The sequence below is a fragment of the Vulpes vulpes genome, chromosome 14 (genome assembly GCF_048418805.1).
Source record: "Vulpes vulpes isolate BD-2025 chromosome 14, VulVul3, whole genome shotgun sequence".
Classification (NCBI taxonomy): Eukaryota; Metazoa; Chordata; class Mammalia; order Carnivora; family Canidae; genus Vulpes; species Vulpes vulpes.
In genome coordinates, this window is record NC_132793.1 from 107,068,107 (window position 1) to 107,279,904 (window position 211,798).

The 211,798-nt window shown below is 50.9% G+C and overlaps 4 protein-coding genes across 19 annotated transcripts; 2 read left to right on the forward strand and 2 right to left on the reverse strand.

The window, feature by feature from the left end:
- Positions 1-5,328: 5,328 nt before the first annotated feature.
- On the forward strand, positions 5,329-114,781 carry TBC1D14 (TBC1 domain family member 14). 16 transcript variants are annotated; one of them, XM_072737566.1, is made up of 15 exons: positions 6,128-6,160; positions 17,185-17,923; positions 32,932-33,123; positions 53,566-53,686; positions 80,687-80,805; positions 82,959-83,041; positions 84,339-84,456; positions 86,651-86,757; positions 91,059-91,139; positions 92,036-92,130; positions 95,410-95,481; positions 96,174-96,302; positions 99,326-99,435; positions 108,134-108,392; positions 112,281-114,781. In XM_072737566.1, exons 6-15 carry the CDS (start codon positions 83,017-83,019, stop codon positions 112,344-112,346), a joined length of 1,062 nt encoding a protein of 353 aa, XP_072593667.1. In that variant the 5' UTR covers positions 6,128-6,160; positions 17,185-17,923; positions 32,932-33,123; positions 53,566-53,686; positions 80,687-80,805; positions 82,959-83,016; the 3' UTR covers positions 112,347-114,781. The 16 variants fall into 16 exon arrangements, with proteins under 16 accessions (XP_025855551.1, XP_072593669.1, XP_072593658.1 ...); XM_072737564.1 differs by lacking the exon at positions 6,128-6,160 and adding an exon at positions 6,727-6,881; XM_025999766.2 differs by lacking the exon at positions 32,932-33,123 and having other exon boundaries at positions 5,329-6,160.
- Positions 114,782-119,432: 4,651 nt separating this feature from the next.
- On the reverse strand, positions 119,433-122,661 carry CFAP184 (cilia and flagella associated protein 184). The gene is made up of 2 exons (XM_072735175.1): positions 122,114-122,661; positions 119,433-122,023 (listed from the first exon to the last, which is right to left on the reverse strand). The coding sequence occupies exons 1-2, from the start codon at positions 122,621-122,623 to the stop codon at positions 120,782-120,784; spliced, it is 1,752 nt and encodes a 583-aa protein (XP_072591276.1). The 5' UTR covers positions 122,624-122,661; the 3' UTR covers positions 119,433-120,781.
- Positions 122,662-123,144: 483 nt separating this feature from the next.
- On the forward strand, positions 123,145-137,392 carry TADA2B (transcriptional adaptor 2B). The gene is made up of 2 exons (XM_025999740.2): positions 123,145-123,480; positions 134,943-137,392. Exons 1-2 carry the CDS (start codon positions 123,211-123,213, stop codon positions 135,933-135,935), a joined length of 1,263 nt encoding a protein of 420 aa, XP_025855525.1. The 5' UTR covers positions 123,145-123,210; the 3' UTR covers positions 135,936-137,392.
- A 1,997-nt stretch (positions 137,393-139,389) lies between these two features.
- GRPEL1 (GrpE like 1, mitochondrial) lies at positions 139,390-146,868 on the reverse strand. Its single transcript, XM_025999752.2, has 4 exons — positions 146,715-146,868; positions 144,652-144,814; positions 143,386-143,467; positions 139,390-140,588 (listed from the first exon to the last, which is right to left on the reverse strand). Exons 1-4 carry the CDS (start codon positions 146,816-146,818, stop codon positions 140,242-140,244), a joined length of 696 nt encoding a protein of 231 aa, XP_025855537.2. The 5' UTR covers positions 146,819-146,868; the 3' UTR covers positions 139,390-140,241.
- Between the last annotated feature and the right edge of the window lie 64,930 nt (positions 146,869-211,798).

Genomic DNA, 211,798 nt, shown 5'->3' on the forward strand with positions numbered 1-211,798 from the left:
GGTGGAAACAGAGGGGCCTCCCAGCAGACGTGCTATATGCACTGCCCCCATCATCACTCAGGTGTAGTGAGCCGCACACCTGGGATGGGGCCCCCAGTCTCCTGACTCTGAGCCTGGGCCTCTTTCCTCACCCTACTGGTCTCCCTGCCTAAGCCCCAGGGGCACTAGAGGGGCCCTCTTGGGCTTCTTCTATGTAGAAGAACATAGAAGAAGCTTATGTTCAGTTCAGACATCTGCTTGGAGCCCTGGTGGGGAGCTGAGGCAGGCTGGGTGGACTCTGTGTCCTTCAGAATACGGACTTGAGTCCATGTGCCCTGGAAGCACTCACTCACCTCATCTGAGTGCTGCTGCCTGTGTTCCCTCCTACACACCTCCCTGATCCCCCTCCAGCCCTCCTCTCTCCAGGGGCCCCATCTCCCCAAGTCCTCCCAGGAGCCCAAGGATGTAGCGACCCAGGGTCATCTCCGTTTTACAGGTCAACAAACCAAGGCTCAGAGAGGTGTGGGTGGGCCCCCCCCACCCAGGGGCAGGAGGTGAGTCCACCCGATAATCTGGTGGCCCAGAGCAGTGCTCTGGAACTAGAGGGCCTAGGTTCAAATCCTGCCTGTGTACTTAGCTGCTGTGGGGCCTTGGGCTGGAAGGTTTCCTGGCCTGAGCCTCAGTTTCCTCTCTGTGACAAAGGCAGGTGCCAGGATGATGGGAGTGGACATATTCCTGGTGCCGGGCTCAGTATGGCTTTGCCGTTTGCCCTCCTGGCTGTGGGATCTGGGGGACTGTACAGAGACCCTACAAGGCAAGAGTGTATCTGAGAGGGTGGCCTGGAGATGAGCACAGGTGTAAGCGGGGTGGGATGGTGTGGGCAGTACCTGGGGTAATGTCAGGAGCCACTCACTGGACGACCAGGAATTGGAGCAAGAAGGGAGTCGGGGGGTTCTGGGTACAGGGCAGAGCAGGTGCAAAGAAAGGCTCATTTGTGAGGACAACCCCAGGTAGTTGTGTGAACCCGGAGAGCCCTCAGGCCCAGTGACAGAGGCACATGTGTGGCCAGGAGGGGTGCCCCTCGGAGGATTGTAGTGTGTGGGGAGGAGCTGCTCCTGCACTCTCCTCATGCAGCATCCACATGGGACCTGACCCCGCAGCTTCCAAACCGGGCTGTGCTTTCTGATGGTGACAGCAGCAGGCAACTGGGTGATGTCTTTAAAAAAACAAGGTTATTTGGGGCACCTGGGTGGCTCACTGGTTGAGCATCTGCCTCTGGTCAAGGCGTGATCTCCGGGGTCCTGGGATTGAGTCCCACATTGGGATCTCTGCAGGGAGTCTGCTTCTTCCTCTTCCTGTGTCTCTGCCTCTCTCTCTCTCTGTGTCTCTTATGAATAAATAAATAAAATCTTTAAACAAAGCAAAAACACAAGACTACTGGGAAAATCCCACTGTGCTGTGCAGGAGTGTGGAGACTCACCCTGGCCACTGTTCCCTTCATACCTAGAAACTTCAAGACCTCTGGCCCTGGACACCTCGAAAGATTCACTAACCCGGAGCCCACAGGGGGTCTCCTGGGTCTCCCCCCTCGCCCCAGCAAGGCCATGCATTCCCTAATTTGCAGGGTCTCTTGGTTTCATTATAAACTCACTTTTTCCCATCATTTCCATGAGATGCTCTGGGAATGAGTGACCTTTGATTTGGGGCCAGGTCCACCTGGGTTCACTGTTCCCAGTAAAACGAGGCAACAGTTCGGCATCATAGGGGTCACTAGGGTGGCTAGAGACGCTGTCACAGAGGGTGGGTCACACAGACCACAGTCACGTTGCTGTGTTGGGCTGTCTGGCTGTGCATGGTCTCCCTAACCTCTTGCAGCATGAGCGCTGAACGGGTCTTGCTTTGCTTATCTCGAGGCTTTGGGAAGAAGGGTCCTGGACACAGAGCCCTCATCCGATGGGTTACTATGCTTCTCAAAGTCTCCTGGTTATCCAGCAGTGAGCATCTTAGTACATCATCATTAGATAGATGGATAGATAGATAGATAGATAGATAGATAGATTTTCTTTATTTATTCATGAGAGACACAGAGAAGGCAGAGGGAGAAGTAGGCCCCCTGCAGGGAACCTGACATGGGACTCGATCCCAGGACCCTGGGATCATGCCCTGAGCCAAAGGCAGATGCTCAACCACTGAGCCACCTAAACATCCCAGCATGTTGTCATTATAAACAGAGCATATACTTGTGGGGAAATCTAAAAGTTTCTAAATATATAGGGACAGAAGACAATCAGGTGTGTTCCAATATTCATATCAGTGTTTCTGTTCATGCCTGTAGATGATACATATTCCATATTCTTTCATTATACTTCATTTAAAATTCAGTATTACCCTTATAACTTAAGCATTTCTCCTGTGCTGTAATAAACTCTTTAAACATTTCTTAATGGCTGCATATAAGTCTCCCCATTTAATCTTCCCTCATGATCGGGCATTCATGTTATGTCCATTTCACTATTGCAAATAACACCACTGAACATCTTTCTTACAATAGTTTTTGCCTGAATTTTGGGGTAAGAATAGCTCCTTTCAAGTGTACCAATAGACCGGAGACATTCTGTGTGTTACACTTGTTTTCTTTCGCTTCCTCCTTGGCTGGAGCCATGCCTTCTCTTGTTCATGAAAGTGTTGCTACTAAAAGTTCTGCCTCCCTGCATTCACGGAGTTTAATCGACTGCAGGTAGGAAGCTTATGAGTGCACCTGTTAAAACTGCCAAATACCAGTTGATGGCTCTGGTGGTGGGGATCTGAGTGCTGCTTCTTGCCCCAAAGTGCAGGGGCTTGTTGGTGGCTTCCCTGGTCCATTCTGACACCTTTCCATCTTTGTGTCCCTGGCTGTCTTCTCTGGGCCTGAGGGTGTGGGAAGGCTGACCTCCAGTGCTCCTGGGCTCTCCCTGCCTCTTTTATTTATTTATTTATTTATTTATTTATTTATTTATTTATTTATTTATTTATTCATGACAGACACAGTGAGAGAGAAAAGGAGAGAGAGAGAGAGAGAGAGAGAGAGAGAGGCAGAGACACAGGCAGAGGGAGAAGCAGGCTCCATGCAGGGAGCCTGATGTGGGACTCCATCCCAGGTCTCCAGGATCAGACCCTGGGCTGAAGGTGGTGCTAAACCGCTGAGCCACCCGGGCTGCCCCCTGCCTCTGTTTCTATTTATTTTAAATTTTTTATTATATGGCTCAGTTTCCAGAAGCATCAAAAGAACTGCAAATTCCAGGCATTGTTTTCCAAGAAATGAATGCCCCCACGTCCGTGGTGAAGGAGTTAACACTCCAAGGAGTAAAGGCAGAAAGGATAAGCTTTCTGGTGGATTTCTGAAAACCCTTGGGCTGAGGAGAAACTCTCTTTTGGAATAAATGGAGGCTGTGCGATCTGCCTTTGACCTGTGGGGATGGTCTGGCCCTGGTGGCTCTGAACAGAGGCTGACGACAGGGAGGCAGGGAGGGAGGAGGGTGAGCGGGCAAGGTCTTCTGGACAGCGGAGAACAAGCAGCGAACCGTGGACTGAACAGCTTCACCGTGCAGCGCTTGTCTCCTTATCTGCAAAATGCGAGTCACTGTGCCAGCCTGGCAGGTTATGGGGCTCGACTGTGGTAATGGCATGCAACAGCCAGGACAGCACAGGGCACCTGGGATGGCTACAGGTACAGGTGCAGCCGTGAGCAGCATTTATGCATCCATTCAACAAATATTTATGGAGCTCACATTCAGGGGGCTGGGGAAGAGTCAGGAGCAAAACGTGTGTTTGGGAGACTTGATCCCCGTATCTCCTGAAAGAGATGCAAAGGGGTTTTACAGGGCAAGAGGCCTCCGACCTCATCCTGTGCCCACCTCCTACCCCACCTGCAATTTTTGCCTCTGAAGGATGGGCTTGGGGACCTGTAGGGGTCCTGATACCGTGCTTGTGACCCTTCTGGGGTCTGCATCTGGTCAGTTCATTGTTTTCCTTGCAAGGAGATGTGGCTGAATTTGTGAAGTGACATGTCCATCTGCCCCTCGGGACTGGGGACCTGTGAGGGCAGGAACTCTGGGCTGTCAATCACTCCTGTGTGGCCAGGGCCCAGCACAGGGTGGTTTCCATGGATATCAGGCACCTGCTCCTGCTTATGAGCCCAGGGAGGCTCAGAGGTCAGATGTGAGTCCCTCTGTGGGCTGTCTGGGAGGCTCACGTGCCCCCTCACCTTAGCCGGTTGACCACACACTTTGTGCACATTGTGTGACTGGAGAGGTGCCAAGAGCTCCCCAAACGTGCCACAAACTGACAAAGCCAGTTTACATTTACCTGTCACTGCCACTTACTTTGTCTCTAATCCTCACACATCTTGGGTGGCGAAGGCGCCGTAAGCCTTGTAGATGGGGAAAGGCTTCTGGACACAGCCAAGGACCGGTCAGTCAGTGCTGGGCCTGGCACTGAGCGGAGGACCCTGACAGCCGGTGCTTGTCTACATCAAGCAACAGCTTGGCAGCCCTCAAAGGAGCAATGCTGCTGAGAATCCTTCTGTGGATCTCGGGGTTCAGTCTGCACGACTTTGCCAAGGCAGTCAGCAGTGAGGCAGCAGAGGGGGACACGGCACTGACCACCCTGCCACAGTTGTCTCTGTGTCACAGATGGGTGCTGGGAGGCGCCGAGGGTCTCACAGGTGACACAAGTGCAGATGCCCACACAGCTTATCTTGTTCCTTGTATTTTTAATTGTTTGGCACACTGAGGGTGTAAGTGTCTGATGGGCCCCAGGGAGGGACTCTGTGCTGGGGCAGGGCGCGGGGTGTGGGCGGCAAGATGGGGAGAAGGTGAGGAAGAGGCAGACAGAGGGCGCCAAATGTAAATCTGTGGGCCATAATTTTTTTTTTTTTGGATTCAGAACAATGGTTCCCAGTCATTGTGGGGCTTTAAAACCCTAAGACTCAGAATGAGGGCGAGAAGGGATTTGGGGGAGGTGCAAGGAACACTGTAAATGCAGAGTTATTAATCCTATTTATTACACTGCTAATTAAGTCAGGCCTGAAGCAAGTCTGTACTTTCTTGTTAGTGTTTTCTAAAAATAAATGGAAATGGGGTTTGAAGGAGACCCAACATTTTTCCTGAAAACCACCCAGGAAAGTCAGCATTTGTAAAGCTTCTGTTATGCACCAGGCACCGTAAAGGGTGTTAATATATTCTGTTAAGAGACTGCCATTTAAAAAGGTCTCACCCCTCCTGCCATCATAACTAACAGTAGGCTCTAAGAGTTTTTACACCTAGGACTAGCACGCAGGCAGGAGAAACAAGTCAGGGGGCCCTTGGCCCAAGGCTTATGGCCATGGCTGGAACAAATGCATCTTCCGGCACATGCTTCTGGATGCCTTCTGCAAAGGAGAGGCCACCCTCCGGTCCCTGACCGCTCTCCCAGTTCAAGTCCTCCTTCAGATCCAGCTGATCCAGCTCTCTGCCAGTGACAGCCCTCAGGCTCCGGGGTCCCAGCCACTGAAGCTTGTCCTCTGCTCTTGACGGCCCCAGAAGAGAACTCAACAATAAGTGCCGACCAGGTGCCAGGCCCAGACGACGCAGTGCCCGGGATAAACCCGCCCTGGCGCCGGCAGCCGACACCCTCGGGGGCTCTGCGCGGCGCTGCAAGGCGGAGGGGGGGAGGGCGGCTGGCTTCCGACCCTCGGCTCGGGTCCCGCCCTGGGGCCGGGGCGTGACCTCATCGCCCACGCTGCACGGCTCTGTCACAGACCCGGCCTCTGGAGCTTCTGCACTGCTGACCCCAGAGAGTGCACAGAGTGAGGCCAGCGGTCCGCACACTGCACCCCACTGTCTCCGGAAGCAGTGATTTAACGCGCACCGGAGTCGGATTCCCCAAATCCTTCGGCAGCACCAAAGTGCAGCCAGGTGCGGGGACTCCGGCGCGAGGCACTACACAACAGCTGCTTCCGGGAGAACCAGCAGAAAAGCCCGCTCCACAGACCGAGAGACTAGGGCCGGGCCGGCCGGCCGCTCCGCACAGCTGCCCGGGGCCAGGGGCGCCCATCGATGCGCTCCGCCGCTCGGCTCCCCAGGCCTGGTCCCTGCCCGCTCGCGCCCCTTCCCCCTCCCGGCCGCTTCCCACTTCCAAGATGGCCGCGGGTGGAGCCGACCAGGTACGGAGGCCCCTGGCGGGTGTCCCCGGGGCCGGGCGGACCCGGAGTTGCCCTCCGGCCTCCCCTCGCGGCTCCACTGGGCCCTCGGGAGAGGAAAGGGGCGGCAACGGCGCTCCGGAACCCGCGGGCGGCGGGCGAGCGGCTGAGGAGCGGCAGGCAGCAGGGAGAACGTCGAGCGCGAGCAGCGGTGGCGGCGGCGCGGCGGGGGGCGGCGGCCGGGCGGAAGAGCGGCGGCCGCCGGCAGGGGGCGGGGCGGGGGCGGGGCGCGCGGGGCGGGGCGGCGGCCGGGCGGAAGAGCGGCGGCTGCCGGCAGGGGGCGGGGCGGGGGCGGGGCGGAAGAGCGGCGGCCGCCGGCAGGGGGCGGGGCGGAAGAGCGGCGGCCGCGGGCAGGGGGCGGGGCGAGCCAGGGCGCGGGGCGAGGCGAGGGCGCGGGGCGGGGCGAGGGCGCGGGGCGGGGCGCGGGGCGGGGCGAGGCGAGGGCGCGGGGCGGGGCGAGGCGAGGGCGCGGGGCGGGGCGAGGGGCGGGGCGAGGCGAGGGCGCGGGGCGGGGCGAGGCGAGGGCGCGCGCCGCTGTTGGCCGCGGGCGGCTCGCGCGCACCTGCCCGCCCGGCCCACCGCCTGCGGCGCGCCCCGCGTCCTCGTCGCACAAGTTGCGGGTCCCGGGGGCCTGGGCTGCGCGCCCGCCGGCCCCGGGGATGGCGTCGGAGCCGCGCTGACTCCGGTACTGGGGGCGTCTGGCGGGGGCCGGGAGGGAGGGAAGCAGGGGGGCCGGTGCCACCTGCTGCTGCGTCGGCGGGAGTGGGAGCGGGAGGCGGGCCGGGCCGGGCCGGGGCGCGCGGGCTCGGGCCCGGCTGGGCGACCCTTGGCCGCGCGACCGCCGCTTCCCCGCCCCGCCCCGGGGGAGCGCGTGGGGCCCGGTGACCTCGCGGGGCCCGGGGGCGCGTGGCTTGCCGGCCCTCGGAGAGGCGCGCGCTGACACGCTCCTTTTCCGGAACTTGACGAAAAGTTTTGTGCTGCGATGCGCCGGGCTCCCGGCCGGAGAGGGGCTGGCCCGGGGCGCGCCGCCCCGCCGACCCCTCTACCCTCGAGGTCTCTGACCGCATCCTTGGGGGCCCAGAGCCCCCCCGCCCGGGAGACCCCTCCACTTTGGGACCCTTACCCCCGGGATCCTCTCCGCCCCGCGATCCTGCCCATCATCCCGGGGGGGCCCCGACCCCTGGCCCCTCCCACCTCGGGAACCATCCAGACCAGGGACCCCTGCGCTTGGGGGCAGCCGGCGTCTGGGGCCCTCGACTCCCCTCCCCCTCGGAGCGCCCGACCTCGGTTCTTGGAACCGCTGCTAGACCACAGAACCCCCAGGTTCTCAGACTCCCCGTCCCCGGGCCAGGGACTCCGCTGGCCTCAGAGAGCCCCTCGCCCCGGCGCAGAGGTGCAGAGGTGCAGGAGAGGCTGGAGAGACGGGGCCTGGGGGTCCTTCCCGCGGGGCGGGGAACGGGGCGCTGAGCTGGTGTGTCGGGAGCTGGTGTGTCGGGGCGCGCCACCGGCCGCCCTCCCTGGGCCCCGAGCTGCCAGGAGGAAGCTGCGGGGGTGAGGCCATGATGTGGAAGCCTCAGGAAGCAGCAGGCCTGTCCCCGCGGGCTCCGGACCCCGCTGGGGCAGTGGGCATTTAGGGGCTGGAGCCCTACCCGGCCAAAAATACCCCACTTTTTTTGCCTTGAAATTGTACAGCACCATTTCTCGGTAATGGAACTGAAAGCTTTGCTTTGGAAAGTTCTATGGCAGGAGGCTCCTGGGCATGACGTATTTTATGTACTGAGGCTACTTGAGGAGGGTTGCATCTTTAGGACCCTGTCAGCAAGGCTATTAGCACCTTGCTGTTGTCTTGACTTCCTTTATTTTTTATCTTTTAAAAAAATTTATTTATTTGAGAGGGAGAGAGCGCGCCATAACATGAGCAGGGGAAGGGGTGGAGGGAAAGAGAATCTCAAGCAGGTTCCCTACTGAGTGTGGAGCCTCAGGCTTAATATCAGGACCGGGAGATTATGACCTGAGCCAAAACTAAGAGTCAGGTGCTCAAACAGCTGAGCCACCCAGACCCCCTCCCTCTACAGGTAGGTTGCATCTGCACACCACTAGGTGCTTTGCCTGGACTTGGCTAGTCCTACAGCAGTCCTGGAACACTGCCTCTTGCCCAGTTTATGTGGCCAGTACCAGCCCCTGCCTCAGGTTTGGGTATGACTTCTTCCCACTTCTTAACCCCCTGCAGGGCCTGGGTTGCCCCTCACCTGCCCACCCCCCAGGCTGTCTTTGTTGTATATATTTGATCCCTGTAGACTGTGGGCTCCACCTGATGCCTAGCCCTAATGAGAACTTGTCTCATTAGCGTTACTGAGCAAATGAAACATTGGGAAACGTTAAAGGAGGTAAAGTAACTGGTCCAGGGTTACCCGACTGGCGAGAGGCATGGGTGAGATTCAGACTGTACCAGGTCACTGGGCGAGGTTCAGCTCACCTTACTGCCCTCCGTGGTCCCAGCAGGTTCCTGCCCAGCGCTTTGCTTCATGCTGAGCTGGGCTGGCTTCCTGCTTGTGAAACAGTTTCCATAATGCGCCCCCAGCCCATCCTCTCACACCAGCATTGGCACTGCCTTGCTTGGCCTCTGGATCCAGCCATTCCTCTCCATCCCTCCATCATCCCTCCCACCAGCTGCCCTACTCCCCTCTGTCCAGTGGGCGAAGTTCTTTCATGCCTACACGTCCTCTCACTGGTGCTCTGCTGAAGTCCTCTCTGACAGAGAGGACCTGCCTATCAGAGTGGCTGGTTTTAGAATCTGTCTGCCCTGTCGGTCAAAGCTTCTGACCATCATGTCCCCAGCCTTAACACAGGGGATGCCTGCCCAGTATATTGTGGGTGCTCGTGGAGCTTGGGACCTTGCAGAAGATTTTCCATCAAAATAGGCATTTATACATAATATGTAAAAGAAGATTTTAGGCAAATGGAGTGCATGTTATCTGTTAATGTTTGTTTTAGGGTGGTTATGAAATCTCTAGGACCTGAATTGCTAAGAATTTCTAGACTGCCAAGCTGCCAGAACCTCAGGTAGATCAGCTGGGCTAATCACCTCATTTTACAGATGGGAAATTGAGGCCCAGAGCTTAGTGCCACAGAGCCTGTGTGAGGAGAGATGTTAGTGACAGGAAGAAACCATGCAGTGAGGCTGGCAGACACGAAGTGGCTGAGTCTGGCTTTGTTTATGCAAATGAGTTGCTAAAATAGTGGGCCTGAGCTGGCTGGCCCTATCTGGGGCCCAGGAAGAAGTAACACCAGCCAACATCTTCTGAGGCTTAACTCATGGCAGGCATGATTCTAAAGACTTTATTTGCCTGAGGAGATAGGGTCTATTCTTGTTTCCATTTTACTCCAGGGATATTTGGGCATATGAGTTAATAAGCTAGTCCAAGGTCACACAACTTGTAAGTGGAGGAACTAGGATTTGAACCCAGTCTACCTCCAGAACCTGCATTATTTTTCCCCCTTGTGTATCTCATTTTTAAAAACCTTTTCCCTGAACTCTAACTTACAGAGAAGTGTAAAAATTGTTAGACATTTAGCTTATTGATGATCACAAGTTAGACTCTGTATTCTTAAGCATTCCAGCAAGCTGATGTGGGCTTTGATGGTGTGAACCCAGTTCCTGTTGCTGTGTGACCTTAGGTGATTTACTTGGCCTCAGTTTCTTCAGTGAGCTTGTGATGAGTAGAGCATGTGATAGCACGTAGCAGGTTTGGTGCATGGTGAATGTTTGACAAATGGTTTTCTCTTATTAATAATTAAGACTATAAGTTGTGCTGGTTTTGTTACATGGTCTGAGTATCTTCTTCATCTGTCAGTTGCCTGTCAGTTACTTTTTAGATACTTATGATGAGTCACTTTGGTAGGTCACTATATGCAGCTGAAACATTATGGGTTTGTGCCCTCTCCCCCCCCCCCCCACCCCTGGTGCATTGAAAGTCCTTAATTTAAAATGTCCCAGCTGTGCCTTTTTTTTTTTTTTTTTTTTAACATAACCGCTCATGGGTGTGAAGGTCACATTTCCTCCTTAAGATTGTGAAGGAGCGGGGATCCCTTGGTGGCTCAGTGAGGGATCCCTGGGTGGCTCAGCGGTTTGGCACCTGCCTTTGGCCTGGGGAGTGATCCTGGAGTCCCGGGATCGAGTCCTGCGTCGGGCTTCCTGAATGGAGCCTGCTTCTCCCTCTGCCTGTGTGTGTCTCTGCCTCTCTCTCTCTCTCTCTCTCTCTCTCTCTCATGAATAAATAAAATCTTAAAAAAAAAAATCAAATTACCTTTATGGTTGGCCTTTCCATTCTGCATAATGCAAATTGACCCATTCTTCTAAGCCTCTTGCTCATGCCACAGTGGGAAGAGCAAGGACTTCTGAGTCCTCTCCAGGTTGGCCCTAGCGCAGCTGCTTCATTGCACGCACTTTTTGGGCCTTGTTTCCTTGTCTGTGAGGTGGTGATGACGGTACCTTGAGCTCTGGGGGTTGTGAAGGTTACAAAGATGATGGGTGTGAACTTTGAACACCATGCCCAACATATAATGCACACTTGGTGAGCAGAGGCAGCTGCCCACATTAATTGCTAATGCCGAGGTACCTGAGTTCCAGAACATCCTATGCTTTTCTTTTCAGGGTCCTTTTTGTCTAAGCCACCACATTAAACAGAGAAAGAGACTCAGAGTGGTTGGTGCTTGTGGGGGCCCTGTGTGGAGCAGGCTAATTCACTTGGGAGGTGCCACATAGATCAGGGGGTGTTCCTTGGTGGTAGAACCTCATATAACTTGTTTTTTCTGACTGGTTCTGTTCTCAGGGGTCAAGGTGAAGGCCTGGGAGGCCGCCAGAATTCTCCCCAGGAAGCATGAGGGACCCCAAGGGCCCTTAGGCAGAGTGACATGGGTGTTGGAGAGAGAACAGGTGGGGCCTTGCCCGTACGATTTGGGCAGGTCACTGCGTCTGGCTCAGCCTGGGTTTGGTCCCATCTGGAAATGGCAGAAGACAGTCTGCTTTTTCACAGGAGGAAGGAGGATTTAGGGAGGTTCTGGATGTCTGCGTTGGGGCTGCAAAGGAGCAGAGCTGACTGAGGGGCCTTGGAGTCAGGTAAAAGTGGAGCCCTTGGGTAAGCCATGGGCCTCAGTTTCCTTCTCTGTGCAATGGGGATAATACCTAGCACATAGGGCTGTGATGTCTATGAAGCAGAATGGCATGTCGGGAGCTTAGAACAGTGTTTGGTACCCATTAAATTGTAATTTTATGTTGATGCTCTGATGTTGTTAGGTGTTGCAGCCCTGGTCTGCCCTCTTGAAAATTTGGCTCTGTGACAGATGTGTTCTGAGGCCGTGGATGACAGAAAGGAGCAGTGTCTGTCTTCTTTTTTCTTTTATCTTTATTTTATTTTATTTATTTATTTATTTATTCATGAGAGACACAGAAGACAGAGACATACATGCAGTGAGAAGCGGGCTCCCTGTAGGGAGCCTGATGTGAGACTCGATTCCAGGATCCTGGGATCACAACCTGAGCCAAAGGCAGATGCTCAGCTGCTGAGCCACCAAGGCATCCCAGGCATCCCCAGTGTCTGTCTTCTTTTAAGTTTAAGGGTCTAGAGGGGATGCCTGGGTGGCTCAGTCATTGAAGCATCCAACTCTTGGTTTTGGCTCAGGTCATGGTCTCAGGCCCGTGGGATCAAGCCCCACATTGGGTTCCAGGCTCAGTGGGGAGTCTGCATGAGATTTTCTCTCCCTGCATTTGCATGCACTTTCTGTCTCTCTCTAAAATAAATAAGTAAATCTATAAAAATAAAGATTAAGGGTATGGAAATCAGTGGGTGGAGCTGATGGCACGCTTGTCGGCAAAGGCAAGTGCACTGTCCGTGGAGGATCGGGAGAGCTTCGGTGTCCCTGGTGCTAACTGGGGTGTGACGAAGCAGCCCTCTGCAGCATCGAGAGGGGAGCCCACACAGGGAGGGCTATAGGGAACAGATGCCTGTGGACAGGGAGCAGCCACAGGAAGACGAGTGCCCACGGCTGTCTGCATGGATGGGCAGCATTATTGCTCCTTGAAGCCACCAATGAGTGAAGGTTTTCCTGCTGGGGACATAACTAAATCATTTGGGTTTGGCCTCATGAACTGTTTGTTTATGAAGACTTGATCAAGATCTCATCCCACTGCTTTCTAAAGAGAAGAAAATTAAGCTGTTGTTCAAGATGGAATTGTTTCCATTGGCTCATTCAGAGTCGCTGGCAGAGCTGCTGTCGGCTTTGTGACTTATCTTGAAGTCCTAGCCCTGGTGGGGTGAGGGGTGTTCCAGTCTCTTGGGGCACTTACCCCCTTTATTTGCTACAGAATGAGGTTTTGTGACTGGCAAGTAAAATGCAGATTGTCTTGCTGTCTGTAGTGAAAACAGCTTCCCTCATATCTGTACCTGATGTCTCGTATGTCTTTCCTTGTCTGGGAGGTGGTTGCTGGTCATCCTTACGCTTGGATCGTGTGCCTTGAGTGGCTGGCTGCCTGGGCCTGGAGGTACTGGAGGGCCTGTGGGGGCTGCTCTGGCCACTGCTATGGGTGGTTGGCCTCAGCTTCGGGAGGCAAGTGTAGAGGGAGGAAGTCTCTTTTACTTTCCTGGACTGTTGTGCATGGACCCTTCCCCACCGAGTACTGCGGTGGCCAACACGCCACAGGCTGGTCATCCTGGACTTGCTGCCAGGAACCTAATGGGAGGAAGTTTCTTCTTCTCATTACCCCCACTGCTCACCTTGTTCCTGAAGCATAATCCACCTGCAGCTAATGTGTCTTGAACGGACTGTCCCCGAAACCTGCCCTCTTAGAACATGGTTGTTAGTAATAATTAACTCAGCAAACAGATTTTTAAATCCTTAATCCACGCCAGGCATTTGGCCAGGCAGTGGTGTCTGGAACCTGTTAGCCTGGTGCCTGCCTGAAGCTTTGAAACCAGCAGAGAGACAGGGGAGCAGCTGCACAGTCATTTTAGGGGTGTGGCCAAAGGAAGCCCACGAGGAGGAGGACCTGCACCTTCCTGGGAGCGTAGGGGAAGGCTTCTCAGAGGAGGTGGCCTCCGGGGTGTGCCCATGCTGCCAGACACCCAGGGGCGCTGATGTCCCAGCCTGGGGAGAGCACCCAGGCTGTGGGGTTTTGAGAGAGGCGAGGGTGACAGCATGAGGCTGCTGAGGCTGGCAAGGCTGGGTCTGGGAGGGCCCTGTGCCAGCTCAGGGAATTTAGGCTGATCCTGTCTTTAGAAAACGTGTGACTTGGAAGCAGGCCATCTGCAGCTGGCCTCCTGGCAAGTTTCCAGAGTCCACCCTGCTGCCTCTCTGAGAAGCGAGTGCTTTGTGTGTTCAGCCTCCCCCTTCGGGGCACTGTCGAGGGCAGGTGGTCGGGAGTGTGGGTTCTGCTTTCATAGGACTGGTGGCCCCAGATGGAAGGGTTTGAGGACAGGTGGCTATGGGCCTTGCAGGCTTTGCTTTGAGAGTATGTTGCAAGCAGAAGTATGTTTTTGCTTTTAGTTTTTTTTTCCCCCCGAAGGCTCACACCTTGTTTGTGGGGTTTAAGGAACTTCCGTTGACTTGGAATGAGCAGAGACCTCAGAGGTCATTCACTTTCTCCCTAGAAGAGGCCCTTGTGCTGTTGTCCCGGCCCCCAGCACAGAGGAGAGAGGAATGGAGAAGAGGCCACCGCCCAGTGGCTTTTACCACCCGGTGGCTTTGGACTTTGTCAGACCTGCTTCACCGTCCTTGTGCTCTCATTGTGACGATGCAGAGAAAGGGTCCTTGGGTTCCCTCAACACTCATGTTTTGTGTTCCTGTGTCTTCTAGTATTGGAACTTCAGTTTATTTTTTTTCAGTTTATTTTTTTATTTACTTTTATTTATTTTTTTAAAGAACTTCAGTTTAAATGCATTGTTTGCAGGTGCATCAGCTCTTTGGCTGAAGTAAAGGAAATTCACATTATTGGGCACATACTATGGTCCGATGTGGGGTGTGCCAAGCCTTCTCATTTCATGTATCCTCAGACCAGCTGAGAGTTTTGTGGTGTTGCCCACTTGACTGCTGGCCAGGAGGGAAGTTGAGGCTCAGGAAGGTTAGACTTCTCCCCATGGTAAGTGGCAGAGCCAGAATGTCAGCTGGGCAGGTCACTTGGCTTTCAGCTCTGTTTGCTGTGAGGATTTCCTTTTGTGTTTCTGGCTTTTTGCCAGTTTGACCTGTCAGCCTATTGATGGTATTTTGAAAATTTTTTTTTTAAGATTTTATTTATTCATTTGACAGAGCACAAGCAGGGGGAGCGGGAGAAGGGAGAAGCAGGCTGTGTTGAGCAAGGAGCCTGATGTGGGGCTCCATCCCAGGACCCTGGGATCATGACCTGAGCCGAAGACAGATGCTTATTTGACTGAACCACCCAGGTGGCCCCGCCTCCCCCTTTTTAGTGTTTTGAGAATTCCAATAACTCTTGACATTGCAAAAGATTAGCTCTTCACTATGTGCTAGAAACGTTTCTTACTGTATTTTCCTTTGAATTAAAAAAAATGTAGAACTTTCAAGTGTGTGTATAGTTGAATCTCCCTGTGTCTTCCTGTTGTGAATCCTGTTTTTGCACAGCATGGTTGAGTTCAGGGACTTCCTAGGGCAGGGTCTTGGAAATAGTTGGCCATAGCTTTGCCTGGGGGAGCTTATGGCTAAGGACTCAGGATAGGGGCTCCAGCCCAGGAAATTGAGCACAGTGTGAACTGTGACACTGAAAATGTGTTCATGGGTGGAGGTGATGGCCAGACTCTTTCGGGGGAGTTTTTCTCAGTAGGTTAGAAAAGTACTTGATGGAATACATTTATAATTTAGTTTTTGTATTAAATCATAATTTAAAAAAATACTAATTTTGTGTTTCATTTTGATGTACAATGTGGTTCTGCCTTCTAAGAAAAATTGATAATCAGTACATCATCATGATTAAATAATCCTTCCTTAATCTCTGGGTCATATTTCACGTTTTTATATATAGTTCTATTTCTGAATTCTGCATTTTGATTTATTCATATTTTTGTTTCTGCTCTACTGTTGCACTGTCTGGTTAATTTCTTTGGTTTTTCCCTCCCCTGTTCTGCTTTTAATTAATTTGCTTTTGCTGTGTTGACGTATAGAAGGGCCAGGCTTCCTGAAGGGGAGCAGGAAGGCTCAGGGACACCCAAAAGGGAGTGGCTTTCATTGTTCCCACTGTGCTTCAAAACCTTCACCCACCATCTCTTTGATGATGGCAGCTACCAATAGACCACCTGCTGCCGGGGGGGGGGGGGGGGGGGGGGGCCCGCTGTGCCTTGGGGATGCTTTTCTCATGGTACGTGACTTAATTCACCTCAGCCAGTCAGCACAGCTGTAATTAGAGCCCAGGAAAAGGCCCATTAGCACCCAAGAAAGTGGAACACCTGGGTGGCTCCGTGGGTTCAGCGTCCTACTCTTGATCTCGGCTCAGGTCTTGGTCTCGGCTCAGGTCTTGATCTCAGGGTCGTGAGATCAAGCCCTACACTGGAGTCCATGCTGAGCGTGGAGCTTACTTAAAAAACAACCCAAGAAAGTACTGTTCTTTCTGTTGTTCTAAACCACAGATCAGAGTTCAGTAACCACACCGGGTTTCTTTAATTTTGACATTTTAAAGGATGAGGAGAGATGGTAGCATAACCTATGTGAGGGTTCTCAGTCTGCTAGGGTTGTGTTGCCCAGGCTTGTGCGCCTCCTATCCCATCCTTCGCACCCCAGAATTTTTTTTTTTTAAGATTTTATTCATTTATTCATGAGAGAGACAGAGAGAGAGAGAGAGAGAGAGAGAGAGGCAGAGACACAGGCAGAAGGAGAAGCAGGCTGCACGCAGGGAACCCGATGTGGAACTCCATCCTGGGACTCCAGGATCATGCCCGGGGCTGAAGGCAGGTGCTAAACTGCTAGGCCACCCAGGGGACCCCCACACCCAGTCTTAGGCCAGAGAACCACCGGCAGATGTATGTCACTGACAGCTTTGACTTTTGTCACTCAAGTCTTTATTGTAGGTTTATGGTTTTATTTTTCCTTGATTATCTGTTGTCCTCGAGCCAGCCTTCTACCTGGGTTTTTATAACTGTACATTAAGCTATTCATCCAGTAGGTATGGCCTGTTTTGGGCTCTGTCCCATAGATCCCAGCCCTGCTGCTAAATAATAATATGATTTGGGCCCATTTCTTAACCTCTCTGAGGCTTGGTTTCCTCCATGGTGATGGGGATGATATACCCTATCTTGTGGACGTGAGTCAGGTGATGAAAACACTGTGAGGGGCCATGGCTGACTTGGATGCGGTTGGGGTCATCTCATGGCACATAGCCTACACAGTCCTGTTGTTCCCTGTTGTGGTGATGACATCTTGATTTTTCTGTCTTGGAACAAGTAGAACTTGATTTACGTATGGGTTATGAATTCATGTACTTTTGACAGAGGTACTCCGTCATTTATTTTGGGCATGGAACCCAACGAGGGGCTCAAACTCACATCTATGAGATCAAGACGTGAGCTGAGATCTGAGATCTAGAATTGGCTGCTCCAACTGAGCCACCCAGGCGCCCCTTCTGTTTATCATTTTTTCAAAAAACATGAAAAACAACCCTTTCTTGCCTGGCCCGGTCCTCACACCCCCTGTGCTGGCCTAGGAGTCAGATATGTGACTGGTGGGATGCTGGTGATAATGAGCAAGGGGACTGTTTAAGTATTTTTACCCTAGCTATAGCCTTCGTTTGGGTTATTGTCCTATTATTTTATATTATGGTAATATATGCTAAAATGCTAGGTTTTGGTCCTGAATTAAAACTTGGATATGTAGGACTTTTTTCAGGGATTCCTCCCTAAGAAGAGCTGTGTCAAATATTAGAATATTAGACCTGTGTCTTAGGCTTTTATAGATATTGTCTTAATTTCCATTTTTGTGTTTTTGCTTCCTAGTTCCTCCTTGGACCAAGATGACTGATGGAAACCTCTCCACCTCTACAAATGGCGTAGCCTTGATGGGCATTCTGGATGATCGGCCAGGAGACCACATTCAGAACCTGCAACACTTGAATCTCAAGGCACCCAGATCCCTCTCATTGCCAGAGTCTGGGCCCAAGTTGAAACTTGGTCCTTTGGAAGATCGGCACAGCCTTAAGTCTGTGGACTCGGGCATTCCTACCCTAGAGATCAGTAACCCAGAACCCGTTCCCTGCAGTGTGGTCCACGTGAAGAGGAAGCCATCGGAGTCGGAGATCGTCCCTGAGCGGGCTTGCCAGAGCGCATGCCCGCTACCATCCTACACACCACCGGCTCCCAGCAGCACCGAGTGGGAGCAGAGTGTGCGGAAGTCATCCACGTTCCCCAGGACAGGCTATGACACGGTGAAGCTCTATAGCCCCACCTCGAAAGCCCTGAACCGCAGCGACGATGTCTCCGTCTGCAGCGTGTCTAGTCTTGGCACAGAGCTGTCAACCACGCTGTCTGTCAGCAATGAGGACATTTTGGACCTGGTGGTCACAAGCAGCTCCAGTGCCATCGTGACCCTGGAGAGTGATGATGACCCTCAGTTTACTGATGTCACCTTGAGCTCCGGCAAGGAAACCCGGGAGCTGCGCCAGCAGGACTGTGCTGATGGAACTGAGGATGGGAGTAAACTGAAAATTTTGGGGCCACTTAGTAGCTTCTTTACCAGGTAACACTGTCTTTGTCTCTACAAGAGCTAAGTTCTCCAGACCAGCTGCCTGTGCCCATCCAAAATGTGCTGTGTGTGTCCTGGCTTGCTGAGCAGGCCCTGGGTCATTCAGGCTATTGGGTCTTCTTCCCATAGCCCAGAGTCCTGTGCGGTTGTGTGTAGGACTAGTCTGTCAGAGGTTCTGCTGTTTGAGCCCTTGCTGCCAGCTGTCCTCTCTGTGTCCTTCCCTGGCTGACTCTCACACTTTGTTGTCACTCCCAGGCCTCTGACCTGCTGTGGCTGAGGGTGACCCACAGGTGGCCCGTGTTAACAGATCAGCAGCCTTACTTTGTCACCCTTGTCCTCTGAAGGGAGGACACTTTATGATAATCACTTAGGTTTCCTGGGCCAAGTGGAGGTTTAGTAACCCATGTTTCCACCTCTGGCCCCCACTGGCATAACCCAGGGCTAGTGTTTCCAGGCAGCCTTGGTCTCTGTGCCTCCACAGGGCTGGTGTCCTTGTTCTGGACCTGGCGCTGCTTCTGTCACTGCATGGCATCCTCTGCTTTCCCACCTGTGTTGGGACCAGGCCACTAAGGTGCCAGAGCAGGGCCTGTGGGGTCCCTGCGTCTCACTTCAAGTCCTTGGGGACAGCTCCCCTGGAACCTGCCTCTTACTTGGGCTCCCATGTTTTTGTTCAGCAGCTGTGTGTGTGTTCCCTGGTCTGCTCTTGGCAGGTAATATGGGAATAGTAAGAGCAGAGAAGTGGTTATAGGTAATCACTCTGGGTGGGGCCAGGGGTTGGCGGTGGTGGCCAGGGACACATCAGTCAGTCATATAAGCCACTATGGCCCTGAAGCTGGGCAGTGCTGTGAGGAAGGGCACAGGGGCTGTGAGAGGGTGGGTGGGAGAGTGGCAACCTGTTCCTTGCTACTCATTGGGGGGCCCATTTCTGTAGTTCACTCCAGCTGCCCCTTGCATGTGTGTGCTATAGCAAAGCCCATGTAGGTCTGCATGTTCCTTTTTTAAAAAACATTTATTTATTTGAGAGCACATGAGTGAGGAGAGGGGCAGAGAGAGGGACAAGGAGAATCTCAAGCAGACTCCCCATTGAGCATGGATCCTGACCCGGGGCTTGAACCCACGACCCTGAGGTGAAATAAAGAGTCAGATGCTTAACCGACTGAGTGACCCAGGTGCCCCTGGGTGTCCCTTTGAAGTGGTGTGCTCTGCTGGCTGGGGTTGGCTGGAGACTTCTGTCACTGTGGGCATGAATGTGAACTCAACACTGCCCCAGCTGCTTCATCATCTGAATGTGGAGATCATGTTGAGTAAACCTAAGACCAGTCTTGAGGGAGAAGATCCCCAGTGCAGGCTCTGGTTTGGGGGGCACCTCTTCTCTCATGTGTGGACAGGCAAGCATCCAGCCACCACCCTAGTCCTAGAACTCCATCACCCAGGACCACTTCAGTGGGAAGAACCCAGGAACTTTGGGGAGACAGTCACTGTCCCCTCTGAGGCCAAGCCCTCAAATAGGTTACTGTGGTTCCAGTTTGTGTGGCTGAGCTGTTCTCTTGACTCAGATCAGTGTCTGCAGGTTTTCAGAACTACGTGGGGGTTCTTGGCAAATTTGGAAATGTGATTCAAAATGAGGGTGGCTGGGAAGCAGCCTGGAGGTGAGGGCTGAGATTCATCTTGAACAGAGCTGCACCTGCGTCCTAGCTGTGTGACCTTGAATACATTACTTCACTCTCTGAGTGAGTTCTCTCTAAAATCGCATGAGTAAGTGCCCAGCACAGGTGCTTGTTATGTTATTGATAAAGGTCCTCTTATGAGCCCTACTTCGTGTGGTGGTCACGGGGAGCAGTGGCTCACATGTGTGAAACGGGATCGACCCACCCAGAGTCAGCTCTCTGGGATCCGTCACTTGTGATCACCACGGCTGTGCTTTTCTTTGTCGGCTGCCTTGTCTCACTGTGTTAGAGCTTTGATAGGAAACACCGTCAGTTACCGTGGATTGTTGCTAAAGCTACTGTTTTTTTCAGATTGAAGTGTTGCTGACCTGCAGTATCATGCTAGTTTCAGGTCTTGCACAGAGTGACTGAACATTTACGTCCATGACTCAGTGATCCCAGAGATGAATCCAGTGCCGTCTGTCCCGTACAGAGGTGTTTCTGTCATTGACTACATTACATCCCTGTGTTGTCCACTGTATCCTTTGGTATTATTTATTTTTGTATCTGGAAGTTTGTGCCTTTTAACCCGTCTTGTCTGTTTTGTACCTCTTCTTCCTCTTCCTCACCAGATTGCTCTTTGTATCTGAGTCTGTTTCTGTGTTGTTTGGTTTTTTAGGGTCTGCATATAACTGAAATTATGTACGGGAAAGCTGCTATTTCTTGAAAATCTTTCATAGCTTTGTGCTGCAGAAATTAAATGTCTCCTCTCTGTTTTATTCTTTGGTTCTTGTCTCCTTACCCCTTTTATAAAACATTTTTCAAACATGTATTTATTTATTTACATAATCTCCATACCCAACTTGGGGCTTGAACTCCTGACCTCAAGATCAACAGCTGCTTACCCCACCAACTGAGCCAGCCAGACACCCCCGGCCTTGCCCTTTTGATGGCTGTGACATTGTTGTGAACAACTATTAAGTATTTTGGGGAAGCAGGTGCAATATTAATGACAAATGCATCAAAATATATGATCTTATGGGCTGAGCCTAGCGAGTTTTTCATCCTAGAGTCTTAAAGTGTGAAAGTTTCAATGTGAGAGGAGAGTTTCAATCTAGAATTCCTTTGAGGAAGAAAAGGGGTCTGTGCCAGAAATGTTTGGAACCCACTAAACATTTTACAGGAGAATTACAGAGGGGGCCTGGTACGTAGTAAGGATTGAGTTTTGTTGAGGGCAGGGTTGGGGCTAGAGCTGGGCCTTTGGGGTTTCCAGCCAGGGCTTCTGAGTCTTTCTGTTTCTCCATTTTATCTCCTGCACCCAGGTGACATTCTTTACCCTAGTGCCCATCTGTTCTCATTGTCCTCACAGAGCCAATTTCTAGGAAATTGTAGGAGGAAGTGTGGGTGGGACTGCGGAAGGCTCATCTCGGAGAATAGGGCTCAGAGGAAGGGGTCATGGAACTTGTGGCCTGAGGGGGCAGACTGGTTGGTGGCCATGACTGCTTGATGAAGGTGGCCCAGAGAAGTGACAGGGTGGCAGGCTGGGCCTGACCACTGCCTTGAGAAAGCTGCAGACTCAGCATTCTCTGTCCCTTTTCTCTGTTCTTCCTGCAGGCTGTTGGAAGCCCCTGTGCTGCAGCTCCCACCTTGAGCTGAGACATAGTCCTGGTGGGGGAGATGGAGCAGACACGGGGGGTGGGGGTGGTGTGAGGGCTGTCCTAGAGGTGTGAGCATGTGAGGGTGCCAATGTTGAGTGCTGCTTCAGGAGTCAAACTGGCTAGATTCAGTGTGAGCTCTCCCACTTACAAGCTGTGTAACCTCGGGCAAGTTAGTTCATTCTTCTCTGAGCCTTAAATGGAGCATAAGACTGCCTAAGGTTAGAGATCAAGTAGGTAAAGAAAGCATCTAGCACATTGCCTGGTAAGTAGTAGCAATCTGTGATTCTAATGTCAATGTCATTTCTGAGAAACACAGTTTTGTGAAATTTTCTCTAGTTCTTCTGATATGGTACTGACTTTAATCAAAAGTTGTTGAAAAAGTTAAGTCAGGATTTCTGCACTGTTGATGTTTTGGGATGGATGAATCTTTGTCGTGGGGGCCGTTCTGTGCATTGAAGGCTGTTTAGCTGCCTCCCTGGCCTGTAGCCACTAGTTGCCAGGACCACTTCCCAGTTATGCAGCAAGGCATCACCTTATATCCTGGGAAGGGAGGGGTTGGAAGAGTGGACAAAATCACCCAGCCTTTGAGAACCACCCTGCTGGTAGGTTGTAAATGTTGGTGTTTGTTTCCTTGAAGAAAATTTACTAATGTAATTTGAGTAGGATCCTCCTCTTGTTTGGAGGGAGCAACTGTGTTTAAGGGATTCTATGCCTCCTGTGTAGTTTTATTTTATTATTTTATTTATTATTATTTTTAAAGATTAATTTATTTGTTTATTCATGAGACACAGAGAGGCAGAGGGAGAAGCAGACTCCCTGCAGGGAGCCTGATGTGGGACTTGATCTCAGGACCCCGGAATCACAACCTGAGCCACCCAGGTGCCCCTACTATTACTATTTTATTTTATTTTTAATTTTTTAAAAAATTTTTATTTATTTATGATAGTCACAGAGAGAGAGAGAGAGGCAGAGACACAGGCAGAGGGAGAAGCAGGCTCCATGCACCGGGAGCCCGATGTGGGACTCGATCCCGGGTCTCCAGGATCACGCCCTGGGCCAAAGGCAGGCGCCAAACCGCTGAGCCACCCAGGGATCCCCTACTATTACTATTTTAAAGATTTTATTTATTAAAGGGAGAGAGCAGGAGCAGGGGGAGGGGCAGAGGGAGAGGGAGGAGCAGACTCACCATCAGGGAACCCGATGCAGGCCTCCATCCCAGGACCCTGGGATCATGACCTGAGCGGAAGACAGATGTTTCACCGACTGAGCCACCCAGGTGCCTCTCCCATGTAGTTTTTTTTTTTTTTTTTTTTTTTAAAGTACACATTTGGATGTGAATACGGAAATTTTCTTTCCTTTTTTTTTTATTTTAAAATTTTTTTATTATTATTTATTTATGATAGTCACAGAGAGAGAGAGAGAGGCAGAGACATAGGCAGAGGGAGAAGCAGGCTCCATGCACCGGGAGCCCGACGTGGGATTCGATCCCGGGTCTCCAGGATCGCGCCCTGGGCCAAAGGCTGCGCCGAGCCGCTGCGCCACCCAGGGATCCCTCCCATGTAGTTTTAACAGTATTTGTGTAGATACCTGGACAGCAAAGACAAGGGGGATGCAGTAATACACATGTTTCTCATAGGATATAGATCGTTTCTGTGAAGGTGAGGATTTAAGGCCGCTAACCTGCACTGGCCTGGAAGGTAATAATCAGCTTTGACCACTTACCGCTGCTTTGGCGGCCCTTTATGCAGCTCTCAGCAGAGATGGTCTGGGTGTCCTTGCTGAACAGCGATGCTTGCACTGCAGTGGAAGAATGAGAAGGGGCTTGTGGAGGGAAGCTGAGGGAAAGGGAGCAGCTTGCCGGAGGCTAGGAGGTGTGGTGCCCCTGTGTTCAAAGATCTGTGATGATGCACTTTTCTGGTGTGCTTCCCCACCTGGTGGAGAGCCCCTTGGGTCACAGTCTGCATCTGACTTACCCCAGCAGAGGTGACCTACATGTAACACAGGCGAGGAGTGTGCTGGGGGACCTGGAACTGCTCAGACCCAGGTTCAAACCATTTTTTACCTGTGTGACCTCAAGAACTCCCCCAACTTTTGTGATTCCCCCTGTGTACTGGGTGGTGGGGGCTCACTGTGCCTCTTGTAAAGAGTGGATAGAGTCTTTTTTTTTTTTTTAAGATTTTATTTATTTATTCATGAGAGACACAGGCAGAGGGAGAAGTAGGCTCCATGCAGAGAGCCTGATGTGGGACTTGATCTCGGTACTCCAGGATCACGCCCTGGGCCGAAGGCAGGTGCTCAATCGCTGAGCCACCCAGGGATCCCCTGATAGAGTCTTAAATGAGACAGTGTGTAGAAGAAGCTCTGGGCAGAGCATAACTCCTGTGTGCAGCTTAGGTTTCTGGCCCTGCTCTCTGCTTCTGTTGGGGATTCATATATGATCCCACTGTTTTTAGGGGTCTGCAATAAGGATGTGAAACCACTGGTTTAAAAATAGTAAATCTTTATGGTGTTTTGACTTGGTGTTAATGTGTTTGATTAAAATTTTAGCCCCTGTACCGTTCTAGGTTTTGGGGATTTGATAACTTGGAAAGTGACATGAGCAGTGCTGAGGAAGAAATGTGTTCCTTGCTTGCCTTTTTTTTTAAGAAACTATTTTTTTTCCTTTTTTTTTGAGAGAGAGAGAGAGAAAGAGGTGGGACTCAGGCAGAGGGCAGTAAGAGAGAGAGAGAATCTTAGGCTCCAGACCCAGCTCAGAGCCCAACACGGGTTTCCTTCCATCTTACAACCCTAAGATCATGACCTGAGCCGAAACCACGAGTCAGACACTTGACCAGCTGAGCCCCCCAGGCATCCCCTCCTTGCTTTCTTTTTAGAGAGGTGAGTTTGTTTACTAACAGGGCAGATATACGTCAGGGACATTCTCTAGCTGGTGCCCCTGGCACAGGGAGTCACAGGCAGTGTCCCATGCTTGCCAGGTATCACTCTTAGCCCGTGGACATGGTTTCCTTGCTTGATCTTCAGCGACCTGACCATAAGAGAGAGTATGGTGTGGTAGGTAGATTCTGTGGGCTTGTTTCTCCTCCAGGCCACCAGCCAAAGGGCACTTTCCTTCCCATGGTAGCTGGAGACTTAAAATTGTGTGTTTTCAGAGTCTCTTGGAGGTGGGGTTCTGGGTAGGAATTGGCTGCCATCAAATTCTCCCTTGATAAGGGGCTTGAGGCAGAACTAGGAGGAGACCGTGACGATTCCCCCTTTATACTGATTTCTCCTGTCCAGCAGTGGTGTGGTTCAGCCCCATGTTTATTCACTGACTGTTGAGGGGCACCCACAGTGGAGGAGGAGGCCGTGGCAGTGGCTTCCCAATCCTGCCATGTTCTGGAATTCCCTAATTCTAGTGGCAGCTCTGATGCAGCAGCTGCCTGGGTGTGTCAATGCTGTCTTGTGTGGGGAGCTGTGCTTGGGGCCCAGTTGAGAGCAAATGACTTCAGCCCTTATAAAGATTTTGAAATCCTCTAAGTCCTTGAGTTATATCCTTTCTGCTTAAACGTTTTTGAGTGGTTTCTGTAACCTGCACTGAAAGCTGATGGGTTTGGGTAAGTTCTGTAATTTTTACTCATAAGTTTAGAGACTGAGGCAGGGGGCGAGAAGTAACCTGTGGGGGATACAGCCATGGCACAGGGTGTAGGTCTGTGAACTTAGCTTTCTCATCTGGAAAATAGAAATAAGTTCACTGTCAAAGGGAGGAAGTGTATGTGGATGTGAAGCACCAAGCATGTAGGAGGCAAACCAGTGTCTGTGTTATTTCTTTTTGCCTGACTCTGGTTTTCCATATGTGTGTATGCACATGCATACCCGTGCACACATGTGTACGCACACTACCATACCCAGGAAGAGCCCTGGTTGGTGTTCACTGGATCTAGCTATTTGCTGGTGTGTGGTCTTGGGTCAGCTTAGTGTCCTTGTTCGCAGAATGTGCTGAGGGCACCTCCCTTTCAGAGCTGTGAAAAGGAAAAGGAGCGGTGTGATCCAGGTGCTGAGCTATGTATGAGTGCCAGGCAACGAGGGAAGGAGGAGATAGGAGGCCTCCGTGGAAGGCCCTGTGTGGTGTGATGACGGTCTGAAGAGAGACATGAACACAGCCCCAAGTCCCTGGGGAAGTCTAGAAAGAAATTCAGGGGCTGAGAGGACAATGGGCCTTTGAAAATGTCTTCTGTGTGCACAAGGTGGAGATAGTGACCTTAGGCAGAAGGATCAACATGTGTAAAGTCATAGGAGCAGGAGAAAGCACAGCATTTCTGGGAAAGCGCCATGGCCTGAAGTCCTCAGGATGGAGAACAGGGGTAGGAGAGGTGACCAGACAGGTATGGAGAGTCCAGATTGGGCAGGGCTTGTAAGACCACTTGTAGACCCCAAACTCAAAGCATGTAAGAGCCAGACAGTAACATAAAGTTCTGCACAGGTGTTCCCTGGGGAGGGGGGCTCTGTGATGCTCCTGGGGTGGCCAGTAGCTTCCTCACGGCTCCGGGGCACCATCTCCCCACTGGACATAGACTGATGTGCTCAACTCCAAAGTCCCCACTCCTTTTACAAAAGACATTACACTACCTCTTTTTAAACATTTATTCTTATTTTCAAATAATCTGTACTCCCAGTGTGGGCTCAGATTCACCTCCCTGAGATCAAGAGTTGCATGGTCTACCTATTGAGCCAACCAGGTTCCCCCTATGCTGCCTCTTGTGACATGTGTGCTGTCATCACATGTTGGTTGCAGGGGTACCTGGGACTGGGAGAGCAAGAGGAGCTGAGCTGCAGCCAGGTGCAGTGCAGGCTCTGTGGGTGTGTCACTAGAGAGAGCAGGCAGGTTCACTGCACAGGGACAGGCAGCAGAGACCTCTGCTGGGAGGTCAGCTCTGTGAGTCCCCCTCAGGGCACGGAAGTTCCTTCGTGGGAAAAGGGCTTGGTGTATGAGCAGGATGAGGATGCTTTCCCTCTCACCGTGTGGGATTCCTGGAGTGAGCCTGGGGTCAGCTCTGAGGCCTAAGGCCTTCCTGGGCTGGCTTTTGGGGAGGGCAGAGCAGAATCAGGGGCAGGCCTGGGTGGCCATGAACATGAGAGAAGCAGAGAAGATTTAATAAGGATACTAGGAGGGTGGTTGCTGTTATACTAACCACACATCCATGAGGTGTCTCGATTATTCAGAGTGTTGACCTTTGTGTTTTGAATGTTTTTGCCGGCACTCGCATAGCCTGGGTCCTCTGGCCCTGTTTGGATCAATGTACTTCCAGGGTTTCAGCTCCTCTTGGAGTGGAACTCCACTTGAAGTGGGACTTCATGCACCAGGTAGACTTGTAGCAACTCAACGCCTTGATTATGGAATGCGTGCCTTTCTTTTCCAACCGCTGACAACCACCAAGCTGCCACCAACCATTGTCTTGGCACCTGGGAGGTCATGGGTGCTCTGACTCCAGGTGAACCTCATTTTGATGTAGTTCTTCCAGTTTGGGGAGGGTGCAGTGAGTGGTGTTGCCCTGCAAATGTACCGAGCAGGAGCCATAGGCGGCCAGCTGTCCACATGGGACACCTGCTGCTGCAGGAACTGTTGGGAGAGCCAGTCTGGCAGCAGGATGGCTGTGCTTAGAACCGCCGAGTTCAGGGGTATGCTGCACTGCCTGCCTGTGTTTTGCTGTGCTTCGCTTGTTTCCTTTTGGCAGCAAATCACAAACACAGGTTCTCAAGTGCCTGCAATGTGCCAGGCATTGTGCTGGGCCCTTAAATATGTTTCTCATCGTGCATTTTTTCAAGAAGTATTTCCTGAGCATCTGCCATTTGCCAAGGCATGGTTCTAGGTGTTTAGAATTTGTCTGTGGACAAGACAAAGGCCCTTGTCCTTGAGGACCATCTAGTCTAGTGGGAGGAGGCAGCTAATACCCATAGTAAGTAAATGGAGAACAGATGTTGGCAGATCAGCACCATGGGGAAAATGAGGCAGAGAGGCAGGAGGAGAGATTGGCTAGGCCGGGCTATACAACAGGCTGGTCAGCGGGGCCCCCAATGTGGGGCCTGCCAGGTGCTGGAGCAAGAGAGACTGAAGCAGAGATGAAGGGCTGGGGAAGTTGACCCAGCAGACCCCTGGCAGAGCAGAGACAGGCAGGGAAGGGCCCAGGTAGGCCTGCTGAGTAGAGGGCAGTGCAGAGGCCATGTGCCAGACCAAGTGAGCCATGTGCCGGGGGAGTGGAGATGAGGACACAGGAGCAGGTCCTGTGCTGGCCTGTGGGCCATGGTAGGGCTGCCTTTGGCTCAGAGTGGGGAGAGCAGCTGCAGACCTGACCACAGGAGTCATACTAGTCATCTATGAGTTTATGTAGACGGTTTATGTAGTTTATGTAGATATGTATATCTATGTATGTGGTGCATGACAAGTAACCAAATAGTGGATTAAAACAACATCAGAGGCTTGTGGTCACACTGTTGGGTTCTCTCTTGAGCTCTTGCAAGGACGGAACCAAGGCACTGGCCAGCTAATGGGGTCTAGAGGCTTGAGTAAGGAGCTGTCAGCTTCCAGCTCAGTCGATTGTTGGCAGAGGTTTGAGGACTGAGCCCTTGGTTCCTTGATGCCCGTCAGGTGGGGGCTGCTTGTAGCTCCTTCCTGTGTGCCCCCTCAGTCTCCAGAGCCAGCAGTGGAGAGTTCCCCTTGTGTAGAGTCCTTCTCACACTTTGAGCCTCTTTTGCCAGGGAGGGCCCCAGTTGGCTTTTAAGGGCTCACTGATTAGGTAAGGCCAACCAAGAATAATCTCCCTTTCCTGAAGTGATCTGTCCCACACGACATAACCTGACATGGGAGCGACTGTCTCTGTGTAGTCATAGTTTATACCCAAATTCAAGGGAGGCTGGAGAAGTAGGGGGCCAGGTTGGTATACTGGAAGCTGGAGACGGGATGAGGTGGGGAACAGCATGGGGTTTGAGAAAGAGCAAGAGGAGGGAAGTTGCTAACAGCAAAGACAGATGTGGTGACAGCTGGAGGAAGAAGTGGCATGAGATTTTTTTTTTTTCAAGACTGGAGAAATAGGTGTTTTGTTCACCTGGAAAATAATAGAAGCAAACATAACTAGAGAGAGGAGGACTTAACGGAGCGTGTCCTTCAGTGGCATCTGAAGGCATGGGATCTGATGCTCACGTGGACAAACTGGCTTTAGCTGTGTGGAATCCTCCAGACTAAGAAGCGGTAAAGCAGAGGATGTGGGTGCAGAGGCTGGAGGACAGATGTGGCCATGAGGTCTGTGGGAGTCCTCACTTTCTTTTATTTAGTGCAGGTGGACTGCTTTGTTATTTTTTAGTGCCATGTCATTATTTTTCTGTGTGTGCGAATATAGATTTTTAGTTTCAACATATTTCCCTTTCTAATAGACTTTTTAAGAGCAATTTTATATCACAGAGAAATTAAGCAGAAAGTGTAGGGTTGACGGCATCTGGCTGGCTAAGTTTGTAGGGCATGCGACTTCATCTCAGGGCCTCAGGGCCGTTAGTTCAAGCCCCATGCTGGGTGTGGAGCCTACTTTGAAAAAAAAAAAAAAAAAAAGAAAGTGCAGAGTTCCCATAGAAGCCCCAGCTGCCAGTAGAGGTACAGCCTCCCCCATATCAACATCCTTACCAGAGACGTACCTCTTACAGTCACTGGACCTGCCCTGACACGTCATCATCATCCAGAGTCCACGCTTCACATCTGGGTCACTTGGTGTTGTGTATTCCGTGCATAATGATACGGATCCATCGTTACAGTATCAAACAGAGGAGCCTCACTGCCCTGGACAGCCTCCCTGCTCTACTTGTTCCTCCCTCCCTCCCCACACACCCCTGGCAACCACTGATTTTCCTGCCTCCATAGTTTTGTCTTCTCCAGAATGTCATGTAGCTGGAATCCTAACAGCGCAGCCTTTTAGATTGGCTTCTTTCACTTAGTAATGTTCATTTAAGGTTTTTCCCTGTCTTTTCATGCCTTGATGTAGCTCATTTCTTCTTAGCACCAAATAATACTTCATTGTCTGGAACAGACCATTTATTTTTCCATTCATTTACTGAAGGACATCCTGGTTGCTTCCAAGATTTAGCAATTAGGAATAAAGTGGCTGTAAATACTCGTGTGCGGGTTTTTGTGTCGACAAGTTTTCAACTCCTTTGGGTAAACACCAAGGAGCCTGATTGCTGGATCAAATCTAAGAGTGTGTTTAATTTCATAAGAAACTGCCAAACTGCTTGTAGAGCAGCCATCCTATTTTGCATTCCCACCCACAGTGAGTGAGAGTTCCTGCTGCTCCAGGAAGTGCGTTTTCTTGTGAAGTAGGGAGCAGGGTCCTCTGCTGATGGTGAGGCTGGGGATGGGCCCATGGGGTACAGGAGGGGAGGTATGATGAAGGAAGAGATGTGAAAGTGGCTGTAGGGGGAATAGGATGGGGAAGTGTGATTGCAGGAGTGCAGGGGGGCAGGATCTGGCTCTGTGGTTAGACAGCAGGCAGTGTGCCTGTTGGGGGTACCTGTGTTGGGCACAGGCATGTGTGGGGGGGGCATGGTGGTAATTGTATTGAGTAGGGTGAAATGAGGGGAGGCAGTGTGAGGGAGTGTGTCAGAGTGTCACCTGGCCTGGGGGATGTCAGGAGGGTGAGTGGCCGCAGAAGGAGGATGGACCAGTGGGGACCTTGGTGGGTGGAGGAATTGGAAGAACAAGTTGGGAAGATCCAGGCCTGAGGGTAGTGGGATGCCTTCATTGTGTGGATTAATGGGCTTAGGTCACACAGCTAGTTGGCAGTGGATCTTGGAGGGTCAGCTGCCACCTTGGCCCCTGCCCTGGTCTGACAGCAAAGCTCTACCCTGGGCAGTCATGTGCTGTTCCCGCTGCATCTGGTGAATCCTCCAGGGAGGGTTGAAGAAAGGAGGCCAAAGCGCCTTCATTCTCCCCCTTTCTGGTGCTGGAGCAGGGGGAAGCAGTGTTGTTAATGACGGGTGCTACTTCCCATTTAGAACGGCACAGTGTCCTGAGGGAGAGTTTGGCATGGGGTGCCCTGCTGTGGGCACTGTGCCTTGGAGTGGACACAACCTCATGTGATCCTCTGGAGAGGCCTGGGCCAGGATGGCAAGAGGGGAAGGAAATGCCAAGAGGAAATGTCCAGGAGGAACATGGACCATCATCATGTTGGGTGTGGGCCACCACTTCCTCTTCTTCAGCCTTTGGCCTTCTCCAGGGGCCTCTGTCCTCACTCCAGCTGGCTGCTCGGGTCGATGTTCCTTTGACATTTCCCACCTGACACCAGCCCCGACAGCATCCCTGCCTCAGGCTTTGCCTGTAGACTAGGGAGGGGGCAGCTTTCCCATGCAGGACCACCTTCTCCATGCTCCTCTTAGGATCTGCATCCTTGTGTCATTTCTGCAGATGCTTAACCATGGTCAGGTTCCCTCCAGCCTCTATATGAGGACCAGCCTCACATGCCTTCTGTGTGCCCCAATGTGCCCTGTTCACATCGGGAGGGGGTGAGGTGTGTCATAGAAACTGCACAGGTGCTGTGGCTTTGGCTGCTGTCCTCCTGTTGGGCCCGACCTCTGCTGCATTCACGCTTCCCGAGTGTCTGTTGGGGCCGGAGCCACTTGAGGTCAGCAAGGAGTGCAGTGCAGGTGAAGACCCGGATGTTCAGGGAGGTCACAGCAGCTGCCATTTCCTGGGCTGTTGCGGGCTATGGCCCCGTGTGGGAACGGCTGTGGAGGCCGCAGTGGAGCCTCATAGATGTCAGCAGGGGTGGGTGTTGCCCTTACTCTGCCACTTACTCCCCCTGCACTGGCAGCAAGTTGCTGTATCCCATGTGTCAAATGGGGACTCGGGCAGTTGGTCTTCTCCAGCCCCGGAATCTGTCCCCCAAGCTTGGGCCCCCCTCAAGGGCTGCATCTTACTCATCCTGTGCTGGCACCTAGTTGGAACTCAGTAAATATTTGTCAGATAGTTGAATTGAGATGCCCTATCTGTCCTCAGGGAACACCTCCCCGGTACCCAGTGCTGACAGTGCAGCCGCCAACAGCCCTGTCCCCCCAAATAAAAGGAACAGGTGCCACTTGTAGTTCACAGTGGGCACATGGTTGCAAGAGATGCTGCATGTGTCAGGCTTTAGGTGGTAGGGAGAAATAATCGCAGGGTGTCAGAAGAGGAGTGAGGGATGGTAGGCCACGGGGGTCCCAGCCTCCTTGAGAAGCAGAAACCAGTGGGCTCGTGCCCCTGGTCCCATGGTACCTTCTGTGCGCTTGGGCATCACCTGTTCCTTCATCTGGGGTCTTAGATTGGGGCATGATTGCTGCCTGTGCTGTCCAGTGTGTTAGCTGCTAGCCATGCACAGCAATTTAGACTGGATTAAAGTTGGAAATCTCACTCCTCAGCCGCAGAAGCCACATTCTTGTGCCCAGGGGCCACCTCATTGAAGAGCTCAGATTTGTGCTTTTGCAACCTTGTGGGAAGTTCTGTTTGGTAGTAGTGGCCAGTCAGGGTGGCAATCTGTGATTTAATTTTTAGCCTTTGTTCTTGTGGGGATGTATTAAAGCAGCACGTGGTGGTTGTGAAAGAAGCGAATCCGATATGAAGTGCATGAAGCCGAGGGAAGCCTGCAGAAAGAACCATCCGCTGGGACCCCTGGGGGAGGGCAGGAGGCTGAGGCAAGGTGGCATGTGAGTAAGGCAGGCCCAGTGGGGAGGGCCGACAGCTGCCTTGCAGGGTGTTGAGAATCCCACTCGAGGTCCTGTCTCACACTGCCTCTGAGCTCTAGGGCACATTTCAGTATCTGGGGAACTGCACACAGTGGAGGTGGAGGGGCTTGCACCCCTGAGGCTTCCTGTGGTGCCTCTAGCCTGGAGACCAAGGACTCGGAGGGTGTTCAGAGAGGGCAGTGATCTGTTTTGCCCTTCTGGCAGGTGGCTGGGCATGTGGCTCTATTTTCCTTGGTTTCCTAGCTCTGAAATGGCGATAACAAGGCAGAGCGTGCAGAGTGCTTGGCATGGTGATTGATGTGCTGCGACCTCACTAGAATTTATCAAGGATCTCTTTCCTGCTTTTTGCTTGAATGAGCAAACGAGTTAGTGAATGCTAGTAAGGGCCAACCTGTCCAGGAGCTGAGCAGCAGAAAAGGGAAAACCGATAAACTAAGGATTTAATCAGTCCTGAAGAGGGAACGAGATTGACTGACTTCCTTTTTGTGATTGATGACTCAAGTGAGAACTGGCTACCAGCTCGGCTTTCCCGTTCTGTACTGGATGTGAACCTAGGGGAACACGAAAATGTTCTGTGTCCCAGTTGGGTCTGATGACCTGTTGTCCTTCCCTTGGGTGGGTTAGAAGACGTCAGTCTGTTTGAGGAAAGAAACCTTTAAAGCTCAGCCACTTCTTATTGGGTGCAGACATTGAAATTCCCATCTGTCTCAGATGGGGAGGGCAGACATCTTCACTGTGGGGTGTTAGGGGCGGTTGCTGTCAGAAGTGGCGTGACCTGGGACGCCTGGGTGGCTCAGTGGTTGAGCATCTGCCTTCAGCCCAGGATGGATCCCGGGGTCCTGGGATCAAGTCCTGCATCAGGCTCCCTGCAGGGAGCCTGCTTCTCCCTCTGCCTGTGTCTCTGCCTCTCTCTCTGTGTGTCTCGTGAATAAATAAATAAAATCTTTTTTTTTTTTTTTTAAAGGAGTGGCATGAACTGAACTGAGAAAACTTTTTCGGCCTGCACATCTGCTTATGTCCTGTTGGAGAGCCAGATCGTGATCCTGATAAACCTTGCAGGCTGCACTGGTTTCTCTGTAGCATTTCTGCCCTGATTTCTGGCAGGTGCTGGTGCTCATAGAAATTTCACGCCTGTGGGGCACAGCCAGTTAAGTGGGTGAGTCAGGTTGTGATCTTAGGGCTATGAGTTTGAGCCCCACGTCAGGCTCTATGCTTTGCTCTGAGTCTGCTTAAGTTTCTGTCTGCCTCCTCCCCTCTCCTACTGCACTCACTCTCCTTTTCTCTCTCTGTAAAATAAATGCGTCCTTAAAAATTTTTTTTCACACCTGTAAGCAGGGTAGTTTAGTTCTGGGGAGTGGGAGAAAGAAGAATGTATGTGTTTTGTGCAGGATTTCCGAGTTTATGCAGCACCCTCTGTGCTCTGGCATTATGGGGAAATCATATGCTGTGTCTTTATGGGAACTCCCAGATGTCTATGTTTAGGTGAGGTTCTTTTTGTCCTCGGTGAGGTTTTTTATGGTCAGGCTGACCCTGGGAGGGGTGATTCAGTAGGAAATGCCAGACACTTTGTGGGAGCACAACAGTGAACCCACAGGCAGCCCTGTTCCTGCAGAGCAGTTCTCCAGCCACCAGCTACTTCTGCTTACAAATTAATCTTTTGCCCAATTGGGCAAAAGTAAAATCTGTTCTACTTAAAAAAATGTTCACAGAATAACAACAATGAAAGCTGTCTTGTTCTGTTTTTTACCTATTGGCGCCTGTTGTAAAGTGTTTGTATATTTATTTTGCTGGTGGGACACTGAATATTTGGCATAGGGAACGTTAAATTCTCTTCTGCACTCTGTATTTTTTGTGTGCATACAGATCTTACTAGATTGCCACATCAAATCAGCTAGTTCCTGTTGATGGTAAGTGAGCAGAGTTTGTAACTGAGAGTTGTTTTGATTTCAGTTTTGCTGATTCTTTGTTGTGAGTAGTTGTGGTTTATCGCAGGATTCCTGTAAGGTTCTGTAAATGAAAGAGTCATGAGTCATCCAGATTTGCCTAAGAGGCGTTTGGGGCCTGCAATGGTCTGGTTTTCCTGTTAATTCCTCTTTGCTTCTAGCCAGAGGCTTTTCAAATTCAGGCTCTGTGCACACAGTGTACATGTGTACACTGTGGAGTAGCACATGTCTGCAGGAGTTTGAAAATGATGGTTTGGGGATGCCTGGGTGACTCAGTTGGTAGAGCGTCTGCCTTTGGCTCAGGACATGACCCTGGAGTTCCGGAGTCAACTCCCACATTGGGCTCCTGCATGGAGCCTGTTTCTCCCTCTGCCTGTGTCGCTGCCTCTCTCTGTGTCTCTCAAGAATAAATAAATCCAAACCCTCATTGTTGTTTTTTTTTTTTTTTTTAAGATTTTATTTAAGTCCTAACCTCCTTTAGGTTTCAGCTTTGGGTATGAGACCCATTTCCCTCCCTCCAGGAGGGGAGATACCTGAGAGTACTGCAGACATGGAGGGGGAGCCTGGCCTAGGGAGGGAGAAGCGGCCGAGAGGCCAGGCAGACAAGGACATTGGCTGCTGGGTGAGCCTTCGTCCTAGCGCCCGAGGAGTCCTTATCCCAGAATGAATGGGTTTTAGTCCTTTTAGAAGTTCTTTTGAAAATGGGTATTTTTAAAGCAGAAGAAATTGAGTAGTGGTCAGAGTTGGTGGAGAAAACATGTGAATGTGTATTTACTTGTGCAATTGTCACTTCTATATAACAAACTTAAAATCTCTGTGGTGGCACAGGCACGATGGAAGTTCATCTGTGGCTCGTGCCCTCCCAGGGTCTTGCCATCTTGGGGCTCTGGTGGTTGCTCCCTAAGGTCTGTGGGTGCCTCTGCATCAAGCTCGGAAGGGGAGAGCTCAGGAAGGGGCCAGGTGGGGGATTTTTCTGGGCCAGGTACATGTGGCGCCGCTTGGGCAGTGTTTTGGGTGGAACTTGGTCACATGGCCAAGCCCACCTATCAGGGAGGTTGGGAAATGGGGCCAGTGCCCAGCACATGAGGAAGTGGGTTTGGTGAATAGCTGGGAGCATGGGCCATTTTTCGGGATCATTTTTCTTTACCACCCCCCTCTGCCTTCATGAGAATTAAATGCCTGGAGTTGATGAGTTGAATGCATTGTTATTCTCTTGCCTAAACGGTAGTTCCCACCCCATGCAGGAGAAACACCAAACTACTTGTTGCGGCATAAGGAGCATTCTGGGTGCACCCCTGCCTACCTCTTAGACCTCCAGCTTCCATTTTGTGCTGTAGCCATTCTTAGAATTCTCTGAACCAGCTGTGTCTTGTCTCTGCACCTTGGCCCATTCTCTTCCTTCTGCCTGGCAAACTTCTGTTTGTCCTTTAGGGTTCCACTTATGTGACACCTCCTCTAGGAAGCCTTCTCCAATCGCTGCAACCCCTTCCAGGGCCTTCATTTGGATCCCACAGTCCTTGGACTTCTGAGACAGCATTGACAGCCTTGCCACTGCCTCGACTGTGAGCTTCTTGAAGGCAAGGGCCACATATTATTCCTTGTTTTCCTAGCTGGTACAGACACTTAGTAGAAGTACAGTAAATAATCTGAAGTGAATGATAGTAGACTATAAATTTTGAAAAGTAAAAAATCTGATATACTTTTATTTTATTAAAAAATTTTTTTTAAAGATTTTATTTATTCATGAGAGACACAGAGAGAGAGAGAGAGAGAGAGAGAGAGGCAGAGACACAGGCAGAGGGAGAAGCAAGCTCCATGCAGGGAGCCGGACGTGGGACTTGATTCTGGGTCTCCAGGATCATGCCCTGGGCTGAAGGCGGTCCTAAACCCCTGAGCCACCGGGGCTGCCTTCTGATATGCTTTTAAATCTAAATTTTTTTTTCAGTTTTATTATTTCATAGATATAGGGAAAAGACTCTCCCCAACAGTTTAGTCTCCCATGTCAGGTCACACAGTTGTGTAGGTTTTGGATTATGTGTGCAGCATCCATACCTGTGGTGTCCGCAAAGCTGGAATGTTCTGAGAGATTTTTGGTGTTTTTTGTCTTTTGGGTTTCTTTTTTTTTTTTAAGGATGATAAAAATTTTTTTTTTAAACACATGTTTTCTTAAAGTTGCTCTTTGTTTAAAAATATACAGGAAAATTTTGGGTTTTTTATGTTCATCCTTCTATTTTTGCCCTTTCTACTTTATACCTACTACCAATTTTTCCTTCCTACCTTATTTCCTTAAAGACTTTTTATGAATTTTAAACCTAAAAATGTATGCTCTTCTACAGTTTTGTATCCTCATTTTTACTTCTAGAAGACATTTCCCCGCATAATTAGAAAGGATTCACATGTTTATTAACGTCCTTGTGGTATTTCATGCAGTGAATCATTTACCGATCCAACAATAAGGAAATGGATTTTGCACTTGACGGGATGAGCACTGGGTGTTATTCTGTATGTTGGCAAATTGAACACCAATAAAAAATAAATTTATCATTAAAAAAAAGAAAAAACTGGAAATCGATTTTGTTCCTGCTTTTGGATGATAAAATGACTGGTGTGCATGTCAGCTTGTGTTATCTGCTATTCCTATGATTTCCTAGGACAGATTCCCATAAGTGCTTCTTGTTTCTGTGACCGCTGTCCTGACCCCTGGGTCAGTTCTGACCTGCTATCCACTATCATGGATGTGAACACCTTGGTGTTCTCTGACCATGGTGTGACTTTACTGGCAGTGAAAAGCCAGCCTCTGTTTTATGAATGAAGATAGTCTCAATGAGGACTGATGGGCTGTTAGAATTTGTCATAGCTCTGGCCACAGGTTACTATGAATTGATGTTGGGAGGATTTGTCTTCCTGGGTACTGCGGTCTACAGAATGAAGAGATGCTTGTGGTTTTCTGTTCTCCTCCTGCTGGTCCCCTTGCTTGGGCTCATGAAACACCCTGAGCCCAGCACTGCTGGCTTACACTTTCCTGCTTTTGCCTAAAATACCCCCCTCCCCTCTGCTGCATGTCACCTTGGTCCATTTCTGCACATCTTTAAGGCCCTGTCTCACTAACTCTTCTTCTCTGAAGCCTTCTTGGCATCCCCAGGACCAATGGGACCTTATCAGCTTGGAACATTAGCAGATGTGGCTTGGTTTTGTCCACTTGTGCAGTGTGGACTCCTGTTCCTAGAATTGCATGTAAGAGTGGCTTTTTTTAATCCGCAGGGGTACGGCCTGCTTTGTGCCTTGCTCTAGGCCTGGCATTTTCCATATTTGAGAAGATAGGGATCGGCTGGCTGGCTGGCTTCCGGGAGCATGGCCTAGATTTGCTGCAGTGGAGGGAGAGGGCACATTCAGGTGAACTCTGAAAGCCACCTGGGTTAGGAAAATTTCCCTACTGCCTGGATCAGTAGAAAGAAGAGCCTGGAAGATACTAGAAGAGCTCACTTTATAAGGCAGGTGTTTACAGTGTGGTTTTGCTTTTGTGACTTAACAATTGTTGAAGTAGTTTAAGGCAAAATCTGAAAGATAGTAATTCACTTTTTTCAGAAGCTGCTGGAAAGAGGCTAATCTCAAATTCATATAGATTAAAGTATCAACTAAAGAAACAAGGAAGGGAAACATTTATTAAAGAGCAAAGTTCTCGGCACTTTTGCTGCACAAGAGAATTGTCCGGAAAACCAAGAAAATAAATTAGTGTCCAGGCCCCACCTTCAGAGATAAGTTTTCGTTTATTTGGGGTGAGACTTGGGCATTAGGAATTTTTAAAAGCTCCCTGGGTAGTTCAAGCATGCAGCCAGGATTGAGAACCACCAGTGAAAGGTATGCGTTTGAGGCCAAATCTGAGCCCTTCGGTTTATTGTGTGACCTTAGGCAAGGTGATAGCTCTGAACCTGGCCATCTTTAAGACAAGAAGAATCACGCCTGAGCCTTGGGAGGTTGAGGGCCTGTGTCTGGTCATTAGTGATCACATTCAGTGTACTCTTGGCATCGTGCCCAGGACGTAGTGTGCTCCACATGTATTTGTTGAATGAAAAAAAATAATGCGTATGCCTAGGATTAGGATTGAATGAGGTTGAACGAGGTGAGAACCTTGGCCCTGTGTGGTGAATAAATCACCCTGGGGTTGCTTTAAAAGCGTACTTTATGGTCCCATACCTGGTAACTGGAGGGTAGGGACTCCGTTCAGCAGGTGGGAAGACTGAGAGTGGTTCATTTCTTACTCAAAGTCAGACAGCTTTCCAGGAAGCTGGCATTTGAGCCCAGGTCTGCCTGACACTGAGTCTCATACATGCTCTCTGTGCCTTTGGTTGAATCTTATTCCTTAAGGTCCCTAAAATGGAAAGGATGGACTTGGGGCACCTGGGTGGCTCAGTGCTTGAGCGTCTGCCCTTGGCTCAGGTAGTGATCCCAGGGTCCTGGGATTGAGTCCCACATCGGGCTCCCCGCAGGGAGCCTGCTTCTCCCTCTGCCTATGTCTCTGCACCTCTCTCTGCGTCTCTCATGGGTAAATAATATCTTTTAAAAAAGGGGGAAAGGATGGAGCCATTCACCCCACCTTTCAACTATCGCTATTCGTTAGGCAGCTCCTGCTCTGTGACGCTTACCGGCAGCTCTTCTTTCCTTCTTTTCCCCACTTTTCAGTTGGAGATTAAAAATCAATTGGTATTTTTCCCCTTAGGAAAGTAGCATTGTGTGTGACATTGTACAGGCGTTTTCTCCCTGCCTTTTCTGGCCTGAGCTGATGTTAGAGAACGAGTCCTGTGGAACTTCTGCCTCTGTGCTTAGCTGTTAAAGAGTGTTTGAAGGAGGCCTCAAGGAGCTCGTGGTGACACAGGAGAGCATTGGGTCTTGTTTTGGACTCAGTGACTTAGCAGTGAGAGGCACAAGGCTGGGGTGCCAGCCAGTGTTAGTTAATGAGTTACCTGTGGTGCCTCCTAGCCAGCAGATTTTCTGCCAGGCCCTGGGAATACAAGGGCCAAATAGGCTGTGCCTTGGCCTCCAGCACAGCCGGAAATGACCACTAAGATAGGATTCCCCAGCCCGCTACCCAAGATGAGTGTGAGAGTGCTCTCGAGAGGTGTGATGGGGAGGAGGTGCACATCAGCCAGAGAGGCTCTCGAGGACAGGGGTGGGAGCTGAGCTGGCGGTGACTGGAGGGGGGTGCAGGGTGACATGTACAAAGGAAGCACACTCACGCATCGGCCCTGTGGAGAGTATTACCTACACCCCTAGAAGTCTCCGTCCTGTGCCTTCCCTGTCAGAATCTCACTCCCCAAGGGCATCTGCTGTTCTGACTTCTGTCACCATAGATTAGTGTGCGTTTGTTTTAACTTTAGATAACTGGAGTCATACAGCATATACTTTTGTGTCTGGCTTGCTTTGCCATTCATGTGACATTCACCTGGCTTGTTGCTCTGCAGCAGCAGTATTCACTTACTTCATTATTTATAGTTTCAGATGTACAGATAACACCACTGCATGTTCTCTACAGGTGGACATTGGGTTTGTTCAGAGTTTGAAAAATGGGGAGAATGCTAATCACAATACTCTGCACATGTGTTGTGGTATATGGATCCCTGGGTGGGGGGATTGCTTAGTCTGCTTCAGTAGATGCTGCTGAGTGGTTTCCAATGTGTTTGTACTACAGGGTGATTGTTCATATTTCTAGCAACACGCAGGGATTCTGGGTGCTATACATCCTATCAAAAATTTGGATTGGTTAGCCTTTTGTTTGCTTTTGCCATTTTGGTGATAGATAGGGTAAAGGGTACCTGATTTTCATTTTCATTTCCTTTTTTTTTTTTTAATTTTTTTTTAAATATATTTATTTATGATAGTCACAGAGAGAGAGAGAGAGAGGCAGAGACACAGGCGGAGGGAGAAGCAGGCTCCATGCACCGGGAGCCTGATGTGGGATTCGATCCCGGGTCTCCAGGATTGCGCCCTGGGCCAAAGGCAGGCGCCAAACCGCTGCGCCACCCAGGGATCCCTCATTTTCATTTCCTTGATGACTGATGATTTGGTGCACCTCTTCAAATCTTATTGACCATTTGGAATCTTTGGTGAAGTATCTACAGTTGTCTCACTGACTTGTAGGCATACTTTATATATGCAAGAGAAGAGTCCTTTGTGAGATGGACGTATTGCGAATATATTCAACACTATGGCTTACTTTTTCATTGTCTTAATGTTTTTTGCTTTCTTAACAAAAGTTCTTTTTTTTTTTTTTTTTTAAGATTTTATTTATTTGTTCATGAGAGACACAGAGAGAGAGGCAGAGACACAAGGCAGAGGGAGAAGCAGGCTCCATGCAGGGAGCTCGATGTGAGACTCGATCCTGGGTCTCCAGGATCACACCAGGGGCTGAAGGCGGTGCTAAACCACTGAGCCACCCGGGCTGCCCTCAAAAGTTCTTAATTGTAATAAATTCTGGTTTTTAGGATCTTTTCTTTTCTATGATTAGTGCCTTTTGTATCCTGTTTAAGAAATTCTTTGTTCCCTTCCAGAAGTTTTGTTTTGCCACTGGATCCATGATCTATTGGAATTAATTTTGTTTATAGTATGAGGTAGTGCTTAATGTTTATTTACTGTAAAGATCATCCTGCTCACTGAACCTTTGAAATGAATCAGGTGACTATATATGTTCCGTTTTTCACTATTAATAGCTTATAATAGGTCTTGATATCTCATAGAGTAAGCCCTTCTACTTCTTTGTTCTTCTTTATTTTGACTCTTCTAGGTACTTTTCATTTCTGTAAAAATTTTACAATCAACTTGGCAATTACTACAAAAAAATCTGTAGTTTTGTTTGTAATTACATTGAATTCATTGATTATTTTTTTACTATATGAAGACTTCAGATCTTTGAATGTGGCATTTTCTTCTATTTATTTAGGTTTTCTTTAATTTCTCCACAATATTTTATAGTTTTTTTTTATGTGAAGGTCTTTGTGTTTCTTTCATTTAATTTATTCCAAGGTAATTGTTAATTTCTGATGGTTTTACAGATTCCATTTTATAAATGTTTGCCAGAAATTCAGTTAATTTTGTATATAGAACTTGAATCCTGTGGTCTTGCTAAATTCAATTATTCTAATAGTTTATCTTTGGATTCTTCTGGATTTTCTTTGTAGAAGATATGCTGTCGTGTGGATGAGGTTTACCTCTTCCAGTTCTTACACTTTTCATTTTGTTTTCTTGCCTTATTGCATGGCCAGGAACTCCCAGGCAATGGTGAGTTGAAGTTGTGTTGGCAGAAATCCTTGTGTTGGTCTTGGGTCTCTTGGAAAGCTGTTACCATTTCCCCAATGAGTGTGCTGTTTGCTGTAGGATCCCTCTTAGGAGACACCTTATTTATTATTAGATACTTTTTATCAGATTAAGAAAGTTCCTTTTGGTTCCTGGTTTTATGATTTAAAAAAATCATGAGTGTTGCATTTTATCAAATGCTTTTTTTCTATATCTGCTCATGATTATATGTCCTTTATTTTGTGTGGTAAATAACACTGTATTTTTCAGGACATCTTGGTGGCTCAGCGATTGAGTGTCTGCCTTCCGGTCAGGGTGTGATCCCGGGGTCCTGGGATCAAGTATCACGTTGGGCTCCTCGCAGGAGCCTGCTTCTCCTTCTGCCTATGTCATGCCTCTCTCTCTGTCTCTCATGAATGGAAAAAAAAAATCTTAAAAAAAAACAACCCAAAACACTGTATTTTTCTAATGTTAAGTAAGCTAACTTTGTATTCTTAGAAAAAAATCCCAACTCATTTGTGATACATCATCCTTTTATACTTATTGTTGATTTGGTTTGCTAATCTTTTATGAGTTTTCTTTTCTTTTTTTTTTTTTTAATGATTTTATTTATTTATTCATGAGAGACACACCGAGAGACAGAGAGAGACAGAGAGAGAGAGACAGAGACATAGGCAGAGAGAGAGAAGCAGGGAGCCCGATGTGGGACCCGATCCCAGGACTCCAGATTCCATTTTATAAATGTTTGCTAGAAATTCAGTTAATTTCTACAGGGCAGGATTCAAGAATTTGTGTTTCTTGCCCCTTCCCAGGTGAGGCGGCCTCTAGCCCAGGTACCCTGCTTTGGGATCTGTGGTGCCAGAATATATTCATTAGTCAGCACCTGTCCAGCATCAGCTGTGCTGGGGCCGGGACTCTGACCCTGGGCCAAAGGCGCTCAACCGCTGATCCACTCAGGTGTATTTTCTGTCTGTATTCATAAATGTGTGACCTGTAACTTTCCTTTCCTCTAATATCCTCCTCAGGATTATGCTGGGTTTCTAAAATGGGTTGCATGTTCTGCTTTCTATTTCTCCAAGTTTCTTTTTTTCTTTTTTTTTTTAAGATTTTATTTATTTATTCATGAGAGACACAGAGAGATATTGAGGCAGAGACACAGGCAGAGGGAGAAGCAGGCTCCATGCAGGGAGCCCGATGTGGGACCCGATCCTGTGACTCCAGGATCACACCCTGGGCTGAAGGCAGGTGCTAAACTGCTGAGCCACCCAGGGATCCCTATTTCTCCAAGTTTCTATAAGATTTTTCTCTAGTGGTTGAATGAACCTACCAGTATGTTTCAACTTACAGAAATCTATGTCAAAGGACTCAATTTAATTGTATATGAAATCTATGTATATATGTAGGCTCCCTGCCCAGCATGAAGCCCAATGTGGGGCTTGAAATCATGATCCTGAGATTAAGATCTGAGCTGAGCTAAGTCAGACGCTTAACCAACTGAGCCACTCTGGCGTCCCTATTGTATATGAACTTTTAAAAAAAGTAATAAAAAGGCTTCACAAGGGAATTTTTAAAATACAGACAGACACACAATCTCACGTGATCCTCATAGGGGCCTCAGAAAGTCCTAGTTGAGTACATTTTTTTTCTTGGCGAATAATGCCTGTAAATATTTTTATTGAATGACCTAATAGATTTCCTTGCGGAGTCGAGGGGAAGAATAAGAGGCTTGTTCTCTGAAAGAGTCTGTGTATTTCTTCCTTAAATATTTGGAAGAATTCACTAGTGAGGCCATTTGTACCTGTGTGTTCTTTGTGGGTTTTTAAAATATAGATCTTTTTGGATTTTTTTTTTTGCTGAGGTATAATGGCTAAAACTTGAATGCTGTAAGTTGAAGAAGAATTTGGAAGGATGCAACATGAGGCTGCAGGTTGCCAGCATGGGAGAGCACCATGTGTCCTGAGAGAGGTGGAGGGGGAACAAGGTGTGGGAGGGCTTGACTGCCCTGCAGCCACTGGATGAACCATCAGTAACTCTAGCCCTACCTGGAGCTGCAGGTGTGCTACAGCAGGAAATGGGGCCCTGACTTCTCGGGTAGGAGGAAGTGACAAGAAGTTTTAAGCAAGATAGCAGGAATTTTGAGGGCATAGATGTAGCCAGCACAGCCCTTCTCAAACTTGAGTGAGCATCAGAGCCCCTGGAGGACTCATTCAGTGCTTGCTGGCCTTGCCCCCTGGGCTGCTTCACTTGGCCTGGGCAGGATTCAAGAATTTGTGTTTTTTGCCCCTTCCCAGGTGAGGCGGCCTCTAGCCCAGGTACCTGCTTTGGGATCTGTGGTGCCAGAGTACATTCATTAGTCAGCGCCTGTCCAGCATCAGCTGTGCTGGGGCCAGGATTCTGTTGACCAGTCCCAGAGCCCAGCTGACTAGGTGGCTGGTATTGTTCCTGTGCTGTGTTGTCACTTAGATACCATGATCTTCTTTTTTCTTTTGAATTGCAAAAGTAATACATGCTCTTTTTTTTAAAGCAATACAGAAATTTGTAAAGCTAAAGTAGAATTTCTCTCTTCGGCCCTCACCAGCTACTCTTGCCAGAGATGGCCACCTATTGACTTTCTGCGGTCGGATGTGTCCTGTGCAGTTGTGAACACATACCCAGAGCTGATTGTTAGAGGACCCAGGCTGGGGCGTGTGGACGATTGTTTTGCCATGGGCTAGTTGTTGACACATGATTGAAAGATGCCCTAGTGACGCCCTAAGGGAGAGCCGACCTATAGGAACTTCTTGTGGGTTTACATTAGGTCATTTTTGTTGACCTTGAAGTTGTTAGTTAGATCTTGCCCTTTTTTCTATTTAACGGTATTTGAAGTCATGAAGGTGAGAGAATCCTCCAGTGATGGTTCTTTTTTTTTTTTTTTTAAAGATTTATTTATTTTTATTCATGATAGACATAGAGAGAGAGGCAGAGACACAGGCAGAGGGAGAAGCAGGCTCCATGCCCGGAGCCCGACGCAGGACTCGATCCCGGGACCCCAGGATCACGCCCTGGGCCAAAGGCAGGCACCAAACCGCTGAGCCACCCAGGGATCCCCTCCAGTGATGGTTGTAATGCAAGTTTTTGCCAGGGATTTATGTGACAGTGTCTGGACTCATAAATACTTGATTGCTTCTTCCCAAAGTGCCATGTCTGGCGTGCAGGAGACGTTGCTCCAAATGGGATTTTGCTTCATTCTTCCGTCAGAAGTGCCTGTGGGTTTCGTGGCTAGTTAGCCCACCCTGGCTGGCAAGGTGTGGCTCTAGGTCTGTGCGGAGATGCGGGGGAAGGGCCGTGCTGGGAACCCGGAACCGGGTCACACAGGCTGTGCTTCCCTGGCTGCCTGCCCTCCTCCCTCCGTGTGACTAGTTAGGAGTCAGAACCCTCCCTGCCCCACCCCTTGCCTTTCCAGCTGGGCCGCCCCTCCTGCGTGCCCTAACCTTTGGGACTGTGTGGAGCAGGGCCTGTAGGGTGCCTGTGGTGCCTCCCCGGGCCTGTGGCTCCAGCGCCAAGAATGTGGCACAGGGAGAGCCTGTACTTCTGGGGCTGGCCTTTCAGAGCTGTGTGGCTACAGGAGACACCATGGCTGTCTCCCCTGCGTTCCTGTTAATGGACAGGTTTGTCAAATGATGGGCAGGTTTGTGGTTGCAGCCTTGCCTTTCTTGGTTTTGTAATTGGAAACCTCACTGGAGCTTGGTTTTTGCTATGTGTGTATGTTTTAGTATGGTTCAGCAATCTTCTGCCTCCTTGGGGTAGAGTTGTTTTTTTGGATATTCCTCAGTTTACACTGGGAGTGGTCCCGTGTCTCCAGCGAGGGTCTGCATGTACCGGGAGCTCTTGGGGCCTGTGCTTTTATACATATGGTATCTGATGCTCACTGTGCTCCCTTGTGCTGACTGTTTCCTCTATTTTTAGGGATCAACTTTTTAGCATCAGTTGCTACTTGGGTAATATCTGAAGGAAGGGAGACACCAAGTATTTCTAGCTCTTGGATACTTATATTTTTAAGATTTTATTTATTAGAGAGAACCAGGGGCGGAGGGGCAGAGGCAGAGGGAGAAGCAGACTCCCTGCTAGCAAGGAGTCCGACCCCATCCCAGGACCCTGAGATCATGACCTGAGCCTAAGGCTGAGGCACCCAGGCGTCCCTCTTGAGTACTTCTAATTGTGTGTAGAAGTAGGAATTTGGAGCCTGCTGTAATAACATCTGTAATAACATCTCAGTGTGTGTCTTACTTGCCTCATGTTCCCTGTAGGAGAGGGGGTTTTGTCATGCAGGAGGCCGGCTTTGTAGAATGCGGTTTTGTGTTTCTGTGACAGCTGAGTGGGCTAGCCTTTTCCTCTGGGGTTTTCAGAGCAGAGTCAGAAGCCTGGTGTCAATGTGTATGGCAGTGGAGTGTGCCACTTTCTGAGGGGTGGAGATCTGAAAAGAAATACCTAAGAAAATAGCCTTTAGAGAAATCATTCAAGATTTTTGCTTTCTCTTCCCCAGAGGAGTGCCAGGATTTAATGTCCCTTCAGGAGCAAAGGAGCAAATTCCTTAACCTCACCAAGACTCAGTTTCCCATCTGTGCAGTGTCGACTCTAACACCCTTTTGGTAGGGTTCAGGCCCGGGTGGTGCTTTCGTGTGATGACACAGCAGCAAGAACTCCTGTGCTAAGTTTCATCTCTCACATAGAACACATGGGAAGTGCCTGATGCAGTACAAGGCAGCTGGCAGGTGCTCTGTGAAAGGTGGCTTTGGCTCAGAGAACAGTGGAAAAGATGCCCATCTGTTCCACTCGGAACTGAATGCTACATGTTTTAGTGTATTTCTGATGACTTCGGAATGACTTTGGAATGTCTTGTTTGTTAATTAGACAAAGGAGGGAAAGAGCGAGAATCCCCAGGAAACTATTACTAAATTACAAGTAAGGGTTCCAATGTATGGTGTTGAAGGAGGAGGACTTTGGGGGTTTATATTCCAAGATTCCAAGAAGTTTTGAGAAATCCCTGATGAATGCCTGTGTCTTGTGGAACCTGCTCTACCGGGTCAGGGAGGATTGCGTCCTTCCACTCCAGCTGCCCTCTGCCTTCTGGGACGGTGCTGCCAGCTGCCAGGTAGCAGCCCTGGGTCCTTGGGCCCAGGTCTTGGTTCTTTTTCTCTGGGTGGGATACCCCAACCTCTCTGAATCCTGGCTTCCTCTTTTTTAAATGTACAGGAATAATTCTCATGTGATCTTTCTGAAAATTCCTCCAAAAAGCATGCATTAAATAAATGTGTTTTCCTTTAAATGCCAAGAACTGTTCTAGATGCTAGAGGCCCTGCAGTAAATAGAAGACAGGATTCACATACACATTACATTCTGGTGATGAAAGCACATAAAGTAACAAGTTGATAATTCTTTTTTTTTTTTTTTTTAAGATTTATTTATTTATTCATGAGAGACGAACAGAGAGAAGCAGAGACACAGGCAGAGGGAGAAACAGGCTCCACACAGGGAGCTCGACGTGGGACTCGATCCCAGGTCTCCAGGACCAGGCCTTGGGCTGAATCAGGCAGCACTAAACCTCTGAGCCACCCGGACTGCCCCAAGTTGATAATTCTTAATTTGAGATACATTGGAGTGCTAGCTCTATGTAGGGTGCTTGCTCTAAGTGCTACCCTCAGCACATACTTCAGGTGCTTTGAAATATCCTAGCATAGGGACCCAGATCCAGTACCTAATCTTTTGTTGTCAGCTAGAATTTTAGATTGCTTCTGGAATCACCTTATTTTGACTTCAGTAACGTCTGAGAGTTAAGTTAGTGGGGACGGGATGAAAGTAACAACCTCAAACCCACACCATTTTAAGAAGAAAAGGGGTCCGTCCTTGGACTCTACTGTCTCTTGTCAAAAAACGGAGAGCTGGAACTTTGGGTAGAAGTCCTTCCTGGAGTGTCATTGTGTGGAAGCACATGGTTTTAGTTTCAAAAGCCAAAACATCAATGTTGGAATTGTGCCTAACTTTGTTTTCATAATTAAACATCATTTTCATTTTTGAGGATTCCCCAAAGTGAATAAGCTTTAAGGTTCCCTAAAACGACTGGATCTGGCCCTGCAGACAGTTGGGGGGCCTGCTGCAATGGCATGTATACTGGAGTGTGAACAGTGGAGGGACCAGGTGGAGCATGGCCCCTGCACACACACCTGCCCTGATGGTTTCGGTGCTCTTTCATTGAATCTTCACAGTGGGTGCAGGTAGATTTGTCATCTCCATTTACAGATGGAGAACATGAGGCTCCGGGCAGCTGCTGCTTCCGTGATGGATAGAGGATAGGATGGGAAGCCCTAATTAGAACTGTAGGAGTTCAGAACGTTTGGGAGCCTCTCAGTGGGAAGGCTGCCGTTCTGCCTCTGCCTGTGGTTGCTGGAGCAAGGGTAGCTATGGTGATGTGATGGGACAGCAGGTCAGCCTGGGGCCACTTGATCATCGCTGTCTTTTTACCATTCTTTCACATTCCTCCCCCCATCCCCCAACCTTGTCCTTGCAGCTTTGCTTGCTTGTAGGCTTGGGAGTGGACAGGGACATGTTTGCACTGCCTTGTTAAACCACAGTGCTGGCTCTGTGCTCCTCTCGAGTGTGGGGCCTGCCATCCTCATTTGTATGGGAGGAGGTGGACCTGTGCTGGGGAGGCCTGGAAGGCCCAGGTTTGAGTCCCTGGTGGATGATCTTGGGAACTTGCCCAACTCGAAGGTCATTTATCTTGGGACACTGTCCCCAGTCTCACATGGCCACTGCTTCCAGCTCAGTGCCTGGGGCTCTGAAGCACAGTGTGGGCAGGCACTAACCCCAACAGAGCTGTTGTATAAGTCGGGTGGGCCGAGCAACCGGTTGCCCTCACAGGTGTGGCTCTCCATAGGTTTTCACTTCTCTCTCCCAAAAGGTTTAATTTTTTAATACCAGTAGAGCATCACTGAACATTTTCATTTTCTCTTCAGCCAGCTTTTTGCTTGTTAAGGCATTTTCTACCCAACACAACAGGGGCTCCTGGAACTTGTCACCTGGTGTTGTTAGAGACTTTTAGAAAAACCAGGCGCTGTTTTGGGGTTTGATGAAGTCTTACTGATTTGAAAGATGGGGGTAGGGGTGATGCTGAAGCACTTTATTTATTTAAGATTTGTTTGAGAGAGAGCAGGAGGAGGAACAGAGGCAGAGGGAAAGAGAATCTGAAACAGACACCACTCTGAGCATGGAGTCTGATGTGGGGCTTGATCTCATGACCCTGAGATCATGACCTGAGCTGAAGCCAAGAGTCAGATGCTCAACTGACTGCGCCACCTGGTACCTCAATTTATTTATATTTTTAAAGTAATCTCTATGCCCAATATGAGGCTTGCACTCACAACCCTAAGATCAAGTCACGCACCGCTGACTGAGCTGGTCAGGTATCCCTCACTTCATTTCTTATTGGCAGAAATTCCTAATTCAGCGATGGCTTTTATATTAAGTTTTTTCAATAGGTCATACATTTGCATGGTACAGAATCCAAAAAGTACAATGGAATATATGGTGAAAAATTTCCTTTGTGCCCTGTGCTACCCAGTAAACATTGCAGAAGCAGGAAATAACGTTTCTGTCTTCTCCCAGCAGTAGGTTGTGCCTGTACAGGCAGGCAGATGCACGTCTTGCATGACATGCTCTACCTGGTATACACCTTGCTTTTTTCCTTTGATAACAGGTAGCTCCATAGTCTTTCAAAAAAGTGCCCCGACCCTTCTTAATGCTGCATATGGATGTGTCATGAACCCTTGGGTTTTTTTCAATCTTTTTGTGACTTTTTTAAAAAAAAAATTTATTCATGAGAGACACAGAGAGAGAGGCAGAGACACAGGCAGAGGGAGAAGCAGGCTCCATGTAGGAAGCCCAATGCAGGACCCAATCTCAGGACTCCAGAATCATGCTCTGAGCCAAAGGCAGACGCTCAACTGCTGAGCCACCTAGGTTCCCCTTTTTGTGGCATTTTAAACGATTTGTTTTAGAGACATCTGGGTGGCTCAGTCGGTTAAGCGTCTGCCTTTGGCTCAGGTCACGGCAGGCTCCCTGCTTCTCCCCCTGCTCTCTCTCTCTCTCTCTTTTTCTTTCTCTCTCGTACGCTCTCTCTCAAATAAATAAAATATTTTTAAAAAGCCCAAACCATTTTGTTCTAGTGGGCATATTTCAGCAAGGTGACTGGCATATTTTTTCTGTGTTCGGCAGCACATGTGGCTGGTGGCCCTGTCCTGGGCGGTGCAGGCCTGACCTTTTGTCAGGAGGCAAGGGGTGTTGAGGTTTCCTCACTCAACCCTGCTTTGCCCCTTGTCCTTCCTGCCTCTAGGGGTGAACTGGACAAGCCTGTGGCTCACAGTGTGGAAGAGGTGGAAGCAAGGGAGCTGTGGCCAGGGTCTGTGCAAAAACCCTGCTCGACTGTTCTTGGTGAGGACCAGGTGCTGATGGGCCATTTTGTCCCATTAAACGCATGTAGTTGAATGCGTCCATGCCTGATCTTACTGTGATTCTGACGATGCACTTTACCTGTGGCATGGTGCCCCACAGCTCACAAGAGAGCTGCTGGGCAGAAATGAACACACCATTATTTTTAGCATTACTTTGTTGTTTTTTCCCATAGCTCTTCCTCTGAGTTGTTACCTATTGAAAAGAATTATTTTGCAAGCCAGGGGTAAGGACCCCAGTGAAACCCTGACTCCTTTTTCCTGCCCAAGGGTCTTTGCCTCCCTCAGGCTCTGAGGATTATTCTTTATCCTTGACATTGGGTGTGGCTTAGTCATCAACCACCCCAAAGTGTGTTTCCCAAGGCCTCTTGAGCATTGATGTAAAATGCATCCGGATAGGCCTTATCATCAGATCCCTGGTGGGGCCAGTGCCTACTGGGTCACCTTCCTTGAGCCCACCGTTCCCATAAACCTGGCCTCTATCCCCAGGTCCCTCTGATGCCTTCAGGGTGCAGAGTGCTGGCTCAGCTGAAGGGGATTAGGTGGAGGATCAGGTGGTCAGTCCCCTAGTGGAGAAGCCCCCGCGTGGTGATGGGACAACATTAACTGTTCCCGTGAACCGAGTGTGTGCATGAGGCAGCGGGCCAGGCCTGTGAGGTCCTTAGCCTTGTTTGACCCTCGAAACACATCTGTGAGGTCAGCACTCATGTCTCCTCTTTCAGGAGAACATTGAGGGTAGGGGGATCAGCACTGGTGCCATAAACAGGTGGAAGCCGTGGAGGGGATTTGGGGGACAGGGCTGGTGCAATCTGTCTGTGCTTTCAGAAGATGGTCCTGCCCCCTATATGGAGGAAAGATTTCTGGAGCATTGTGGCAGATGCAGTGGGAGTTCTTCAGGGGCCCAGGGCTTGATGGATCATGGTCCTATGCCTGAGAGACACCTGAAGAAAGGGAGGGATACGCATATGTGGGGTGTGACCGGCTGTCTGCAGACCCAGAAAGACACAGGGAGGAGGGCTGGGCAGTGGGGCCAGACCCTTGCCAAATCAGGTGAGAGCTTTGGCGCTAACCTGAGGAGAGACGGTTTCTGAGCAGATAAGATTCCTTGTTTTGTTAAGTATAGTTGAGGCCCTGAATGAATGCACCTGGTGGGTTGTTGTGAGAGCTTCCTACCTGTGGGGTACTCCTGGGGCGAGGCTCATGAAGGCTTGTAATGGGCTCAGGGCTGCTGGGCTCTCCCTGCGCCATCCATGCACTGGCCTTGGAAGTGGGGTTGGGGCACGGGATGGGCAGAGGCAGTTGCTTGGCTCTACCTGGCATCCTGGGCCCTGAAGCCAGCTTCATGTCAATCTTCCAGTGACCCACCAACCTGGAAGGGAAGCCAGAGGCTGGAGACTTTCTGTCCATTCAGGACTACTCTCCACAACAAATAGTACCACCATGGATACCTTTAACAAGCCTTTCCAAAGTCATGGCCTGTCCTGTGTCACGATCTTTAATGAGTGCTGTCTGCACTGTATCTGTACGGACTCACAAGTACTCAGCAGGGATGGAAATGCAAGGCTTCTGTTTCTCCTGCTGCTTTTCCCGCTGGCTGTTTCTGTGACTAGCACTGAGTTCCACTCTGTCTCCCGGCTCACAGATCACCCAGTCTCTTCTGTGCGCCTCTCTGTTCCATTCCTGACCCCTCTAGGCCCCCCACCCTGCCACTCGTGGTTCTCCAGAACAGGGTCGGAGTTAACCAGGAGGTGTGCTCCTCACCCTGGGCCCCACCCCTTCCAGATGCAGCTGGGGTCCTCACCTCTTGTCCCTTAAGCCCAGTTGCCTTCCCCATAGGCAATGCATCTTTAGCCAACGTAGACTGTCAGTGAACTGAATTCTGGATGCCCAAGCCTTTAGTACCCTTCTGGGCACCTCTGGCTTTAGTTAGGGTTGAGCTGCATGTCTTCCACCAATGGCTAAGTTGTAGATGTTAAGCAGGTTGGGCCTGGGCACAGCTCTGAGTTTACTTCTCACAAAGGTGCTTGTGAGGTGCTTGAATCGCCTTGGGCTCTGAAATGGATTCTATTATAATCACAACAGAAGAGAAAGGAAAAATACAATGAAACTGTTTCCCTTTTTGAAAGTTTTTCTAACTTTATTTCGATAGGATTTCAAATGCATTGAAAAGTTGCAAGAAAAACACAAGGAACTTCTGTGTATTTTTTACCCAGTTTATGTCTCACTTTATGTGTTTTATCTGTTCTGTGACTGTGGTATGTATACCATGGAAGCAAATAAGTATTTAAGTATATTTCTTTGAAGCATTAGAAGAGCCAGTTGGAAATATCAGTATATTTTTCCTAAGAACAAAGGCATTCCCTTACATAGTCACTGTTCAGTTACCAAGATCAGGATATTTAACATTAATCTCGTGTTCTTTCCAAGTCCATGGTCTGTGTTCACATTTCATCAGTTTTTCAGGAATCTTCTGTGACAGTCCATCTACCTGTAGCTGCCATGGATGTACTGTGCCAACTCTGAGGAAATAAGACTGACTGCCTGTTTTGAGCAGGGATAGAGAATCTCAACTCTGAGCACTTGCCCAAGGAGGTTTACCTTTGTAATAAGGAATTTGTGGGAGGTGCTTTCAAACTATGTGCAAATTCTCTTCCTCATCCAGCTGTCACCTACTTGGTTGAGTGTCCACTGGTCTTTTCCTACCTCCATTTGTCTTCCAGGGCTTGTTAGGCTGCATTCTAAAGCTTTCCCTCCTCTGTTTATTTGTGTCTGCTCGTATCTGTATGGGCTCTTGGATTTTTCTTTCATTCAATGGATTATAATCCCTTTCCCTCCTTATTTCTTTTGATGGTTAGATTGTTCTAGATTTAGCCAGTGGGAGTCCTTGTTTCGAGCTGGCTACTGTTTCCTTTAAGCATGTCCTCATATTTTTTTGAGCACTTTCTTACTTTCTAGCAGAGGAGATGCTGTGGGTTCATTTTATACTTTCCAATGAGCCCTGGAAACCATTTGTTTTTAATGCAAGCACCAACACATACATTCCAAAGTGTAGTTTATTTTGTTCTACCATTTGGGATTTATTTGTGTTATTTGGGACCTTTGTTTACATGTTATTGGGAAGGAAGACCTCGTGACTTATCTCCTGAGTAGCTTTCATTTCATGGTATGCGGAGACTCTTTATAAATAGCTTATGTAGATTTTTACCGTATAGATAACTTAAACTGAACTAGAGGTTATTAAAATAACTTTTTAAGATTTTATTTATTTTTTTATTTAGAGAACAGCAGTGAGGGGAGAGACGGAGAGAGAATCTCAAGCAGCCTCTGTGCTGAGTGTAGAGCCTAATATGGGGCTCAGGGCCAACGACCCTGAAATCATGACCTGAGCCGAAATCAAGAGTTGGATGCTCAAGGGACTGAGCGCCCCCAGGCACCCCAGCAACTCTTATTTTTTAAACAGATTGTGTATCTGTAATTTTAATTCCTACAAAGACCCTTATTAAACATAAACTAAGGCTCAGAAAAGTAAATGTACTGGTCAAAGTTACACAGCTAGTGAGTGGTTGGGTCAGAGTTCAATTCAGTTCGGTCTGTCTTTAAAGCTCACTTTTCCTGAAATACTTTGTTGTAATATAAAGTATTTCCTTACTCTGAATTGTAGACTTTGTACATGCTACAGCTGAACAACAAAAATTTTATTTGTGGTTTAGGGGCTTATCCTCTGTGTCTTATATGAAAATCAGGTCTGAAGAATTAAAGCTTGTGGTTCATCACATTGTTCTCTCAGAGGAAAGTCCACTTGTTTTCATTAGAGAGTGACTCGGCAGTCCTGGTGCTTCTACGAATACCCAGAAGTTCCCTAACCCTCTTATTTTCTTCCTATAGGAATTTGCTTGCTAGAAAACAGAATGCAAGACTTGACAAACAAAATGACTTGGGATGGAAGTTATTTGGAAAAGTACCACTTCGAGAGAATGCTCAGAAAGATTCAAAGAAAATACAAAAGGTATACGAGATACAAAAACACAGAAATATGCTATGCAGCATATATTTGTGAATCTTGCAAAAATGACCTTTGTGGAGGCTTTGAGATTGGAAAACTATGTTGATCTGCATGCCAAGTTCTTAAAATTTAAGCCTTCCTTGAGAAAGTTGATGACTTTAACCTTTTCCATTTCTTTTAGCTCACCGCATATGTACAGGAGAGAGCTGGCTTCAGATCTTTGTAACTTCACTTAATCAGTTTTTCCAATAATAGTTGCAAATGTGTTTATTGTCACATTTTTATTAATTGTGTTCCTTATTAAAGCACTCTCCCTCTCTGATACCATGGGTTTCCTGGAGCTTAATCCTTCCAGTGCTGATTTGGCCAGGAATGCAAGGGCCATTGTTCACCCTGGCTGTGGTATGTCTCCCTTCCCCTTGCGGGCTCAGAAGCTTCCCACTTGTCCATGGGGGGCAGGGCATGAGGTTCAGAGGTCAGGCAGCTCCGATGTTATCATCACCACTGGGCTGTCTCGCTCCCCATGCATGGAGTGATGCCAATAGCTGGAGGCATGTGCTTAGTTTTTCATAGAAGGCTTATGCATAGACTTAGTGAGGCCAGGGGGATCTGTGGCCTCGGAAGCCCAGTTCCCACCTGCATTCTCCCCTGGGCTCTGAGCCCTAGCCATCCTCACAGATTGCTCTTGGCCCAGTGCCATGACAATGCCCTCCAGCAGGCTGATTCCTTCAGCCTCTGTTTTGTATTCATTGACAGTTGTTCAGTGAATACTTTTGAGGACCTACTAAGTGCCAGGCCTCCCGTGTGGTGCTGGGCTTAGAGAACCGACCACAGTACCTTGCTCCAGAGGGCCCCCCTGGTAAGGAGAGGATTCTAAGGCAGGTAGGGAAAGGAGCCCTACAGGTGTGTGTGGTTGGGGGCAGGGCCTGCTGGGCCAGGCTGCACGCAAGGTTGAGTTCACAGGTGTGGCAAAGATAATAACCACAGGGGATCATGAACTCAGTGATTACTCTGTGCCAGTTTCAAGTGAGTCGGCACTTGGGTTTCTAGTTCATTTAAAGCTTGTAACAGCCTTCTAAAGAAGGTACTATTATCGTCCTCATTTTACCAAAGATGACACAGGCTGAGTGACTTGTGCACAGCTGGAACCTACCCCAGGGCCCTCACTGCTCCTCTGTCCCTGTGCAAGGAAGGGGCAGGAGAAAGTGATAGCCACCTGTGCTGAGGGGGCAGTGTGCAGCACGAGCCCAGGGGGCAGTGTGCAGCACGAGCCCAGGGAGCAGTGGGAGGGGCCATTCATGGGGCCTGGGTGATGTGCTGGGCCTGGAACCTGTCTCTGACCTGAAGGCTTGGAGGAACTCCTGGAGAGTTTTACTTATGTAAGGATTGAGCAGTCCCCTTGGCAAGAATGTGACTGTTGGACTAGTCCAGAGGAGTAAAGTGGGGTCTGGCCAGGTGATACAGTTGCTGTGGGTTGCAGAGGATAGCCCCTTTGAGTTCTAGACATGTTGGATATGTGGGTGCAGTGTGTGTGGTGAGGCGGTGAGCACATGCTAGGGGTCTGGCTTGAACAGCATGGTGGATCTGTCCCATTTCATGTTTTTCTGCCTTGGCAAACTAATGGTATTCTGAATGTTGTCCAACATTCCCCATAGCTGTTGTCTGGGCCCAGGAGACTCAAAAAGTACATTAGTGTTGGAATTTGTTTTTATAGATTGTTATATTTTGAATTTGAACCACTTATTGTGTAGGCTACTATTGCAGTAGCATACAATTAAAAGGTGATGAGTTTGTATGCAAAGCTCAGCTATAAATTTCTTAAAAACTAAAGAGCCAAGCTGTTAAAGAATTTTTAAAGAAATCCACACTTTGAAAAAAGTAATCATTATACTAGATTTTCACATGACTCTTAATATCACTTGCATGGTGCTTGAATTTCTTTATTACCTTTGTCATACCTTTTTTTTTTTTTAATTTATTTATGATAGAGAGAGAGAGGCAGAGACATAGGCAGAGGGAGAAGCAGGCTCCATGCACCGGGAGCCCGACATGGGACTTGATCCCGGGTCTCCAGGATCGCACCCTGGGCCAAAGGCAGGCGCTAAACCACTGCGCCACCCAGGGATCCCCCCCCCCCTTTTTTTTTTATAAAGGTGAACATGGATCATGTTCTTGAACCTAAAGGATTTTTGTGAACTGAAATGACTAGGTCCACTAATTATGTGGTAACACAATATTGCAGAGAAGAGGACCATCTGGCTTCAACCATCAATAATAAAGGATGTAATTGTACCTGCATGAGTCATATGATCTTGCCTGTGTCCTATTTGCTCATGCTTTGTGTCTCTGGCCCTCTGATCTCTCATCCCATGCCTCCCTCCCTGGTCTGCCAAGGCCCCTGAGGTATCCAGGGCCAGGGACCTGCCTCTGTGAGGCAGCTCCTGAGCATCAGGCTGGAGCTGGCGGCTGCCACAGATGTCAGCTCACTCACACCCTTGAGAGAGCTCAGAGCCATGGCTGACTGCCGGGGCCTGTGATCCCAAATGGTGATAACTTCAGTTAGAGCTGAAGCATAAGTAAGGGTTTAAGAAACTCTAGTTCCTTTTCCCGTTCCTTTGGAATGGGAATAAAAGTAATAAAACATTACTTGAGAGAAGCAGCATCACATAGTGATTTAAAAGCATGGACTTTGGAGTCACACTGGCAGTTTGTATCCCAGCTCTGCCATGGCTCCTCTGTGTGGCCAAGTCACACAACCTTCTGAGCCTCATTTCCTTCCTCCCTAGAATCTGGAGAATAGCAGTGCCAGCCTTGGGGCGGAGGGCGGGGGGGGGGGGGCGGTGAGGATTACATGTATGAACATATATCATGTGCTCAGAACAGTCCTGAATGTTGTAAATGCTGGAAAGCATTTGCTGTAATTATTGTGACAAGTCCGCCTTGAACCACAGGAAGTGGAAAACAGTGTGAGAGAATGAGCCTGAGGCCTCCACAGATCCCTTCACCTGCATGTTCAACAAACACTGCACCTTGCTGTGGCCAGGTCTTGTGGTTGAATCGGCTTGCCTCAAGGAGCCCGTGGTGGAGCCGAGGGGACAGTTGTGCAAACCAGCCAAGATTGTTGGCCTTGCAGACTTGCACTGACTTTCCAGCTTCATTTCTCCTTATTTGTATGATTTTGGGCCAGTTTACTCCTTGGCAAAATGGGCATTAGGAGTCCTACTGTCTGAATTGTTATACATTAAGAGATAATGTATGTGAAATATTTTCCTCCGATGTTTAACACAGCCTGTGGTCCAGAGTTAGTACTCAAGGAAGGAGCTATCACGACAATTAAGAAATCTGTCCAGCAAGTGGCAGATGCTACTTCCAGTTTGCCCAGGGGACTCCGGTGCACATCTGACTTCCTTGTCACTCGGCCAGTCTTTCCACTTGAGCCTTATATATACATGGTCGCCATTTTTAGGAAATGTTGTGATGTTACTTTCAGTTATATTTTCAAATTTCATAGAAGTTTTGAAAAGTAAGTGATTTTCTCTCAGCTTACATTATTTCAGAGAGATTTTCTAAGTAGGGGGAAACAAAAATGACCAAGGATAGTTATGAGAATCACACTAAAGCAGTGGTCCTGAGAGTATGGTCCCTGGACTGATAACATTACCATGTGGGAGTTTGTTAGAGACACAGGTTCTTAGGCCTCACCCCAGACCTACTAAAGAAGCTGCACAGCTGGAGGCACAGCAGACCGTGTTCTCGCAAATGCTCCACGTATGGGTAATGTGTGCTCATGTTTCAGAAACGCTGCTACTGGAGAAGGGAATCTTGGATATTGGGGAGGAAATAGCCATCTTTGTCCAGAGTGGGTTAAATAAAAGGTCTGGAATACACCAGATACACATTGTAGTCATTGCTGGTGAACTGGAGAGGCCCTAGGAGTCAAGACTGGGAGAAGGTATTTGAAGACTGCTGCTTTCAGGTCTCCTATCATCCGATTTGTATTGGTCCATCTGGGCAGTGTGCCCTTTGCCTTGTGAATAAAGAGGACCCTTCCTTCTTAGATTCCACAGTCCTTTGTTCCACAAACTTGAGCCACTGTTGGGGTCCATCCTGGGATTACAATGAAGGGCAAGACTTACATGCCTGTAAGTCTTCATTGGAACTTAACGGTAGATCAGGGAAAGACAGATTTAAGCAAAATAACTCTATAGCTAATTGCAGCTATGATAAGCCTTGTGAAGAAGAGTGGCACGCAGCCATCCTAGAGTTTCTGCACCACTGGGTTTTCAAGTGACAGCTGGTTCCTAGGTCCGAGTGTCATTCATCAGCCTTTGTCTTCTCAACCTCTCTTCTGCTCCTGGGGAGCCTTTCTGACCTTGACTTCCAGGTCACCATACGCTCCCCTGCTGGGTGCCCTTTAGATTTTAGAGTGCCTCCCAGGTGCTTCTCTGTCTCAGGTCACCCTCTAGGAGACCTCAGCTAGACTGGAGGCTTTAAATACTGCACCCCCACATTTGTTCCCAGTGGGGGGCCCCACTGGATGTCTGACAGTGCTTCCTGTCTCACTGGTGTTTTTTTCTGTTACGTTGGGCTGGTTCCCTTTGCACCTTTCCCCATTTTGGAAAGTGGTAGACTTAGCCTTCTGTTTCAGGTCTCAAACTTGAGAGTTGTTCTTGACTTTTGTCTTCTCACATCCTCCTTCCAGTCTGACTGGCGTTTTGTTTATGTTTGAGTTCTGTTGATGACTTTGAAGTGCAGCCAGGTTTGAGAAGCAGTGACTTGCTAGGGAATTTTGATGCTCCAATGAAGTTGTGTGGGTGAAATCTTATTAAAAGATCTCACTACCATAGCCTGGCATGAGGTAGTTGTGGCTTACTGTCCCTAAATCGCTCGAATTATTGGAAATGGGGAGTGCATTTGTAAAGATAAATTAGCAATACCTATTATCCTGGTTATATTAATTTGTAGAAGATGTAGAGGACGTTAGGAAATGAAGAAAAAGAAAATACGTGGTGTCTTATTGCCCCGAATAAATACTGTTTGCATTTTGGTATTTTTCCTTTCAATAATTTTCCCATGTACAATCTTTTTATTTTTTGAAGAAAAGACCACTTAAAAGGTAAAAAAATGGGTCTTTGTAATTTTTTTTTAATATTTTACTTATTTATTTATTTATTTATTTATTTATTTATTTATGATAGTCACAGAGAGAGAGAGAGAGAGAGGGGCAGAGACACAGGCAGAGGGAGAAGCAGGCTCCATGAACTGGGAGCCCAACGTGGGACTCGATCCCAGGTCTCCAGGATCGCGCCCCGGGCCAAAGGCAGGCGCCACCAAACCGCTGCGCCACCCAGGGATCCCGGGTCTTTGTAATTTGAATAGATGTTGGAGGAGCTCAGGGCTGCACACATTTGGGGATGCTTTAGAGCAGAGTTTTTGAATCTTTTAGACATAACACTAGTACATAGACTCAAGGCATTCAGGAAGTGTCCTGTTTGGGCTCCAAGGTAGCTACTGATAGGCAAGGATCACCATAGGGAGTACAGGCTTGCAGGCATCAGTGTCCTAGATAAAACATGTTATGTGAGTAAAGGAATGTACATGTATTTGGGTTTTTTTTTTTTTTAAGATTTTATTTATTTATTTATTCATGAGAGACACAGAGAGAGAGACACACACAGGCAGAGGGAGAAGCAGGCTCCATGCAGGGGGCCTGACGCGGGACTCTATCCCGGGTCTCCAGGATCACACCCTGGGCTGAAGGTGGCGCTAAACCGCTGAGCCACCTGGGCTGCCCTGTATTTGGGTTTCTGTAACCTGGAATATCTTGGATGGCTTTCTGGAATTTCCAGTCAGAGAGAATCTCAGAAGGCGGCATATCCAGACCAGCTTAAAGTGATACTCATTCTCTTCACCTCTGGGTTCTGAGAAGTCTGGCTAGTCAGAAGAGTATAAATCATCATAAACTGCAGAAAAAACAAGCCCAGATGGTCAGTGCAGGTGACTGACTGGTGATGGGCCTGCAGGTAATCTAAAACCTGCAGGTAGGAATGAGAAAACTTTCTTCCTTTTCATCATCCCTTATACCTTTGGAAAATAGATTTGAACCGGTTTATAAAACAGAACAAGTCCCAGTTCTGGTCCAGGAGTAAGCATACTCTAACATGTCTTCCCGATGAATACAGCTGTAAAACTGGAACCCAACAACACATCGAGTAGTGTTTTGAGCCTTCTGAAAAGCAAACAATAACGGGTGGATTGGGGAAGAAACCGCAGTTCAACGTACTGCTGGAATGATTGACTTTACCATTTTTCCCCTCATATTCTCCAGCCCAAACTCGATGTAGCCTAAAACCTAGAGATGGGTGTCAGTGTGGACTGAGCTCTAGGAAAGGCTTTCTAGTTCTGGATCAGGAGTGGGTACTCTCACCCTCAGAGAGGATGCCAAAAGCCTACTTTTCATATTTTTCTTTTCTCTGTTTTCTCACGCCCCAGCCCTCATGCAATCTCCTGGAAGCAGAAACAGGCCAGCAGGAGAAACTCTTCAGGAAGGGGAGCTGATTAGAGGAGGTTTATTCCCAGGAAAGTGGGGCAGATCCCTGATGTCCTGTTCTCTCTCCTCCTGCCACTTGGCCTAAGGTTATGGAAGGTGTGTGTCTTGGGTAGAGGACCAGAAAAGGGGTGGCCCAGGGAATCTGCAAGTTCTGGAGAATGTGGAGAGGACGAGCTCAGGAAAGTGACCTTTAAGGTTATTATGAACTCCTGGGCTAACTCCCAAGTTGTGGGTACACGGATGTGACCCTAACTAGCAACTGTAGACTTGAGAACTGAAATTCAGGAATAGACCAGCACCTGGATCCAATGTTGGCCCTGAGCGGTGCACATGGGGGGTATAGTCAATAGGTGCTGTGAAGGCTTTGAAATGTCAATTGGCTTTCGAGCCATAACCCACAGAAGGCTAGTTGGAACATGGGGCTGAAATCTAGCCAGGTCAATTGCCTATTAAAACAAAAATATCATTCTCCAAAAGGTTTGAGCAAGACCCAGAGTCTTATAACACAACGGTCAAGATAGACTATAATGCCACTCAAACATACTAGGAAAATCGTAACTTCCATAGGAAAGGACAATTAACAAACACTGGTACCAAGATAACACAAATGTTAGAATTATCTAGCTAAGACTCTAAACCAGCCATTATAAAAATGCTCCAGTAAATAAGGGGTGGGGGGGAGTTCTTGACATAGGAAGGTAGAAAGTCTCAGCAAAGAATTAGAAAACTATAAGGAGGAACTACATGGATTTTTTTTTTTTTTTTTAAAGAGAGAGTGGGATAAGAGGGGCAGAGGGAGAGAGAGAATCTCAAGCAGGCTCCATGCCCAGCACAGGGCCTGATGCAGGGCTCGATCCCAGGACCCTGAGATCATGATCTGAGCTGAAGTAGAGTCAGACAAATGACTGAGTCACTCAGGAGCCCCTACGAAGAACTTTTTAATGAAAAATAACAACAATAAAAAGCTAACTGGATAGGCTCAGGAGCAGAATGAAGATTATAGTGAAAAGAGTATACGAACATTGAGATAGATCCATAGAGGGACGCCTGGGTGGCTCGGTGGTTTAGCACCTGCCTTTGGCCCAGGGCGTGATCCTGAGCTCATCGAGCTCTTTGCATGGAGCCTGCTCCTTCCTCTGCCTATGTCTCTGCCTCTCTCTCTCACTGACTCTCATGAATAAATAAATAAAATCTTAAAAAAAAAAAAAAGGAAAAGAGAAATCCATAGAAATGATTCCATCTGAAAATACAGAGCAAAAAGATTAGAGGAAAAAAATGGACAGAGCCTTAGGGGTGGGTGAGACAATATTAACAGGTCTAACATTTGTGCTGTTGGGGTTTCAGAAGGAGAGGAGACGTGGTATAGAAAAAAACATACTGGGCTAAATAGTGGCTGGATATGTCTTAAATCTGACAAAAGATCTAAACCTACAGATTTGGAGAGGGGGGCTTAGTGAACTCCACAGAAGGAATCCACAGATTCCTCCACATGAGGAATCCACAGAAGCCTATGCCCAGACACATCAAAATCAAATTGCTGGAAATAAATACAAAAAATATCTTCTAAGCAGGCAGAGGAAATGCATTAGTGGGGAGCAACAATTTGAGGGACTAATTTTTCATATCAGAATCCCATGTTTAAAATTCTGGAAGAAAAGAGTCACAAATACTGTGCAGGGGTGAATGTGAAATAAAGTGCTTTCAGATGAAGGAAAAGTGCAAAAATTTGTGGCTAGCAGATCTAAGTAAGTAAGTTGCTAAAGGAAGTTTTTCAGATGGAAGGATCGTTATACCCAAGGGAGACTTGGAATATTCAGAAGGAAAAACAGCAGAACAATGAGGGTCTAGGTAGATAAAGAAACTGCCCTTCTCCTAGTGAGCTCTTTACCACAGATTCCACTGAAAGCAAACACTAAAACGTCGTCTGGGTTGTCAGGGTCTGTAGATGTCACATAAAGAGATGTGATGGTAAGATTGTAAAAAAATTAAATATACGTTATAATCCCTAGATCAACCTCCAAAGTATGTGAAGAAAGAATAAAAAACAAAACAATTCAAATGAAAGTCGAAAAAGAGTTAAAAAATGAAATCAAGGCAGGAAAGAGGAAATAGGGGAAGGAAAACCATAAAACAGAGAAGATGGTAAACTGAAACACATCAATAATTATATTAATAGAAATGGTCTGAACACACGAATTCTGTCTGAATGCCTAAAGCTGACAGATTGTCAGAACGGGTGAAAAAAATTAAGAAAACCCATATATGTGTTGTCTAAAAGAAACCCACTTCAAATGTCAAATATATAGGTAAAATTAAAGGATGGGAAAAGCTATACCATAGAAGCACTAATCAGAATGAGGATGGAGTAGAGTAGCATAAGGAAAAGTAGACTTCAGGGGTACCTGAGGGGTTGGAGCTGGTTAAGCATCTGCCTTCAGCTCAGGTCATGATCTCAGGGTCCTGGGATCAAGTCCTGGATTGGACTCCCTGCTCAGCAAAGAGCCTCCTTCTCCCTCTGCCTCTCCCTGCCACCCCTCCTGCTTGTATTCTCTCCCTCTTTCTGTCAAATAAAATCTTAAAAAAAAGAAAAAGAAAAAGTAGACTTTAGAGCAAGAGAAGTTCCCAAGGATGAGCCAAGACATTACCCAATGAAGACAGAATGACTTTGAATGCGTGTATACCCATAACAGCTACAGAATGCATGAAGCTAAAGATGGCCGGTGTGAAACAAGTGCCCAAATCTACAGTTACTACAGAGTGTTGACTTTCTAGACAGTGATCCATAGACTGTGCCAGGACACAGAAGGACTGACCCATCAGTCAGCTAGACTGATGTTTGGAGAACCCTCTGGCCTCCCACAAGAGCACAGCACACGTTCTTGACAAGCATGCACACAACATTCACCAAGATAGATCATTACCTGTGTTAGAAACTACAAAGTTGGAAGGAATAAAATTATACAAAATAGGTTCTCTAACCACAGTGAAATTAGATCATAAAACTGTGACACAAAGAAAGCAAGAATTTACCCCCAAAACTTGGAAATTAAATAAGCAACATACTTCTAAATAAATCATGGGACAATGAGGAGGTCACAGAGAAAGAAAATATTTTGAACTGAATTAAAATAGAACATAAAATTTATGGAATAAAATGCTTAGAAGGAAATTTATAGCATTAAAGTGCTAATGTTGGAAAATAACAAAGTTCTCCAGTCAATAATCTGATTTTCTACTTTAAAAACTGTAAAAGGAGCAAATAAACCCAAAGCAAGCAAAAGGAGGGAAATAATAAACATAAGAGCAGAGATCAATGAAACTGAAAGTGGAAAAATAATAGTGAAACCAAAAGCTGGGTCTCTGAAATGATGAACAAAATTGATCAAACTCTAGCAAAACTGACGAAAAGAGACGTGAACCAAATTATCAATAAGACAAGTGAAAAAGGCAATAGCACCACAGACCCTGCAGAAATTAAAACGATAATGAGAATGTCATGGATAACTCCACATTCATAAATTTGATAATTTAGATGAAATGGTCCATTTCTTTGAAAATCACGTCACCAAAACTCACCCAAGATGAATAGATGACCTGAATCATCCTCTAATTATTAAAGAAATGGAAATTGTAGTGAAAAACCTTCCAAAAAAAGAAATCTCTAAGCCCAAGGAGTGTCACTGGTGAGTTCTACCAGTATTTAAAGAAAAATAGCAACCAATTTTAGAGGAGACACTATCTCCCGACACATTTTATGAGGCCTGTATCATCCTGATATCAAAGCTAGACAAGGGCAGTACAAAAAAAAGCAGACTGCAGACCACTATCCCTAATGAAGACACACATAATCCTCAACGCAGTGTTAACAAGTTGAATCCATTAATACGTAAAAAGAAAAAAAAAAAGGCAATACACCACAACTAAGTGGTGTTTTTGCCAGGAATGCAAGGCTGATTTAGCATTTGAAAATCAGTTGGTGTAATCCATCATACTGACAACCTTGGATGAGTCTCAGGGATATTATCTGAGTGTAGGAATCTATACTCAAAAAGTTGACAGGCTATACGATTCCATGTGTGTGACACACTTGAAAAGACAGTTGGTGCCAGGCTTGGTGTAGGGTGTGAGTGGCAGGGAGGTAGTTTTGGGGATGCTAGAATTGCTCTGCGTATTTGTGATGGTGGTGGCTGGAAGAAAGTTCTAGAACTATGTGCATCAAAAAGCTGTTTTAATTAATTAATTTTTAAGATTTATTTATTCATGAGAGACAGACAGAGAGAGAGAGAGACAGAGAGAGGCAGAGACACAGGCAGAGGGAGAAGCAGGCTCCATGCAGGGAGCCCGATGTGGGACTTGATCCCGGGTCTCCAGGATCACGCCCTGGGCCAAAGGCCGCGCTAAACCGCTGAGCCATCTGGGCTGCCCTAACTTTTAATTAAAAAAAATAAGGAACAGTGGCTGAATCAATCAGGGCACCTTTGATCCACGCTTTCATTTCTAGGGATTCATCCTAGAGATGAATCAGTATGTAATTAAAATGATGGTTGCATAAGGGTATTGATTGCAGCACAAGAGGTTGGAAGCAAACCGAATGTAGGGAATTGGTTAAATCCTGAAGTGAGGTAAAGTGCATATCTTAAAAAGCAAAGCAAATAACCATTATTATAGTGTGTTCTATATGAATAAAGATATATACATATCTTTGTAGAGCAGAGACTCTATCTGGAAGGGATGTAGGCTGATCATGATAGACTTGCTTAGGAGAGGGCAACGAACTAGGTTTGAACTAGATCGGGAGGAGGGTGACTTACTTTCTTTGTATGCTCTTTTGTACCTTGTGAATTTTGTTCTGTGTGCAGATCTACTCTAAAAAATATTTTTTTAAAATGTGTGCAGGGGGCGCCTGGCTGGCTCAGTTGGTAGAGCATGCAACTCTTGATCTTAAGGTTGTACCTTCAAACTCCATATCAGGTGTAGAGATTATGTAAAAAAAAATTAAAAATCTTTTAAAAGAAGAAACCGTTAAAAATATTAAAAATGTGTGCAGAATGATAGAGAAAAAATTTGAGGAATTTTGGGGACAGGATGGCAAGATGAAGCCAAGGGTGAGTACGTGTCCCAAAATAGAACCCATGATGTCTCCTGTAACTTCAGAGGCACACTACAGGTTTGACATTGAGCTTCCCTGTGGCCAGAGCAAAGGGGGATACATTCAACAGCTGTGGCATTCGTGTGTCGGAAGCTGAACTGTTCTGCAAGTTTGGGCTTGTGAAGGTGCTAGGTGGCATGTTGTATGCCACAGGGACATTTTGGTGGAGGGTAAGTCTCTTAGGAGATGATCTCAAAGACATTCAGTCCCCCTTCATTTGGGTTTTAGAGAAGCAGCAGGTTAATTATTTATCAAACTTGTATACCTTTCTGGATGAGAGGGGAAAGAGGAAGCGATGGGAAGGTTCTGCAAGGGAAATGGCATGGTCATTTAATTGGACTTTTGTATTTATTCTTCAGATATATTGTCTCCCACTATTGTGGTAATGGTTAATTTATTCTGAGAAGTACAGCTCTTTTTAATTCAAGTGCCTTTCACCAATATAAACTGAAATGCCAGCACATAGTGCCTCTTACGGTTTGCTTACTTTTCCTAATGTGGAAGTGATAAATTCTCCGTCTGTCTACCCATGTGGCTCCAAGGAAGAGAGAGGGATTCGGGAAAAGGAACCCATGCGTTAGTTCTCCCACAGATCTTCATGGGGACCTCTGAGAGGCAGGGGTCAGAGGTCTGGGGTTTGGAAAGGCAGTGGGACCACAGAGAGAACTCTGACTGGGATGTGGGGGTCCTGAGTCTGGTCTCGGCTCTATCATCCACAGTCGGGTGTGTGGCCCTGGGCCATTGACTTCTTCTCAATCTTTGGTTTCCTCCTTTGCAAAGGTCACGTACACCTTGCCTGTGCTTGTGAGGGTCAAGTAGGATGAAGTGTGGGGCACTCCTCAGACAGCAGCTGGCGTCCAGTGGGAGCTCAATAATGGTCAGTGGCTTCTCTTCTTCTGGTCTTCCCTCGTGGTTACTATACCTTTGCTCTTGTGGGTGAATTAAAAAAAAAAAAAAGAAAGAAAAAAGAAAAGCTTTGCTGCTGGAATGTTTGGTGTGGTTTGGAAATTGCATTTGGCAAAATCAGCCTTGGATTCCATCTGAAATGGCTTAAAAGATTTTTTTTCCAAATTATAAAAATAATTTATGAAAAACCCAAATGATCGATGGTAGGTAGAGTAAAACAGGAATGCCGTCTTCACCCCAGGACTTCCTAGCCCCTCTTGGTGGGAGTCTCTGACAGGTAGTGCCCACCCTCCCAGACTACATACATACAAGTTTCACCTACATAAATACAGTTATTACAGAATCAGAGGCCATGTGAGTTGGTATGCACATGCCAGGTACTCAGAAAATTGGAACAAGTAACCAACTCGAAGATGCGGTAAGCTATTAGCTGGAGAACACTGCCCATATCCTGAAGCCAGTTTCCCACCGACCTTGGGCTCTGGCAATAGTGTCTGCAGTCTGCTGCCTGTCATGTAACTGGAACCAGAAAGATGCCTTTCATGGTACCAGCTGAATGGAGGGTAGCTTCCTAGAAAGACCCAGATGGGTGGATGGCCCTTGGGAGCTTTCAAATACTTTTGCCCTTCTCCAGGTAGTTTAATGTGTCGATATGAAAACAGTGATGACCAAAGAACGATGCTCTTTCATTGATCTAATTCCCAGTGGAATACTGAGGTTTTTTTTTTTTTCCAAGTATTTTGTAATCTCTCAAACTCTGTTGGAGCAGCATGAGAGACACTTCCTCTAGCCTTTTTTTTTTTTTTTAATTTTTATTTATTTATGATAGTCACAGAGAGAGAGCGAGAGGCAGAGACACAGGCAGAGGGAGAAGCAGGCTCCATGCACCGAGAGCCCGATGTGGGATTCGATCCCGGGTCTCCAGGATCGCGCCCTGGGCCAAAGGCAGGCGCCAAACCGCTGCACCACCCAGGGATCCCTCCTCTAGCCTTTTGCAGAGGCCGATGGGCCCAGGTCTGAATGACTTGTTTTATTTTTATTTTTTTAAGATTTCATTTATTTATTTGAGAGTGAGAGAGAGAGAGCATACAAGCAGGGCAAGGGGCAGAGGGAATGTGAGAACCAGATTCCCCACCAAACAGGGAGCCTGATGCTGGATTCGATCCCAGGACCCTGGAATCATGACCTGAGCCAAAGGCAGACACTTAACCAACTGACCCACCTTAGATGTCCTGACTTGTTTTAGGTGTCCCGTGTAGAGTACAGAGCCCAGTGCACTGTGCTTCTTCACAGATGGCTGTATAGGACTCAGAGACCTCAGATTGTGGAGGGGGCGAGGCAGTTTCCACATTCCTTGTGAGCGGCTTGTCTAGCTTGAACTCCGAGTGTTACTTTTTAAAAAACATCAGGATCCCTGGGTGGCGCAGTGGTTTGGCGCCTGCCTTTGGCCCAGGGCGCGATCCTGGAGACCCGGGATCGAATCCCATGTCAGGCTCCCAGTGCATGGAGCCTGCTTCTCCCTCTGCCTGTGTCTCTGCCTCCCTCTCTCTCTCTCTGTGTGACTATCATAAATTTAAAAAAAAAAGAAAAAAAATTAAAAAACATCTTCGTCAGTATGGAAGCACTTTGGATGGGGCCTTGGCATTGGCGCTAAAATCTACCCATGATGTTCCCGGAAGTCATAGGCAAGTACTGCATTTGTTCCTTGGTCTTACACCAGTGTCCCATCGCTAATGTGGCCTAAGGCCCGTGAAAGGAGCACTGTTGTAGGAAATTGAAACCTTAGTTCAGAGGCAGCACATCAGAGTAGTTGGCAGTAAGAGGCTCTGGAGTCCAACGACCTGGGTTCAGATCCTGCCTTGCCATCTGCTGCCTACCCTAAGAGGCCACTCAGAGCTTCAGGGGCTGTGTCTGGTGATAAGGAGGCTGGGGAGTGGGTGATGCTGACACTGCCTGAGTTAGTGTCATGGGGCTGCTATAACAAAGTGTCAGAGACTTGGCTTGAAACTGCGCACATTTATTATCCTATAGCTTTGGAGGTCAGAAGTCTGAAATGCATCTTCCAGGCTAAAATCAAGGTGTTGGCAAGGCTAGTCTTTCTAGAAGCTCTAGGGGAGAGTCTCTTCTTTCCTTTCCAGCTTCTGGAGGCTGCTGGCATTCCTTGGCCTGTGGCTGCCTCACCCCAACGTCTGTCACTGTGGACATGTGGTGTTCCCTTCCGTAGTCCCATCTCCCTCTGCATCTACCACGTCAGGACGCATGCGGTCATTTTGATAATCCAGGATAATCTCCCCATCACCTTAATCACATCTGCAAGTCCCTTCTGTCATAGAAGGTAACATTCACAGGTCCTGGGGATTCTGACACGGCTTTATGTGGGGGCCATCACTCAGCCTAGCCCGGTCCCTACCTCTTGGCATCATTAAGGCTAAATGGGACTCACAGGGTCTTAGCTTAGTGCTCCCTCTAAGATGGTGTTCTGAGCTGAGACATCTTCCCTGCCCTCTCTGCCTGAATGACCACCCAGCACACCTGTATTGGTTCTTACTGTCACAGGACTCTGGTATTTCCTGTCTTAAGTTCTTGCTCAGTTGTTTGTCACTGCCTGCCTCTCAACCCCTGCTAGACTACAGATTTACAGAGAACAAGGTTTGGGGCTTGTTTGCTCGATGATTGCTTTATCTCTGGGGCCTGGAACAGTGCCAAGTTTTAGTGGGTGGTTAATACATGTTTGTTAAGTGGATGAATGAGTGTCAGAATTCAAAACATACTACTTTGTAGATGTTTTTCTTCCTGTTTTTATGAGAACATAGGCATTTTCCCATGTCCTTAAATATTCTTTCATGATCTTTTTTACTAAGTTGTGGTCTTCTGTATAGCATGATTTACTTAACCAGTCCCCAGGACTGGGAAGTTCTTTCTTCAGTGACCTTTTGATCCCCATGAGATCCAGTGATCTTGAGCAGGGTTGGGTTTGTCAGCATCTGCTAGAATGCTGCATTGAACAAATGAATTAGTCTTACCTCCTTGACCTCAGAGGGTAAAGACAATGTTATAGATTAATCAAATAAGCAAATGCCCTGTGCTGGTAGAGATACAAGAAGCCTGGGAATGAACTCTGGTTAACTCCAAAAACTTCAGGAGGAAGGGCTCTTTACTGGTGAATGAGGTGGATATGAGATCTAAAGCCACACTGAGATGGAGAAAAGGCTCTGTTAACTTCTGATTTTTGCTTTAAGTTTCAAAATTTAGTAAAAGTCAACCTGTTATCACATGGTATAATATATAGTTAAAACTTTGTGAGTGGTCCTCAATTCTAAAATAATGCAAATGAAACCCGTTAAAGTCACTTGCAGGCTACAATCTGCCAGAAGAGATAGGCAGCTGGTTTTGGTAAGCGTATTTTAATGCGTAGTTAACACATGCTTAACGCATATCTCTCTGGTATTTAAATTTGGTGAGACTGTGGGCTGAGGTTGGCTGATTTCTAACGTGTGTGTGGTCTTAGGTGTTGTAGGAGGTGTGGAGAGCTGAGAACCCACTCATCTGTGAGAACAGAGCTATACAGGGTTAGCCCTCTATGGCTCCAGGAACTGCTTCCAGAAGGCCAGAGGTAACCCCACCGGCCGATCAACTGCCTCTGGGGGCTCTGGAAACCTGGGGGATTTCTTAAGCTCTCCTGTAGTAGAGCAGTTATTAGCTTGCTGGTTGTGAGTGATGCCAGGGCAGGGACTTTGTTCATCTTTATTCCCAGGGCGAAACACCAGAAGTGCTTGGGTGGGTGGATGGATAGGAGGGAAGAAGAGAGGTGGCATGTATTTCATTGGCCTTTGGTGGTGAAGAGACCACCGGAGTCCCCTCTCTGAGAGGTTTCATTGTCCCTTGAGGAAAATGCATCTTAATCATATAATCATGTAATTACAAATGTGATTAGTTCTGGAAGCAAATGGACACTGACACTGGGAGAGAATGACAGGGCCTTGTTCTGGCTCCAGTGGGCAGGGCAGGGGGTGCTTCTGAGCTGGTGGCCATTTATGACAAGATCTGAAGGATGGTCACCAGCCATCACATAGGCTCTTTTGCTTGTGAAGAAAAACTCTAAACCTACAGAAGCATTCCAGGAGGAATTCAGTAAACACTGTATCTGCTCCATTTAGATTGAACAGTAGTTGACATTTAACATACTCATTTTAACATGAGTCTTTCTAATCTTATAAAATGGAATCATATGAAAATAAGTTGCAGGTGTCATGACATCCCTAAATACGTCACCATATGAGTCTTCAGGGTAGGCATCCTCCAACGTCAACATGTGTTGTTATCACTCGTAGGAGAATGGTCAGTAATTCCATTTGACTGTGACCATGTCCATGACCACATTCTGCTTTTCCCCAGTTGCACCAAACTGTTGTTTATGAACCAGAAAGCAATCAGGCTTGTGCATTGCCCTTAGTTATCTGTCCCTTTATTCTCTTGGTATAAAACAGTTATTCTGCCATTTTTTTCATGACATTTATCTTTTTCTTCCCTCCCTTCGTCCTTTTCTCCTCTTCTCTTCTCCTCTCCTCTCCTCTCCTTTTTTCTTCTCTTTCTTTCTTTGACCATGGGTTAAAGATTCATTTAACACGTTGAGAAGATGAATGAGATGGTAAAATTGATTTTTTTAATAAAGATTTTATCTGGTTATTCATGAGAGACACAGAAAGAGAGAGAAAGAGAGGCAGAGACACAGGCAGAGGGAGAAGCAGGCTGCATGCAGGGAGCCTGATGTGGGACTCGATCCGGGGACTCTGGATCACACCCTGGGCCGAAGGTAGATGCTAAACCGCTGAGCCACCCAGGGATCCCTGGTAAAATTGATTCTAAGGACGTTTGAAGAGTTAGGTACTTACTGGCATAAAAACAAGAAAAGAACCAGAGTAAGACTGTTAGGTTAGATTTAAACCAACAGACTGGTGGGGGCAAGGAAATAGAACCTTTGGAGTTGTTTTTTCTATTGGACATAAATCTCCAAGTTAGTGTATCACTTCACATTTTCTAGGCTCTAATGAAGTTATAAATAGCTTGGGCACATTCTCCTGGAGGACTGAATAAACTTCTGGTGGTTGTGTAAAAAGTACCCAGGTATGAATTGAAAGGACACCTCACCCCCCAAAGCTTTTATCTTCCAAAATTTTTTCAAAAGATTTTATTTATTCATGAGAGACACAGAGAGAGATAGAGACATAGAGGGAGAAGCAGGCTCCCTGCAAGGAGCCTGTTGTGGGACTCACTCCAGAACCCCAGGATCAGGACCTGAGCCAAAGGTGGAGGCTCAACTACTGAGCCACTCAGGTGCCCTGTCTTCCAAATTTTGAGTTATTTCTCTTAAGGCTTTTCCTAATCTATCCAGAATCAACCTCTCCCCTTTTATCCTTCTGTTATTTTTTTTAAAGATTTTATTTATTTATTTGTTTGAGAGAGAATGAGCATGTGAGAGAGAGAGAGAGCGCGCGCGTGCGCGAGCATGAGCAGGGGGAGGGGCAGAGGGAGTGGCAGACTCCCCGCTGAGCAGGGATTCCAATAGAGGACTCCATCCCAGGACCCTGAGATCCTGACCTGAGCTGAAGGCAGCTGCTTAACTCACTGAGCCACCTAGGTGCCTGCTTCGATTACTTTCTGAAAACAGCTTTTTTGAAGTGCAATTACCATAAAATTCCTCATTGTACATGTTCAGTGATTTTTAGGAAATTTATGCAGTTGTGCAGCTATCAGTGAATGCACTGCAGTATTAGGATGTTTTCCTCATTCCAGAAAGTTCCTTCATGGCTGCTGGCAGTGGGTCTCCACTCACTCCTCAAGCTCCAGGCAAACACTAATTTGCTTTCTCTCCAGAGATTTACCGTTTCAAGAAACTTCATAGAAATGGAATCTTTAAGATTATCTTTGATGCGGCATCTTTCACTTTGGGTCATGTTTTGGGGTTCACCTGCATAGTAGCCTGTGTCCATGGTGCCTTCTGGTCCATTGGGTGTCCTCAACTAATGCGTGCTCACATTATGAATATTTGCAATTAGTCTCTTTGTGGATGGATGCTTTCTTTTTCTGAGGCAGGTTCCCAGGAGTGTGGTGGGTTCACACAGAATTGTGAGGAACTGCCAGATTCTCTTCCAAAATGGCTACACCTGCCAGTGACCTATGGCAGTTCCCATTTCTGCACGTACTTCCCAATACTCCTTCTCCATCTTTTTGAGTATAGTCTGGTAGATAGCATAGGCTTCTTCCAAGTGAAGTTTCTGGTGGCAATTTGGGAATGCTTTTCTCTGGAAAACCAGCTGGAGAAAGCCTGGTCCTCCTAGACCAGGGACGTGTGAATTTACATTCCAGGGGTCTTGAGTTCTCTCAGAGTTTTTCAGCCCTTGGACGGTGGACCCATGGGCGGCCCCGAAATGATTTTGGTGCTGAGCAGATTTTTAAAGATTTTTATAAATCGAGATATAATTTACACACAATGGGAAATGCACTCTCCTATCTTGGAGATGTCAGTGGTGTCACCCTGCACAGGTTCTAATGCCCCTTCCAGCCACCCCCCAGGAATAGTCCTTAGGTCTTCATCAGGATGGGTTTTGCGTGCACCCTGACGTTTGGATTGAACGAATCTCCTTGCAGAAAACAGATGAGCAACAATATAGAGAATAAGAACTGTTCATAGCCCAGTACCCAGAGCTTGGCGGTGTGAACATTTTATGTAGCTCCTTTTGGTAATAGGTTTATTTAAGGAAGCCTATGGAGCAGAGCTCTGCCGTGTTTGATGTTCCGCCGCGTCCTCAGGAGAGCATGCATTTCCCAGGGGGATGCCGCCAGCCGGGCCGAGGATACTGCGGAACGTCCCGGTGGTCCCTCGGGGCGGGGCTGCGGCGGGCGTGCCCCCGAGGGTGGGCGTGCAGTGCAGCCGCAGCGGCGGAGGGAGCCGGGAGCCGGGCCCGCCCCGCCCCGCGCCCCGCCCCTCCCCCCCGCCCCCGCGGGCCAGGCCTGACGCGCCGACACGGAGCGCGCGATCGGCGGCGCGGCATCTGCGCGCCACTGAGCGGCCTGCCGCCCCCGCCCCCGCCCCCGCCGCGCCCGCGCCCGCACCCGCGCCGCCAAGCCGCCGCCCGAGGCCCCCGGAGCTGCCCGCCGAGCCCGCCCGGGCATGGAGCCGCCGGCCGCGCGCCCCTGAGCCCCGCGGCGTTCATGGTGAGTGCGGCCAGCCCGCCCGCCGCCGGCGCCCGCGTGGGTGTGCCTTGCACACGGCTGCTTGCACGCGGCCACCGCGCTGCCTGCGCGCCTCCCTGCAGCCTTTGTGTGTGCAGACGCGAGGTCCCCCGCCGGGGTCGGCCGTAGCGCGGCGCGAGAGGCCGAGGGGCGGAGGGGGCGAGCCGCACGGCCTCGGTCCTGCTCCGCGTCCCGCTGCGGGCACTGCAGCCTGGTCTCGATTCGGGCCGGCCCGGCCCCCCTCCCACCGGCCAGGGTGGCCTTGCCCAGGGTCCTGGGGGAAGCCTCTGTGCTGGGGGCGGGCGGGGGCGGGGGCGGCCTGCACCCTGTCAGCGGCCAGGCTTGCTGGAACCCACGGGTCGGTTTTGATACATTGCATTCCCCAGACCACATAATAACTTTTGTGTTCTACGTGCCTTGTAAGGAACCCAGCAATTACAAGAGCTTCCCGACAGTTGCTTTCCCAGACGCCCTTTCCGGTAAGGTGGAGCATGCTGTCTGAGAAGGTGCTGCAGGGAGAGCACACCCAGAGGTTCGCAGGGGCCTCCCTCCTGTGAGGTCAGGCCGCGGTGGTCACCCGGATGGGCTCCTGGAAGGCTGAGCACTGCTGAGACCTGTGTCCCCCTCCCCCCAGAACTGCTTGTGTCTGACAGCTGGCAGTGTCTGAAGCCAGCTGTGGCCCCCCAGGCACTTCACTGTCAGTTTTCCCCAGGGCCCTGCTGAGTACCCGTCCTAGTGGGAGATACGGAGAAGGGTGACAGTTGAGTAACAATGGAAATAATTCCCAGCTGCTTTCTGGGCACCTGCGGTGGCTGTCTCACAGGAAGGGCGAAGGAACACGCTCAAGGTCATGCTGCTGGTGGTGGTAGTTGAGGAGGTGATGGTTGAGACCCTGGCCTGCTGCCATCCTGGTGCTTCCCCAGTGCTGCCTGGGTCCTGCGCCTGTGTAGGTGTGGCTGCTGGAGGGCCGTGGACGATGGGTCATGTGAGTACCAGGTGTGATGACCCGCCACGCTTTGTTGCCCTTGTACTTCTAGCACTGTCTGTCTTACTGGAAAAGGCTGGTATTGCAACTGTATACAGTTAACTCAAGAACCGAAGCACAGGTTTGGACTGATGGCCCGTTCTCTTCCAGCTAGCGAAGATTTCCAGGCAGCCAGGGCTTCCATCACTGGCTGCACTCATCCAGTGCTGCAGGTGGCGCGGACGACCCCTCCTGCTGTCCTACCAGGAATATTTTCTTTTCATCCGTTCAGAAGCTTTATTATTTTCTTGTCCTCTTAAAACTAATTGTCGAGGTCATCTTTTGTTTTTCCATTTTAATGGTGCGTTACACACTTCCTCAGGAGTCTGTCACCCTTGTCCTCACCCTCAGCACTGTTCACATCACACACAGGATGTGGATCCTGCCATGGGATGCATCTAGCAGGCTCAGCACGCCTCACACGGTCTACTTCCCAGCTCTGCACTGAGTCCAGCTCTTCTCTCTTGGGGCTTGTCCCACCAGCTCTAGGTAGCTTGTTGAGACCATAAAATCTAGAGCAAAACACTTTTGACTCAGTGTCACTCCCCATGTAACATGCTCGTCCTAACCCACAAATCAGCCTGCTCACATGTGTCTCTTGGCAACTGCTTGTGCTCTCAGGGTGCCTCTCCCGTGTGGCTTTCAGCCCAGATCTTCCCTGTCCTGTGTCCACTCAAATGGCACCCTTTATGAGATGCTTTCCTTGATTCCCCTGGCTGTGGGCATCCTGTCCTTGGGGCTTGCTGTCTTGTGGCATTTACAATTATCTGGTTTCATAGGCTCTGCAGCATCTTACTGCCCCTCCCAGAGCTCTTCAGGGCTGGGGTCTGAGTGTCCTCAAGGACCAGGCCACATGTAGTCCTTTCACTTATGAGGTCCCTTTTCCCTTTTTTCTCGTGCCTGTCAAATCTGTTTGGTTCATGGCTCCTGCATGGAGCTGGGGCCCTGCTCATCTGTCCTGGCTTTTTTCCTGACCCTTTGCTAGGTCATCTAACCACACCCACAGCTCAGCCCCTGGTAAAGTGCAGCACATTTTGTTTGCTTCTCTCCCTGGTCTCGTCTTTCCAGCTGGATACATGGCAAACTACTCAGGGCAGGGACTGTGACCTGCTGTGCTCACACATTAGTGGTTTGTAAACTTTTTTGACAACCCACTCATGCCTGAGACATTTGAGACTCCAGACTCAGGATAACTAGGTATAGAACTGAGACAGTATCGTCCTTACTATGTGGGCTCTGCATTTTTTAATTGTTTGATTTTATTTTTTATTTTTATTTACTTATTTTTTTAAAGATTTTATTTATTCATGAGAGACACAAAGCAGCAGAGACATAGGCTGAGGGAGAAGCAGCCTCTCTGTGGGGAGCCTGATGTGGGACTCGATCCCAGGACCCCAGGATCACGACCTGAGCCAAAGGCAGACGCTCAATCACTGAGCCACCCAGGCACCCTGTTGGTTGATTTTAAAGAAAACATCATGACCACTTAAGCTGATTTATCACTGGAACTTTGAAGAACCCTCTTCTCAATTCCTTCTGGCGCTGGGCAGGGCGTTAGACTTTATAACAGCCATTCGAAGGGTGGATTTATACTGAGCAGCCCGCAGGCTCATCAAAACTTGATCCTATAAAGGTCCCAAGAAGAGAAGAAACTTTGTATTGGTAAATTGGTTGGAGGCTGGGCCTGACCAACAGTAGGGGTTCACGCTTTAGTGGCAGCCATGGAACATGCGTCCCCTCACCACTCCAAGGAGCCTTCACCATTGATACCTTTTCAGAGATGAGGAAGCAAAAGTGAGGAGCAAGAGGACTTGCCTCAGGTTGAAGCCAGGCTCAGAACTCACTCTTTTTGCTTCTAATGTCACCCCTGATGCTGATAATTCATAGCCAAAAGTTGTTTCTCCAGGGATGTTTTACTTGCCCTCTCCTCTCACCTCCCCAAGCACCAAAAGGATCCTTAGAGTGAATAGTGTCGTCGTCGTCGTCATCTACTACTACTACTACTACTACTACTACTACTACTACTACTCTTCCTTCTCCTTCTACTTCTCCTTCTCCTTCTCTTTCTCCTTCTTTTCGGTTAAACAAAGATTTTATTGCTTGAGTGCATAGACAAATTTATGCAACCAGGGCAGAGGCTGTGGGTGACTCAAATTTCCAACTTGGGGGAGGGAATTCGCTTGGTCTTAGGAATATTGAGCCAACCAGTAAATATGTCCCTGGGTCAGACTGAGTCAGAATTTTAGCATCCTGTCCTTTCTGTTCCTCTCAAGATGGTTTCAAACAACAACAGCTTTCTTAAGTAAATGGTAGAGCTCCTCAGGAAGATCAGGGTGAGTCCTTTGGGCTTCAGAGTTTTCCAGGTTTGATTTGCCTGGCACAGAAGGCACTTGGCCAAGGCCCTGTGGACCTCTCAGAATCACACTGGTTCCTGAGGGAGTCAGGGCGTTCTCGACCAGTGTGTCTATCTGCTCGTTCTTGCCCTTGGATGTCAGCCTCAACTGGGTGGGGAGGCTGGGTGGCAAGATGGGGCTGACTGGGACAGGCCCTTCTCAGGGACTGGCCACACAGCCTGTGGCAGTGGTGGTGGTAGTGGCGGTCCGGCAGCAGAAGAGAGCAGTCTGTATGTTAGTGTGTTGCATTGGGAAAATGAACTAACTGTTGACACCTCCTCTCTGTGAACCTCTGGAAGAACTAGATGTGGAGCAAGACCTGTAACCGTTTCCAATGCCATTTATACCTGAAATACTGTGTAGAGTCTGGAAAGGCTTGGCCTGTGATTTCAAGTATGGGTAGGGCAGGCTGCCTCTTTTTTTTTTTTTTTTTTCCTTTCTTTTTAAAACCATGCAGTGCTCTACGTGCTTAAGACAAAAAGTATTTGCCCTGCATCTGCCCTTAGTTCAGTATTGCAGGTTTCTATCATGGTTGAAAGCTGTCTTTAGACAGACTGTGAATGATTGAAATACTTCTGCATCACGTCTGTGAGTGGCTCACATGAATTCTAGGGAGTGCTGGCAAGTGTGGCTGCAGAGCCAGCTTCTTGGCTTCTTGGCTTCTGATCCCAGCTCCTCCGTACCCCCGTGGGGCCAGTCATTGACATCTCTGGGCCTGCACCCTCCCCTCTGTGACATGGGGACAGAGAGTTGGCGGGAAGGTGAAGTTATGCTGACTTGCGTACATAAAAGTGTTTGGCTCCATAGAGCTTCTGACTGCTAACTGAAGAGGGCTGATACTTTTTTGCTTATGCATCAGTGCATTTGGTTAATTTTACTCCTTCTTGGGGGATCCCTGGTTGGCTCAGTGGTTTGGCGCCTGCCTTCGGCCCAGGGTGTGATCCTGGAGCCCGGGATCGAGTTCCACATCAGGCTCCCTTTGTGGAGTCTGCTCTTCCCTCTGCCTGTGTCTCTGCCTCTCTCTCTCATTCTCTCTCTCTCTCTCTTTCTGTCTCTCATGAATAAATAAAATCTTTAAAAAATTTTTTTTACTCCTTTTTGTATCTGGGCTGTTTGTAGACTTTGCAGGGCTCCTTGATTGTTTGGCCCGAGAGCTCTTTTTTTTCTTACTTTCATTCTTTTTTTTTTTTCCTTTATACACTCCTTTCAGGTCTAGGGGTAATGGCATTCAGCAACCAGGGCTATGCTTTATCAAGAACTTCCTGTGCACCAAGCCTCTCCCTTTTCCTTAGATAGTCCTCTCTGGTTGGTATGGCTTCCCTTCCCTTTCTGCACACGTGGACATGAGGCTCAGGGATTCTAAGTAAGTGCTTTGCTGGAGGTCACAGCTGGTTCTTGGTGGCTCTGAATTTACTCCACGCCCATCTAGAGGCCACATTTAACCCATGTAGGGCTTTTCCTTCTAAAACTGCATACCTGTTTGAGTGTATTCACAAAGAGATTGGGCTGGTGTGGAGTGACAAGGTGGCCTCTGTATTTGGGCGGATGTCACTTTACCCTGTCCCTCAGTTACCGTGTCTACAGAATGGGGTGAGACTTGCTATAGAGATTGTTATAGAGATAGAGTGAGACAAGATGTGTAAAGCACACAAAAGCAAATGGAAATGGGTGTCCACATTCTGGGACGTTGAACTTGGGACTTGTCATCTTTGGCCTTGGCATATAGCTCACTAGACCATGGTCAGTAGATAAGTAGACTTTACGGGTCATTCCTTACTCATTCTTGTTAAAATGCAACATGCCTCAGCATCTTTCTCAGCCCACGGCTTTTGGTAGATTGTCTATTAAATTGGAAACTTTGACATCCAGGTGCTAGATTTGAAGCTTCTAGTGGCTTGATGCCATGGTAAGTCACAGCTGAGTACCTGCAACAGTGTATGCTTAGATGGTGAATCAGTCAAAAAGCGAGTCTGTTTTCTCAGTTTTAGGTAGGTAAAAGTCATTTTAGTATTTTAGTGGAGCCATTTTAAGTCAAGGCAAACAGCGATGGGATCTAATCTGGCACATCCAGATGCATGGAAACTACCCCACCCACCACCTTCTTGATGAACCCCAGTTCACAGCCTGTGTATTTTGAGGAAATAAATGTGCCTTTCTATTTTTTAGAAGCCTCTATAGGCTCTCTGGATGAGAGAGTAATTGCTTGTCAAATAAGCCAGTAACACCCCCCATTGGCAGCTAGTGTCAATTTAATTCATCTAGCAATTAATTGCTTTCCACTCAAGATATTGCTTCTGTTATTTGGAATGGTTATTTAAACCTTGGGTTAACTATTCCTTTGTCATGTCTTGCCAATTAGATGGTCTTCTTCCCTTAAGGGAGTCCAGAAAGCCTCTTCTATAATGGGCAATAAGAAAATACTGGTTCTTCTTTTTGGCAGAGGGGTAAGGGTGCACATGCACGTTCTCACACACACACACACACACACACACACACACACACACACACAACGCAGGCTGTTTCAGAAGCTAGACTCTTTGGTGCCAACTTGCTGGACTCTCTTGAACTCTTCTGCTTGGGTGTTTGGAATGTGGGTCACCAGGTGTGACTGAGCTTTTGTGGCTACAGCCCATGGGACAAATGAGTTACCCAATGATAGTGAGGCTGCTCAAGGCACAAATATTTATGTAACAACTTGCAGTGATGGCTTCATACAAAAATGTTAAAGAATTTTTTTTATGTTTCTGCTTTTAAGAAAATGAAACCACATTTGCAACAACGTGGATGGACCTGGAGTGTGTTAGCTAAGTGAAATAAATCAGGCTGAGAAAGACAAATACCATCTGATTAAACTCAATGTGGAATGTGAGAAATAAAACAAGTGAATAAACAGAATCAGACCTGTGAATACAGAGAACACACTGATGGTTGCCAGGGGTTGGGGTGGGGGGCAGATGGATTAAATGGGTGAAGGGGAGGGGGGGAGACATCAGGCTTCCTGTTAGGGGATAAGGAAGTCACGAGGGTAAAAGGCAGAGCACAGGGAGCACAGTCAAGGATACTGTAATAGTTTGTGTGGTGGCAGGTGGCAGCTGCACTTGGGGTGAGCACAGCCTATAGAGAAGCTGAATCCTATGTTGTACACCTGAAACCAAGGTAACATTGTGTCAACTATACTTCAACAAAAAAGAGATATATGCATATATAAAGAAACAGTTTTAATTATCTCCTGTAAAAATTTTTAACCTTTTCCTCCTTTCTGAAACCATTTGAAGGGCTAACAAAAATACGTTAAGATACCATGAGATGAAAGGAAATGGGCTTGAAATTTTAGTTGGGAGTGGGCATATGAGATGAAGCCAGTGGGTTGGATGGATGCTAGAGTTGGCTATTGCGCTGGCTCTGAGCTTCCCAGTGGCCCCTGCAATAATGGGTAGAAGTTGACATTGTCCAGAAGCCAGAAAGTATACCTCTTACCCAGGAGAAGCACAGGAAGCACAGGGTGCTGCGATGCTGGTCCTCAGTGACCTCCCCACCCCCAGCAGTGGAGAAGGCCGTAGTCCTCACGCAGAGCTATACTACCCCTTTAGTTGGCAGTGCTTCCTTCTGAAAAGGAAATATATTCCATGCACAATCCTCAAAAATGACTTAAAAGACTTAATTACTAAACAGCTTTTTTGTACTCAGAAGGGCTTTGTAATATCAGAATTGGTCAGGCCCAGAGTTATCCCTTGTTTCTTTGTCCCAGGAATATGAAGACAAGGCTGGACGACCTAGCAAGCCACCGTCTCCAAAGCAGAATGTGAGGAAGAATCTTGATTTTGAGCCATTATCTACCACCGCACTCATCCTGGAAGACAGACCAGCGTGAGTCTTAAAGAGAGTCTCTCGAATTTTTGCTCTAGTAGATAAGTACAATTTGCTGATTGCCTTTATGTTAGAAAAGAGCTAGAATCACCAGAGGGAGGAAGAGTAAGCCCTAGTACATACTTAAAATGCTTAGTTCCTCTTTGTTCCTGATGTTAATGTGTGTTCTATAATAATAAAGAACTGATTTGCAAAACCGCCCTGTAACGCAGAAGTTTTGACCAAGGTTTTCCATTCAGGTGGTTTTTCATTTTAGTTTAGCATTTAAAAATACTTAGGTAGCCACCATAAACTACGGGCTGGCTTGTAACTGCAAGAAACCTGGGGAAGTGTCCTGCAAAGCGGGTGTTGCCAGAGCATCTCAGCATCATAGGACAGTTCCTGGACTGGTCTGTCAGTTGTTTGGGGATCAGTGGCACATAGGCCCACTTTCTCTGTGCCTCTAGTTCCCATCCGTGGACAAGGTGGATTCTGATGACTGGCTTATAGATCATGTTTGGAGGCATCAGTGAGGTAAAGGGACAACTCCACTGGACCAGCCACAGCTGGTCTCTTTTTAAAATAGAACATTGTGTTTGGGTAGAAAGATCGCACAGCTCTTTGAAAAGACAGAGAAAGAGAGATTGTAAAACAGTGGTCCCTTAGGTCCCTGCCCACCCTGAAATGTAAAACTGACGAAATCTAAAGAAGAAATGGGTTTTCCTTTGTTTTTTAAAGATTTTATTTGTTTATTGAATGAGGGAGGGAGAGAGACAATCCCAAGCAGACCTGTGCCAATCATGGAGCATGATGTGGGGCTTAATCTTAGGATCCCAAGATCACAACCCTGAACCAAAATCAAGAGTTGCCTGTGAAGCGCTGGGAAGTGGTCCTGATGGGCTCTTTCTGAGCCACCCAGAAATGGTTCTTCTGATATTAACTCTTTTCCTTAGAAATTGTGGACATGTGGTAGATGAGGAGAGAGTCTCTACAGGGCAGGATTAGAAAGATGAGTAGGGACTCAGAAAGAGCCCATCAGGACCACTTCCTAGCACTGTCAGAAACATGGCCTGTGGAAGAAGGTGCCACAGCCTCTGGCAGAAAGGCAGGGAGTCAGGGCGGGCAGTCGGGCAGTCGTTCAGAATATCCAAGAATGCAGGCTGCTCTGTGTGAGGAGCACAGTAGTGGGACCTTGCTGCCACCCAGTTGACAAGAGTCAGCAGATTCACCAGCACATTTCTGAGAGAGCCTATACATTTTAATTTTTAAAATTTATTTATTTATTTATTCATGAGAGACAGAGAGAGGCACAGACACAGGCAAAGGGAGAAGCCGGATCCTCAAGGGGAGCCTGATGTGGGACTCGATCCCAGGACCCCGGGACTACTCCCTGAGCCAAAGGCAGATGCTCAACCACTGAGCCACCTGGGCATCCCTACATTTTAGTTTTTTACACAGGATTCGAAGTTTTTACACCCATTTAGATTCTCAGAACTGTGATACACATTGGAATGTAAAAGAAATAGATGAGGGCAGCCCAAGTGGCTCAGCGGTTTAGCGCCGCCTTCAGCCTGGGTTGTGATCCTGGAGACCTGGGATCGAGTCCCACGTCGGGCTCCCTGCATGGAGCCTGCTTCTCTCTCTGCCTCTCTCTCTCTCTGTGTGTCTCTCATGAATAAATAAATAAAATCTTAAAAAAAAAAAAAAAAAAAAAAGGAAATAGATGACCCAATAGCTCCTATGAAGCTCGCACCCTTGAGAAACTGGTCCAGGAGCGCATTTGGCTGTATGTGCCACACTTGCCGTTATGGTCCCTCCTTCACAGGAACTGTGACAGCTGTCAGTGTGTTGCAGTCAGCTCATAGTTGCTCTAGAGACCGGGGCAAAAAATACCAGAAGAATAAGCATTTAGGGGAACTATGGGCAGTTGTTCCTTTCTTTCTACTAATTTTTGTACTTCAGATTTTTCTTATAATGAGCTTGTTTTACTTCTGTAAGTAAATATTTTTAGTTTATGAAATTGTTGTGTCTCGGTCATCTTAACAGATACAGTTTTTTGGATCTTGAATTTTTCTTTTTTCTTTTTTCTTTTAGTGAATAATTCTTCAAGTTTTGTTTTTCAAACACCTTTATTTGATATTTATAATGGTGAAAATCCTTTATTTTCTATTAAGAAATCTCCCAGCGAAGCCTGCTGAAGAAGCCCAGAAACACAGGCAGCAGTATGAAGAGATGGTGGTTCAGGCCAAAAAACGAGGTAACGGAATTTGCACATGTTGGTTATGTAAGACTGCACAGGGTTTCATATCTTTCTGGAGATATTCTTTTTACCTTCTGGAGCCCTAGATCCTGAACTTTGGTGAATGCCTTAATAATTTGAAATTTACAATTTTCCACCAAAAGTGTGTGTTTCTCCTGTCCATTTCTGGTAGCTTTCTTCAAGGCAGTAACACTTTGATTTTACAGAAGAAAAGAGACCCTGTTAACAAAAAAAAAAAGAAAAAAGAGACCCCCATAGGACAGAAGTGCTGGGCTGGAGAAAGCTTTGGCTTGTGGTGATGAGCAAACTTCCTCCCTCTCTGGGCTCCACTTTCCTGATTTACAAGAAGATGTGATTGGATTTGATAAAAATCCCATGCAGGACTTGAAAACCCTAAGATGGCAGCATGCTTATAATGCATACGTGATAAACACAAGGTGGCCTGTCTGCACAGCGAACATTAATTCAGCCATAAACAGGAAAGACATTTGGATACCTGCCACAGTGTGGACAAACCTTGAGGGCATTTGCTTAGTGAAATAAACTCACTAAAGGACACATACTGTACGATTTTATGTACAGGAAGCTTCAGAACAGTCGATTCTGGATGGAAAGTAGAGTGGTGGCTGCCAGGGATTGAGGGAGGGAAGGACAGAAGGGGGAGTTAGTGTGGAGCTTCAATCTGAAAAGGTGAGAAAGTTTTGGAGGTGGATGGTGCTCTCAGCTGCATAACCATGTGAACGTACTTAATGCCTCCAATTATACACCTAAAATGGTTAAAATGCTACATTTTGTGTTGGGTGTTTTACCACAGTAAAAAAACAAAACAAAACAAAAACCCCAAAACCAAACCACATATGTTTAGGTTAAGATGCATGGTATTTCTCAGAGTTGCTCCCTACACACTATGAATTGTGCCTAGGCTGCTAGAGGTGAGGCTAGAGGTTCTGTTGGAAAGGGGATCAGCAGGGGGCCTGGGGGGTGTCTCGTTCTCTGGCAGTGTTCTGGTTTTTGATTGGAGGGGGACTTTCATGGGTTTCTGTCTTGTGAGAGTTGAACTGTGTTCTTACTAGTGTCTTCTCCTGTGTGTGCGTTCTGCTTTGAAAGCTTACCAAGGGGTGGGTAAGGCCTGAGCATTCTCAACTTGATGAGGCCTGAAACAGGTCTTGGGAGGGAAGCTTCATGGCCCTGCTTTGGGGCTGTTTTGTTGGTGGTTTCACCTGCTTGACTGAGCAAAGTCCCCTGGCAGGAGAGTGGTGGGTGCCAGTTAACAGGTTCGCCCCATGGTTTGCAGAACTGAAGGAGGCCCAGCGGAGAAGAAGGCAACTGGAGGAGCGGTGCCGCCTGGAGGAGAGTATTGGCAACGCCGTCCTCACCTGGAACAACGAGATTTTGCCTAACTGGGAAACAATGTAAGCTGTGCTGGCGGGCACTACTAGGTGCCTCCTCTAGAACCTATCGCCAGCGGCAGAGTAACTGTAACTTCTATCACAGCCTTTGGTGATTTTACCTCCTACTATTGTGTGGCGTGGGGTCTCCCTCCCTACCTCGGCTCAGCCTTGCTGTTCCTTGCCTAGGACCGTGACAGCCCCCATCTGACCCCTAGATTATCTTCTGCTCTGTAGCCCAAGGGATCTTGTGAAACCCAGGTCTGTGTCCCTCCCAGTGTAGAATGTCCATGACTTCCTGTTACTCTGTATGCAGTGTGAATTCCTTTGCTTAGCTGATGGGATCTTTGTGAGATAACCTGCCCATTCCTCTCTCAGCTCACCTTCCAGCTCTCCTTCCTCGATGAGCCCTCTTCTTAGGGAGTCACAGGACCTTTGCATGTTCCATCCCCTCTCCTTAGAGTGCTCTTGTCCTGTAATGCCTCATCCAGCTAACTCTTCATTCTTTAAAGCTCAGTCTTCCTTGGGGAAGACTTTCCTGTCCAGGTGACTGTAGAAGACCCCTGAGTACACTGCATCCATCTGCTCAAGAATCTGTTGTCCTCTTGACGGGATGAGCACTGGGTGTTTTTCTGTATGTTGGTAAATTGAACACCAATAAAAATTAATTAAAAAAAAAAAAAACAAAAAAAAAAACACTTCAGTGAAAACATATTAATGTTCAACTCGTAAAAAAAAAAAAAAAAAAAAAGAAGAATCTGTTGTCCTCTGAGGATGAGGACCAGGTCTTTGATGACAGCCTCCAGTGGCCAGTATCCAGCATAGTCTAGCAGCTGCTGTCATCTTAACACCCAAGGGACAGCTATAGATCTTTTCTTCCTGCACATTCAGAATGGACTTGTGGATGGGAGTCCCAGGGCCATGTGCAGAAGCCAGTGGCTCCTTTTGGGCCTCAGCCTGTTAGCAGGCACTGCTGGGGAACTTGGATGCGAGTTTCCCTTCAGCTTTTGTCCCTTCCATTTGAACCGTATGTCAGGATATTGGGGACTTGCTTCTGGCACTTGCCTGGGTGTTACTCTCATTATGGGGGTCAGACAGCTCTGTTGAGGATCTCCACCAGGAAAACAAGCTATCCCAGAACCTGCTTTTCTAGGCAGTGTCTTTAATAGGCTGGACACAGTCAGGAAATACTTTTTCTCAAATGAGACTCAGTAACGAAGTTGAGGTGCTCAGAACCTGTGGGCCATCTCCCTATGTGGCTGCAGAACTGCCCCCCCCCGTCCCCCCCACCGCCCCCGTCCATCCTATCCTGACCGACGGTTGAAGTGATGTAGATATATGCACTTACACAGCAGCTGTTGTTTAGTGCACCTGCTGGGTGCCAGGCGCTGTGCTTGGTGTCTTTGTGCTCTGTTCCACTTGATCTTCAAAACAGCCCTTCAAGGGGAGGCTTTCAGCATCTTGAGGTTAGAGAGGATGTTAATGGGTCAGAGGAGAAGTAATTTGCTCTGGATTCTACCGGTAAGGGTGGACTCAGGATGCAGACCTGGTTTCTGTAGCACTAGCCTGTGCTCTTCCTCTTGTGCTGTGATGAGAAGCACCAGGGGAGCCATGGCACCTTTACCTCTGTCTGTGTGTTGGCTGTGTATGTCCATGGTAGCAGCAGACCTCAACAACTTTGTGCAGTTCAGAATGTTTTAAGTTAGCAGAGTCTCCTCGCCATCAGAGTTTGGCAGCTCACTACCTGCATGACTGGCCTGTGTGCAGTGGTGAGGCAGCCGCTGCTCGACTCTGGGGGCTCACCTCCACTGTGGCTCTGCAACAGTGCCCCCCTGGCACTCCCACACCGTGCACAGCTGTTTGCCATTCCTGTAGCAGGCCAGGCTGTTTCTTCTGCTCAGAAAGCCCTTCCCATCCTTTACCTGCTTAAACTGCTGATGGTCATTCAGAACTCAGCTCCAGAACAGTGTCCCGGCCTGTTTGGGCTGTGGCACCCTCCCTGCTCATGCAGGGTCCTTGGCATACCTGTCACAGCCATTGCCCCATGGAAGCTAGTCGTTAATTTCCCAGCCTCTGAAACACTGGACTGCAGTTCGCTGAGGGTGGGGGCTGTACATGTGACTGTATGTCTCTTACTCTTTTGGTCTGGGTTAGGCATACAGACGATGTATTTTAATTGAGAACAAACTCATAAATTCCTGTTGCCGTTTTTGTCCAGGTGGTGCTCTAGAAAAGTTCGAGATTTATGGTGGCAGGGAATCCCTCCCAGTGTGAGAGGCAAAGTCTGGAGCTTAGCCATTGGCAACGAATTAAACATCACCCATGGTGAGTAACTTGCATGACCCTAGGCTTGGAGAATCATACCCTCTCCCCCTGCTACCTTCCACCCCTATCCCTGTGGCTTCTCCTGCCCCCTTTGCCCCGTTAGGAAGAAGGGCAGCCATTGCCATGAAGCCATGTCTCTTGAGAGGCCTAGCAACTGTGTCCTCCAGGAGGGAGAGACAGTGGGGAGGCTGGGGTTGCTCATAGATGCTTCAGTTACATCGTGGTTCAGAGGAAACACCTGCCTTCTTCCTGCTACCTGTCCTCTTCCCTGAATAGGCAGGGTGGCACATATAGATTCCAAAGCATCAGTGGGCTGGGTCATGTCAGGATCTCTTCTCCGAGTACTGTGGAAAGCAAGCCTTGACAGGGACATGACAGTGGAAGGGAGGTGGGTGTTTCTTTCTCTGGAAGTGTCCTATTTGGGGTACTGTTGGCTTTTTTTGCAGCATTTAACTCCAGGTGGCTTATATATAAGCACCTTAGAGGGATGGCTGCATGTCAGGCCTGGGGTCCCTGAGTTCCGGTAGCTTATGTCCAGAGGGGAGGATGAGATGTGCACTCAGCTTTCCTTGGGCCATTTGTCCTGCTGGATGCCCCATGCAGTGTTTATGCTCCAGTAGCTGCACACATGGGCTCACTTCCCACTCTGTGCCTGGCTTCCTGCAAGGCTGCACCCCTGGAGATGGCTGCCAGGAACTCAGACATGTACCATCAGGTGCTTCATAAATGGTGGCTGCTGCTTCTCCCTTTGCTCCCTGGTGGCAGGCTCAACTGCCAAGATACAAGCCTCTTTCTCGTTTTTGTTAGTGCTCAGCAAGTGCTTGTCACCCCATGGAAGGCACTCGAGTGGAAAACAGGTGGATTTATATCTTCTCTATGTAGCTAAGGTCGTATCATTTATTAGTGACTTTTTCTATTTTACAAGACTTTGATCGTACCCCATGATGGTGGCTTGTCCAGGCAGCGTTCTCAGTCTTGAGTATTGTCAGCCACTTGTGTGGATGGTTACTGGTTGCTGCTTCTCGTGACCTCCTCCAAGCTCCATTTCCAGCTAATTTTGACTTCTTTGTGTGAGAAGATGATATGTAATGTTTAACTTGTAGGAATCATCTGTAGATTTTGGGAGTCATCTGTAGATTGCTGAGTACTTATTTCAGTCCTTGTTCTTGAAAATTCTCTGAACTCTGTCAGCTGAACACAGTGCAGAATGCTGTGTATTTCTCATGATTTTATGTCAATTAGAATCTTTTCTGAAAACACATCAGAGTAGATTGGGCTAAACAGCTAATCAATCAATTATAGATCTGGAAAGTTTGTCTAAATGCTGTTACTAGTTCATTTTATTTAAGTTGCATCTTTCTTGTATGATTAGCTGTCTGGTGTCTGTTGTCCCTCCCCAGAGCTGGTGCTTAGGAAGCTGAGGTCCCACCTATCCTGCTCTGTCACTTGTGCCTGGCACAGCTCTCTGCATGTGGCAGGCTCTCAGGAAATATTTGTGGAATGAACGCATGCTACCTTCTTGGGTTCTCTTTAATCTCAGTTTTACTGAGTATTTAAGGCAGTCTAAGAATACAGATAATCAGTGAATTCCATTTGTTGAGGCAGGGTGTCACATTTGTGTTTTTAACACATCTTCTCTAACATTGACAGCCATCTTGAAAAGCTTAGGGACTATGCCCCACACTGTAGTGTGTGGTGGAATCAGGATTTTTTTCTACCCCTGGCTAAGTCAGAAGCTAGTGTTCCAATTTGGGAAGCCCTGGAGATTTGCTCTTAAAGCTGTGGTTGTGTGGGGCGCCTGCGTGGCTCAGTCGGTAAAGTGTCTGCGTTTGGCTCGGGTCATGATCTCAGGGTCCTGGGATGGAGCCCTATTTGCTGAGTGGGGAGTCTGCTCCTCCTCTGCCGCTCCCCTTGCTTATGCTCTCTCATGTATTCTCTCTCTCTCTTTCTCTGAAATAAATAAAATCTTAAAAAAAAAAGGGTTGTGAAATTGGAAACTTCTAGGAAGTCAGTATACTACTACTACTACTAAACCTTCACTCTTCGGCAAGTCCTTGTGCGTTGAAGTCAGGTCTGGGAGGAAGGTATGTTTGCTCTCCCCCTCATCCCTGTAAACACAGCAATAAAGCCACAGAAATACTTTTAAAATGCTGACGCTTTGACCCATTCTGCCCTGCGGCAGCCAACATCTGTCCTTGAACTGTGACATACCTCTTTGGGAAGTGGTTCTTGGCCACTGCAGTTGCTTCCTTCCATCTTCTGTTAACGTGATGAAAGCCAAGCCAACCTCCAGGAATGTGAGAGCAGGTGGAGTTTCCCCAGACCCTCTCGTTTAGTGATGATAATATGAGTTATATTTCTTTTTTTTCTTTTTTCTTTTTTTTAATAATAAATGTATTTTTATTGGTGTTCAATTTGCCAACATACAGAATAACACCCAGTGCTCATCCTGTCAAGTGCCCACCTCAGTGCCCATCACCCAGTCACCCCTACCCCCCGCCCTCCTCCCCTTCCACCACCCCTAGTTCGTTTCCCAGAGTTAGGAGTCTTCCATGTTCTGTCTCCCTTTCTGATATTTCCCACTTATTTTTTCTCTTTTCCCCTTTATTCCCTTTCACTATTATTTATATTCCCCAAATGAATGAGACCATATAATGTTTGTCCTTCTCCGATTGACTTATTTCACTCAGCATAATACCCTCCAGTTCCATCCATGTTGAAGCAAATGGTGGGTATTTGTCGTTTCTAATGGCTGAGTAATATTCCATTGTATACATAAACTGCATCTTTTTTATCCATTCATCTTTCGATGGACCCTGAGGCTCCTTCCACAGTTTGGCTATTGTGGACATTGCTGCTATAAACATCGGGGTGCAGGTGTCCTGGCGTTTCACTGCATCTGTATCTTTGGGGTAAATCCCCAGCAGTGCAATTGCTGGGTCGTAGGGCAGATCTATTTTTAACTCTTTGAGGAACCTCCACGCAGTTTTCCAGAGTGGCTGCACCAGTTCACATTCCCACCAACAGTGTAAGAGGGTTCCCTTTTCTCCGCATCCTCTCCAACATTTGTGGTTTCCTGCCTTGTTAATTTTCCCCATTCTCACTGGTGTGAGGTGGTATCTCATTGTGGTTTTGATTTGTATTTCCCTGATGGCCAGTGATGTGGAGCATTTTCTCATGTGCTTGTTGGCCATGTCTATGTCTTCCTGTGAGTTACATTTCATAGTCGTACCCTCTTTTGCCCTGGCGACTAGCCTGTTGAGTCAGATTCTTAACAAGGCCGGAAAAAGGTCATCAATCAAGATTTTACTTGTTGGATCACAATACTGTTACTACAACTGGGCTTATATTTTAATAAGACAGGATGCATGGTCAGGAAGGCAGAGGTGCTCTGCTTTTTTTTCCAAAAATAATGACAGAAATTCTCTGGGTGGCTATAATTATAACTCTCAGCAATCCATTGGTGTTCGTCAGCAATATGGACATGGACGAGGGGCCCGGGACTGGGAGGTCTCTGAGAGTACAGTCCTCTGTGCTTCCTTCGAGAATGGGGTGTGGATATACCTACGGAGGGCTGTGTCTGTAAGAGCAAGATCTGTGAGCTGGAGACACTATATCACTGGTCCTAAGCTGCTCAAGGAGAAGACTTACTGAAGGAGGAAGTTGTAAGTTTGGAGGAGATCTGGAGCCTTATGGGGACTCATCCTGGTGATTTGCTGCCAGCAAGACCCTAATGTTTTGAAGCCTCTGCCCATTGTGCTTGACCCCTACCCACTTCAGGGAGCAAGATTAGGAAGGCTGGGCCACGGGGTAGCAGTTTCATCGTGTCTTTATCTGAAACAAGATGAGTTCCTGCTGGTCTCGGCTTTCCTCCATCAGTCAGATATTCATTCATTATATTGATCTGTATCAGTCCCAGCACCATCTTCTCTGGACACAGATGTGAGTCCAGATGTGAGTCCTTTTATGGTCTCACCCCTGAGGAGCTCACAGTCTAGTAGAGGCAATAAACTCCAAAACAAGTCAGAACAGAAGCGTTGTATGGGCAGGTTGTGAAATTTAAGTAAATACACAGCATTGGGATAATATCTTGTGAATTATTTCTTAGTCTGTGGTGATGTCTTTAGGCAGCAGTTATACCTTGAGGCCGCGTTGGGGGGAATTGTTCATGTGGCCTAATAAGTGTTTAGTCTAGGGTTGAACTGTAAGTATTTGAATGAGGTGGTAGTGTGCTCTCTGGTTCTTTTGAGGAAACATAATCCCATGTGCACATGATACTTACCCTGAGGCTTTTCTTCCAGAACTCTTTGACATCTGTCTTGCCCGAGCCAAGGAGAGGTGGCGGTCCTTTAGTGCTGGAGGCTCTGAAGCAGAGAATGAAGGTATACATGATCCTAACACCATCTACTAAACCCCATCGGCTACTGTGGTCAGTCATGTGTGTTGTTATTTATTACGTAACAAAGTTTCCTTAGCTGAAATAGTGGTTGGTGGAATTTTATTAAAAAGTTTCATGGGAAAAGGGATTTTTTAGAGTGAACAAGTTGAAGAAAAAGCTTACGAGAAAGATCAGTTTGAGACGTGTTTGTGTGCAGCCATCTAGGAGAGCCAGTGGTAACCAGTGTGGTTTTACTATTCACATGATTTTAGCAGCCTGGCCCCTAGGACTGGTCAAGTGTTGGCTCACACAGGAGCATGGGAACGACTCCAGAGAGACAGGAACACTGCACAGTTGCTAGATGCTGCTTTTAGAATTCCCCGTGATGCTCAGGAGTGATCACTTCTGGTTAAGTAGCATCTTTTTTACTGATCTTTTTTAAAATACTGCCTATGTAATACTGGAATTCAAAAAATACAGCACCAGTTATTTGTAAATATTTATCAGAAATAGCATGCAGGAGTGTTCCCCTGCAGTACCTGCGATACCTCTCAGTCCACACGGGTGATGCTTTAGAGCAGATGGAGACGTGTTTTGTGTATATTTCCCTATTTGTCCTTAACTTCTGCTGACTGTTGTTGGTACCAGGTTTGATTTCAGACTCTGGGAAATCCCTAATGATGATCTAGCATCCGCTGGTGCTCTGAGATTTTGCTCTTCAGTAAGGAACCCCACAAACTGCTGGAAGCCCATGGTGGACCATGTTGACTCCTGCTATGGGCAGGCCTCTGTCTTCGTGCAGAACCATTTCCTGTGTTCTTCCCTGTAACACTTCTGAGCCTTGTAATCATTGCACGTGCTTGCCCCTGAGAGGTGTCAATGTTCTTCATGTTTTGATAGATGCTGGGTTTTCAGCAGCAGACAGAGAAGCCAGCTTGGAGCTTATTAAACTGGACATTTCTAGAACGTTTCCTAATCTCTGCATTTTCCAGCAAGTAGGTGGTGCTAATTTGTTGCTTTAAGTATGTTTTGTCTAAACATCATAGATGCTGAACCGCACTTAACTTGTAATCAAGTTTGAAAAGTACCAGGGGTTTTGGGGAAGGGGGTGGAGTTGGGGGAGAGCAGTCTCATGTCATCATATTTAGACTTTTACAGAGGAGGGTAACTAGTCCTTCCCAACAAACATTTAGTATGACCATGATTCTGCTTTTTAAAGGCAGTCTGGGCTCCTTGTACAGTGTACATACCTGAGCTGGGGTAGGTCTGGTCCAAGAAGGGCCCTGTGTGCTACTCCATCTGACAGAGCTTCCCTGGACACTACTTCGTTTTCAGGGCTGCCCACAGTAGCACTCCCTCAGAAGATGATCCCATGCCCTGGGGCCTGGGGTGCGGGCAGGAGTGCGAGGAAGTCCTTGGAAGTTATGGTTGTAATAAGGGTGGGCTTCTGAGCAGATGACCCCAGGAAGTGGTGGCACCTCTGAGTGCAGAAACCAGCTGTGGGAGACAGGATGGAGAATTCTCTTTTGGAGGGCAGTAAAGAGAAACGTGAGCTCTCTCGTGGACCTCTGAGTCAGCAAAGGTAGGGCTCAGGGCTGCCGGCAGTGGATTCTGGAGTCATTGGAACAGAGGCATTGTGAAGACCTCTTCTGACAGCAGACATTTCCCTGGGGGTCTCATTTGACCCCTCCTGTGTTCATTCTGTAACGGTTTTTTTTTTGCCAGTTCTGCTTCTGAAATATCCTTGACTCTGTCCTTGCTCCGTTCCTACTGCCCTTACTTGGCTCCCATTCCTGTCTTTCGCGGATAGCTGTGCCAGCCTCCGCACCCAGCCCCAGCCACCTGCATGCCTCAGCACCTGCTGAGCAACCTTGGAATCCCCGAACTGACTGTCAGGCCCATGTTTCTGATATCACGCCACACACACCCTGCATACCCAGTGAAGGATAGTGAATGAACCAGAACACAATTCACTACCCACCTGGACTGAGCTAGGCATGCAGATATAGACGTTAGACACACGTGGGCTCTACAGAAACATGGGTGTGCCTCAGCACAGAAGACCTAAGGTCGCTCTGCTGGGAGTCTGGCATGAGGATGGGGGGTGTTGGGAATGGGGTTGCTGAGGAACGGGCCCTCAGGCTGTGCTTGGACTAGGTTTGAATGACAGTCTGGCCAGACGATGGGAAAGACATCCCAGGCAGAAGGTGGATTAGAACCAAAGCATCAGGGATCCCTGGGTGGCGCAGCGGTTTGGGGCCTGCCTTTGGCCCAGGGCGCGATCCTGGAGACCTGGGATCGAATCCCACGTCGGGCTCCCGGTGCATGGAGCCTGCTTCTCCCTCTGCCTGTGTCTATGCCTCTCTCTCTCTCTGCGTGTGACTGTCATAAATCAAAAAAAAAAAAAAAAAAATTAAAAAAAAAAAAAAGAACCAAAGCATCAAATAGTGGCTGCTGCAGGGGATCCCCACTTCCCTCTGAAGGAATGAGCAGAGAGCATACAGTTCAGTGCTGTGGCCCCCACTTACTGACTCCTGGCCATTGTAGCTGCACCAGGAGCTCGCTGTGGGACAGCCATCTTCTGGAGGAAGGGGGCTGCCAGGGCAGTGCTTCCAGACACACATGCAGTGTAGCCAAGAAGGGCAGTCGGGGAACTGGGGTGGGGCCCAAGAGGTTGCATGTCTTTCCAACGTTGAGGACCAGTGTCCCCAGACCGGGGACCCAGAGTAATCTGTGCAGTATCTCTTGGGGACTCAGCCTCATTGACTTTGAGATTCACTGGGCAATTATCTTGGTGCAGGGAGGTACGTTCAGAAGATGAGAGGAACTTTAGGGGTGTCTTTGACGTGAGGTTGGGGGCAGATGGCAGAGAAGTTAGCTTTTCTCTTTCCTTCTGGGTTCCTTTGGGTGTGTCCCTCAGCCTGCTGTCCTCTTGGCTCTGGGTGGTCCTAAAACCAAAGGACAGTGGAGGGAAGAGTGTGGGAGGGATGTCCAAAGCAAGGACATCTGAAATAAGGGGCTGCCATCTGCTGGCACCATCTTTTCTTTGGAGAGAGAACATAGAAGGGTGGAGAATCTTAAGTTAAAAGCTTATACCTGGGATCCCTGGGTGGCGCAGTGGTTTGGCGCCTGCCTTTGGCCCGGGACGCAATCCTGGAGACCCGGGATCGAGTCCCACGTCGGGCTCCCGGTGCATTGAGCCTGCTTCTCCCTCTGCCTGTGTCTCTGCCTCTCTCTTTCTCTCTCTCCCCCCGTGTGTGACTATCATAAAAAAATATAAATAAATAAATAAATAAATAAATAAATAAATAAATAAATAAATAAATAAAGCTTATACCTTTAAGTAAAGTTCAGTGTAGTGCTCTTGTTTTTCTCAGTGATGGTCAGCAGTAGTGTTCAGGCGGGCATTTGGCGCAGCCAGAGAGCTCCCTCCCCGCCCCCCCTTCTCCTACCCTCTTGGCACTGGATGCCATCTTTTTTACCTTACTGTTGGGGCTCTCCTCCTTCTGTCCCTCTGATTGAGAATTGTCATTTCTTCTACTTGACTTCTTGTATATACCAGAACGTGATGGCAGGGGCCATGGCGTTCTTGGTTAAGCCACATGCGGTCACCTGCAGAGTGACTCCTCACACGTTTTATTCCTAAAGTTGACTGTAGCCTCGGGTAGGTAGGGCAGGGAGTGTGGGATTCAGACCCAGTGGTCCCTTAATAGTGTCTTCAGACACTGACTTGGGCAGGGAACACCGTGTGCCTTCTCCTGTGCGCACTTAGGAAACCCAAAATCCTAGCAAAGCTTCAGGGATGAGAGAACCGGGAGAGTGTTTAGACTAGAAGGGTCACCAGCAGGACTTAATACTTCGAGGGTATTTCTCAAACCTGCCAGGCAGGAAAATATAGAAGAAACAAAGATGATAATGGGGGCTGGGGGGAGACCAGCGGGTCCCCTGCTCCTAAGAACCCTGAGGGAGCTGGCTTGCCTGTTGAACTTCGAAGGGGAAGCACGGTTATGCAACAGGAGCCAGGCTAAGTCTGTTTTCCTAGCGAGGTGTTCAGGCCTGACCCAGCAGCTTTTCTCCAAGCAGCCTGTAGGTTGAGCTGTAGCCTCTCTCGCTCGTTAACTTGTTGAACTCTGCAGCACGCGCAGAGCTGTGAGCATAACGCTTGGCACCCAGCTCGTCCTCCGTGAGCAGCTGGTGTGACCAGCAGCACAGTGTCAAATGTTCTGAGTACTAACCAGACTTACGCACGTGTTTTGGTGTGTTGATCCTTTTAGGGTGGTCCATATCATGACATGTTGCACAGTATTTTGGGCGCTTATACTTGTTACCGACCGGATGTGGGTTATGTAAGTGAACCTTTTCAATATTTTATAATGTTACCATTTAAAAAGAGTCAGAATATGGCCCAGCACAACTTAGCTGCCAATGTCAGGCTGAGTGCCTTCATTTTTTTTTTGTTGTTGAGAGGGATGGAGAGTTTAGTGGTAAAGGAGTTGCCTCCATTTTCTTGTAAAGGGATTGAGCCGATTCGGCTGCTCTGTGACATTAATCACATTGTAATTGGCTTTATCATTTCTTGCATGTGATTTTTTTTTTATCATTAAATCAGAAAAGCCTTTAAGCAGTAACCATTGACTGTGCTGCTGCTGTTTCTTTGGCTTAGCAGATGTGTGTGTGCATGATTTTAGATTTAAAGCATCAGGTAAGAGTCGCATTTCCACGGCAGCGGGGCACTGTCTGTGCTGGAGGGCAGGCTCTCAAATGCCAAATGTGTTTATGGGTTTCCATGTGGATGGCGGCAGGGCAGAGGGAGTGCAGGCACAGTGGCCCATGTGGCAGAGCAGTCTGAGGGAGGATAGGCCAGAGCTGCTGAGGTCTCAGGTCAGTGATGGGCAGGTGGCCGTGGGGGGTGGGGGTTGGCTACATGGGCCCTCCTAGCATGAGGGTGTTCTGGTTCCACTTTTATTAGTCACGTAAAAGAGCCCTTTTGGCAGCGGTGGCTACTGTGAGTTTAATACCCTCTTCTCTCCTTCTTTAGGTCCAGGGCATGTCCTTTATAGCGGCAGTGTTGATCTTGAACCTAGATACTGCAGATGCCTTCATTGCTTTTTCTAATCTTTTGAATAAACCCTGTCAAATGGCGTTTTTCCGAGTGGACCATGGCCTTGTGAGTATCCCTGGCATATTTGTCTCCACACAGCCTGAGTGGCTAATTATTCTGTCTTTTCAGAGGGAGAAGGAATATGTTTTCCAAACACACAGTTAATAGCCATTTCTTAATACCTTCTTCCTTCAGAAGTATTTCTGAAAACACGTCCTTTAAATGAGGGAGGAGGGGCGTCTCCTGCCCGAATATGCACACTTTGTGTCAAGGCAGAGGCTCAGGAGTGCTTTACACAGAACAGTGTGTAATCCACCTCTGTTGACACTCACTGTCACATGGGGGCTCTGCTTCACGTAGTACGCTCCTACGGGGAAAGAGACGTGGTTAGGACCAGCTCCTTTTTCTGACAAAGATAGCAGTGTGTTCAGTTTAGTGCTGTAGACACAGAACAGGAAGGAGCTGACAGGAGTTGCCCTGGGAGGCCCCTGACTTGTTCCTGGAGGTGGGTCTTCTTTGTGGCACAGATGAAGAACCAAGGCTCAGAAATGACATGACCCATAAGGTACATCACTGGTGAGTAGAAGAGCTGGGTGCCCAACCCATTCTGCTTCCTAAGCCTGTCGGCTTTCTCCAGCCCAGGAGGGTCGCCCATTCTACAGGCTCATTGGCTGGATTTGCTGATGATTTGCTGATAATTGTCACCAGTATTTCAAGACAATCTCAGGAGTATTTCTTCCTTAATATTCTAAGGACTCTTGAGTATTTCTTGCTCAGGCAGTACATACATTTTAAAAAAAAGTAGTATTTCAGCAGTGCTGTGAAAATGGTGGCTGTTAGGGAAATATAAATTAGCAGAGGCCTTTTGGAAGACAATTTGGTTTAAGTATCAGTGGTAAATGGCACGAGTATTCAATTCTGCTTGTGCGAATCAGTTCTAAGAAAGTCACATGTATGGACAAAGCATAATGCACAAAGATGGTTGTTACATAATTACTTATAACTGTTATAATTTAAAATTATCTTTCATGGTGAAAATGAAAACATTTTAAAATGGGGGTTTAGGGGGAGCAGATGGTTCTTTAAAATCTGGCAGTAGAAACAACAGGTGTTGGTGAGGATGTAGGAAGAAAGGGAACCCTTTTACACTACTGGTGGGAATGCAAGCTGGTGCAGCCACTCTGGAAAACAGTATGGAGTTTCCTCAAGGTACTAAAAGTAGAACTACCATATGATCCAGTAATCACACCACTGGATATTTACCCAAAGAATGGGAAAGTACTAATTCAAAAGGCATATGCACCTGATATTTATAGCATTATTATCAATAATTGCTAAATGATGGAAGCAGCCCAAGGGCCCATCAGCTGATGAATGGATGAAGAAAATGTGTGTATATCCAACGGAATATTACTCAGCCATAAAAAAGAATGAAATATTGCCATTTGCCACAACATGGATGGAGTTAGAGGGTATTATGCTAAGTGAAATACGTCAGTCAGAGAAAGACAAATATCATATGATTTCTCTCATATGTGGAATTTAAGAAACAAATGAAGGGAAGATACAAAATACAGACTCTTAACTGGAGAATAAGCTGGTGGTTACCCTGGGGAGGTGGGTGGGGGAATAGGGAAATGGGTGATGGGGGTTAAGGAGAGCACTTAGTACCGAGCAATGTGTGGAGCTGTTGGATCATTCACTATATTGTACTTTTGAAAATAAAATATTGCTGTATGTTAAGGTACTAGAATTAAAAAATAATGAAATCTGGTGCCACATCCAGTGTGGTACTGATATTTGTAAAGCGTTGTATTGTGGGAAAATATGTACGATGAAAAAGCTAATTTTTTTCCAAAAGTATCTGAACTAGAACAGGTGCTACCATATTTAACAATAAAAGGAAATGAACAATGTTAATAGTATTTGTGGATGGTTGTCTTTGCTTCTGTAATTCTGAAGTTTTTTTTACAGGGAATATTTACAGATTTTCAGTCAGGAAAATGCTTGTTTTATATAATAAAATGATTTTTATGTTAGCATCTCCTAATTGTAAAGATAAGACCCCACCTTTCTCTTTCAAAACATATGATAAAAACCATGCTTATGAATTTTCACATGTATTTTTAAGGAAAGATCAGAGTCATAGTAGCATTGAGTGAGACCTTCTTTACAGCAAGGTCTCCCGACAGTGGCACTATGGAGGGCTGTCCTAGGCCCCGGAGGAGGCTCGCAGCATCCTTGGCCTCTACCCACTGGCTGCCGAGTGGAGTCTTGCATATCCATCAAAAATGCCCTCATTGTCAGATGTCCCCCTGGGAGGCAAAGTCCTCCCCGCACCCCTGCTGGGACCCACTGGTTTATAGTCCATCCCTTCACTGAGTCCAAGAGTCGCCATTTGCCCACATGCATCCAGGTGGTAAATGGGCAGGCGCTCCAGTGTGTGTGTCATTCCTAATCCCATTGTAGCTGTTCTTTCTCTTTCAGCCGCACTCCCCTGCACAGTGTGTTTTATTTTCCTACAAACCCTCTAGGAGTCGAAAAGCTTGTGGCGGTAAAATACAGGCTCTGAATGCTTTTCCTTAATGCTTTCTCCCTTAACTGAATTAAAAGAGCTGCATTTTGAGGCCAGAGTAGCTTAGCCTATGCCACACGTGCCAGTATGATACTCCCTCTGGATGTGCCATGGTTGTGTGCCAGGGATGCCTGCTTTCTCGGGTTATGTTGGCAGTCGGTCATTCTTAGAGAAGAGCAGGCCCACCAAGACTCAGCCTTTGCTGTGGGACAGGCGTGGTTCAAATCCCAGCCTTGCTGCGCACCAGTGGCAAGTTACTAACTGCTCTGGACCTCTCTTGTCTTATATGTAAGTTGAGGAAACACTGCGATGTAGCTAGTGACATTGTTGTGAAGAGTAGGGAAGGGGCTTAGGTAGAAACTGCCTGAGCCCAGTGAGGAGTTCTAATCAAGACATGTTAGCAGCTGCAGGAGACAATTGTTCTGTTCCAAAAGTGTCTATATGTGGCCTTTCTTCTGTAAAATGGAAACCTGTGATCATTGGTTTATTGGTATGTCTCACATTATCTCCCCAGATGTTGACATATTTTGCTGCATTTGAGGTATTCTTTGAAGAAAATTTGCCGAAATTATTTGCTCATTTCAAGAAAAACAACCTAACTCCAGACATCTACCTAATTGATTGGTAAGATCGAATTTTCTATGTGTTTTCTCAACTCCCTGTTTTTCATGTCCTCACTGCCAGCTTTCTGGGCTCAGCTTAACTCCCTCCCACATCCTGTTTTAGTCTTCCCCACTGCCCTGCGTTTGCAATGCCCTCAGCTCTTCAAGCTCCTGCACGGTTAGTCATCTGGGCCCTGTTAGGCCTGTTTTATTATCATCTGTGACTGTCACTAGCCTTCTTACTCCCTCAAGGAGAGAAACAGTGTCCTGGACCTATTTGTTTTCTGAGCGCCATTTATCCCTTAATTGAGATGCCACTACATACCGGGTCTGTGCTGGGCCCTCTGCTAGGATCTAGTGATGAGTGGGAAGCAGGACATGGTGCTTGCCTGTCAGGAGCTCTGTCTGCAGGGAAGACGGACAGAGCCCTGGACCCCAGCTAAGGGGTTAGAGTACACAGAGGTGACCCAGGAATTTGAGCCAAGGCATGATGTGAACATGTGGTGGTCCAGAGTTAGCAGGGCTGTAGCAGTCAGTTTGGTGATGCTGGAGCCTAACGTAAAGGGTGAGAAAGGCGAGTGGGAGGCCAGGGGGCCAAATCGTATGTGACTTAGGTCCCATGCCAGGGAGCTTGGGCAAGATTGCAGGGGCCGAAGGAATGGTTGCAGGCTTTTGCTCAGGGTGAGGATGGAGGCAGGTTGTATCTAGAAGTGAGCTTTAGGTTACTTGGGAGCCAGGGGAGCCTAGAGACCGGGACAAGTGAAGGCCAGAAGAGCAGGGCTTGAACTGAGGCTTGGGAGCAGGTGGATGGTGGGGAGCAGAGAGGCTGGAGAGATTTTGCAGTCGTGTGAGCTAAGGCCCAGAATCATCTGCGCTCTAGTGTCCGGCTGGTGAGGGGCTTCCAGGTTTGGCAGCATTGTTCATGGATTTAATTTGGGGCACAGTGATTTTGAGGTACCTGCTGGACATCTAAGTAGACATACAGATAGGAGGCTTTAGAGAGTTCTGGGCAGAACAGTAGGCCAGGCACATCTTCATGCTGAGGAAGGGGTGGGCTGTCACTGCAGAGAATACTGGTGTTTAGGGGCAGACTTGTGGAGGGATAGTGGGAGGAGATGGTTCTGGAACCCTTAGGCCTGGTCCAGCCTCTCCTCCTACTTGCCTCGTGGCCTTAGTGGTAGACTTTAACCCTCTCTGAGCACGTTTGCTCCCCTGTCCCCTGCAGTGATTATGATTAACTTTGTAGGGCTTTATAAGGTGACACCCCCAGTCCTTGTCACCTGGCTTATGGAGGGACTCTGCAGGAAAAAAGATGCCACTTGGCCAAAAGGCCTATTTGGGCTTCAACACTTCTGTGTACAGTGAATCTAAAACTGCTAGGAACACATTTGGAGGCTGTTTGATCTTTGATCATCTGAAACGAGGCCCAGTCCCTAAATAAAGCAGACTTGACTGCAACCTTAGGAATGAACCTTCAGGATTCTTGTCATTTGTTGCTTTTCTCCTAAACCTTGAGACTGTTATAGGTCTACTGAAGACCTCCCGGGAGTGAGGGTTTGGAGCTTGGAGCTGCAGCCACAGGAATTGATGCCACTCAGGAGTAGTGAACGGCAGGCTGTGAGGTGGCCACTGCCAAAGATGCTGGACTGAGCTGTCTTCACTGCCCCGTGGAGGTGTTTGGGGCCTGTCCCAGAGGGCACTCTAGGCAGTGGCGAGGAAGGCAGGGACAGAACAGGGCGTGCTCAGGACCTGCCCTGGAAGCTGACATTGCAGAGACACTCGTTGCTGGTTTTGTCTTCACAGTGTCTGCAGCAGGTGTAAATACCTCTTAGCACAGAGGAGGCTGCTGATTCAGTGGGACCCTGCCCAGTCACACCTGGAGTGAGCAGGCCAGGTTGGTCAGATGCCAGAGCCTTTGCTTTTTCATTCTGTTCCACCACCTTCCCCAGAGCCTCATCCTCACCTTTAGCAGGGCGCTGCCTTGGAATTGCTTGCGCCGGGTGGACCTGCACAGTGCATGGGTTCCTTAAGACAAGGTAGGGCTTAGGCTTCCGCTTACCAACTGCCTTAGGACGAAGCCTCTCGTTCCTACCCAGTGTCAGAGGGTTGAGCCTCTTGCACCCACCCTGTGTGCCTTGGCTGGCTGAGTGTCTTGAGTGAGCTGTGAGGGCACTAAGATGACAAAATCACCTTTCCTGCCTCCTTTCCACCCACCAGAGGCCAGCTGGGAATCACTCCAGCTTCATTCGCAGGACAGTTTCTCTGCCCCATGGATTATTGCTTTATAGCTTTATTGGCCATTACCCAGCACAGCTGGAGAGTTACTCCTCCAGAATGCTCTGGTCTCTCCCCACCGCCGCCATGCCTTCTGCTTACCTCTATCACAACACTGACCTCTGAGGGCAGCTTTTGTTTCTTGCCCTTCTGGTCATGGGCTGAACTTTGTCAGTGTCCTCTGGGTCACCTGTCTCTGGCCCCGTGTGCAGCTCCAAGTCCTAGATCAGGGAATGCATCTGTTCCCAAGGGAGCCCTTCCTGGGTTTAAATTACACAGAATCCAGCCAAAGGTGTGCTCAGGTGCTGGGGAATATTGACGCAGAGATCTCCCGGGTGAGAATGAGTTTTCCTGCCAGTGCTGCCTTTCTGGAAAAAGGGGTCCTCCCCTTGCTGTAGAAGGGCAGAATTATCTGGAGGTACGAACGGGTTTTGGAGTAAATGATCTTGTATTAGTAAAAGAATCCAGCAGTACCTTCCATGTCATTATTAGTGTCGGGGGGGGGGGTGTCATAGGAGATCCCAGCATTAACACTGAATCTCTGCCTTGAAGGAAGGGTTCAGGGTGAGGTATGGTTAGCAGATTGCAGTTTCTGTGGCTTCTTGCACTCATTTCATTTGTAGGTTTTGAGTTTGAGGTGACAGGTCCACCCATGAGCTCCTCAAGAGGAGGGGCCTGAGTCTGGTGCACACCAGGGCCTTGGTGTATGCGTGCGTGGAAGGATGAGGAGGACTGTGAGCCCGTGGTGGGAAGGCTCTTGCAGGAAGGGCCTGCGTTGTGGTGTGGGGGCTCCTGTGCTGGACCTACTGGTGGTGGGTTGGGGGTGCCCACCAGAGGGTGCTCTGGGGGCACAGAGGTGGATCTCACTGCTTCTAGGGTGGGGATGGGGGCTGGACTTAATAACTGAGTTGAGACTGAGTCTTTAATGAATGTAGTTCCTATTTGGAATTTAAAGGTCTTCATCCTCACAAACTCTAATCATCTTACTTGGCCGTGTCTAGTGTAACTGCTTGTCTCTGTTAGGAACACAGGAGCACACAGGCAGGGAAGGGGCTCAGGGGCACTTCCTAGACCAGCTCTGGGGGCAGAGGCTTATAACCTGGGAAACGGTGGGCACCCTGGAAATCTGTGTCAGGCCCTGAAGGTCCAAGTCTCCGGCTGTGGCTTCTCCACAGGGAAGGCTGCTGGATGGTGCCTCCATCTCAGACTCAAATCCACTTCTCACAGCCTCCCTTTATTTGCAGTTTCCTCGTCTGTAAAGTGGAGGTGATTAGATGCCCTCACGGAGATGCTGTGAGGAGAAATTGGATAAGCCTAGTAGATTGTATAAAAATAGCACTCAGCATGGATACCGGTGCCCCCGTCAGCTGTTACCTGCTCAGGGAGTAGATCAGGGGAGGGCTGGTTTCTGAGAATGAGCCTTGGCCTCCGTGAAGGCTTTGGGAGTAGTGGAGCCCCCTGCTCCCCCTTCCTGAACCCCCTCAAACTTTCGTGCAGGCTCAAACAAGCAGTTAGAACAGACATCCAGATAAAGATGCTTTCTGGAAGTTGGGAGGGCTTGGCAGGAAGAATCCAACCTGTGCTCCCACACACGTCATGGGGGAAACAGATGCAAGCAAGCCATGTTTGGTATCTTTTGTAAGCCCGTAGCCACTTCTTTCATTCCTCAACGTAGAAATACATTATTTTGCATTAGTTGAATTTGTACCTGAAGTTACCATTTTTGTTGTAAAGTGCAAAAACGCACAGTGGTCCAGGGAAGAAGCAGCCTTGAATTCTCTCTTGCTTCCAGGGGGAGAACCCCGCGGACTCCTGGGCAGGCCCCTGGGCCCTGCTCTCCTGCACTCATGAGTCTGACAGGAGGAAGCCAAGTGCACCTGCTGCAGTGAGGGCACTCAAAGGGCTGGAAATGGGAAGGGCTAGGGGCCCCTGTGCAGAGGGCAGCCCTCTTGTTCCTGCTGCCCTGGCGGGAGCCATCCCCATCCTGGTCCCAGGGCTGCTTCGGGACCAGGGCAGAGCCTGGTGGCAGGGTTGCTGAGGGCCCTCTTCAGCTGTGTGCGTGGTGCCTGCATAAACAACTGGAGGAGAGCAGAGGATGAGCGGTCCAGTGTCCTCTTCACAGTGGAGATTAATCTAAGGGGGTTTAAAATGCAGGCAAGTATCTGAAAGTGTGGGCTCAGAAGTGGTCGCCAGTGAAGGGGGAGGTGGGGAGGGGCAGGAGGCCCTTCTCTTTGTGAGCAGTGCTGCTGGGAGGAGGGTTGGAAGAGGGGGAGGTGCCAGAGATGTCTGTCTCAAGAGCAGGAGGGGACAGAGCAGTGTGACCCTTGGCTCCCGAGGGGGCAAGGGATGAGCCCTGGTTGTTGAAAGCCTGCAAATCTACGGGCTTAGAGGGAGCAGTGAGGAGGCAGATGGCAGGGTCCGGGTGGCAATCGCAGGGCTAGGTGTGGAGGAGCTGCCTGGTGCCAGGACTGTGCTGTCTTAGGGACACTGTGGGCCCACCAGTGACTGCTGGGACAGATGAAGGCACAGTGCCAGCACCGAGTGGGAAGCCCACTGAGCCCAAGGTCCAGGAAATGGCCTTCCAGGAGTGGGAGGGCCTTTAAAAAAATGTTCTATTTTCTTTACTTACTTGTTTTTTAAGAATTTATTTATTTGACAGCACGTGCACATGTGAGCTGGGGGAGGGGCAGAGGGACAAGCAGGCTCCTCGCTGAGTAGGGAACCCTGTGTAGGGCTGGTTCCCAGGACCCTGAGATCATGCCCTGAGCTGAGGTCAAACGCTTAACTTACGGAGCCACCCAGGTGCCCCCCAAAATGTTTTCTTTAAAAGGCATATTTTAGGGGTGGCTGGGTGGCTCCATAGGTTAAACATCTGCCTTTTGCTCAGGCCAGGATCCTGGGGTCCTGGGATCTAGCCTTACATCTGGCTCCCTGCTCAGAGGGGTGCCTGCTTCTCCCTCTCCCTTTGCCCGCCACCCCACTATGTGAATATACTCTCTTTCTCTCTCTCTCAGATAGGTAAATAAAATCTTAAAAAGTAAATAAATAAAAGGCACATTTTATTTAAGAGGTAACATTCGAGGCCTTACAATTCCACATTGGTCCATGAAACGGTAGATAATAGAAGTGTGGTCAAGCTCACTTTGTAATGAAGTACATATCGGTGATCCGTTCAGCGATTGCCATTCTTCCCTCTCTGATCTTGGGGTACTGCCTCTGGTACCATCGACACAGACTGTTGCCAGCCCAGAGCCTTCCCCGATCTCCAGGTCATAAACAGATGATGAGTTCATGTAGCCACTTGGATGTCTGACTTTTAGACACCATGATGACTCTGTTACATTTCCCCTGAGATTAGTCCACCTCGGAGTCCAGCGTCCCTCTGCTCTGGCCACGTCTGGGGTGGCTGTCCTATGAAGTGGATGGGACCCTCCTCTGGCCAGCCCTCCACCAGTTTTCCACTGCATGTAGAATAAAACCTAAGGACCTTACAGCAGTCTATGAGGCCCATGCGTGCTGGGCCTGGTCTCCACAGGCATCCTCGTGTATTGTGTCCTCCACTCTTTTTGCCTTTAGCCCAGTGGGTTCATGTTCTTTCTTGGCTGTGCCAGGTTCACTGCTGCCTCGGAGTTTGGGAGCTCCCTGCTTCCTGTGGCTGGATGCTGTCTTGACCTCTGCCCTTGGCTTGCAGCCTCTTTTTCAGGGCCTTATGGAAATGTCACTTCACAGTGACACAGTCTTCCTAGACCATCCTCTTTCGAAGAGTGTGTGTATGTGTGCGTGTGTGCACACGTCATGCACATCCAGGCTGGCAGCCCTGCCTCCTCTCCGTGCTTGTGCCTGTCACCATCTGACTTATCGTGCACTTTATTTATCCCCTCTGCTCTGGAGGGCAGGAGCTTGGTCCATTTCGTTGGATGCCACGTACGCTCGTCCCCTCAGAACAGTGATGAGCATGTGGCAGTAGGCTTCAGAAGGTATTTTTGATGGGTGCATTGGCTGCTTGACATCAGAAGGGCTCAGGTCTGGGCACTTGACTCATGGAGAAACAGTAGGTGCCTCGGATGGATGTGAGGATGGAGCAGGGGTGCGTGGTAGGCATTGACTGGCGTTTTTAACTTTACAGAATTAAATTACAGGACGTCTGAAGTAATTTGTGGAGATGCATACGTGAAACTGAACCCGAGAGTTTCACATCACCGCCATTTCTCTTATTGTTTCTCTCTTTTTTGCTATAGCTTTGTCTGTTTTCTGATTGTTTTTTTACGTGAGACTCTGCTTTTAAGAGATTAAGGGTTTGCTTTCCATGGATGAGCTGGCAGGTGGGAGATAGCATCATGGGCTGGTTAGTTCTTTTTCATGTTTTATATATTGTCAGTAATGTATGGGTAGCAACACCGGGGACTCCGTTCCCTCAGGTAAGGTGGGCAAAGAGAACTCGCCTCCCAAAGTGGTCCTAGCTATTGAATTAGGTGTGCTCCTGGTGTGCCCCATGTGGTACGCAGCACATAGTGGGGCCTCAGTTTAAGGTCAGCTGTTGTTTTTATGACATAGGGCTTTTGGCATTTGTCTCGCTACTTCATCACCTGAGTTGAATGAAATCTAAACTGGTTTGCCTTCCTTAAGTGTCTTACTGGAGTTTGATAGTCTTGCATGTCTTGGGGTCTTAACTAGCATGCTGTGTTGAACATGTGCATTTGACCGTATTAAATGTCCCTCTGGGTCCTGGCGGAAAGGCTGTTTTTGGGACGGAGCACACTGCCAGGTGAGAGTCTGGAGTTCAGTGCAGACAGGAGCCTCGTGAGCACATTGCCCAGTAAGGTGGCATCTATTACAGGAAGCTGGGCGTTCCTGCTATTTGATGAAGGCTGGATGACATTACCTCCTGACCCAGGCCAGGCCCAGTATCAGAGTCCATCGTCTGAGTCCAGGTGCCTTCACAGGCCCCATGTGTCCCTAGGGCTGGTGCAAGCACTAGGGCAGTAGTGAAACTGTGGATGGGTGTTCTTCCTCCAGGAGGGATGGGGATGTCCCCCAGCAATGGAGAATCCCCACTTCTAGTGAGCACTGCTGCTAGTGAGGACATGGTGAGAGCCACTAACATCTAGGACACCTAGAGCCAAGTGGCAGTGTGTCCACCCATCTACTTCCTTGGCAGAGATACCAGGTATTGTGCTGGTGCTGTGGTGGAGGGAGTTGGCCAGGGTCCCTGCTCTGGAGCATCTCCATGGGGAGGACCAGAGCAAACACACATTATGATCATCACCAGGGGCAGAGGGAGCATCTGGCAGGTCCGGGGGTCAGCAGACACCCTGAGGACGGCATCCAGGCTGTGCTTCACAGTCGAGGAAGGAGCATGGGTTCACAGAGAATTAGTTTGGCCTTTGTCCCAGCCTGGCTTTGCCTCACTTTGTGACACAGGCACGTTCCAGATTAGAAATGCTTAAACCTGGAGATGCCTGGGTGGCTCAGCAGTTAGGCATCTGCCTTTGGCTCAGAGTGTGATCCTGGAGTCCCTGGATCAAGTCCCACATCGGGCTCCCTGCATGGAGCCTGCTTCTCCCTCTCCCTGTGTCTCTGCCTCTTTTTCTCTGTCTCTCATGAATAAATAAATAAAATCTTAAAAATAATGCTTGAACCTGCTGATATACTCGATCACCCAAGATTGTGTTCGTTTGGTAGTTTGGATGCTGATTATCACATTTTAAGATAGTGCATATCCGCATTTCATTTTTTCATCTGATTGTTTGCATTGTTAAATAGAATATCAGTTTCTTATAATCTACATTCACATTTATTTGGACAGTTTTGCTTTGTTCCTTTGCAGACCCGTTGTGGGAGAAAAGTATGCTGTACTCTTTAGAAGTGACGTATACCTGCGTACACTGAGTACATTCTGTTGACTGTTTTTATTCCTCTCAGACTCTAAGGTCTGTCCGCCTTATTTTAATTTAATTTAATTTTTTATTTATTTAATTTAATTTTTAAATTTTATTTATTTTATTTATTTTATTATTTTATTTTATTTGTTTATTTTATTTTTTATTTTTTATTTTATTTATTTTATTTTTTATTTTATTTTATTTATTTTATTTTATTTATTTTATTATTTTTTGTCCGCCTTATTAACCTTGTGTCCCACACCTACTACAGCGTAAGCACATGGTAGAATCTCGGTAAATATTTGTTGCATATGGATGTAAACAGAATCAGCAATTCAGAAATTGCACAGTGTTTGGGATTCTGCATGAAAGCTGATAATGCCTTTTTATAAAATTGGCCTTCAGAATGAATGCAGGCCTCCTGCCTGCCCACCCCCCCCAACCCACCCCCCCAACCTGTGTGTCTTAAGTATGAAGGTAACTAAGAGCATTTTTCTGGATTACACCTGAATTCAGAGCTCTTTGTGCCATCCCAAACCTGAAAACCTCAAACTTTTTTTCCAGGATTTTTACCTTGTATAGTAAGTCTTTGCCCCTTGATCTGGCCTGTCGTATATGGGATGTGTTCTGTCGTGATGGGGAAGGGTTTCTGTTCCGGACGGCCCTGGGCATCCTGAAGCTGTTTGAGGACATCCTGACCAAGATGGACTTCATTCACATAGCCCAGTTCCTGACAAGGCTCCCAGAGGACCTGCCTGCAGAGGAGGTGTTTGCTTCCATAGCAACCATTCAGATGCAGAGTCGAAACCGGAAGTGGGCTCAGGTAAATGGATCTTTTGTTCCCTCTTTCCATGTAGAGTGGCCTGGCTCGGTAGCATGACTGAGAATTAGTTCTCCAAGTGCCTTTTGAGAAAAGAGCCCTCTCTAAATAAAGTCCTTCTTGGACTGGGAGCCAGGAGCCTGGGTTTGAGGCTTGGCTCTGGCACGCAGTCTTGGGCAGCCCTTCCTTCTCTGAGTGTCCCTTAGATGGAGGGAGGGTAACAGAAGCCTCCCCACCCATCCTGCAGTGGCAGTGGGAGGTCAGGGTTTCTCACTTGCCATCGCTGTGCTGTCCACAGATCAGAAGGCGTTTTGTAGACCAAGCACCCCTCCCTGCCCCCTGCTTGCCCTGGGGCAGGGTGGGGAGATTGTCCTCCGTCACTGATAAAGGAGACCCAGGGAGGGAGGTCGCTGGAGGGCTGGAGGAAGGCTTCCCCAGGGAAATGTTGGGCTGGCCCTCTGCTGGCTAAGTCAGGGGAGCAGCAGCCCAGCTGATGGTGTGGGAGTTGTCTAGCCTGGGCCTGCTTCTTCTAGATTCTTTTCATCTCCTCTGGATGTCCTGCCTAGGCTCTGTCCCCTGTGGGATTGGCCAGTGTTTCTGGTTCCAAGTCTTTGTGGTACAGGAAAAAAAAAGCAAAAATCAAGGCTTGCTTTGTGACCCCGTTTAGGCTCAGAGCTTGTCTGGCATCAGGTCGTGGTTGGAGACCATGGAGGCTTGTACTCTCCTGTGTATGCTAAATAGCTTATCCCTTGCCGACCTTTTTTATTAGTGGGAGAGTTTAAATCATACTAATATAGAGTAAAATAGATAACAGACCCCATGCCCTTGTCAAATATGCAGGTGGTTTAAACTTGTCTCAAGTGTCAGTGGCTTTATAGTTTGTTTGAATCAAGATCCAAATAAGGTTCACACTGTCGTTAATGGAAAGATCCTTTTAGCCTCTATCTATTTATTTATTTATTTATTTATTTATTTATTTGTTTATTTATTTATTTATTTATTTATATATGATAGTCACAGAGAGAGAGAGAGAGGCAGAGACACAGGCGGAGGGAGAAGCAGGCTCCACGCACCGGGAGCCTGATGTGGGATTCGATCCCGGGTCTCCAGGATCGCGCCCTGGGCCAAAGGCAGGCGCCAAACCACTGCGCCACCCAGGGATCCCCTTTTAGTCTCTTTTAAATATATAGATCACTTGATCTCTCCTTGTATCCCTTGTTCTCTATTTATTGAAGACACAGTTCTTTGTCCTACAGCGTCTCTTGAGTCTGGATCTTGTGGTTATATCCTGGTGGTGGTGTTAATGTGGTCTCCAAAACTTTGTTTCCCGTAAGGTGACTGTTAGATATGAGTACTTCATAGGCCATTAGGCTGTATCTCTCTCGCAGCCTCTCCATTTTTATAATAGTAGCAGCTTTATTGAGATATAATTTACATAGCATGTCCAGTTCAGTGCATTCATGAACCAGAGAGTCCTCACTCACCTGGGCCCTTTATCCTGGCCCTGGGGCTGGCCCTTCCTGTCCTGTTCCATGGTGCTCTCTCTGGCTGGCCGACTCCCTCCCTGTCTGGGTCTTTGGGGAAGAAGCACAGCTGCTGTCTGGGACCTTGAGTAATACTAGGATAGGGAGAAGAGGCACTGTTTTGTGCTTGGGTGATAGGATTTGCATTTCTGAAATATTAAAAATACATTCTGTTGATAAAAGGGAATGACATCCCGACACATACTGCAACACAGATGACCCTTGGAACACCCTGTGAAGTAACAAAGCCAGACACTAAAGACCATGTGCTCTGTGATTCCATCTGTAGGCAAGTCCAGAACAGGGTCATCTTTTGAGACAGGAGGTCAGCAAATGGTTGTCAGGCCGTGGGCGAGATGGGGCCAGGAGGGAGGGTGGAGCTACAGGTTACAGGGTTCTTCTCGAGGCGTGAAGGTGCTCTGAAACAGACCATGGTAATGTAGCTCACATCGATGCATACACTAAAACCCACTGAACTGTACACTCTAAATGGACAAATTATATGGTAAGGAGTTCTATCTTAATAAAACTTAAAAAAATTCAGTCAGTTCATGTGTAAATAAGAATGGCTATATAATTATTAGAGATCTGGCAAGAGGGAGAAAGAGCCTTTCTCTGGTTGAGAAACCAATGGACAATACAAGATGAAAATCTGGGACCCACTGTCCAGAATTACTAAGAGTTTCAAGAAGGTGACTGCCTGGCGTGGCATGCCTCTGAAGTTTGCCTGTGTGCGAGGGCGTGCTGTGGGCTCCATGATTCACTTGCTTAGGGGGGATTTTCTGAAGTCGCTGCAGGGCCACGGCCTTTCCTGACAGCCTTTGTTCCACATGTAGCTTGGTTACCACCGTGATTTGTCCTGTCCGCTGACCTGCCTCTCCTTGTCGCTGGTCTTCCCACCCTACGTGTCCCCCACACAGGCACTCAGAGAGGGCAGGGGTAAACCCAGGCCTGTTGTTTCCCTTGTGTTTTAGGGACAAGATAAAAGGTTTGGTTAAAACCAGCTCAGAGGGATGCCTAGGTTGCTCAGCGGTTAAGCATGTGTCTTTGACACAGGGCTTGATCCTGGAGTTCCAGGATCGAGTCCCATGATTGACTCCCACATCGGGCTTCCTGCATGGAGCCTGCTTCTCCCTCTGCCTAGGTTTCTGCCTCTCTCTCTGTATCTTTCATGAATAAATAAATAAAATATTTAATAATAAATAAAATATTTAATAATTAATTAATTAATTAATTAAAAAACCAGCTCAGCGGTTATTGGATCAAAGGGCATTTTCTGATCACAGGATCATGATGGGAGTCAGCCTGAGGGTGGGGGTGGAGGTGGGGGCGAGGCTAGGCTTCAAGGAGTTTATAAGGTGCTAGGCTCCATGAGACTTGTGGTCTGTACACATTCCCCCTAAATGCTCCGCTTTAGGTCAGGACCCTGAAGAGCTTTACAAGGTAAGTAAGTGTGTATGTTTGCCTAGCAGTCCCGTTGACTTAGGGGTGGAGAGGGGACTTCCCTTCTGTGCGATTTATCTGAAACCTACATAAAGTGTTTTCTCTTCACCCTTCGTAATTTGTACAAAATTCAGTTAAAGTGACATAGTGGTAACCTGGTAGGTTACTCCTTGGTTTTGTGTTCTAACCAGCCTAGGTCTGAATGCATCCGGGCTGTTAGAGCAGCCACTCCTGTAAATGTCCGTGGCTCAGGTGCCTAACTGTGAGGTGTTAACCATCCTCAGCTTGTGTGCGCTGACAAGTGCTGTGCATGAGGTCCCTGGAGAGGTGCCCCTCTTGTGTGTTCAGTAAACAGAGCCCGTGTTAGCACCATTCCTGTTCTTAAGTGGTCAGAGGAGGATGTGTCTTTAAAGTAAAACTGTTAGCCAGGAGCTGGGAAAGCAGAGTTGGGAACTCAGTCACTCTTGGAAGGCCCAGGAGGGCTCGAGAAGAGCCCACGTTTGTTAGTCTTAAAAGTACACATGGTTTGCTGGTGAAAAGGAGAGGCAGGCAGGGGAGCAGCTGTGTGGAAAGGCCCAGGGGCACTTGTCAGCATCTGTCTGGGAGTGGGTAGCCTGGCTTGGGTGGTGGTGAGCACGGGCTGGAGCCAGATTGCGGAAGGAGAGCCTTGCAGCCGTGTGCTGATGTCTCTACAGCAGCCAGTGGGACATGGTTGTGGGACATTAGGCCACAGATGGCACGGTTGGATTTCCACGTTAGGAGGAGGGCTCTGGCTGTGGGTGTGGGAGGTGGAACAGGGGAACAGCAGAAGTGGGGGTGGGGGAGAGACCAGCCAGGAGGCTGCGCATCCTGTCACCATGCCTGGCAAGGCCTGTGTTCAGTGTGTTTGCAGATCACCCACGGACGTCTCCTCTATGATCCCCAGGTATTGACCGCACTGCAGAAAGACAGTCGGGACACGGAGAAAGGAAGCCCGTCTCTCCGACACTGAGACGGCCGGCAGACTCGCGCTCGGCCCCGAAGCAAGCAGATCTCCGGGTGGCACCTGCGTCGTTTCAGGCAGGCACACGGACCGTGGAGAGGAATGGGCTCTTTTCATGTTTGATCCGAACACTGGAGTTGGCCTTAAACAAAACAAACAACTTTAAAGAATTAAACCAAGGCTTAGCCTTAAGAAGCTCAGTGGAACGATGAGCTGGTGTTGACCACGGCCAACACTGCGTAGTCTGCATGGTGTAAAACGAAGGCCGTGGCTAATCCTCCTGCCCCCTTCACAAAAGTTAATTAAATTGTCATGGTTTTATGTCAACTGATGAAAAGTACATTACAGTCTTCCTTAGCCAGGGTGCGTGAGCAATGCTACCTAGGAGGCCTTGGAGGCGTACTGGCCCATTGACATACTTGAGTGAGGAAGGAGTGCTTGATTTAGTTACCGAGAGAATCTTCCTGGGGCCGGAGGTCCTGTGTTTAAAGCCCACCTACCAAAGATAGCATGAACGGGAGATGGGCTCCCACCGGGCGGTCACTCAGAGTGCTCGGGGCTCCTTGGGATTCCACGCGACCTTCAGTGGGCCTTTCTCATGGTCTCCTTGACAGAATCACAGCACGAGGGCTGAGAATGGCCACGTAGGTTCCGGGGGACCCCTGCTCTGCCCCCTGAGATTGCTCCCTCTGTCTCCTGAACAGGAAAAGCTGCTTGCACCCGAGGCCCAAGACAGGAGACGGGCTCAGACCCCTGCACGTCCCGTCTGCCGAGGCTGGGGCGGCGGGAGCAGCCTGCGCCCTTGCTCTCACCGAATGCTGCTCTCCCCTCTGTCACCCGAATAGCAGGACCAGTCCTGAGAACCAGTGCTTCCCTCCTCACGCATCTGGTTTACAGGCAGACTGTCGTGAGGGCTGAGGAGCGGGCCGCACGGTCCAGCGCACAGACGGCCTTGTTGGCCCCCACTGTTTGTCCTGTCGGCCTCTCCCCGTTTTAGCTGGTTTTCCCCCAGGTTCAACAACCTTCTTGTTCAAACTTTTCTTTGACTAACTTTAACAATTGTGTTGTGCTTTGGTCATGTGGATTTGGAGACATGAATAGGTTTCACAGTGGAGAGCCCCCAGGACAGGCGACTCTGGAAACCTGCTTGCATGCGCCGCTCTGTCCGTGTGTGGGTCTCCGTGAGTGCTCGGGAGACCCCTTGGCTGCACCCTCCCCGGGGGTGGGGGGTCCCCCGGACACTCACTCTGGGTGCTGACGTGTGGAGCGCCCGCAGGGTGGGGTCAGGGCCTGTCTGTGGGCTTGCTCTTCTAGGTTTTCTCTGTCCACCACGGCCATGCATCCTGTTTTCTGGAGTGGCCTTTTGTGTGTCGTCACCCCGCCCCTGCCCCCACCCGGTCTTCTCCACTGAGTTTTCCAGGGAGGTTGCAGAGCATCTCAGATCCACGTTCTGCCTCAGCCCGTAAGCGCCAACCCTCCTGGCTTCTCGGAGGAGGCATCCCGTCTTCACCGAGGGCTGGCACATCTAGGCGCTGCCATGCAGCCACCACATGCCGAATGTCACCCCGCCGAGCCCGGGCATGGCCCTTCCTCCCACGCGTGCCGAGCATCCTTCCGGACGTAGGCTTTCTGTTCTGAAAGGTGTATATATTTTCTTACTGTACATACAGATGTTCTTAAGTCGGGACAGGAAGCAACGCTGCCAGGGCCGCGTTCGTGGCACGTCACGCACGTTCAAAACCCAGCCCTTAACACTTCTGTCAGACAGTTTGACATAAGTCTCTGGGGATTTACGTCACCACGTATGCATTAAATTTTTAAACAGGATTCCGTGCCAATCTGGAACACTTACCAAATCTCTGGTTCACAAGAGGTTCGCGTGACCTGATGTTCAGGGAACGCATGGGGTCCTGCCGGTTTGCTGTGTCCGCCTCAGCGGTCGGGCGTTGGGGTCGTGTGGCCCCTTTCCGTGGGGGGGCTACCAAGGGCACAGGGTAGTGCTGCTCTGTTACGACCTCTGTTGGGCTCGACCTCTTTTGGGCTCGTGCTATCATTTAGGAAAATGGGGGAGCAAACTGAAAGGCCGTGCCCCCTGAAGTCTGCACTTTCCGCCCCCTGTCCCACGCCACCGACTGTCAGACTCCCAGACTTCGGGATCGGGACCTTGTGCATCGGCACTTTAGTCAAAGGCGTGTCCCCACCAGCCCCTGAAAGCCCATCTAGAAACAATGTTCACTTTCAAAGGTACTTTTTAACTGCTCAGTTTTTGACTATTTTGAATAGTTTGCTGATAGAAACTTCCTGGTAATACTTGCTACATATCATGTTTTAATTGCTTGTACAGTTAACCTTTAATTTTATTTAGTAAAGTCTATCAGATTAGGACTTTTTGAATTGTAAATACGTGATTTTATTAAATAAAAGTCATGTAAAATTGTTACTTATGTTCGCTGCAGTTTGGTGTGAAATTGAAGTTCTCACCTTCTGAGTATGGCAAATGTGACTGAGTGTCGCGTTATTTTAAAACCCACTGGTTTTGCCCAGTTAAATAAAAAAGGTGGTTATGTTAATTTGGTGGAGGTATTTGGGAGTTGAGTGTGCCCCTCGCAAGCTGAAGGGACCTCCCACTTGGGGACCCTGTGTCTGCTAGGCTGGCCGCCACCCATCCCGCTGCCCAGCCCCCCCAGCCGCTGGGCTGCTCACTCTCCTGGGAACCTGCTCCAGGCCTGGGCAGCCCCCCAGCACCCCTGATGACTGTGGGCTGCTCCTGTGCTCCTGGGCCGTGTGCCCCCCCCCCCCAGCTCTGCTGCCCCACAATAGTGGCTGTGAGCGTGGAGTGGTTCGAGGGGCCACGTGTGTCACCGGTGCCTGTTATGCCAGTTGTTGGGGCTGAGTGCTGGAGGCCCAGGGAGAAGCCTGCTGAGTCCCAGCCCGAAGGTTCCACGTGGAGCCCTGAGGGCTGCTGCCACCTCTTCTGTCCCCTGGTCCCCCTGGGGAGTCCCTGTTCCTCCACTGTGCGCCCAAGCGCTGCTGCCCCTCCTGCATCAGGAGGCCTAGGCCCATGCTGGGGAACTCAGTACCCTCCGCTCCGTGACGGGTCTCCCGGCCTATCCTCCCCAGAGACTGCACAGCTCCGGTCAGGGTGTTTGCACCCGGGTCTTGGGCCCCTGGCACAGGGCTCCCATCTTTCTCACAAGGGGATGCCCCGGCAGCCCTGGTCTACTGCGAGAGGCTGTGGCCCATGAGGGTGGCCGTGCTGGACAGCAGCCGTGTCCTGGGGCTTGGCTGCCTCATCTGCACCAGGCCTGGCTCAGATGTGCGACTGGCTTCATTTCTCTCCACAGCAGCTCCGACACCGTCCCTGTTCAGAGGTGACGCGGACAGCTGATCTGCTAGGGTTCCGGCTGCCACTTAGCCACAGGGCTGGGGTTCAGACTCCGGCCTGCTGGCTCCTCAGCCCTTCCCGACCTCTCCCCAGGGAACAGGTTTACTCTGGGGCCTTTAGAAGCCTTCCTCCTCTCGCCCTGGCCTCAACTCCCAAGGGTGGTGTTTGGGGCGAGGCCTGGATTCATTCACCTGAACCCCTTCTGAGTGCAGGGCGCCAGCCTGCTGAGAAGGCCGCAGCCACACATGACTGCAGCGTGGGGAGGGCCTTGGGGATGCACCTGCCGTGGGGGTAGAGGTTGTGGACTGTCTTCCCAAGAGAAACCAGGGGGCCGGCAGTTCAGAGACCACTACCTGAAGTGTGGAGCCTGCCACAAAGGCCCAGGGAGGGAACAGGGTTCTGCCCCAGTCCAGGGCAGGGACCAAGTTGGAACTTGAGATGAGCCAGTGGTCGGCAGAGGGAAGCCTCAGAGCCAAGGTGGGACCCAGGCAGGAGCTCGCCGCCACTGAAAGTCCCCAGGTGCTTCCAAGAGACCTGCAGCCCCTCTGTGAGCACCACCTCACCTGCAGCCAGCTTGCTCTAGAAGGTTGCTGCTCCCCTGGGCCCGGCCACACCAGGCCCCTTCTCCCAGAATGCCTGAGGCCGTGGAGGGAGGGGCAGTGGCCAACCTCCCCCCTGGCCTGACCTGAGTCTCTCCATTCCTCTTAGACACCATTCCTGCGGCTTTTTGGCACCACTCTGGAGCTCCTGGTAGAAGCTGCTCCAGCCAAAAACAACTGTTGCAGGTCTCATTCAGTTTGAGGTCAGAACAGGAATATTAAAATTCTCAAAAAAAAAAAAAAAATCTCTAAGCCTCTTGTTTCTTTTCTGTAACCAGAGGTAAAAAGGGTAAAAGGTACCACCCATCCACTGGCTGGTGAGGATTAGAGTAAGGTGTTGAATTAGGGACGCCTGGGTGGCTCAGTGATTGAGCATCTGCCTTTGACTCAGGGCCTGGTCCTGGGGTCCTGGGATCGAGTTCTGCATCGGGCTCCCTGCATGGAGACTGCTCCTCTCTCTTCCTGTGTCTCTGCCTCTCTGTGTCTCATGAATAAAAATCTTTTTAAAAAAATGAATTGTGTCATTAAGAGAAACCCATCACCATAGGTGGCTAGAATCATGCTTTTGACAGGTCAACTTTTGGTATCTGAACTCTTGAACTTAGGAATTTTAAAAATTGGTATTTTCCCCCTAATTATTAAAAATGCACGATTGTTGTATATAATTTGGAAATACAGAGAATGAAAATGGTAATTTCACCACCTGGGGAAGAGCTACTTTTTTTTCACATACTGATTCTTATAAATTTTTACCCATTTTACAAGGGACATGTTGAGGTTTGGAAAGGTGGAGTGTTTGTCCCAGGTCACAATCGGAGGAGATGAGAAGCCGGGTCAGCCTGATTCCAAAGGCCTTATTTGCAAGTGCTACCCTGTCTTCCTCCTGGAGGCACCTCTGTACTCATCGTTGGCATCCTTTGGGTGAAATATTAGAAGCCTGCATCAGTTAAAGAGTTGGGGGAGGGGGACGCCTGGGTGCCTTAGTTGGTTGAGTGTCTGCTTTTGGTTCAGGGCGTGATCCCGGAGTCTGGGATCCACATCGGGCTCCCTGCAAGGAGCCTGCTTCTCTGCCTGTGTCTCTGCCTCTCTCTGCGTATCTCTCATGAATAAATAAAATCTTTAAAAAAATAAAACAGGGGATCCCTGGGTGGCGCAGCGGTTTGGCGCCTGCCTTTGGCCTAGGGCGCGATCCTGGAGACCCGGGATCGAATCCCACGTCGGGCTCCCGGTGCATGGAGCCTGCTTCTCCCTCTGCCTGTGTCTCTGCCTCTCTCTCCCTCTGTGTGTGACTATCATAAATAAAAATTTAAAAAAAAATAAAACAAGTTCCAAAATGAGGTGTGTTAACTCTGCTGTGATTTTATCAGGCAGGCATCCCCAATCAGTGGCAAAAATCTAAATTATGGCTTCAGACCAACTTACAGAAAAAGAAAGCAGGTTTCTCCACTTAGGTAATTTTAAAATCTCAAACGTGGTAAGTCACCAGAAACAACTTTCACCTACCAATGAAAGCGGTTTCCTTTTCAGATGCCTTGGCAAATTGTACATAGGTTGTGTGTGATTCCCTTCCTGCCCTTGCTGTGACAGCTGCCCGTGACACCGAGGGGAACACTTCCAACTCAGACCAATTTTATTTTATTTTTTTAAAATAAATTTTTATTTATGATAGAGAGAGAGAGAGAGAGAGAGAGAGAGAGAGAGAGGGGCAGAGACAGAAGCAGGCTCCATGCACCGGGAGCCCGATGTGGGATTCGATCCCTGGTCTTCAGGATCACGCCCTGGGGCAAAGGCAGGCGCCAAACTGCTGTGCCACCCAGGGATCCCCTCAGACCAATTTTAAAAAGAAGTCATGAGGGCAGCCTGGGTGGCTCAGCGGATTGGCGCCGCCTTCAGCCCAGGTCATGATCCTGGAGACCCGGGATCGAGTCCCATGTCGGGCTCCCTGCATGGAGCCTGCTTCTCCCTCTGCCTCTCTCTCTCTCTCATGAATAAATAAAATCTTAAAAATAGTCGTTTCACATAACGCCTCAGATTTTATTGTGCCTCCATTTTGCAGGCCCTCTCTTTTGGCAAGGAGAGGACAAAAATCTTTAGCCTTTGATTTCAGAGATTTCTAGTCCAGCTGCCCCATCTTATCTTTCTAGAGGGAGGCAGGCTACCTGCTAGAATGGACTGTTTCCTCGTTGGTTCTACTTCTGGAGAGCTCCTCTACCTGTGATTATTTTGTCTCATATAGGACTTAGCAGCAGCTGCCTACCCTAGGCATTCAAACAACACTTAGTGCCAGAAAACGAGAATGCCATGACGTTGGCGTGTTCATAAGCCAACAAACTATTGAGCATTGATTATGATTACGTGCTAGGCATCGAGCTGGCTCTGAGGGAGAATCGAAGTCCTTACTTCCCGGGCCTCTGTCTCACTGGGGCCCAGTGGGTGAAGCACACAGTCACAAAGCAGTGAGTCAGAGACTGGGATGGGGCACGCCAGTAAGACTTGGGGCGGCAGGGGTGGTGTCTGTGGCATCCTTCCTCAGAGGCGAGCTAAAGAAACACTTCATGAATGGGTTGCTATTTCGTCATCAGGAGCTCTCCTACAATTTAATTAGAGGGAGCCTCATTAGTAATCAACAGAAGATTATTTATCTTCTAATTAATTGTAACATCTCTAGCATGAGATAATGTGGTAATTTGAGAGAACACTGGTAACGTTGCAGCTGAAAGCAATGCCAGCTTCATCTGTCTCTGTATCTTGTGCTCTCAAGAGGCCTGTCTCTCCCGGGTTCGAGGTTGGTGAGGGGGTGCTTGGCTCAGGCTGGGTAATGGCCAGTGGGGCAAGGTCAGCTGAGAATACCTGCTCTCCCCCTAGTGAACCAAAGGGACAGACGGTCTTGCAATGACAGTTGCTTGCTTGGGGAAGGCCTCAAACACATTGTCAGGTTCACTTTGAAGCCTTCCCGACCACAAGAACCCCCTGGGCCTGTGCAGCTTTTGGCAGGAGGCATAATAGAGCTGTATTTGGGGGTGATTTCCTACTTTCCTTTGGACTTGATGAACAGGGTGGAGGGAAGACGACAATTGTAGAGGAGAAAGATGGGAGCGGGAAGTAGATGCATTTTACACCCCTCATTGTTACGTCTGTGTGGTTTGGTAAGTGTGATCCTATAAACGAGTGTATCCAAGCTATGAAAGTTAGAAAAGGAATTTAGTCGTTTATTGGCTTCAAAGGGAACACATTTTATGAAACAATCGCATCACTAAAAGAGAAAGTAATTGTGACATTCTCCCGAGGAACTGACCCATCTGCCTAGAGGGGGCTTCCTACCATTCTTTACAGGTGTTCAGCACCAAAAACTAGATCACCCTTCTTAGGACCTACTTAAGCTTAGGGATGGGAGAATGCTTCTGAACCCAAATCTACACGTCCTGAAGTTCAATTTAAAATGAAAAAGAAATGAAAACAGGCCCCTAGCTCCAAGAGCACCAAGGAAAACTGGAAATGTAATCACTGATTCTGGATTAAAGAGGTAGACCTATCAGGTATTTCCTACATTGACACAAGGAATAACAGACATTTTAATATTTGATACAGAGTAAAATCATGTGCAGAGTGCGGTCCTGTTGCCAAGGTCCAAAAAAATCTTGCCTGGAACAAAAGGCTTACAGTCAACAGTCACTACTCTGCATATTTTGCACCTGGCCAAACACCATACAATTATCATTTTGTCTTCATTGGAAAACAAAATGTCATGTTTTTGTATAGATAAATGCGTCTCTTTAGAAGATCCAAGAAAACGTTTCATTAGAATCGCAGATGGTCATCGAGCCAGAAACAAACGTTAACGGTCAAGCCGACCGAGCCTCCTCTCCTGGAAAAAGGAAAGATGAACCTTAGCTCCTTTTCCTAGTTATCATTTCTCCTGTCTGCCTCATCCTGTTCATTACCTCAAAGCTGGTGCTGCTTACATACGTTAGATTCATCTGAGGAAATTAGCGAGCTTTGAGTTGAGGATGCGACTCAGGACTACATTTATAAATTCAAAGGGGCTTTAATAATTCACTTAATGCACAGGAACTTTCTTGGTCCCCTGCCCATTTGTTGAACCCTCTGACATATGGAAGAGGAACAATTTTCTTCAGGATCAGGTTCTTGAGATTATGGAATTGCTCAGATACAAAAAGGCTTCTGATAGCTTTTTATGAGCAGCCAGGTCCATGAAGTCATCCCTGTTGTTTCTCTGGACCTATTTTATATTTTACTCAACCCCACGTAAAACCGATTACTAATCCAGTTTTGTTCGGGACTCATTTAGAGGTTGAAAATGATGAGATTTATGCAAAATATAGCTCCAGTCCCTGGATCACAGGCCTTTTAAAGAAGGGCCATACATGGAGAATAAAAGTTAACTCAGGATAAAAGTTGCTGAGATCAAAGATGTTCTGGGGACTCTCCTGTCGTCAGTGTTAAGACGGGAGAAAGGCTTTGGCTTCCCTGATCTTCTGCTTCACGCCCCTGCAGGACATAGTAAGCCCTGCGTGACGGCGTTTCAGGGACTCTAAACGCTGCTTGAGCAGTTCCGTCTTGTCCACCTTCTCTTCCATGTCCTGAAGGAGCAGCTCCTTGCCCAGAAGCCCACATTTCTGGTTCAGCTTGGTGTTGTCAACCCGCAGGCAGTCCCGGGCTTGCTTGGTCCTGGTCAGGATGTCCCTCCTCAGGGCCACCCGGGCCTCAATTTCCAAAAGCTGTGTCTTCTTGCATGCGTTTTCTACATCCACAAAATGTAACTTCTCCTTCACGTGGGTTATTATTTGCACATTGTTGGTCACCTTGTTGTGCAGTTTTAAAAGTTCCTCATTTCGCTCCTCGACTTTTTCATTGAAGGTCTGGTTCTCAATCTTAAGCTGCTCAAAATCAATGAGGAGCAGACCCTCCGTCAAGTCCTCCTGGGCCCTCATCCGGGTTTCAAAATGCATCAGGCTCTGCTTCAGCTGCACGTTCTCTAGTCTCACAGCACTCATCTCCTTCTCCTTCTTATCCTCCAGCGCCTGGATCTGCTCCACCTCCCGCAGAGCCGCCTGGCGACCGCCACGCATCCGACAGCTGCCCATGGCCTGCATCACCACCTGCTTCTTGAGCGCCTGGAAGCCTCGCCACTCCTTCTCCACCCTGGAGAGCTCCTCCCTGCACTGCTCCTTCAGCTGGCTCAGCTCCTGGTGATACCAGTCCAGGTCGTCTAAGCCCTGCTTCTTCAGCTCCTCCAGCATGGCCAGATGGTGGAGGTAGGCTTGCTCTTTCTCTGGGGCATCCGGCTCCGGGCCCTTGTCGGGCACCTCGGCTGCTTCCAGACCCTTCTTCTTGCGCAGCGCCTCAGAGATCTTGTGCTGCAGGTACAGGTTGTAGCGCTGGTAGCTGCTGCGCTCCATCAGCAGCGTCTGGTACTGTTCCAGGAGCTCAGCGCGCAGCTGCTCTTCCTGCAGCCTCTGCATGTCCTCGGGCCACCCTTCATCCTCGTCCACAGCCTCACCGCTCTGCTTTTCCTTGTCTTTCGCCGGGCTTCCTCGCACGCCCCTCTCCTCGATTTCCGGGCTCTCCTCGCCCTCCTCCTCCCCGTCCCGCTCAGCCTCTTCCCGGCCGGCGGTGGACAGCGGCAGAGACACGGCCGAGGTGGCTTCCTTCCTCCTCCCCTCGACCGCCGGTGCTGCCGCCTCCTCCCCCGCCTCCCCCTCCTCCCCCTCCTCCCCCTCCTCCCCCTCCTCCTCCTCCTCCTCCTCCTCCTCCTCCCCCTCCCCCTCCGCCGAGTCCGCCGCCCGCTCCTCGGGCTCCGCGGGCCCGCCTTCGGGCCCCGGCTGGGCTGTGTCCTCAGGCCCGGTGTCGGCCGGCTCCCCGGGCTCCCGCGGCTCCGGTTCGGCCTCAGCCTCGGCCGGCTCCCCCGACTCCCCGGGCCCCGCCTCGCCCGCAGCCTCGGTGGCAGCCGGCGGCTCCCGGGGCTCGGCGGGCTCGGCGGGCTCGGCGGACTCGTCCTCGGCGGCGCCTCCTTCGGAAACCTCTACGGTCCCCGGCTCCGGCCCCGGCTGCGGCCCCGGCTCCGGCTCCGGCTGCGGCTCCGGCTGCGGCCCCGACTCCGGCTGCGGCTCCGGCTGCGGCTGCGGCTGCGGCCCCGGCTCGGGCTCCGGCTGCGGCTCCGGCGGTTCGGCCGGGGAATGGGGGCCAGAGATGGCCTTGGTCCCGGACGGCCCCGGGGACAGGCTCCCCACATCTCCGCCTTCGCCCCTGGGGTCCCGGGGCTGCTCGGGGCCGCCGTCCATCTCCCAGCACCTCGGCTGGCCGGGCGGATCCCCGACGCCTGCTGTTGGGTTTCCAGGGGCAACCAGGGGCGCGCGCGGTGGGCCCGCCGATTGGCCAAAGGGCAGGCCGACGCCCGGCGCCTTCGCCCCGCCTCCGGAGCGAGCGGGCCAATGGGAGGCGGCGAGCGGGCGGCGGGAGGCGTTGATTGGAGGAGGGCGCGGGCTCGCGCCGCGCGGCCTTCCCGCCCATTTCCCAGCGCCCCGCCCGGGGCCGGGAGGCCGAGAGGCGCTGGGAGGGGCGGGCGGCCGGCGGCGAGGGGCGCGCAGGCGCAGGCGGCGGGCCGGGCCCCCGCGAGGTGGCGCGCACGGGGCGCCTGCGCGGTGCGGCGGCGGCGGCGGCGGCGGCGGCGGCGGCCGGCGCGAGGGCGCCTGCGTGCTGAGGCGGGACGCGGCCCGGCGGGCCGGCTCCGGCGGCGCCTGGGCGGGGCGGCGCGGTGGCGGCGGGCGCGGGTGGCGGTTGCTCGAGCGCGGCGGCGGGCGCGGGCGGCGGCGCGCTGACGGCGGCGGGCGCGGGCGCGGGCGCGGGCGCGGGCGGCGGGCGGGGGAAGATGGCGGAGCTCGGTAAGAAGTACTGCGTGTACTGCCTGGCCGAGGTGAGCCCGCTGCGCTTCCGCTGCACCGAGTGCCAGGACATCGAGCTGTGCCCCGAGTGCTTCTCGGCCGGCGCCGAGATCGGCCACCACCGCCGCTACCACGGCTACCAGCTGGTGGACGGCGGGCGCTTCACGCTGTGGGGGCCCGAGGCCGAGGGCGGCTGGACCAGCCGCGAGGAGCAGCTGCTGCTGGATGCCATCGAGCAGTTCGGCTTCGGAAACTGGGTGAGCGGCGACGCCGGCACCTGCTCGCGCCGGGCTGGGCGGGGGCGGGGGCGGGGGCGGGGGCTCTGCGGGCGGGCGGCGTGCGGGGCCCGGGTGGCGGCCGCGGGAGGGCCGGTCCTGCCCTGCCCGGAGGTGGCCCTGCGGCGCCCTCGCGTCCGGCCGCCCCGCGCCGCAGGTCCCGGTTGTGCCGGGCTCCCCGCCGGGCCGGGCCGTCCCGGAGGAGCGCTCGGAGGTCCTGAACAAAGGAGCACGGAGCTCCGGCGTTGGCCCCGGGCTTCGCCCCGCCACGGGGGCTGTGCAGAGGCCGAGCTGGGCGCGGAGGGCGAGGGGCTCCTGTAGGCCCGCGGGGTAGCGAGCGAGCTGGGCCCCCCGCGCCCACGGGGCCAGGAGGGTGTCCACCTGCAGGCACTCGCAGAAGCAGGGAGGGGACACGGGACCCCGGACCCTTCCTCCCGAGGTCCTCCTGCTTCCCTGAATCAGGACTCACTTCGTGTTGCTGCGGTGTCTCCAGCAGCCGCCCCTCCTCCTGGGCTCCCTGTGGAAGACTTTCCACACTTGCACCCTCATACCCAAGCCTGGCCTGCTTTCCTTTCCATAAAGTGAGCCAGCCTTCGGGGGCAAACCCCCCTGCTGCGGCCCAGGAATCCTTGCTCTTCTTTCAACTCTGCAGAGATGCACTGCTCTGCGGATCCTCACCTGAGCGCCCACAAGGTGACCGCCATCCTCTGAAATCCTCTTTTTGTCTGCAAGTGCCTTGGTGCACCTCGGGCCTCAGCTCTGTGCACATTGTACAAGGGCTCTGTGGAAAGAAGGGCAAGGGGCTCGTCTCGTCTTCAAGGGCCTTACAGTGTCAGAACCTTTTGAGTTCCAGCCTTCCACAGAGAGCTGCTGGCGGACCTCCTCGCCGCTGAGCCCACGGGACCCAAATCTCCCACCACCTCACACAGTTACGCAGACTGCAGACTCACGGCCATCCCTCCTCAGGTCCTCCTTCCAGGCTGCACCATCGCCAACGTATGTCCAGAATCTAACCAGAGCTCACGACCTTAGTCCAGGCTGGTGTTTATCTCTTGACCACTTCTGGGGCCTCCCAACTGGTCTTCCTGCTTCATCCCCGTGCCCTCCAGCCCATTCCGTAAGCCATAATCAGAGTGATCTTTGAAGACATGTCACATCACATCAGCCTTCAGTGGCTTCCAGGCCTCCTTAGGTTAAATTTCAGGGCCCACAGTGATCTCAGCTGTTACCCCCTTTATCATTTTTTATTTCTTCTGCTTAAAGTGCCCTTCTTCCAGATCGTGGCTCATGACAGGCCTTTCTGCTTCTGTCTCAGTACCTCCAAGAGGCTTCCTCTCTTCACTCCATTCTCACAGCCCTTATCTCTACAGCCCTTGCTAAAAATAGCTGAGGTGGCCTGAGAGCTTCGCTGAGTGCCAGGCACTGTGCTGGGCAGCACGTGTCTTGTGACCTCTTGCCGGCGGCCCTGTGCAGCAGGCTTTGAACCGAATAGTTTGACATCAGAGTCTGCTCCCTACAGCTTGTCTACCCTGCCTTCTCTGCGACTCTGTGGGCACACAAGGGAGGACCAAGCTCCTTCAAGTGTGTTGGAGGAAGCGTGGGGCAGGAAGGGGGGCATTCTCTAAAGCAGTGGTTTCGGAACTGGCCTGTCCATAGGAATCACCTGGGGAGCCTGTTAAAATGCAGATTCCTACTCCAAGCTAGCAGCAATCTCAGCCATTGCAGGAGACAGAGTTGGAGGAGAGGGACTTGGGCCTGGGTGCTGAGGGTCCTCTCTGCTGAACCCTCAGTGGGTGCCGGAGAACCCGTGGTGGGTGCTGGGGGAGGCCGGAGATTCTGCATGCTAACTGCACCTGGAGCGCTGCCAGGCTGCGGGCTCTAGAATCTAGCTGAGCTCTCTTGGGCCACCTGCTCTCGCCGCTAGACTCCATTGTGCTTCACCCGAGGCGCTCCGCAGCTCTGAGATGTGCAGTGCCCTTCCAAGCGGATTCCCAGATGTGTGCCCATAAGGGGTATGCCCCATGGACACCCTGTGTAGCCTGTGCCAGTCCTGAGTGACAAGTTAAAATACTTGTCTAGGATGCCCTGGCTTTACCATGAGAAAAGGTATCAGATGCAGGCCTGATTCCCAAGTCTGGGCCTTAACCTCTCCGTGTAAGACCATTAACTACAGTGGAGCAGAGGCTGGGAGCTTACTGGTGCAGCTAAAGGTATGGCTAGCCTGGAAGGACTCCTCGGGAGCAGAGTGTTGACCTGGTTCAGTGGGTGGTCCACGTATGGGATGAGAAGCGGGGAGGTGACCAGGGGGCGGGGTGCAGTGTGGAGAGAGAGCACACAAGTCAGTGGCAGTGATGTAGAGGAAGGTGAGCCTGTTCGCTCTCATTTTTCAGTTGGCACATGTGACCTGTCCCCTTCAGGTGGCACTGCTTTGTGTGGGATTCATGGGGGTGGGGCGGTTTCAGCAGGCCTGGGGGAGAGGCTGCAGCTGAAGGCTGGGGCCATTTGCTCACATTCTTCCTGGGGCTGAAGTACGGGGTCCTCCAGGTGTGGCTGAGGGATGCTCGCTGTGAGCCCGGAAAGCTCTGACACCAAGCCCATGCCTTTGAGGCAGGGTATGGAGATGCCTATGAATAGGACAGTGGGAAAGGGTTGGCAGGTGGACAATGAGCCAGTCACATAACCGGGGGTATTGAGACTCGACACAGCCAGTTTTGTGGTGGGTGCTACTTACGTTCAGAGTTAGAAGTTCCAGATCTCGCTGGAGAGTGCTGTGGTTGCTGAAGGAACGTGGCAGAGCCAGAAGTTGATGCAGGTCCTCTGACTCCATGCCCATAACCATCTTTTTCACTGGTTCACTGAGTGTGGGCAGACTCCCCTGAGGTGTCTCAGATTCCTGGGGGCCTCCTGGATCTCCTGAACTGGCATCTGTGTGCGTGAGGTCTGGAAACGTTTATAGAATGACACCCCCCGCCCCCCACCCCGCGCAGTTCCGATGGGGCCCTTGGAGCCCTGTTGGAGAAGCATGGAGTCCTTCACTTCTCCCCGAGGCAGGAGGCCCTTCCGAGTATTGGTGGGAATGGCCCATCACAGGCCCATCCTGCCAGCCTCCTGAGCCAGGGTTCTTAGCTGCTGTTAAGGGGCGGGGGGGGGGGGGGTGGTAAAGAAGGAGCCTGAATAGAGAAAGTAGCTAGAAGCCATAGGGTTATGCAGGGCAGTGGTTTTCAAACTGCAGCGGGCTTTACAACACCCTGGAGGGCTTGTGGAAACACAGGTCGTGCCCAGCCCCCCTCCTGGCTCTGCGTTGGTAGATCTGGTCTGTCTGGGGTCCACATGAGAATTTGCCTTTCTAACAACTTCTCGGGTCATGCTGGTCCAGGGACCCTACTTTCAGGCCATCGATGTGGAGTAAGGCATGCCACTTTTTTTGTTGTAAAATATACATAACATTATTTTACCCATTTGTCTTAAGTGAGCTTTATGCCCATCGTGGGGCTCGAACTCACAACCCTGAGATCAAGAGCCTCAGGCTCTACCAACTGAGCCAGCCAGATGCTCCCTGTTTTAACCATTTTTAAGTGTCTGGTTCAGTGACATTAAGTACGTTCACACTCTTGGGGCCCCATCACCACCATCTGTCTCCAGAACTTTTTCATCATCACAGACAGAACCTGTTCCTGTTCTGCAACTCCTCCCGCTCCCCACCCCGCCATCCTTGGGGGCGCCCACCACCCTTCTTTGGGTCTGTTTGAATTGACTGCTCTGGAGACCTCACATAGAGGAATTCTAGAATATTTGTCCTTTTGTGATTAGTTTGTTTTGCTCAGCCTAACACCCTCAAGGTTCACCCATGCAGTGGGTGTCACAGTGTCCTGGTTGTCAATGGTTGAACAACACTGCGCTGTTTTTCCATCCATCTGGCTGCCGTGCATGTGGCTGCTCGGGCCTCTGACTGTGGGCGTCTGCTGGGCAAGCATAGGTGCGCACAGGTCTGTTGGAGCCCGTGATTGCCATTCCTGTGGCTCAGTATCTGGATGTGGCCTGGCAGGGCCACCTGTTTACCATCTTGAGGCCCCATTCTGCTCTTAGGCATGTCGTGAGGCTCTCTCTTGGGTTTATCTGACCAGAAAGGCTTCTGTCTCTTGGAGGGCCAGTCACAGTTGTGGGAGCTGGTTCATTCTCAGAGGTTAGAGAGGAGGTCAGGGAACCTGGCAGTGAGGCCTGTGGGACTCTCCAGGTAAACAGGTCCAGTGAACAGGAGCCGTGACCAAGGTAAGGAGGGTCCTTGGAATGGCTGGTGACCTGTAAGGACAGAGGACAAGCCACTGTTCAGAGGACAAGCCACTCTTCGTCATCAGCATCTGATGTGGGGCGTGGCACTGACCACCCGTGTGTGTGTGTGTGTGTGTGTGTGTGTGTGTGTGTGTGTGTGTTTGTTCACCCCCCCCCCTCCCGGTGAGGCAGGTGGCTGTCCTCTTCCCTCTGAGGATGACCAGACTGCATCTAGAGCAACATGGGGTCAGCTAGGAGAGGAGGGCAAGGTTGGCGACTGGTCAGGCGACACTGGCCCCGCAGGTGCTTGTCCCCCAGCCCAGGAGGAACAGGCGGGTGCCCCGCTGAGCTCCCTGCACAGACACTGCCCAGGAGGGAGGCCGCAGGGCTCTGGGCTGCTGCTGGATCTCCTGCTGCCACGGAGGCCGGCCCCTCCTCTTCCCTCTGGGCCTGAGCAGTCCCTCCTTGTCCCCTCCTTGTCCTTTAGGACAGAGCACCTCCCCCTGCTTCTCGTTCTTCCTGGTGCAGGCCTTGCTCCCTCCTGCTGCCTTGGGCTGCCACCTTGCCCAGGCTGCCCCCAGCTGTCCCTGAAGTCCCTGCTCACAGGCCCACTCTGTCTACAGACACTCCCCTCCCGCCCCCACCCCAGAGGCCACAGGTTGGGGTGCTGGGCCTTTTGGAAGCTTATGTCCCTTTGGAGCTTCTCGCTTTGAAAAAGAAGGAAGCCCCAGCTCCAAGTGTGGCTCCCAAGCAGTGGGGAGGAGAGGTGGCCCAAGAGGGGGCCACAGTGGCCCTCGATGCTCCTACATGGCAAGGGCACTCTGAGAAGCTAAAGGTAGCTGGCATTTTGGTGAAAGAGGCGGTTTGTACGTGAAGACTGAATGCCACTCTATGCCTGGGAGGAGGCAGCTAGTGCAGGGCCCCTGCCCTGTGCCCCAGATGACAGAGGTGGAGTGGCTGAGCAAGAAACATGGCATGGTGGTTCTGGGAGTGTGCCAGCCGGGTGTCTGGCCTTGCTCTGCGTTTTTAAAGGATCAGGAGGCATTTGATCACTGAGTTTTCCCTGTGGTGTGCACTGTGTCACCGCCGTGTGAGAGACCCTGTGGCGACAGGGCCAAGTGCTCTGGAGCCGAACTTCTATGGAAACCCTGAGGGCAGTGTCACCTGAGGTGGCTGTTCAGCTGACCAGTGGGGTGGGGGCCACTGATCTGGCCCATGGGGCTGCTGGGGGCCTGAGCTAGATGCTGCATGCAGCAGCACACACCTGCTCACTGTGACAGGTTGTTGTTTTTTTTTTTTTTAATGTATGATAGTCACACAGAGAGAGGCAGAGACACAGGCAGAGGGAGAAGCAGGCTCCATGCACCAGGAGCCCGATGTGGGACTCGATCCCGGGTCTCCAGGATCACGCCCTGGGCCAAAGGCAGGCGCTAAACCGCTGTGCCACCCAGGGATCCCACTGTGACAGGTTTTATTTCCTCCTTATGAGGCCATGTAATGGGAGAGATCGCAGGCCAGAGTGCTGGAGCCAGAACCTGCACCCAGCTCCCAGAGGGGATGACTCGATGACTCGGGTGTAGGGGAGGCCTGCATCCAGCCCTGGGGTAGAGGGGTCTAGCACAGGCTCTCAGAGGGGATGACCTGGGCGTAGGGGGCCCTGCACCCAGCCTTGGGGTAGGGGGTGCTACACAGGCTCCTGGAGGGGAAGACTTGGGCATGGAAGGTCTGCTCATGGCTTCCCAGTAGCAGCGTTAGAATGTGTGCATCACCTCTTCTACTGTAACCATCACTGGGCAGGTAGCAGTGGTGCTTCTGTGATTCAGATGAGGAGACGGAGGCACAGAGGTTAAGTCAGTTGTCAGGGGTCCTCAGCCGCTAGAAGCAGAGCTAGGACTGGAACCCAAGCCTGCGCACACAGAGAAAGGGTGCTTCCAGCAGGGTTCCAGAGTGTGTGGGGTCTGGCTCAGGCCCTCAGAAAGCACACCACGCAGACCTACCTCACAGGGCAGGGCGGCCTGCACCCTCAGACTTCAGGGACTTCGTCCTGCTGAACAAACATTTCAGGGGCTAACATAGAGTTACGGACTCAAAGTCTGCCAAGTAAAGCTGTTAAAAGATTGAAAAGATGCAGTTAATAATCTGTCACCATTTCACAGGAAGAAAGATGATCTTAGTACTGCCCACATAGGAGCGATGAATCTGGGAATGAAGGACTGTCCTTTGAATGGAAAAGTTTAGCTCTAAGGGAAACCCTGGCAGCGTCCCTGGGTTTTTAAAATCTCCCCTTGACCGTGGGCTCGCCCAGTGTGAGAGGTGGTGGGTGCACTGATGGGAGCCTCTAAATGTTGGTCATCAAGGAGTGACCCTGTGGGGTTTGCACTCATGGGGAGGGTGTGCAGGCACAGCAGCAGCAGACATCTGGGCGCAAAGCTGGAGGCGGCGGCGGGTCTGTGTGCAGGCCGCGGCACCCAGGCAGGGAGCATAGCAGCTCTGGTGCGGCCCACACGTTTCCTGGACTTCCTGTCCCTGCTCAGGTGCTGGCGGCCAGCTCCCGTGAGCCATGAAAAGGCCGGAAGGAGACCAGACCGGCCAGAGAAGCCAGGGGAGTCCTGACTTGCCGGGATGCTCACTTCCTGTCGTGGGGAGCCAGCATCCTGGTGGGGGTCGGGTGACCTCTGGGAGTAGTCGATGGCCCGTTCAGTATCCTACAGTGTATTTGCCTTCATTTCCCAGAGGGCTCTAGGGAAGCAGCATACCTCTCTTTATCTTTCTACAAGGGTGTTTTTTTTTTGTTTGTTTTGTTTTGTTTTTGTAATTTTATGCTTTTGTGAGCACAAAGGAACAGAACCTGTGATTCGGTTTCTGTGGACTGTGGGCTACTTAGCCGTGTGCTGCTGTGTGTTGGGGAAAGCCAGCTGTAGGATACAGTTGTGTTCCTTAATTTTGTACTTGACTCGAACTTGTCTCACTAAATCTGTTATCCTCAAGCCCACTTTGGTTGCTCCTGCCTGCCCATCTGTCTGTCGGCTTATCCATCTGCCTGCCTGTCATTCCCACCATCTGTCTGTCCATCCGTCTGTCATCTAGAGTTAGTGGAAACTGTGACCTTGAGCACGTGATGGGGAGGCCTGCCCTCCCAGTGCTCTGCTGCTGTCATATGTGACACGAGTACAGTGATGGGACCTTTGTGCCCCTCGCAGGAGGTGGGCAGATCTCGTGTGACTACTGCCACATGAGGATGGGAGAAGACACAGAGTGTGGTGGGCAGGCTGCAGGCCTGGAGTTGGGTGCTGTAGCTCCTGCTATTTATAATCATCTTTGAGAGTATGTGTCTCACTGTAATTTAGCTCCACCAAACCTGTTGGTCCTCTGGATTCTTGTTGGAACCAGAGCTGTGTATTGCTCTCATTTAGACTGTTCCATGGTGATCTTACTCTGTTTCAAAGTGATTGAAAAATTAGGGTTTTGTGTGTTTTGCTGGGCCTTTCTCAGTGGTCATGAAACTGACACGGCAGCTCCCGGGGGCGAGTCGCCTCAGCAGCAGTTCATGGCCAGTGTCCGTGCTGGCCTCGGCCTTTCAGCTGTTGTTGGGCAGCAAGTAAGCTTGACTGATGATGGCGATTCCTAGGCTCCTGGTGACGAGGCGCTAGCCACTCTGATCTGTGGCTTCATATATACTTATAATCAGGGCCCATCCGAGAGCCAGAGTCCTCTTGTTTATGCAGAGAGGGTCTGGGCCACTGAAGTGCCGGTGTACTTGTGCAGCTGGCTGGCCTGCCCAATGGCCGGGTGTGGGGCCCAGGCTGCGGGCGTGAAGTGGGAGAGATGCCTTGTGTTCCCAGCTGCGGTTGCCAGTCACCCTGCGTCCCTGTGGCCCTAGAAGGTGAATGTTCGCAGAACAAGACATGGCTGTGGTACCTGCCTGTGGCCGTAGTAGAGCAACCCGTCCCACCATGGCCAGGGGAGCTTTTCCACACAGCAGGAGAGTCATCACTTGAGTACTCTGTTTTCGTTTCTAATATTTAGATGTAAATCTCAGATTTCTAAACAGATAAGTATAAGGAAGAATTTAACTTTACTTTTTTAGGGGCACCTAGGTGGCTCAGTCGGTCAAGTGTCCAGCCCTTGATTTTGGGTCAGGTGGTGATCTCAGGGTTGTGAGGTTGAGCCCTGCATTAGGCTCTGTGCTCATTGTGGAGTTGGCTTGAGATTCTCTCTCTCCTGCCCCTCCTCTACCTCACTTTTTCTCTACAAAAATAAAAATTTAACTTTATTTTTAAAACAATTTATTTTTTATTTTTTATTTTTTAAAACCATTTTTATTTTAGATTTACTCAAAATGAAAAGGTGGTATGCAGAGTTCCTGTATATGTTCATCCTATAAGCCTCCTGAAATATTAGCATCTTGCACAGGTACTGTGTGGTTCCAGAGAGTAGGATGCTGACACTGACTCAGAGCCATTCACTTCTGCACAGACTGGTCTGGGGTCCCACCCAGGAGCCCCCAGTGATGTCGCTGACTTGTCTCCTCCAGTCCCAGTGGTTGTCTCTTGTGACTGTGACGCGTTTGAGGAGTGCTGGCTGGTATTTTGTAGAATGTTCCATAATTCAGGTTTGGCTACTGTGTGCTGGTGCTGAGGTGCCTGGTCCTGGGCCTGCAGCCATGAGTAGAGTGGGACAGGGTCACTCTTCAAATACTCCTCCCATTGGGGGATTTCTCCTTACAGTTTAGAATTGGATACAATATAAAGATGAAAACAGGCCATAAGCAGGTGCTTAAGCACAGTGGAGTGGCTCCTTCCCAGCTCAGCCCTGCTGTGCTAGGTGGCCTCTATAGTGTCTGGTGGCACAAGCACATAGCATCTTGTCTTCCAGACCTTTTGCACAACAGCAGTGATGAGTACACCCTCTTCTGTGGTGTGTTTCCAGCTGCCTTACGTGTGAGAGGGACCAGTTGCTGGGGAAGGGCAGTGTGTCCCGTGTGTCCCTACTTGGCTCACTGTTCTGAGGCTGCCTTGCAGTTTCCATCCTCTGCTCTTGTTCCCACAGTGTCAAAGTTGATGGGAAGAACCTCCAACAAATTACATACCTTGGTTTGGTCAGTTATGATTTAACTTTACTAGTAAGAATCCTTCTGTTTTTCAGGATTTAAGTTTTATCTGAAATGTGCTCTGAGCATCCAGTGATTTTTAACAGGCAGATTGCTGAGATTCAGGGTGAGCATTTTGTTGGGAGGGCAGCTGGTGGTTCTATATCCTCACTGGGCAGCCCGCTCTACAGGTCTTCTCATGGGGCCAGGGGTGGGGGCAAGGCCTGGGGCCCAACTGCCTACCCAGGCAAGCCTGGACTTGCAGCCTAGGCACCCCCCAGCCTCTGGTGAAGGGGCACCCCAGGTATCGCACCAAGGAGGCTCCCTGGACACTTGATTCTGAATCTGTAGTGGCTGTAGGCTTGTACAGAAGCTACAGTGAGGAGTGGAGAAGTCCGTTGGCAAGGCTAGGCCATACCTCTGACTGCACAGTCAGGCACTGGAAGCTCAGACCAAGCACTTGGGCATTTCCACTCTCTGGACACCATCATGAGGATGTCCTTTCCTCCTGAAAGGGCAGGTGTCAGGGATGGTATTTTTCCAGCAGAGCTCATCAGGGTGGAAGGATGCCCACCAGCCTTCTGGCCACTCTAAGTGGGACCTGAGCTGGGTCCCTCACTTGTGCAGAGTCCACTCCAGTGCACCAAGCCTCTACACCTTCTCAGTTGATGGTGCTTGGAGGAAGGGTAGGGCTGACTCCTTCCTCCTTTACTGGTACTAACTGGAGGCCCACAGATGGGAAGTGACCAGCTTGGGTCACACAGTGGCAGTGGATGCTGGGGACAGTTGTGACTTGGTTTGTTTTTTTGATTTTTTTGTTTGTTTTTTTAGGGTGGGGGGAGGCAAGTGCTCCCTGGGAAAATATAATGAACAGATTTGATGCAAGTAGTAATGTTTTAAAGAAGTTAACCTCGTACACAGTTCTTCCCCATAAGACCAGAATCTGGTGTGTGCTCACCTTCCTTTTCTCCAATTCTCAGAAAGGGTTGTCCCCCACTAGGCCCCAACACTGCCTGGGCCCCTGCCTTGGAGCCCTACCCTCAGCGCTCTGCATCTGGGGGAAGAGTGCCAGGCACTCCGTGTGCCTGAGGCCAGACCCAGGAACACTTCCCTCCCATAGCACCCAGTGAGTCATCTGTTGTCAGCCCGAGTTGATTGGCTGGTTTCTTGGGAGTCCAGTTTAGCCTTTAGGGGTGCAGAGACCAACCTGATCTTGTGGGGGGTGAGAGTGTTGTGGCGCAGAGTGGCTCGTGTGGGGCCCCAGTGGCGGCCAGAGCCACAGAGCAGAGTGCAGGGTGAGCAGGGCTGGGGGCAGGGGGCTGAGTGGCTGCTGGTGAATGAGTGCGCATTTTGGGCAGCTACTTTGTGAAGTGGCTTTAGCGGTTGACTAAGGAAGAGGCCTCTTGGCAGAAGGAAAAGATTGGGGGAGTTGTATAATTTCCTCTAGTTAATAACCCTGGTGTTCATGGGTCACCTTCTGTAGGAGTGAGCAGCACTCACAGTGTGTGGCAGGTTTCAGCTAGGGAACTATGGAGGCTGTCGTCAGTGACGGTCCCCACCCCTGCAAAAGGCATTTACCTGGTCCTCTGCTGCACCACCAGCCAGGAAAGGGACAGGCTGCCACCCCCTGCTCCCCTGGGGCCATGTCCGTTTTGGTTCCTAGAGGCAGGCAGCACTGCAGAACAGGTCTGTCCTGTGTTGGGAGCCATGGGTGGGGAGCCCTGGTGGCACCAAGAGAAGGCGGGGCACCTTGGGAGCTTGGGGGTCCCCCCCTCCAGTGCAGGCCAAAGTTGATGGCCAATTTATGTGAGCTCTGCTAGTCCTTTGTAAGAAGGACCCAGGAGAGATGTGGGTTCCGGAGTCCGTGCCCCTCCTGATCAGGCGGGGAGCCTCCCGGGATCTTCCCAGAGCACTAGCCCACCCCCGCGGCTCCTTCTAGGGTCTACAACCCTGTGGTGTGTCTGGCTCCAAAGAATGCGCCATCAAATACCCTTTGGGAGGGAGTATGACACGGACTGGAAGGGGTCCAGGGTGGACCTGGCGTTACCCTGACACTCGGAATAACCTGTAACCCCTGTCCTTATAGGAAGACATGGCTGCTCACGTGGGAGCTTCCCGCACGCCGCAGGAGGTGATGGAGCATTACGTAAGCATGTACATCCACGGAAACCTGGGGAGAGCCTGCATCCCTGACACCATTCCCAACCGGGTGACCGACCACACGTGCCCTGGCGGAGGCCCCCTGTCCCCCAGCCTCACCACCCCCTTGCCTCCCCTAGACATCTCGGTGGCCGAGCAGCAGCAGCTGGGCTACATGCCCCTGCGTGACGACTACGAGATCGAGTACGACCAGGACGCTGAGACGCTCATCAGCGGGCTCTCAGTCAACTACGACGATGAGGATGTGGAGATCGAGCTGAAGCGCGCGCACGTGGACATGTACGTGCGCAAACTCAGGGAGAGGCAGCGGCGCAAGAACATCGCCCGCGACTACAACCTGGTGCCCGCCTTCCTGGGCAAGGACAAGAAGGACAAGGAGCGGCCGGCCAAGCGCAAGGTCACCAAGGAGGAGAAGGAGCTGCGGCTGAAGCTGCGGCCGCTATACCAATTCATGTCGTGCAAGGAGTTCGATGACCTGTTTGAGGGCATGCACAAGGAGAAGATGCTGCGGGCCAAGATCCGAGAGCTGCAGCGCTACCGGCGCAACGGCATCACCAAGCTGGAGGAGTCCGCCGAGTATGAGGCGGCCCGGCACAAGCGTGAGAAGAGGAAGGAGAACAAGAGCGCCGCCGGTGCCAAGAGGGGCAAGGAGGATGGCAAGGACAGTGAGTTTGCAGCCATCGAGAACCTGCCGGGCTTTGAGCTCCTCTCGGACCGCGAGAAGGTGCTCTGCAGCTCCTTGAACCTGAGCCCCGCGCGCTATGTCACCGTCAAGACCATCATCATCAAGGACCATCTCCAGAAGCGACAGGGGATCCCCTCCAAGAGCCGCCTCCCAAGCTATTTGGACAAAGTCCTAAAGAAAAGGATTTTAAACTTCCTCACAGAGAGTGGGTGGATATCCAGGGATGCGTCCTGAAAGTGTGGGTTTGTGGGCAGCCACCAGGCGCTCTGAGCCCAAGGGACCTGGGCGAGGGAGGGAACAACATGCTTCCCCCCACTGTTGCTCCTTTTTTAAACAAAGTGAGTTCCTTTCTTTTAGGCTATAAATTCTTTTCCTGGTTCTCTGAAAGAAGCAATAGTAACGATTTTATGTCGGATCATGGGGGAAGCCGACATATGTATGTTTTAACTTAGTCCAAAAGTCATACCTTAAGATGACGATTTGCCTTTACATGTTCAGTTTGGGGACTATTATGAGATTGGGTCATTTCCTTTCGTGTCTTCCCTTTGGTACGCAACTCTTGGGCTGCGGGTAAAAGGGGCAGCTTTCCGCCGGCCCCGGTAGCCAGCTTGACCCTGTGACATGACCTTTGGTTGGCTGCCGGGGGCACCCCTGGGCCCCTCCCCCCCGGACACCCCAGCACAGCCCCAGCACGCCGCACTTTAGGTGGGGGCCAGGGTGGGGCAGGTGGGAGGTGAGGCTGGAGAACCACAGGATGTTTCCTTGGGAGCCTTAGAGGAAGAGTCAGGTCAAAGTGTCCACATGAGCTTCCCCCTGACTCTTGGCATCGAGAAGCTGGAGCTTGTCCTTTGGAGCCCCAAACTGCCCCTTGCCTCCTTTGCAGGGGGTAGAGCCTGCAGGCTCACCCAGCCCCTGGGCAGGCTCCCTAGTATGTGGAAGGGGCTCCAGAACTCTGAGCCAGCTTTCCAGGGGGCTGCTGCTTGCTGCTCCTAATACTTACAGGACTAAGTACCCCACTTGGGAGAACTCATTTTAGAAAACGGAATGCTGAGTTCTGGAGTCCACTTCCTCCAGGATTTTCACCGTGGTTGCAATAACCTTTTTCACCGAAGCTCTAGCCTTCTCCCTGCAAGCCTGGCTGAGCGTTGTATTTCAGGGGGTGTGCAGTGCCCTCTGCAGCCCAGCCAGGCTGGACTGGGCTGCCCCACAGCAGGCTCTGGCCAAGCAGGAAGGGAACCTTCAGGGTGAGACACTGTGTGTGGCTTCTCCAGTCCCGGTCTTGGATCCCTCAGCTTCCACTCCGCTTCCGCCCAGCCCTACTGTTTCTGCAGGGGCCCTCTTCTGTCGGGGGACACGGTACCTTCCTTCTAGAACTTGAGTCAGTTCTTTGCCTTCCTGCTGCTCAGGGTTGGTTCTCATGGTGAAGATCCCACTTTAGTTGGGGTGACTACAGACCCCCAGCACTCCCATTCTTCGGGGAGCTCATCCTGCAGCTCCTGCCCCATAGCGACCAAGAGACTGTTTACCTCCCAGAATGTTTGGGCTTGAAATTACATTAAAGCGAAGTTATTTGAAAGACAAAAAGACCCTCATCATTTCCAAGGACTTAATTAAGGTGCCTTTTCCTTTCTTTTTACATCCTCCTGTTCCCCAGGGTAAATTTTTCAGCATTAAATAAAACATTTCAAATACCTCGTCTGTGGCTTTAGTTGTAGCATACTGCATGCTGGCAGGAAGTGTTCCTGGTTAGCTCAGCCCAGGAGTTTGACAGAAGAAACAGAGAGTAGAGGTTGGACTCCTGAGGCCCCTCCATGTGTCCCCCTGCAGGGTAGCTGCTGTCCCCAGAGTGCTGGTTGGGTCTGCCACTGAGTGGTGATGGCGACGGGGCTTCGTTTTTACAGGGTCTTAGCCAGTGGTTCTCACTTGGGCTTCCTGGACCAGCAGCATCTCTGCCCTGGGAACCCGTTCGCAAACCTTAATGGGGGGGCCTTTGAGCTGCTGGGATGCTGGCTGGTTGAGCAGCGCTAGCTGTAGCTCCTCCGGGGCTTGTCACTCACCTATTTCCTCCATTAGGTTCCTGGTTTGGTAAGGTTCTCAATTTGGTATTTTATTATGAAATGGTTGCCCAACTTAAGCTTGAGAAGCACAAGGTCCCTGTAAACGAGTGGCCCAGGCTGACACAGGCTGTCCAATGGGAAATTCTGTGCTTAAACAGGTTTTCAGTATGTTATCTTTTTGGGGGTATGAAGAATTTCTTTAGGTTTGACAGTCTTAAAACTCCGTGAATGTTTAACTTAAAGTATTAGCAAGCTGTCACATGGAAAAGGTCACTTTGTCATTGGCTATCTCTTAGCCCCTTCCCTCCAGCTCTGTGGGCCACATCAGGCCTTCTCATGGCCCTTAAACCTCCATATTTAAAATGTGTCCCCTTAATTCCCAGAAATTAGGGTTTTTCAAAATTTAAACTGTCTTGGAGTCCAAAAAGCTAGATAATTCAGCAACTCAAAAGAATGCTCTCTGGATGGCCCACATTCCAAGGATATGTAAAAATGGTAACTACAATTTTTATCATTCTTTACACATTCAACAAATTGGGAACAAAGCAGTGTCATTGCTGCATGTTGGCGCGAGCCAGCTTGCAGGGTTAGGACGGGGACAGCATGTGACAGATTTTAGCTCAGCACTTCTGTGTCAAACCAGTTTTTCCTCCAAAGTAGGAGTTAAATTTGCCATTAGGCAGAAATCCCTTCACACCTGCCCTCCTTCCCTGCGAGCAGCAGTTCAGATGGGAAAGGGCAAGTCTTGCACAGATCCCGGTGGTGAAGGCCCAGTTGTCTGCACCAGATGTTGACGTCTGGGCTGAGGCCTGGCAAACCCTAGGCCCTGGACGGGAATGCGGTCACCAGGTCTGACCGCCCAGTGGAGGCAAAGCACATCCCCATCTGCCTCTGCAGCCTCCCAGTGATGGTGGCTCCAGCTGGACAAGGGAAGGGCTGCACACACTCAGAGAAATTCACTTGAAAATTACTTTATATAGTTTCAGTTTTAAGGAGTTGCAGGAAGGTGAAAGGAGAGCCTCACAGATGAAAAGTGGAGCTCTGACCCCAGTTGGGTTTTCTCAGGGCACTACACTGCCTGCAGTTCTGGGGCAAGTTTTTGACCAAGAATTTGAGATTGCTTATAGGAAAAGAAAAGAATATTTTGAAACGGTATAAATTAAAATTTTAATTATAGGAATACTACCTATATCTCTGAAAATTACGAGTAAACTGCCCCACCTTCTTTACGCAGTGAATGAACTTAATAGCATTGACCTTTAATCGCAGAAGTACCTATTAGCAGAGACTGGAAGGTGGTATTTTCTCTGCTTTATGACAGATTGCTCACTTGACTCTGTGTGAATGAGGAATGGCAGGGCCTACGGTGCGGTGTAGACCCATGGGTGATCTTGCCCAGCTTCTGAGTGTGGGCAGGCCCTTGCCTGGTCGCCAACCCGAGGCGCTGTGGGACATCTCCCAGCAGAGGCCAGGTCCTGGGCCAGCCTGTGGCAGGAGGGAAGCTAACATCTGAGTGCGCATCTAGTGTCAAGTACTTCGCTTCAAGATGTGAGTGTAGAATGGAAAAGCTAAGTCACGCTTAGTGGAGGTGGGTCTCCTCCACCCAAGGACACAAAATAGCTTCTAGAAAGTAGGAAAATAAACATAGTAGGGCTTTAATCCTCTTAAATAAAATTTAAAAATTAAACATTAACATTTAAAATACACCAAACGAGCAGTCCTCGGATTTTGAGAAAGTCCATCTTATAAGGGAAAATATCTTCAGGTCTCCAGTAAGTAGCTAATAGAGATCTGAAAATTTCTACAAATGGATGAACAACAGGGCAAAAAAGATTTTCTCAAATTCAGTAACCAGCAAAATAAGGCGGTTAAGACCTGTTGAGATGCATGTGCTCACTCCCGGTCTCCTGGGGGAGCCGGGGCTTGGGCATTTCAGCAGCTGGACAGTAATGAACTATAACTGAACTAACACGTGTTCTTCAGCAGGGGCATCAAGAAGCTTTTCTGGGCGGGAAGGAACGTGCTTAGGGTCTCACCTTCCCTTCAATGAACGAAGGTATGGTCTGAGCACCCGGGACCCTGTGTGCCAGGGTGCCGGAGGGCCTGGTGAGGCTGGGTGGCCAGCCAGCCCAACAGCAGGGTTCCCGAAGGTGTTTTATTTGCTCATGGGATTTGGATACCACCAGGCTTTAAGCAGCTGGAGCTTTATCCTTGACACCCCACAGTCCAGTAGTGACCCGCCGGGCTGTTCTCTAAGTGTGCGCAGCTATTATAGGTGTATTAGAAATCAATGAACAGACTCCCAAATTAAAGTTCATGAACACATCTGCGCAACCGGCTTAATTTTCTGTTTAGCCACTGGTTACTAAAGCTTTCCAACAAGGTTTGGGAAAGGGTCAAAAGTACTCATAGAGAAAATGAGCCAGGCTTCAAGAGTGACAGCAAGTGATTACAAAAACCCCATGGAAGCCCTTCAGAGGCAGCTAAGCCTCCTTCACCACCCCCACCAGGGCAGGTCTCAGAGTGCGCCCATGCAGCTTGTACCCCACTTTGCTGACCAGTGCCACTGTGCCTGGCTCCTTCCCTTCCACTGGCGTGTGGAACAGGGCCTCGTGCTCGTAGGGATCGAACCTGGCCCCTACGGGGTTCAGCCGGAGTAAGCCATGCTTTGTGAACACCTTCTGGATCTGGACCTCGGTCATTACGAGCCCCTCGTAGAGGTTCTTCAGGTGAGGATTGTCGTCTTTAACCTCTTCCTTTGGGACACTCTGTGTTGCTTTCTCCAAGATGTCCGCGACCTCCAGCAAGTCCTTGCAGAAGCCCTGGATGCCTAAACAAAGTGAAGATACCATCATTCGCATTCCCCATCACCAGCAGGGGCACTAGAAAGCTCTAACCCTGCCGACCTCATGCACAAACTATTGAAAAATAACATTTCAAACTATTCATCTGTCCTCAAATTTCAAAGGTGTGTTTTAAAAAAAAAAAAAACCTACCATAAAGCCCAAAAAAGAGATATTTTCTGGGTTTAGACAACAGCTAATTAGGAACGAAGACAAATAGCTCCCAAAGGGCAGAACCATCTCGCCATCAATCCTGGCCCAGGTGAGGACACAACACCTTAGCCATAGGACACCTCACCCCCAAGGACATGATGCTGAGGGAGGGGCAGCTGCCCTGCCAGCACTGTGGGGTCCAAGATCCCAGGACACACCAAAGCCTTAATTCTAACCTAACCGGAAATCATGTATGAGAAGTCAAACTTCAAGGCAGTGTATTGTATCAAATTGCTTGTGGTTTCAAGAAAAGGCTATAAGGGACGCCTGAGTGGCTCAGTGGCTGAGAGTCTACCTTTGGCTCAGGGCATGATCCCGGGTCGGGGGATGGAGTCCCACACCGGGCTCCCTATGGGGAGCCTGCTTCTCCCTCTCCTTCATGTCTCTCATGAATAAATATAAGACTACAGATGCTAAATGGAAATCAGGGGTGACTGGGGGCTCCAAGTGGGCATCTGCTTCAGCCAGGCCAAGACCGGGCACAACTGCATCACCTCACACTCAACTCTGCAGGAGGCAATGCCAGTGTACAACTTTCTCGTCACAATACTTTCCCCTCCTGCTTTAAAATGAAACCGAAAAATATCTGCTTATCTGATAAAATCATGGGCGTCTATCATGGATTAAGCGTGTACCAGTTCTCAGGATGGTCTGCCCTCATGGAATGTATGGTCTGAGATTGGCATCAAATAGTCACACGAATAGACACAATTACAAATCCCACCTCCACGAAGGAGCATTCCTCAGGGCTGAGGAAAGATTATACCAAGGAACTTAATCGTTTAGACTTGGAGACTCAGAGAAGGAGTCTGTGAACCAAAGCCTGAAGAGTTATCCAAACATTCAAGGACTAAAGGACAGCCAGTGCACAGGAAGAGGCAGACTCAGAGTAGCTGAAGGTTCCAGGTGGAGTAGCAGAATGTGTGGACGTGGTGTGGTCACACTGTGCAGGCACAACACCCCACAAACACTGTAGTTCTAGCTGCAGACACCCCAACACAACAAGTATCTCATAGAGGGAGTCAAATGAATTTTTTGGTTTCTCAGTACATACGGAAGTTATGTTTATGCCACAGACTATTAAGTGTGCTGTAGGTAGTATGATGTATAAAAAAACCACACATACCTTAAAAATATCTTTTTGCTTAAAAAATGTTGATTATCATTTGAGCTCTCAGTGAGGTATGACCACAGAGCATAACAAATATGGTAATAATGAAAACCTGAAACTACTGTGAGAATCACCAAAATGTGACACAGAGACATGAAATGAGCAGACATTAGTGGAAAAAATGCTTGGTCGACACAGGGTTGCAACAAACCTTTGATCTGTAAAAACTGCATTATCCATGAAGCACAATAAAGTGAGTTAAGGCTGTATTCCAAAATCACTTTGGCTTGGAATGTGGCAGGGTGAGTACTGAAGCCGCCTGGGATCAGGGTGATGGCAGTGGACAAATGGGGGGCCAGCCACTCAGGGCTTGTGGGATTGGGGAAATACAAGGATGAGGGACAGGAACTGGTCACCTCAGATTCCTGCCCTAAGTAAGCTCCAGGAAAGAGGACACTATCCTCTACTAAAATAAGGAAGAAAAGCAGACAGAGGGAAAGCTAAAATACCCACAAGACATCCAGGGGAAGACAATGGGTAAATGACAGGACACATGGGACTAGAACTCACAAGAAATGTCGGAGCCTCAAAGAACCTGTGTGTGGGTCTGATAGAGGGCAGGCCGCCCAGGGAGCATGTCGAGAGGAAGGGAGGCCTGGCCCCGCTCCCCAAAGGACCCAGACATCTAGAGGCCAGGCCAACAGGAAGCCAACAAATGGCATTTCCAGAAAGAGCAATAAGAAGTATTTCCAGAAGAAACTCATTATATGCTAAATGTGGCAGCATGAGACTGGATCTTGGTTCTCACGTGTCTGTACTTGTGCGTCTGTCCTTGGGCAAGTCTGTGACATGTTGCTGTGAGCCTGAGGGGCTTCTTCAATAACGTGGGAGAATGGTGCCTGCCGGTTCGAGCAGACGGTTCCATGAGAACTCAAACTGCACCTTTACATTTAACTGACACACCACAGGCGTGGTGTCAAGAGCCCTGGCCTCAGCATGGCTACCGCCACTCCCCAGCTTTGTGATTAGCGGCAAGTCATTTAAGCCTCAATGGTCTCAAATGTAGAATGGGAAGGACGGTGTCCTTCCCAAAAGGAAGTGTCCAAATACTGACATTGCCGACAGCATCTTAGATCTTTTTAATATGTTACTGCTAAGTGAGCTACGGAAATGACCATCAGTGAGGCTGGCCTGCTGAGATGATCTGCAGCCTCAGATTAACCCAGGTCTTCACGTGGAAGAGCGACACACACTCTTCAATGAAGGAATTACACTTATAATTCTAGAGGCAGGTCACAGCTGTGATGTCTGCTCCTCAAAGACCCACCTTGACTGGAGGGAACACACCCAGTAGCCTCCCCACCTTCCCGATTCTGTGGTTCCACACCCACAGAAGTACCCCGCCCACGTTGCCTGCCCCTATTTTTCTAGGATCAATATCAGATAGTGTCTCAAGTTACCATATAATTTTGCCTCCTCCACTAATTTTTGGCTCCTCTGCCTCAGGTTTTCAGTGTCTGCCAAAGCTCGCTTGTATTTCTCCTAAAAAAGGGGCGAAGAAGAAATTTACATGAATAAAGCATGGCACAAAGAAAGCAAATGTGAGAGGAACAAATTCCAAGTCCAAGTAACATCCATTATGATGTGTGACATCTTAGTCTTCAGGCAGCACAGCTTACTGAGAAGCAAGCAGTTTTGCTGTGTCGCTATTTCCAATGAGGGGGGAGTAGGGGTTGAGGGGTCACTTCCTTGTGTAGCCCCCAGTGACCAGCTGGGTAGGGATATCATGGTTCTGATAGCCTTACTGGCCCGCGGATGGACCACTTACTCCCATAGAATTTTCAAGTTCAGGGAATCCGAGAATGCTGGTCGGGGTGGCCGCACCCAGATCCCACACCTCCAGGAGAGGTTCAGGAGAACCACCAGCCCACAGAAGACATAAAACCCCATCTGTGAGCCGCTGGTATTCTGACTGTTGCCCAAAGGCTGCGTCCCAACACTGAGTGGGTAACAATCACCCAATGCTGGCACCGTCTCCACTTCTCACCAGTTTTCCTGTCATGCTGCTCACCTCCTGAGCACTTCTATCAGAATGCAGACCCACTGCTCCACGTCTCTGCCCTTCACCTGTCCTCCATCTGTAGGTGATTCTAGTGCAGTGGTGAAGAACAACGGTCCTGAGGCTCAAACCTGGGTTCTGCCACTCAGTAGCCAAACAACCTAACCTTTCTGTGCCTAACCTGTTACCTAACCTTTCTGTGCCTCAGTTTCCTTGTCTATAACCAGGGCTCTAACAGTTGACTCACAGTGAGGATTAATATCAATAAGGTGGTTAGAATAGGGCCAGCAGAGTGTCTGATATGATCACTTTCAAATATTTAACTTGATTTGTGCCACCTATGCCTTTTCATGTAATGTAATAACACATCCTTCTAACTAGTTCACAAATCTCCTCCCCTCAGGAGGGCACCACATAACCACACCTCTGGCCCCAGTCCATCTTCCCCTAAGACCCAGCTTAAGTGCTGCAGTGCTCTTCACTTGTAAAGACTGTCTCAAGTCTCAATTCAATATTATTTAGGCAGCATGTGAAGACTCTCATGACAGAACCAAAGCCACATAGTTCTTAGAAAAATGACAAAACACATCTGGCCAGAGGTCGTCTGAAGAATCTCCCCTGGAGTTCAAAAGATCACACTTCCCCACAAGAACCTGCGTGACCTTACCACGGTCTCCTTCAGCTGCTCTTCTAGCTTGACCTTCTCGTCCATGAGTGTCTTCTCTGTAGAGGGAGTATCTGTCTTCTGTTCATTTTGACCCACATCCTCTTCCAAGTTCCGGCCATTGTTCTTCTGTTTTGTAGCTGTGCACAACAGCCGAGGAGATGGCCTAAACCAAGTCCACAACACTATGAATCAAGACTATGGGTTTTTTGCTAAAAAGTCAGATGTTTAATTTTAGGAATTTGAGATAATTTAAAACTACTTGCTACTGACCTACGGGGGAGAATTTACCTTAGATCTGATAAAAGCAAATGGTACATTATGTACACAAGCAACTAACTTACATAAAATCTTCTGTAATGTGTCTAAACTAGTATGTCAGTGTACCAAGGCCATAGTACTAACCTCTTCTTTCCATTCCACATACCTCCTCCTGAGAGATGGTCATGCAGAACCATCACATATTGATGGAGTAGCTACTATTAGAGATGAGGCCCAGTGCTGATGTTGATGACAAAGATGGGCTGGGCAGAGATCTCACCCCTAGGGTACTTACTGTCAAAAAAGACATCTACAAAGTACTTTAATTTTGGGTTTTAAAGTGATAAAAGAGAAACCATGCTTTGGGAGGCTCAGAGTAGAATGTAGCTTTGGGGAAATGAGAGACCATGAAAGGCTTTGTACAGAGGTCCTCTGAAAGATGTGTACAAGGAGTCAGCTTTGGAGGCTGGAAAGCTGGGGGATGTACAGAGGGAAACAAAGAGCACTAAACCTAATACTGGAAGTGACTCAAGATGTTATCCAATCTGATCCCCACATGAAAAAGGTTACGTGGTAAGTCCAAGGTCACAATGTTATTAATGTATGACAGAATGGTTTTAAAACTCAGATTTCTTCTAAAAATTCTTCTCAAGCACATTTCAATCTGAAAATAAACTGCAGTCGATTTTCTTCCCAGATTAAAGGAAACTGCCTCAAAGACTAGGAGAGCTATCAGTACAGAAAACGTGTACAAAGACATTTCTGGCAGCACTGGGCAGCAGCAAGCTGGGGGCACCGCGGACCGCGCTGTGCTTCCACAGTCTGGAATGCAGTGCGGCTGCCAAAGTGGGTGTCAAGCTATCGTCTCTGCGATTCGCTCCAGGTGTGCTGTGCAGTCAACAATGCGAGTCAGGAAAAGGGACAAAACATGAAGCCACTTCTGAAAGGGCAAACCAGAAGTCCTGTGTATGCAGACCCGTGTCTCGGGCCTGGAGAAGAACCCAAGGATCCATCAGTCGGTCACTACCAGGCTGGAACGCAGGAACCTTTCTACCATATTTTGTGATTTAAAAAAGCTAATAACTTGTGGTGCGATCCGGGTGTGGCCGTCACAGCCATCCCGCCCACGGAGGCGCCGGGAGCAGTGGGGTGGGGGACGCAGCAGGGCGGGCTCAGAGGGAGACTGAGTCAGAGAGCCCGCCAGCCCCTGCTGGGAGCTCACTCTTTCCACAATACTCGTTGTCGAGGCCAGAAACTAACCCTACCTCGGCGACGCTTTCCTGGCGACTAGCTCAGATAACAAAACCACGAATTACGTGACCAAAAACAAAAGCCTCTCCCCCGAGGCACCCGGGCGGCCGGTCACCCCCCGCCGGGTGTCCCGCCCGCGCGGGTACGCTCCTCCGGCCCAGGGTGCCGAAGCCCCGCCGCACACCTCACGGGGCAGGAGGGCACCGGCCGCCGAGGCCCGCGGGCGCTCGAGCCTCCCTCCACGGCGCCCGGGCTCAGGAAGGCACCGCGGCGCAGGGGAACGAGCCCGAGCGCCCCCCGCGGCCCCCGCGCGCGACCTGGCTTTGGAGGGGCGCCGGGCGCCGGGGCGCGAGCGGGGTGCGAGGGGCCGCCACGCGGGCGGGTGGGCGCCGGAGGCCCCGGGCGAGGGGCAGGCGCCGGGGGGGGGGGGGGGGCGGCTCGCGCGTGCCGACGACGCCCGCTCCCGGGCCCAAGCGGCGCAGGGCCCCGCCCGAGGAGGAGCCGCCCTGGGGACCGCGCCTCTCCTGGGTCACAGGCAGCCGGGCGCCCCTTACCTGAGACACAGCGCCAAAGCCGGGAGGCTGTGCCGCGCCAGCCTCACGCACCGAGCCGCCATGACTGTCGTCGCCGCCGTCGGCACTGCGCACGCACCGGGCATGCGCGGGGGCCTCTGGCTCGCCCCCTCGAGGGCCCGGCCACTCGCGCAGACCCGTGTCTCCTTCCCCGCCCAACCGCGTCTCTCCAGCCATTCCGGAGCCGCTTCCCCTTTGATGGACAGACGGTGCTACCCAATAATTGTGGGTCACTGCACAGCTCTCCCTCGCCCCGCCCCCTCACCGCCCTGGTGGGCGGGGCCCGGGGCTTCCGGAGCCCCAGAAGGTGAGGAGGTGAAAGGTCAAGGGAACTGTGGGAGGAGACGCTCGCGGGCGCGGTCAGGGTACGACCAATGGGGGAGAAGCGTGGGGGGGCGGGGCGCCGGAAGTGCGGCGCTGGGCGCGCGAGACTCCGTGTGCGCGACTCCTCGGCATTTCCGCCGCCTGCGCTCCGGGAGCGGGCCGGGGCGGGGGGGGGGGGGGGGGGGCGCGGGGGCGCGTCCGCGGGCCGGGGCGGGGGGGCGGGGCGCGGGGGACCCCTAGGTCCTGACGTTTTCATTCATCTGGCGACGCCGCTTCTACAGGATCACGGGCCCCGAAGCCCAGGTGCCGCCCCTGGGCTGCTGCCCCTCCGAGGGGTCCCGGGAGCTCTGACTTGGCTCCTGCTCCAGCTCTGCCGGGCCGAAGTCCCGTCCGTCGGCGGGAGGGACGGCTGGAGCCCCTGCCCGCGCACCCCGGGTCGGACGGACCGAGGGACGGAGCCGTGGTCTCCCCCACTCCCGCAGGGTGGAAAGCCGGAGCCCGTGGTCCCGCCCGGGGTGGGGGACTGGGGAGCAGGTCTCCAAGGTGGATCACATTCCTGAGGACCAAGCCTCTGCTCTTTGCCCTGCTCTCATTAAAATTCTTGAAAATGTTGAACCAACACCTACACTGCCAGAGTCTGTGACACCTGCAGGGACAGGCGGACAGCCAAATCCAGGGGTGGGCTGTTCTGTGGAAGATGACCCAGCTTATGGATTAATTAAGGGGCTGGAGGAAGAGAAAGGAAGTGAACCGGTTGACAATGGAAGCTTAGAGACATGATTAAAAGGATGTCTGGACCTTGTTTGGATCATGATAGAGCAAACCAACTGTACAAAAGATACCTGTGACAAACTGAAATGCGAACATCAACAGTATTTTACGTTAAGGAGAGAGGATGGCCCGGTGGCTAAGAGTGTCCGGATTGTTTAGAGATGCAGACAGAAGTATTTGTACTGTATTGCCACAGTCTTTAGGATTTAGGCTTTATAAATACTCTTGTAAAAAAAAAAAAACAGGATAGGGGAAGCTCAGTGGCAAAATGTTGATAGTTGAGGCTGATGGTGAATGCCATACGGGTTATGACTCTTCTTTTGTATATTGGAAATTTCCTCTAATAAAATGTAACAATAATGCCGTATTTCTCACTGGCTGTGACATTGGGCAAGCCACTTAATTGCTCTTGGCCTCAGTCCTTGATCCGCTCATCTGTAAAACTGTGATCATATTTATTGTGAAGTTTAATTTTTTAGAAGATTTTGCATCTTCATGAGAGACACAGAGAAAGAGAGGCAGAGACAGGCCGAGGGAGAAGCAGGCTCCCTCTTGGGAGCCCAGTGCAGGACTCGGTCCCCAGGACCCCGGGATCACGCCCTGAGCTGAAGGCAGACGCTCAGTCACTGAGCCACCCAGGCGTCCTAGTTGTGAAGTTTAAAAGAGACAGATACTCATTTCCTAACTTCTTTGGGCTCAGAGGGAATCAGATGGGCATCCCAAATAGCTTACAGTGCAGCATGAGGGCAATCAACAGAGAGTTATAGCCACTTGGTCCCGAGACAGAGACAAGCACAGGTCGTTGCAGTGTGATGCCACACTGGGGCCAGTTGGTCCAGGCCTGCCAGGAAGCCGTGCCCTGAGTCTGGGTCCTGCCCCTCGGAACCTCCCTCCACAGGGGCTGCCTGTGCTGCCACCTGGTGGCCATATTGGGAACTGCTCCAAGGGGGAGCTGGGGTATTACATACAAAGATGGCATTTTGCTACTGCTCTAGGGACCCAGCTCAGGTAGTTCCCTGAGGTCTTCATCAACTCAGTGCAAGTCCTCTCCACATGGTGAGGAGGCCGCTTCTCTGGGAAGAATCCTGGATCAGCCCACAGAACACACTTTCAGCAAAGGGCACAGGTGGTCCGGGCAGGGATGTGGGAAAAACAAACTAAATGGTGTATGGTGCCCCCAACAAGGAGGGGGTGACATTTAAGAAGGTGTCCTCAGGTGAGAGTTGTGCAGATAGATGGCTCAACAGCATGTGGGCTGTGAGTGTGATCCTCACAATAGACGAGAGCTGGTGGGTGCCAGGCTCTGGGCAGATGTCCTTTCGGATCAGCACACAATATGGTGATGAGGGGGCAAAGCCCAGCCAGGTTAGGTGACTTCTTCAAGGTCATGAAGGCAGAAAAAGGCAGAGTTTTTTTTTTTTTTTAAAGATTTTATTTATTTATTTATTTATTTGAGACAGAGAGAGAGAGAGAGAGAGAGAGAGGCAGAGACACAGGCAGAAGGAGACGCAGGCTCCATGCAGGGAGCCCAATGCGGGACTCCATCCCGGGACTCCAGGATCATGCCCTGAGCCAATGGCAGGCGCTAAACCGCTGAGCCACCCAGGGATCCCCAAGGCAGAGCTTTTGCATATTTCCCTCGACCAATCTCAACTTCCGTGTGGCCATCAGATGTGAAGCCAGATTCTGCATCTGTCCACCCAGAGTGTTGGCTCCTGCCACAAACCACATTATTACCATTGTCCCTGAGCAGGGACATGGATTTTCATCCTTTTGTCCAACTCTGAAATAAACCAATAAAATTTTAGCATGGCCGAGGCATCTGAGTGGCTCAGTTGGTTGAACGTCCGACTCCTGATTTCTGCTCAGGTCATGATCTCACTGTCCTGAGATCAAGTTCTGCATTGGGTTCCATGCTGGTCATGGAGTCTGCTTGGGAGTCTCTCCCTCTCTGTCTGTCCTTCTCCCACTTTCTTTTTCCATCTCTAAAATGAAAATGGGCATAACAGGTGTGGTAGCCATCTAAAGATGGGCCCCAAGATACCCATCCTCTGGTTATCCCATCCGACACAAATCCTGATGCTGCTCTGAAGGCACTTTGCAGATGTAACAAAAGGTTCAAGCCAGTTGGCCTTCCTGGAGATTATCCATCCAATGGGGTTGACCTTGGGGAGTCCTTTAAAAGTGGAGAGGTTCCTCCAGCAGGGGATGTCAGAGAGCTTCAGAGCGTGAGAACATGTTGGATGGCCTCTGCCACTTGGGAGCTGGAAGGGCCGTGTGAAAGTGAAGGCAGTGTGCAGCCTTGGGGGCAGAGGGTGGCCCTCGGCTGACTGTCAGCAAGGAACTGAAGATCTGCTGTTGCCCGGGGCTGGACTCCATGGGCAACCTGAAGGAACCCCCTGGGAGCCCTGCCTGCCGGCTCTTGATTCTGTGAGGCCTGGGGTGCACTAGGCCACCAAATAATCATGCAGGGTGGGCATCACCTTTATAGTCTGGGCTTTATTGGATTGTGTTTTGGATCTCAGCATGTGGAGTGGATCAGTCATAAGCCTTGCTCCCCTTTTCATCACCCAGGCTCATTCTTGGCCCACCTTCTGCAGCTCTCTTGCATCCCCGGGAGGAAGCTGAGGGCCTGTGTTCTTTGTTTCCCCCCTGACCCTGCGCTAGGATTGATCACAAGCCCACGGGGTCTGTTCTCTCCATGGTGGATCTCAGCAGCCTGTGGTTACAGGGCCTGGTGCTCAGTGTGACCCCCACTGAGTGGATGCAAGCCCCAGGGCCCCTGGGAAGTCTGAGCAGAAAAAGCTCACTGGTGACTAGATCAGAATGTCATCCTTTTAATAAAATTAGAGCTGTGTCGTCACGGATTGGACAGCTTTTCCCTGAGGTGTGAAAACTCAGAAAACACCTTCTCCAAAGGGAGAGTTTGCAAAACTAAAGATCTTTTTCCAGAAACAAAGCCAGTGATGGAAAGCCATAGGGAAGCAAACGGGCTTGGCCAGGCCTGGGACCCTGGGGAGAAGCCCATCCTCCTGCCAGTCCTCCCCCTGTCTGCCCACGCCATGAGCCACAAACAGCGTCCTGAGAGCCCCACATAGTGCCACAGACGGCCAGTGCTGAGCTTTGTTTCTGGAACAAGCAGCCTCTGGGTAGGAAGCAAACACACTTTGGTCCAGAACCTGCTTCTCAAAAATTGGGTTTCAAAAACACACATAATGTTTTATTTTATTTTTTTAAAGATTTATTCATGAGAGACACAGAGAGAGAGAGGCAGAGACTCAGGCAGAGGGAGAAGCAGGCTCCATGCACCGGGAGCCCGATGTGGGACTCGATCCCGGGTCTCGGTAAGTGCATCGGGGTCCCACAGTGTGGCTGCTTCACCATGATCTCGATGACAAGGCCAGAACCCAGGGCCAGAGCTTGAGCTGGAGCCATGTCTGTGTGTCTGTGCACGTGTCTGTATATCTGTCTTTGTGTGTGTGTGTGTGCATACATGCATGTGTGCTCTGGCTCTGTTATTTCACTTTTCAGACCCAATGGACGTCTGACTCCCACTGTGACTTTCGCTGCTACTTGCCCCCTGTTTCCCCATCTGGGGGTTCATCCCAGCTGCGTCCAGGCAGTGTGAGTGAGTCCTAACATCTGTTCAATGACAAGACTGCGCCTGCTGCAGGGAAACCCTCCAGCCTGCCCCCAAGCATGACGCTTGCTTGCATCAGGGGCTCTGGTCCCCCACCTCTGGGCAGGTCGGCGGGGTGGAGGCAGAGTGAGTGGGGCCGAGTAGAGAAGCCCAGGAAGGAGGCCAGATGCCAGGCCTCACCCTGCCCTCCAGAGAACTGTTGAGTTTCCACAGTTTCCATCTAGAAATCCATGGAGAGATGTTTTGGTTTCTACCAACTTATCAGACAATCAGGTAAGATCCAAGTGCCTAGGCCTAAAGACTTTTGAACGTTAAAGGTATCTGGGATGAGAAATTGCACTCTTAGGTGTTCACCCGAAGGCACTGAGAGTAGGAACTCAGAGACATTTGTCATGTTCGTGACAGTACTGTTCCCAGTAGCTGAGAGGTGGAAGAGGCACCAGGCCCTTGGACGGAGGTACAGAAACGCAGTGCGGCCCATCCGTGCGACGCGATGTTATTCAGCCTTAATGAGGAAGAAGATTCCAACACCTGCCATAACATAGTTGAAACTGGACAACATTGTGCTCAGCGAAAGCAAGCCAGGCAATAAAAGGACTAATATTATGTGATTCCACTTGTAGGGAATACCCCGAATAGGCAAGTCTGTAGAGACAGGAGTAGCGGTTACGAGGGGCTCAGGAGGGGACAGGGGGGAGCGAGTGTGTTGTGGGGACAGGGTTTCTGTTTGGAAAGTTCTGGAGATGGATGGGGTGATGGCTACACAACAAAGTAAATGTACGTAAAGTCACTGAGCTGTACTCTAAAAAGTGGCTAAAACGGCTAATTTTAAGTTATATATATTTTGCTGCAATTTAAAAAATAATGTAAAAAAAATTAAAAACCTGATATGGGTTTGGAAACATTTTGCCAGAAATGGGAATGGACATGCTTAGGGAAACCCTGACAGAGAATCAGGAATGGAAGGGCATCGCACCTGCTCGAAGCCTCTTGCTTTGGGCAGGTCCTCTGCATCGTCGTTGTCAAACATGCAAGACCAATAAATTACCTACTTCTCACAAAAACAAGATTGATCCATGTTATGGCCCATTTACATTGTAAATCTACAATGAAGATGAGAAAATAAAAACAAAACCACCAGGTCCAGAACCTTGACCGGGTGTTATAAATTGTGCCCTCTCAAAATTTAAATGTTGAGAGGTCTTAACCCCCAGGACCTCAGAATGTGACCTGATTTGGAGAGAAGGTCTTTGCAGGGTCATCAAGTTAAAATGAGGCCACCAGGGTGGGCCCCAGTCCAACACAGTAGGTGTCCTTATAGAAAGGGGACATGTGGGGGCACCTGGGTGGCTCAGTGGTTGAGCGTCTGTCTTTGGCCCAGGGCATGATCCCGGGGTCCTGGGATTGAGTCCTGCATCAGGCTCCCTGTAGGGAGCCTGCTTCTCTCTCTGTCTGTGTCTCTGCCTCTCTCTCTGGGTCTCTCATGAGTAAATAAATGAATAAAATCTTAGGAAAAAAAAAAAGAAAGGGGACATGTGGACACAGGGAGAGCGCTGTGTGAGGATGGATGTGGAGATGGGCAGCATGTCTGTGGCCAGGGAGAGTGGAGGAGGCCCGCAAACCCCAGAAGCAGAGTGGTGGAGAGGCCGGGAACAGATCCTCCCTCAAGGCCCCAGGAGGAGCCAAGCCTGCCCACCTTCAGCCTCCAACATTGTGAGACCAGGAGATCCTATGGTTAGAGACAACCAGTTTGTGGTCCTTTGTCACCTACCTAGGAAACTCAGATGCTCGGCTTCAAACAACAGAAATTATTTCTTGCTGCTACGTCTGCGTCCAGATTTCCCTTTTCTTTTAAGGCACCAGTCATATCAGAGTAGAGCCCGCTTGACTCCTTTGGGGCTTCGTCCTATCTAATTACACCTGCAAAGTCTTCTTTCCCAAAAGGTCACATTGACAGGCACTGGGGCTTAGGACTTCAAAGTGTCTGTCGAGGGGATACCATGTAACCCACCACAATCTGCCCACCAAATGCATGCCCTTCTCATATGCAAAGTGCATTTCCACTCTCTATCCCACAGCCCCCCATCTCAACCCTTCTGGCATCTAAGTACCGTCAGATCAGACTCAGACACCTTTAAAGGAGACACCTTTACTCCTTTCGGTGTCTTGAGGTCTGGGCGGAGGACACGCTCAGGGAATGTTTGGTGGAGAATACAGAAGTCCTGCTCCCATTCCAAGAGCCAACTTCTGTGCCACGCTCTGCCCCAGGGCAAAGTAGAACAACCGCTGCCACCACCACAAGCATTTACTGGCTCCCTCACCATCCCTGCCCACCTACTGGGACTGCTCTTGAGATCCTGCCCTGTGTCAATCAGAGGGAATCCTGAGGCTGGAAGGAAGTACTTGGCTTCTTCCATCAAGATGCTTATCTCACTGTTTTGTGATTGTTTACCTAAAACAACCTGAAAAATGTGCAAGTTTGCATTTTGTAAAACTGAAACTGTTTCTGCTGACTTTTGTTTCTTCTTGCAGAGACTTCATGTCGCTAGACAGAACTGAAGTGTTTTTTTAGTCCAAGTCTGGGGTTTGGATACAAACTGAGCAAAAATTAAAAAAAAAACAAAAACTGTAGGATCTGTAATGATGTCATCTTTCAGTCCTGGTAATTAGCACTTTCTCTCTTTTTTTTCCTGATCTGTTTAACTAGAGTCTGTAAATTTCATCCACCTTCTCAAAAGATTGGCTTTCGATTTTACAGATTTTTCTCTATATTGTTTTTTCTATGTTCTATTTCATTGATTTCTGCTCTCATTATTATTTCTTTTCTGCTATTTACTTGGAGTTTCATTGGTTCTTCTATTTCCATTTAAGGGAGAAGATGAGGTCAATAATTTACCTTACTTTTTTCCTTAACGATATTTTCTTAGGCAGCTTTATTGAGATATGATTCACACACCACAGCTCACTTTTTTAAGGTGTATCCTTCAGTGGTTTTCAGTATATTTACAGACGTGTACAACTCTCACCACAATTAGTTCTAGAACATTTTTGTCACCACCAGAAGAAACCCTGTGTCCATTAGTGGTCACCCCCCTCCTTTCCTCCCCTAGCTCCCGGCTACCTCCTATATAGATTTTCCTCTCTAGGACATTTCATATAAATGGAGTCATATACTATGCAGTCTTTTGCGACTGGTTTCCTTTATTTGGCAGAATATTTTAAAGGTTCATCCGTATGGTAGCACATGTCAGTACGTCATTCCTTTTTTTTTTTTTTTTTTTAGTTTTTTATTTTTTATTTTAGAGGCAGAGAGAAAGAGCACAAGCAGAAGGGGCAGAGGGAGAGGGAGAGAGAGAATCTCAAGTATCCCCCCCTTGAGCATGGAGCCCCATGCGGGGCTCAATTCTGTGACCCCAAGATCATGACCTGAGCTGAAACCAAGATTCAGATGCTTAACTGACTTCACCACCCAGGCACCCCAGCACTTCTTTCTTTTTTATGGCTGGGAATATTCCACTATATTCCATTGTATGGATCTAGTCCATTTGTTTATGCATTCACCACTCAGTGGACCTTTGGATTGTTGCTATGTTTTGCTACTATGAATCATGGTGCTATAAACATTCATGTACATATTTTTATGTGGACATATTTCCATTTTTATGGGGCACATCCCCGGGAGTGGAATTGCTGGGTCATATGGTAACTCTGTTTAACCATTGAGGCAGCACCAGACAACTTTTCAGAGCAGCTGTACCATTTCCATGCCCACCAGCAGTGCGGGAGGTTGCCCATTTCTCCACAGCCACGCCAACGCTTGCTGCTACCTGACGTTTAGACTGCAGTCATTCTGGAGCTGCTCAGGTGCTGCCCAGGATGACAGCTTCAACAGCTGTTGATAAGCATCCACAGGCAAATGCTGTTTTTCATCTTTTCAGAGCTCATGGCATTGTCTCTTCCTGCTGGACCTCCTCCTCTCTCTTCTCCCCATGACTGGTCTCATGGGGGTACTTCCCCCTGCCCACCCTCGAGGATGCACTCACATCTCTTATCCTTTATCATACGCTGTGAATGCCAACACGAGGCCAGGCCACTGTCTTTGGGGAACAGCTAAGGGAACAGGTGGTTCAAGTGCAGACTACCATCCCAGATGGTGGAAAGGGAGGAAACAGAAAGAGAAGGTTCTGGAAGGAAGAGCATGGAATGCATGCAGGGCAGCTGTTGGGGGAGCCAGTGAGAAGAGGGGCTTGGAGGGTAGATGTTAGCTTCTGCCTCTGCAGGATATTCTCTCAGAAGGGGCAACGTTCTGGATGGGAGGAAGCATGGCTTCCAGTGTCGCCTCTGCCACTGGTTTGCAGGGTGACACTCTCTTGACTCTCTGGGACCCTGTTCCTGTCTGTGAAAAGGGATGAGGACAGCCTGCTGAGACTTCACACAGTTGCTGTGGTTCATTCATTTGCTCATGTACTGAGCCATTTCGGGACCGGGGAGGGGGGCAGTGTCAGACAGGAGGAGGGATGCCAGGTCTCAGTCTGTGGTAAGTAGCTATAGTTATTGGTTGACGTAGGGCCCTTCAAGTCAAGCTTGCACCATGAAGGACCTGTGGGTAGAAGGGAGGGGTTTGGGACCCACATAAAGAACGTGATCACCAGAGGTAGTGAGCTTGCTGTCAGTGGAGGAAATCGGGCAACTGCTGGCTGACCTAGCAATTACAATGAAAGGTGATGCGTAATGTGGTGAGGATGCGGAGGAAAGGCCCAGAGGATGAGGGCAAAGTGACAGGGAGGTCACTCAGATCGGACTTTAATCCTAGCCCAAAGTAATGGGGATCTGGGAAGACACTTGGGCAGAACTTCAGAGTCATCAGGATGGCAGGTGGATTTTGCAGGGGTGGCAGCAGCTGTCTGCAAGCCCCTGGAGGGAGAGGAGGCTGCCTTCAGGCTGAAGGGAACCCCAGGTGGACCACTGATGCCTGCTGCGGTGGCGGGAGGGGGCGCGACAGCCCTTGTGTCACAGGCCGGCTGACCCTGGTGCATTGTCCCCAGAGGGAAGGACTAACCTGTGTGTTCCCTGGACCATGGGGTCCTTGAAGGCAGGGAAGGGATCTTTTATTTTCATTTCTGGATCCCCAACACCCAGCAAGGAGAGGGCCAGGTACACCTTAGGTCTTCGGAAACAGGGGGTGGGGTGGCTGGCTGTCTTGGGGGCACACGGTGTTTTGTGATCAAATCAGAGCCAGGACCTTGCAATGGTCAAGCTTATGCGTCAGCTTGGCTGGCCTCAGTCAGGGATGCTGGATAGATGGTGGCACGTTATTTCTGGGTGTGTCTGTCTCTGGAAGAGATGAGCACTCCCCAACACGGGGGGGCTCTCTCCACTCCACCGAGGGCCCCAGGAGAAGGCGCAGGTGGAGGAAGGGCAAATTTGCTCACCGTGCTTGAGCTGGGACGTCCCCCTCTCCCACCCTCAGACGCTGGTGCTCCGGGTGCTCCGGCCTGAGAACCTGCCAGCTTGCCTGGGCCTCTAGCAGGTGGCAGATCATGGGACTTCTCGGCCTCCATGAGCTCCTGAGCCGATCCTGCAGTACATCTCTGAGATGTGTATCTCCACACATCCCACTGCTTCTGTTTCTCTGGGAAGTCCGACTCGTAAGCACCTACACCTCTGCTCCTGGGCTGGCTGTTCTGCGCAGCGGCGGCTCTGAGCCAAAGCAGGCCTGGCTGGGAAGCCTTGGGCCTGCTTCCCAGGGCATCCCGACTGCGTATGCAATTCAGGGAGCAGGGATTTCCTTTGGGCTGAGGATCGCGGGTCAGGCTGCCTGACTAGTCCTCAGTGTCCTGGAGCCCATTGTGTCTCCTGACGACACATGAGTGCCGGGCATGGTGGGACAGACCCTGCCCCTACTTCCCTGGGAGGCTCTGGGCCTCTATCCTCAGGCAGCCTGCTAGCTCTGCCAGGACTCAGCAGCTGATGCCGCTCCCTTCCTGATGTGTCCTGCTCTTGGGGAGGGGACTCCAGCATACCTTGGCCAGCCTCCCTCCTCCTGTTAAGGGGAAGGGAGCTCATGTAGGAGGTCTGCTAGCAGGGACCCCATTTTCTTCTCTGGGCCCCATGGTGAAAGCCTGCCCACACTGAGGAGGCTCAGGCCTCAGTGTTTGGAGACCCCCTGGCCAGCAGATAGAAACCACATTCTCCAAAATCAACTTGCTAGGCAATAAAGGGAATATTCTGGTTTCCCATCTACCAAGTGGTTTTCCTGATTTCTCCCCTTGTTCAGAACAGAAAGGAGCCATTGTAGGGGCAGCAGGAGGTTGGGGGGGTGGGGGTAGGGCTGCACTGCAAACTTCTGATTAGGTAGTTCCTTTTCACTGCCTCCAGGTGGCTCCCTGGTGCTGTCAGGATGCAGCTCACATCCTAGGAAGGCTGGCCCCAGGGACCCCTGCCTCCATCAGCACACTGAGCATCTTGCAGACCCTAGGTTCTCTCTAGAGTCTCAGCCTGGAACATTACCCACCCCCCCAAGTCCCTTTGCCTGGCTAGTAAACTATCTTTTGACTCAGAGCCTAACCTGGCTGTCATCTCCTCCAGGAAGCATTTCTGGATTGCCCAAGCTACTTCAGGTAGCTTCATGCCTCCATCCATCAGGGTGCTGGCCACACTGGGAGGCCTTTGTTCTTGTCTGGGCTGAGAATGAGAGCTGGGCTCGACTCCTCTGGGGGCTGTTGGCCAGAGCTAGCAGCTGCCCTGGGAGGTCTGAAGGCACTGTGGTTCCCTCCATCCTTCCTCCATCACTGCTCCCTCCTTTTTTTTTTTTTTTAAGGTTTTATTTATTCATTCATGAGAGACACACAGAGAGAGCGAGAGGCAGAGATACAGGCAGAGGGAGAAGTAGGCTCCATGCGGGGAGCCTGCTGCGGGACTTGATCCCTGGACTCCAGGATCACAGCCTAAGCCGAAGGCAGGCGCTAAACCGCTGAGCCACCCAGGAATCCCCCACTGCTCCCTCCTTGTCCCTTCCTTCCTCCCTGGGTTCCTTTCATCCTCCCTCACGTGCTGGGATCAGGAGAGCACTCCCAGGAGGTCTCCTTTGGGGCCTCTGACACCCCCTCTTGGAGGCCAGCCTTGTCTCTGGGCCGCCCCCGCCCCTTCGGTTCCCTATGTCAGCCTTGATTTACTAGACATGCCGGGCCTGCTTGCTGGGTGTCTGGCCCCGTCTGGAAGTAAGCATTTGCTTCAAGGTGATAAACAGGGCTCACCGGGGCTGGGCCCCCAGCCAGCGCTTCCAGGCCAGTCCCCCGCCACCCTGCTGTTTTCCCCAACTCCGTTGAGTTCAGCCAAGAGAGGTGATTTAAATAGGTTGTCCCCAATTTTTCTTTGTTCCTTCCTGGAAATATCTTGCACACACTATTTGTGTTTTGAAAAATCAATGCAATAAATGGCACTCAACATGCTCCATAGCTGGGAAGGATGGAATCCTTTCCATCCCTCTATTTCTATTCCTGCCAATAGGGAAGGCACCTGTGGCAGATAAATCCCCACATGAGAATGCTGGAGGCGGTTGGAATTTGTCTTCAGGAAGGTGGGGAGGAGCAGGAGCTCCAATTGCCTTGCATGATGGGAGGGGAAAGCAGGGGGGCAGGGGTGCATATTCATGCCCCTGGCCTCATGAATGAAAAAATGTATGTAAAAAAATTAAAAAAAATTTTTTTTAAATGTGAGCATGTGCCCCTAGAGGCCCCCTCTTCTGGGCCCCAAGCTCAGGGGGGCCAGGACATCCCTGTACCCCGAATCCGTCTGAGCAGGGATGCTCACCGTAGCAGACACACAACAAACACCACAGAACACCTGCACACGAGGCTTGGGAAGGCGCTAAGCACATCATGCAGCCCTGGGTGGCTGGGTGGGGAGCACATTCTACATCAGACGGGTCACACTGTGGGTTACAGTTTTCGAAAAGGCAAAACGTAGGATTATTTACCAGAACTCTAACTTTGTGGCCACTCTTGTGATGAGCTTCGCAAGCTGTCTGGGACTCGGAGCAGAGGGCTCCCCCTGGATATCCCGGGGCCTCTGGCCGGGCCTCCCAGGGCCAGCCTGACTTCCAGCTGCCTGCACCTGCGCCTCCTTGCCCGGCCCGCCCTCAGGCTTCTGGGCCCAGCTGTCTCTGTGCACGGGGGCTGCCTGCGAGTGTCTGGGGATCAGCCCATCCCGGGATGTGGGGGGCTCTGAACCAGCGGCAACACCCACTCAGCAGACGTGTGACCTGCACGGTGCTGACACTGTGGGTGCTGGAGGTCAGCTCCTGCCTTCAAAGTACTGACCGTCTACGGGTGAGACCGTTAGAACGGGGATTTATAAGTGAGAAATTTTCCCCCACAGACCTCTTCTACAGGGTCCTCCATTGTGCGCAGGGCCAGCCCCCCTTGGGGGCTCATTCCCCAGCCCCACACAACTGTCCTCTCCACCCTCTCCTTCCACCTCCAGCCCCCCGCAGACCCACCTCCAGTCTCTCCACAGCTTAGAGCGCTCTGGGTTTGCTGTCAGTGGGAAATACCCATTTCTTTTGCTTGGGTGCCTTACTCATCCTTTAAGAATTGGCTCTGGCACTACCCCCTCCAGGAAGCCTTCCTCGATAGCCCCTATGTGGGTCACATGCCTCTTAGGCCTCCACAGACCACAGTACTTCTCTGGCACAGCCCCATCAACCTTCATCAATATTGTCTTGTTGCATTTCTGTTTTTCTGGCCTGAGCTTCTTGAGGATGGCTCTCCGCACAGAGGAGGTGCTTAGTAGTAAGTCCTCATGGAGACAGTGGATGGCGGGTGGACGATGGTGGATGGACGGACGGATGGACAATGAATGGATACATGTACAGATGTGTGGGTGGATGAATGGATGGGTGGGCGGATGGGTGGACTCACAGAGGATGCATGAATCGATGCTTGGCTGTATGGATGAGTGGATGGAAGGATGCTCAAAGCTAGCACATTTCCAAGCGAATATGCCCTCTTCAATCTCAAGTTTGCATCCTGTCTAGCTGAGCCATCCCATACTCCCCCTATGTCAGCCTCCCTCTTCCTTCAAACATCCAAGTCATGGTTTCCTGGGGGCTTTACTGGATGGTGCAAGTTCTCTTTGCTGGCTGTCCCAGGAGGCCTGCGGCTCTGTAGCCCTGGAGTTAGCAGGGTGGGCGTGCAGGTGTGCTGCTGGACTCCTACTGCACTGCCATCTCCCACACTGGGTGATCCACTGAGTCTGGGGTGGGGGTAGTAGAGACGGTGAGAAGGTTGGCTCCACTCATCTTATTTGAAATATGTTCTGTTTCCTCCTAATGGCAGCCTTGGTCTCTGGACAGGAACCTGAGTGGCATGGTCATCGTGTCTGAGGGAAGGAGGAACCTAGAAGGAGGAAAGAAGGAAGCAGCAGGACCCAGGGCTGAGGAGCAGGGGCAGTCGTCCGGCACCCCTTCCTGCGGGCTTGGCTATCAGGCACACAGGGCAGTGGGTAGGAGTGTATCACTGGGTCTGAGCAGACCCTTATCAGGTGTGCTAAGAATGTGTTTAGTTGCAACTGAAAACCTGGCCTCTAGTGACCTGAGCCTATAGGAGTTCCGTCCCTCCTGTAACCAGAGGTCTGGAGGGAGCAGCAGGGAGCACCCCCAACATGATGCCATCAGTGCTGAGGCTGCCACGTATCTGGACATCACATCTGCTCCCAGCCAGGGGGGTGGAGGCAGTGGAAAGGCCTTCCTTCTTCCTCATATGGTCTTAGCATTTGTGGTCCAGAAAGGAAGCTGCTCCCCACTCCACACACCACCCCGACTTTCCTTCACATCTCATTGGTCACCAGTGGGGCATCTGTCCACCCTTTGATCACAGGCCAGAGGGATGGGGTGGCACAGCTAACGTGGACCAATCATGACTCACCCTTTTCCCAGCATCCGGAAAGCTCAGGTAGTTGGGGTGTGGAGGGCAGGGACAGGGTGGTGGCTGGGATGGGGTGGTGGTGGATGGTGGTGGCTTGGAGAAGGTAGTGCAACATCTGTGCACACGTGACCCTACCAGGTAAGAGCGGGCCACGTCCCCCTGTAGTGGTGGAGAAAGGAGGGTGAGGCGATTAATTCCACACCCAGGGTCACACCTGGCTGAGATCTCCTGAGCTTGCCTGGTCTGTGCCTCCTCACAGATGCTTGAGTTGAGCCTGGCAGGGAGAGTCCCTCTTGAGGACACCTGACCTTCTCCACGGGTGGCATTTCTGCTTTACAGGCCTCCTGTGATGGGGAGCTCTCTACCTGTCCAGGCCTGGAAGCTCTAGCCAGGCACCATGGGCATAGAGAAGACGTGTCTGTCCCTGGGGAGACGGACACTGGACCCTGGGCCAGGAAAGTCCTCTGCATCATCCATACCTGCCCATCCATACCTGCCCATGGTGTGTAGAGAAAGAGCCTAGGGAAGTGTAGCCTGTGACCCTGCCCTGCTGCCCAGAGGCCAAGAGGTCGAATTGTCCAGTCGCAGCTTTCAAGAGGTTACAGAGAACACCTCTGCCATCCCCTGTGCCCTCTGCTGCCCTCCACTGCCAGGCTTGTCCTTGACTCACGGTTGTGGGGGTTGAATCAGATCTAAGACGGTCTTCAGGACACTTCCCTCCCTCCCTCTCTCCTCAGCCACCCTCTTTAAAGCTATGGGAGATACTGAAAAAGCGCCTTGAGAATTTCCAGAGCCTGCAGGGAGTTGCCAAGAAACCTGTTGAGACTGGAAAACAGACAGATGGCAATGATCCTTCAGCCCAACCAAGGAGGGTCTGAGTCTTCATCCTCAGCCTCCTCCTTGACTCCCCACCAGAGATAGAACCCGGCCTCCAGGAAGGTCCCACAGTGGGGACCACGCTGTCCTCAGCGGGGTGCTTGTGTGCTGAGGCTGCTGGCACCCCCTGGCCTCCTGCCTTCCCTCCTCCCTGGGGCACAGAGTGGGTGGTGGCTCCAGGGTGGCCACTCAGCTACCTGAGCCTCCTGTCCTATTCTCCAACCAGATTAATTATGTTCCCAGCTTGGTGGAATTATGCTGCTGTTATGCCCAAGCCCCGGGGCCCTGGAGCAGAGGCTAACGTCTGTTCAAATCCCACACTCCTCCCAGGCCAGCTGATGGCTCAGGTCGGGTCCCCCAAAAGTCGGCCTTGAGATAAAGCTTTGACCTTGGCAGTCATCTGCCCAAACGCTTCCAGGCTTCTGCCCTCCTGCTCGCTCGACGTCGGGTCCCGGAGACACGGACATGGGGTCTGGACCCCACCTGGAGACCTGTGTCTGTCCCAGCAGCCCCTCCCCGCGTCCTCCCCGCCGGGTGGTCAGGCCCCTCTGTGCATGGCTCTGGGCAGCCTGCACGCCCAGGAGAGGTAGTGCAGTGCCACGTGGCTGCGGGGGGCCTCTGGAGCTGGGCTTCCGGCCTCTGGATCCGGTCATGCTGTGACTCGTCTGCTCCCATGGTGTCGCCAGACCCCAGGAAGTATGTGCAGAAGGAGCAGGGGGACTGTTGTCCACACGGCTGCCTCACTGCACGGCTGTCACTGGAGGGTAGGATCCCCCGTGTGACTGCACTGGGTTCATTTCCACTCTCCTGCCACAGCCACCGACTAATACTTTATTTTATTTAAATTCAATTAGCCAACATGTAACACCCAGTGTTCATCACATCATGTGCCCTCCTTAATGACAAACTAATACTTTTGATGATGACTCTATTTTGCCCCGAAGGACTAGCAATTAGTGGTTTATGTGCAAAGCCCCTGTTAGGGTTCCCTGGCCCGGTCTCTCCTGGGTCAGTACCATGCCGAAAATTGTCCCCCCAATCTCATTCTCTCCCTCCTGCTTTGTCCCCACTTCTCCACCCCTCTTTTCTGTCCACATTTATTTAAGCCTTGGTTTTGGTGTTGGGTGAATGAGGGTCCAGAGGTGGAGGAGCCACCGCCCTGCCCCTGTGCTATGATCTTCCGGGATGACTAGTCATAGAGAGATGATCCCCACTGGTTTCCAACCCAGGTGTCAGAGCTGGAGAGAGTCAGAGAGAGCCTGATGGTGTAGGCGGGGCCTGGGAAGGTTGGGGGGGGGGGTAGGGGGGATGAAGGGGAGAGCCCCGGCTCCCCAAATTAGGAAGCGCAGGTGTACAGCGGGTTCCAGGCTCTGCTGAAAGTGCATTGGCGGGCTCTGGGTTGTGCCAAATGTCACATTCTGGGTGGATGGTGACCCAAGTCTTATCTGTGCCTCTTTTCTGGTCTCTTGTGTGCCTCCCAGGGTCATTCTGAAGGTCAAATAAAACAGTGGCCGTGTAAAGGTCTCTCTAAATACAAAGGCCTGTACATAGTTTTGATTTTAAGAATCCTACCTTCCCATGTGAACGAAATTTTCTTGTTTAAACTTGTTTTTAAGTTGTGAAACTAAACTATGCTATTGAAAAAAGTTGAACCATAAAACAAGATGAAATCAGAGAGGGAGACAAACCATAAGAGACTCTCTAAGAAACAAACTGAGGGTTACTGAAGGAGAGGGGGTGGGGGGACGAGGTGAAGGAGGGCACGTGATATGATGAGCACTGGGTGTTATATAGACTGATGAGGGGACGCCTGGGTTGCTCAGCAGTTGAGAATCTGCCTTTGGCCCAGGGCATGGTCCTGGGGTCCCGGGATCGAGTCCCATGTCGGGCTCCCATCATGGAGCCTGCTTCTTTCTGCCTATGTCTCTGCCTCTCTCTCTGTGTGTGTGTCTCTCTCATGAATAAATAAGTAAAATCTTAAAAAAAAAAAAAAAAGCCTGTTGAGTCAGTGACCTCTACCTCTGAAACCAATAATACGCTATATGTTAATTAATTGCATTTAAATTTGAAAAACTTTTTTAAAAAGCTGAGCCACAAGCTGATAAAATGTGGAATGTGGAATATGAAGAGTTTCCCTTGATTCCCAAATTCACCACTGTGAACACTGCATATGCTGTAAAGACAGAAACATCTAGAAGGTTGAGAAAGCTCCAGCCAGACAGGCTGGGCTTGGCTCTGCCCACCACCCCTCGCTGGCCGTGTGCTCCTGGCGGGGCCCAGAGCTCTTGGAACCGTGGTTTTGCCAAGTTCACGTTGGGCTGAGAATCGTCTGTACCTCGCTGTGTTTGTGCGGGGATTAAATGGTCTTTACCGGGCCCAGCCTGACTGCAGGCAGTGTCAGCCAGGCCCGTGGCCGCCGTCCAGAGCCAGGGCGAGCATGTAGCGGAGCAGGCGTGAGTTGTGACTAGTCTTGCAAATGCCAAAAAAAATCATGACTCCTGTCATAATTCCAAGAGCGATTTCCGTGGCTTGTGAACAAGCTGTGCTGTTGGGCTTCCCCACTTTGTTTGCTGAAGCCATCTAACGTGTCCCATTCGGCTTATTTCAAGTCACACTTTCCAGGTTTTAAAAAACATTGTGGTAAAATCCACATAACCTAAAACCATCGGAGCCAGTGTTGAGCGGCCCATTGGGTGGCATATGAGTGCATTCAGAGCGTCGTGCAGCTGTCCTCACCCTCCACGTCCTGAGCGTCTCCAGATTTCCAAACTGAAACTCCGGCCCTGGCAAACAGTGATTCCCGGAGCCCTCCTCCCGAGTCCTGGCAACCCCTCACCTATCCATCTTACTTCCCATATCTATGAATTTACCCCCTGCGGGACTCCGTATTTGTCCTTGCAAAGGGCTTATTTCACCAAGCTGGATGGCTCAGCCACGTGGCACCGTGTGTCAGGATTTCCTTCCTTTTTAAGGCCGCATAATATTCTGTTGTCAGGAGGGACCATGTTGCACTTAGCCACCCATCCACATTGACAGGCACCGGGGCTGCTCCCACTGTTGGCTCTCAGTGAGCGCTGCTGCGGATGCAGGTGCTCACAGGCCTGTCCAGGCCCTGCTCTTCCTTCTGTTGGATGCCTGCCATCTGGGTACCTCAGGCCCCTCTGGGTGCCAGGCCTGGTGTCAGGTGTGTGTGGGGAAAGGTGAGAGGGTGGATGGTGATTATGACGCCGGCACCAGGCTTCAGGTCTGTGGAGGCCTGTCCACCGGGCTGCTCCCAAGACATTCTTGTCTGCACTTGAAGATGGCAGGAGCCCAGTGCCCACTGGCTCCAGCAAGGAGGGAGCTGGGAGCTGGGAGCTGGGAGCTCCTGTACCTGGGACAGCGGGAGCTGCTGGCTCTGGGCCCTGCTGCATCTGGGGGTGGGGCTCTCCCTGCTTATCTCCCCACTTCCTGGGGAAGAAGTTCCTGGCTTTCCTTTCACCCTTGGGCTTCACTCTGCGGTCCTTCCAGGCAGCTGGGAAGCTGAGTGCCCAAGATCCAGGCTTCTGTATCCTCAGAACTTGGGGTCCCAGGGCAAGAGAGAGCTCCCTACACCCCTGGGTTCAGGCAGGCAATCCTAGGAATTTCTCAGGTCCAGTGCTGGGCCAGGAAGACAGCGGTTGGGCCAGCAGGCTCAGCCTCCTGCTGGACAGACAGACAGACAGCCCAGAGGCCCCAGGAGCAAAGAGGGAGAAGCAGGCGGGCAGGAAAGGCTTGGATGTCCTCATAAGGCACGTAGAGCTTTGATGGCAGAGCCCAGACAAAATGAAAATGAAACACAAAACACAAAACACAAAAGTCTGCTGTGGGCTGCAGAGGCCCACAGGCTTTCATCTGGGGCAAACCCGAACCCACCGCGATGAAGGGCTGGAGTGGAGGGAGCGCCTTCCTGAGGGCCTCCCTAAAGTTGATCATCCACAGGGATTTCTGTATGAAAACCTTTCCTGTTTTGGGTACAATATTTTCACTTTGGTTTGGCGGTGTGCAGACGCGGACTTCTGCCAACATCTCTCTGAGCAGAAGGGCCTCCCACTTCCTTTGCGAGCGTACCCACAGGCTGTGCCCACCACGGTCGCCCTGGCCAGATTGCGGCCTGGGGCCCGGCTGGAGTCCAGATCTGACCAGGGCCTGGTGCCGGCTCTGCGCCCGGACTGCTGGTCTGCCTCTGAGGTGGACGTCCTGGTGCGCGGCTACCCGGGTGAGGGTCGAGCCCAAGGCCAACGAGAACGCTTGACAACCACAGGGCCATGACGAGGATCTGGAGTCCGATGATCGCTCCTCTCCCAGCAGGAGCTCCTCTGCCCCTCCTGGGGCTCTGGCTTCTGCAAACACCCAGTCATCTGAGGAGCGGAGGAGCGAGGACAGGAGTTGGGGTGGTGGCAGCGGCGACGGGGGCGTGGATGGAGGGCGGTCTCATCCGGGGACTGTGTTAGGGTTACTCTAGTTTAGAAGGAGGGGTGAGGCAGGACCTGGGGGCGGTGGTACCTCGGCTGAGCCACCAGAGGCCTCGCCCTCTGGGTGAAACAGGGACCATGGCATCTTTAAAAAAACTAACAGCATTGTTGAGATATAATTCTCACGCTGTAACCCACTAATTGTCTAGGCAATTAAATGGATTTTATTCACAGAGCTGTGCACCCACAACCACGGTCCATTTTCGAACATTTTCATCAAATGTTCAAAAGGAACCTGGTGCTTTCAGCTGGTCAAAAGGAACCTGGTGCTTTCAGCTGTCACCCTTGTCTCTCCCATTCCCCCTCTGTGGCCCTAAGCGGCCACTCGTCTCCGTTCCGTATCTCTGGATTTCCATTCTGGAGGTCATGCACCAACGGAATCCCCAGTACATGGCTTTTTGGGGCTCCTTCCACCGAGCATTGTGTTGTTGGGGCTCACCCGTGTGTGCTGCGGCTTGGTTCCTCCCTGTGGCTGCGCATCGTGCCCCAGTGTGGATACGCCACATGTGGCTCGTGCCTTCAGGTGTTTGGCTATTGTAAGCGGTGCCGCTAGGAACACGCATACGCAGATCGCCATGTGGTCGACGTTGCTCCAACTGGAGGAGGGACAGGTCAGTGGTTCTTGTTAAAGTTTGTGCTTTCATCATGTTGGTGCAGGAGAAAGGAGGTGTGGGCCTTAAACTCATGAGCAGAGGCCAGGGGGCTGGCCTGGTGAGGGTGGGGAGCTGTCGACCCCTGCGGAACTCTCTGCTTTAATGTTGAAATAGTTTCAGGAGAGCTGAACGTCAGCTTCCCCTAATGTTAACATCAAGCCTCATTTTCAGAATAATTAGTTTAGAAATTTAATAAGTAACTTGTGTACATAGCTCAAAATTCAGAATGCACAAAAGGCGTGCCCTGAGAGGCCAGCCTCCCTCCCAGCCTGCCTCTCTTGGGGCTCTTCCCGGGAGGCGGGCATGGCCGGCCCCAGTTTCAGGTCCCCCGCTGACCCTGGCAGTCTTGCCCTTGCCTGGGAGTAGGGTTGCCAGGTAGGACACAGCGCTCCAAGTTACATCTGAATCCCAGATAAACAGTGAATAAATACTTTTTTTTTTTTAAAAAGTGTATCTCAAATAATGTATGGGACATACTTACACTAAAAAAAATTATTTGTTGTTTAATCTGAAATCCAAATTTAACTGGGTGTCCTACATTTTCGTGTGCTAACACTGGCAAGCCTGCCAAGGAGAGAAAGAGGCCCATGAGAGATTCGGCTTCAAGAATAAAACAAGTGACTCACAGGAAAAGCTGCTTCTGGGCAGTATTTGTGTTCCTGCGGATTTTTGTTTGGGTTATTTTATCCACATCTAGCAAATTGTTTCTACATATCTCATCTTATTTTCCGTGTGTTCATTCCTTTATTCAGCCCAAGAAGCCTCCCGTGTTCCCGCCTGGGGAAAGGCGAGACAGCGAGCCCCACGCCGCCGGCTCTTCCTCAGGTGCTGAGAGGGCCCCCACCAGCAGGGTGGCACCCCCCGACCCTGCACACCCTCTCTTGCTTCCCCTCAAAGCGTCAGCCCCTGAGACCCGGCCCCGCATGCCCAGGCGCTGCCTGATCGCTGCTGCGCAGAGCAAGGTCTGGGACACAGCAAGCTTTCCACTGATATTTGTTAAGTGAGTCGGAAAATGTGCACCAGGAGTTAACAGTGTCATGTGACACTCAGCGTGGTGATGGGGGAATGCCCCCCCCCCATGCAAAGCACCCCTTTCTTCGGTAATTTCGTGCGATACCTTTGCAGGGAGATGTGTTTCTGCCAGCTTGCATCTCTCAGGGATATGACAACAGCTCGGGTTCTCTTGTCATTTTGTCGTGAACATGTCTGCTGTGCCGGCAGATTCCGGAATCTCACCCAGGCAAATGTGTCCTTGTGGGGTCCCTGGAGGCATCATGCCCTCCTGGGTCGTCCCCTCCTCTCCCCTCCTGGGGTGCCAGAGTGACCCTTCTCTGCACGTGCACGGAGTGTGTGACTTTGCTGGGGACATGGACTGTGCCTTGGGCACTACATGAGGTGGCCTGGGGGAGTGGCCCACGCTGCCCCTTGCCTGAGACCAGCACCAGGTTACCCCGATTCTCCCTGGCAGGGTGCCCTTCCCCATGTCGAGTGCTTGGTCAGCCGCTGTGTTCTCAGCTGGAACTTGGCAGACGTCACCTTGACATGTGTGTGTGTGTGTGTGTGTGTGTGTGTGTGTGTGTTTGTGTGTGTGTGCGTGCGCATGTGGAGCTTTTGGGGGAAATGAGAATCTGGCAGTGATGTGGCCGAGTAGGATTTTTATGGGGTGTGTCCCGTGTGGGGCCCTGGCTGTACCTCCTGCAGGCCAGCAAGCTCCATCCAGGCTCCTTTCCCTCCACCTGGTCCGTACTGCTGGCCACACCCGGGGTCCGAAACCAGGCTCTCTGTAGATTAAGTGAAAACCAGGACGTGTGGAGCTGGCAGCCAGCCTGGGGACATGGGAAGGGCTTTTATTTGGGAGGGGGTGACTGCTGCTCTCTCAGTAAAGTGGACGAGCTAAATGGCGTCCATAGTCCTGCAGGCAGAAAGTCCTGCAGGATCATGACCTGTTGTCCCCGTGGGCCCCATGCCAGGGAGACAGGGGCTCTTCTGCTCCTTTTTTTGTCTGTCCAGTGTCCCTGACTTTTGGGGACTCCTGCGCCCTTCCCCGTGACCCAGTGGGGCTGCCAGTGGAGGGGGCATGACTTTTCTGCTACAGGGTGGGCACAGCTCCCCACAGGCAGCTCCAAGCGTCCGTAGCCGTGCATGCGGTGGTTGGGCCAGGGCTGAGCGCAGGACCGAACAGGGCAGTATCTCTGTCCTGAGATGTGGATATTGAGGCTCAGAGAGGTTAAGCGACCTGCCTTAAGGCACACAGCTAGAGCAGAAGCAGGTGGCCCCCGGGGCTGCGGCACCTGCAGGGGAAGAGCAGGAGGTGCAAGCCTGGCCTCAGCAGGGTGGGAGCAGTGGTGGGATTCTGACTCTGACCTAAGGCCCTGAAAGTGGGAGATGTGGGGGTGGCACGTGGGACCTCCAGACACAACCAGAACCTTCTGTTAGAGACAGAGGCGTCCCAGCAGCCCCCAGGGGCTGAGGAGGGTTTGGGCTGTGGGTGAGGGTTGTTGGAGGCTGCTGGAGTCACTGGCCCAGATCCCGGTGTCTCCCAGGGGCCACGGGAGGTGGCTGAGCGGGAGAGGAGAGGCCGGCCCTGCCTTGTCCGGCCCTGCCTGCGTGATGACACGGGAGAGAAACTGGCCGCTGGGCCGGTTCCCGGGGCCACGGCCAGGCCGCCCTGGTGGGGTGGAGATGGGCATGGGAGCGTGTAGGGGAGAGGGTGTGTGAGCGTGTGCAGTGTGTGTGTACATGTGCACACGTGTGTGAGCTGTGTGCAAACTGGGCATGCAGGGGGAGTGAACACAGAGGCGCTGACCCGGCAGGGCTGCAGGGGAGATCCTGGGGGGGTAACGGCAGGACAGCAGGAGAAACTGAGGCAGGCTTCAGGCAAGTACCGTGTTAGGATCTCTCTGATGGTGGCCTGGGAGGGGGATGAGGGGGAGCAGGGACAGGTCTCTGGAGGGAGAAGACCGCCCAGTTCTGTCTACCCGTGGGCAAAGGCCCCTCCAGCCGCCCAGGGAAGACCGTGGGGGCAGGAGCACCTTCGGGGGGAGGGCTGAGAATCTCCCAAACGGGGAGCCTCCTGAGGCAGAGGCCTTGGCACAGGCCCGCCCGGAATTTAAACTTGGGAGTAGATCAGACAATCGGGCCTCCGGCCTGAGGCTGCTCTAAACCCTGCCCACAGCCAGGGGAGCCGGTGGGGGGATTTCTGCCCAAGGAATGTTCCTGGCCCGACCACAGGGCCGCTCGGCGTCCAGGCCCGTCCTGCTCAGCCCTCCCCACCGGGCCCCTCCTCCAGCCCGGGCCTGGGCTGGGCACCAGGACAAGGGTGCCTGGGGACAAGCCGGGGAGGCTGAGGCAGAGACAGAGGACGGAGGGTGGCCGGGGAGAGGCTGCCGTGGAAGCCCAGGAGGCCTGTTTCACCATGTCGGGGCTTTGGGGCGCCAGACTCCCCGCCGGGGCCGGGGCTTTGTTCAGCTCACTCCTTGCACGGCCCAGGAGGCTGGTGGCCTCGCTGTGCTGTGTGCTGGCCTCTCCTCCTGCCCCCGCCCCTGAGCTTTCTCAGCCCTCCCCCACCACTGCCCAGCCCCCGCCACGGCCACACAGCTGGAAGGGGATGGGTTGTCTACCCAATATTCCCTCCGCACTTTACATCAGCCAGAACCCCATTTTTGTGTTGGGTGGCAGTGTGCCCTGATAAAGGACAGACTCCCAGGCTCTCATGCAGTGTGGGTGGCCATGTGGTGCACTGCTGCCCTTGAGAGCTGAGTGGATTTCTGGGACACACTCAGACTTTGCTCTCCTGCCTGGAATGGTGATGTGATGCCTGGTGTCCTGGCAGCCCTCTTGTGAATGCAAGGAGGGAAACTATGTGCTGAGGATCCTAGAGCAAGAAGATAGGAAAAGCCTCGGTCCCTGAACAAATTCTGGAAGTTCCTAATGAGCCCTGGACTGCCACTATCTAGCCTGCTTGTCCAAAGGGTGGTGGGAGAGTCTTCTAGAGCCTTCCAGTGGATGGAACAGCCCGTGAAAAGGAATGGAGATTAGAACATAGCTGGAGAGTCTCGGGGATGGGATGCATCCCCTTATTCTTTCTGGCTCTTTGCCTGAGTCATTCTGCTCTGTTCCTTCTGGCCCTTGCTCTCCCTGACAGAGGCCTGTCTCTGTGCCAACCCCTCTCCTCCTCTCCCTCCATGCACTGCCAGGCTTGCATGTAGCCTGGCTGTACCCTTGGCCCTGGGACCTATCCCTCCTGGTCAGATCTGGTCCCTGACTGCTTCTGGTCCCTTGTGTGGCCCTGGGACTTCTCCCTAAGTCTGTGTAGAGCCTCGTTCCCCAAAGTGCTCACAATAGACAGCTTCCACCACATTTCTTGGGGTGCAAGTGATACATCTTGGTGCCCCAGGCTGGGCTTCCCTGGGAGCCAACTCCAAGGTGGAGTGTTGCATGCCAGTGGGGGGTGGTTTAGGGAGCGCCCTTGGGACCCAGGTCCTGGAAACAGAGGGGAAGGAAGCAGATTCAGCAGAGGAGGGCGTCTAGCTGAGATGCAGGTCCAAGGCAGCCCTATTCGGCCCTATGGAGAACTTCAGAGCCAAAAGGCCCTTCCGAGTTGTGAAGTGTTGGGTCAAAATGGTGGGGTCCTCCCACCCAACCTGACTCATGTCAGATGCAGCTGCCCCTGGAAGGATGTGGTCCAGGTGTAGAGCCTCCCAGCTGAGGTCTCCTGAAGGGGTGGGGGTTGAAGTCCCACAAGAGAGCTGTGAACTGAGGCCTGACCCAGCCCATCTCTGAGGACACAGAGGGAGAGGCCTGGCTGGTGGTGATGGTGACCAAGCATCCTACCTCCAGGGTCTCCCCAGCGCTGGGAGGGCCAGTGCTTTTTACCCCACGCTGACACGGAAGTGAACAGCTGTGTGGGGCTGATGCCCACTACTTCTCCATGGCTCTTGAGAGAAGCTGCCAGTCACAATCCACTTGGGGAGGTGTTTCTCTCTGGAGCTTGGTGTCTTGAATTATCTTAGGACAAAGGTGACCAGGCCAGGGTCAGGGCAGTGGTGAGCCGCAGGGCAGGAGACTCTGAGTCTTCAGGCTTTGAGCCCAAGCTTAGACAAGAATGTGGATGGTGGACACATGCACATGAAATGGACTTGAGGGGATCCCTGGGTGGCGCAGCGGTTTGGCGCTTGCCTTTGGCCCAGGGCGCGATCCTGGAGACCCGGGATCGAATCCCACATCAGGCTCCCGGTGCATGGAGCCTGCTTCTCCCTCTGCCTGTGTCTCTGCCTCTCTCTCTTTCTCTCTGTATGACTATCATAAATAAATAAAATTTTAAAAAAATTAAAAAAAAAACATCTTGAAATGGACTTGAGGGTAGCCTGGGTGGCTCAGCGGTTTAGCGCCACCAGGGCATGATCCTGGAGACCCGGGATCGAGTCCCACGTTGGGCTTCCTGCATGGCGCCTGCTTCTCCCTCTGCCTGTGTCTCTGCCTCTCTCTCTCTGTCTCTCATAAATAAATAAATAAATAAATAAATAAATAAATAAATAAAATCCTTAAAAAAAAAAAACAAACCTAGACATTAAAAAAAAAAGAAATGGACTTGAAGGTTTCTAGGTTTTTGAGGGAATTAGATTGCTGAGAAGCCCTGAACCTGTCTGTTCTACCCCCAAGACTGTCCCTAGCTCCTCAGCTGCGCCAGGAGGAGATGGGCGGTGAAGGGGGTCAGCCCCCGGAATGAACAGCCTTCTCTTCAATGCCCTACTCAGAGGGCAACATGGAGATTCATGGGCCAGCGGATCCCCTCTCCATTGCGCACTGGACCTGGGCCGTGGAGAACAATTGACGATGGCATGTCTCCCGGGGGCAGGATGGGGGTAGCCAGATGGCCAACCAAGGAAGCCAACTGCTCGGGCTTGACAGTTGCCATGAACCGTGTGGGTTTCCTGTTTGGGGTGCTGTAGCTGGGGCTGCTCCTGTGACCACAAACCCCACAGCATGTCCTGGTGACACCAAGCGTCTTGCAGTGCAGCTGCCCTTCCAAGCCAGTGCTCATCCCTGCCTCGGTTCCTCTCCTGTGGTTACTCCATCTTCCTGGAACATCACCTGACTTTCTCTCATACTTGTCATTCAAGGTTCCACATGTCACCTCCTCCCAGAAGCCCTCTCTAACTGCTTAGGATTTCCTCTGAGCTCCAAGTATACCTCCAACCAAGCCATTGTTGTACCATGGTGCCATTATGTGTCAGTCAGCTAATGCTGCAATGATGGTGTGTAACAAATCACCCCCATGTTTAGTGGCGTACTACAGGAAATCCTGATTTTGTTGCTCATGGACCTTCAGGATGGCTACAGCAAGTCTGGGCCAGCAGGGTTTGACTCCAGGCCTTGGGTTGGTTTCAGGTCTCCTCTGTATGTCTTGTACTGGGTACCAGGCTCATGATGGATCACCAGAGCACAAGAGGCCAGGTCTCACAATGCAAGTGCATTTAAGGCCTCTGCTTGCATGACATCTCTGACACACCGTTGCCCCCAGCTGAGGTCCATGGGGCAGGCAGTGTCCTCCAGCTTGTGCTGTGTCTGTGTCATTTCCACTGGACTGTGGGCTTCTTGAGGCCTGTGTCTGAGTCTTGTGCCGTCTGGGTGCCAGTGAAGAGTGGGTGTGCTCCGAGTGTGTGAAGAACAGAGCCCGCCGCCTGGGGCCACCTGCTGCCCTCACCAGTGCTGTGGCAGGCCACACAAGACCCTGTCCCCTGGGGGCATCTTTAATGAAGTCCTGTCTCCTCTTCCCCACATATCTGATTGCTCTAAGTCCCTCTGGTGGACTACCCTCCGATCTAGGAAGGAAATCCGTCCTCCTGCTGGGGAAAGGAGTCAGAGGTTTACTTCCTCTGACCGGCACATAGTGGGGTCGTGCACGCAGCAGGTGCTTTGTCAGCACTGGCCCCTGAAAGGCGGACTGGGGGATGGAGTGTCATGTAGTCCAGGCAGGCCACCAGCGGGCAGTGCGGCAGTGCCCAGCGTGTGTGCACCTAGCTGGCACTCAGTGCACCACTCTCCTTCCCTCTGGTGGCGCACCTCAGATCAGAACCCCTCCCAGGCCCCTGCCCCCCCTCTTTCCCTGCTCCCACCCTGCTGGCTCACCCCCACCCTGGCCTCCTTCCCTGCTTGGTGGCTGCGCGCCTTCCTTCTGAGCACATCGCTTCTCCTGAATGCCGAGAGTCAGGGAACAAGGTTGCCAAGAATGCAGGCTGGAAACCAGAGGTGTTTTTTTTTTTTTTTTTTTTTAAAGATTTTATTTATTTATTCATGAGAGACACAGAGAGAGAGAGAGGCAGAGACACAGGCAGAGGGAGAAGCAGGCTCCCCACAGGGAACCCAATACAGGACTCCATCCCAGGATCTCAGGATCACAACCTGAACCAAAGACAGACACTCCACCACTGAGCCACCCAAGTGTCCCGAGATGTTTCTTTCAAGAGAGAAGAGGATTTAAAAATCTTGGCCTGAGGGGTACTTAGGTAGCTCAGTGGAGGAGTGTCTGCTTTTGGCTTAGGGTGTGATCCTGGGGTCCTGGGATCGAGTCCTGCCCTGGGCTGCCTGTGAGGAGCCTGCTTCTCTCTGCCCTCTCTTTGTGTCTCTTATGAATAAATAAATTAAAAAATCTAAAAATAACCAAAAACAAAACAAAAAAAAACTCTTGGCCTGAGAGTTTTGTGAATAGCAAATCTTTCCTTGCAACTTAGTTTCTCTCTAGGTCCCCAATTTGAGATGAGTTTAAAAGGGAGATTTGTTGGGGGCTTGAAGGGGTCTTTCTTTTGACTTGCGGCCTTGCCCTCACCTCTGAGCCACAGTGGGCTTTTCCCCTTTTAGGGAAAGACCTTTCCCTACTCTAAATGCCCGTGGCTCCTACTCCCGCTTTGGTGCGCCTTCTCCGTGAAGCCTCCCGGATCACTTCAGCCTCTCTATGCCCTCAGTGCTCACTGGTGAGGGCAAGTGAATGCACTTAGAATCAGACAGCACTGGGTTTAAGTCTAGGCCCTGCCAGCACTGTGAGCTTCAGCAAGTCCCCCAGCATCCTTGGGCCTCAGTTCCCTCTGACGATGGTGATGGTGATGGTGAGAGCAGCCCTTCCCTTAGGGGGTCACTCAGAGAATCCAACCGCACCTATCTCCAGAGCATCTGGCCATGGCAGGTGGCAAAAACTGTTGCTTCTCCATCCTGTCCCTGGGTTTCTGCAAAAGTCTCATGCCTTCCACACCCAGAGCAGCCTGCTCAGGCTGAGGAGATGTTCGCAGTGAGCCCAGCACAGGGTGTCCTGGCAGCCTGCCTCTGCTGCAGCCACCTGTGGAAGCAGAGGTTTTTGGACCCCCAGCCAGGGTTTAGGATCTCTCCCGTGGTTTTTGAGACCCTAGCAAAGTTTGATCTTTCCCTCTCCCTGCTCCCGCAGAGCTGTAAAATTTCTTCAGCTTTCTGTATTGCACATGGACAGAGATTGTCTTCTGGCAAAGGCTTTATTTAAATTAATGTACCATAAAAAGATGGAATGTCACTTATCTGCCTTGGCAGCTGTGAGATGAGACAGCTTTAAAGCTAGTGACCTGGTCACTGGGTTTTAAGAATCGCAGAAACATTTTGCTGGTCGGTGTAGGGGTCTGTCCCTTCCTGGAGCAGCGTGGATGAGTCTGGCAGGATCATACCTGGGTGCTAACTCACTCCTAACTTGGGGCGGTGGGACACAGGGAAACAGTCTGGGTTTGGTCCCTCTGAATCCCTGCTGTGCTCCTGACCAGCTGGGGGCTGTGACAGTCGCTTCCCTGATTCGTGCTCCAGGCCTCATCTGGAAAAGAGAGCACCCTCTCCCTGGGAGGGGAGCTGTGTGCATGTGCTGAGACAGCACTAGCCCTGGCCGGCTTGAGGTAGAAACTTGGAGGATGCCAGGCCCTTCTCTGGGACCCCTAACTACCGCATCCAGATAAACTCCCTAAAGTGACAGTTTCATCAGATGACTCTTTTGGTCAAAATGTTGTGACTTTATTTTTTTTTAAGTAGGCTCCATGAGCAGTGCGGAGCCCAACATGGGGCTTGAACTCATGACCCTGAGATAAAGACCTGAGCTGAGATCAAGAGTCAGATGCTCAACCCACTAAATCACCCAGGTGACCCCAAATCTCATGACTTAAAAATATAGTCAACATTCTTCTGCTTGGCATTCAAGTTGCCTGGGATCTGAGCCCCGCTGTGCCCTGTGTTCCCACCCACGTAGGGGTGCTTATCTCTTTGAGGCCCAGCCTCTGTTTCACTTTCTCTCTCATTTCTGTCTCCAAATACTCCTTCATTCCTGTCTTGAGGCCCTTGCTCATTGGCAGGCAGGCCTGAGCAATGACTCTCCTCTCTATTATTAGGGTTCTAAGCTGCAAGTAACCGAGAGCAGCTGTGGCTCGTTGTTGTTTTTTATTGTTTTTTATTTTCTTTAGATTTTTATTAATGTATTTGAGAGAGAGCTCATGAGGAAGCACAAGCAGGGGGAGGAACAGAGGGAGAGGGAGAAGCTGACTCCTTGCTGAGCAGGGAACCCCACGTGGAGCTCGATCCCAGGACTCCAGGATCACCACCTGAGCCGAAGGCAGATGCTTAACCCGCTGAGCTGCCCAGGGGCCCCTCAACTCTGGTTGTTTTAAGCAGAAAATGAGTTTGCTAAAAAAGGAGAGTGAACAGCCATGGGATTTCTGGAGAACAAGACTGCGAGGCATTCGGCGGGGCACATTTGGCTGAAAGCAACAGCAAATCCGACCACAAGGAAATTCACAGTTCCCTGCAACACGCTGCATCCGAGGGCAGGGCAGCCCCGGGGTGGTTCAATCAGGGGCTCTGCGATGGATGCCCAGGGCCCAGGCTTTCCATCTCTCTGATCCGCCTGGCCTCCTGCTGGGCGCAGGAGTGGAGCCAATGAGTAGGGGTTGAGGTAGGGGTAGGGGTAGGGGGTAGAGGCAGGCATTAAGCATAGGGCGTAGGGGTAGAGGGTAGGGGGTAGGGCTGGAGCTAGTCTGTCCTGGGATGTAGAGGAACTGACAGCAGCCCCTGGGCAGCTCCCTTAGTCTCATTGGCCATACAGGCATCAGGTGCCTGTGCGTCCACCACTCATCGGCGGGCTGTGGGCCAATCGGACGGTTGTGTGCAGTAGGTGCGCTTGCAGGCAGGTGCCGCACCTCCGGAAGCAGGTTGGGCAAGACCTCGTGAAGGTGCGCATGCAGGGGTCTCACCCTGCAGCAGGAGCCTCGGGCTGGTTGTCCTAGTAGCTACTGGGCGCCACCCTGGGGCCCCTTACTTACGCCCCGGAGCTGGTGACTTCAATGACGTGGTATTAAGAGACGGGGTAAGGTGGAAAGGCCATGAAGTACTGAAGGATGTTTACTGCTTCAAATCGAAAAACATAAAATACGTATGTTTTGGTGGTGCCTGCGGACGACAGCAGTCCGCCTGGGAAGGAGAGCCGGGGAGGTTGCAGCCCGGGGTGCAGTGGGGCAGACCCTCCCTGCTGGGCTCTCATTTCCACCTGCCCCACATGGGTGGGTGTGAGGATCCAGATCCAGGGAGGCAGGCACGGTGAGTCTGCAGGTGCGGCCTTTGTCCCCTGCCCCTGCAGGGTCGGACTCTCAGAGCTCCCCTCCCAGGTGGCTCCACCACACTCCACCTCCAGGCCTTTTGAAGGATGGTCACTCCTGCTTCTCGCCTCTCCTGGGTGTGAAGCACCATCCGATGTCAGATCCCCCTCTGAAAGGGCCTCCCTCCACAGGACAAAACCTTTCTCATCCTTCAAGACCTAGTTCAAAGATCATATTCTCTGTGACATCGTCACCAACTGAACAAAGCCCTGAAGGAGGTGGGAGCCAGCCCTGCTGTGCCAGTGGGAGCGGATTCCTGGTAGAGGGACAGCAGGTGCAAAGGCCCTAAGGCAGAGGAGTGTCAGCGGTATTTCTGGAACAGTGAGCAGAACAGTGTAGCTGGAGCAGAGAGGGGAATGGGGGGAGAAGGGCTCATGGGATGGGATTAGGGTAGTATCGGTTGTGGGGTCTGGTAAGGACCTGGCTTGCATGCTGCTGCGATGAGAGGGACTGGTCTGACCTTGGGTTTCAAGGGATCACTTTGGCTGCTGAGTTGAGAACAGACTGTAAGGAGCAGTTAGGAGGTGAGGATGGAGCCAAGCCCTTGGCTGGCATGCATGGCTTTGCGGCTGCAGGGCCCCAGGCTCCTCTCCAGCATCATGTCCCGCCTGTCCTCTGTCCCTCAGCATCTTCGTGCATGTGGTGACTGTGCCTCGGTGAGAGCCACTCAGGGGATCACCGTGTGTCACCGTCCTTCCTGGCCTTAGGACCCGGTGAACTTCGGCCTTTGAGGTGGGGTGGACGCCCCTTCCCTGATGAAGTCTCAGCTTCTGCGCCTCAGATGGCACAACTCACCGTTCCCTACTCTTAGTGTTCCAGAACTTTCCGTGTCTCTCCGCCACTGGTACCATAATAGCAGTGACCCTTGACTGAGCATTTCCCATGATCGGTTCCTATTTGACTCTGAAACAGTCACACAGGGTAGGTCCCACCACTGTCCCCATTTCACATACAGGAGAACTGAGGCTCAGACCACCGGTGGAGGGGCACACAGCCCACAGGTGGCCAAAGCCTCAGACACCGTGTGTGTGCTTCCTCTGCAAAGGCTAGGGGCTTCAGGGGCAGAGGCCTGGCCCCATTCACCTCTGGGGCCCTCTGTGGCCTGGTGGATGTCAAGTGGGCAGCCTGTCTTTGGGTGTCAGGGCTGGAAGCATTCCCCGCTGAGCCTTGTTCTTGCTGCGCTGGGGCAGATGGAGCTGTGTTCTTGCTTCTTTGTGTGAACTCTATCACATAGCACCTTCTAGCAATCTATTGGCTTTACTTATCTTGTTTACCATCTCTCCCTTAGAATAGGGCTTCTCCACCCTGGTGCTCCTGGCATTTGGGGCCGGATAACTCTCTGCTTGGGGCCAGCCTGTGCATTAAAGATTTTAGTGGCATCTCTGCTGTCCACCCAGTGGGTGCCAGTAGCACCCTGACCCCCAGGTTTATGAAAATAAAAAATGTCTCCAGACACTGCCAGGTGTCCTTGGGGGCATGAAACTGCTCCTGGTAGAGAACCATGACCTTAAAACATCAGCTCTATGGGGGACAGGGAATCTGGCCTGTTTTGTTCACTGTGGTGTTCATTCTGCCCCTGTGCACCCCACTCCCCCCCGCCCCAAGGGCAGGGCCTAGAACATGGAGGGTGCTAAATGCTTGCCGAGTGTTGCTGAGAGAGTGGAATGCTTCCTTGATCCTGTGCAGGGACAGTGGGTGCTGAGGTCCCATTTCCCAGGTGAGGGGAATGAGGCTTGGGAGGGTGGAGCCTGCTGCAGGTAAGAGTGTGGGAAGGAGGTGCCAGGAGCAGGTCCCAGGGGGCCTAGTACAGGGAGAGCCTTCAGTGAGCCGATGCCAGGCACAGAGGGACCACGGGAGAAGGTGAATGTAGGAGTCTCATCCTAGTTCTTGTATAGATGGTGTAGCTGGCAGCAGAGTGTGCAGAGTTATCAGGAAAGGGGCCCCGTCGCAGGACTACTCAGCCACCTGCAGCATCACGGGGGGACCCGGGGCACGATGCTAGGTGACATCAGCCAGAGAAAGACAAACCCTGCACAGTATCACTTGTACATGGAATTGAAAACAAAGCCAAACTCCTAGAAACAGAAGGGTGGTTGGCGGGGTTAGGGGTGGGGGAAGGAGGTTGGTCAAAGGCACGACTTCTGGGCTGTCAGGTGAACAAGGCCTGAAGACCACATGTAAAAACTGGTGACTGGAGCTGCTAACTCCGTATTGTGACTCTACACTGTACGATTGATCTTTGCTGGGCGTAGAGCTTCAGTGTTCTTGCACACGAAAAGATAGGTGAGGTGATGATGTGCTAGTCGGTCAGGCGGGGGAGTGGGGAGCCCTTCCGGCGTGAGTCTGTGTATCCCATCAGCGCAGCACACTCTTTAAATATCTTGTCCATTCTGCCTCGACAAAGCTGAACAAACCCCCCTCATCGAGTGGAGGTTTCGGGGAGATGCTGGTGGTGTGTGCAGCCTGGGATGGGTTTGCACCTGCCTGGTTGGTACAAAGCCCCCCTGCGCCCTGGCTGGAGGGGCAGGGCCCTCAGAGAGAGCCGCCTGGCTGCCTGAAGGGCTGGCCGGCCACTGGGGCCCCACGCTGATGGACGGGTTCAGGGAGACAGGCTGTAGTCAATCCGAAGCAACTTGGGGCCTGATTTGAAATTCAAATCCTGGCTAAACAGAAAATTAATATGAATTTCGTATTCTGTGATTCTGACAGACTGAGCTGTGTGTGTGCCAGGCCGGCCTGGGGCGCTGCGGGCTTCATGGCGCGGGACCTCCGGCTGCCTCTCCGCCCCGCCCCACCGCGGCCCCACGCCCCAGAACCGAGGGTGCTGGAGGAGAACAGCTGCTCTCTCCAGATGTTTCTCCTGCAGGGAAATGACAAAACAGAACAGAGAAATGACTGGGGCCAGCCTCCCCTGGCAGAGGTAAAATGGGACTTCTGGAATGGGGAGTCCCGGGTGGCGTTGCCAATACTGCTGGCATTTCAGAGCTGCCTGGAGGTCTGCCTTTGAACCCGGGCAGGGGCTCTGGGCCACAGGGAGGAAGAGGCACGGGTGGTGCAGTGGGCCCAGGGGCCACCTGTACTCTGAAGATGGGGGAGGCTCTTGGAGCCCTGCCCCCGCATCTCATGAATGGCATGTCCGCCACCATCACGGCAGGAGCCCGAGTATAGCCTGGCTCTGCAGTCCCTGTGCTGCTCCTTCCTGCAGTGGGACCAGGCTGTGCCCAGGACTCCACCCCCAGCCTCGTCCTCCACCCCTTTCCACCAACCCCACATGGAGCACCAGCCACTTCTACACTCCATAACCATCGATGGCTCGCTATTGCCCTAGAGGCATTAAGGCCTGGGCTTGTTGGGGGTGGTGGGGTGGGATGGGGGTGTCAAGGCCTGGCTCAATCAGCATATTAATCTAGTGGCCTTGGACAAGTTTCTTTGTCTCTTTGTGCCTCAGTTTCTCCATCTGTGCTGGATGATAAGATCACTCACCTCCTAGGTTTGTTGGCGGGTCAGGTGCACAGGTGTGTGAGGCACCAGGATACTGCTGGGCCTGAGCTGGGGTCCGTCCACCTCCTCCGCGTCCTCCTGTGGCCCGCCTCTGCACACTGCGCAGGGCCTGGGACCTCTGGCCTGCTCTTTCCTGTGAGCAGCTCTGTGTAGCCTTCATACCTGCTGCCCCCTCTGCCTGCCTTCCCCAGTGAGCCTGAGCCTCATGCATCCTTCCAGCTCCTGTCCCAGGAAGCACCTGGCCCTGCAGGTGGCCAGGCGTCTCCTATCCCTGCACCAGCCGTCCTGGTGCGTGGCTCTCATCAAACGGCCGGCACTCTTTGCCGTCTGTGCCCGTCAGACTGTGGGCTCCATGGGGGCCGGGCTGGCCCAAGTTTGTCTTTCCCATCACTGCTCCTCGCCTGGCCCTCCACTGTTTGGCAGGTCTCTCTACTTGTCCCCTCCAGCCTGGCTCAGCCCTGCTGATCTTCAGAGGGCACCCACAAAGGGTGGAGTGATTCTGAGCCTCCTGGAAGCCCACAGTGTTGCCAGGCCCCGCAGCTGGGGGATTTTGGCTGGGAACCTCTTACTAGGGCTCCTCAACATTGGCCTTGCTCCCTGGGCCCAGCGGCAGAGGGTTGGGCGTCCCCTCAGGTCCAGGTGTGGCTCTGGGCTCTGTCCCGGGCTCCGGGTGGGAGCTGCAGCCTTCTAATGGACCGTGGTCACCTTCGTTACTGTGATGAGGCCATGTTGGTGCACGTGAGGTGCTGCTTCTGAAACAGGGTTGTCAAGATGCTCTGTGAAGCAGGGTCCCGAGCCCAGTGCTGCCTCCCCCATCTGTCCCTGCCAGCACCCACCAGTGCCAGACATGTAGCAGGTGCTCACTGACGGATGGGCGGAAAGGTCAATGGGCTTTCCCCAGAAGCTGTCCTTGCTGAGTTTTACCCTGCCCAAGTGCCCCCCAGGTGGCATCTGGGCACAGGGGGTGGGCACAGTTGGCACTGGCTGCCTTCTGAGCTGAAGTGGCTGGACCCTGGCACGTGGGAACAGAGCTGACTCTGTTGGGGCACGGCCCCCTCTCCCCTCTGGTGTGTCTCTGGGCCAGGGGCCCCTGGGGCCGCTGACCGGCCTGCAGCCCTGCCTCTCATGGGGGTGACCATGGGACCTGCCAGCTGGCCAGTACTGGGTGTGTGGCCACAGGGAGGGTGGGGAGGCGCTGGCCATGTGTCACTCATTAGTCTCTGCCCCGGCACCCCTCCCCGGCCTCCAGTACTGTACTTACAGCCTACTTGAGAGGCTTACTAAATTCTTCCTGGATCAGGCTCCATTTATCAGCCTTGTCCTCTCCTGTCCCGGGTTCCTCCTCCCCAGCCCTTCCAGGAAGCAGAAGGAAAGTCATTTTTATTAACGGCCGTAATAGCAGTGACTTCTTGAGGCCCCCCTGTGCACCTTCTCTGCATCATCTGTTGCCATCCCCGACAGTCCTACAGGGCAGTCAAGAAGCCTGGTCATCCTGTTCACAGCACAGAAACAGAGAGGGTGCAGGCTCATGTGATCTCACACAGCAAGGAGTCAGGGGCTCTGAGATTTAGACCCAGGCGTCCTGGTCCACCATCTGTGCTCTTCAGCCTCTGCGTCCCTGCTCTGCAACTGCGTTATTACCAGACAGAGGCCATGGCAAGGTGACGGAGTGCAAAGTCTCTCTCCTGAGGGAGTCACTCAGCAGGTGTCTCTGAGGCCCTGGGCACTGGGGACACAGAGATGATACCTGTCAAAAACACTTTATTTATCCATTCCAGGTAAGGAAGGTGCTGTTACATTTTACATTTTACATTTTACAAATGTTACATTTTACAAATGGGGACCCAGGCACAGAGGCATTCAGACACTTGATTAAGGTCACACCGCAAGGAAGCAGGGAAGACAAGGTTCGAGCCCAGCCGCTCCTGGTCTTGGAGACATTTGCCATCTAGTTGGGAAGAGAAAGGAGTCTGGCCGTCACCCGCGTGGTGCTGTAGGATCCCGAGGGAGCACTGAGGAATCTGAACACAGGGGCCTGACAGGCCGCCCTAGGGAGGGATGGCCATCCCAGGAGGCGAGGGTAGAAAGTTCCCCGTGTGGAGCCTGTGGCTGCCCAGTTGCCAGCAGTGATGAAGTACCCTGCAGACATGCCCCACTGCTACTTCGCTGGCCGCCGGGGACACAGTGTGAGTGGGCTTGGCCCTTGACCTCCAGGGCTCTTCTGGGGCCAGGGCAGCGGGAAGGGCAGGCCTGGCTGCCGACTACCTGTGCTGAGTCCCTGTGGGGAGCATTGGGCATAGAGTTCTCCAGTCCCCTGAGGACTGCCTGGTTCCTGGGTGAAGTGGGCTGGGAACCAGGTACTCCTGCTGTTGGGGATGTGGATGCTTTGGTGGCAGAGCCTGGGACTGAGGCCAAGAGGTGGCCGAGTCTTTGATGTTCTCATCCCAGCACCTCCTCCATGCCCCAGGCGGTCCCGTGGTTCCCCTTTCTGCCCACTCCAGCCACCGCAGATTCGCTCCCCTATATTATTGTGTCTGATAGGATTCAGATGTGCCCTTTAAAAGTCATTCTTCAGGGCTCACATGATTTCACCGCCCCTTCTCCCCCCATTAGCCTCTGTACACATCCAGGGCTCCGGGCTGAAGAGAAGGATAGGGAAGAAGAGTTCATGGTGGGGAGAAGGTGTTTACGGAGGGGCAAAGAGTTTAGCACTTTTGTCACTCATGCACTATGTGACTCTGGACACATGACTATGCATCGGGGCTCTGGGTTGGTGAAACCGACGGGTGTGGGGAATGTTGTTGGCTCCACTGTACAAAAATGTCCCAACTTGGGGCGCCTGGGTGGCTCAGTGGGTTAAGCGTCTGTCTTCAGCTCAGCTCATGATCCTGGGGCCCTGGGATCAAGCCCTGTGTCAGGCTCCCCGCTCAGTGAGGAGTCGGGTTCTCTCTCTCCTTCTCCCCCCTCCCCCTGCTCATGCTCTCTCTATCTCAAATAAATAAATAGAATGTTAAAAAAAAAGCCTTAACTTCTCTGTGTCTGAGAACCTGTGTTTGTTTTTTATTCAATAGGGTCATATTAGTACATTAGTGGAACATTTCCCCTCTATCCTGGCCTCTGTGACCACTGCCCCCCGCTCAGCCCTTGGTATGGGATAGTGTTCTCCTGAATATCATACACATTCCACTGGGTGCACATGACGCTGGGCTCAAGATGACAGCTTCGGGGAACAAGGAAGCTGCTTGGGCTGATGGAAATGCTCTCTTGACTGTGGAGATGGTTCCATGACCACACGTATTTGTTAAAATTTATACAACTGTACACTAAAAAGAGTGAGTTTAACTGTATGTGCATTATGCCTCAGTTAAAAATATTCTTCTGCGGGGCAGCCCAGGTGGCTCAGGGGTTTAGCGCTGCCTTTGGCCCAGGGCCTGATTCTGGAGACCCGGGATCGAGTCCCACGACACGGAGCCTCCCTGCATGGAGCCTGCTTCTCCCTCTGCCTGTGTCTCTGCCTCTCTCTCTCTCTCTCTCTGTGTCTCTCGTGAATAAATAAATAAAATCTTAAAAAAATTTTTTTTTCCGTGAAAGTCTTGTGCATATTTATTAGAGTTACTCCTAGGTAGTTCGTATTTTTTTGTTGATATTATGCACGGTATCTTTTTAAAGTTACATTTTCTGTTTGTTGCTGGTGTTTATTTTATTTTAAAGATTTTATTTATTTACTCATGAGGGACAGAGAGAGAGAGAGAGAGAGAGAGGCAGAGACACAGGCCGAGGAAGAAGCAAGCCTCCATGCAGGGAGCCCGACGTGGGACTCGATCCCGGGACCCCAGGATCCACCCTGGGCCGAAGGCAGGTGCTAAACCGCTGCGCCACCCAGGGATCCCCATTGCTGGTGTTTAGAAATATAATTGATTTTTCTATATAGAGCTTACCTCCAAAAATAGTTTTGAATTCTCTTAGTACTTTCAATAATTTGATTGTAGATTTATTTCCTTTGGGTTTTCCGTGTAGACATGTTATTTGTGAGTAGAGGGAGTTTATGAATGTCTTATACTTTATTTCTTTTTCTCTCCTCATTGCACTGGCTAGGATGGCTAGGACAATGTAACAGGAGCAGGGAGTAGTGATTTCTTATTTTTGATGCTTTTTAGAGGGAAGATTTCTAGAGTTTTTACCCAGGAAGATTTACAATTGTTGTAGGCTTTTGGTAGATATACTTTTTTGAGTTGAGAAACTGTCTTTCTGTTTCTAGTTTACTAAAATTTTTTAGTTTGTTTTGTTTCAATTAATCTTGTTGAGTTTCATCAAATTTTCTTTTGCATTACTAAGATGACCATGTTTCCTTCAACCTGACGGCATGCTTGCTGATGCACACTTAGGATTTCTATCATCAAATCATCTGTGCATTCCCGGGATAAACCACATCCATGATGTGGTTACATTTCACTTTTCCACTTACTTTGTACAGAGGCTGAATTCTGATGCGAATATTTTGTTTAGCATTTTTCCATCTTTGTTCACGAGTGCAATTAGCTACATTTTCCTTCCTCATACAGTTTGTCTCTGTTTTCGGCATCAGTGTTGTACTGGTCTCAGAGATGGGAGATCTGGATAAGACTGGAATGGTCTAGGCTCAGAGCCTTCTAGATGAGAAAGGATGGATTCTTACATCGTGTTTTTAAATTGCAGGGCTCTTCAAATGTTAATTTCTTCCTCTGCAAGTTCAGTACGGAGTTTGTCTATTTTGTTTTATATTTATATTGTCATTGAGATTTATTTTATTAGCATTTTAGTCTCTCACATCATCACACCCGTTCTTTATTCCAAATATTGTTTGTAGGCTCGCTCTGTTTTTCTTGATAATTCCTGTTGGAGATTAGTAGATATCGGCTTAGTTGAGTATTTTCATCATTTGTTTTCTGTTTCATTCATTCATCCTTCTTCCTTCTGCATTCTTTGGGTTTATTCAGTTGTGATTTTTGTATCTTAATTTGGATGCTCAGCTTATTAGTTTACCAGCCCCTCTTTCCAAGGGAAAATGTTGAGATTACAAATTTCCCTCTAAGAACAACTTTTGCTGTACTTTGCAAATTTTCATGTGTGGCATTTTCATTACCACGTGATTCTAGGAATTAAGAGCATCCAGGCTTTTCCCTGGCCCCAGGAGGAAGTCTGTTTTCTGGAAGACAGAAAGTAGAGGAATGGTGTTCTCAGCACAGGCGATGAGGGCCCTGTCGGGGCTTTCCAGAGACCCCAGAGGAGGTGTGGTGGTGTTGTGTTTTGTGTTTTAATTTGGTTTAATGCAACGGTTAGGAAGGGGCAAGTTGCAGAATTATGCTTTACATCATTCATATGCATTTTGAAAACACAAAACATTGTGAAAACACATTGTGTTTGAAAACAAAATTCTCTATTTTTTTTTTTAATGTGCATACAAGCAGGGAGAGTAAGAACACGGGGTGGGTGTGTACCAGCTTCTCAATCACCACCACCTGGCACGGGAGGGAGGACAGGTCCTGGGAGGAGTGCGAAGGAGCCTCGGGTCTGGGGTCTTTTCTTTCTTATAACAAGAAGATCTCAAGCCATAACAACAACAGCTATAAGAAACTGTAAGAATGTGAGAATAAGGAGAACCTTCCAAAACTATAACATAAAACATTTTGAAATTTGGAATGGCAAGAACTGGGTGGGTACCACCTGGCTCTGCCTATTACCTGAAGTTTTAACAACCACGTCTCAGTGGGAGCCAGAGTGGAGGCAAAACAAAGACCATAGCTGGAGACCAGCACTGAAAGCGACCCCCTGCAGTACACCCGGTGGGCTCCCTGGTGGTGGTGGCTGTGGGCGCCGCCAGCACCCAGCTTCAGGCTGCAGAGTTACAGCAAGATTTTGGGCAGTGACTTGTCCTTGTTTGTCAAGAGCCTTTCCAATTGGATTAGGGATTCCACTTTGGGGATTGGAAGCAGGAAAAAGAGTTTGGGCAAAGAGATAAGTAGACGAGAAGATGTTTATCCGAATCGTTTACAAGAAAAAACATTTGGAGATCGAGGACAATGAGTAAGTTCTGTGTTTATGTGTTAGAAGATCTTGTATCGTCGTAACAAAAGTGATGGTGATGAAAAAGTCTAACGACAGAGTAAAATGCTTATGGTGACATTTTAAGTGAAAAGAGCAAAAGACAACATTATGCGTACCACATGGTGTGCGTGTATGGAAAAGATATGAATGAAAAACATCCAGAAGAAATAGACCAGGACGTTATCAGGCGAGTCTCCCCTGCTGGTACTTACTGCCGTGTATTTCCCCAAATAGAATATTTTAGGTCTAATTTAGGAAAAGGAGAACTGTGTCACGGGCAGCCTGGTGGTGCAGCAGGAGAGGCCACTCATTTCCAGCGAGGTGAGTTCTCGGTGCTGGGGTGCGTGGACCTTGTTTGAGCTACACGCCACGGTCGCCGGCTAGCACTGTTACTGTCCCATTTACAGATGAGGACGCTGAGGCCCAGAGCAGCTCAATGATTTGTCCGACGTCTCACACCTAGTAAGTGGTGGTGCTGGGGTCTAAACCCAGTGTCAGGGAGAGACAGCCAGCACACCCCAGCCCGGCTTCTCCTGGCCTGGCCTTTCCCTGCTGGCGCCGGGGTCTGCCTGCTGGGCCGGACTTTCTCCCCGGCCCTGGAGCCCACCTGTCCCGAAGGGTCTCTCCTCTGCAAGCCCCAACCTTCCTATTCCTGCCTCTGTTGTGCTCTGAGTACCCATCTCCTGCTGGAGGTCCTTCTGGCTCCCTGCCACCCCCAACACAGCCCCGGCCCAGCAGTCGGGGAGGGAGGTTTCCCCACGTTCCCATCATCCTCCATCGCTGAGCGGTTTCTGCAGCATGAAGACCGAGGCAGGTGGTGGCCATCCCTGAGCTCCCCACAGGCAGGCTCGTGCCTTGCTCCCATGTTACAGGAGAGGAAACTGAGGATAAGCCATGGCATGCACGAAGGTCTCCCAAGTCTCTAGCCCAGCCCCTCTGCTGTCTGGGCCCTCTGGTCCTCCAGGGTTCAGCACACCGACTCCAATGTCACTCCCTGTGGAAGCCCCCTCTGATCCAATTTTCCTTACTGAGGAGTAGTATGTAGGGTTGGGGCCCCACAGCCTATGTCCTGATCCTGGCCACTCTGCTGCTGTGACCTGGCAACTCACTTAGCCTCTCTACCTTGGTTCACTTACATGGGAAATGGGTGTTATATTGCTGAGAGCATTCAGTGAGCTGTGTGTATGGGACTTAGCATGGTGCCCGGGATGCAGTGTCTCCTGTTTGTGCTCTTTAGGATCTGTATGCATGGAGATTGAGAGAGAAAGAGAGAGAGAGAGAGCACTTTGGACCATGGCCAGCTGCCTGGGGTGGAGTGTGTGTGGGGGTCCTGTGCTTGTTCAGGTCTCTGGAGGCTCTGGTAAGAGTTTCATTCTGAGGTTTCATGATGGCTTTGTTGTGATAAAGCCCACATTTCAGCAAGGTGTGCCTAAACCCTGCATCCAGCTCTTGTTTGGTCGGGGAGGCAAGGGCTGCCTGCTGTTCCATGTCCCCCATCCTGTCAGGGACTCTGGGGGGGGGGGGTGGTGTCAGGGACTGTGTTCTCTGCCACCATGTCCCCTTACCTAGGGCCAGGCACACAGGGGACCCGAAGAACAAATGTGCACCGATTGGGACCTGGTGATGGTTAATATTATACGTTAACCTAGCTGGTCTGAGGCACCCAGGTATTTGGTCAAACACCAGGCTAGATATTGCTGTGATGATATTTTAAAAATGAATTAATATTTATTTATTTATAATAAAAAAAGATTTTATTTATTTATTCATGAGAGACACACACACACACACACAGAGGCAGAGACACAGGCAGAGAGAGGAGCAGTTTCCATGTAGGGAGCCTGATGTGGGACTCGATCCTGGGTCTCCAGGATCACGCCCTGGGCCAAAGGCAGGCACTAAACCCATGAATTAACATTTAAATCCGCAGACTTTCTGGGCAGCCTGGGAGGCTCAATAGTTTAGCGCTGCCTTCGGCCCAGGGCGTGATCCTGGGTCCTGGGATGGAGTCCCACATCAGGCTCCCTGCTGGGAGCCTGCTTCTTCCTCTGCCTGTGTCTCTGCCTCTCTCTGTCTCTCATGAATAAATAAATAAAATCTTAAAAAAAGATCAGTAGACTTCCAGTAAAGTAGATAGTGTAGGTGGGCCTCACCCAATCCATTGAAGGTTTTAATAAAAAAGAGATGGATGTCCCAGGAGGAAGAGGAAACTCTGCCAGCAGATGGCCTTGGGGCTCAAACTGCAACATTCACTCTTCTCTGGGTCTCTGGGCTGCCCTGCAGACTTTGGACTTGCCAGCCCCCATCATCTCCTGAGCCAATTCCTAGAATAAATCTTTCTCTTTCCATAGGCACACCTGCATACATGCCCCCTACTGGCTCTGTTTCTCTGGAGAACCCTGACTGCTACAGGCCTCTCTGAGGGCCTCTCACAGAGTCACCTGCACCTCCATTAGAACCTGTGTCTTCTGTCCCCCACCTGGACACATTTTGGGCTTCTCCCACCGGGAAAGTGTACAGCCTGTCCTTGTGTTGATGGGCGTGCAGCGCGTGGGCCACTGTCTCTGGCAGGAAAGCCCATCTCTGTGTCAGAAAGCTCCTTCTTACTTTCAAACCACACACTCATTTGTCAACTTTTCTCCTGGTTTCGGCCCAGAGATCAGCCCCCAGAGGTGCTTCTGGGCCTAGTGTTCCTCTTGCCACATGTCTCAGTTCTGACACTTTCATCCTTCTGGCTCTTCAGATTTGTTTTTTTTTTAGTCTTTCATCATAAATCAGAACCCCTGGCTGTTGATCACATCTGTCTCTCAGAGCAGTCCTCCTACCTTTCTCATGTGGGTAATGCCAACCCCTGTTCCCACCCCAAATAGAGATGGATTATCTCCATTTGTGCGCGGGGAGGTGAGAGCCGCCGTGCCGCATGCTCAGGCGGGGCTGTGTGGGACTTGGTGCAGGTCTGGCTTCCGTGTCCATGGCCAATAGTGACCTCATACATCAGAGCCTGAGCGCTCTCCCAGGACAAGGCTGTGCCTCCAGACACTATGGGTGGTGAAGGATGGTGTCAACACGTCCACTTGCCCTTGGCCTCACTGTGCCCACCTTAGCAGGTGCCCGTTCTGTTTCTCTTGGATGGCTTTTGTCTCCACAGCATCCTCCCCCTGTGCCTGCTGGGCCCAGGTACCCACCAGCTTATACCTGGGTCCTCAGAACCTCTGTCTTCCTCATCGGCCTCTTACTTCTCACATCCTACTATGTCCTTCACACTTTAGCGAGAGCAACTCCCCTCACAGGCAAATCTGACTGTCTCCTCTGTTCAAAACTCCATTGCACTCAAAAGGGCCTCATCCTCTCTTGACTCTGAAGGACTGTCTTTGTCACACTTGTGCACCCCTGCTCCATGGATCCAACTCCGTGGTCTTGAGGGTGCTACCCTTCTCTCTCATCTCTGGGCCTTTGCACCTGATGCTCCTTATTTGGTTCAAGTTTCTACTTAGAATAACAGCAGTGATGACAGTGATGGCCAAGACTCACTGCCCTCTTCCCTGGGGCCAGGAGCTGTGCCTAATAAGCACTTTATAGTCATTTCCTCTGACTCTCACATGACCCCGTGACTTTGGAGTGACTTTGGGCCCCATTTTACAGGTGAGGAAACCGAGGCTCAGAGTGTTTAATGAATTGACCTGGGTCTCGTAGCTGGTATAAAGAGACCTGAGGTTTCAGACCAGGTCTGCGTGGATCTGGAGTCTGCCTTCTTGACCAGCAGCTTTGGGGGAGCGCCCCTGATGCCAGGGTCAGGTGTGGGCTCTTCCTAACCTTCCCTCTGCCACGGGAACCACACCTTGTGCACTCGCCTGTTCACTTCTCCTGTTGGCTGATCTGTGAGCTCCCTCAGCTGCAGAGCCTGGCCTGTCGCTGGCACTCAGACATCATTTGTCTGGAGAAGCAGAGGAGATGCAGCCCGGCTGATGGGTGGCTATGCACGAGGTCTGTGGTGTTGGAACCCTGCATGGTCACCAAGTGAGTGTCTGGTCTGTGGGAGTGTAGGACAGCATCAGGGGCAGCAATGCAAGAATGTCCTGCCATAACAAACCCCAAGTCTCAGTGGGTTCAGTAAATAAGATCCAGTGCGGGGATTCCTGGCTGGGCAGCTCTCCAGGCAGTGACCCAGGATCTGGGCTCTGTCCACCACTGAGTTCCACCATCTTCCATGGGCTGAGGATGGAGGGGACGGAGAGGGTGGATGCCGCTGGGGCATTCTTTGGCCAGGCGAGTGGTGCCTGTCACATCTCCCCATGGTCCACTGGCCAGAACCCGGTCACCCAGCCCTGCCCAGCTGCAGGGAGCACTGGGGGATATCCTTCCCGAAGGGGAGAAGAGTGGGTACCAATGAGCACAAGCCTTCTCTGCCTCAAGGAGATATTGGGGGCTAATGGCCACACACTTCTGTCATAGGGCGCCCTGTTCTGTCCCCACCCTGCTGAGTGAATTGAGATGCTCAGTGTTATGAGCTGAATTATGTCTCCTCCTAAAATTTGTATGTGGAAGCCCTCACCCCCAGGACCTCAGGTGTGACTGTGTTTGGAGATGGGGTCTTTGCAGAGGTGATTGCGATCAAATGAGGTCACTAGGGTGACCCTGATCCAATCTGACTGGTGTCTTTATAAGAAGAGCTCAGGACACAGACACACACAGAGGGACGGCCACAGGAGGACCCGAGAGAAGACAGCGATTCCACACAAGGAGAGAGGCCTCAGAAGGAACTGAGTTGGCCTCCACCTTTACCGTGGCGTCTCAGCCTCCAGGATGACGAGGGCTGCTTATGCCCTAGTCTGCAGTACTTTGGTCAGGCAGCCTGAGCAAACCAACACACTCCGTCTGTGAGGAAGGAACTGGAACTCTTGCCTCATCCCTGGGCGCCCCCTTCCACATGACCCAGACCAGCTCCTGGGCTTGGGAGATGCAGTCCCTGTCCCTTGAAAGGTATATACAGTTTCCACTGAGGGCCCAGGCGCACTGATTTGCACTGGCCATATGTGTCCACAGTGGCTTGTGGGGCCAGCAGGTGTTCTGCACGGAGTGGCTCTGAGAGGCTGAGCCAACCACTCAGGCACACACACAGTCGTGTGAGCAAAGCCCTGATACAGATCCTGGACGCGCTCGGCAGGGGCATGCAGGCCCAGGGCTGGCTCTGAATCTGCCCCCTCACCAGCTCCCAGCCTTAACATGCATTCCCTGGGTTGGGGAACGAGGCCACCGAGGTTAGTTCTGGGCATCACCCGCTGTTGTGGGAACCCGACTCAGTGTGGCAGTAGACACAACATGTCCCTGTTGCAAAGGCTCTGCTGCTGCCCTTGGAGGCATTCTGGGCCTTTCTGGAGCCAGTCAAGATTTCTGGCTGTGGTGTGGAGGGCGGTTTCTCCAGGTGAGGGAAGAGCCTTGGAATAATAGGCAGCCTCTGTTGGGGGAAAGGCAAGGTCAGCATGGGGGGGTTTGATGTCTGTGCTTAGGGATCTCCATGAACCCCGGTCCATGGGCCACATGGCACACTCAGCCTGGCTCTCTGCACTCACTGGGACCTCCCTGGCCCCTACCGTACCCACCACCCAAGCACCAGTGTGCACTGCCCTGGGCTGCAGTGTCAGCCACTCAGTTCAAGTTTAAGAGTATTTGCTGGGGGATGGAAGCACACAGGAGGACAGGAGTTTGTTGAAGGAACAGAGGTGTGGGTGACTGTGGTTTAGGCTTTGGATGAGCGGAAATGGCAGGAACATTTGGCTGAACCTTGGAGACCCCTTGTGTGCTGGGGAAAGGCCAGTGTCAGAGATGGAGTGGACACTAGGTAGAGGGGTGAGCCAAATTTTAATCAGTAATGATGACCGCGATAGAGAGGAGTCCAGTGGGGCATGCAATTCGGATCAGTGCAGGGGTAACTGACCCAGCTTTAAAGGGAGTGTGCAGGCATGGGGGCTTGGCAGTGAGGAAGGGAAAATGAACAAGATGCAAGAAGGGGCTTGGTCCAGGTGGTGCCCATCTGGGCAGCTCACCGTGTGGTGGGAGTTAGGCTCTTCCCCTCCTGCGGGGTTCACCTTGGGTCAGTTCTTCCTGTAGCTTGAGCTCGCTCAGGCAGGCTCTTTAAGGGGTGGGGGTCATCCTTGGGCCATTAGAAATCATGTTAGTGTTTGTTCAAATCTTAATGGGCCAGGGTTGACACTTAGTCCAGTTGGGCAGACGCCTAGTCCAGTTGGGCACTTTGTCACCAATCTGGTTAGCCTTTGGGGTGCTCTGGAGATGGGGCTCCATTCCGGGGGTGGGGTGAGGGCAGGGGAGGGCTTCTGCTGGCAGTAGGGCCCCTCTGCTTTCACCCCCAGGGCCTGCTGTGCCCTCGACCAAATGCAAAAGATGAAATCCCAAAAGGCCTTGGGATTCACTAAACACATGGAGGATAAAAGCTCCTGCTGTGGGCTGATGTGTCCCCCAATTTCTGTGTTGGAGCCTCAACCCCCAGTGTGGCTGCATGTGGAGACGAAGCCTTTACAGAGGTGGTTAAGGTTAGAGGAGATGGGGGGCTGATGGGAAGAGACACCAGAGCTCGCTTGCTCTCCACCGTGTGAGCACCAGCAGGCAGGCAGCCGTGCCGGCTTGCAGCAGGGCTCCCCCCGGAAACGGGCTCCGACACCCTGATCTCAGATTCCAGCCTCAGAGCTGTGAGAAGAGAGAGTCTGTTGTTCGAGCTGCCCGCCTGTGGCCCTGTGTACCAGGGGCTGAGCTGAACAGGACAGATCAAAGGGCAGAGTGATGGAAGGGGAGAAAGCCGGGCTGAATCTGGTGCAGCCGGGGCCAGGCGTGAGTTCTCGGGGCAGAACAGAGACTTGCCAAATTTCGATGTGTGTCTCCAGACACACTTGGTGCTGTTCTGAGCCGCTGCAGACGGCGGGACATGGAGGTGGAGGTCCTGGCTCGGGCTGGAGCCTCCTGTCTCTGGCTTCTGGCCACAACCAGCTGCTTGGAGCCTGGTCGGTGGGGCAGCAGGTGGCTGGGCGGGCCCGGCTTTGGCCGTGAGGTGCTGTGGGGCTCCCCAAGGCAGCTGGAGCAGGGCTGTGACCAATGAGGTGGGCTCGTCACCCCCATGCGGAGTATGGACGTCTTCAGGGACCCTGAGAGAGACCCTCGGATCCCCTTGCTGCTCCACCTCTGTGGCAGCTCCCTGCTCTGGAGAGACAGGGTCCTCTGAGCTGTGTGTCTGTCCTCCATCATGCCTTAAATTCATCTCGAAGTTCCTAACCCAATCACATCTGCAAAGACCCTATTTCTAAGCAGGTCACATCCCAGGGTCCAGGGGTTAGGCTGTGGGCATACCTCTGGGCATAGGCACCTGACCCACTCTAGAGAGGTGGGGTGAGAAAGGCGTTAGGGAGGCCCTGTTTATGGAGCCAGGTGGGGACCCACAGGGCAGGTAAGGTGCAGGGGAGCAGCAGGAAGGGCTCCTGCCTGCAGGGGCCGAGGGCAGGAGGCTGGGACCTGAGCAAGTGGCCACAGAAGAGGGGCCAACACCTGCTGGGTTGGAGCTGAGGTCACGGAGTGGAGCTCAGTGACCCCAGTCCATGGCATGTTGGGGTGGTGGCGGGGAGCCCCCTACTCAGCTTTCCTCCCTCCTGTCTCCTATTGGTTGAGCCTACCTGGAAGCCAGAGGGCAGGGGAGGTGGGGATGGGGTCCTTGGGCGGGAGTCCAGTCCTGTGTGCAGGACAGTCTGGGGAGTTGGGGCAACGAGTGACTGACCAGGAGGAGCTCCGAGTGAAGCAGGAGGGTTCAACCCGGGCAGACGGGGCACAGGGCCACCCGTGTTACCTGCCAGGTGACATCCCCCTCCCCTTCCCCCTCAGTTCTCCCTCCTCTCCCCTACTCTCTCCCCCGCTCTTCTCCTCCCCTTCCCCTTCTAGCTCTCCCTCCTCTCCCCGTTCTCCCCCCCCTTTCCCTCCTTTCCTTCAATAACCACAACTGAGCACTAATGTAGCCAGATGAGCTAAGCATCTGGGCACCACCCTGACCGGTAGGTATAACAGGTAAGTGACCCAGTTTTGACCCAGACACGTAAGGGCTGGGGGTGAGAGTGGTTTGGGGGTGCTGGCAGGCTCTGCGCCCACCGCAGTGCTGTCTGTGCTGAGTTCTGACGGTGAGGAGGGGTCAGATAGGCAAGGAGGGGCAGAAGGAAGGGGCAGGGTGTGTTCTAGGCCTAGAAGAGCTGCCCGGCCAGGGCCAGAAGCGGGAAACCAAAGAGCCAGTTGCTCTGGGCTCGTCGCAGGTGAGTTGACCCCAGCGCCCCTCACCCTCACTGTTCCCCCAGCAGGCAGGTGTGCAGGTGCAGCCTCAGGCCTCTGTGATGCTGGACCTCTGGGGCTGGAGGGCAGGCTGTAGGGGGCGGCAGTGGTGAGCTGGGGGTGGCCGCAGAGGGGGAGTTGCTGGAAATGACATTCTGCTTTCAGAACAGCACCTGCAGGCAAGCCTGGGGACCAGGGGCTGTGGGTGGGGGGCGTGGCTGGGTCAGGTTCACCCAAGGGGAGGAGGAACCCACCCCCCTGCTTCTGGCCTGCTGTGTCTCCTCTGAACAAAACCGAGGGTCATGAGTTTAAGTTTACTCTGTTCCCTCTCAGGACCAGGAATCGAACTGTCACATTCAACTAGCCCTGTCCCCACAGGTGTCAGCCGTATGGGAAATCTTTGACACCCAGATTTCATTTATGCTTAACTGGCTGAGCCATCCAGGTGCCCCTTGAGTAAAGTTTATAAGAATAAATAAAAGGTACATATAAAATATGTATAGCAAAATACACAGATGGTAAATATAGAGCAAGAGGATTTTCATAATACTTACTAACCTGTGTCATCAGCACCCAGATCACAAAATGTGTCTGGCACCCCAAAATCCTCCCTTTCCCCTTCACGTTCTATAGCGGGTAGTACGTGGGTTGTTTCTGTTTTAGGGTTATTAGTATAGTACTACTCTGGCTTTTGGTGAATATGTGTGTGCGTGTCTAAGTTCTTTTTAATGGGGTTGTGGCATATGGCTCATATGGTTTTCACTAAGTTCTGTGTTTTTGATGCATTGTCCCTATTATTCCAAACATTGTGGAAGTAAGCAAAGATCCCCCTAAATGAGAAAGGCGAAGCTGTGTTCCCGGTGCTGGCTGTGGAGGGGGTCGGCCACCCTCACTTAGCAGAGACCCAGAGGCAAGCAGAGCATTGGGGAAGCTTCCCAGGGGAGGAGGGGACGCTTGGGAGAGCCTGACGTGGGGCTGGGGGCCTGGGGAGGCTGGAGGGGGGCGTCCCACGTGGCTGGTGAGGGGAGTGGGTTGGCTTTCTTGGGTCTGTGCTGAGTCCGAAGCAGGACAGAAATGAGGGCAGGTGTCAGTTATCGATCAGGTCCTGGCCCATTGTCACAGGGGTTATTGTTGGGTTCCTGGATTGTCCTGAGAGACGGCAGTCTGACTTCCTGCAGATCTGACTTACAGCACGCAGGTTCCTTGGGTGGGTGGCTGCGGTAAGGGGCCTGGATCACTGTAGGTAAGGGGCCTGGATCACTGTGGGTAGGGGCCTGGATCACTGTAGGTAAGGGGCCTGGATCACTGTGGGTAGGGGCCTGGATCACTGTGGGTAAGGGGCCTGGATCACTGTGGGTAAGGGGCCTGGATCACTGTGGGTAGGGGGCCAGGTCGCTGTGGATAAGGGGCCTTGATCACTATGGGTAAGGGGCCAGGTCGCTGTGGGTAAGGGGACTGGATCACTGTGGGTAGGGGCCTGGATCACTGTAGGTAAGGGGCCTGGATCACTGTGGGTAGGGGCCTGGATCACTGTAGGTAAGGGGCCTGGATCACTGTGGGTAGGGGCCTGGATCACTGTGGGTAGGGGCCTGGATCACTGTGGGTAAGGGGCCTGGATCACTGTGGGTAGGGGCCTGGATCACTGTGGGTAGGGGGCCAGGTCGCTGTGGGTAAGGGGCTAGGTCGCTGCGGGTAAGGGGCCTTGATCACTATGGGTAAGGGGCCAGGTCGCTGTGGGTAAGGGGACTGGATCACTGTGGGTAAGGGGCCAGTTCCCTGGGCAGGTGGCCATGAGCTGTAGGTCAGAGTTCTGTTTTTATATGTGTCCAGGCCACTGTCTTGTCTCTCAGCATCTACTCTGCTGCTTCTCGCTGCTCCTGTCTCCCTGCTCTAACCCACTGTGGACCCCAGGTTTGTCCCCAGGTTGCCTCCAGCTCCCACTACCCAGAAGGTGCTGAAGGGAACAGGCACACAGTGTCCCCTCCTGGCCCAGTGTGAGAGTTTCTTTGGCCCGTATGACCAGGGAGGGATTGCCAATCACAGAGCAGCCCCCTTGGCCATTTGGAACCACCCAGAGGTTCCGGTGTTCTCTTCCATGGGGAGCCCTCCTGGCCCAGCCCCAGCACAGGCAGGGAACGGGGTGGCTCCCACTGGCGCAGAGTCAGAGCTGCAGCTCCAAGTGGTCAGACACCGTAGGAATGAGAGGGAGCATCTGCAACGGGGCAGACACGTAGGATACCCTGGGTCTTGTCTTCACATAGGGAGCGCTCCTGCAGCAGGTGTGTTGATTTGGCCCTTGTATCAGTTTTATGCTCTGGTTTATTTACAACCTTATCATAGCTCAATCTAGCTGCATCTGTGCATCTAGCATGACCTTCATGCTCATTTTAGCCGGCATTGTGGGGTGAAGGGGATATGCTTTGCCAAAGGTGGTGAGTTTCTGTGGCCAAGTGGACACCCTGGAGGGTGGCTGGGCTTGATCCGCCTTGCAGGTCCCCTTCCCAAGAGAGCTACCAGGCAGGAGCACCACAAACAGTGATGGGGAGCTACCAGAGGGAAGCACCACCGTGCAGAGGGGTTCACAGCCCCCGAGAGCCACAAGTGGAGGAGAGGAGCCTCAGTGGTTAAGGAGGGAGGCCGCAGCGGGTCTGGGCCTCTGGGGAGCCTGGGAAGGAACAGACCAGAGAGCACGGGTGGGCGCAGTTATGTCATGGGGACAGGGGTCTTCCGGGGGTGAACCCACACCCTGCCTTGTCCCGGGCTCTTCCCTAGAGGTGGAGGGATGCCCTGAGAGTGGACTGCCTCTCTGTGGTCCACACTTCTTGGGATGGAATCTCCGGGGCTGGGGAGTATTGGGGCTGCTCTCCTTCCCACCCTGCCTGGAGCCACCACCCCGGAAGGCAGAGCTACTCAGTGGACTCCAGCTTTTCCTGCGCTGGCTGTTCCAGCAGGGCGCCTGTGTGGCCTTCACTGTGCTTCCTCCCAATGCCAGCATCAGCAGTGACGGGCGATGGAGCGGATATTTGTTCCCATCTGCCGACTCCATCGTCTTCTCGGGTGGCTCAGAACCAGGGCGGAGAACTGGGATGCTGCTTACCCCCCTCCTTGCCCTGTGTTTTTATTCTGAAACAAAACTTGTAGAAAGATGAAAAGAATAAGAAAAAATGTAAATCTGAGTCCTTTACCCTAGATCCAGGGTTTGCTAACAGTCAGTCACGGCTCTAACTGTCTTCCCTGCCCCTTCTCATGTACATGTACATCTCCAACATGGGACATACATACATAGAACACATGTAGAGTATATCACATGTGCACACACACATCCCACACAGTGTTTTGCTGGCTGAGACATTGAGAGTAAGTTGCAGACATCATGCTATTCACTCCAAAATACTTCAGCTGCGTCTCCTGGGAACAAGGGTGTTCTCCTGCATAACTATGACATCATTGTATCTGTCCTCTTCTCCGGGGGAACAGAATCAGTCAGGTGGGTGTATATTACATGTACTTAATGCATAAACATTCTTTATATAATATATATAGAACATAAACCATGTATTCTATAGAACAATGCAATATTTACAATATATATTCTATGAGTTATATCGAATTTATATATATGATGTATTATAAAGAATTGACTAAAAAAAAAAAAAAAAAAGAATTGACTTACATGATTGTGAAAGCTGACAAGTCCAGAATCTGCAGCGTAGGTCACCATGCTGGGAGTCGGTGGTGTGGATGAAGTGTGAAGGCTCCTTACTGGAGAATTTCCTCTTCCTCAGGGAGACCAGTCCTTTTGTTCTATCCATTCCTTTACCTGACTGGACACGGCCCACCCATGTTATGAAGGGCAATATACTTTGCCCAAAGTTCACCGATTTAAGTGTTAATCTTATCTGAAAACATCCTCTAAGTTGATACATAAACTTAACCATCACAACAGTGATCACCTGAAGAAGTTGAACACTGATACAATATTATCATCTGAAATACATGTACATTCAGTATCACTAATCATCTCAATAGAGCCAGGATCCAATCAAGGATCATATACTGTACCTAATTGTCATCCCCCAGCCCTATATCCTAGAATAGCTTCTAGTGCTCCCCTTTAAGAATTTAAAGGGAGAGAGAGAGAGAGAGCGAGAGAACAGCAAGAGAGCATGAAGGGGGTGAGGGGCAGAGGGAGAGGGAAAAGTAGACTCCTCACTGAGCAGAGAGCCTGATGTGGGGCTCAACTCCAGGACCTTGGCATCATGACCTGAGCCGAAGGCAGACACTCAACTGATTGAGCCACCTCGGTGCCCCAACCGCCCCCCTTTCGAAAAACCTTTATGATACTGGCACTTGAGAAGAGCTCCATTTGTTTTGCAGAGTGTCTCACTTGGGATTTGCTGATCACTTCCTCATTGGTGGATCCAGTTAAACATTTGCTGTGTCTTTCTTGGCACATCATGCCAGGAAGCACGTGAAGCTGTTTGTCCCTGTAGGTGAAGCTGGGTTTGCTCCTGTGACCCCCGCTCCCGGTGATTGGCTGTCTGTCGGCAGCGCTGGGCTCCTGAGCTGTGGGGAGTGGCCTGCCCCCATCAGTCTTTCCCCCTGGGGGATTTGGGGCCCATCCAACCCTGGGGATCCCTTGAGGCAGTGAGTACACTGATGGTTGTCAAATATCGATTTCCTAATGAGATTATCCCACCTCCGGTTAATACTGACCACTCTTCTAAAGAGAGCCCCCCCCCCCATGTATGGATTCCTTTCCAACCCCAACGTGCCATCATCCATCATTGTCACTGTCCATATTAGTGATAAAATTATCCCAGGTTTGGCCAGGGGGAGCCCCTCCTGCTTTTCTGACATCTCCTCATCATTTAAAGACATTCTCCATCCATTACTCCTCATCACCCATGAGATGTTGCAGATCCCACTCTGCACTGTATTTGCCTTGGATCTGGAGTCGGCCTTTACCCCAGAGCAACTTCATTCCTTTTAGGGGATGGGTTTTTGAAGCCAGGGTCTTGGTGTTAGGTGAGCTCATCTATCAAAAGCTGTGAAACTACAGTGATTGATCTGTTATTGACCGATTCTTCCTTTCTCACTACAAAGCACCAGAATGCGAGCCCATGGGGGTCCTTCCCAACAGCTATTTCTAGCAGGCTCAGGCCCCCCCCCACCCGGGCAAATATTCCTCCTCTCCCCAGGGATTCTTTCTAAAAGCAGGTCCCCCTTGTCCTGGCAGCAACGTTGCTGGATTAAAGCTGCCTGTCTTTCGTTTGGTTTCTCATCTGCTCCTTCTGGCATCCCCAGCAAGTAGAGAGATGGTCCTTGGTTAAGGCTACAACCATGTCAGGGCTCCTAGATCAAGTCTGGAGTCTTCTGGGACTCCCTGGCCACACAAAGTGGCTCCGCCTGGTCTCTGTCCCTGGGCAGGTCACCTCCTCCTCACTTGGGGAAGGAGGGGGTTTGTGGAAGCAGGTGTCTGGGAACTCTTGGAAGGAAGAGTTCTGTCTCAGGTGGGTGGAATCCATCCTGTTTCTGTGTTCTGACTCACCTGGACCAGGGCAAACTGTCACACAGGGAGGGGCAGGGTCTGAAGTGGGGTAGTCTGGCTCCCCTCATACTCACTGGGACGCCTCGCCCAAGCCTCATGTGTGTGTGTGCTCCAGGCATAGGATCAGGACACACGAAGCTTTTAGAGTCATAAATGTTTGTGTTCAAAGGGTCATTTTGCTGCTTGCTGGCTCTGCAACCCCAGGGCAGGCTGTTCACAGTTGGGGCCTCAGTTTCTTCATCTCACAGTGACAACAGTGGTTCTCACACTTCAGGGTTAGTGGGAACATTAGAAGTGAGAAAATTGGAAAGGGGCTTGCCCAGAATCTTGTGCGCACTTCGTAAGTAAGAACTAGTGGCCATAACTATTATCAAATGGAATCCTTCATACAAATCCTAAAGTGCTCTATAATCAGGAACAGTTTAAAATTTTAAAATAAAGGGTCAGGGGGTCCATAGGAGTCTGCTATGAATACTGGCACCTGGAGAGCATGGCTCCCAGCCCTCAGGAGGATCTCCCTTGGGGCCTGACCCCCGCCCCCATGTCCATCATAAAAAGGATATGATGAACTTCTGTTCTGTGGTCGGTGGAATGAACCCTTTCACAAGGACAATTAGGGACACAATCGTAATAACAGTGCTTGAGGTTTTAGAGATGTAACAAAGCAATCAGGGAATGCTGGGCGAGATTTCCGAGGGGGGCGGGCGGCGGGTGGTGGACAGAGGCTCAGACAGCAGAGTGCAGCATTTGGGGCCATTGTCATCTTGGAGCATGCTTTCCAAGATACTGATAAGTCCCTTGGCAGGTCCATATGGTCAGGGGACAAGAGTCCAGGACTGTGGTCAGTTGAACAGTGGCCTCCAAGGATATCAAGTGCTAATCCTTGGAACCTGTATGTGTTACCTTCATTGCAAAGGATACGTGGCAGGTATGATTAAGGATCTTAAGATGAGGAGATGATCCTGGATTATCTAGCTGGGCCCTAAATGTAATCACAGAGGGAGGTTTGACACAGAAAATGAAGGCCATGAGACCACTGAGGTATGATGCTGGGCTTTGAAGGAGTCACAAGTCAAGGAACGGGGGTCCCTCTAGAAGCTGGAAAAATTTAGGGAACAGATTCTCCCCTAGAGCCTCCAGACTCCAGAGGGAGGGCAACCCTGTGGACAACTTGACTTTGTCCCAGTAAAACTAATTTCAGGTTTCCGGTCCCCAGAACCATAGGAAAATGAATGTGTATTGTTTTCAGCCACCGAATTTGTGGCTTTTTTTTTTTGGTGGCAATTTGTTATTGGGCAGCCACAGGGAACTCATCTGAGGACCTGCCTAGGCAACCTGTCCTGGCAAACCTGCCTTGTTTTCAGTTAGGACTACAAAGGGCTGACCCTAGACGTGATGGTGAGCCAGAAGCAGACCCTGTGGATACTGCATATCAGCTTCACATAATCTGAACCCCTGAAACTATGGGGAGGCCGTTTGGGACTCCCAGTACCCTGGACAGCCGGCAGACACAGATGTGAATCCTTTCTGGACAGAGGTAACATCATCCTAAGCTTCTAGGTTATAAATCTGGTGTTTATGCACAAGAACAGATTACTAGGCACACAAGGAGTCAGGGTAACATGAAAGCTCTGCTGGAACCACAGGCCATGGACACAGCCACACAGGACACCCAGCAACGGAGCTAGGAGATGAGAATTTTGAGGTGACTGTTTTCCGTGCTCAATGGGATTAGAAGCCAGGATGGAGAGTTTCACTGAAGAACTGGGAGCTGTGAAAAGCAGTGAATTGGAAATCAGGAACTCAGAAGTACAATAAGTAAAATTATGAGCCCATTGGGTGGGTCTGTCAGCAGGTGGATGCAGCCAAAGAGAGAATTGATGACTTGGAAGGAGGATCCAAAGAAAAGAATCAGAGGGAAGTGCAGGGTCAAAGGATAGAAAACACTGGAAAGAAGGTAAGAAGCATAGAAGGTGGGATAGAGTTGGACCTCTAGTGCACAGGCGATTGGAGTTCTAGGAGAAAAGGCAGGGAGATGGGCCAGAAGCAGTATTGAAGAAATAATGGCTGGGATCTGTGGCGAGACTGCCTTCGTTTGCTGGGCCCATTGTAACAAAATTCCACAGCTGGCTTGGCGTAAACAACCAAAATCTACTTTATCGTGGCTCTGGAGCCAGAAGTCTGAGATCAAGTCTGTTGGCGGGTTTGGTCTCTCCTGGGGCCCTCCTCCTTGGCTTGCAGGGGGTGGCTTCTTGCTGTGTCCTTACATGGCCTCTGTGCATACACATCTCCTCTGAGAGGGACATCAGATTGGGGCACCTGAGGGAGTCAGTGGGTGAAGCATCTGTCTTTGGCTCAGGTCATGATCCCAGGGTCCTGGAATTGAGCCCCGTCAGGCTCCCTGCTCCCTGGAGAGCCTGCTTCTCCCTCCCCTCTCTGTCTCTTATGAATAAATAAATGAAATCTTAAAAATATGATAATAATAAAAAGAAAGGACATCAGAATGGATCGGGCCTACCCCAAAGCATCAATTTAACCTAATCACCTGTTTAAAGATACCACCTCTGAATAGTCACTTCCAGAGGTGCTGGGAATTAGAGCTTCAACACATATGTTTTTGGGGAAGTGGAGTAGGGGAGGGACACAGTTCAGGGCATAGCAAAGATAGTAAGCCATAGATTCAGGAATCTCTGGGGACCCAGAGCAGGACAAATAAAACCACATCTCTACCCCACGCCAAAACGGCCAAATAAAGATACAGGGCACCCCTCAAGCCAGCCAGAAATAAAAGATGGTTTGCCTTCAGGGGAGCAACCATTGGAGCATGAACTGACCTCTCAGCAGAAACGATGGAAGCCAGGAGAAAGTGAACACTCGTTCCTTAACGAGCAGGAAGAAGGAAATGCCAGCCTGGACTCCTCCATCAAGAATGTCTTTCCAATTTCAGGCTGAAGTCTGTATAGCAGCCTGGATCCTGGAGGGTTCCACAGGACGTGTGATGTGAAGGACCTACAAACCCCGGTGAGTGACTGTGATGTGTAAGGGCTCCATGTGGTACCTGAGGGCTGGGGGAGAAAAGGCAAGCAAGAGCGAGCTTGGAGGAGACCTCCCCAGGCGGGGTTCAGACCTTAGTGCAGAAGGTACGGCCCAGCCCTCTGGACAGGGGAGAAGCTTGCTGGGTTTCCCAGACGGGAGCTGGTCTACAGTCCTCGGGCAGGCGGCCACCCTCCAGTGTGCAGTCAGGGCACAGTGATCGGCAGTAGGGGGGTGGGTGGCTGTCCAGAGAGGGTACGTGTGTGTGGGGGGGGGTCTGGGGTGCAGGTGTGCCACACGGGGGCTTGTAGAGGATCCACAGTGGCCTGGTGGGAACTCTTGGAAGAAAACAGGTCAGCGGCTTCCAGGGAGAAGAGGGGATGGGGAGGAGGGAGAGACCCGTATACAAGGTCAGGACTTATCACATTTTTTTTTTTAAGATTTTATTTATTTATTCATGAGAGAGACAGAGAGAGGCAGAGACACAGGCAGAGGGAGAAGCAGGCTCCTCACAGGGAGCCTGATGTGGGACTCGATCCCCAGACCAGGATCATGTCATGAGCCAAAGGCAGAAGCTCAACCGCTGAGCCACCCAGGCGTCCCGGGACTTATCACATTTTATGCCTTAAATTAGTAAGATTCGTTGCCTGTCATTGATAGTGCAATAATGCCGGTTAAGGACAGCACGGTGTTTAAGGAGGCAGGCCTAGTGGCAACTCTCTACAGAAGAGGACGTGTTTCACTTAAGAGTTAGGATAGCGTGTCACCTTTGGGGGAAAGGTTGGGTCGGGATGGGGGCCTGGCTTGGGGAGGGGAGCTTCTGGAGCCCTTGGTAATGCCCTATTTCTTGACCTGGGTTGTGGTTCTTACTTTGTGATGAATTTTTGATCTTTGGAACAAGGACAAAGCAGCGCCTGGTGTTGCAGGAGAGACATCTGTGCTTGGCTCCCTTCGCAGCTGTTCCCCGAATGCAGACCCTTCCCCTTCACCGCAGCAGGACAGGCATGGGGAGAGTGTGAGAACAGAAGGGGGACAGTGTGGACTGGCCTCTCCCACACTGAAGGGTGGGTGCAAAGGGGAAGCCAGGATCTCAGGGCCGAGGAGGGTCACATGCAGCAGGGCATCAGTAGTCCCCAGAGAAGGGTCATGGGCAAACAGGCAGGGATGTCTCAGGTCGGGGGTGAGGGTTGCCCACTCATATGGGGCACTTAGTGGTTGAGGATGACGAGGAGGGGCACTTGAGAAGGAAGGTGACCTCCCACTGGTCCCTGCTGACACTTGTGCTCATAGCTTAGTTACTGATGGTGCTTGCTTTCATCTCAACAGTATCCCAGTTTGGTTTGGACAGTGAAGGTCCCAGGCATTCCAGTCACAGGGATGTCGTGACAATCAGCAAAGTGATGTATGCCAAGTGCCTCACTCACTACCCAGTGCACGGGTTGTGCTCAACTAATGTGGGCTCTGAACCAGCTGCCTCCAAGTCTGTCCCCTGGGAGCAGTGAGGCTGCCCAATGACCTTCCCTGGAAATTTGCATTTTAAGAACTTAGAGCATCTTAAAACTTCTGAGAGGAGCCACCCACTCGTCCTTTCTTGTGTATCCACCAGACATCCACATATCCGGGAAGTATCTACTTAGCCCAACTTCCAGTCAACCAACAGCCGTTAATGTTCACACCTGTCCATTCAACCATCCATCCATCCATCCATCCATCCATCCAACTATATCCATCCATTATGACAGTCGTGTGTTCATCTATCTGTCCATGTGTCCATCTATCCAACAAATATCCATCCATTCTAGTGTCCATCTTTCTACCCGCCCACCTGCCCACTTAGCCATCCGTCTATCCCACACATGTCCACCTGCTTTAACATCCCTCCACCTGTTCCTTGGAAATTCCACCAGCTCAGTCTCAGTGGATGGCCTTACCTTTTATTTTGTTGCTAAATAAAAGCAGTCAGCAGTCCTCTTCATTCTTTGGACGGCACTTCTGTGCACTTACCAGCATCCGTTCCCATCACTCCCCCTTCCCTCTTCTTAAGAGGCTGAACTCTCTCTTCTCTCCGAAGTGGTGACTGGCGCTCAGCTCCTGCCCCATCCCATCCCTCCAGCCTGCCCTCCGCCTGTGCCTCCCTCCTGGAGCATTCCAGTAGCAGGCAAAGTGTTTATTCCCGCCATCGTCAGCGATCTTCATATAAAACTCTCCTTGTCCTGGTTCTGCAGCACCAGCCCTTCTCCCAGTCTCCGGGTATTCTTTTTTAACATTTTATTTATTTATTCATGGAGACAGAGAGAGAGACAGAGACACAGGCAGAGGGAGAAGCAGGCTCCCCTTGGGGGAGCTTGATGCGAGACTCGATCTCCAGGACCCCAGGATCACACCCCCAGCCAAGGCAGACACTCAACCGCTGAGCCACTGAGGTGTCTCCCGGTCTCTGGGTCTTACGGAAGCTCTTTGAAAGTATTGCTTGTGCTGGGCTCTTTCTCTCTGGGTGCCCCCCCACCCCCCTGCCCCAGGGAAGCTGGTGCCTCAGGCTCAGCAGTGGTGTCCACGTTGTCCACTCCCTGAATATGTTGCCTTGTTTTTTTTATTAAGATTTTATTTATTTATTCACAAGAGACCCAGAGAGAGAGAGAGAGAGAGAGGCAGAGAAACAGGCAGAGGGAGAAGCAGGCTCCACGCAGGGAGCCTGATGTGGGACTCGATCCCCGGACCGCAGGATCACGCTCTGAACCAAAGGCAGATGCTCAACCACTGAGCCACCCAGGCGTCCCAATATGTTGCCTTTGACTTTGTCCTTTGAAATAGTCTTCTCTGGCTTCCAGGCCATCATGTGCCCCCTGCCCCTGCCCCCCATTTACGGATCCTTCGCAGTTTCTTGTCTTTCCCATGCTCCCTACTCGTGGACTCTGAGGGGCTCAGGAGGCAGTCCCCAGACTCTCCCCTCATTATGCAGGACTTGGCGTCTTGTGGTCTCGTCCAGTCTCAAGGCATTCAGTGCTTTTCAGGAGCACGGACGTCCCCACGTCCCTCTGTGTCCTGGGTCGCCCTCCTTGGCCGCAGCCTTGTGTGCCCTCCCCCTGGGGTGTAGGATGGACACTCAAACTCAACATGTGTGAGCATAAGCTTTTGTCCTTCACCACACTTCTCTACTCTCTTCCCATCTTGTCGATGGTGACCCCATCTCTCTAGTTGCTCAGGCCAAGAGTCTTGGAGTCCCCCTTGAATCTGCCCCCCGCCCCCTGCTGCTCCCTGCCCCCCACCTTCAGGATGGCAGCACAGTCTGTTCGCCTCCCACCCAAATCTGTCTAGAATCCCCCTTCTAACCTCTCCTTTTCTGCCGTGTCCACCATGGCTCAAGCCAGCACCTGCTGAGCTTGGATTACAGAAACAGCCTCCTGTCCTGGCCTCCCTGCCTCCATTCTTGCTTCTTGCAGTCTGTCAACTTAGTGGCCAGAGGCAGACGGTGTCATGCCCTGTCGGAGACCTCCAATGGCTCCCGGTTCACTCAGACTTCACCCTCCTCACCGCGCCCTTCCTCCCTGGTGGCATACCCTGCTCCTCTTCTCCTTGCTGGCCTATTCCCGCCCCACTAGCCTATTTGCTGTTCTTTGAAACCACCAGCAGTGCTCCTGCCACATGGTCTTTGCACTTGGCTGTTTCCTCTGCCTGGAATGCTCTTCCCCAAATATCCACAGGGCTTCTTCTCTCACTTCCTTGGGGTTTTTGTCATGTGGCCTCTTGAAGTGAGGATAGTGCCATGTGGCGTTTTTAAGATTGCATCTTGTCTGAGGTCTGGTCTTCTGGAAAGCGGAGCCCGAGGCTGGGATTGGGGTGTGAACACATGTCTGTGAGCTGTGAGTCCGGGTGGTGAGCACGAAGGGGGAGGGAGGCCCCTCGGTGCCAGCTTTTCAGCGACCTGGGGTGATGTCCAGCAGGCCGCTCGGCTCCCCGCAGCTCTCCAGAAAGTATGCAGGGTGGGGCCGTGATTTGGGGGAGTCTGCAGGCAATGGCACGGGGAGGGCAGGTGTCTGCTCAGCTGTCACCTCCTGCTTCTCTCTGGTTGAGGTCCACGCCCGGAGCTAATTCACTCACAGGTCTGGCGTCTTCCCAGCCACTGGCCCCTGGCTGGCCATCCCGTTACCAGAGGCCCGGCTCCAGATGTGCGGCTTCTTGTCTGAAAGGGCAGGGCCTGGGCACAGGTGGGCACTGCTGGGAGGGAGGGGCCAGAGTGGCTGCGGGCACACGCCTCACCCCTGCTGGCGGCACCTGCCCCACCCCTGCTGCGGGCACATGGCCCACCCCTGCCACGAGCACATGCCTCACCCCTGCTGAGGGCCCACCTCCACCCCTGCTGCAGGCACACGCCTCACCCCTGCTGGGGGCACACGCCCCACCCCTGCTGGGGGCACCTGTCCCACCCCTGCCACGGGCACACACCTCACCCCTGCTGGGGGCACACGCCTCACCCCTGCTGGGGGCACCTGTCCCACCCCTGCCACGGGCACACACCTCACCCCTGCTATGGGCACACGCCTCACCCCTGCTGGGGGCACACGCCTCACCCCTGCTGGCGGCACTTGCCTCACCCCTGCTGCAGGCACACGCCTCGCCCCTGCCCCAGCACCTCCTTGCATTCTTTCCTGTCTCATTTTGTCCCTTGGACTGTAGTGTCTCACATACCCAAGTTTTATTTATTTCTGTGTTTAGTGTCTCCCTCTCTCCACTTGAAAAGAAACTCAAGAAGGCAGGAATTATCGCTGTGTTCCCTGCTTCTTCCTGTCGGTTAGAGCAGCGCCTGCTCCGTCGTAGGTACTCTGTAAATATTTGTTGAATGAAGGAATGAAAGAAGAGTCTATTTCATCGACCCAAAGAAGATTCTCTTTTGAGTAGTAGGTTTAATGCCACAGAATTACATTTTTTTTCTGAGTCTTATATATTTCTTGACTCTGTACAGTGGATAATATTTATTTAGCCACATCGTTACGAATGTGGAGTATTAGATTCTATGTTATAGAGTCTACCTCTACAGACAAAGCACACAAGACTTCGCTGGGGCCAGGCAACAGGATGTCAGTGTTTAAACCCCGCCACTGTAAAATAAATAAGTGTGCGCATGTGGTGGGGGCAAGTATCTGGAAGGATCAATGCCCACTTCATAGCCCTGGGCTGGAGGCGGGCAGGACTTCCATGTTTACTTTATGTACTTCTTTTATGCCTCTTTTTCTAAAACAAGCATGCATTACTTCTATATTAAACATTTTGTTTCTAAATTTAAAAAAATGTCCAATTGAGGATTTGGAAAAATGACCTTCAGCCCGGAGTCCAGATGAGGCCCCTGGGGTCAGAGGCTGCAGAAGAGCCCTGGGCAGAGCGGCCACTCCCACCTCTCTCAGACCCTGGGTGTCCCTGGAGATGTCCTCTTTCTGGGTGTCCCAGGGGAGGTTGCCTGGGGCCAGAGCCCTGGTTCCTTCTGGAGGGGGCATCTCAGAGGCCGGCTTATTTTCCGGTTTGTGTGGCTGATCGCTGGCAGCCTCCCCACTCTGCTGGTTGCTCCTGCTGTTAACACAAGGCCTGACTATTGATGCAGACAGTCAGGATGCCTGCTCAGGTGGAGCAGGTGCTACCTTGGACAGGTAACTTCACTCATTCATCATTCCCTGCAGGTCTGTTTTGCCCTGAGCCTTGTGCGTGATGAATAAGACACGGGCATGGGCCTTAGGGAGCTCATAGGCTAGTGGGGGAGACAGCCACACAGCCAGGTCCACTCCATGCTCATCTCCCACAGGGTAGACAGTGTGTAGGCACTGTTCTAGACAGGAGGGTCTAGAGTCCCACAGGTGGGCCTCCTGGAGGAGGTGGAACCTGAGCTGGGGCATAGCCGGGGAGAAGGGTAGTGGAGCCAGAGGCAGATGACAGGCAGTGAATAGGGGGATACTTTGTCACCACTTGGTGGAAACAGGTAGGATTCAGGGTAAATAGAAACATGGAAAGGAGGCCCAAGGTAAGGCTCAGTATACGGTATCCCATCCTCCTCTGGGAGAGTTGGGGCTGAGGCAGGGCCTCTACCCCTTGATGAGGTAGGCCAGACACCTTTATCCTTTGGAACAGCTGGCACTGGTCATGGATCATAACCGGCTGCCCCTTAGATTGTGCCACATGCATCACCAAACCCTGCAAGGCAGCATTATGTGTCCTTGGACCCTTAGGACCGCATCATGCCCAGTGTGCTGCTCTCAGGGAGATCCAGGACTTGGATGCCTTAGAAGGAGGGTGAGGGCAGGAGGGGGGCCACATGAGTGGGGTGAGGGGCAGCAGAGGGAGACATGGCGGCTGGACCATCTGGATGAAGAGCTGGAGTGGCCCTTGTCGATAGAGTGGCAAAGACAAGTGCCAGGAGACACATGGAGATTTTCTCAGTTTAGTCAAAATCCTTGGATGTTATTTTTCTTTATTTGTTTTTAAAGATTTTATTTATTTATTCACGAGAGACAGAGAGAGAGAGAGAGAGGCAGAGACACAGGCAGGGGGAGAAGCAGGCTCCATGCAGGGAGCCCGATGCGGGACTTGATCCCAGGACCCCGGGATCACGCCCTGAGCCAAAGGCAGAGGCCCAATCACTGAGCCACCCAGGTGTCCCCCAAATCCTTGGATTTTAAATGTCAGTCCCACATATCAGAACCAATTTAAAAGATTTTAAAAATATTTAAAACATGCAGAAAATTTTGGAAAATAACTGAGAAGCTTCCATGTTCCCACCATTGACACTATGGGTTAGATTTCTTTCCAAAGCAGGAGACTTGATGTTGTTGATGCAGAGCGGGCGCTAGCCCATCCTCCTCCCCCCGCCCAGGAAGAGACAGGTGCCTCCAAGTTGATGACAACCATCCCCATGACGCCTTGTACTTCCACCATGTCGTGATGGTACATGCTGTAACCCATGTCTACACAGAGGGCTGCCTGGTTTATTCCTCTAGCAATGTGCTCAGCTCATAGCACAGGATGCTGCTGGAGACTTACCTAGGTGGGTGCATGAGGACCTAGCTCATTCATTCCAGATGTGTTCTCCTGCATGCATGAGCCATGTGAAGGGGCTGGGGGGTTGCTTTCACCATCATTTTGTTCCTCACTCTGTTAGTTTACTATCACTGTGTCACAAATGAGCACCCCTGGAGCAGCTTGAGACACTGCTATACCACGTCTCACTGCCCCTTCATTGCCTATTATCCTGTGGGTCAGGGGT

What these genes read in the sequence shown, in the direction of transcription:
- TBC1D14 (XM_025999766.2), top strand. Translation starts at nt 17,202, where the DNA reads ATGACTGATGGAAACCTCTCCACCTCTACAAATGGCGTAGCCTTGATG. An exon ending in TTGCCTAACTGGGAAACAAT is followed by an intron (nt 84,457 to 86,650) that starts GTAAGCTGTGCT and finishes GTTTTTGTCCAG; the next exon opens with GTGGTGCTCTAGAAAAGTTC. An exon ending in GAAACCGGAAGTGGGCTCAG is followed by an intron (nt 108,393 to 112,280) that starts GTAAATGGATCT and finishes TATGATCCCCAG; the next exon opens with GTATTGACCGCACTGCAGAA.
- CFAP184 (XM_072735175.1), bottom strand. Translation starts at nt 122,623, where the DNA reads ATGGACGGCGGCCCCGAGCAGCCCCGGGACCCCAGGGGCGAAGGCGGA. An exon ending in AGGAGCGGGCGGCGGACTCG is followed by an intron (nt 122,024 to 122,113) that starts GCGGAGGGGGAG and finishes GCGGGGGAGGAG; the next exon opens with GCGGCAGCACCGGCGGTCGA.
- TADA2B (XM_025999740.2), top strand. Translation starts at nt 123,211, where the DNA reads ATGGCGGAGCTCGGTAAGAAGTACTGCGTGTACTGCCTGGCCGAGGTG. An exon ending in AGTTCGGCTTCGGAAACTGG is followed by an intron (nt 123,481 to 134,942) that starts GTGAGCGGCGAC and finishes CTGTCCTTATAG; the next exon opens with GAAGACATGGCTGCTCACGT.
- GRPEL1 (XM_025999752.2), bottom strand. Translation starts at nt 146,818, where the DNA reads ATGCCCGGTGCGTGCGCAGTGCCGACGGCGGCGACGACAGTCATGGCG. An exon ending in AGCAGCTGAAGGAGACCGTG is followed by an intron (nt 143,468 to 144,651) that starts GTAAGGTCACGC and finishes CCCCTTTTTTAG; the next exon opens with GAGAAATACAAGCGAGCTTT. An exon ending in GGAGGAGGCAAAATTATATG is followed by an intron (nt 140,589 to 143,385) that starts GTAACTTGAGAC and finishes CACTTTGTTTAG; the next exon opens with GCATCCAGGGCTTCTGCAAG.